The 275894-nt window shown below is 40.8% G+C and overlaps 4 protein-coding genes and 3 long non-coding RNA genes across 21 annotated transcripts; 3 read left to right on the forward strand and 4 right to left on the reverse strand.

Moving 5' to 3' along the window:
• Positions 1-691: 691 nt before the first annotated feature.
• Positions 692-23646, reverse strand: MRO (maestro). 4 transcript variants are annotated; one of them, XM_027577097.1, is made up of 9 exons: positions 23519-23646; positions 23189-23323; positions 18706-18815; positions 11647-11749; positions 9910-10056; positions 8672-8854; positions 6071-6226; positions 5158-5265; positions 692-4798 (listed from the first exon to the last, which is right to left on the reverse strand). In XM_027577097.1, exons 4-9 carry the CDS (start codon positions 11743-11745, stop codon positions 4745-4747), a joined length of 747 nt encoding a protein of 248 aa, XP_027432898.1. In that variant the 5' UTR covers positions 11746-11749; positions 18706-18815; positions 23189-23323; positions 23519-23646; the 3' UTR covers positions 692-4744. The 4 variants fall into 4 exon arrangements, with proteins under 4 accessions (XP_027432898.1, XP_027432900.1, XP_027432899.1 ...); XM_027577099.1 differs by lacking the exon at positions 23519-23646 and having other exon boundaries at positions 692-2581; XM_027577098.1 differs by lacking the exons at positions 23189-23323; positions 23519-23646 and adding an exon at positions 19099-19169.
• Positions 23647-28608: 4962 nt separating this feature from the next.
• On the reverse strand, positions 28609-33343 carry LOC113913114. The gene is made up of 3 exons (XR_003517098.2): positions 32550-33343; positions 32043-32205; positions 28609-29810 (listed from the first exon to the last, which is right to left on the reverse strand). It is a non-coding gene; the product is annotated as an uncharacterized LOC113913114 (long non-coding RNA).
• Positions 33344-33416: 73 nt separating this feature from the next.
• LOC113913113 lies at positions 33417-64906 on the reverse strand. 2 transcript variants are annotated; one of them, XR_003517096.2, is made up of 7 exons: positions 64782-64906; positions 62211-62318; positions 61689-61778; positions 60496-60589; positions 58070-58125; positions 40544-40660; positions 33417-35083 (listed from the first exon to the last, which is right to left on the reverse strand). It is a non-coding gene; the product is annotated as an uncharacterized LOC113913113 (long non-coding RNA). The 2 variants fall into 2 exon arrangements; XR_003517097.2 differs by lacking the exon at positions 58070-58125.
• A 426-nt stretch (positions 64907-65332) lies between these two features.
• Positions 65333-119093, forward strand: ME2 (malic enzyme 2). 4 transcript variants are annotated; one of them, XM_027577577.2, is made up of 16 exons: positions 65333-65514; positions 72828-72947; positions 82641-82774; positions 87008-87157; positions 89243-89318; positions 90408-90569; positions 90885-90988; positions 92816-92925; positions 93225-93322; positions 93636-93749; positions 96157-96271; positions 98553-98695; positions 105356-105458; positions 113591-113661; positions 114336-114434; positions 118180-119093. In XM_027577577.2, exons 2-16 carry the CDS (start codon positions 72840-72842, stop codon positions 118345-118347), a joined length of 1755 nt encoding a protein of 584 aa, XP_027433378.1. In that variant the 5' UTR covers positions 65333-65514; positions 72828-72839; the 3' UTR covers positions 118348-119093. The 4 variants fall into 4 exon arrangements, with proteins under 4 accessions (XP_027433378.1, XP_027433377.1, XP_027433379.1 ...); XM_027577576.2 differs by having other exon boundaries at positions 65333-65502; XM_027577578.2 differs by lacking the exon at positions 65333-65514 and adding an exon at positions 67483-67559.
• Positions 119094-137469: 18376 nt separating this feature from the next.
• On the forward strand, positions 137470-155280 carry ELAC1 (elaC ribonuclease Z 1). Of its 4 annotated transcripts, XM_027577627.2 has the most exons (5): positions 137490-137559; positions 139745-139890; positions 141402-141566; positions 148135-148602; positions 150053-155280. In XM_027577627.2, exons 3-5 carry the CDS (start codon positions 141410-141412, stop codon positions 150517-150519), a joined length of 1092 nt encoding a protein of 363 aa, XP_027433428.1. In that variant the 5' UTR covers positions 137490-137559; positions 139745-139890; positions 141402-141409; the 3' UTR covers positions 150520-155280. The 4 variants fall into 4 exon arrangements, with proteins under 4 accessions (XP_027433426.1, XP_027433428.1, XP_027433429.1 ...); XM_027577625.2 differs by lacking the exon at positions 139745-139890 and having other exon boundaries at positions 137470-137559; positions 150053-155279; XM_027577628.2 differs by lacking the exons at positions 137490-137559; positions 139745-139890 and adding an exon at positions 137941-138073.
• A 16511-nt stretch (positions 155281-171791) lies between these two features.
• LOC113913001 lies at positions 171792-184583 on the reverse strand. Of its 2 annotated transcripts, none has more exons than XR_003517057.1 (3): positions 184447-184583; positions 173941-174110; positions 171792-173109 (listed from the first exon to the last, which is right to left on the reverse strand). It is a non-coding gene; the product is annotated as an uncharacterized LOC113913001 (long non-coding RNA). The 2 variants fall into 2 exon arrangements; XR_003517056.1 differs by having other exon boundaries at positions 173941-174077; positions 184447-184563.
• A 429-nt stretch (positions 184584-185012) lies between these two features.
• SMAD4 (SMAD family member 4) lies at positions 185013-236982 on the forward strand. 4 transcript variants are annotated; one of them, XR_003516820.1, is made up of 13 exons: positions 185013-185149; positions 202999-203377; positions 204411-204585; positions 205019-205048; positions 209826-210038; positions 213279-213398; positions 213493-213609; positions 215055-215105; positions 222182-222365; positions 223475-223643; positions 233814-233952; positions 234484-234596; positions 235457-235594. XR_003516820.1 is itself a non-coding variant. In XM_027575421.1 (12 exons), exons 2-12 carry the CDS (start codon positions 203129-203131, stop codon positions 235666-235668), a joined length of 1659 nt encoding a protein of 552 aa, XP_027431222.1. In that variant the 5' UTR covers positions 185013-185149; positions 202999-203128; the 3' UTR covers positions 235669-236982. The 4 variants fall into 4 exon arrangements, 3 of the variants coding, with proteins under 3 accessions (XP_027431222.1, XP_027431224.1, XP_027431223.1); XM_027575421.1 differs by lacking the exon at positions 234484-234596 and having other exon boundaries at positions 235457-236982; XM_027575422.1 differs by lacking the exons at positions 185013-185149; positions 234484-234596 and adding an exon at positions 185451-185536 and having other exon boundaries at positions 235457-236982.
• The last annotated feature ends 38912 nt before the right edge of the window (positions 236983-275894 follow it).

Here is a 275894-nt window from a genome sequence, read left to right on the forward strand (position 1 = left end):
TGGACCTCGCTGAAGACCTGGGCAGCATCAAGAAGAGAAGAAACAGGACCTGGAGAGCTGGTTGGGGGTCAGGAGCAAAATTAACTAACATTTCCTGAGCATCTTCCACGTGCCAAGCACTATGCAAAGTGTTCGATGCTACACAATTGAATCTTTGTAGCACACCAATGCTATGGGTGGGATTATTGCGTTCATTTCACTGATCAGCAAACTGAGGTTTGCAGGCTGCCTTACCCAAGGTTATACCAGTAAGTGGCAAAGCCAGATTCACAACGAGGAGGGCTTGACTCCAAGCCCCATCTTCCCGATTTCTCTGCTCTACCTCTGAAAAAGAAGGACACTTGGAATCAGCCCAGGGAATGGTGGAAAGAAACAAGCAAATGGAGGGTGAAGCATTCCAGGTAGGAGGAATTTAGGAAGAGCCAAGGGAAATCGTAAGTTGGTGTCCATTATGAAGAATCTTATATGTCAGGCTTGGGAGTCTGCTTAACTTGATCATTTAAAGGGGCCTTTGCGATATCAAACCATCTGTCTTCAGTAAACTTGGATGCATTGAGTTTCTCTAGAACCCAAGGTTTTTCTAAGAGTGTTTAACACTCTTTTATTTATGTTTAACACATAAATAAAAACAGGAACAAAAGACTTATTCTACTATGGTTATACAAAAAGAATGTAAATTCAGTAACATAAATACACTGATAATCAACCATAAGTCATTTTATTTGTCATCAATAGGCTAAAACAAAAATGTTACAAAAGGACAAAGGCAAACACGTACTACCAAGAGTGAGCAATAACCATCCCAGGCTTTCCAAAGCATACCACTTTACATACCGATAAGCATTTCATTTTTATTTTAAAGAGCATTTTTGCATGTTTTCTATGATTACAAAAGTAATACATGCTTATGGCAGAAAACTTGGAAAATGCAGAAAAGCATAAATACGTATTTGCCTTATTTCTAGCACTATCTGCAAGCTGTCCCACACAGCTACTGTTTCTCTCTTTGTAAAACGCATTTGTGCTTTTTGTAGCTCAACTCTATGGACTGGAATTCCCCTGGATTCTGTTCACAGTGAGTACCAGTACCGATTACCTCTTAGATTTTCAGTGTCCTTCTTTGTCTTTCTCCCCTTTCTCCTTCCCTTTAAGAAAGGCCCATTGTGTGGGCAACGGGAAAGCAGGGACCAAGTTTTATGCGGATCTCTACCCTGAGCACTTAGCGTGGTAGCACCTGAACATTCCTTTTTCTTTCTTTAATTCACTCAACTGGTGCGTATCTAGAGTTTAAAAGTAAGAAATGTCAAAGCCTTACCTTTATATTAGCAAATTAACAGGCATCTTATGGGGAAAGGGGTACTTAAAGTACACAAGCATAAAAGTCACCTGCAGATTGGTTATGAGGAGAGAAATGATGGCCCTCATTTGACAAAATGGGCTTCTCCCAAGGAGGAGTAGCTTCAGATGACTTCCTGACTTTTTTCTCCCCAATCCACATTTATTTACTAAGCACCTACTGAGTACCTTTGAGGTCATGTGACAGATACAAAGCTATACAAGATAAGATCCTTCCTTCAGCAGCTTCACTCGAACGGGGGTGGGGGGTATGGGGGGGAAGACACGTAGGTTAAAATCTTGCAAATGAGATAAAACATGTTGAGTGGCATAAGACTGCTAGAATGTTCTGGGAATTCAGAGATGTGAGCTCTTTCCTGATTGAGGGGATCCCTTAGAGAAGGGATAAGATATACACCTGAAATGTGTGTCTGGGTATGCCTGTGAGTATGCCTGGCTGGGCGGGAGGGAATGCAAAGCAAAAGGAACAGACTGAGCAAAGGCAAAGGAGCATAAGAGACCAAGAAGTGTTTAAAGAAGAGAGAGGAGCCAAGCTTGGCAAAAGCAAAAAGGGTAACAGAAGAGAAAGCTGGAAAGGAAGAGTGTGAGCCCATGGCTGAGAGCCCAGAGTAGCAAACTAGTTTGGACTCTGTTCCCGCTACAATTTGCAACTATTTAGTCATTCAGCAAATGTTTCTGGATCATCTGCTATGCGCTGGGTGCTGTGATACACCCAGTGAGATACAAAAAGAAAACAAGGCAGGGCTTGTGGTCCAAAAGCAAGGCATCCCCTGCTCTCACCACGGAATTCCATCATAGTATAACTTTCTAGAAATAAAGTTTAAACTCAAGGAGGACTTATTAAGAGCAAAACAAAACTGGCCAAATAACAAAATTAATGATAAGGAACCTCTTTTAGTTACTTATTGCTGAGTGACAAACTATCCCAGAAGTTAGTGATTTAAAACAACAATCATTTGATTAACTTGCTTACAATTTTGCAATTTGGGAGGGGCTTCATGGAGACAGCTGGTGTCAGCTGTGTCGCTTGTGCAGCCAGGGTCTGGCTAGAACGGCTAGCTTGGGTCACGTGTCTGGACCTCAGACTTCATTGTGGATTGGGCTCCTCAGCTCTCCTCCACTTGGCATTCCATGCAGTTAGCTTGGTCTTCCCTCCAAAATGGTGGTCTCAGACAGTCTTCTTTGTTCCTGGTAATCTGGCTTCTTACACGGCAGCTGGCTTCACCTGAAGCACAAAACAGGAAGCTGCCAGGGCTCTTAAAGAGTAGCCTACAATTGGCATAGTGGTATTTTCAGCACATTCTCATGGTTAACGCAGGTCACAAAGCCAGCCCAGAGGCAACGGGAGAGGTCTACACAAGGGCATGGATATCAGGAAGCATGATTTACTGGAGGCCACCCAAGTAACAGTCTACCACAAATCTTAAAGTCAACTCAATAGCATCTTCCACAATTTTATTCAACTAAGGGGCATGAAGTACATAGATGTTTCTACTCGAGAGCACATAACCTGCCTGCCCCACTCCACCTCCGCATTTTTCGAATGCTGGTAAAATGCAATTGTTTCTCAGGCCACTCACTGATCCCTTAATAGAACTGCCTCAGATTCTAAAGGGACCTTGCAAAAGAGTTTCAAACAGGCCAACATCTGGGAAGGGGGAGAGGGCTCTCAGCTCAGAACCATCCCACCTGCTCCAGAGCCTGGGTCACTCCCCAGGGCCCCTGGGTCATGTACCCCAGCTTCAAAATAGGAAGAAAGAAAACCCATTCATGCCTGGTTCCTGCTCCCCCTTCTGCCATCTGCCATATTCTTGTCTCCCTTAGGAGACAACCCCCTCATCTCTGTTACACAGTCCTATCTCTGGAGAGCTAGAGCAGAAGATGGAGTTCCCAGTTTTCAGAACATGAAGATCTCTCTGCAGCATTTATGACCCTCTTGTGTTTTCCATTTCCCAAACTGGACACAGTCGTCCTGTATGACCTGAATGCCAAGTTTGGTGATAATATCAGAATTTCTATAGGAGAAGTTTGGGAGGCAAACTGGTTAGAGGGAAGTTGAAAAGGACTGAGGTTTTCCTTGAAAAATTTTTTTTAAAGATTTTATTTATTTATTTGACAGAGAGAGGGAACACAAGCAGGGGGAGAGGGAGAGGGAGAAGCAGGCCTCCCGCTGAGCAGGGAGCCCGACGTGGGACTCGATTCCAGGACCCTGGGATCATGACCTGAGCCGAAGGCAAACGCTTAATGACTGAGCCACCCATGCGCCCTTTCTTGAAATTTTTTACATGATCCATGCGACCCCTCATAGAAATAGAATTGATCACCAAAAAATTGATATAATTAGCCAAGTGGTGACAAGTAAAAATATATACTTAGATCACAAATTAAATTAATAAAAATGTGTATTTAGTACATATAAAAGCAAAAAGTAATTGAGTTGAATAGAGCAGAAGCAGAGGGAGTTTTTAATTTTTTTTTTTTTTTTTTTTTTTTTATGTTTCTAGCTATCTGTCAATTACTCCACATTGAAGCAGAATCACATGGTGATTGAATATAGGCTCCAGAAGTCAGACTGTCTGGGCTGGAATTCTGGCTCCATCACTCACCAGGTCATCTGGGGCAAGCTAGTTAATTTCCCTGTGCCTTAGTTTTCTCACCTGGAAAATGAGGATAATAATAGTATCTTTCTTATAGGGTTGTTGTAAGTATTAAATAATACTTGCAAAGCGCTTAGTGTCCAATAAACATTTTCCATAAGTGTTACTTATTATTCCATACATTACTATTACCCTGAGGTTTTTCAGCACATGCTTTACAGATTTTTCTTTCTCTTTATTAATTTGTGTTTGGAATGATCTTGGAGGCAATGACTGTTGAAGATTATGAGACGCTAAAGATACTCTCCAAACCCCCTTCTTGGTCCCTTGGCCAACTTTAAATAGGTCCTGCCAATAAAAGGTATCCATCACAAATTGCAAAGTATCAATGGCAGATTTAAAAAAAAAAAAAAAAACATAACAACTTAAGGTAATATTCTCCTGAACCTCAGAAATTAAAAATAAAATAAAAAATAAAAGGTAACAGATGAACTTAAGGAAAAAGCTGAGCAATAAGTACTGAATCTACATATGCTTTCAATGTTTTAAACAAAGCATGTACCTTCTCATTAAATTTGTATGGGGAGGAAAAGAGATACATAAAAGCAATTTAGAATTTACTTTGGATAGAATCATACAATTCCATGCAATTGCCATCAATTGTTCTCCCAGCATCCCATTTTCTATTACAATCCCAAGAGGCAAGCAGAAGAATCCGAGGAGTTAAAAGAGGGGGGATATCAGCCCCCCAGCAAGGTGCTCACTGGAACAATTTCCCTGCTGCTCTGTGTTTACAGAATCTTATTTGCATAGAGGAACTGCAGGAGCTCTGGATGATAGTGGCTCTGAAAGAAATCAGCAAAAGCGCACGTGAGGGACAGGTTCAACACACCTCCTTGACTCTACAACGAGTAGACAGTTGTCAAAGGCAGAGCGTGAGGACGATCAATCTTCAGATTCTCAGAGGTGGAGATCATGGCCTGCGTTCATCTAATGATCTACACTGGAAGTGCCAATAGATTTTGTGCATAATCCTCCGGGCGTTTTGTCATTTACATTGCATGATGGGTCAGTTACAATCGAAACACAATTGGCCTGAGGCATTTTATGGGGAATAACTCCCTCATGTGGCTGGCCACCTTCTGGGTTGACACCAGGAGGGCAGGGACCTCTGGGAGAATTCTCTACACCCTCTCTCACTCACCAGCTGCCGGCAGAGTTTAGGGTTCCTTTGATCTTCTTCAGTCTGGAAGCTGTTTTCCTTTCTTTCTTTCAGATATGGAGAACAGGCTCGAAATGTTGTTTTGCAAGCCTGAGAAAAATAATATTACCATCTTATTGTCAAAAACATTAGAGAGTTCTAGAATCCAAGCAAGGAAGAGCACTGCACCCAATCTGTGGCCTCGGGGGCCCTGAGGGTATGAAAGTAACTTCCAGAAAGTTTGAAGATGTCAACCTTAAAGGATTTTGCTTCTAAAATGGCCAGGTCTATAAGTTGGGGCTGGTAGGGAGAGCATCACTTTATAGCTTACCACTGGTTATTGTCCCATCAAAAGTAGTTCTGAATTCCTAAATTTCCAAATTCTCTCTGTCTCTGTCTCCCTCTTGTGTGCACTAATTTAAAAAAGACAAGTGGTTTGGTGGAACCTCTTGCTCCCAGTGGTTTTGAAAGCCTGACATTGATCCAACTCTGTTAGGACATGTTTTCTCTGAGAATAAAACAAAAGCTCTGTAGGGGATTGAGAAGCCAGGGGTGGGAAATCTACACAGTGACAGAAGCTAACTGGCATGAGTTCATGTCCTCATTATGTGGGCTACTGCCCCACAGATTAAACCCGTGCCTCTCTGGCCCCCACACTCCAGTAACCTGAATTTATCTACCATTGGCAGGCACTGATCGGGCAGGTGGGGCAGGAGCAAATGGAAAATAGCACTCTTGCTCGGAGAGAGATGACACAGCGGGCAGGCACCTTTCCAAGGATTCCTGTGGATACACTGCTCAGCATCCCTAACGGAAGCGGCAGGAACAGAGGGTCTAGGGGCTCAGTGCAACAGGGCACCCCCTTTAGGAATGGCCCAGAGCTCTCATGCAATCGGTGGGAGAGTCACAGACTTACCTTGGCAACCTGGGGATTTCTGTCCTGTAAATGTATCAGGAGGGAATCTTGAGTCTGCTTGACCTGACTGGTGAAAAATGTCTTCCATTTCCGCCCGGCATAGGCCGCCAATTGCCCAAACAAGACGAAGGCTGAATATCTCAGGTTGTCATTCTCCTGTGGGTCCCCGATGAACAAAACAACAAAACCCAGGTCGTTACCAAAAGGCCACTGCATCAGAGAACATCACAGTCATCGTTCTTTGTTGCATGGTAGGGGGTGGGTCACCAGATCCAGTCTAAAGCCCTTAGCTGGCTCAGTCTTCAACAACCATCTTCTTCAGAGGACAAGACAATTAGACAGGGGGTCACGGTGCTAATCCCAGCTTCGCAGCTCTGTTCTTTATTATTCAATGTCTCGGAGATAGAATATGTTTGTATGGTTCAAAATTCAAAATAACCAAATCGCTTTATTAACAAAAGTAAGTCTCCTTCCTACCCCTTTCTGCCTGCCACTCAATTTCCCTCCCATGAATGAACAAAGTTACACATATTGTGTGTATCCCTCCAAAAAAATTAAGACAAAAGAGAATAAAAGATGTATTACATAGTCCTTTCTCACATTTTTACACAAATGGAAGCACACCATCCCACTGTTACGTACTTTGATTTTTCACCAATCTATCTGGGAGCTCTTTCCATGTCACTACCTAAAGGAATTTGGGGTGGCTGCACTGTAATTCATTTGACCCATCTCCTGTTGATTATTCCCAGTGTTTCTACAAGGGCACTCTTCACTTCTTGTCTGAGTTTCTCCTTCTGTAGTAGAAATAACAATTGTTTCTTCCCTGACACCCTGCGAACTCTTTCTGCTTTTAGTATGGTTGGCTGATTTGTCTCTGAATGTGTCTCATTGGGGTCAGTCCTTTCTTGTTCTCCAAGCTGAGAGGTCTGGTCCAGGTATCTCCCTTTCCTGATGAGGACACCAAGGCTCAGGGCATTTCAGTGACTTGCAGGAGTCACACTGTCAGGTGACCATGAACCAGGGTAGGACCCAGTCCCCTGACTGTTGGTGCAGGGATTTTATATCAGTGTTTCCTGGTCCCCTGAAATCTCCAGGCAAACCAGAAGGAACAGAGCTGGGCTGGGCCTCTTCAGGGGCAAGGAGCACCTAGAACTGGGGGTCACAGACACTCAGCAAGACCAAAGACCACTGATTGTTTCATGAAGTATTGAAAAATAATTTTTAGCACATGGGACATTTACACAAATTGCTTTATTGTTGCACTTTCTTCACTGTTCTACCAATGTGTGTGCGTATCCATGCATGCACGCGCGCGTGCGTGTGTGTGTGTAATTCAATTCAGTGGTACCCTACGGCTATAAGAGGTACAAGACACATAAAATGGGTGCCTGGCCTGCTAGGGGCCTGACAACCATCTGACAGGGAACACAGCATATGACAGGCAGTCAAGCGTGCTATACTAGATACACACCATCAGGAAACAACTCTCCATGACTATTTCCAGGTTACTATATACAACCAGGGCTTTCTGGTCAAAAATTACAGTCCATCTGGGTACAAAAAAGTGATTGCATGGCAAACAAGTCCTGGAAATTAAGATAGCACCTGCAGAGAGATCTAGACATCTTCCTGGAGATATTTGTTTATATTCCAGGGAGGTAAAGTAGAGACCAGAGATGACTGGTTTGCATTCCAGAGCAAAGGTCTCTCAGTCTCTCTGAGTGCGAGGAGAGGCAAATGGGCCAGAAGCCCTATGTAAACTCCAAGTTTCATAATTTCAAGATTTCTTTTCCTCTCGTGTGGCGCAGGTCCAGCTGGGGAATTCGGTGTGGGGAACTCACGCAAGGTGCTTTGTGAGTAAATAAAAGGTCTGTTTCCTGTTCTACAGGTATTATCTCTCTGTTAGAGGGTGTGCGTGCGTGTGTGTGTGTGTGTGTGTGTGTGTGTGTGTGTGTGTAACTGCAGCAGGCTAGCTGGTTAGCTTGGAAGGAAGGTATCTCAGAGTCCCCACAGTTTCAGAGCAAACAACGTATCAGTGCACTTTTTACTTAGCCTGCCTTGTCACGTGGCAGTGAGGAGCACAGGTCCTATAGTCAGAAAGCCTGGGTTCATATCTGCTTACAGGCTCTGTGAATCTCGGGCAAGTCCCTTAACCTCTCTGTGCCTTGGTTTCCTCCTTTATAAAGTGAAGATAATAATAGTGCCTACCTCACAGGGTTATTGAGAAGATTCTATGAGGTAACCCATGAAAACTGCCTAGCACCGTGCCTGGCTCGCTAAATGCTAAGTACTGTTATTGTCACATTCATAACAAAGTATTGAATACATGAGGGCACTGTTATCATCATCTTCACTATCATCTTCATCACCATCTTCATCATCAGTGTATATATATTCACTTCTCTATAACAACAAAAACTCCTCCTTCTTTATATGTCTTCCATAAACCCCAGTACGATACTAGCCTCTCAATGATTTCTTAATAAATAAGTGAATAATACAGACGATGTTCTCTGAGCCACACACCACCCAGGGCTCACATTTCTCATCCCACTTCAACTTTAATAACCCAGAATTCTTCTGAATTGTCTCACTTACGTCATCTAACAAAGTCCTGGTCTGAAGAGTGATGTCTACGAAGAAAGAGCCCAGACTTTTCCCCTGGATCTTGCCCAAGATGATGGTCAGAGTCTTCATGCTCTCGTGGATGACTTCAGCACTCACAGGGTCATACAGGCCATGCACCAGCAGATCTAGGACAATTTTCTTGTACTTTCTCACCTGTTAACACAGTTTGAAAAGTATGAGTAATCCAGAAATTGTTCCCTGTGCGTTGAAGAGCAATCCCACTTCTAATAGTTCAATAACCTAGGACTTGGACTGAGATCGTGGCAGCAACGAATCTCATTAAAATAACAAATGCTTCCATTAACCTGATCCAAGAGCCAGCTCAGTCTTGGAAGAAAAACAGAAAGAGCAATCTGGAGCTTGGTCTATGAGCAGATGAGGCCAGAAGGGCACGTCAAGGAGTGTGGTGGGCTGGATGATCTAGACATCTGGGGCATAGCAGATGCTTTTATCGGGGATGAGATGAAATGGTTACTGAAGTCAACAGATGTTGAAAGCAGAGGTGGGGAAAACATCTTTTACTAAACAGGCATAAAGTATTCAAAAATCAATAAATTCACCCAAGAGGGTGATGTCCAGGTGTGTGTTAATCCCATCTGCAGCTCTGTTCCCCAAGGCTGATAATACTGAGGTATGATGACCCCCAAATAACTCCAAATGAGTCATGCCCTTGTAGAGTCTCCTTCTATTGAGCGTGGAAAGAACCAGTGACTTTGCTTCTAATCTCTAGAATTTGACGACAGTGATGGGATATCATTCCCATGGTTACATTACATTACGTAAGAGTCTGCTTGAGCAGACATGAGTGGTAGAGGCTCTCCTCTTGGCCTTGAAGAAGGAAGTTCACATGCTCTAAGAGAACAGCCTCAAGGAGCGGAGCTGGCCAGTCAGCTAGAGAGCAGGGACCTCGGTCCTACAACTGGAAGGAGCCGTGTTCTTCCAATGGCCACAGAAGCTTAGAAGAGGAGCCCAGGCTTCAGAAAGGAATGCAGTCTGGCCCACACCTTGATGGTAGCCTTGTGAGATCCTGAGCAGAGGACCCGACTACGCCGTACCTAAACCCCTAACCCAAGGAAACCTCAAGAGGATGAATGCTAGGTCTGTGGTGATCTGTCACACAGCAACAGATAACTGGTACATGAAGCGCTGTCTCCCAGTCTGAGACTCCAGGCCATGAGGGCTGGCCAGGTGCCACTTTCCTCCCCTACCTTGTCTGGCGTCTCACAGGCCATGGTTCCCAGGCCTCTCATTGCCATGTGACGCTTTTTAGCATTGGGGTCCAGGGCTCTTTCTGCCAAGATGGAGAACACATTCTTCAGAGATTCCTGCTTCTGAAACCTCAGTGTCCAAGAGACCTGGGTAGTAAGTCAAAAATGTATTGATTGGGGGGGCGCCTGGGTGGCTCAGATGATTAAGCGTCTGCCTTTGGCTCAGGTCATGATCCCAGGGTCCTGGGATCGAGTCCTGCATCAGGCTCCCTGCTCCGCGGGGAGCCTGCTTCTCCCTCTGCCTCTCTCTCTCTCTGTCTTTTATGAATAAATAAATAAAATCTTTAAAAATACATACTGATTTGGGGAGCGTTCAGAGTCATACCCATACCAACCCCAATCCCTCCCTCTAAAGAAAATCCTGTGTGGCCTGCTCAACTTAGCCCATCTTTCTCCACCTAAAGACACCTGATTTTTGCTGGAAACACATTAGTTTGATGTACATCATGAAGAAAATGGATGGAAGAGGAAAGAGAAACAAATAATGCAGGGCTGGTGTTGAGGTAGGTTGGGGGAAATGTGGGGACAGGTACTCTAGGATCACTGAGAGTGGGCTAGAGCTCAGAGGAAAGGGGGCTTCGGGGCGCCTGGGCGGCTCAGTCAGTTAAGCGTCTGTCTTGGGCTCAGGTCATGATGCTCAGGTCCTGGGATCGAGCCCTGCATTGGGTTCCCCACCCACTGCTTGTGCTTTTTCACACACTCTCTCTCTCTCTCTCTGTCAAATAAATAAATAAAATCATTTAAAAAAAAAAAAAGAAAGAAAGGGGGCTTTAGACAGTTGATGTGAGCTGAGACCAGGGATCCTTCACAGACAAGAAATGCTCGGCTCCTTCCATCTCAAAGAAAAGCATTTCCCCAACTCTTCTTACTCCTCCAGCTCTTCCCCACTTTTCTGTTATACCTTGTAGCTAAACACCTTAAAAGATGTGTCTATACTTGTTTTCTCCAGTTTGTCTCTCCATTATCTCTTGAACCTTCTGCAGTCAGGTTGATGTGGCTAAATCCAAGGGTTAATTCTCAGTACTTGTCTTCATCAGCCTCTCAACAGCATTTGACCCAACTAGCAAACCACATGTACAAACATCTCAGGGCACCTAAAGGATGTCCCACCCCAGAATGCATACATCTGAGCAACTAAGATTAGGAAAAGAAACGCATAAGTAATGCAAATTGGGAAACCCAATGTGGCCAATGAAGGAAGCTACTTCAGGGACGGAACTCTCACTGCAGGGCAAGGGGCGGGTTACCTCTGTCGTGAGCCTATGAGACCAGGCAGGCCCCAGTGTTCTGTGCTTCACACAACACAGCAACATGTGCCGACATCAGAACTAAGACAATGCAGGATCCAGACAAGATCCAGGAAAAAAACCACCTCCTCACCATCCTGGGGAGCGAGGGGCTGCAGACTGGACCCACAGTCCTATTCGGAATTTGGATGATCACCAGGTCTCATCTTTATTTCTCAGTATGCATTGCAGTTCATTCTATACCTTTATGATTAAGTGAGCAGCAAGTTAAATTCCTCCCATCTTATCTTGCATTTGGTCCGTGTTATAAGAAGTGTCATTAAGCTTTTTTCAGAAGCACCTCAGCCAAGCCACCACAACTAATGCAGACCAGACACTGTTACATGTGGTTGTTGGGAGGGACCTCTGTTTATAATATTTTGTGACAGACCTTGGAAAAGAAGGACATCATTGACGTCCTTTTCTTCTTGGGCTGGGTGGTGGGGACCGGCAGGGGCTGGCCCAGGATTCCTCTCTGCGTTTGATCCATGGAACTAAAAGAAAACAGAATCATCATGTGAGCCACAAACCCTCTGCCAAGCCTTGTCACAACAAGCAGTGTCACACAAAACACTATGCCAGGGTAAGAACATAAAGAAGCAACATCCCAGAGGCCTGTCCTTTAGGAGCCTGTCCCATTGGTGAGGAGATGGAACAGTCCCATCAAAAGATAAAGAGCGGGGGGTGGGGGGGTGGGAGGGATGGGGTGGCTGGGTGATAGACATTGGGGAGGGTATGTGCTATGGCGAGTGTGTGAATTGTGCAAGACTGTGGAATCACAGATCTGTACCTCTGAAACAAATAATGCAGTACATATTAAGAAAAAAAAAAGAAGAAGATAGCAGGAGGGGAAGAATGAAGGGGGGGAAATCGGAGGGGGAGACGAACCATGAGAGACGATGGATTCTGAAAAACAAACTGAGGGTTCTAGAGGGGAGGGGGGTGGGGGGATGGGTTGGCCTGGTGATGGGTATTAAAGAGGGCACGTTCTGCGTGGAGCACTGGGTGTTATGCACAAACAATGAATCATGGAACACTATATCCAAAACTAATGATGTAATGTATGGTGATTAACATAACAATAAAAAATTTAAAAAAAGATAAAGAGCAGGAGGAAATGCAGCAGGGGCATCCAGACGGTCTGTCCCATGGTTCCCATTCCATCCAAGAGCCTTCTTGTACCAGAATCACCAAAGAAATGAAATAAAGATTCTGGGCCCCACCTACACAGATTCTCATGAGTTAAAGTAAAATGTTGCCTGAAACTCTGTGTTTTTAAAAGATGTCCAGGAATGTAAATTGGTACTGCATTTTAGAGGGGATCTTGATGTCATCTCCTCTAATTGTGAAATGCACATATCTTTCAGCCATTCTTGCATCCCACAGATACACTGGTACATCATCTACTCAAAGACATACGGATAGGATAGGCCCTACCACTTTGTAATGAACAATCTAATGTCCTTTACTAATTGTAACTAGTCATTTAATATAAATAAGTTAGACCTATCTATTACAACTACACAACTACAGATGGCCACAGTGTTGTAATTAAAAAGAATATTGGGCAAAAAAAAAAAACACTAAAAAATACTTTAAAAAAAAGAAAAATCTATATAGATAATATATGTTAATAAACATAATTTTTTGGAAGGAAAAAGAAGAATATTGGGCAGATCTACCTATGCTAAAATGATCTCCAAAACATACTGTTGAGTGAAAAGTGAAGATTAGTATGCTACTGTTAGTATGAGAAAGGGAAATATATATGTACATATATGCTTGCACATGCATAGAACAGGGAAGAATAACCAAGAAATTTTAACAAAAACTGCCTGTGGGGTAGAAATCTGAGCAACCAGGGTAAGAAGAACACTTACTTTTTCATACTTTTTTTTATATCTACAGTTTTGTAATTTCACCACATGTATATATTATTTAAAATATATATTGTAAATAAATATAGCTCACAAAGTATTTCTGATCTACAGCCCGAGTTGAGGTACACTAGTATAAACTAGTATAAACGAGCCTGAACTAGGAGAAGTCTGAACTAGGATAATAGAATCCATTGCCGGATCCAAAGTCATGAAGACTTCCCCCTATGTTTTCTTCCAAGATTTTTTACAGTTTTAGCTCTTATATTTAGACTGTTGATCCATTTTGAGTACATTTTTGAATGTGGTACATGGTAGGAGTCTAACTTCATCAGAACTATTGACTTTTGTTTTGGTTAAAAAAAATTTAGTAGGAGAAATGATAGGCAAGGAGCTGCATGGGTTCCCTGTCCTAGCCACAGTAAAGTCACCTGAGGAACTTTCCATCTCCTGATGCCCTGGCCGTGCCTGAGACTAAGTCTATCACCATCTCTGGAGGTGAGCCCTGGCATCAAGTCATTTTAAAGCTCACCCAGGGTGCGCCTGGGTGGCTCAGTCGTTAAGCATCTGCCTTGGGCTCAGGTCATGATCCCAGGGTCATAGGGCTCCCTGCTCGGCGGGAAGCCTGCTTCTCTCTCCCACTCTCCCTGCTTGTGTTCCCTCTCTCTGTCAAATAAATGAATTTAAAAAAAAATATTAAAAAAAAAAAAAGCTCACCCAGTAATTCCAGTGGGCGGTCACTGAACTAGGGTGAGTACTGACCAGTCACCTCGGTTTGCCCTGCAATACGGTGACTTATAATAAATACATACTTGGTCTTTGTCCCTGTTCCTGGCACAGCGCTCCTAAACCCATTAGAATTTCCCAAGTGATTACAGTGATCAAGGCGTCTTTTGTCATGTTAATGAGGCGACTTTAGAAAGCCCTTTCTCACTAAAGGATGAAGCTGGTTGCCAGGGGAATGAGGGTTGGAAACTTCAGTCCCCTCCCCTCCTGTTGGGAGGCCAGAGGGGCTGGAGACGAAGTTCAACAACCAATGGTCAATGATTGAATCAATTGTGCCTAGGTAAAATGAAGCCTCGACAAAACCCCAAAAGGAGGGGGTTCAGAGAGCTTCTGGGTTGTTGAACAGGTGGAGATCTGGGGAGATTTGTACATTCAGGGCATAGCATCTCTATGCCCTTTCCCCATATGTCACCCTATGCATCTCCCTTCTGGCTTTTCCTGAGTTATATCCTTTTATAATAAACTGGTGACTCAGTAAGTAAAATGTTTCTCTGATTTCTGTGAGCTGTTCTGGCAAATTCCTCAAACCCAAGGAGGGGGCTTCGGGAACATCCAGTCTACAGCTGGTGGGTGACAACCCAGACTTGCTACTGACATCTAAAGGAAAGGGAGTGGGGACTGCCTTGTAGGTCGGAGCCCCTAACCTGTGGATCTGACACTATCTCTAAGAAGATAGTGTCAAAACTGAACTGAATTATGGGACATCCAGTGGGTATCTGCTGAGAATTGGAGACTTGATTGGTGGTGTGGGAAAAACACACACTGGAGCCTGGACCTTAGGAGTTTCCTGGGACGTGGGATTTTGAATGCTAAGACCAGGGACATCCCAGGCAAACCTGGACATGTCGGCCACCCTCCTTACTGTACTTGAATTGCAAACTTATTTAAACACAGGTGGCTGACACAACCCAGCTCTTAAACAGCTGTGCTTTGGAACATTTGACTCTGTTTGACCTGGAGGTGCCCTGGGATTTGGTTTCTCCACTGTCTTGCCTCTCCACCCCTGCTGGTTTCCATATGCTCTCTTGGTCAGAAGACACTGGAGAGATCCATGGAAACACCTCTTCATCTCCAGCCCCTCGGCTCTATTTCTACTTCATCTCTGGCCAGCAGAGCTCCCCTCACTACTGCAATGGGGATCTCAAATAAAAGCCCAGAAAAAAATCACCCCCACCGATTAGCAATATTTTCTTTGTTTGAATAAAGGCATTCCATCAGTTTTACATTCCATTAAGCCAGTGGTTCTCACACTGCACGTGTGCTAGAATCACCCCGGGGACTTGTTATAGCACAGACTCCCAGCTCTGATCCCCAGAGTTTCTGATTCTGTACGTCTGAAGCAGGGCCCCAGATCCACACCGGGGTGCTGCTGGTCTGGGGACCACACTTAGAAAACCACTGCATTAAGGGAAAGAAACCACGCTATTACTATGCCGGTCTTCTCCAGAAGGGATTTTAAAATTCACACTGAGGCCAAACATGCTTGGCTGTTTCATTTGGGGGTTTTCTGCACACAGCCTTCTGTTTCGGTAGAACCTGCCACTCGTTGGGTTGAATGCTCCTGATCAGAGTTGATGAGCACCTGGCTGTGGGTAGGGGAGCTTAAAAGAAGCAAAGTTGGTCAAGCCGGGGGCTGCTTACTAAGGAGGCACAAGCCTCATTATAAAACAGCTTGTGTCTCTGTTCTGAGACATGAAAATCACATCAGAGGCTTCTCTCCATGGAGAAGGAAAGCAAAGCTGGTTCCCCGTTCATTATGCTGGACTTCTCCTGTAGGATTAGCATAGCAGGTAAGGGCTTCAGCCATCCAAAACATCTGCTCCAGGCTTCAGAAGCCAAGCATCCAGCCCTGTCACTTCTTTAAAGGCATGTGGAAAGTTTAAGGTCATGGAAGGCTCTCAAGCAGTGCTAAGTCCATGAGGGTTGAGTGCTCTGCATGGTAGATTCAGAATGTGGTTAGGAACCTGCCCAGGGCTCCCCCTCTAGCTCACCACCTCTGTTGGAAGTGCTCCCTACCACCCTACGTCCTCAGTACCAGATGGAAACTAGGATCTAGTTCAATTGTACAGCTTGTCAGGGCTCATGTTCGTTTCTGGCGTAGGAAAAACAAAGCATTTCCCACAGCACTGGCGGGGCCCCCGACATTAGAATCCCCTGCAGGGCTTGTCATAAACCCCTACCCCATCGTTACTGGGTCAGAATCGCAGAGCGCACAGGGCCTGAGCCCAGCATTTTTTTTTTTTTTTTTTTTTTTTTACTGCCTCTCCAGTGGAACTTAAGTAACTCCAGAACTGGCGTACTGCACACTTCGGGAGAGGCCCCAGAAGTCAGAGGAGCAGCTGGGGCCAAGCGGGTAAGAGAGGAGAGAATCTTTGCAGAGGACATAGTATTGGCAACATATGTTCGTGAAGCACCTGGAATTTCTTTCTCGATAAAAAAATCACATTGAGCTGCACAGGCTATGATTTGTACACTCTTCTTGGATCCTATTCTTAAATAAAAAGTTTCCTTAAAAGAGGAAACACATAAAAGTTACTTAGGGGTCCCACAGCCCCTCACCTGGAGCTCTGTGGCTCTTGAGCTTACAGCTCCCACTACCCACGGGCCCTCCTTCCTGCCCGTGGTGTCCTCCTTCCTTCTCTTTTCCAAAACTTAAGTCCTTTAGACCCAATCCAATCAAACAAAAGGACAGTTTCCATCTGTTGCTGTGCAGGATCTCAGAGAGGAGCATTTTAAACACAATCTATGGATTCAAAGATTTCTTAGGTGTCCTAACCCCAGCTGCAAGCCCACTCACCCCCACACTTTGCTTTGAGGGACTAGGTTTTTCTGGCGGGTTGATCAGGTTATCCCAGGTGCCCAGGCCGGTGTGACTGAGTCTGGGAGGCCACCTGGCCACTCTGAAGCCAAAGGCATGACTCTGCTTATAGTTTCATTCATTCCTGTGTACATTCTTCATCATGTTCTGCTTCCTCTGGGAAGTCCTTCCTGGGTGTGCTAACAATGCCTTGTCCCCTGGTTTTCACCATTTCTGAGAACCTGGAGCTTGTCTTCATCACCATATTGTGATTCTACCTGGTCTTCCTGAACAGACATGGATTTAGGGTGACCTAGAAAACTGCTTTGTGCTTTAGGCCGACTCCCAAATACCTCTGTCAATTTAAATTCCTCTGACTGAAAATATTAGGTTTAGGGTCAATAATCCTTTTACTTAGTGAATCCAAAAGGTATATTATGAAGGCCAAAATTACAAAACACTTTGATCATTTCTGTAAAACAAGGGGAAGAAACTGTTAGATTTCTTTTTTTTTAGGGGGAGAGGGAGAGAAAGAATCTCCAGCATGCTCCATGCCTAGCATGGAGCCTGATGCAGGGCTCGATCCCAGGACCCTGAGATCATGACCTGAGCTGAAATCAAGAGTCATCTGCTTAACCGACTGAGCCACCCAGGTGCCCCAAAACTGTTAGATTTCTAAAAACCCTCCCAACACTGAACTTATTAATCACCATAATAATATTAATAGCTACCAAGTATTGGGCACCGTGTATGCTAGGTACCATATTTAGCACTTTGTACACACTGCAGGAGAAGCTGTTTCAGCTAAGCTCTGCTGAGCCAACTTGCCAGGGGAACTGTACTCTCCAGGCCCCCCGTGAACTGCACCAACAGGTGCGTGTGGCTGGTGGTGCCCACGCCTACTTCTCCTTTTATGCTAACCGAGAACCAGTTCCTGACACCTGTACTTGTTATCGTGGCATTTAAACAGTCTAGAAATTGATGAAAAATGAATATACCAAGAAAGGAAGTCATTTCTATGAAGGCAAAATAGAATGTTTTGGAACGATCCAACAATGGGAAGCTGCTAAAAACTTGCTGTCTACTTAGAAACAGTGTGGACAGTACACATTTGGAAAGTCTTCATGGAACGATAACTGGAATCTGAATGGCTGCCCAGAAGTGACTTTATATAGTTCTCCCCAGGTGCCTTTCAGCTCTCATTCCACTGAAAGAAACCAAAACCAGAACTCACAGATGATGTGTGTGCCTCATGTAAGACACCTCAAGATCCACCAGCTTGTGGATCCATATTAGAAAAAAAAAAGACCACAGCCCTACCTTAAAGACCAGGAAAGTCCATATTTTAAAGTGAAATATTTGAGGCGTGCAGCCTCTTCTCTGATTCTCTGCTTTAACCACCTTCTTCCATTAGCTCTCTCAAATCCAGTCCCAGTCTTCCAAATAAGAGGCTTTTCTTGTGTTGGATTTAATTCACAGTAATCTCGAGAGGTCAGTTTAATTATGTCCATTTTAGGAAAGAGGGAGATGACGCTTAGAGCAATCAATGTAAACGACTCAAGTCAAATCGTCAGTAACAAACGGCAGAGCGGAGGTCCAGCATCTGTACTTCTGTGTGCACAGTATCACTGTGTGCAAGGCTGATGTCCAGTCCCCAGAAAGCTCCCTGCGTGCTCACCAGGGAAGGACACGCTGTGTCCACGCTTCGGTCTGAAGCACCAATATCTCGCCTTCAGTCCCCCTCCCCCTTTCCTAAAGCTCTCTGATGCCTGGATACAATGATCTATAATCCATCTCTTGGGTAGAGGTGGACTGACATAGTTTGTGAAGAGAAGAAAGACTGGCTTCATGGCATTGCCCACTTCAGTTTTACAAAGAGAACGTCAACTGCCCCTGATGTCAGCGACCCGAGTGACATTCCAAAACCGCCCGGGAAACCCCCATCGACCTGGGCCTCCTCCCGCCCGCTGTCCGGGCAGCGGGCCCTTACCTGCGCCCGTCACGTGGTCAGCTGCTGCAGGTGCGGCTGGAGCCCGGGTCCCAGATCCGCTGTGGTCGCCAGGTGGGATGACTAGGCTCAATTTTCCCAGCCCTGAATTCCTAACGTAGAAGAAGGGAAATGAGAGGGTGAAACAGGATCTGTTCAGGATAACGGGTCAGCACAGAGTGTTGGAAAGTGAGATTCCGGGGGGCGGTGCGGAAATCAAAGTTTAGATGACCGTATTGGGGTGGAGGAGGGAATCGCGCTCGAATTCCGACGAGATTGTTCTCAGTGGTTGTAAGCATCACTCGTGTCCTTTACTTTCCCAAACTGTGCTGAGGTGTCGTTCCCCCTTCCCCTTGCTGTGTTTTCCCCTTATTCTTCCTTCGGCCCGAGTCTCACCCACACTTCGTAAAGCAAGGACTGCAATTCCGAGGCTCTTCCCCTGCACCAAATGAAGGGCTCTGCCCAGCGCGGTTCCCCCATGACGCCACTAGATGGCAGCATCACTCAATGGACGGGTTCCAGGCTTCCTGAGCAGCTGCCGCCGCAAGGCTTTCTTCCCTAATCCGGTTCCAGCAGTATTTAATCTAAGGATGGGACACTGCGTTCCAGGCCAAGCAGCTTCTCTGTGACTGATTGGTGCACCAACAGCTACAGCTTTAACGCTGACTCCCCTTTCTGCTCAACAAACACCATCGGTGCTGAAAGGACCGACTTAAACCCCCAACAAAACTGTGGATTTATTGGTAAAACAAAACAAAACAAAAACCTGGGAATAATTAACTGTACTTGCCAATTTGGAGGCCTCCCTTCCTCCCCTCACCCTCCCTCCCTGGACTTCCCGTAAATCCATTTATCATTAATTATTGTCTGGCCTTGTGTTTGGCAAAGTGGGCAATATGTCCTAAGACAAAAGAAGTCACATTTTCAAAGCTCTCGGAGTTTATTGTTATGCTGAAAAATGTTTACTGGCTATGTCTACGTGCCAAACATTGAAGTAAATATTACATAAACCATCTCGTTTGATTCTTTTTTTTAATTTCATTGTATTATGTTATGTTAGTCACCATACAGTACATCATTAGTTTTTGATGTTTGTTTTCATATAACAATCTTGTTTGATTCTTACCACAAACCTAAGATAAGTACTCTTATTATGATCCCTGTATTAAGGATGGGGAAACTGAGGCACCGGGAGATGACCTTGTCGAACGTCATGCAGTTAATTGGTGGCAGAGTCAGAATTCAACCACAGGCTAATGTTGGGGCTCAGACTCTTAGCCACGATGCTGTGTGGTGGGCAACTTTGGGAAACACAATTAGAGCACACACAATGTAACCAGAGAAGTAGGTCAGAGTGGAAGGGTGAAAGAAAAACTAGACGGAAAGAAAAGTGATGCTTTTGAGAAAGCAAGAAGGGTGAGGCTAACACAAAGTCCTCTTTGGCCTGGGCCCACTGGGCCCCCATGGTGACCTCTGAGAACGCAATTTCAACGGTGACAGAGAAAGGAAGCCGCTGCACTAACCTCTGGGAAGAGGAAATTGAGATGTCTTGCTGGAAAAAGAAGGCAATAGACTAGAAGAGACAGCAAGGTCAAGCAAAGGCGTTCCGGTGTTCTTGTGTGCTTTTTAGGATAGAATGGAGGCTGGGCGCATTTGAAAGCAGTTGCAAGGGAGACCTGGCTAGTTCAAGTCCTGGAAAGTGGAAGAGGAAGAGGGAAAAAAACAAACAAACCCAGGGGAGGCCAGTCCAGGACACAGGGGCAAGGGTGAGCTCTGAAAAGGAGGGAGAGAGAGGCCCCCCTTTTGTCTGAAACTGGGAGGCAGCCACAGAGATGGAGATACATTAACACACAAATGAGAAAGATGAGCAAGTTTAATTCTTCCAAATGAACCTTAATCTTCTCAGTAAAACCAGAGCTGGGTTATCTACCAGGAGTGGGAATAAGACTTGGGAGAATATTTTCTTATGGTGAACTAATCCATAGAGTGCTCAGAATGACCAAAAACCAGATAAAATCAAACCAGGCAATGGAGGTGTCTGGAGAAGGGAAATCTGCACCGCAAGTGTGCAGATTCCCTGCCAAATCTCACCCTGGAACCAGGACTGAAATTTACCCACTGCCTGGACAGAAACACAGCTGACACGATGCATGACCCCTTATGTTTAAAGTTTCTTTTCTATTCAGTTTTTAAAACATTTGACAGATAAATACTGTCTCCCTCGCTTGCCAAAGGGGAAAATTAAAGTGCAGACAAGTTCTCCCTGTTTGGCTTAAAGCCACAGAGAAGATCACGGGCAGAACAAGAATTGGTGCCCAGGAAACTCACTGATGCGACTCCAGCTCTATTAAACACTTCCCACAAAGGGTACAGGCAGAGCTAACAGCCCCAGAGAGTTCCAGACACAGCACAAACTTGGGAAGATTCCACATTAGGACATGATGCCCAACAGAGCTAAGCTTCTCCTAGCGTGGCCTTACGACACAGCACCGTTTTTCTAGGAATTGGAGAGAGGTTGTTTCTTTGATAATTTGATTGCAACATATTGATGTACTGATGACACGATGTCCTTCCCACGCCATCATTATTTAATTTTATTGTTTAACAACTCCACTTTCATTCTCAATTAATATTTCCTTATCTGCAAAAGTACATTACTAAGACTGATGTAACTAAAAAAAATCAGAGGATAATTACATGGTCTGCATTACTGATGAAAAGAGCAACAGGCAGAACTAAATCAATCAACAACAGTCCACTTTCCCTTTAGACGTGGGAAATGAGGACAAATCGTCACCAATCTAATGGTTTTAGTCCAGTGTGAGCATTTTCAGAGTTCCCTTCTTCTGTGATGGTGCATTGTCTAGGCAGGAAGCTTGTCTAAAAGGGATGGTTTTCCATTTCCTCCCTCTCATCTTCTTTTAGGAAATCCCTCCAGCTCAGGCCAAACCCCCTCTTGACTTTCACATGCAAAAAGAAATAAAATCAGCTGCCTGCTCAGTCACAAATTGAGAATACCCACTTCTGGTCCATCCATTGTTCATTCTTCAAATGTTTATGGAGATCCTACTCTCAACAAGGCACAGTGCTTTCCAGGTGGTACAACACTCAGACTATGCTTTCCAGGAGAACCAACCGAGAGAGGAGTTGAGACCTGGTCTGGTGTGTCTATAGGAATCTTTAAGTGCCATAGACGGGAGCTGACAAGGAGCATGGAGTCAAAGGCCAGTCCATCAGGATGTCCTTTGTAAAGGAAGGAGCATCTCTATCAGGGCTTACTGGAAACAGAGGTTAGCAGAGGGAGACGGGGAAGAAAGGCATTCTAGGGGGCAGGTGCGGCATGGGTTTGGGAGCCCAGATGAATGACCTGGATGAGCCAGGGAACCTCACACTTTCCAGATTCTTCCAGAAGCCACCTGCAGCAATGGCGGAGTCCAAAGCTGCCTGCTGCAAGCCGACATCCCTTGGGAAGCCCTTATCAAACTTCAGCACTGTTTGCTTCCCACTCTCCTACCTCTTTTGCTTTCATATAAAAGCCATGGTCTTTTTGTCTCAAATCTTTGACTAAAGTAAATTCCATAGGGAGAAGCAGCAAGTTCATTCCTCGGCTTCAAATACGCTCTAGCAAAGGGAAGCAGGAGCCTCCTGATACCCAGATGGGGGAAGTGGAGTGAAGTCTCCCCAGTTCGACAACCTCTAAGAGCAGAAAGTTGCTGTCAGCCATTTGCTTGTCTAACCCACCGTGTGGGTGCCCTGCTTCTGTTTTCCTGACTTTAATACTTGACAGGTATTGTTAGTACTGGGATGCAAGAACAAGTTCAAACTCTTCCTTACGTAGCCTGAGATGATCTCTGAAAATGGTTCTCTACTCACTTAACCCAGAAAACCCTTACCAACCATGCAAATCAAGAGGTTCAAATCTGTGTTTACTTTAGGAATATCCATGAAACAGCCCAGACGATCAAAGGTATGCATATCTGAAAAGCCACCAGGTCTCTGAAAGATGTCACATTACAGAAGCAGTGCATGCCCAGTGCATCATTACAATGGTGGAGGACTCGGGCCAAACAATGGGGCTAGACACAGGGTCAGTGGCCCCAAGAGAGCACTGAGTTTTTGCAGCACATGCTTAAAAATGCAGAGGGTAATGCTGAATTTAAGAATTTAGATGTTGAGGGGCACCTGGGTGGCTCAGTCGGTTAAGCGTCTGCCTTCAGTTCAGGTCATGATCTCAGGGTCCTGGGATCGAGCCCTGCGTCAGGCTCTCTGCTCAGTGGGGAGTCTGCTTCTCCCTCTGCCTCTGCCCCTCCCCCCCACTCGTTTTCTCTCTCTCTCTCTCTCTCTCAAATAAATAAATAAAATCTTTAAAAAAAGACTAAACGTACATAAACGTCTTCCAACCTAACTGGTTAAATCTATAGCAATGGAAGAACTGTAGAGTTTAATGGAAGAGGTTGAATACAGAAAGCGTTCTGTACAGTCTTACCTGGGCTAGGCCGCGAGCTGCACAGCGAGGCGGGCTTCTCCTCACAGCTCATACCGATGAAAGGTGAATGTAACTAATCCCAGGAACGTCGCTCTCCTTTAAACAAGCGTGGGGCCGGCCAAGCTGCATTTTGTCCTTGAATATGAAACATAGAATGAGTTCGAGTTTTATCACAAGAGGGAAATACATAATAAGACCTTTTGAGGCTATCTACCCCCTGATAATTGCTAGAGATACATTTCAGGCCATGCTGTTTTGCAAACTTTGAAGATTCTTACGTTAGTTTCCTACTTTTCCCAAGGGCCCCGTGAGAAAGCTACGTGTACTTACTTGGGAAGGGAATTGGAACAACAGTTAGTACGACGAGAGGCCAAATCCACTCCACCAGTAAGACTGTGCGTCACTTTGTCCCTGCTCTTAACAGCCCAAAGCATTCTTAGGCTATGTGTCATGTTGTCCTCGAAGTCCTGGGGGGCGGGGGGTCATTCTCATGCCTCCTTGACAAGTAGGAAACCAAGAGGCAGGCAGAGTGAGTGGGGCTTGCCTGGAAGTCTCAAAGCCAGTTGGTGGGACTGGAGACTCCACGTTCGGCTTCCTTTCTGCTTTGACCAGCTAGCCGTTCTGTGGATTTGGCCACTTGCCTCTACAGGCCACTCTTATTCTCTGTGGCCTTCCTTCCAGGACAACTTCCTTCCCTTCCTCCCGTTCCTTTCTTCTCTCCCCTCTCCCCTACCTTCCTTGTGTCCATTTTCTGTTTGTTGTGGACATTGCTTAGTATATTCCTTCTTCTTAAACTTGACAGTCTCGGGATTGTATTTACATTTACGGTAGAATCCCACTGAGTGACAAAAGTGTCCGCGTTTTATGACACAATTTCAGACACAATTTTACCAACAGAACAATGCGCCCATGTCCAAAAGTGTTTGAAAATGTGTGCTTCCGTCATTAGAAATCCAGTCTGTTATTGGGACAGTTGACTGCCTTGATAGGATGGCTTCTCTATAGCCCACGAACTTCAATAATCCTGTCTTTGATCCCATGATCCCAGCCTCTCACTACAAGTCCGTCACAGCTAATTGTGCCTTTCCCAGTATTGCTCATTTAATTCCCCCAGAAAACAACAAGAGAAGACAGTTTTATCAACACATGTATATTCAGGAATCAACTCTGTGGGCCTTAGGTCTCCAGCAGCTTCCTCTCTCTCCCACTGATCTCTGTGCCATTAAGAGACTGTACATTAGATTGTCCCCAGAAAGGAAAGGAAAGTAGGTAATAAGCAAATCACCTAATACCCACCTGGATTTTTTTTGGTAGTTTTTTTTTTTTTTTAAAGATCTCCTTTATGGATTTGAGAGAAAGAGAGAGAGACAGACATCATGAGAAGGGGGAAGGGGTAGAGGGAGAAGCAGACTCCCCGCTGAGCAGGGAGCCGGATGTGGGACTTGATCCCAGGACCCTGGAATCATGACCTGAGCCAAAGACACTTAACCGACTGAGCCACCTAGGCACCCTTTTGGGGTAGCTTTTAAGTATTCCTGTTCTCATTCTTTCTCATAATTTCAAGTAAATGAACATTGACCATGGCTTAAAACAATGCAGCAAGTTTTTGATCTTAGAATCCACTGCTATCTCCGTCAAAACTGATGCCTATTAGTACAACCGCTTTGGAGGGAAGTTGACAATATCTATCAAAAGTCCTTGTGCATATGCCCTTTGACATAGTAGTTCTGTTAATAGCCATTTAGCCCCGGGGGCTGTGGTGATTTCGTGCAAATTAGAAAAAGGAACTCCTTCCTTAAGACATTTTATGCTCTCTGGCAGAAAATTATCATAATAAGTACTTAAAGTTATGATGTCTAAAAAGTGACTGTTGCCCACATAGATGAAGTGCTTTGTGCAGTGTACAACCAATGCAACTGTATGTGTGAGATCCAGTTACCTTATGAATACATATGCAGGATGACATCAATATATATATGTAAAAAGGTATTTATAGAAACATTATTTGTAATAGCAAAAAATTGTTGCAGATGTCCATCAGCAGGGGACAGGTTAAATAAATATATTAGGGTACCTTTATACAATGGAATACTAGGGAGTAGTATAAAAAAATAGAGTAGGCCTATGTATGCTGATTCAAAGAGATATTTGAGGTATATTATTAAGTGAAAAAAGTAAGGTACAGAGAATATATTAATAATTCAATGTATGTGAATGTCTTTTGAGAAAAAATTGGCTGTATCAGCAATTTTTTCTCAAAAGACATTTTTTTCTCAAAATACATTCAAGAAATCATTAACAGGAGTCTTCTAGGAGAAGAGTAACCGGGCAAGAGAGAAAGCTTTTAGTTCAAATGTATACTTTTCTGCATTGTTTGAATTTTCTTACCAAAAGCATTTATTACTTTCAGATTAAAAAAGCAACAGGGATAATCAGACTAGAAAGTTACTAATCTTTTTTTTCTTGCATTTTTAACCACCAAAGAAATCTAAAAAAATTTTTTTTTATATTTTTTTAAAATTGGAGTTAGTTAACATACAGTGTAGTACTGGTTTCAGGAGTAGGATTTAGGGATTCATCCCTTACATATAACACTGGGTGCTATCCCAACAAGTGCCCTCCTTAGCCCTCCAGCAACCCTGTTTGTTTTCTATATTTAAGAGTCTTATGGTTTGCCTCTCTGTTTTTATCTTATTTTAAGAAATGTTTTTTAATTGCTGTGCACATCTCCCTACAGAATACATTAAAAAAATAAACTGCGGTTTCTTGGATTTTGGTTGTTTGGGAGGTTTTTTGTTTGTTGTTGGTGGTGGTGGTGGTGGGTTTTTTTTTATTGTAGTTGTTGTTTTTTGGTTTTGTTTGTTTCTAGCAAAGGGGCTGAGGAGGGGAAGGAGGAAGGCTGGTGGAGAAGCAGGGAAACAGAGCCCTCTCCGTGCCCTTGCTCTCTAAGGGCCCTTCCACCTTTCAGTTGTTTGAAATTTGTTTCTATTAGACAACTAATATATTTAATCATAGAACAAGAGTATCATGAATCTCATCTTCTTTTATTGATTCAGGTCCAGTTGAGTGTAAACTCAGTGCTTCCAGAGTTGCCCAGGGATCTGTTAGAAAGCTACTCATCATGTGCTTCCTTCATCATATGGGACTAAGTGGGGGTAGAATAATGAGATTAACTGTCTTTCTCGCTTTGGTTTTGATCCCTAGAGAAAAGAGAATTCTAGGTTTCTATTTGTTCCTGAAATTTTAAACCTATTAGAATAAAAGTAAAGCTGAATTCATTATCACAAATTTTATGTTAAGAATCTACTCCCCCAAATGAATATTGATTTAGGCTGCACATACATTATTCTTAAAAAAAAAAGGATGAAAAGGAAGATTTTGTCTTTGATGAGCAGAAATAACATTTAATATAATTAAGTAACATAGCAATCTCAAGTCTAACAATACAGTGACTTTGATATCTTAAAAAAAAAGAACTATTTGTATTTCTTAAGGAAAAAATTCCTTTCAGGAACAGATGTAGGAGGAGAGCACACTGAAATGTTATAAATTTTACAGAATATTTCTTACTTTGGGGCTTTGTATTTTGAATCATGCATTTGTTCCAGTGTCAAGGGTACCAGACCTTGATTCTGATTACAAGTTATACATATTTTGATGATAAGTTACACACGTTCTTGTTTCTCTACACGTTGGGAAATAGGTCTTAAATACTGAGCTGATTCCAGGGCAAGGTCTTCTCTTATTACTGATGTAAGAAATACCCTTTTATACCTTGCTGAGTTTCTGTTTGGAGATTGATTATTTAGAGCCCCAGTAATTATTTGTTTACCATGTTTGCCTTGGTTGCCCTGTGTCACTAACCAAGTATTTATTCATTCAATAAATATTGAGATTTATTGAGAGTCTCCTCAGTGCCAGGCTCTCAGCCCAACGCTAGTGCATAAGGGAATGTAAAGGTAACTATACAGATAAAAATATATGATCCCTGCCCTCAGAGAGGTCACAAGCTGCCAGGCCATGGGCTCTTATGTCCAATGTCCATTATGATGTTTGTTCAGTACAATCAGGGCCAGGGCTAAGGGAAGGGGAGAGAGATGTGGGTCAAAATTTTGGGAGACTCTCCCTCTCGGGTGTATGCAGATGCAGGTGGGCACCTGAGAGGGAGGGCCTCAGCAAATTTTGAGCTCTAGGGCTCCTGGTTTCACCCTTGTCTGGCCTGCCAGCCCTATAGCCTGGCCACCTGGCCGCCTGACCCTCCCACCTGGCCGCCTGACCTTCCCATCTGGCCGCCTGACCTTCCCACATAGCCGCCTCTTCTCTTCCGCTGCCCTTCTCCCAACTTACTGACACAGTCGCCCTCAACTCAGCTCATTTCACCTCCCTGAACATGTCTACCCTCAGGGTCTGTTTTTCATGCCTAGTGCTATGCAACCCTTCCTCTAAGCCATGCCGGTCTGGTTCAAACCCCACACGGAAAGTCTGCCCCAGACCCAAGAACCTGATACATTTCTTCCCACGCACGTGCACTCCCACTATGGCCTTTATCACTGACCAATTTGTATTCCAATTATTACATAGGAACCCACCTCCCCAACCCTGGGTTGTGAGCCTTTGTGGAGTGTCACTCCAAACCTGTGGCACCCTGCACAGTGTTTACACAGGGTGGGTTAGGCCCTAGTCCCCTCAGGCAGCTAGAACAAGTGACCACAGACTTGGGGGGGATGCTTAACAACAAACATACATTTTGCACAATTCTGGAGGCTGGAAGTCCAAGATCAAGGCGCCAGGGGATGCAGTGTCTGGTGAGGGCTGGCTTCCTGGTTTGCGGACGGCTGTCTTGCGGTGTGCTCACATAGGGGAGGGCAGAGGGAGCGCGCTCTGGCCTGTCTCTTCTTGCAAAGGCACGAATCCTAATTCTGACCGCTCCGCTCTCAGGACCTCATCACCTCCCAAAGGCATTTAGGGATAGGGTTTCAACATAGGAATTCGGGGGGGGGGGGAGAGGGGGGCGGAACACAAACACTCAGTCCATAGCGTGGGCTTTTAACAAATGATTCCCCCATTTATCTGAATCTTTACAATCTTCAGCACGTTTTTTGGTGTTTCTTTTACTTTAACAAAAGCCAGCATTGGTTGGAGGCATTCATGATACTCAAATTTAACTCTACAGAAGCAAAATAGGAATTACAATGAGTTCGTTTGCTTAAAAAAAAAAAAAGGCCTTTTTTTTTTTTTTGGTATTTCCCAGCAGCTAATCAAACGCAACAGTAGCTTAAGTAAATGGACATTTAATTTTTTTAAAAGATTTTATTTATTTATTTGACAGAGAGAGACACAGCGAGAGAGGGAACACAAGCAGGGGAGTGGGGGAGGGAGAAGCAGGCTTTCCGCTGAGCGGGGAGCCCGATGTGGGGCTCGATCCCAGGACCCTGGGATCATGACCTGAGCTGAAGGCAGATGCTTAACGACTGAGCCACCCCGGCGCCCAGACGTTTTAGCGCTAATTTCATTTGTGTGTAGGGAGGCCTGGGGCAGCGGGGGGCGGGGGGGGGGGGGAGAGTGGTTACATTGTTATGACAATAGGCTTTCTCTTCACCGCATGCAAGATAGTCACTGGGTAAAGACCTACACAGCCACTTCTTGGGCAACAGCGCTTCTGAATGGCTTCTGATAGTGGATTACACTGGGCACCTGGCTCAAGTCGGGCAACTCGATGACAGCAAGATCTTCTCTTTACTGAGCATGATAGTGTGGCGTAGGATAGAACTGGACATGGCCAATTTTATAAGCAGCGTTCCCCATGTATTACTAAGGCACACCACTTCATCAGGGTAGGAAACTGTAACCCTCCACACACACACACACACACACACACACACACACACACACACACACACACACAGTGGTCATCTAAGTGTACAGATATGATGGTGTCCTGGAGGAGTTAGTGGCCTGGGACCCTTAGCATAATTTTACTCGTGGCATTTGCTTTATACAAGGCCGTGGAAGAGATTCTCTATCAAAACTAACCCAGTATCAACCCCACCCTGAGCATCTGTGAAATCCATTTTGGAACTTATTTAATGGCTGAAGGTTGAATTTGCCCAATCATTGGAACTAGGGAGTAGCCATTCACTTTTCTTGCTGTTTCCTAGAAAGGACCTGTTGTATGCGACATTTGTCTTCATGGTGTGATTTGCCAAAGCAGCTTAGAGTTATAGCAACTCCGGTAAAATATTTCAAGTAAACAAATTCAAAATACTGAATGGAAAATCCTCACCTTTCTTGGAAGATTTTAGCAAAGCCCTTTGTGATGTGTCTCTTCTACTTCCTCCTTGCACATGCAGGCATCACCCGCCTCTACCTCAAACGTGTAAAAATCAGAATGAGCACCGCATGCTAAATATAGAACACAGCAGGGTTTTCTGGTCCACGGTGACTTTACTGCTACAATCCAGATAGTCACTATCAACCAGGAACATTTCAAACTTGGAAGTCCTGGCAAACATTCAGGAGATGTGACTTGAAAGGCAGCGATGTTGTAGCTGGAGGGTAAATGAAGAGAAACTCACACTGCTCAGTGTCTGGGCTTCTGGATAGCTGGGCAAATACTGAAATTCTGTCAGATCAATGAGATTTTAAAATTAGTTAATGGGGAGTTAGTTGCGTTAAAGGAAATATAAATGAAGAATCATCGATTCTTATCTGCTTCTAAGTTTTGACTTTAGGGCTTTCTAAAAGTACAGAGGTTCCACAAAAAATAAAAACAGAATGACTATATGATCCAACAATTTCATATCTGGGTATTTATCTGAAGGAAAAAGGAAACCCTGCCATTTGCAACAACATGGATGGACCTTAAGGCCATGATGCCAAGTAAAAAAAAAAATCAGACAGAGAAAGACAAATACTGTATCCTTTTGCTTCTATGCAGAATCTGAAAAAATAGACTCATAGAAACAGAGACAGAGTGGTGGTTGCCAGAGGTGGGAGGGGGGGAGGCTAGGGAAAACAGGTGAAGGTAGTGAAAAAAAGAGCATTTTATGATTCATGAAAATTATAAGAAACTCAAATTTCAGTGTCCACAAATAAAGTTGGATTGGAACACCAAATAATCAATCAAGCCAGGTAGCCAGGCAGCCAGGCAGCCAGCTAGATTCCCTAAATACAGACCTGGACCACAGAGAAAGTGATGAGTGATGAAGGGGTATCCGTACAGATGTTACTCATTTGAACCGGTAATGGTAGAAAGAAGAATGGCTCACCCTCTGTCTTGGATGTTGTCTCTGCCACCACACATTCTATTATTCTTTGCCTCAGTGGGTTCAGAACCCAAAGTTAGGATTATCATGAAATTACCAGATTGAGAGTGAATGCCGGGTACAGATCAACTGCCACCACATAACGCATCCCAACTGTTGCTAATTTGTTCTTGGAAATCTCCTACAAAGAAGGTTTGCAAAAATTCCAGAATTGCCTTGCTTCAACCTTGAGCATGTGTTTCTTTGTAATATTGTCCCTTCATTGGTTTGGGTTGAGTGAACAATTTTGAGGAAAATTTTTGAATGCATACCTTGGACATAATGTGATTTATATGCATTCGTATACCATATAGATGAAAGATGAAGCCTCTGCTGTTGAGAAGTTTTTTATAGATTCAAGAATCAAAATGAATTTCTCTGACTTCATTCTCTGTGCACTTCACATTATCCCTCAAAGTGACTCCAACTAATCCTCCAGAATCTTCCAGAACTTTTCAAGATCAAGTTCAGGATCCTCATACTGATGACCAAAACTTTCCAGGCTCTGCCTCATTTTCTCTCTCCAAACTTATCTCCATGGCCTGTTTTCCGCACTCATTCCATCTCTCCCCGGACCTACTCCTACTCTGGGCAGCCTGGGCTCTCCCCATCGCGCTAATCGCATTTGTTTGGTTCAACCTCCCTGTCATGGTTCATTCATTAAAGATCATCATCACAATGGCACCAGTCAACAAGGCTTTATGTAAGAGATGGTTCTAGAGGATGAAAGCCGATTTTAAAGATTTCCTGTGGTGTCCTGAGCTAATTAGCTTCTGTCTCTTCACTTTAGACATGCTCATTTTTATCCAGATAGTATACTTTTGTATGTAGTAAAACTTAATTGACGCTCATAATTTGGAACTTACGGAGACAAGGGTGAATCTGAAGTTTGACTTTTACCATTGACAAATAGCAGCAATTAATATACAAGCAAATTTAATGGGAGGGGGTTAAATATCTTAAAAGCTCAAATATTTTTTGAGCACCTTCAAGTATGTCTGGTATACCCTTTACCAAAAAACAACCGGTGTACTATTAAGAAACAAATCTTATCTATTTATTAAAGCAAGATTCATAAGATAATCTGCTAAGACTTTTATTACCTTCATTGAAGTATACTGTAAGTACTTCTTTTTTTTTTAAGATTTTATTTATTTGACAGAGAGTGACACAGAGAGAGAGGGAACGGCAAGCGGGGGGAGTGGGAGAGGGAGAAGCAGGCTTCCCGCCGAGCAGGGACCCTGATGCAGGGCTCATGACCTGAGATGAATGCAGACGCTTAACGACTGAGCCACCCAGGCGCCCCACATTACATAATTCTAAGTAATCAAAATCCATTTCCTTTACATTTTTTTAATTGAACTTTTTCCTCTAATTCAGATCCCCTTCAATTTAGTACAAAATGAATAAAATTTTATTCATTTGGAGATCATTAAAATAATTCTCTATACCTAATTCCTGGCTCTAAAATTTTCTGTGTGACCTTGGGCCAGTTATTTTAGTAGCTGTAAAGCTCAGGTTGATCATTCATGAAATAGAAAAAATAATACCTCTTGTGAGATTTGTGAGGATTACACGTGAAGACATGTGGTGTAGAGCCAGGCCAGTGGCAAACACAGTAAACACTGGTTCCTTTTTCCATGAGTCTTTTGTTTTTTCACTGTGCATTTTAGTGATTCCTAAAGGATGACCTGTGTGTAGTTTTGGATTGATCTGTGGGCATAAACGAATTACTTTTACAAATCCCAAATTCCCTTATTAGCATTTCATTAAAATAAATACAACTTTTCTCCATTTGTTCTGCTAAGTGTTTTTGATAGGACTAAGAAGGTCTGGTCATTGATGTATCCCTTATCGATAGGCCACATAAATTAGGAATGCTTTTAGCTGTAAGTAACGCTATATCCAATCCTCTGTGTCTGGAACAAACAAGGATTATTTTTGTTTCATTTTGTTTGTTTTGCATAACACAAACATTCAGATAGGGGTTATTAGCATTGGTTCAGTGGTTAAGGTGTGCCATCAAGGACCTCAGTCCATTTCATTTTTGTACTTACTCTGCCATTGTCATTACACCAGTCCTTCATCTGCTTGTCTGGGCCTGTGACCACATCTCCACGTATCATTCCGCATCCAAGGTTGGATGAATGGGAAAGAGTGGCACCAGCCACATCTTTCTTTTCATCAGAGAAACAAAATCCTTACCAGAAGAGCCTCAGCATACTTCCTCTATCTATTTTTGGCCCAAACTAGTCACACGGACACTTCTTTCAACTGCAACAGAGGCAAGAAAGTCAAGTATCTGGAAAGGAAAGATGGATTACATAATTTTCTTAGGCCAAAAAATAAATCATCAACAGGACCAAGGCAGATCATCCCCAGGAACAACATCAAGAATTTTTTGAGCAAAGAAGGAGAGGGGTAGATATGACATTGGTAACAGGGTCTGATGCGTGGTCATGTGTAGGGCTGTGAAGCGTTGCTCCCTGCCTTTTGTTACCCATATCTTTCGTCAGGTATAGACCTCTCAGACACATCTAATCATTAAGATGAAACTTGTATAAATCTCAAACTTTTGCTATGTTTGCTTTATCTATTAAAAAAAAAACACAATTCCTTAAAGGGAGAAAGCTGGATTAGATGATTTCTTGGGATTTCTCACAGATCTGAGACCTATGATTCAAAATTCCATAAAAGAACTGTAAGTGTATTGTGTATGCTTCTTATATAAGAATAGTTGTGGGGCACCTGGGTGGCTCAGTCGGTTAAACCTCCCGATTCTTGATTTCAGCTCAGGTCATGATCTCAGGGTCATGAGATTGAGCCCAGAGTCCAGCTCTGCACTCATCTGCACCCAGAGGGGAGTCTGCTTGAGATTCTCCCTCTGCGCCCCCCGCCACCCACATGCACACATGTGCACTCTTTCTTAAATAAATAAATCTTTCAAAAAAAGAATACTTGTACCATGACCTCATTCTGACCTTATCCAAGTTAGGATCAGTTAGAATTTCAACTCTCTTTTTGCAGCTTATTTTTCTTCAGTAAATTAACTAATCTGTATTTTTTCCTATTGATACCTTTACAACCAATCTGAACTAGCATCATTCAATGATTCCACAAACATATACAAAGCACTTAGTGTCCCACTCCGAGAATATAAAGATGGAGAAGAAACCATTGTTTGTCCACCAACAGTTTATAATATGGGACAGAGACAGATTTGTAAGCCAATAATGTAGAAGGAAGAGGATTTCACAGGTGCTATGAGAGAAATGATAGATGTGAAAGGGAAAGGCAGGAATGGTCAGCTCTTGGTGGGGTAGAGTCAAAACTCTACGACTATGAGTCATTAACATCAATCAGAGACCTTCTCCAGAACCAGCATTTTCTGGATCGATACTATTTTCAGGGGGTTCATTCAGATGTTAACAACTGCATAAGTTATAAGCTTTTTAATTAAAGGTTTGTTGGTAGGGGACAGTCTTTCCGTTTTCAAGGATGACAGATTTGTTGTTCATCATTCCTGTCATGATCTATTTTGTGGGAAGACAGACAAGGGAAAAAAATTTATTTCCCAGTTTCCTGGGATATTTCCTGGGAAATCACTCACTTTTTTTTTTTTTTTTTGCTTATTGGACATTTGGCTCCTGCGACATACACTCGCATATGACACTAGGAAGTGAGGAGACATCTCCTTGTGATCATCAGCATCTGAACTCACCCTTTCAACTTTTAGCTCAATGAAGATGAGATTAGAAATTCAGTAACTTTAGGGGCACCTGGGTGGCTCAGTCAGGTAAGTGTCTGCCTTCGGCTCAGGTCATGATCCTGGAGTCCTGGGATTGAGTCCCGCATCAGGCTCCCTGCTCAGTAGGGAGTCTGCTTTTCCCTCTGCCCTTCACCCTGCTCATGCTCGCTCGCTCTCTCTCAGATAAATAAATAAAATCCTAAAAAAAAATTCAGTAACTTCATGTAGCAACTAGTATTTTTCCAAACTGCAGATTGTGACTCATTAAGAGGTCACAAAATCGATTCAGTGGGTCTTAAAAAAGGTAGAATATATACATATAAAACAGAACATATCAGAATGCACTTCACCTAGTAAGACAAGCTTATGTTGCAGTTGTGGTGGGGGTGTGTGTATTGAGCCACAACATAAAATAGATTTCTTACTGTCTCCCAGTGAGAAAGTTAAAGACGCTGAACTATACTCCAGGCCCCATGAAGGCACTTGTTAGCTATCTAACAAGTCTTTGTTGAATTGAACTGATTTGTATGGATTTGAATTGAACTGATTTGTGTATTTACTCAACAAATACTTTAAGATTAAATGTGTACACTACATCGACTGTTGCAAACCCTCATTTAAATTTTGTGAAAATGCAGGACATCAGTAGGCTCTCAAAGGTTAATCAGATTCCATAAATGTTCTTCTTTAGGGATAAATTATTCCATTTACTGGGGGCACCTGGGTGGCTCAGTTGGTTAAGCATCAGATTCTTGATCTCAGTTCAGGTCTTGATCTCAGCTCAGATCTTGAATTCAAGCCCCATGGTGGGCTCCACGTTGAGCTCCATGCTGGGCGTGGAGCCTACTTAAAAAAAAAAAAAAAAATTATTCCTTTTACTGGGACAACCTCATAATCTTTAATCTGGCTTAACCCCCGCCTGCTGTATAAAATAGACCCTAAATTCTCCAAATGATAGTCAAAAAAGATCTTATGAAAACAGGAGGTGCAAGGGGCCTTAGCAAACAGAGCCTTCAGATCCTCATCAGTTCAAACCCTTCCATCAAGATCAATCAGGGCCAGTCTGCACAATGTCCTTGCCCCAGGCATAGATGATGTCACAGATTCCCGTCCCCAGTGCTCCTTTTTCAGGCCTTGGGTGCTGAGTGCTTACCTTTTCTGGCTACAATGACTTCCCACCCCACCAGAACTGCCCTCAGAGACTTTGCTCTTTCTGGAAGCCACACCCTCACTGTCCCTCTGTGGGCAGAGCCCCCGCTGCCCAGAGCCATCACGGTTCTCAGTGCTCAAGATGAGCCCCAAAGGGTCCTGTGCTGTGCCCAGGAGACTACAGCTTGCCAGATCTGGGCCCAGCACCATCTACTCTTCCATCTCCCTGCCTGCCTGTGGTAGATCCTTCTGCAGGTTCCCGAGTCCTCTGCCTGCCTTGGACAAGGAGGCCACCTTGTGGCAGAGGCATCAAGTGTTAAGAATGCAGTGCCAACTAAGACATAGCTTCTGACCTGACTGCCACCCGGCAGAGGGCATGGCACTGTAATGATCCATAGATATGTGAGCAACCACGGGGTTGGGCAAGACTCTCAGAGCCTCTCCCATCCTCCCCGCTCCAAAAGAGGTACACACCTGTGCCCCACCATAAGGGACCAGGGTTCTAAGGTTTCACAGCTTCTGCCACAGCCTGTGTGAGTGCTTGCTGGAGCAGGGGCTTATCACATCCCCACTCTGCCCCTGAACGTCATATCACCATAAGCCCTGAAGCTTGGCTCAGTTAGCCTTAGACCGTTGCATTCCTGAACTCTCGGGCCCCCTGGCACACAAGCAATGAGTGGATGCTTTCACAGTAAACAATCAACACTCTGAAAATCATCTTTTCATATGTCCTAAACCAGATCCACCTTACACTGAAGGTTAGTGGATCTATATGGGTGTATCTCAGCCTCGTTCCCAATCAAACCCTTGGCTGTGGGCTGGTTCTCCTTGCTCCACTCTGCCTCAACTTCCCCAGACCCCCGGAGTCCCGGGGACCTCTGTGCCTGTCTCTCATGTGAGCTCACTCCCATCTTGAGTCAGGAAAACCGCATCCCAGTCAACAGGCAGTCGCGGGAGAACTGTCCAAGGAAACACAGCTTGCCCTTTCTTCCATCCCTTATAAATCCTCTCCAGAGACTCATCACTGTGTATGTTGCCTGGTTTGTTTTGTGGAGAGTCCAGGCCTTCAAGCGAGGAGAGCAGAGAGCAGGAGAAGTGGTGGCTTCCATGGAATGGAACGCCTGAGGCTGCTACCAGGAAAGAATCTGCAGAAGGGTCCGTTTGGGTCCCCTTGGTCCCAAATCCAAACATCCCAGCAGTCCAGTGTCTGTTTCTCAGGGCAACGCAGAGTTCCAGAACCTCAGTGTGGACCACTCATGGATGAAGCCGCACAAAAATATTCTAGATGAAATAGAATCACTGAAACTCCCTTAAGGAGCTCCTCTTCAGAAAGTGAAGAGGATATTTTTGATCATTCCTGTGTGATCTGGAAGATCAATTACACTGCAGAATTTTCTTCTAATTAAAAAATTCAGCAACTGGCAAGGATTTTTTAAGCTGTCAGTTGTCTGGTTTTGGGCACTGCAGCAAAATGGTTAAAAACTTGTCCTTGGAATCTAATCTGGGGTCAAATCCCAGCTTTGTCACTTAACATCCCATCACTCTTGGAGCCTCAGTTTCCCTGTCTATAAAATAGGGACTATACCACAGCCTGCCTTGTTGGGCTGTAATGAGGACTGATTGAGCTGACCTATGCTAAGCACTGGCACCTAGGAAACAATATATGTTAAGTATTGTTGTTACTGTTAGTAGCACTTATGAGAACTGATGGAAGAGTTGGACAAGGTAATTAAGACTGAGACAAGTGATACAGAGTATACAGAGCTGGGTTCTTACTTCAGATATTCCCATGTATTCTACTTATTTGCTTGTCCACACGACAATACATTAGAGTCACAGAACTGTGCACAGGGGAAAGAACATGCAATTCACACCCCTTTCTTATTCCTGAGCGATTTGGGCAAATTACTTAACCCCGTTGAGCCTCCACTCACTCAACTCTGAAATGGAGTAATACTAATTAACTTTAAAAGGCCTCATCTTGCCCCCACCTCTCAGGGGCTGGCAGCCCCTCCCTTGGGCACTAACAACTCTCTTACCCAGTGGGAGCTCTCATCACATTGTACCATGTGTCTCCTCCACAAGAGTATAAAATGAGTCTGTTTTGTTTGTTTTCAATCTCTGGGATTTCCTGTACCCCTTGGACACAGGTGGTCTTCAGAAAAGGCTTGTTAGATGATGGAATGAAAGAATAACTGAAAATGGCAGAAACACAGAGTTGGTCGGAAAAATGAAATTCCTCTGTTACTCACGTTCCAGGGGGCAACCTTAGCAGCTGTACTATAAGCGAACTCTGTTGTATGCTGAGGTTTTCTCACTGTAGCAGATGCAATTTGGTTTCCGTTCACCCGTCTTCGTGCTAAGTGGTATTTTGATGCGGTCCACCAGATCCCTAGGTCCTCTGGGTTCTGTGGTATCTAACCTTGCTTCTAAACACTCTTCTCAACGGAAATCTTTCCCCAAATTACTATACAGATAACATATGTGTGTGGGGGGCTCCAATTGGGCGGGGACAAGCACCGTGGGCAGTGAAAGAATTTACCCAAGGCAGAACAAAAAAAGATCAAAGTTTGCTGACTACATCACAAGGGAGCAGCAGGTGGCACAGCTAAGGAGAGACTGTGTGTGATAGGGCAGTGGTGAGGGGCCACAGTTAGGGGTGGAGTGAGGGAAGTATAGGAACCTATGGAATTTTCCCTTCCATGGTAACTGTGCGTGGTCGTAAGTAGCCCTTTGGTTACTTAGGGCCTCTGGCTATTTCAAGGTAGGTCACTTACTGAGCCTATTTGCGTTCAGCTGGGTGGTCGTTGGGGGGGACCCTGTGCCTTGCTCAAGTTTCTATAGGTCAAGCCTGTTGCCTAAAAGCGGCCTCTACAACATAGTCACACACAAAAAATCGCAAGTCCTGGGCGCCTGGGTGGCTCAGATGGTTAAGCATCTGCCTTCGGCTCAGGTCATGATCCCAGGGTCCTGGGATCGAGTCCCGCATCGGGCCTCCTGCTCCTTGGGAGCCTGCTTCTCTCTCTCTCCCTCCCTCTGTCTCTCATGAATAAATAAAGAAAATCTTTAAAAAAAAAAAAAAAAAAGAATCTCTAAAAAAAAAAAAAAAAATCGCAAGTCCAAATAAGCTAAACAAAAAATAAACCTAAAACACTCCAAATCCTACCACCAAAGAATTCTTGTTAACATTTTGGATGTAGCCTTCTGATTTTTTTTTAACAGCTTTCTTGAGATATAATAAACATATGGTATTAGCTTGCTAGGGCAATATATTAGTCAGGGTTCTCCAGAGAAACAGAAACAACAGGTGTGTGTGTGTGTGTGTGTGTGTGTGTGTGCACAGAAAGGGAGAGAAATTGATTGATTGATTGATTTTAAGGAATTGGCTCACATGACTGTGGAGGTGCAAGTCCAAAATCTGCAGAGTTGACAAGTGGGCTGGAGACCCAGGGAAGAGTTACAACCAAAAGGCAGTCTACTGGCAGAATTCCTTCTCCCTCAAAGGAGGTCAGTCTTTGTTCCCCTCAGGCTTTCATTGGAAGAGGACCACCCACACCAGGGTGGGTACTCAAAGCCCAATGATTTAAAAGTTAATCTCATCCAAAAAACACCTTCCCAGAAATGTTCAAAATAACATTTGACCAAATATAAAGGCATTGTTGTCCAGTCAAGCTGATACATAAAAGTAACCACTGCAGGTACCACACATACATAGCAAGGTACCACAGACTGGATAGCTTTTTTTTTTCTTTTTTAAGATTTTATTTATTTATTTGAGAGAGCATGAAAAGTGAGAGAGATCAGAGAGGGAAGGGGGGAAACAGACTTGCTGCTGAGTGGAGAGCCCGAGGAGAGTGGGGGGCTCGATCCCAGGACCCTGAGATCACAACCCGAGCCTAAATCATGAGTTAGTTGTTGGGTGAGCACCCAACTGAGCCACCCAGGTGCCCCTAAGACTGGGTAGCTTTAACAACTGAAATTTATTTTTTCACAATTCTGGAGGGTGCAAGTCCAAGATCAAGGTGTTAGCAGAATTTGTTTCTTCAGAGGCCTCTCTCCTGGCCTTGAAGATGGCTGTTTTCCTGTGTCTTCACTTGGTCTTCCCTTTGTGGGTGTCTGTGTCCTAATCTCTTCCGTGTGTGTGTGTGTGTGTCCTGATCTCTTCTTATAAGGACACTGGTCATATCGGATTAGGGCCCGTCCTCAGGATGTCATTTTAACTAAATTGCCCCTCTAAAGATTCTATCTCCAAATACAGTCACATTCTGAAAGTACTGGCCGTTAAGGACTCAGCATATGCATTTTGACAGGGACATAATTCAGCCCATAACACGTACCATAAAATTCACTTACTTGAAGTGTACAATTCAATGTTTTTAACATATTCAGAGTTGTACAACCATTACCAAAATCAAATTTAGAACATTTTCATCACCCCCAAAAGAAATCCCATACCCATTCACAGTCATTCCCCCACTCCCTGCCACCAGCAGAGGGAGGATCTAAAGGTCTCTTCATAATTAAGGACATTGAAACCCAGAGATTAGTGCAAGGCTAGAATCCAGCTGAAAAACCAAAGGGCTTCCTCCAGGTAGGAATTTGAGATACTGTTAGACAGTCACTTGCTCAGTTATACTAATTTTTTTAAGTGCCAAAGTAAGAATATCCCCAAGAATGTTTCCATCTGTCAATAAATCTCATGGCTGAACCAACTGTATGATTGTGCTGCTAGATATTTGCTTCTTCTATTCTAGTTCATCAGCATGTTACCTGATATTTTAGCATAATGTTTATTATCCCTGAGTAGTAGGTGCAGAATGCCCTTCTCAGAGAGTGAAGAGCTATCCAAGTCAAAAGTGTTAGCTTTTCACCCATATACTTAAGGTTTAGCTCCTAACACGAATGTCAGCAAATAACTAGGATATAAATTGTTCAGAAATGCCTCCACAATATCCCCACTTGGAAGAGACAAACCTACTCGTTTTATTTACATTATTTAGAAAAGACAATGTGAAATGTCAAGACAAAGTATGTCATGGGTTATATGGTTCTTGGGTTGAAAAAACAAAACACAAGGAGAAGGGGATTTCCTTTCTAGTTATGTGAGTCCCTAAATTGCTGGTTACTTTTGACTGTTTAGTTACTCTTACTTACTTTCACTAAGGTGACTTCAAGCACAGTGTTCAGCAGCTACCTTCAAACTTCTAGCGCCATAAATTTCAAGCATTATCACTGTGCAGTTTGAAGATGCCCATCCAGTACACGACTGTTCTATAAAATAAATAAACAAAACAAATTAGTAAAGTTAATTCTGGGGTGGTAGGGTTTTCCAAAACAGAAAGCATTATAGGAGACAAAAGTTACAAGCTACGGAAAACACTGTTCACAGCTCAATGTGGTGGGGTAGACTCTGGTAAAAGTGAAAGTGAGTGCCTTTCAACCAAGCTAATGTCTTTTTTGTGGAACCTAGTTTACTAGATTTAAGGGCCTCAAAAAAATTAGGAATAATGTATTCTGCATTGTCATAAAAGCAGCTATGGTTTTTTTTTGTCCTTCTTTAACTATTTTAGAACATTTAAGACACATCAAAGGGTTATAGGATTACATAGTAAACCTAGAATCGCCTGTGGTTTGAAGGCTGAGCGGAGCCCAATTATCAGAGTCAAATGCCTACCGGTGAGAGAGAAGTATCATCACACTCTGGCTTTACTTGGCAGTGTGAGGATATTCCAGGCCTAAAATCTGGGAACAGGCCCAATATCTCTTCAGTCAAAAGTCAGAGCATGGTCAAAGTTATTGTTACAGCCCTGTTCCAACTCATGGGCCTTCTGGCTTGACAAGACAGTACACACCCAAATTTCCAGCTCTTCATGTCCAAGAATAGAACTAGAGACGTGAACCACCCTCATTCTAGAAAGAGACATGGATGCTGCAAAGTTACCTGCCTCCCTCCACCCGGGCTGTATGCCTCTCCTGCCAGCCAAAACAAATGCATACCTTGTCGACTCCTGACCGAGGCAGTCCAAAAGAATAATGCACAGTCTACAAAGATCATTTTGCTTCTCTATGATGCAATTACCTATTACTAATAAGATTAAAAAAAAGAAGCTACCATTAACAGCATGGATTGGCTTTCAGAAGAATTCACTGACGTACAGGATCCTGAAAGTACAGCCAGATTCACACCCAGGAGAAGCAAGCAGTAGTAGGACCCAAACAGGTGGAGCAAGGTGGAGGCTTGCTTCCCAACTCCTCTGTCTTGTCTAATGCTATCACCAGTTCTCAGTCACTTAAAATTCCAAAACTTGGGGCATCTTTGACTCACTCTTCTTGTCTCCCTTTTCCCCTAAGTCATCAATTTCTAGGCACTATTTCCTTGAAAAGTCTCATGTCCCCCCTTCTGTCCTCAGCCAGGGCAGGTGCTCAGTTATCACATGCTGATTATGACAACCCTTACCCTTGGGTCCTCTCCATCCCATCTGCTTCATACATCACTCACAGATGTCCCTGAAATGCCATCTTCACTGAGTCATTCCTCAGTGCAAACACATAGAATGCCAGCCCTCTGGCACCTCCAACATCATCTATAACCCACCGCTGAGATTTCTCCATTAGACTTTCACCTCCTAGATGACAAGGATGGTCTTACTGATCCCCATTGTAAACTGGCACAGTGTGTAACACAGAGGAGGCAAGAAGTAAATTCCAACCAAATGAACCAACAAACTTTGAAGCCCATGAAACAGGTTATATTACCCATTTCAAAATAATTACTAGGGCAGACTAGTTAATGAGTGGTATGAATGTTTTGCTTTTGTACAGGTGAGAAAGCACGGGAAGGGCATTTTGACAGGTCAAGGCTTTGCCTAATCTTGTGAGCTCTTGAGATCTTCCTTGAGTACAGAACAATAAAGCACAGTTATTTCATGAGTAGTTATAAATAGCAGCACAGGGGCACCTGGGTGGCTCAGTCGTTAAGCATCTGCCTTCCGCTCAGGTCATGATCCCAGCATCCTGGGATTGAGCCCCACATTGGGCTCCCTGCTCGGTGGGAAGCCTGCTTCTCCCTCTCCCACTCCCCCTGCTTGTGTTCCCTCTCTTTGTCAAATAAATAAAATCTTAAAAAATAAATAAATAAATAGCACACTCAGAGGAATCAATGTCAAAAATTTCTTAAAGTTTACTATACATAATTTGAGGTTATTATAAATACCCCATCTGATAAGAGCTCATTGACTTAATTTTTTTTTTATCATGAGCGCTTACACACAGATCAGAAACACTATAAATAGGGCTACTTGAAAATATAAAAACACAAGGACAAGTGACTTTGGGCAAGCCACTGGCTGTTTCTGAGCCGCAGATTCCTCATGTGTAAAATGAGAATTCAACAACAAACCCTCTGCTCCTTAAAGCAGCAAGTTTATTAGTTTGAGCATTTAGTCTTAAGATTTCATAGGCCAGTAAAATTCCCTTGTCTCTAGTGTTTTTCTATGGACTCTTCATAAGGTTAAGAGCCTTTTATTTTGACAAGGAAGAAGTTTTTTTATTTTTAATACCCCCATCCTACCAACTATTACCATCATGTCATTTTAACTTGCCATTTTAAGACCAGCAATTTAATCTCTGGATAGAAGATAATCCTTGTGCTTAATACCAAATTCATTGCAGCCTCCATATTTTTCTCATTCCACCACAGACTAGGGACAACTTTGTCACAGACTGATATCTGTTGTCATCCAGACTTACCACTTTGATTCCTCTGTGTAACCCAGGTTATAATAAATCCAACTTCCCCAACTGCAACATAGGGATATGAGTAAATCCACCATTTTACCATCCGTAAGGATGATAAAATCTAAAATTTCAGCATTGGAAGGTATATTAAATAGAAGTAAGGGTAATTGGGTCCATCTATCCATCAGAAAGATATTTACATTCTTTGTACTACATCGCCATCAGATAGTTATCCAAACTGACAGCTGACAACTAGGCAGTTCTCTGCTTGTGCTATGCTTTAAAATGCTTATTTTAAAATAAGCATTTTAAAGTTTCCCTTTTACAAATCCCTTATCGGTGATTTATCCACTCTGAAATGAGACTGAGAAACATGAATGTGGCTAAGTGTATACATTTGACATAACACAGATAAAATGCCCTATTTTTGCATGTTTACATTGTCTCCATTTTTCGAAGGCTCAACGCAAACGTCCCCTCCTCCAGGAAGTCTTCCCCATCTCTCCTGTCAGAAACAAATCTCTTGAACTTCCTCCACAGTGTTCAACCATGTCTTATGGTACTACTTTCCAGTTTCTTCTACGTTTGTGTTATGGTAAAATATGTGAAAGTCTTATTTCCTCTATTTGATTGCTAAGTTCTTGGTGTCAAGAACTATGTCTTTGAATGTTCATGTAAAGCCAAACACATTTAGCAGAGTTTCCTGCAGGAAACAGATTCTCTATAAATTGAGGGAAGAATGAAGCAAAGGAAGAAGGAAAAGAAGTCTTTTATATACAGGAGAGGCCTTCCTACATGGAAAAGACCTTTAAGGGAATATTCAAGACAAAGGGAAAATGAAAATAAAAGTGATCTGAGTTAAAAGCCAACCCATCAATGAAAGGAATTACGTCTAAACAAACAAGGAGCAGAGGGTGGGGTTGGGGTTGGGGTGGGGGGCAGAGGGGCCTGTCTGGGAACATGTTACCGTTATGGGTGATACTTTATAGCCTGACTTTCCTTCTTCCCTCACCTGTCACTCTCCAGTCCACTTGATGAATGAGTACTTGCTGCCCTTAAAGAAGTCAGAGGTAGCAATATGCAATAACCACAGGCAGGCTTAAACTCTAACAAGACAGATTAATTCCTTCCCTAGAATGTAAGCACCATCTCTCTGAGAGCAATCAACTGACTGAAGCAGAAACTTTTCTCCACTGCAAATGCACAGATTTGTTCCTACAACTAAATCACTGGAACATCTTGTTCAGCCAAATTACTTCTTTATCAAGGAAACCTATGCCAGTATTCATGATGCCAGGCTGTTCCTCCCCAACCTGGGACACTGTCTTGACAAATCAACTTAGCCTGAGTCAGCAGGGGCATTGGGCAAACCCTCTGTCTCTGATTGGTTGAGAAGTCATGTCACTCACGTAATGCTCCTCCGACCACCACTCCCAACCCAGAGCTTATTTTCCTTTGTCCCTAGTTTGGTTTCAACCACTGAGCCCATCAGTCCAGGTCTGGCTCCCCATGACTAGACTGTCCTCCTGGAGCCAGCACCTCAAACTCAAGTTGTCCGTAATGGAACCCCATCACCTCTTCACAAATCAAGTATGCTCTTCTTCCTGGTTTCTCAGTCCTTGCTAAACCTACCTATGCCCAGGTCAGGAAGTCTCATAGATCTTTCTATGACCCAGCCCCCAAGGCTCTTTCTTTCCTGGGCTTACTCAGAGGCTGGAATCTCCTCTCATCTTTGCTGCAAACTCCAGGGATGAAGCCAGGGTTCCCCTCCTCATTCCAGGGTCGTCACCAAAGCCAAAATTAAGCCAAAGAAAACTGAATCATTTTTCCTAGGAAGGGTTTTATAGCTACTCCCATGGCACAGGAGACATTAGTTCACTGTAAGTAAACAACACATAGTTTATAGAATTCAAAAGGTCATAGCCTAAAGGGGCTTCCAGTCTCTGTTTCCAAAAGCAAAGCTCCCCAGACCTCACCATTCTCCTTCCTTCCAGCTTGACCTTCAGCCCAGGATTGTGCAAGAACAGATGAGCTGCCCTCTCTCAAGCAGGCGGTTTGTATTTCTAAGACTCTCCTGTTTCTGGGACTCTGCTTGACCAAAAAAGATCACTTCTCATTTTCTTAACATCTTTTTTTTTTTAAACCAACTAGTCTTAAAACTTTAGAATAACTCTTCCCTCTTTCTCTCAAAATTGTAAGGCTCTATTCTCTATCCCTTCCTTTCTGTTCCCATCCCATTGTCCTGGGTTTGGCCCTCTTCATGGTTTAACTAGTCTAGGCTCTCACTCTACCCTCTTAACTGGTCACCTGATTTCTGGTATCACTCTAGAAGGATACTTCTAAAGCACACTTTGATCATATCACTACTCTTACTGCCTCCCCCAAATTTCCAGTAACTCTCTATTGCTCATAGAGCAGAGACAAAATTACTTAGCATGGTAGTCAAAGCTTCCACGTTTGCTCCCAACCTGCCAGTCTAGTCTTACAGTCTCATACTCTAAATTCCTGCCAATGGAACAAGCTCTAAGATTTTAAACCACCTCTGTGTGGAATGCATGTCTACCTATTAAAACGCTAGCAATCATCCACACAAAAACCTGCATGCGGATGTTTACAGCAGCTTTATTCATAATTGCCCAAACTTGGAAGGAACCAAGACATTCTTCAGTAGGTGACTGGGTAAATAAACTGGTACATCCAGACAATGGAACACTATCTAGCACTAAAAAGAAATGAACTATCAAGCCATGAAAAGCATGGAGGAAACTAAAACGCACGTTACTAAGTGAAAGAAGCCAATCTGAAAAGGCCACATGCTGTATGATTCCAACTTTGGAAACCATAAAAAGATCAGTGCTTGCCAAGATTGGGGGGGTGGGGCGAGCAGGATGAATAGGCAAGAGCACAGAGAATTTTTAGGGCAGCAAAAATACTCTGTATGGTACTATAATGGGGGATACATGTTATTTATTGTCTGAGTCCATAGAATGTCCACACCAAGCATGAACCCTAACGTAAACTATGGATCTCGGGTGCTGGTGATGTGTCGATATAGATGTAGGCTCATTGACCGTAACAAGTGTACCACGCTGGGGGACAAAGTTGATAACGGCGGAGACTGTGCAGGTGAAGGGATTGGCATATATGGGAACTCTTTGTACCTTCCTCTCAATTTTGCTGTGAACCTAAAACTGCTCTTTTTTTTTTTTTTTAAGATTTTATTTATTTGAGAGAGAGCACAAGTGGGGAGAAGAGGGAGGAGCAGGCTCTCTGCTGAGCAGGGAGCCCAATGCGGGGCTCGATCCCAGGACCCTGGGATCATGACCCGAGCCGGAGGTAGACGCTTAACCAACTCAGCCACCCTAAAACTGTTCTAAAAAAATAAAGTCTATTAAAAACAAACAAGAACCTTTAGCTCTCTTTCAAGGCTCAGATAAAATGACACCTGCTACACAAACCTTCCTAACATTTTCCTGTCTGAAACGCTCTCCCTGGACTCCATGGGCCATGGCACTCCCACACGCCTCCTCCCGAGCACTTGTCACCTTTCACTTAGTATTACAGTAATTGGTATATGCATTCTATCTTCTCTGCCAAATATAAACTCCAAGAGGTCAAGGAAAGTGTATTGACTTTTATATCCCTTTCAATGCCTCACACATTCCCCTATATACATTTACTTAATATTTGTTAAATCCATCAATACACTATTGGTGATTTTAGTCAACAACTTTTTGTTGATAGGTAGATAGCCTCAACTTCAACTTACCACCTTTTTTAATTTATGTACATTTTGCCAGGAAATTACGTTAATCATTTCTAATGTAATCATACTCTCAGTCCAGAGGTTAATCCATATGGGGATGAATTTTAATCACAAATCCAAGTGAGTTCTAGTCCAGATACCCGGGTAGTGCCTACTGAACACTCCTACGTGAAGAACCAACTCCTTTGTATTCTTTTCTTTTCTTTTTTCCTTTGCACTCCTTGTGTGTCGGGGGGGGGAAGGAAACCAGACGGGTGAGGAACACAGTCAAAGTCCCCAGCAAATGAGGGCAGAGATTAGATATAGAACATTGCAAAGTTGAGGGAACGGTTTGTGTTGAGTCCCCGGGGTATGATTCTCTTGAGTAGTTGGTGAGTCATCCATGAAGGTGCTGATTAATACACAATGAGATTTGGTCAGCTTTGCACACACAATGCCACAGAGAGCTAGTTCGTGGGCAGGTGGCCGGCCTGTCAGTGTGGTAGGTGGAAGGGTGAGTTCCGGCGCAACCGTCAAGCCAGCTGGCCTTGCCCACTGTGGGTCCTCAGGGGACTCATTCACTCACTTGTCCAAGTCTCACTGCACCTCTAGAGAATGGTAAGGACATCAGACTTAGGGAACCATAAGGCTCTTTCTAGCTCTAAGGCTGTGATTTGTAGGCATTCATTCACTCAGTGAGTAGACATTCTGAGTGAGTACCTCTGTTGCATCTCTGGGAGGTAAAAAAAAAAAAAAAAAAAAAGAGCCTGGAGCCCAAATGGGGAAGGAAAAACTAACACACCTGAAAAAGAAAATTAATATCTAGGTTGGGAATAAAATAGGAAAAGAATAAAACGAAGTCAACTCATGGAGAGTCTGGGGAGTCAGGCTGTGAAATCCTACCTTGACGTAGGAAAGGGATAAAGGAGGGAGAAGAGGAGAGAGAAGACCGGACTTTGGATTTTACAGAACCTCCCTTATCTCCTCTGAGCCTTACAGTAAGTACCCTAGCAGTTGGGTTAGACACAGGGACAATGAGCAGGTTCACTAGAGGTGAAGAAAATATTTCAGGACCCCCAACAATAACGTCCCAGCTACAAATCTTGATAGGGGATAGATTCTAGGCCCCCTTCTGGACTAATAGGTTCCAGAAATTCATACTGGCTTTTCACTAGCCCTGGTGAAAACTGGTTTTTCACTGCACCTCCCCAGATTCCAGCAAAGAACCTAAAATGAAAGAAGTAACATGTTTGCTAGACTCTTGATTTGAAGTTCACCGCTTCCTTCCACGACCCTGACAGGGGGGCATAACATGATAACAGTGCTGTTTTTGAGAGATAAGTTAGGCAGCCATTTGTAAGAATGATGAGCACTGGAAGAGGAGGGAGACAAAAACGTGACCAGTTAGCAGGGATGACAATTCGTAAGGGCCGGGGAAGGCATTGTAAAGAGCAGGGATGGGGTCTTTCTTGGTGATGTATTCAATGTAGGGGGTGAAGGAAAAATCGTATTCAGGTTCCATTGTTATCTATTGAGCATTTATTAGATTTCTAACTATAAACACTTGGGTGCTTTCACATGCCCATTTAATTTGGTCTTCAGAGCAACCAGGCAGAGATAAGTTCTATAAGAGACGCCGAGAGAATCACTTTCGGTCTCTGGCTAATAAGTGCCAGGGCAGAATTTGAATGCAGCTGTCCTAACCCCCAGTCCCATGTTTCCTTCATGACACTATGGATCTAGAGAGATGTGGCATTTACAGAAATGGCAGTTGAGAGGAGTGGCCCACGGAGGGAAGTATGCTGTGTTTGATGTTGGACCCACAAATATGAGCCATACTGACACACCCATCAGGTTAGAGATGTTCTCTACTGACTTGGCTCAGTCTGGCCTTCCATCCCAACTCATAAACACAGCCCCCCTACAGGGCCTGTGACCTCTGGTGCATTTCTCCCCCTGGATCGTACCGATCCTACCATCTCAGACAAATGCTCCGCCCCCCCACCCCGCTTTCTGCCTGTGACTCCCCAGGCTCCCCGGCTTCCAGTTCTCTCAAACCCATTACAAACACCTTTGACCTTTTGGAAATATCAGCCCCTTGATCTTTTTCTTTTCTTTCAACCTTTTATTAGTTCTTCCAGGTTTCTCCACCTCCCCAAACCACCCTAGACTCTGTGGCCGATCATCTAAAGCACCTCTGATTCCCCTGCACCCCTTCCTTCTGTAGCATTTCTCAGACAACACCCCAAGCTTGGCTCAGTATTATCGTCCACCTTCATGCGTAGCTAGTTGCCAGAGGAAAATTTCTCAGTCTTGCAGAGAATGCTTACAGATCTGTGGTCTCCAGACTCACCTGGGCCCTCAGCACTTCCCTCCATCCTCTCCCTGCTCAGGGCTCCTGTTGCCTCCTACACTGTAGAGAAAATCTCCAGATCATCAGGTGTGCTCTGCCCATTTCCCTGCTATCTGTACATGTATGGGTACGTACCCCTCCTCCCTGCTTGTCCTCCCACAACAGAGAATCAGTCATCCCTTCTGCCGAAGGCCAGACCCCATCCTCCACTGCTCCCTCAGGATTCTGCTTCTTCACAGCACCCTAGGTCACCTCTCCTCCTCTGTGGGACCCTCTCTTTCAGCTTCTAAACATTCTCCACCTTCTCCTCCTTGACCTCCCTTGACCTCACTGGTCTCTTAGCCCTTGTCCAACTTCTCTGCCCCTGCTTGTCCAAACTTCCCAGAAGAGAGTCAGCCTCTACTTCCTCACCTCACACTTGCTCCTCAACCAACAACAGTCAGCCTTTCGCTCCCAACTGGCTCATAAAGCTACATTCGTATGAGCTTAAATGCCCTCCTAATTGAAACGTATGATTTTTATTCTCCTGGAGCTCTCTGCTCTACTTTTTTTTATTGCGGTGAAATACACACAACATAGAATTTACAGTCTTAATTATCTTTAAGTGTAAGTTTAAGAGTGTCAAGTGTATTCACATTGTTATGTAACCAACTTACAAAACTGAAACTCTGAGCTGCACTCTCAGTCCGTGGCAACCACCTTCCACTTTCTGGTTTCTATGAGTTTGACTAGATACCCTTTTGTCTTTTTGTGACTGGCTTATTTCACTCAGCATAATGTCCTTAAGTTTCATCCATGCTGTCGCATGTGCCAGAATGTCCTTCCTCACTAAAGCTGAATCATATCCCACTGTATGGGTGGGCCACATTCTGTGTATTCATTCATCTGTTAACGGACACTTGTGTGCTATGAACACAGGTGGACAAAACCACCTGGGGACCCTGTTTTCATTTCTTTCAGATGCATACCCAGAAGCAGTATTTCTGGATATCATCTGCTCCATTTTTAAGAGTTTATCATTTCTTCCTTCCTGAAGCTCTCTGCTACACTGTTCCCACGACACACGGTCCTCATTCTCCCTCCCAGTTCTTTTGGTGGCCTTCCTTCTCCTACCTTCTCCATCTCCTTCCAAGGTCTCCCTCTGCCTGCCCGAGGGGTCTGTGTCAGTCAGCATCCAACTAGAAAAACAGAAACCACCTCCCAAAGAGAGGGTGTCAGGGAGACTGTTGGCTCCATAGACATTGGGAAGCTGAAAGAGTAAGAAGGGGAATGTTGAGGTAGCCCAAATCAGTAACTGTGGGATCAGTCACTGCCTGCTCCTACCACAGGGCGGGGAGCAAAGGAAGAGGTGAGGATGACCCTCACCACCAACCCTGGTGACTAGAAGTTCTCGGGAAGCCCCTGCTCTGCTGCACGGTACTTGGACCCTCGCACGTGGCGCTCAGCCTGTTGAAGCTGGTAGCTCCAAGGGAGGCACCTTGGCTGGTGCTGGGAGTGAATGGCGAAGACTGAGACTGGTGCTGTGGCCATCTTCTGTGACTTGAGTGGCAATGATAACAATTAGAAGCAGGAAGAAAGTCCATTCTGTCCTCCTCATGCTTTCCTGTTTCCCCTTAGTGGTTCTGTGAGCAGAAGCCAGTGGGGATCCCCCCGGCAAGGGAGACTGGGGAGGAAGCAGCTTGCCACTCTGGCTGTGGCCTCTGAGAGCACAGTAGAAGGGTGACTGGCAGCTGAGACACAGTGCACAAATGACCAGCCGGGACTCCGCCCTGGGTCCACTACTCCTGCTAAGTCCACTTCCTGGGAGTGGTCTCAGTTTTCTGGGAGTAAGCACTCACCGTCCCAACCACCACCTGTGCGTGCTGACATCCAGATCCGCCCAACCAATGCAGACCTCTGACCGACTTCAGGGGCCCTGTTTCTTCAGTTACCGGCTAGAAAGCACCCTGGTAGCTCTTGAAGGAAACAGGCTACAAACTGGACTTGTTATCTTTCCCCTCAGCCTGCTTCTTCTCCTCCGTTCTCTGTCTCAGCTGATGGCTTCACCTCTGCCAGTGAGCTACTCCAGAAGCCTGGGGGGTCCTCCTCACTTCACTGGCTCCTTCACCCCCCAAATACTTCTGCAGTCCCTCCCTCCCCTCTGCTCCATCTGTACCACTGTCCCAGCTCAGGCCTTCGTTCGGTCCCCCTGCCCACTCCACAACCTCCTCAGTGTTCAGTCAGACTTTCTTCTTGCCTGCCTGAAACTCACACGGCTGCCTAAATGATGGCCTCAAAATCCGAAAACGACTATGTCTCCCCCTCTCTTAAATAAAACCCTTCGGTAGCTCCCAAGAGTCCTTCCCTGGGCTGGCCCTGCCCTCTCTCCAGCCTCATCTCTTGCCCCTCCCCACCCCGTTGCCCGCTTTAGCAATTCTGAATCCCTTGAGCTATGCTGTTTCTCCCATTCTGTTCCCTCTGCCTGGGAAACCGTTCCTCCTTCACACTCCCTCTGAGCTAATCCCACTCATCCTTTAAAACTCAGGTCAGATGCCTCCCCCCAAAATCCTCCCCAACACTCAGATAAAAAATACTCAAGTCATGAGGTATGGCAAGTGGTGAGGCATGCAGCGCGGCATCTCCACCCCTCCAGCGGCTGGTCTCCCAGCAGCACCACCATAACCACAGCCACCACTGGACTCCCTTTAACGGCTCAGTCCCGCTGCCTGGCCACATGCTACTCCAGCCCCCCCCCCCCCCAGATCAGTACTTCTAGGCCATTATTCCTCTACCTTCTTGCAAAAGCAGCTTCTCCTATGAAGTTTTCTATCTATACCTCTCTGTCACCACCACCATCCAATGACCAGGCCCCCTAGTTTCTCCTTCCCACAGAGTTCTCAAATATGTCTGTTTCTCCCAATCTCTATTGCCCCCCCCAAGACCAAACCATCCCTAACTTTTTTTTTAAGATTTTATTTATTTATTTGACAGAGAGAGGGAGCGTACAAGCAGGGGGAGAGGCAGAGGGAGAGGGAGAAGCAGGCTTCCCGCTGAGCAGGGAGCCTGATGCAGGACTCCATCCCGGGGCCCTGGGATCATGACCTGAGCCAAAGGCAAATACCTCACCGACTGAGCCACCCAGGCCTCCCCATCCCTAACTTTCATCGAGAAGTTTGCTACAGCTTCCCCCCTCATTGACCCCTGCCCCTCTCCAATCTATCATCCCCCTGTAGCCAAACTGACCTTTCCTGAATGGAAATTTGATCTTGTCAACACCTATTTAAAAACTGCTGGGTGATTGGTCTTTTTTTTTTTTTTTTAAGATAAAGGCTACATTATTTAACTACAAGGGCCTGCAAATCACCTTGTGCCCTTTGTCAAATTTTCCTCCCTCTGAGTCATCATATACCCAGCCTTCTCTTCCCTTGCTCTGCCTATATATCCTCTATGCAACTTCCAGCCTCGGCTTAATGTCACTTCCTTAGGAAAGCCCTCACCGATTTCTCAGCCAGATTAGATCTCCCTATTAAACACTCTGGCACTTTGTGCTTACCTCTTTGTGGCACCTATCACAATTATAAAATTGTATGACTCGTTTAAGGTCTCTTTCTCCCATTTAGTCAGACTGTAAGCTCCATGAAGCAAGGACCAAGGCTGCCTTGCTCACTCTCACGGTCTAGTGCCTGGCTTTACTACTGGGCCATAGCAGGTCCCTGCTACTATTTGTTGAGTGAATGTTAATATTAGTAAGTTGCCCCATCCCCATCCCAGATGAGTTAGGTGTCTCTTCTCTACATCCCCATTATGCAGTGGAAGACTCATTTCTACTAGTGCCCTGACATCTTTATCTGTACAGGTGTCTGCTCCCACCTCTCTTCATTCTTCAGTCTTTCACCTGCCACCCCCTCCACTTCCTCAACACTCCTTCAGGGTGGGGACAATTTGAAAACAAGTAGGCACTCTAAAAATGTTTCCTGAATGAATGGAAACTTGAGGAGGAAAGGCCAGGATCGAAGGTGAAAATTCGCAGCAGAGGACCCAGACTTGTAAGCCTTCATGATGGATGAGTTTAGTATTGAACCTCGGGGATCACCCTTCATTACAGGGCAGCAGGAGGAAGAAATGGCAAATGTGAGGCCCATGATCGAGAGTATTGTGCCACGGATGCCAAAGGAAGTGTTTCAAGAAGGAAGGGAAGGCCAGCTGGGCCAAATTTTGCTCAAAGAATAAGGAAGCTGAGGACTAAAAAAAGGGTTTGGGTGTCTGGGTGGCTCAGTGGGTGGAGCGTCCGACTCTTAGTTTTGGCTCAGGTCATGATCTTGGGGTCATGGGATTGAGGCCCGCATTGGCTCCATGCTGAGCACAGAGTCTGCTTGAGATTATCTCTCTCCTTTCTCTCTGTTCCCTCCGCCCCCCCGCGCTCTCTCTAAATAAACAAATAAAATCTTTTAAAAAAATGGTTTGAATTCCACCAAAAAAGAGTAAGTTTTGCATAGTTTTAATAAAGCTGTGGAGAAGGAAGCCAGAATTATAAGCAATAAGGAAGGAACTGGTTTCCCTAATGAGATACCACCTCGCACTGGTCAGAATGGCTAAAATTAACAAGTCAGGAAATGACAGATGTTAGTGAGGATGCAGGGAAAGGGGAACGCTCTTATACTGTTGGTGGGATTGCAAGCTGGTGCAGCCACTCTGGAAAACAGCATGGAGGTTCCTCAAAAAATTGAAAATAGAGCTACCCTATGACCCAGCAATCGCACTATTAGGTATTTACCCCAAAGATACAAATGTAGTGATCCGAAGGGGCACCTGCACACCAATGTTTATAGCAGCAATGTCCACAATAGCCAAACTATGGAAAGAGCCCAGATGTCCATCAACAGATGAATGGATAAAGAAGATGTGGTATAGAAATACAATGGAATACTACTCAGCCATCAAAAATGAAATCTTGCCATTTTCAATGATGTGGATGGAACTAGAGGGTATTATGCTAAGCAAAATAAGGCAATCAGAGAAAGACAATTATCATATGATCTCACTCATATGTGGAATTTAAGAAACAAAACAGAGGAGTATAGGGAAGGGGGGGAAAAATAAAACAAGATGAAATCAGAGAGGGAGATAAACTGTAAGAGACTCTTAATCATAGGAAACAAACTGAGGGTTGTTGGAGGGGAAGGGGTAGGCGGATCAGGTAACTGGGTGATGGACCGTAAGGAGGGCATGTGATGTAATGAGCACTGGGTATTATATAAGACTGATGAATCACTGATCTCTACCACTGAAACTAATAATGCATTATATGTTATTGAATTTAAATTAAGAAAAAAAAAAGGAAGGGACTGGTTTCATAGGAGCAAGCAGAGCTGCAGGCTGTTTGTTGAAAGGGCTTAACACCATGGAGACAAGTCAAGCTCCCGCATTTGGATAGAGTAAAATGAGTACCAGAATGTTCCTTCTCACATTTTCTTCTCACTTCTCCTTTCCACCCTAATATGTACAGAATGGGCTGAATTCATGACCAAACGGTTCAATTTCCCTTTTCTCACCGTTGGCATAATGCTTTTTGAATGTTATTTTCACAGCTGGCGTGAAATAACATTCTATTCCCTTTCCAAACTTACAGAAGGATGATACTTGCTTTTCATGTTTACTCAGAATGAATGAATGAAATAAAAAATATGAGCAAGTCATTTTTCTTCACAAAAGGAGCTAAGATACATTTTTCTACCAAGAAAAAAATTGTAAAATTCTTTTTAAAAAAAATCCTCTTGTGGGCACCTGGGTGGCTCAGTCGTTAAGCATCTGCCTTCAGCTCAGGTCATGATCCCAGGGTCCTGGGATCGAGCCCCGCATCGGGCTCCCTGCTCAGCGGGAGGCCTGCTTCTCCCTCTCCCACTCCCCCTGCTTGTGTTCCCTCTCTCGCTGTGTCTCTCTGTCAAATAAATAAATAAAATCTTTAAAAAAGAAATCCTCATGGTAGGCTTTAAAAATGTATTCTAGAACAATTACTCCAAGAGTAAGAATGTCGGTCACAGGGGGCGCCTGGGTGGCTCAGTTGTTAAGCATCTGCCTTCAGCTCAGGTCATGGTCCCAGCGTCCTGGGATAGAGCCCCGCATTGGGCTCCCTGCTCGGCGGGGAGTCTGCTTCTCCCTCTCCCACTCCCCCTGCTTGTGTTCCCTCTCTCACTGTCTCTCTCTCTCTGTCAAATAAATAAATAAAAAATCTTAAAGACAAAAAAAGAGTGTCAGTAATAAATTACGTTCTTAACATGTCTAGCAGTATCTGGCATAAGGAGAGACATGAACAAATTCCTCCTAACAAGGAACAGAAGATGACTAAGGGAAGTTTCCTAAATTATCGACCTGGGAGGCTGGGAGATTTGGTCACTTTTCAAGTTGAGAGCAACCCCTGCAAGCAAACCAGGTAAACCCAAGTTTGTGTCGTAATGCTGAGTCACTGGGCCACAGGAAAGCCCAGGGGGCACTGTCCCAGGTACAGCTCAATAAATTGAAATGGAGTAGGATTTACTGTAAGTCACAAAAGACCTGTTGACAGGGAATGTCTCCGCATATCCTCGAAACTGGAGATCTGACAAAACAAACTGCTACAGGAAACTATTTTCCAGTATCAGAAGCTAAACTCCTAAATTGCTGACAGACAGAAGGAGTTTCTTAGCTGAACTTGGGTAAAAACAGTCCAGTACAAGGGGTTCTTAACCACAGGTAGTAGGTGAACTTGGATTGAGAAAAATACGTTGGGGCACCTGGATGGCTCAGTTGGTTAAGCATCTGCCTTCGGCTCAAGTCATGGCCCAGGGTCCAGGGAGCGAGTCCCAAGTCGGGCTCCCTGCTCAGTGAGGAGTCTGCTACTCCCTCTCCCTCTGCCCTTCCCCCCACTTGTGCTCTCTGGCTCTCTCTCTCTCAAATAAATGAAAAATAAAATTAAAAAAAGAGAAAAAATATGTTTATTTTCACTATCTCTAACTGGAATTTAGCATTTTGTTCAATTATGGATGAAAGCAACAAAATGCTAGGATTAACAGAAGCCACAGATTTTTTTATACCACCTTACAGTTGTTGCAGATACTTTCAAATACCATTTATACTCATCATTACTAGTTATTAGACCCACCATTAGATTTTTATTTAATGTATTATAAAGTAGTACATGTATTACTATATCAGAAATTTGGGATTTAAAGATATTTTGGGGAACCTGGGTGGCTCAGTCAGTTAAGCATCTGCCTTCAGCTCAGGTCATGATCTTGGAGTCCTGGGCTTGAGTCCTGCATCGGGCTCCCTGCTCAGCGGGGAGCCTGCTTCTTCCTCTCCTCTGTCCCCAGCTTGTGCTCTCTCTCTCTCTCTCTCACTCTGTATCTCAAATAAATAAATAAAATCTTAAAATATTTTGAAATTTTATTATAATTAGATTCTTTGGTTGTTCTACATGTTTTATTTTATGCATTTAAAAAAAACATTCTGAAGAATCTATAGGCTTCACCAGACTGTTGGTGATGTCCATTGCATAAAAGAAGATGAAGAACCTCTGATCTTGTATTGTAGGAATAAAGCTACGGTTCATCATTTCTAGTTGCAGGCACAAAGATATGAACAAGAGATTATGTTTACACCATTTGATGCCCTTAATAAGCTGGAATCCAGATACAATTTTTCCAAGGTTGTGTTGTTTGGGACTAACCTTTTATTCTATATTCTTTTTTTTTTTTTAAGATTTTATTTATTTATTTATTTATTTATTTATTTATTTATTTATTTGAGAGAGAGCACAAGCAGGGGGGTGGCAGGTAGAGGGAGAAGCAGGCTCCTCACTGAGCAGGGAACCCAACTTGGGGATGATCCCAGGACTCTGGGACCATGACCCAAGCCGAAGGCAGATGCTCAACTGACTGAGCCACCCAGGCGTCCCTGATTCTATATTCTTCTGTGCAATATACTTTTGGTTCAAGTAAAATGAAGGAAAGATATTCTACTCCCCTTTGGATGCCTATTAAGATGCTTCAATTAATCGCTGGAATTGGTACAGACCCCAAGATGGCCAAGTTCTAATGTGAACCATCAGCATTGAGTCAAACCTCCAGGGAGGTGCTGGGGTCCCCAGACATTCATGAGGTAACCAATGGCCATGGAAAAGACATGTGGAAGAATGCCCAGCCGAGGAGTGCTGCTTGTTGTGGGAGATGATTCACTTTGAGAAACATTTCAGAAAGCTAGCAGGTCTAAAGTCAAACAGTAAAGGGAGGAAAGGCATGCCTGGGAGATTTCTCTTATGGTTAGACCATATCTTGTTGATGTAAAAGATATGAAATACTCAACTTAACAATATTAAAGCTGTTTTTAGAATTCTGATATCCCTTGTGCCAAAGAATCCACCATTTATTGCTCAGTAGGAAAATATATTGGATAATCAAACCCAATTTATTAATTTATGGTTTTCTTAAATTATCATATCTATTATAGCTACTCTCTTGGCCACACAAATCTTGAAAACTTTGTAGAAAAATGTCCCAGTACTGCCCCCAAGATATAGAATCTCAGAGGTACATTTTCATCCCATGTAGTCTGAGAATTACGAAGTGTTCAGGGTCTATTAAGGACCCATATGTAAAGTAATGCTCAAGATACCAGGGATGCTATTTGGTGATCAAAGCAAACATTTCTGGGATTTTTTTTTCCCCCTGACATCAGACAGAGACTTTGCATACAGTCCATTTGGTGCAAATATTCTACCTGCTATCTAGACCATAACTACATATCTAGTGAATGAAGAATAAAATTGTGCTGCTCATGGTTTAAGCATAACATAGTCTCAGTATGGGCAGGAAAGAACAACTATATTTACCTTGGCACAGGAACTTCTTGAAGATAAAGTTTCATGGGTTTCTCATTATCCCATATCTAGAAATAAAAATTCATTCACAGCAGCATGAATTCACAGAATCTAGAACTTCAGAGGTTCTCCATGCTTCTCAAATGTTAATGTGCATGGAACCGCCTGGCCATGTTGGATTCTGATGCAGTAGGTTTGGGGTGGGAGTCCAGATTTCATTTTTCTAACAATCTTGTGATGCCAATGTTGTTGCTCTTCCAGCCCTCTCTGTGTCAGTCCTGTGGTTTTGGGAGCTGTCTCAGCCTTTGCTATCTCAGGCTTTGTCTCTGGTTTGGCTAGCTCACCTGTGAACAAAGCCTGAGATAGCAAAGGCTGAGACAGCTCCTAAAACCACAGGACTGACACAGACTTATCCACACCCATGTCCTTCTCTATTTGTTTAGCAACCAAGCCCTAGTCCTATTTCCTCCTACTACTTTTCCATTAATTTGGGCCTTGGCACCTTGTTTTATCAGATCCCCTGCTTTGTAACCTATCTTTCATGGAAGAGCTTGGCTTCTTTCCAGGCTTGTATATTGTGTCTCATTTTGACAATTCTGCAAGGCTTGGTGAGCTACACTCTGGACAGCCAGGAATGGTCCCCTGCTTTTTCTGAGAGGGTCCAGTAGAGGACACCAAGGAAGAAGCCTAAAATGAAGGTACTGGATCCACAACCGACTTCAGGGGCATTTATTCCAAAATGAAATAGCAATGCACAAGGCAAATGGTTTATTTTATATGTTGGTTGGGGTAGATATAAAATTCATGCAGTGAGGTGTGTAAAGCACTCAAGTGTGATGAACTTTAACACATGTACACACCTGTGTAGTCATCATCCAGACTGAGGTATAGAATGTTCCCTTGTCTCTTTTCAGCCAACCCCCCATTAAAGCTAACCACTTGGGGCACCTGGGTGGCACAGTCAGTTGAACATCCGACTCTTGATTTTGGCTTAGGTCATGATCTCAGGGTCATGAGATCGAGGCCCTCAACAGCCTCCACGCTCAGTGTGGAGTCTGCTTGAGATTCTCTCTCCCTCTCTTTCTGCCTCTCCTGTTCATGCTCTCTCTCTCTCTCTCTCAAATAAATAAATCTTAACCACTTTATTGACTTCCATCATCAACAATTTCTCCTTAAAAGCTAAGTTCTTATAACTCACCTAATCAGTCATTTTTGTGCTCACAGCACCAAGTAAAATGTTGTAACATTCTTTGTCATTCACAATAAATTTAGCTTGAATATTATAAGCAATATTTAAGTGATAAATTATCTGCTTAATTCCAGCAAAATTGAAATTAAGAACTGTACATAGCATTCCACTAATGTATTGTACCATAAGGATTGCACTTTTGGATCATACAAATGGATGAAACCCTGAGAAGCAGTTGGACTTGAGAACTTAGAAAATTCTAGATTTGAAAAGACATTAAAATTTGGAAAAAAAAAGACATTAAAGGAGCATATGCTGTATGTTATATACTACCTGCAGTGGGATCTAGGGCAGTGTGCCTCACAAAAACATTAATAATTATTGAAGAATATGTAATATACAAGTATGTAAGAAGAATAATATAAATACAAATATTTACATTATGTTGGGGAAATATAGGCCATAAATCGCTTTGTAACAACTCTTATTTGCCATCAAATAAATTCTGGCACCACCAAAATTACAAATAAAAACCTTTGGATTTGAAGTTATGGATAAGAGTTTGTGGACTTGTAGGTAATATATTACTTAAGGAAATTCTCTATGTAAGTCAAATCTTGCTCTCTTATCATGTCCTCCACAGAGCTTTCTAGGTAATCCAAGTATAAGAAGTGGTTGCTTCTTTTGAACTACTACAGCATTTTGAGCTTATTTTTCACATATTGCCTTAAAGTTTTTTTATAATGAAACGTTCAATTATACAAAAAATAAAGAATACAGTATAATAAACTCCTTTAAAGATATCACCCAACCTTAATAATAGCATTTTGCCAATCTTGTTTAATCAATCCCCATTTTTTTCCCTAGAATAATTTTTTTAAAGATTTATTTATTTATTTATTTATTTTAGAGAGGGAGGGGAGAGAGGAGAGGGGGAGAGGGAGAGGGAGAGAGAGAGAGAGAGAGAGAGAGAGAGAGAGAGAGAGAGAGAGTGAGTGGGGGGAGGGGCAAAGGGAGAGGGAAAGAGAAACTTAGTAGACCCTGTGCTGAACCTGGAGCCCAATGTGGGGTAACATCTCTGGACCCTTGAGATCACGACCTGAGTCAAAACCAGGAGTTGGCCACTTAACTGACTGAGCCACCCAGGCAGCATTCCCAAGAAAAATAAAAAAAAAACCCCAAGACATCATGATCCTGTCACCTCACCTGTAAATACTTAACAACTCATTGCTTATTAAATTACACTTACATGAGTAAATGTTTTGTGTCCATATTACAATGCAGACTCCATGAGGGCAAGCATTGTATCTTTTTCATCCTTGTTTCCCAGTGAGCAGGAAATTCTACACAAAAACATAAATTAGATTCTTGATCAATGCATGGCATCAGACAATGATTCTTAAACTTGAGTGTGTATCCAAAGCAACTGGAGGGTTTGTCAAAACACACAGTGCTAGGCCCCAACCCCAGAATTCCTGATTCAGTGGGTCTGCGGTGGGGCCCAAGTAGTTGCATTTCTAACAAGTTCCCAGGTGGTGGTGGTGGTGATAATGGTTATGATGATGACGATCTAGAATCACACTCTGAGAACTCCTTCACTGGAACAAGGAAGATGTTGACATGTCTAAACCTGCCTATAATTAATCAAACATTAATCATATATGAGGGCTTGAAAGGAATACAGGGAGAAATAATTTTTATAAGCCCCTACTCTTATGGCGGTTTTACTATATAAGAAGTATATTAAAAAGAAATAAAGGAGAATTATTAAGAAACACAGGTGCTAGAGTCCCATACCAGAAGATTCTTATTTAATTAGTATAGAATAGGCTTTTTTTTTTTTTTTTTTTTTAGTGTTCCAGGTAATCCCAATGCGTACTTACATTCTATCACACCAGGCTTTACTGAAGAGGTGAGCTTAGAATTTGTCCTTGAGTTATGAAAATGATTTTAATAAACAGCTTAAGTGGGAAGGGCCTTCCTACTTCCTAGGTTGGGGGTTGGAGTGGCATAACAATCCAAATACTTTTTTCTGGTCTTTCCAAGACATTGAACTGTATATAAAAATATTCAAAAATATTCAGAGTTTGTACAACATAAGTTTGTATCCCTTTTTTCTTGGATGAATCAACCTCTAAATCCTCAGATTTCCCATATGTAAAATGGGAATACTAATTATACCTACACATCACAGTATTGTTGAGACAATTAAATGATTTTAGTGTATACAGAAGGAACCTTAGAACAATGCTTAGCAAATAAGTGCTCAATGAATGCTAATTATTATTTATTGAACATCATCTATATGCCAGGAAGGGAACAGGAATGAGAATACTTTGTATTTGTATCTCTTTGACTTTACAAAGCTGTTGTATATTTTTTATCACACTTCCTCCTTTCAGTGACCTTTGCAATAGGTAGAGAAAGTCTAACAGCACTTACCTGACAGGAGAAACTGTCGAGTGACTTTTTAAAAGAGTGCAAGAGAGTACTAGAACTCCAGTGTTTCAAACTCCCAAAGTGTGCTCTTTCCTTCAATATAAATAAGGATGCAAACAAACAAAAAACAAAAAACAAAAGTAGAAAACTATTAAAGAACTGAGGCATTTGTTCAGATAATTTGCACACATACCCCACTATACCTAAACACATGCCCACAGGAATCTCAACAATCTTCCTTCTGTCATTCCCAGGTTATCCATAAATGGGACATTTAATTGGTGGATACTCTATCCTCTGCTTGGAGTTACATTTATTTTTTTTAAGATTTTATTTATTTGACACAGAGAGAGAGAGAGAGCACAAGCAGGGGGAGTGGCAGGGAGAGGGAGAAGCAGAAGCCCCGTTGAGCAGGGAGCCTGACGTGGGTTCATCCCAGGACCCTGGAATCATGACCTGAGCCAAAGGCAGACGCCTAACCAACTGAGCCACCCTGGCACCCCTGGAGCTACATTTCTTATTTACCTGCATTTCTACTCAAGGACTGTCCGGTAACTCCATTTACTGGAGAGAACCCTGCATTTAAGAAGAAGTTCTTTCATTCTCTTAAGGAACATCCAGAAAGTGGAAAACCTAAAATGAGACAAATTTGAACAAGAAAGTTTTCTTCATCAACACACACATACAAAATGGAAAAGTTAATATAACAATTAACATGTTCTTTCACGTAACAGGTACTTGGTGACATCTTACATATATTATATTCTTGATCTGGACAATGCAAGGGTAGGAAAACAACAAATGTAATTGGAAAACATGAGTAATCATTAATAGAGACATAAAGCCTAAAACCTCCCAAAGTTTCCTCTCTGGTTTCTACAGGGGAGAACTGCAGTGAAGGATACAGCTCCTGGATTAGATGACGTGGTCATTACTCTGTAACTGGTGGTAAATTTCTCATATGACTGAAAACAGATGTGTGGAAAATCTATTATTATCATTACTCCTAGTACTGTTACTACTACTTTAGGTTTGATATCCTCCATTTGGGTTATGAGCTGTTCTAAAGAAAGAAGTATAAACTAAGATATTACAGCAGGGAACAAGATTTTTGTGTATTTTAACAGTACTTGTTAGAAATTATTTTTAGCCCCAAACAACAGAAAACCCTATTTGAGTTGATTTATACAGAGGCTTATTTCACAAAATAAGAAATATAAGGCTAGGAACCAAGGCTGAATGTGGCTCAATAATATTATTAGGGATCCAGGTTCTTTAATCCTGCCAATATCCTTAGAGTGTAAGCCTTCATCCATTCGATTGTCATCTTACGGTCCAATGATGGGTGCCATGCCTTCAAACTTTTCTGGCAAGAAGTGGAATGAAGCAAAAAGCCAAAGGTACATGCCAGTTGAGTATATTTTTTAAAGTCTTTCCAGAAGTCCCACCCAGCAGCTTCCATGTATGTGACTTTAACAGGGTCCTCTTAGACTAGCTCTGTCCAACTGAAATATAATGCAAGCCACAAATGGGAGCTACATATGTAATTTTACATTTTCTAATAGCCATGTTAAAAAAGGAAAAAAGAGAGGAAATTAATTTCAATAACACATTTCATTTAACCAAAAATATCCAAAAAGTTTTTGATGGGTGATCAATATTTTATTTTTAAAGGATTTTATTTATTCATGAGAGAGAGAGAGAGAGGCAGAGGGAGAAGCAGGCTCCCAAGGAGCAGGGAGCCCAATGTGGGACTCGATCCCAGGACTCTGGGATCATGATCTGAGCCAAAGGCAGACGCTTAACCATCTGAGCCACCCAGGCACCCGGGTTATCAATATTTTAAAAATCAAGATACATATTTTACAGTCTTTTTTTTTTTTTGGATTGTTTTCATACTCAGTGTGTATCTCAGTTTAAACTAGCAACGTTTCAAGTGCTCAATAGCCATATGTTACTGTCTTGGATAGGAAGCCTCAGACCAATCACCAAAGTGACTCAGGATAAATTAATTGGGGTGGGCCAGCCAAATAGCAGTGTTTGCCTTCTTGACAGTAACAAATATTTCATTTAAGGAATGAAATGACCTCAGTTTAACCAAAATAAGTTTCATCCATGATAGCTCTCGACAACTTTTCAGACCAGGGTTATTCTAATGTAGGACAAACTGTCTTTCTAATGCAGCATTTATGACACTTTTACTTTTTGAAGTTTCCCTCATTCAGTTTGACGTTCTTGACAATTTCTGGTGAGCAGGGTTATTTTAGGTGATGCTTATTTACAGTCCTTTTACTGTGGTGGTTACTATAGCAGCCATACCTATCATTTATCATCTAACTATCTAACACTATAGTGTTCCCAAACATGCCCGCCCTTTGATGCTCACAGTGGCGGAGTTGCTCCAGATTTCCCGTAATTGTCAGCGTTTAGGAAGTGACAACTCACTTTTCTCCACTTCCACTCAATTTTCTCTATTTTACGTTTCCATCACTTTCCGTTTTCTTATTCCAGCCTCCTTGACTCTTTTTGTATCCTTTACATCTTCACTTTAAATTTATCATTACAAGGGGCACCTGGCTGACTCAGTCCGTGGAGCATGCAACTCTTGATCTAGGGGTTGTGAGTTTGAGCCCCACTTTGGGTGTAGAGATTACTTAAAAACAAAATCTTAAAAAAAATAATAAAATTAGCATTACCATACTTTAAAAGTACACAAACTCATTTACAGCAAAGAATTTTTGGTGATAAGATTTTTCTGAAAAAAAGTGAAGAAAAATCCTCCAATGTCATAACCGTGAGTGGGTAAAGGGGTACTAAGGTACAGTCCCTGGTGCTTTCAAGATGACAATTTAGTGTTGCAGTGCTTTTCTGAGAGAGGACATTGAACATCTGTTTATGGTGACTGTGATGATAGAGATTAGTAAATTCCCTGCGAGCCAGTAACTGTGCCAGCAGGTGAGGAGAGTGGCAAAGAATTCTGCAGAAGATCGAGGCCTAGACACATAAAAATAGCTCAGAGATAGAAAGCGTTCCTTAAGTGCAGAGGTCTCACATTTCCTGCGTCTCCCCCCTCTTCTGCTTCTCCAGCCACCTGACCTGTATCCAGCTCTTAATCTCTCCTTCCATCTTCTGTCTGCCTCCGCTCGCTGCCCACGAAGGACCCAAACTCCCAGCTTTCCTCTCGCCTCCTGGGGCTGGGAGACTGGTACCTACGAATTCCCCCCCCGGCCCGCCCGCGCCTGCGCAGAACCTCTTCTCGCGCGAACGCGCTGCCATCCCCCTGGAGTACCCCGGCAACCCGAAGGATGCGGGGTCCGCCTTAAACCAGCCCCTGCTCCTTTCGTGGAACAACGGGCGTCGCCTGGGTCTCCGGACTCCTTCTCTACCCGGCCCCTCTCGCATTCCTCGAGATCGCGTCCGCACTGGCGCGCGCTCGTCCTCAAAACAGTAACCTCAAAGAACCAGATCAAGAAAGGTCCTGGTGGGGGGGAAGGAACCCGGGCGCGCCAGCCGCGCCGGCCGCGAAGTGGCGGCCGGAGCCCCGCCCCCCGGGCCGGCTTTCTGCCTCCGCATTGGTCCGCGCGCCCGTCAGTCTCCGCCCCGGGCCGCGCCGGCCCGCCTCCCCGCTCGCTGGCTCACTACGCCGACTGCCTGGCTCCCTCGCCGGCTATCGCCCGCCCATGCCTGTCCGAACCTGAGCTAGCGCCGGTTCCGCGAAGCTCAGGGAAGAGGGGGACCGGACTCGGCCGCAGCTGAGCATCGCGCGTGTGGGCGGCAGGGCCGCTGCCTCTCTGACCGCAGCACCACCTGTCGCGGGGTAAGACTTCGGGTAAGGCTCCGCGCAGCGCGCGGTTGCAGGCGGCCTGGCGCGGAGGGGCCCGGGCGGGAGCTCCGGGAGGGGAGCGGGCGCCCGCCTCCTCCCGCCCGATCCGCCGAGCCGATTGCGGGCCCGCCGCCGGCTTTCGCGCGTGCGGCGGGCAGAAACCCGCTTAGCGGATGGGCGGGGCGAGGTTAAGGGAAGCGACGCCCCGAGCCCGGGCTGAGGGCGGGGGAGCGGTCAGGTCGCGGCGGTCCCCAGTACGAGCGTCGGCGGCTCTTTCCCGGGCACGGTTTTGGGGCTCGACTTCCCCGTTTCTAGATTCGCTGGTTCCAGGGCGGCCCCCTTCCTGCCCCCGAGATGAGGTCCAGTGGCTTCCAGACCACAAGCGTCGCTCCCTCCCGCGCCCTTTAAAGACCGATTTTGTGGCTTGACACCTTTTATCACATCTGCTCCTGCAGGGATGAATTAATGACAGGAGTTAGGCTTTGTGTGTGTGTGTTCGTTTGTTCGTTCGTTCCTCTCTTTAAAGGAAGTTTGCTACAAACTAGAAAGTTCTGCGATTGGAACAGTTCTGTCCGTTCATGCGAAATGGCATAAATAGACCAGAATTGGCAGGTGTTTCTTTGACGCTGGTGATAACCACCTCTGCTTGTGTGGTGGTGTTAACATTTGCGGTCCTGGAATTGGCTTTCTTTCGTGGTTACGAAAACAGTTTTAGAAAACATGTTGCCTTTTGATGAGAAGCATCATCAAAATAATACATCTTAACAGTAGTGCTTCCTTACAAAATGCATTATCTCCTTATCTGTTTGATTTATTTTCCTAATGCGTGTGGCAGTCACTTCTAAGCAGAATAGTTAATAGCATTGTTGTTTCTTTTAGTGTTGCAGTTGGTAACGATAGAAGGATGTATTAATTGTCAGTTATGGGCTGGACATTGTTCTGTACATGAATCATCTCAAAATAACTCTTTGAGGTTGGTCCTGTTATTTCCACTTAACAAATGAAGAAACTAAGGCTTAAGAAGGTTAAGTAACTTGCACAAGATCACAGGTTTTAGGTGGCAAAGTCTGGATTCGAACTCAGGCAATTTAACATAACAGCTCCAGCCCTCTCTTAATTCTATTGCTCCTTAAGCATTGTTCATGTTGTTAAAGTAATTGCAGTGTTGTACTCATGAATTTTAATCTTCATCTTTTACTCATGAATTTATTCTTCAGTGTCCAGGCATCCTGGAAGTTAGAGAAGAAATAGTTGCCCACACTTCCCCCTCCCCACCTTCCTCCATGTGTTTATTTGTATGTGTATATATACACACACCACACACTGACAAAATATAGATGAATATATAATCTATTGTGTATCTACTAAAACTAAATGAGTTACATGTTACTATGTTACATGGTTTGCAGAAATACAGAAAAAACAGTTTAATTCTTGTCTTCTAATGTTGGACCTTTAATTAGCTTTGAACTTTGATTTGCAATCTGTATTTGATTCTTTTATGGTAATTACAAAGACTTAATTAAAAGTTAGGCATAGAGCCCAGATATGCTGATAGAACTTTTATCATATATTAAGGAAATGTTGGGCTATGCTTTTGTAGTTCTTCATTCTCTTGAGAATTAAATATACTCTTGCTCAGTACTTACTCCTGAGAAAGAACTGCTTACAGGTTTCAGCCTTACAAGCTGTTTATGTATGTTTTTGTCTTTTATAATTCAGTTGTTATGGAAACACATTAAAAATTCATAAAAGAAAAACTCATTTACCATTTGAGAATTGCTTTTGCAAATTAACTCCTATACTGCTGAGGCATAACTTGTATTTAGTTGCCTATAACAATAAGCTATTTTAAACTATATTAGTTTTTATATTAAGTTAAACTAAAATTCTAATTTATGTTGGTGAATTATTGACAAACTTAGTCATATTTTATTTATTTTATTTTTTAAGTAGGATCCACACCCAACTTGGAGCTTGAACTCACGACCCTAAGATTGAAACCTGAGCTGAAATCAAGAGTCAGACACTTAACCGACAGAGCCACCCAGGTGCCCCAAATTCAGTCATACTTTAAAACATAAATAATAACTGAAACCTATAGTTGTTTACTGAGGATCAATTTTAGGAGGAGGGCAAAATCCATACTATCAAAATCACTCTACATTTGGTTTTCTAAAAATCTATTTTATAAAAAGTTAACTTTTATTTTAAAGTCACCATTTTGATTATATGGCTGTATATTTCCTTTGATCAGTATTTACAAATTTCAGAAGTAATGTAAAATACTATATTGATTCTGTAGATGTTGTTCAGAATGATATTTGATGTTGCCTGGATCTGTATACCATCCAAATTCTCATTACTGACCTAGAGATTTGATTTGAAATAGTTTAAATAAATGCTAACCATGACTATCCTTATAGCCTCTTAATAAGGATTTCACAGTAGAAGATGTTGATGCAGAGACTAACAGGCATTCGGAAGACACCTTCTGACCACCTTAGTCTGTTTCTACTAACAGTGCTTAGATAAACTAACATTTATAGAGCACTTAGAGGGCACTGTGATAAGCATCTTACATGGATTATCTAATTTAAATCTTAAAATGTCCCTGATTAGTAGGTCCTGTTGTTTATCATTCCCATTTGAGTGATGAGAAAACTGCAACAGACTTATTCAAAATCAGAGTTAGCACTGGCCAAGCCAGGATTTAAGTCCAGTAGTTTGATTCCAGAGCTTGCCTTTGACTACTCTGCTAAACTGCCTGGATATGGATTTTATTGAATAAACTTTCATATCAAGTAGTCAAGCTCTTTATGATGATGATAAAGCTCTTAATTGCTTGATACTTTATAAATATCATCATCACTCCACACAGCTCTGCAAAATAGAGTTCCCCTCCCCTGTTTCATTGACTTCTAAGGCAGTCCTCAGACTTTTGGACTTGATGGGCAGGTGTGTATAGGGGGACAATTGGAACCAGACATAGACTGCCAACTTTTAAATCTGTCAAGGTTAAGGACCCTTTTAAGAACATTGCAATCCACCATCCCCATCCTTTCATAAAAGAAAAGAATTTTTATCACCAAAAAGGTAGGAAGATCATAATTAGAACAGGAAAACAAAGAGAATAAATTTTGTTTTATGAACGACTATATTGTATTGTCCCAATCTTTCTCATTTGGCCACACACCAGCGAAAAATGTGTTCCAGGCTAACACCAAATCAGAGTCCATTTGGGAATGCCTGGGTGACACAACTGAATCCAAAGGGGTGATGAGCTGAGTCCAGATTGAAACTCCAGTCTGACTGCAGAGCTTGTGCTCATTGCATCCAGTCATGACCTCTAATTTCGGTCTCCCTTGCATCGCCCACCTTTAACCCCAAGTAGGGGGCCAGGGAGAGTAGTCTCCAGCAGCCCAACCAGTGGCCTAGCAGTTTCTGTCCCAGTCCAGTTTGTAAACACCAGAGAGTAAGTTCCAGGGCAACGCCATGTGAATGACACACCAGGGGGAGAAACCAGAGGCATATCTCAGTATCCCAGAAACTGTCAAGGAAGCAAGCAGCTTGATTTTACATATTAATTAAAAATTAGAAGCCGTGCCTTTTGGTTCCTGTATTTACTTCACTCATTCTTAGAGTTCTTCCATCCTACCTGCATAACATAACATTTTATTTTGTTGCCTCTCATTAGTGGTATTTAAGCTTCCCTGTCTATCTCTTAGTCCTTGGTTCTAGTTTTGGCAGATTTTTTTTTCTTTAATTTCTTTTAACTTACGAGCACTGTTTTAAAGACACTATTAAAATTACTCTTTTATTTTACTCTCTATCACTAGCCATTTCAGTGATAAAACATTCTGTAATTATAATACTTTTTTGCATATAGTCTCATTTGATCATCACAATTATCTATAAGGCCGATATGACAAGTGGTGTTATCTTTATTATACAGACTAAATTTGGTATTGGAGAGAAGCAAAACTTTAACCAGGAGTTGAAAATAGATTTCATATATTAGAATGATGCTCTTAAGTTAACAACTGAAAGGAAAAACTTGAATTTTCTTTACTCACATTTTCAATTCTTCTGGCCACTACACATGGGATTTTTTTCCCCCACACCCAGCAGTTCTCCAATTCTCAGCAGATGCTGACTGGGTTTGCTTTAATTTAACTTAATTCTGACACTGTCCATACGGAGATAGCTTCAGATCGCATAGGTTAAGGGTTCAGTCCCAAAAGACTGCCCCTACTTGAGATGCCCGTTGCAAGTCCCAGGTTGTGACCCATACTTCTGACCAACTCTCTATAAATTGAGGCTTCCCACAACCCCCTCCTGTTTTGATGATTTGCTATAACGGCACACAGAACTCGGAGAAATACTTTACTTATATTTGCTGATTTATTATAAAAGGATACAACTCAGGGACAGATGGAAGGATGCATAGAACTAGGTATTCATGGGAGTGGGGGGTGGGGAGACATAGAGCTTCCTTGTCCTCCCTGAGTGTGCCACCCCCCAGCACCTCTATGTGTTCACCAACATGAAAGCTCATCCGATCTCCTCATTAAAGAGTCTTCAGGCCCTGCCCATTTCCCTTTCTGGAGGTTCTGGAGTGGGGCGGAAATTTCCTACTCTAATCACTTGGTTTTGCTGGTGACCAGCTCTATCTTGAGGCTTTGTAGTAGTCCACCCTAGGTGGACCATAAACTCAAATGTGATCAAAAGTGGCTTCTTATGAATAACAAAAAATACTCTTATCATTCAGGAAATTCCAAGGATTTTTAGGAGCTCTGTGCCAGAAACTAGGGACAAAAACCAAATATATTTCTTTTTTTTTAAAGATTTTATTTACTTGTTTATTTTTGGGGGGGCAGAGGGAGAGCAAGAGGCAGAGAATCTCAAGCAGACTTTCCACTGGAGCCTGTGTTGGGGCTTGACCTCAGGACCCTGAGATCATGACCTGAGTGGAAATCAAGAGTCGGACATTTAAATGACTGAGCCACCCAGGAGCCCCCCCCAAATATATTTCTTATTATACCACAAGTACTGATTACAAAATGAAACTTTTTCAGATTGTCTTTGATTTAAAGTAAAAAGTATTCCATACTATATCTTAGATTTGCCTACCTCACCAATATACTGCAATACTAATCCAGTCTTTTGGTACCAAAGTTTTAATTTTGACAAATAATGCTCTCTCCTGGAACAACCACACAAACACATAATCAATGCTACCATTTCAATCTTTTTAAAATTTATTTTGAAATGATTTGAAAGGCTTTGGTTGCATACATCATACTTCTTGGCCCCTTCATACTTCACTGTGTTTTCAGAACAAGGATATCTCTTCCATATGATTATCAAATACAGAAAATTTTACAGTACTTTTATTTAAGCTACAGTATATCTTCCAGTTTTGCCAGCTGTCCCAATAAGTGTCCTTGATAGCATTTTTTTTAATTCAGGTTTTGCATTTAGTTGTCATATGTTCAGTCTTCTTTAAATTACAGTAGTTCCTTACTGTTTGTCTTTCACTGACTTTTTAGAGTGACCCAATTATTTTGTTGTATATCCCTTATAATTCTTTATTATTATTATTATTGAAGTATAGTTGGCATATGACATTGTATAAATCTAAGGTGTATAATATTAATTTGATATATTTATATATTGTAACATGATTGCCATTGTAGTGATAATTATCACCTCTCATGTTATGTAGTTATCATTTCTTTTTAGTGGTTGGAACAATTAAGATCTAGTCTCTTAGAAAGTTTGATGATTTTAATACAGTATTATTGTCTGTATTCACTATACTATGCATTATATCTTTAGGCTTTATTTCTTAGGACTCTCACTGCAAGTTTGTACCTTTAAACATCTGTCCTAGCCTCCCACCCCAGTCCCCATCTCTCATGATTCTTGATGTCCTTATAATCAGATAGATTTTTTGTTTTTGTGGCCACACTTATATGAAATATCCAGAATAGGTAAATCCATAAAGATAGAAAGCAGGTTGGTGGTTGCAGGTACTGGAGGAGGGGAAGAACTGTTTAATGGGGTAGAGTTTCCTTCTGGGATGGTGAAGATGGTTCAGAACTAGGTGGAGGTGGATTGTACAACATTATGGATTTTCTAAATCCCTCTGAATTGTTCACTTTAAAATGGCAAGTTTTGTTATGTGAATTCACTTCCATAAAAATTAAATTAAAAAACAATCCCACTATAATGGTTTGCTGCACCCCGTATACAAACCTTGATTTCTAAGCCAATAAAAATTCCAGTAAAAAACTTACTGCAGGATAATTGCAGTGATTTGTAATGATTAAGATAAATGGGCTTTGCAAAGTGATTTTGAGTGGGAGAATTGATATGCAGAAGAATCTATTATATTCCCATTTTAAATATTTAATGTGTAATGTGTTATGTAGAGTTTTCCATTTTGGGAAAACTTCCTGTGTGTTTGTGATGGTCGTGAAAGGGCAAAAACATGTTTTCTAGCCAATTTGCATGTTTTTTAATATTAAATAACAGGTTTTTTTGAAAACAAAAAAATAGTACATTACATTTAAATGCTGACTATTATTAGTACATTAAAATTGTACAGCTAGATTAAGAATTTGAATAGCTTCTCTTCCTCTGAATGTTTATCCTGCAGGCTTTCCTGTTACTTACTTTTCCACCTTCAACCTAAACTCCCATATGCATTTACATGGACTGCATGTCTTTGTTTACTGATGTTACCTTGTTTCTTAATCTCTCAACTTACTTATTTCTCTCATAATTGGAAGATACATGCCTTGCCACACTTGTGGCTTAGAAAAAGAATAAATGTTTAGGGGCGCCTGGGTGGCTCAGTTGTTAAGCGTCTGCCTTCGGCTCGGGTCGTGATCCCAGGGTCCTGGGATCGAGCGCTGCATCAGGCTCCCTGCTCGGAGGGAAGCCTGCTTCTCCCTCTCCCACTCCCCCTGCTTGTGTTCCCACTCTCGCTGTGTCTCTCTGTCAAATAAATAAATAAAATCTTAAAAAAAAAAGAATAAATGTTTAGCACACTGTAGTCTACAGTATACACAAAATAGCAATGATTATTAACTAGGGACTTAGAGTATTGTCAGGAAAAGTCAGTCGGTGTCTTCGCCCAATTATTACCTTTTTTTTACAACGGTTACAACCTATAGAAACATAAATGTACTTTAATAAAGCTTTTTCAAATGTGGAAAATTAAGCTTTCTATATCTGCTTTTGAAAACTGATACCTGATGTGCATGCAGTTCTATATGTTTCTCATCCTTTGTTTGCTTCTTTTTCCCCAGGTGAAAGGAAAGATGTTGTCCCGGTTGAGAATAGTTGCTACGCCCTGTACTCTCGTGTGTCGTCATATGCACATAAGAGAAAAAGGCAAGACACTCATGTTGAACCCAAGAACAAACAAGGTTAGTAACATTAATACTAACATAACATTTTCTCTCTTCCTGGTAAAGGTTTGATATATTTTAGACTGATAAAGTATGAACTTTTTTTATTTTGTAGCTTTATACTAAAACTGTTCAGAGGTAGGTGCTTTTTCTGCATGACTCTCCACTTTTCTCCACATGGCAAGAATCATGACTGCTTTATGGCTCCCATTTCACCCCTCACAACTTATAGAACCAGAAAAAGATTGACTTTGTTTCCTAGTTTCAGCTCAAAAAAATCCCTAGTATAGCAATCTGGCCAGGACTTTTGGCCAGTGTGGGATATTTAGATTTACCCAGCTCAAATCCAGTTGAACCCTTGGAAGATGGGGTTAAAATTGTAAAATGAAATTTTGTCTAATGTCTATACCTCCACCCAGCTTTTTGGGCACAAATCATTGCACACAAGTGCTTTTGTCCATTGATCTCACAGTACTGCTTCAAAGTGGAGAGACTTCTGACCCCCTCTTTATACTCTTGGGGCAGAAGTGATGGGCCTTATTGATATCTAGTCTTGCCTTTATTCCATGTCCAAGCTGTGTTCAATCGGTAAGCCCCTCTCTGTTTTCTAGTGGTGATATTAATTAGTAAGTACACATACTTCTAGAAAGAGATTTCTTTACGGAAAGCTTGTAAGAGGATACATTGAGTTCACTGTGATATGTGAAATTTACCTCTTGGGAATAATGCATTCAGATTAAGGTGTGATTTATTTTAAAACAACGGTCATCAGAAATTTGCCAATCCCACTTGTTTCCCATGATGGGAGTTGAGGATAACTAATTGTACAGTATGATATGTTTTGAAGGATTTCAGGCCTACAAAGGGAAATTGACCAAGGGTTACCCAGAGTGCCTTATCTGTGCATTTTTGGTACCTTGGACAGAATGAGAATTCAGCAGGCAGTAGTGAATTAAATGAAGCTTAACGAGGGATATTCTAATCCTCTCTTGTTTTTGCCTCGCTTCCCCAAATCTTGCTTGCTCTTCAAGATGCAGCTCATTCAAAATCCAGTTCTCCTGTAGAGCCTTTTCATACACCATAGACTGGAATAATCGCTCCCTTCTCTGAAACCCTGTAGCAGTTTTTATCTTCCTGTTCCTATGGCAAGTAATCAATATCTGTTGCTGTGTGCTTCCTTTCATGTCTTAAGTTGTCATTGAAGTAATTGTTGGTATTTAAATTTTCATGAATTTATATTTCTTAACTATATTTCAGGTTCCTTTGGGGCAGGGACCATTCAAAATTTTATATTTTTTACAATGCCACGGATATAGTAAATATTTGCTAATTGTTGTTCTTATTTTATTTTTATCCTTACAGAAACTATTTAAAATGTATTATGAGGGAATTGTGAGAAATGTATAAAGTACATTAAGTGGCAAATTAATTTTAAGGAGGAGGGTAGTCTAAAATGCATTACGGTACTTCTGTAAAGAAAACAAAATCTAATGCTCTGGCCCTCTGAAATCTCTAAGGTTGGATAGCATCTGTAAGATTACCTCATTACCCCTTAAGCATCAAGAAGAGTTTTTTGTTGTTTGTTTTTAAGAAGGAACATAGACTAGTGATTCCTGATTTGAGGGTCATGAACTCCTTGGGAACTTAAAAGAAATCAGGTTTGTGCTTCAAACATTGTAGGCTTAATGTTTTAAGAGTATGTTGCTGCTATGATTAATAAAATAGTAGTTTTAGGCAGTATTGAATTCTTTTAAGATTGTCTATAATCTTTTAAGATGTTCTATCTATAATCACTGTCTACTAAAGGCAGACCTGTTACTGTGTCTGTCAGGCTTTTTCATTGTGGTAAATAGTGTACAGTTTACAGTTGTAACAATTTAGAAGAGTAGAGGTCAGTGACATTAAGTACATTCAGTGTGGTGCCTCCATCACCTAAAATGGAAACCCAGGAGCCATTCCGCAGTCACCTTCCCCTTCCCCCTCTCCCCTTCCCCTTGGCAACCACGAATCTGTTTTCCTATAGATTTGCATATTCTGGTTTGAACATGAGATTCTTTATGAAATTTTTTAAAAGTCCTTACACTTCAAAGGAATGGACATCATTGTGCTAGGTTATAAGCAGGAGTTTCGGTGTGAATTTGAATTTACTAGCCATGAAACATTCACTCTTCACTTAACCTCTCCAGACCTCAGTTTTCTCACTGAAATCATGTCGGTAATACAGCATTTTGAAATGTTCAAAAGGCTGTGCAGGTGGAAGATTGGATTTCCCCTTTTCTCCTCATGCTCATTTGGTAACCTTTTTAAATAATTTTTTGGTTTTTTTGTTTTTTTTTTTGTTTTAAGATTTTATTTATTTATTTGACAGAGACACAGCGAGAGAGGGAACACAAGCAGGGGGAGTGGGAGAGGGAGAAGCAGGCTTCCCACTGAGCAGGGAGCCCGATGTGGGGCTGGAGCCCGATGTGGGGCTTGATCCCAGGACCCCGGGATCATGACCTGAGCCGAAGGCAGATGCTTAACGACTGAACCACCCAGGCGCCTCTAAATAATTTTTTGAAACTCAGCTCTGCGTTCTTTCCTGTAGGAAGCATGCACTTTCCAGTTGTACCTGGAGCACTGGTTTTATGGTTCTTAGTTCTGTGAGGGTTTTGTTTGTTTTTATTTTAACTTCCCCTGGCTAGATCTCTAATAGTAAACTAATTCAAATTTTTCTTATTTTTTGCATAAATAATAATTATATTATGACTAATAAAAGAAAGAAAAATCACATTCCTGCAGTTTATCATCTGTTTTTATTTTGCCAAATCCCCTTAAAATTATATTTACTGGGACACCTGGGTGGCTCAGTCAGTTAAGTCACTGCCTTCCACTCAGGTCATGATCCCAGGGTCCTGGGATCAAGTCCCACATAGGGCTCCTTGCTCAGCAGGGAGTCTGCTTCTCCCTCTGCCTGCTCTGCCTGCCGCTCCCCCTGCTCGTGCTTTCTCTCTCTCTTACAAATAAATAAAATCTTTAAAAAAAAGTATATTTACTTTGAAGATCATAGGATACAATTTTATATGCCATTTTACTACTGGGAAGAGTATATTATAAATAATCTCCATGATGCTTCATAAGCCTTCTATATATGGCTGCATAATAGTCCAGTAGGTAGATTTAGAATCACAGAGACTGAAGAGAGACCCAGTTTGACCCTTACAGGCTTGTAATCTTCAGTGTAGATATAACCTCTTTGGATCCCAGTTTCTTCACCTAGACTGTTGTGGAGAAAAAGGAAAATTATAAAGCTACTTTAGGCACTGTAAATTCTATGTAAGTGTGAGTAACTCCTTTCAGGGGATGTTTTATAATTTAGTTAGCCATGATGCTATCGTTGAATATCATTTTCAGTCTTGACATTATGAATCATTAGTTATTAGTTAGCAGCTTTGTAAGTACGTATTTGGTAACTTCCTAATTCCTGACAGTTTATTCTGACTGCACTTGGAGGGAAACAAATAGAAGGAGATTTTTCTTTCTTCCCAGTGTGTTTACGTATACATTCAAATCTAGTTAATGGATTTTTATCAATATTGGCTTATGTGAAGAAACTGGGTGTGTCTAAAGGAAAATAGCTCAGGGGATCTTTCGGGATCAGCCAAAGGAGGCACACTTCCACTATGTTAATTGGGAGGGTATTGCTGTGGCATAGATGAGAAAAGGGCAGACATGGTGGGACAGGTGGCCGGGGCGCGGATGGAGAGAGGAGGAGAAGTGGGCTGTTAAAGAACTGATCAGGGCGTTCATTTGAAGCTAATGTCATCTTTGCGGGGGTTGCTTCACTTGTTAATACCAGGCAAATTTAAGCATTTGATCAACTATTAACATAAATACTTAATATATAAAATTGTTTAAATCATTTTAACTTCTACCCTCCATGATAAGTAAAATGCTTTCTTTTTTAACTTTTTTTTTTAAGTAGGCTCCACCCCCAACACGGGGCTTGAACTCATGACCCTGAGATCAAGACCCAAGCCAAGATCAAGAGTTGGACACCTGGGGCGTCTGGGTGGCTCAGTCCGTTAAGCATCTGACTCTCGATTTAGGCTCAGGTCATGATCTCAGGGTCGTGAGATGCAGCCCCGCGTGGGGCTCCGCACTCAGCTCAGAGTCCGCTGGAGATGCTCCTACTCCTTTTGTCCTTCCCACTGCTCTCACACTCTTTCTCTCTCTCTCAACAAATAAATAGTGGGGTGCCTGGGTGGCTCAGTCGGTTGGGCGGCTGCCTTCGGCTCAGGTCATGATCCCAGAGTCCCGGGATCGAGTCCCGCGTCGGGCTCCCTGCTCGGCTTCTCCCTCTGACGCTCTTCCTTCTCGTGCTCTCTATCTCTCATTCTCTCTCTCTCTCAAATAAATAAATAAAATCTTTTAAAAAAATAAATAGTAAAATCTAAAAAGTTGGACATCCAACTGACTGAGCTACCCAGGCACCCCAAATAAAACGCTTTTGAGTATCCCTTAAACCTAAGTAGGAGATAGGCAGTGACACCTTGTGTAGCCAACTCATTTATCTTTGGCAGTAGGGTAAGTAAATCACCTTTAAGTGAACTAATCAGTTCATTTAAATCTAAAGTTGAGGGGCACCTGGCTGGCTTAGCATTCGACTCTTGATCTCAGGGTCATGAGTTCATCCCCGCATTGGGTGCAGAGGTTACTTAAATAAATAAATGAATAATTTTAAAAAATGAATGACGTTTAGCTTTTCCACTTTAGCCTTGTACTAGCGTGGGAAAAGGAAGTAAGGGTGACAGTTTGGGTTTTACCTCTTTTATATATCCCAGCCTCAGGTGAAATATTATAAGGAGAAACATGAGGTGCAAAGATTTAGTGATTTCAGTCTCCTCCCTTTTCTCCTTTTCCAGTATAGCTAAAGATTTGTCAATTTGGTACATCTTTTGAAAGAACCAACTTTTGGGTTCACTGATTTATTTTTCCAGTTGTTTTTTCTGTTTTCTATTTCATTTATTTTCACTCTGATCTTTTGTATTTCCTTCTTTTTTGCTTCAGGTTTAGTTTGTTCTTTCTCTTCCCCACTAGTTTCTTAAGGTGGAAGTTTAGATTATTGAATTGAGATCTTTCTACCTTTTTAATGTGGACACTTACAGCTCTAAATTTCCCAGGAGGCATTGCTTTCACTGCATGCCCATAAGTTTTGGTATGTATGTCTTAATTCATCTCCAAGTATCTTCTAATTTCCTTTGTGATTTCTTCTTTGGTCAGTTGGTCATTTAGGAGTGTGTTGTTTAAAATCCATGTATTTGTGAATCTATACTAGATTCCTTCTATTTTTGATTTTTCTATTATTTCCTTCTGTTATTGATTTTTAATCTCATTGCATTATGGTTGGAGATCATACTTTGGATGATTTAAAACCTTTTAAATTTATTGAGACTTGTTTTATGGTTTAATATGTGGTGTGTCCTGGAGAATATTTTATGGGCACTTGGTTTGAAGGATGCGTATCCTGCTGCTGTTTTGTGGAGTGTGACATACACGTCTGTCATGTCTAGTCGCTTTATAATGTTGTTCGGGTCTTCTGTTTTCTTCTGATTTTCTGTGTAGTTGTTTTCTCCATTATTGGAAGTGAGGTATTGAGGTCTCCAACTTGTCTTTCTTCCTTGGATTCTGTCAGATTTTGCTTCATGTATTCTGGGCCTTTTTCACAGATGCATATATAATTGTTACATCTTCTTAATGGATTGACCCTTTTACCATTATAAAATGTCCTTCTCTATGAACAATGTGTGTTTCACAATCTATTTTGTTTGTCATTAATTTAGCCATTCTAGCTCTCTTTGGATTACTATTTACATGGTATATGTTTTTCCATCCTTTTACTTTCTACCTAATTGTGTTTTGAATCAAAGTGTGTCTCCTGTAGACGGCATAAAATTGGATCATGTTCTCCATCTTGCCAATCCATGCCTTTTTATTATAGATTTTAATCCATTTACATTATATAATGGTTGATAAGATACAATTTATGTCTGTCATTTTGCTGTTGATTTTCTAAGTGTCTTATCTTTTTTATCCCTCTCTTTCTCCATTGTTCCCTTCCTTTGTGTTAAATTGATATTTTCTAGTATACCATTTTAATTCCCTTGTCACTTCTTCTACTGCCATTTTCTGATTTCTTTTCTTAGTGGTTTGTCCTGGGAATTATAATTACCATCTTTGTAACAGTCAAATTCAGATTGATTCCAACTTAATTTTAATAGTACATAAAAACTGTTCCTGTAGGGGCGCCTGGGTGGCTCAGCCGTTAAGCATCTGCCTTTGGCTCAGGTCATGATCCCAGGGTCCTGGGATCGAGCCCTGCGTTGGGCTCCCTGCTCAGCGGGAAGCCTGCTTCTCCCTCTCCCACTCTCCCTGCTTGTGTTCCCTCTCTTGCTGTGTCTCTCTCTGTCAAATAAATAAATAAAAATCTTTAAAAATAATAATAAATAAAAAATAAAAACTGTTCCTGTATAGTTCCAACCTTTCCTTTTGTCTGCTCTTTCATAAAAATTACGTTTATACATTGTGTGACCATCAATACAGATTTATAATTATTTCTTTGTGTAGTTGTCTTTTTTTTTTAAGATTTTATTTATTTTTTGACAGAGAGAGACAGCAAGAGAGGGAACACAAGCAGGGGGAGTGGGAGAGGGAGAAGCAGGCTCCCCACTGAACAGGGAGCCCAATGTGGGGCTCGATCCCAGGACCCTGGGATCATGACCTGAGCCAAAGGCAGACGCTTAATGACTGAGCCACCCAGGTAGCCTGTGTGTGTGTAGCTGTCTTTTAAGTCAGGTAGGAGAGACGAAGAGCCACAAACAAAAAAGAATACATTGATACCGACTTTTATATTTACCTATATGGTGATCCTACCTGTGTTCTTGATTTCTTCGTGTAGATTTGAGTTACTATCTAGTGTTTTTATTTCAGCCTGAAGGACTCCCTTTGATATTCCTTGTAAGACAGGCCTGCCAACAACGAGTTCTCTATTTTTATTTGAAAATATCTAAATTTCTTCTTCATTTTTGGATAATTTTGTAAGGATTTAGAAATTCCTGGCAGACAGTTTTTTCTTTCAGCACTTTTAATATGTCATCCTATTGCCTTATGGCCTCTGTGGTTTCTGTTAAGAAATTAGCTATTCATCTTTTTGAGGATCCCCTGTACATGATGAGTGACTTCTGTCTGCTTTCAAGTTTCTTCTTTTGTCTTTTAACAGTTTGAATATGATGTGCCTAGGTGTAGATCTCTTTGAGTTTTTTTCTGATTGGAGCTGTTGAGCTTCTAGGATGTGTGTTTCTTCTAGGGGTAATGTTTCTCATCAAATTTGAGAAGCTTTTGGCCATTATTTCTTCAAATATTCTTCTATCCTTTTCTTTCCTTGCCTTCTGGGACTCCTGTTATGCATATGTTGGCACACTTGATGGTGTCCCACAGGTCTCTGAGGCTCTGTTCGTATTTACTCATTGCTTTTTCTTTCTGTTTCTCAAACTGGATAATCTCAATTGATTTTTCTTGTGTTTGCTGATCCTTTCTTCCACCTGCTCAAATCTGCTCTTAAGCCCCTCTGAATTTTTTTTATTTCGGTTATTGTACTTTGAATTCCAGAATTTCTATATTTGGTTCTTTTCATTGATATGCTGTAGTTAGTGGGATATCATTCTTGTACTTCCCTTTAGTTCTTTAGATGTGGTGTCTTTTTGTTCTTTGAATATATTTAAAATCACTAAAGTCTTTGCTTAGTTAATACAATGTCTGAGCTTCCTCAGGGACAGTTTCTATTAACTACCCTTGTTCCTGTGTGTGAGCCAGACTTTGTCTTTTTGCATGTCTTACAATTTTTTGTTGAAAACTGGACATATTCAATAATGTGGCTGCTCTGGAAACCAGATGTTCCTTCCAGGGTTTGTTGTATTGCTATTGTCTATTTAGTGACATTTCTGAACTAATTCGTTCAATGTGTGTAAAGTATAATCGAACGACTTCTTTAAAGTCTTTATTCTTGTTTTGATATGCCCATGAAAGTCTGCTTTGTTAGCTTAGTACTGGTCAACTAATGACTAGACGGAGACTTAAATACCAAAGGGCTCTGTGTACATGTTGGGGCATGCCTTTAGGACTCAGGCAGTTTACAACTACACATCAGCCTTTGCTTCCTGCTTACACCGAGGCTCAAGGTTAGCCAGAGGTGGGAGCTAAGGGCCTTCCCAAATCTTTCCTGGACTTGCCTATAGCTCACGGTGACCGTCTAGATTCTTAGGAATATGTCAAGCTTTTCAAATTCTCACTCACCATGTGGACATTTTGTTCTTCAGCTTTTCGTTTTCAGCTTTTTGGTTAGTCTATTGTTTGCCTCAGCTGTTATCCACTGCCTTAGGCAGCTGCCAAGTTAAATAATTACCTCTGATTGTTTTCAACAAGCTCTTCTGGAGAAAAAGCTGTTCACACTGGGTGAACTCCAAATCAGATTAAATAAAGATAGCCTTGCAAGTGGGGTCTTCCACTGAACCACCAGACAGGTCAAATAATGACAAATTTCCTGAGTATGGGGCTTTAGTATTATCTCTGGCCTCCCTCTAGTAGCTGCTAGGCTCTGTTTTTCAAAGTGATTGCTTCATAGTGATTGCTGTTTTCTAGGCTACTATGGAGCTGGGGAAGGAAGCATAGGAATAAGGCAAATAAAAATGTCATGAAGCTTGCTGTTCTTTTGAGAATTCAGCTGTTTTTCTTGAATAGAATGTTCCCTGATTAATGAGCCCTTTGGTGAGTTTCCAGAATTCTGAAGAAGTTTATTCTGATCACTTGGCCAGTGTTCTTATTGCTTTTATAGAGGAAAAGATTTGGGAAGTCCTTACTCTGGCATTTTCACTACCATCAGTTGGATGAAAAGAATTAAACACACAACTGAATATCAGAAATTGGAAAAGATTTTCTTATGACATACGTTAATTTCTTCCTAAGTATCATTGCTTCTTTTGCCCTCTTCACCTCAACGTCACCTCTTTCTAGCTAAGGGTAGCTTCTGTCATCAGTTTGGTCTGTGTTCTTTCAAGCTGTATTCTGTTAATTTCATTTCTAATGTATGCAGGCATCTGTGTATAATATGTATTTTATGGGGGTTTTCTGAACATAATAGTCAACACTGAGTGTGTTTGATTTGCAGCTTGCTTTTTTTTCTTAACTATGTGTCTGGGAGATACTTCTACATAATTGGAAATCTGTGTTTAAGTGTATGGTGTGTCATGGTATGGAAATACCATAGGTTCCTTAACTGTTCCGTAATTGATGGACTTTTAGTTAGTTTGTAATAGTCAAGAGAACTAGAAACAGTACTATAACTAATCTTTTTGTATACGCCTCCTTATTTTATGTATGAATATTTCTCTAAGATGGCTGTCTAGAAGTAGTGTATATACATTAAAATTTAAGAATATTTTTAAGTTGTCTTCTAAAAACTTAAACCTGTTTACATTTCCAGCAATGGTATGTGAGAGTAACTCTTTTACCACACCCTTACCAACACTAGAGATGATCAGTCTTACAAATTTTTTACAGCCTGGGCAAAATGATACCTTACTGATTAAAAAAAATTTACATTTAAATTGCATTTTGTAGGATAGCACCATTGCAACCTCAGTAAGCAATAATTTTTCATCCTTTTCTCCTTTTTAGGGAATGGCATTTACATTACAAGAACGACAAATGCTTGGTCTTCAAGGACTTCTACCTCCCAAAATTGAGACACAAGATATTCAAGCTTTACGATTTCATAAAAATGTGAAAAAATTGAATGGCCCTTTGGAAAAGTAAGAGTTGATTAGATGTTTAGTTATTTATTGATGCTCTGATCAGAAAAATTGGGAGCATAATGGTTATTATTGTATAAGAAATATGCAGTCCCGTAATAAAGTTTGTGTTTTAGGCAGTTAACTATTATAATGATTATGTTTCCTTTATTTCACCGAATACTTGCGTTCACTATTCTAAAATTTAGCAGAAATCTATTTTTTAAGCTTAAAATCACAGAGCATTCCATTGAATGGAATGTTAGAAGCAAAAGCTATCATCTGATTTGTACCCTTTCTGTTCAACAACTTTTATTAATCCTCTACTTTGTGTGTGCCACTGTACTAACCACTGAGGTTGTAAAGTAGGTAAAAGATAGGTGACCATTTAGTATATCATCCAATCCAGTAACACACAGCCCTGCCTTCTAGGAGCTCATCAGTAGTTATACTGTGATCATCATTGTACTCGATACTGCAATGTGCCAGGACAATGACAAAAAGGTACATGCAGAGGATGTTCTGAAAGTTCAGCCCCTAGCCAAACTTAGGGAGTCCGTTAAAGCTTCCTAGAGAAAGTGATGCCTGAGCTGAGTTTTAAACAGTATGTTACAGGTGGCAGCTAAAAGGAGAAAGAAGGGCAAGGTATTCTGTGTAGAGGGATCAGTCTGAATGCAGAATTAGAAATATCTTTTGGGTTTGTTAAGTACAGGAAATTATTGTTTGATGACAGGTGAGAGTGGTTTCTTTGATCTGTCGAGGCAAAAGGAAGAGAGCACAATAGACTGAGAAATGATTGAGAGGAAAGGAAATGCAGACTTTTTCAAGAAGTTAGGTAAGGGGATAGGAAAGACACTGAACAGTAAGTAAAGCAAGCCTTGGGTTTATAGTCCTGCTTGGGGACTATATTTTGTGGGGAGTGGTATTTTTCAGGCTAGAAGGAAGTTGAAGGAGCTTGCGCTGTGAGGAATGAGCCCAGAAGAAAGGGTAACTGATAGAACAAGATCCCAGAGAATGGAAAGGGACATAGGGTCAACTGCAAAAGTAGAGCTCATAGGGTCAAATGCAAAGATAGCACTGGGTTGAGTACAGAGGTCCAGGGCATAGGGTTGAGTGCAGAGGTAGAGGCTGGCCTTGAACAAGAAAAAAGAACAGCTCATTCTCTGAGGCAAAATTGAAGATAATATACAGACACAGGTAAGGGTAAACTATGTGGGTGGTGGAGCAGAGCTTGTGAGATCTCATCCCACCTGATGACCTTGATTCTCTCCATGATATAGAATATGAAGCTTGTGGCTAAGATTTATAAGGACCAAGGTTAAATAGAATTGGTAAGGAGAGTGATACATGTTTAGAACAGCCATTTAGCCAAAAGTGAAGCTGAACAAGGACAGATTAAAGCATGGGTAGGCCTGGAAGGCCTAGTGGCATAATCTTATTTGTATTGATGCCATTCTGCCCAGCAATGTTATTTTTCTGCAGAAAAGGTGAAACGTAACAGTAATTCAGGTTTGGGGTTTGCTGGGCTGGCAAAGATGCTACATTAATTCATTCAGCTAATATTCGTTCAGGGCTCTTATGTGCCAGGCATTGTTTTAAGCTCTAGAACTACAAAAATGAGAAATTCAGCCCTTGCCTTCAGGGGGTTCATGGCTGGAAAAGACTGACGCTGTGGCAGGGTAGTGCAGTGCTAAAAGTGTGGGGGTGTTCCACAGTGGTGAAGATTTGTTGAGAGTGAGAGGCTTGATCATGGGATCCAGAGTGGGGAAAAAAGAGAGGCCAGGAGGGATCCTAATAGAACAGGAGGAAATGAAGCGATCCAGAAGCCAGAGATCTCCCTAAGAACTGTGAAGTGGGGCATTGTATAGCTAGCCAAAGGGGAGAGGGTTATGATCAGAGTACTGCATTAGTGGCATTCGAGATTTCTGAGCTGTAACAGTCCTAGATGAGGACAAGATCCAGTGGGAAGCATTCAGAAGAGTGACCAAAGTGAAATGAAGGTGAAAGTGAAGCTACTGGTATTATTTCTGCCTGCAGTAGCTACATAGGAAATATTATTCCTCTTATAAATAGAATCACTTCTCCCTACTTATTCACCAAATATTTGCCTACCACTTATATTCCATTAACTTTGCTAGTTACTTGGAAATACAGATTTATATAAGGCAATAGTCCCTAGCTCATGGTATCATGCAGTCTGGAGGGAAGACAAAGTCAGGAAGTGGAGTGAGAATTGTAGTAGGAGAGTAGGGTGCTGAGGGACCTGAAAACAGGAAAATCTGTGTAGATATGTGTAGTGGGGGAGGGGAACGGTCAGAAAGGGAGAGTGTGCCACCTGTGTTTCATTCAGGGAGTGTAAGTATGGGACTGTGCGTGGATAGAGAGTGTTCCAGGCAAGGGGTGCCTTGTATGTAGCAACACCAAGGTAAGAGATGTGGTGCATTTGAGAAACTGAAGTAATTTCAGTAGGAAGATGAGGCTAGAAAGTAGGCAGAGGTGTTGTGAACTATTTTAGAAGCATAAGCCTATTCAATGGGTGTTTGGAAGGCATTCAAGGAAAATAGAAATGGTCAGAGTTATTTTTTTAAGAGAAGAATAGATTGGAGCAGGGGAGCAAAGTTCTTAAGGTGGGGCGCCTAGGTGGCTCAGGCAGTAAAGCGTCTACCTCTTGATTTCAGCTCAGTTCCTGATCTCAGGGTTGTGAGACTGAGCCCTGAGTTAGGCTCCATGCTGGCGTGGAGCCTGCTGAAGATTCTCTCTCCTCTCTCTGCGCCCACCTCTAAAAAAAGAAAGAAAGAAAGTTCTTGAGGTAGCCCAAGTGAGAAATGATGTTGGCTTGGACAGAGTGAGGGTGGAGGGGAGTTATAGGTATATTGGAAAATTATTTAGCATGTGGACACTGTAGGTCTTGTTGATTTATTAGACTAGGGTAAGACAGAGTGGGAGAGGAAGAAATCAGGAATGGGATCTCAGATTCCCATTCGGTCAGATGATAATAGGAGGAGAGACAAGTTTGAGTAAAAAGTAATGAGTCTGCTTTACACATATTTAATTCAGGATGATCACTGGCTTTTTTCTTTTTCTTTCTTTCTTTTTTAATAGTAGAAGCATCTACAGCTTATTTTTTTAAGTTCATTTATTTTATTTTATTTTTCTATACCCAACATCAAACTCACAACCCTGAGATCAAGAGTCACACACTCTTCTGACTGAGCCAGCCAGGCACCCTGTCATTGGTTTTTTCAAGTCAACATTTCCCAGTTTTCTAAACTTTTTTCTTGAAAAGCCATTATTTATATATGTATACAAATTTACCATTGCCTTTGTGTACCTCTGCACTCTGTATAGACCTAATGCGTTTAAGCTACTGGATTCTAACTCCACAAGGACAGGGGTCACTTCTTACATCCTGGGAGTCCAACATAGTGCCTGGCACATAGTATTTAGTAAATACTTGAATGAGTGCCACTTTATTCATTTTTGTTTTTTTATTATGTTATGTTAGTCACCATACATCATTAGTTTTTGATGTGGTGATCCACGATTCATTGTTTTCGTATAACACCCAGTGCTCCATGCAGTACATGCTCTCCTTAATACCCAACCCCCCAAACCCCTCCCCTCTAGAACCCTCAGTTTGTTTCTCAGAGTCCATCATCTCTCGTGGTTCATCTCCCCCTCCGATTCCCCCCCTTCATATTTCCCTTCCTTCTCCTAATGTCCTCTGTGCTATTCCTTAGGTTCCACAAATAAGTGAAACCATATGATAATTGACTTTCTCTGCTTGGCTTATTTCACTTAGCATCATCTCCTCCAGTCCCATCCATGTTGATGCAGAAGTTGGGCATTCATCCTTTCTGATTGAATGCCACTTTATTTTGCTTCCATATTTACATGTCAGTCACCTTAAAGGTTATTTCCTTGTGAGTAGGGTGGTCTCCTGGTAGTCTTTGCATTTCTAGTGCCTGGTACAGAGCCTGACTCACAGTAAGGGCTCAGTAAATGTTAGCTGTTGTTTCTGCTTTTCTCCTCCTCCTCCTCTTCTTTGTTATTGTCATCTATCATTTAAGACCATTTTTATTTTTGTTAATTTTTGTCCTTGGTGTTAAATAATGATAATTTAGGGTTTTGTTTTCTGGTAGGAAGGGGAGTCCTCAGTTTTAGATGTTTACATATAACTTCTAATTCTAAAGGCCAAAACTTTGAGTGTAAATGCTGACTGATGTCGACATTATTTACTATGCTTAATTTCAGATACATCTATATAATGGGAATACAAGAAAGAAATGAGAAGTTGTTTTATAGAATTCTGCAAGATGATATTGAAAGTCTGATGCCAATTGTATATACACCAACAGTGGGTCTTGCCTGTTCCCAATATGGACACATCTTTAGAAGACCTAAGTAAGGCTTATTTTTAAAGAAATATTTGTAAATGATTATTGTATAGGAAAAATAGCACTCCCTAATACCTCTTACATTTCTCCTTTATGTATTACAGTCTTATGTCAATCACATTTCCCACCTAACAAAAGCTTAAATTGGACAAAAAGGGGTTAATAAAAACCCAGCTTGTTCATATCTTGTTTTTGTAGAAATGGCAGCATTCATTCCTAATCTTCTGCAAGTTATTATGATTGGTGGAAGAACTGTGCATTTCTGTACAAAAATGGGGGATACTATTAATCTTGGTGGCAGGTTCTCCAGAGTTATCATTAATGTCAGTTTGACAGTCTGCCCACATTAAAAGATTCTAATTTTTTTGTTGGCTTTAATTTCTGTTGTTTGTTCTTTTTTTTGAGCTTCTCCAGATTTTCATTCAAATAGTTCTAGCACCTCAAATATTTTAAATAGAAAGAGTATGGGAATGGGCATCTACTTAAGTCTTTCCATAAGTCACTTTCTCCCTCTGAATCTGTTTTCTCATAAAATAAGGATGCTAGCACCTATTAAAGAGCAGCTGAGAAGGGCAGATGAGGAACTGATGGGACAATTCTTTGTAAACTTATGATTAATTTGTGTTTTCTTGTTGCGTTCCTCTAACCTATTGGCATTTTCAACAGTCCTCACACCTTTCCATGTCCTGCTTACATATCGATACAAATGTAGACCTTCAGACAACGCATTATAGCATTGATCTTCACTATGCCCTCATCTAGCCCATTGCAAGATGGGTCACCAGTACAGACTTTAATGTGTGTACAGAACACCTATGGGACTTAAAATGTTGATCCGTGCCAACCTTCCTCTCCTTCCCATTCCCAAGATTCTAACGAAAAAGAGAAAGTTGTGGAGGTCTGGATTTTAATGAATACAGTTGGTGACGGTATTGCAGGTGTTCCGTGGAAGGAACTTTGAGAACACTGTTCTATGTGCTGCCATCAGTTAATGTGTGTTAAACAGTTTGTTAAGTTAACCCAGCTGTTCAGCTCTTTTATAGTTCTTTTTCATTCAGAATAGTGGTTCTCAATCCAGATTAAAGGACAAGGAGAAACTTAAAAATATATTTATGCCTGGGCCCCACCTGTAGAGATTCTGATTCAGTCAGTCTGGAGTTGAGCCCCCATGTAGGTGTTTCATAAAAGTTCCTGGTATAGTTCTGATGTGTACCCAGGGCTCAGAACTGACATGAAGCATAAAGAACATGGCTTTGGGGTGAGGGCAGGTACTGTGTTTTTTGCGTAGAAAATGGTCAGTAAATCTTGATCTAAAATCCAGGTGAGTTAAATCAGAATCTTTGGGGATGGGACTCCTGGCATTTTTTTAAAAAGCCCATCAGATGATTATATTATTCACCTATGGTTGAGAAACTGTTTAAACTGATTTGAGTTAGGATAGTAATGTCAAAGTTGAGATACCAATCAGAAAGTTAAGTTTAAGAACCAGTTTGAAGGCACTGGGGGCCTGTTGGCCTTCATCTCTACCTAACCTGTTTTCTACAACCTATGTTTCTCTCCCACCCCTTCTTCCTTCCTCTCTTCCTTTTTAAAATTCTGGATGATTTATCTCAATTGGATAACAATATACAGTGTGTTTAAAATAACTTTTCACTTTTTCCTAATGCTTCAAGGACATCCTCATTTGTGTGAAGTTACTATACTTCTTTCCCTTCCTGCTCTTTCAAATTTCAAATTTTCAGTTTTAGTGAGTTTTAATATTAGTTTATATAGCTTTATTATGCTGTCCTGCATTGGTGGTTTATTTTTATACTGCTTTCTACCGGAGGTGTATCGAGTTTCTTCCTGGGTAATACGATCATGTCATTTAATAATGATCTTTGTTGCAGCTACTGTGTGAGCAATGCAATTACAGTTTGGAATAGTTGAAAATATTTCAAAATAATCCAGTGTGATTTAGCCAAATCTGCTTTGAAATGATACTGTGTCTTGATGTTTTATTAAAATATCTAAATATTCCAGTTATGAACAAAAACTTAGGAGAAAACAAAAAACTGTTGTGAAATGCAAAGGTGTTTTTGTTCTGTTGCAGGGGATTATTTATTTCAATCTCAGACAGAGGTCATGTTAGATCAATTGTGGATAACTGGCCAGAAAATCATGTTAAGGTACTACTAATAGCACAACCTTCCTCTTCATAATCTTTTTTTTCCTTCTTTGTAAGTTACCTCTGAATTTCCAAGAATAGTTTTCATTGTTGCTCTGATTTATTTTGCACTTGCATACATGCAGATTTTGTGCTCTGAGAAGATCATGATAGTAATAATTGCAGGATGGGTCACCAGTACAGAGTTCGACTCTGGGAATGAAATGGGAGTTAGTTCACCAGGTGAACCTGTCACTGTTGATACCACTGGTGTTTCCTACCTTCTCTCTATTGCTTTTCTGTTTCTATTAATATTATTCTAGGTAGAGAAAATAAAATGCCATAAAAACTTTCATTTTGGTGGGTGGTGAGAGGATTTATGACACCTTTTTTCTTCTAAATCTCAGATAGATTTAGATCCTTAAGCAAATATAAAACTCTTAATGTAATAAATATAAATCTGGTCCATCTGGCTGTCTTTCATAAAATAAAATCTAATGATTAAGATCTTTTGACAGGCTTTAGTGCTTGTTACAGGCAGTAATCTTACTTGCCTTTATAACATGTCTTCCTCACCAAAATAATCTTTGATGAATAGTCATGAGTTCTAATAATCTAGAAAAAATTTAGCCAGATAATTAAACTCATAGTATCATCTTCAAACCTTGAAGATAGGGTTTTTTTTAATTTTATATCTCTTTTCCCCACACTGTTGTTAAGGTGTTTCTTGTTTGGCCTAGGTTATTATGTGGGAGCAGCATATTGTTCATTTCTAACCTTGTTTTTTTCTTCTGGTTAATCTCTATCAGAAGTTTGCCTGCCTCTCCCCAGTTTAGTTTTTGTGAAGATATATAAGCTGATCCTCCAGTCAGAAACATTCTGTTTCTAAATCAAAGACAAAGGGAAATCAGATCTAGTTCATCTTTATTTTACACCTAGATTCTAGAAATCCTAGAATTTTAAATATGCTTGGTTGGTTTACTTTGGTAGTTAGTCAAGAAACAATATTATTTTTAAAAATGAGAGTGAAAATAAACAATCTTTTTTCAAATGCTTTTTAGTACCCCACTTTTGACAACTTTTAATTTATATATATATTTTTGTAATTAAGGCTGTTGTGGTGACTGATGGAGAGAGAATTCTGGGTCTTGGAGATCTGGGTGTCTATGGAATGGGAATCCCAGTAGGAAAACTTTGTTTGTATACAGCCTGTGCAGGAATACGGCCTGATAGATGCCTGCCTGTGTGTATTGATGTAGGAACCGATAATCCAGTGAGTAAAACTATTTTCCCCCTTGGATCTTCCTCCTATATTTAAAAAACGAAAGCTTTACTACATTCTTCTTTTGAAGATAATATAAGATGGGAAAATTTTGTGATTAAAGTTAGCCTTTGTCTTAAACTGTGCTTTTTATATTTATACACATAATAGTAAATTAAGTCTCTTAAGAGTTTCTTGAAGAAATGTAGTAAGGTTTTAAAAATTACATTAGTAATTTTTTTATTTTGCAATTTTTGTTCTATAGAACATGTTTAAGCTGCTTAGGTAACAAAATGATTTTATTTTTACATTTGGTCTATTTTATAGGCACTCTTAAAAGATCCGTTTTACATGGGCTTATATCAGAAAAGAGATCGATCACAACGTTATGATGACCTGATTGATGAGTTTATGAAAGCCATTACTGACAGGTATTTTTTTTTTTTAAGTTTGAGTAAATGAAAGAGTCTTTAATAAAAGAAAGGAACCAGAGTTTTGTTTTTCTTTTATCTCTTTTGAAGATGCATAGAAGGAGATTAAATTTTTGAGAGCTTGGGTTCTGTCCTGCCTGCTTAGATGTACTGAGACTGGTGACACCCTTTGTATTCTGCCTTGCTCTCCTGAGTTGTCTGACCTCATGTGGCAAGTGTGCATTCCCTGCTCCTGCCAGACCCTCACTATTCAGTTCTAACATGCAGAATCCTCCATCTAGACATTCTGTTGCTCCTTCATATTTGTGTCCAAAACAACTCCTTCCCTTAGCAAACTGCCCATCTTCTGTTTAGCCAACCTCTCTATTAATGGCAGCAACATTCACACTCTGGCCAAAACTTTTGCTCTTGATATTATCTTTGACTCTTCCTCCTTCTCTGTCAACCTCCTCCAGAGTCCATCAGTCCTCAGACCCAAATGGTCCTACCACTTAAATGCCTTAGAGATACATCTCTTTTCCATTGCCACAGCCTTTCTGCAGATCCTCTTTCTCCGGGATGCTTCTAAACCTGCCTCTAATTTCTCTCCTCTCCATTTCATCTTCACCTTACCTCTATGTTAATCTTTTTAAAATGTGCACTTCATCATGTCATTCTATTGCTTGAAATCTCTCAGTGGTTCCCTGTTGTCATAGGGTCAAGTCCAAGCTCTTTATGATCCAGCTCAGCCCTACCTTTTACATTGCTCGTACATAGAACATACTAAGAAAATTAATGCCTTTTCAGAGTTAAAGCTGACATATCTAAAACTAAACTTTCATCTTCCCAGAAATTGCCATCTCCTCCCTTCCCTCACTTTCCTACCTTGGACAATCAAATAGTATCTTCTTAGTCATCCAGATTGCCCTGGCACTTGAACAGCTTTTCCCTTAACATCTCAGGTGGTCCTCATCAAGTTCTGTTTGTTCATTCTAATATCTCATAATTGTCCCTTTAACTTCCCATGGCTTCTCCTTCAGATTTTCTTGTTCCCATACCATAGGAGCCTTCTAGCTGCTTCTCCACACACCAGACTATGCTGCATTATCACTGGCAGGTCTGTCCTTCCTAAAGAGAGTCTTTCCTTTCCTGAAGCCCTTCAGTGATTCTATATCAGATACAGAATAAAATCCCTATTCCCTAATTTTGCATTCAAGAGTCTACCGTATCTGGCCCCAACCTACCTTAACTAACTTCTCCTTATCCTTTCATATAAACCCTGAAATATATAGCCTGACTGCTGAAAATTTAGGGTCACCAAAATACACCTTGTTTTTCTTCCTGCCTCTTTACTTTTTGTTCTTTGAGGGCCCAAATAAAGTCTTACCTCCTTTTCAAGCCTTCCCTTACCCCAGCTCATCAAAATGCCAGTGAACTCCTACGGAAATTATTTTTTAACCTCTTATTTAATATATACTTTCCTGTGTTGCTGTTTAACTCCTAATATAATAAGAATACACATATCAAATATATACTTTATGAGACTCAGATAAAAATCTCTTCTTAGGAAGTTATTTCATGCTTATATGTGCTGGGCAACCTTGTAGGCACTTGGAAATCGCTTATACCAATTAATATCCCATAGATTCACCCCATAAATTTTTCTGAATAAGTAGTAGATTTCTGCATTTCGACTCCAGTTTTCACAGGCTCTGAAAATTGCCAGGTGGCCTTAAATGGACTAACATGATACATTATTTTTAAATGGGATCATAAGGAATATTAGACAGGAAAGCTGTTTAATAATGGTATTTTCAACACAGCCATTATGGATTTTGCTGTTTTTAGATATGGACAGAACACACTTATTCAGTTTGAAGACTTTGGAAATCATAATGCATTCAGGTTCTTGAGAAAGTATCGAGAAAAGTATTGTACCTTCAATGATGATATTCAAGGTAAAGCAAAAAGAAAAGCTTAGGTTTTTTATCTCTCCTTCTTTAAATGTTTTTAATCTGCCCTTTTTTTATTTAAAAAAAATCTTTATTTTGGGGGGCACCTGGGTGGCTCAGTCGGTTGAGCGTCCAACTCTTGATTTCAGCTCAGGTCGTAATCTCGGGGTCATTGGGCTCTGCACTCAGTGGAGAGTCTGCTTGAGATTCTTTCCTTCTGCCCTCCCCCTGCTCTCCATTCATGAGCTCTCTCTCTCTCCCCAAAATAAAAAAATCATTTTAAAAAATCATTATTTTTCTTACAGGAACAGCTGCAGTAGCTCTAGCAGGTCTTCTTGCAGCACAAAAAGTTATTGGTAAATCATTCTCAGAACACAAAATCTTATTCCTTGGAGCAGGAGAGGTAAGTTTTTGTAAGCTTTTAGAATTTAAAACTAAAACTCTCCTTTAGAATTGGAAAAATGCAACATAATGAGCTTCTAATTTTGTTGAGATCTTGTATGAAGTGAAAATCTCTGTTGTAAAGTAGGTAATTTAAAATATGTTTAAAGATAATACTATGTTTAGAGAGAATATCACAAAGAATCAACTTTTGCATGATTTGTTAGGGAATAAACCAAATATTCCTCATAACGTATAATCCTCATATATAAAATAATTCAAGCATTGTATTATACCCTGGTCTTTATTTTTTAAATTTATGTTTTGTTGGACAGGCTGCTCTTGGAATTGCAAATCTCATAGTTATGGCTATGGTAGAAAATGGCGTCTCAGAAGAAGAGGCACAAAAGAAAATTTGGATGGTTGACAAGTTTGGTTTATTATTTAAGGTAAGCTATTTAAATCTTGGAGAAGCAAAAGAATGTTGTTACAATGATACTTTTAGTTTGACTTTTTAAAAATATTATCAATTCTTAAAATATTGTATCATACTGAACTATCTAGATTATATCAGTTGGAGACCTTCCAGTATATTCTCAACAGAAATCCTCCAGTCTCCTTTTTGTCTTTTATAGACCCTTGCTTTATATTCAAGTCATAATCTCCATGTTGGCACCAGTCATATTCTTTCTTGCTTTGTTCTCTGACTCTTAAGACATCAAGGAACCATATAAATAAGATTGTATTTGACCTTTCTAAAACTAGGTTTTTAATTGGAACTCAGAAGTTTCTAATTGAATCGTTAGCAAGACATCCAACATTTGAGCAGAAATTCCTTAACCATTTAGAGATCTTAATCCCTTGTAACAGTGTGAGAGAAATCCACGGACCTTTTCCTGAAGCCTGCTCATGGATAAGAAAGAGCTTCCAGCCCAGATTAATTTAGTGTCCTTTGCACCTGCCTGCCTTCCTAGCATTGATTGCCATTTTTAGTAGCTTAATAAATGCATTTTATCTTATACTGTGTAACACGTTAGGTAAACCATTTCATAGTTAAACCATTTCATAGTTGCATCCAGTACACAACGCTGATGTCTTTTTGCTGTATATAATGACATACAGCTGTTACTTGAAATATACCTCTTTGGAGCAAGCTTATTTCAATGTACTTTGTTTCAGTTCTGAAATCTTTTCTTCTTAACTAGTACTCACAAATGTTGGTACAGAAAATAAAATGAAAAAGTGTGTGCATGAAAAGTCTTGAGTGCTTAAATTGTACATAATTTAAAATTGTAGTTTAAAATGTACCAGACCATTGTGATAAGACTCTACAGGTATCTCATTTAATGTTCTCAAAAATTCTGTGAAGTTTTACAAATAAGGAAACTGAGGATCTAAAAGGGCAGGTGACTTTTCCAAGGTCATATCCAAACAGAGTGTGAAGCCTGTGCTTTTGGCCATTCAGCTGGGCTGCCTTCCAAGTGAGCTCTAACCACTGTATTTGCTTGTATATAAGATACAAAGATAATAAACTTTGTACTTTTAGAAGGCTATTGGCAGAATACATATTGTTCCTGGTACACAGTTTGGTGCTTCTTTTTGTGGTGTTGGTTTTCACAAATTTTTTTTTGTTTCTTTTTTATATTTGTAACAAGTCAAGTCTAGAATGAGTGTGCTGTTGGCTAGCACAAATGAGAATCCCTGTATATCTGCAAGTTCAGGGTATTTTCTTCTTTTAGGGTGTGTGAATAGCTTGACCTATGGGTTTTAGGTGTCTAGACTCTCCTGCTGACCCAAACACTGCCCTCCTTTTTGAGACTTTTAGAGTTTCCTGTTGAACCTGCATATTGGAGAGCTGTGATCCTCCTGGGGGCAAGCATAAGAAGCCCCTGTCCTGAGAACCTGGATCTGTTGTGGCTATATGTCAGTCCTTTAATTAACTTCCCATCCAGCTGATGATAGTGTGCTGCTTTTCCCAGACCCCGCTAGTTCTTAACTGGGGTTATCCTGGAGTTCTGATGGAAAAATTCACCTCTGCTGTGGGGTCTCCTGTTTTGCCAAAATAAGGATATGGATTTCTCAGCCTGCTTGGTTTTTGCATTTGATATATTTTTGACCACTTTAAATTGTTGAGAAATTCTTCACTGTTCTAGTTTGTCAGTGGTATGTCTCCTGGCCTTGAAACACTAATAAAGATTTAATTTTTATAGTTTTTGGCTTAGGATTTTGGGAGGAAAGCACATTTCTTCATTCAGCCATCTTGAACCAGAATTCCCTGTTCCTCTTGTTTCAAAACTCTTGCTAGTACAAGTCCATGATGTCTGTCTTCAATTCAGAAATTCCAAAAGCTCTGAAATCCCAAAGTTTTTTTGAAATTGGTAACAGATCTGATTGACTTGAACTTATCTGGTAGCAAAACCAGAGAGGGTATTTGTAGTCTCGACCTTTTGTACTTAGTGTACTAAATTTTGTTCAGTTTGGTGTGCCATGGTGGGGGGATTTATAATATTTGATATATTACCGTAATACATTTATAAAATATGAAAGTATTTTACATCTAGCCCAGATAAGGGATTCTAAGCCTTTGTGCCATATTGGATTTAGAAGCCCTTCACAAAGCAAATGAGTTTTTGACAGGGACTAGAAAGTTTCTGCTTATGACGGGATTTATGTTTTATATCTGAATTTTGTGGACACAGCAAGATAGAATTGGAAGATAGAGGCTGAAGAGGAAAGTAAATGAGAATGAAAAGATATTCCTAGTGTAGAAACAATATGTGACTCATAATGATGTCTTTTCAATTAATCCTCAGTAAGCATTTGCTAAAAAATACTGTATTTTTCCCAAAAATTCAGGGGCGGAAAGCTAAAATAGAGAGTCATCAGGAACCATTTGCTCACTCAGCCCCGGGGAATATACCTGATACTTTTGAAGATGCAGTAAATATACTCAGGCCTTCAGCTATAATTGGTAAGTAGAGTTGTTGACAAGTCGTTGTATCACTTACCTGTATGTTGCTGGTCATAACTACCATGCAGGAGTACTAAAAATGAAATGACCTATTTTATCTAGCTTTCAGCATATAGTGTGTTTTTCTGTGATAGCATCTTGGTCATAGTGTGTAAAGTTCAATTAACAGATGTTGCCTGTACTGTTAAGTGCGGGAAGGTGTGCAGTTGATCATGCTTTGCTTTTAGAGTTGCTGTGACTGCTGTGCTCAAAACCTGAAAAAGACCAAGGTCATAGGACATACTGAACCAAGAAAGTCCTATGCAGGGTCAAAGCTTTGCATTGGCAACAAAGCAGAAAGCTTTGGTATGTTTTGAGAGTCAGACATTGCATAGCTGACTTCAGAATATGCCAAAATGGCATTGGGTTCACCCTAGAAAATGTAAAAGTCTTTATTTTTTTTAAAGATTTTATTTATTTATTTTACAGACAGAGAGGGCATGCGAGTGCAGGGGTGGGGGTAAGGGAGGTAGGAGGGGTGGGAAGAAGAGAGGGACAAGCTGACTCCGCGCTGAGTGCGGAGCCTGACACAGGGCTCAGTCTCAGGACCCTGAGATCATGACCTGAGCTGAAACCAAGAGTCGGATGCTTAACCAATTGAGCCACCCAGGTGCCCCAGAAAATGTAAAAGTCTTTAAAAGCGGAGCTATTTCATTTTCTATATACCTGTAAGATTTGAATCCATAAGTTTTTAATAATTTTATCACTTTCTTGTAGAAGCCCTATTGAATGCTAAATAGTAAAACCGTCACAAACAGTAAGTTTCTATGGTCATTAGCTTCTTCATTGATTAGAACTCTTAATTTCTTAGAGTAGTAAGAGGACATCTTGAAGATCACCCAGTCAGTTTCTCTCAAAACTCAATATGAAAACCTTGGAATCTCATTGATTCTATCTCTGGAGGGTCAAGGAAACAAAAATTAAAAATGTCTAATTCTTTTAGAACTCCTAGACTCCTAAAAATATGTCCACACACTTCTACATGGAGAAACACTGAATATAAATTCCTTTTTTACATAAGAAAAACAAGCACAGAGATGTTAAACAGCTTGCCCAAGATTTGTGAATATTTCATACAGCCAGGAGTGACAGAGCAAGCACTAAAACTCTAGCCTCTAGATCAGTATTTTTATTACATATCAGTTTATAAAGTGGAATTGAAAATTAATTATGTTGACTGTTGAATATAAGTCTTCTTACTAGATGAACTGGAAAAGTACTCAAATGAGGTATTGCTTGGCTATCCCCAGATTCCCATCATGGGCTAAGTACTCTTCATGCTTCTGTAACACTGCATACTTGGCACCTGTTACAGGTTTTCTCATTTTCTGCTTTGTTTTTCTCTCAACTATAAGCTGCATTGTATTCATGTTTATATTCCAATGGCCTAATGCAGTGTCTGAGGCATTGTAGGGGCTTAAGAAAAGGTCATTAAATTGCATCAAGAAAGTAGATTGCTTTAGTCAAGATTTTTTTATCCCTTCTGAATTCCTATTATTTTGTAATGAACACTAGAGTTTAACAATTTAACATTTGAGATGCAAGTTTTTATCTTTTTAAAATTCATTTTTAATTGTGGTAAAATATACATAAAATTTGCCTCATAACCATTTTTTTAAAATTTAAATTCAATTAGCCAACATATAGTACATCATTAGTTTCAGATGTAGAGTTCAGTAATTCATCAGTTGCATATATCATAACCCTTTTTAAGTGTACAATTGGGTAGGGTTAAGCGCATTCACATTGTTGTGCAGCTGGTCTCCAAAACTCATTTTGCAAAACTGAAACTCCGTACCCATTAAACAAATACTTTCCCCTAGCCCCTCACTATCACTCTTCTACTTTTTGTGTTTATGAATTTAACTACTCTGGGTATCTCATATAAATGGAATCATATAGTATTTGTCCTTTTGTGACAGGCTTATTTTACTTAGCATAATGTCCTCAAGGTTCATTCATGTTGTAGCAAGTTTTATCTTAATTAGACAGTGATGGAGATAGTCATACTCTTTTTTTTATTTCCTACAATTTACTATGTTTGGGGTAAACAGTAAATATTTTGGTGAAAATTTTTAGCATTTTATTTTTTTCAGATTTGAGATTGTGTTCCCATGGCATTTTTTCAGCAATACAAAATCTGTGCTTTTGTTGTGTTAAACCTATTGTAGAAATGCTGTTGATAAGAATTGTTTTATGGTACATGTAAAGAAGTTGCTTTTCTCCCCCCTTATTATTATAGGAGTTGCAGGAGCTGGCCGACTTTTCACTCCTAGTGTAATCAAAGCCATGGCTGATATCAATGAAAGGCCTGTAATATTTGCATTAAGCAATCCTACAGCAATGGCTGAATGCACGGCAGAGGAAGCATATACACTTACAGAGGTACTAATAATAATTATATGAATTGGTTGTGTCTATTGTTTTCCTTCTGTTAGCCTTAGTTATACATTCTCGCATAATTCTTTTCATGGTTACCTGTAGAGATTACAGTATGCACCCATGGATCATCAAGTTCTGATATAAACTATTGCATGTATGGATTCTGGAAAATAATTACCTTGTATCTCCATGTTAACACCTTCATGTCTTGTGTGCTATTGTTGTGCATTTTTTTAAAGATTTTATTTATTTATTTGACAGAGAGAGACACAGCGAGAGCAGGAACACAAGCAGGGGAGTGGGAGAGGGAGAAGCAGGCTTCCTGCAGAGCAGAGAGCCTGATGTGGGTGGGGCTTGATCCCAGGACCCTGGGATCATGACCTGAGCCGAAGGCAGACACTTAACGACTCAGCCACCCAGGCGCCCCATGACTTCTGTTTTCCTTTTGATACATCATTTTGTCTTGGGTTTTGCTACAATGGGCATAGTTGTGTTTGTATTTATTCCATCTGGGACTGTAGAGCTCTGTATCTTGATGCCCTCTTTTGTGGTCTGTGTTTGGAAATACCTGAGTTGGCTGCGTTCTCTGTCTTCCTCTTGTGGGTCTCCAGTTGTAGAGTGTCAGACGTGTTCACATATCTCATGCGTCTCTACACTACTTTCTGCATATTCCATCCTATTGGCATACTGTGTGTTTTCTTTTTAAGATTTTTATTTATTTATTTGAGAGAGAGAGAGCAGGGGGAGGAGCAGAGGGAGAGGGACAAGCAGACTCCATGCTGAGCACAGAGCCTGACGCAGGGCTTGATTCCACAACTCTGAGATCATGACCTGAGCCGAAATCAAGAGTTGGACGCTTAACCGACTGAACCGTCCTGGTGCCCCTGCATACCGGATTTTAATCTGGTGATTTTCTTTGGGTTTATCTTCCAGTTGCATATACTCTTTAGCTATGCTAATCTATTGCTAGGTTCTTAATTTTATTATACTTTTCATTTGTAGAATTTTGATTTGACTATTTTTCTAATTAGTGACACAGACTTAAATGGCATATTATAGAAATAATCGATTCTGCTTCCTTGCCCTCACATTTAATAAAACAATTCTTTTTACTCTTCAAACATATCTTCACCATCGGTGTTTGTCTTTAGGAAGGTCATTGTTTTCAGTCATCTGACAGCTATCAGGAACAAGTTTTTACTTTCATCCAAATCATTTAAGATTTCGTTCTTTTGAAGCGCCTGGGTGGCTCAGTTGTTAAGCATCTGCCTTCGGCTCAGGTCATGATCCCAGGGTCCTGGGATCGAGCCCCGCATCGGGCTCCCTGCTCCACGGGAAGCCTGCTTCTCCCTCTCCCACTCCCCCTGCTTGTGTTCCTGCTCTCGCTGTCTCTCTCTGTCAAATAAATAAATCTTTTAAAAAAACAAACATTTATTTCTTTTGAATTCTTTGACACTGCCACAGGGTTATATACCAGTTACAACTATCTGCTCATATACCATTAGGACAGGTGGGTTTTTTTCCTACCGTTCTGTAGGGATATATTTTTAATCTCCACAATGTAACCACATTCTCTATTGTTCTTGTAAGTGATCTTTAAGTGGCCCCAGGAAGTAATATTTAAAGGCTCATTTACAGTGATACCCAGCAGGAATAATTATTAGGTCATGTACTTCAGAATAGGTAACAAATCTATGATAAATGTTTTTGTCCCCACTGTATTAAAAACGTCTTTTATTATGGAAAATTCTGAACATATACAGAGGTAGAAGAGTCTAATCAACTCCCATATGCCAGTACCAGGTGTACTAATTATCAGCTCATCAATCTTGTTCCTTCTACATCCTACCCATCCTGGGTTATTTTGAAACAGATCTCAAGACATCATATCGTTTCATTATAAATATTATAGTGTATCTCTAAAAAGTTAAGAGTTCTTTTAAAGATATAATCACAGTATCATTATCACACCTCACAATTTTTAGCAGTGTTTTTAGAATACTTATTTCATCTTTCTGCCTAGCTTATAGTTCTCTGCTAAAATATTCTATCTTGTTATATAATTTCTGAAATATATGAATCATGATTAAAGTTAATGTCTGGGGCGCCTGGGTGGCTCAGTTGGTTAAGCGACTGCCTTCAGCTCAGGTCATGATCCTGGAGTCCCGGGATCGAGTCCCACATCAGGCTCCCTGCTCAGCGGGGGTCTGCTTCTCCCTCTGACCCTCTTCCTTCTCACGCTCTCTGTCTCTCATTCTCTCTCTCTCAAATAAATAAATAAAATCTTTAAAAAAGAAATAAAGTTAATGACTGATAGCAAGAAATACCTTACTCTCTGGGAATCCATTTCTATTATCTGTCTTTCTTTTTCTTGGTTATGCTATTTTGTATTTTTGTAAGCCTAGTTTTATTTTTGTTTTTTGTTTCCTTGTCGAATGCTAGATGGTATGGGTGAAAAATTGTAGCAGTATTTTGAGGCTCTGGATGAAGGGTTCTTCCCTTTTCCTCTGGTGGGTATTGGTCTGGAGCAGCTCACCATAATCTAATCAGGATGCAGTCCATGGGGTGCCTGCTCTTTTTCCACAGTTTACCCTTTCTCCCAGTGTGTACCCCTTCGGCATAAATCAAAAGTCCTGGGGTATTTATTAGCACCCATCATCCCCAGCAGCCCCTGAACTTTACTTTTCTCTCTGTGTCATTGTAAGGCTCCTGAAAGCTTTGTTGCTCAGGCTCCCGGGCACAGATACTGCTTTTGAAGTCCGCAATCACCTTGAGGGGGAAAGCTTCAAGTGCTGGGCTCACATACCTTGTTTTCCTATTCTTCTGCATCGCCCACACCCAAGCTCTCACTATCTTGATAGCACTGCTGCTTTCTTAACAGATATTTTTAATATATTTTATCCAGTTTCTCTCATTGTTATCAGAGGGAGAATTGGTGTGAAACAGCCTAGATGAGTGCCAAAGCAGAACCTTCTCAGAACTTTCCAGACTGAGTATTCATGCTCCTTATGTCTTTAGCATTCTTTTTTCTCACTGCCAAAAAATTTATTTTGATAACATACATGCCTTCTAAATGCCTTTCACTTCATATTGCCCCTCAGTTTAGTCAAAATAAATTCTCCCGACTATTGGTTTCCAACAGTTACAGTAATCACTGAAACTTCTAATAGTTATTGAAATATTTTTCTTTGAAATCATCCACAAAATCAGCATCCAGATAGCAAAAAAGTAAATAAATAAAAATCAGTCTCTTCAGTATACTGTCTTATCTTTTTACAAAGTGGGGTATCCTGTTTACCAGTCTTTACTACTTAAAACTAGTGGTTATTGTGTCTCCAAATTAAATCTTAGTCTTATACAATGACTGATAAATATACTCAAAGTATCAGTGGGTTTTGGCATTTTAGAAATATAAAAAATGTAAATGTTTTGGGCAGTAGTAGTATATCACTAGAAGACTGCCCAAACATTTAAGAATTTTTTTTTGAATAAATACTATTATAAGAGCTGTGCATTATTGGAATGAATAAAAATCCTCCAAGGAGACTAGTTTGATATGTTGTATTCCATCAATTCTAATATGCAAATTTTTTCTCAATATTGTATTACCTCCTAAAAATGATAAAAAATCATCATGTCATAGCTTAATTTTACATAAATTCCTTCTTAGTGTTACATAAGATAATGGCATAAATCATGTATTTGCAGTCACCTCTTAAATTTTTAGTGCCCTTTTGTTTTCAGTAGAGAGAAGTCTTGGTGTTACTCTAACATCCTCTGCTTCTTAGTGAGAAAAATATATATTTTTTTAAATTCTTGAACTTCAGCATGAGAACACTTGGTTATAATTGAGATCCAGCCACATTTAAACTATAGGTTGACTATGAAAGAAAAAAAATTAAAAAAAAATAGCCTGGAGAAGATGAGCTGCTGTAGAATCTTGCCATTCTAGAGAAGATACCCAAGGTCTTTCTAAATCTCCAAATTTACTGATATCATGAGAATGTAACATTTTTCCTATAAAGAGCTTATATTGTATAAGCCATTTTATAAAGCTATTAAAATTAGTGGTATCACAAAAATAATCTTATTATAAGCTTTGTCATTGTAATGATATATGGCATTAACCATGAACTGACTCTAATCTTCAAAGAAACACGATTTCATCACAAGTGAAACTATGCTTAGAACAGGTAGAGAATGATCAGAGCTCTCTGTAGAAAATGATACAGCCACCTGACACTGTAGCTTCAGGAGAGTCACCTGGATCCAGCGCTAGCATAGGTAGGTAGCTTCTACACTTTGTGTCATTTTGAAACTGAAAGTATGTCTTGTAAAAGTAGTAATGTACATTGTAGACCTTCAGATGGTCCAAAGGGTCACATTGTTGAGTGTTAAATCCACTAATGCCAAGGATCCACTATACTTCAAAGAATAATCAGCCTTGGTATAATACACATTTTTAGATCTCGAGAAAAGAAGACAAAGCATTGTCTAAACAATTATTATTCTGTCCAGTGTTCAGATGCTATGTCAGTTTGTCCATCCTACTGTGTGGAGATAGTTCAGTTTTCTGTAAACCATCTCTTACTTAATCCAGGTACCTGTTTAAACATGACTTACTTTTGGGGCGCCTGGGTGGCTCGGTCGGTTAAGCTTGACTTCAGCTTAGGTCATGATCTCAGGGTTGTAGGATTGGGCCCAGTGTCGGGCTCTGTGCTTAGTGTGAAGTCTGCTTGAGACTGGCTTTCCCTCTCCCTTTGCCCCTCCCCCCGCTTGCTCTCTCTCTCTCTCTCTCTCTCCCTCTAAAATACATAAATAAATCTTTTAAAAAAATAAATAAAGGGCGCCTGGGTGGCTCAGTTGGTTAAGCGACTGCCTTCAGCTCAGGTCATGATCCTGGAGTCCCAGGATCAAGTCCCACATTGGGCTCTCTGCTTGGCGGGGCTTCTCCCTCTGACCCTCTTCCCTCTCGTGCTCTCTATCTCTCATTCTCTCTCTCTCAAATAAATAAATAAAATCTTTAAAAATAAATAAATAGTAAATATTAAAAAATAAAAGAAACATAAGTTACTTTAGTCATACCTCAAGTATTCCAAGATAGATTATCCTATTTGAGAACTACTGTTTTCTTGCTCTTTGCGTTTTTTTGCCAAGGAGGAGTGGAACAGATGAGATTTGTGGCGGGGAAATGATATTCAGAGGATTTATAGGGGCACCTGGGTGGCTCAGTTGGTTAAGCATCTGCCTTCAGCTCAGGTCATGATCCCAGGGTCCTGGGATTGAGCCCTAGGTCCCTGCTCAGCGGTGAGCCTGCTTCTCCCTCTCCCTCTGCTGCTCCCCTGGCTTATGTACTCTCTTGCTCTCTCTCTCTCAAATAAATAAAATCTTTAAAAAAAAAATAAAGGATTTATAAATTTACTTTCAGGTCCTCTTCAATTTCACAGGTATCTAATTCTCTTAGAAATATTGAATATGGGAGCACCTGGGTGGCTTAGTTGCTTAAGCGTCTGCCTTTGGCTCGGGTCATGATCTCAAGGTCTTGGGATCAAGCCCCGCATGGGGCTCCCTTTTCAGCAGGGAGTCTGCTTCTTCTGCTGATCCTCCCCGGCTCTTGTGTGCTCGCTTGTTTTCTCTCTCTCAAATAAATAAATAAAATCTTTTTAAAAAAATATATCTAATATGCTAGTAACATTATATGCCATTGTTGAGCACAGTACTAACATTGATACAATAAATTTGGAGACTTACTTTTCTTCAACAAGGCAACATGCTGTATTTTTCTGGGGTAATAGTGTGGTTATACCATACATCTGTTGTGTAAACTGCCCTACGGGGGTGCATTATTAGCATGATAGAAAGACCATGGGCTTTGGAATTATAAAAAAAATTCTGGATTCAAGTTTAACCTCTACAATTGTAATGTGTGACTTTTTACAGAGTACTTGGAAATCTAAGCTGTAGTTTTCTGAGATTTTTTTTTTATATCAGTGAGATGGAGATGATGATAATCTCATAAGACTTTTTATGCAGGCTAAACTGAACACATACCAAGCACCTGGTGTACAGAGACAAAAATAGTAGATGTATAGTCAGTGATCACAGTTTAATTTTTGATGTGTTCCCCTTCATTCACAGATGTTTACAGCAATCTTTATTATTCGGGATGCTTTTGTTGGCCCATCTACATTTTAAGCTTTTTAAGGGAATTAGAAGCATGAGGTTTTTTAGTTTATTAATGGACAGTTTTCAATTTTATTTGTGTGCTATGCATAAAAGCTCATTCTGATAAGAATTTTAATGAAAGGATTATGTTATATTGTAAATTATGCCTGTTTGCAAGTAATATATTGGTCTTTTTTAGTACAGGATTTAATTTTGTTTTGATTCACCTCAGTGTTAGTCCACATTAGGTTACAAATTGAGGGGCGCCTGGGTGGCTCAGTCAGTTGGGCGTCTGCCTTCAGCTCAGGTCATGATCTCAGGGTCCTGGGATGGAGCCCTGCATCGGGCTCCCTGCTCCACGGGAGGCCTGCTTCTCCCTCTCCCACTCCCCCTGCTTGTGTTCCCTCTCTCGCTGTGTCTCTCTCTGTCAAATAAATAAGTAAAATCTTTAAAAAAAAAAAAAAGGTTACAAATTGAGGTTATTTCATTTCTTATCAGGGAAGATGTTTGTTTGCCAGTGGCAGTCCATTTGAGCCAGTGAAACTCAGTAACGGGCAACTCTTTACACCAGGCCAAGGAAACAATGTGTATATTTTTCCAGGTAAGTGCCACCATTATTTATGTTAAAGAGTATTCGTTAATTACTTTAAAATACTTAACGAAATTACATAGAATTTAAGATTAAAATGAACAATAGTATTTATAGAATTTTGATACGAATGTCTAGGGAAACTCAAGGAATTCAGCAAATCCAGCTTGCTTTATTTTCCCTATAAATGTGTTTATTCATCTTTTTCATTAAACTTGTTTTTATTATAGAAATAACATAGTATATGGTATATAAAAGTATAAAAGGAACAGAATGTTATAAAATTATTTAATTCTCTTTATCTCCACCTTCAGTACCTCCTTTTCTTTAAAGTTTTTATTTAAATTCCAGTTAGTGGGGCACCTGGGTGGCTCAGTCGTTAAGCGTCTGCCTTCGTCTCGGGTCATGATCCCAGGGTCCTGGGATCGAGCCCCGCATCGGGCTCCCTGCTCAGCCTCTCTCTCCCAGTCCCCCACTTGTGTTCCCTCTCCAGCTGTCTCTCTCTCTCTGTCAAATAAATAAATAAAATTAAAAAATCTTTAAATAAATAAATAAATTCCAGTTAACATACAGTGTAATATTAGTTTCAGGTGTACAATACAGTAATTCAGCACTTCCATATAACACCCAGTGCCCATCAGGACAAGTGCCCACCTTAATCCCCACCACCCACCCCTCCTCTGGGAACCATCAGTTTGTTCTCTATAGTTAAGAGCCTGTTTCTTGGTTTGCCCCTCTCTTTTCCCTTTGCTCGTTTGTTTTATTTCTTAAATTCCACATATGAGTGAAATCATATGGTATTTGTCTTTCTCTGACTGACTTATTTTCGCTGAGGATAATACTCTAGCTCCATCCATGTTGTCCCAAATGGCAAGATTTCATTTTTTTTTTTTATGGCTGAGTAATATTACATTGTGTGTGTGTGTGTGTGTGCGTACACCACATCTTTTTTTTTTTTTTAAGATTTTATTTATTTGACAGAGAAAGCGAGAACAGGAACACAAGCACGGGGGAGCTGGAGAAGGAGAAGCAGGCTCCCCACTGAGCAGGGAGCCTGATGCGGGGCTAGATCCCAAAATGCTGGGATCATGACCTGAGCCAAAGGCAGACGCTTAATGACTGAGCCACCCAGGTGCCCTATAGCACATCTTTATCCATTCATTAGTCTATAGGCAACCTACAGAATGGGAGAAGATATTTGCAAATTACATATCTGATAAAGGGTTAGTATCCCAAATATATAAAGAACTTAATAAAACTCAACACCCCAAACCCAAATAATCCAATTAAAATATCGGCAAAAGACATAAATCAGACATTTTTCCAAAGAAGACATACAGATGGCCAATGGATACGTGAAGAGATGGTCATCATCACTGATCATCGGGGAAATACAAGTCAAAACTATAATGAGATAATCACCTCACACCTATCAGAATGGCTAAAATCAATAACACAAGAAACAGTAGGTGTTGGTGAGGATGTGGAGAAAGGGGAACCCTCTTGCACTGCTGGTGGGAATGCAAACTGGTGCAGCCATTCTGAAGAACAGTATGGAGGTTCCTCAAAAGGTTAAAAATAGAACTACCCTATGATTTAGCAATTGCACTACTAGGTATTTACCCAAAAAATACAAAAATACTAATTCAAAGGGATACATGCCTCTTGATGTTTATAGCAGCATTATCTACAATAGCCAAACTATGGAAACAGCCCAAGTGTCCCACTTGGTACCTCCTTATTATACTTCTCAGCTATAACCACTGTCAGTGGTTTGCTCTGAGTTTTTCTGATGGTTTACCATCATGACTGATACACTTGTCTTCCCTTATCTTGATTCTAGCTATAGACTATATGTATGAACTTCCCACTTTTAAATATAATAGTGTACACATACCTCCTAATACCTTGCTTCTCTACCTTTCAATTTGTGTTACTATTTTTAGTTTTCCTAGTAGTACCTTTATTTTTTATATAACATATCTAAAAAACTTTTGATAGCAACTTATGACAGTTATTAGCTTGCCACTGTTGAAAAATCTGGTATTTAGCTTTATCTGTTCTTATTCCATCTCTCAATTTTGGTTAGTCAATATTTCTACATTGTAGAGAGGATTTTTGGACATTTTGGACATACGTTGTGCTCTATTATTTTCTGTGCTTTGTCTATGGATTGATTCTGAAATTACGTGATTATATATTATATCTAAACAGGAGTATGATTTGATAAATAGAGTAGAATATGTAATTCTATATTACAAAATTTTTAAAACTCAAAGTAAAAGTCTTTCAAGTATCAAGTATAGTGAATCTTTCTTTAATTTCTTCATTTCTTCTGGATCCTGCTCCACAGCAGACTACTTTTTCTTTTTTTAAGATTTATTTATTTATTTGAAGGAGAGAGAGAGCACAAGTGTGCATCAGGGGAGGAGCAGAGGGAGAGAATCCCAAGCAGACTCTCAGCTGAGCAGGGAGCCTGATGCGGTGCTCAGTCTCATCACCCTGAGATCGTGACCTGAGCTGAAACCAAGAGTCACATGCTTAACCGACTGAACCACCCAGGTGCCCCGCACAGCAGAGTACTTCTTGTGACCCATGTTGTTGGTCTCTCTTATGTATATGTGCTATTTCTATCTTGGTGCTATTCCTCTCTATCTTGGTCTCATTTTTCTGGAGCACATCTTTTGAAAAAGTGTTTTTATTAAGCATGGATGAAAACTTCCTGAGTTTTCACATATCTTAAAAATGTCTTTATTTTGTCTTCTCACTTGATAGTTTGGTTGGGTAGAGATTTGTAGATTGAAAACCCATTCCCTCAGATCTTTAAAAATATTTCTCCACTTTTAGTGTTGCTGTGAGAAATCTGATGTCATTGAGATTCTCATTTCCTTATCCATACTAGCTTTTTCTCCCTAAAAATATTTAAATTTTTCTCTTTATCTTTAGATTTCCAAAAGGTTACTAGGATGCATCCAGGTTTGGGCTTATTTCCATTTACTGTGCATATCTGTTGGGGTGCCAGGTCACTATATCTTCTTTTCCAAAGGATTTTTTTAACTTTTTTTTTTCTCATTTCTTTCCTTCCATTATTTCTGTTTTTCTCTTATGGAACTTATGTTAGACCATGGTCAAATACCTCTGTTGTCCTTGACTTGTAAATTTTATTTCACACTTTCAATTCTGCCTTTTTTAATTCTGTAATGTGGGGGAGTTCTGTGGCATTCATTCATTCATTCATATGTTCTGTTTTTTAGCACTTTTAGTGTACGTTTCAAAAGTCTTTTTTTATGCGGTGCCTGGCTGGCTCAGTCCATAGAATATGCGACTCTTGATCTTAGGGCTGTGAATTCAAGCCCCATATGTGAGCGTGAAGCCTACTTTAAATAAAAACTAGAAACAACAAAAAAGTCTTTTTCTTAATTATAAAAATTTTCAAACATACACAAAAGCAGAGAAAAGAATCAAGTCCCATGTTCCAGTCTCCCACATTTCAGCAGTTACCAACATGTAACCATATTTTCCTACCCATTCCTTCCTCACTGGGTTATTTTAAAGCAAGTCAGAGACATCATATAATTTCATTCATAACTACTTTGGTATGTATCTCTAAAAAAGTAATTTTTTAAATTAAACATAACCATAATACTTGTATCATACCACATGAAATTAACATTTGCTTAATATCACATATCATCAGTTCAGTAGGCTCAAATACTATTTTTTTTATTCCCAATACCTTTATCTTATCCTAAAGCCACTCTTTTTTCATAGCCACTTTTATTTTTTTTTAAAGGTTGCAGGATCCTTTTGAGTTTCTTCTGGGAGCTAAGATTCTTTTAAATATTTCTTCCATTGTGCTGTTCATTTTCTATAAATTTCTGGTGATCCTTAGTTATTCATTCATTTTAATGAAAGACTGTTGGATTTGGCCTGAATTTCCTTTGTCTTCTTGTGGGCCTCTCCCTAAAGAGCTGACAGTAGGCTCTAACTAAGATTTCATGACAGGTAGATTTTTAGTGTACGTAGGCTAGCATCAAGCAAGCACATTATAACTGTTGTCAAAGTAAAGAAGACTTTTAGCCTGTGAATATCCCAGTGCTTTTGTGTATGAATTTTCCTTTTTCCTCCCATGTAGCCGTTTCATGTCTAGACATGCTTGGCTCTTGAGACCTAGTGTCTGTAATAGGAACTCTCCCATCACCAGTGATCTCTTTCTAGAACTTGATAATGTTCAAAATCAATCTGTTCTATCCAGCAATATTTCTGTGGCATAAGGCATAACAGCATGGAAAAGAATACTTTTCTGCTGATTTTAACAAAGTCATTTTCTGTATCTTATTTGACGAACAAGGAACTTGGCAACTGATTATTTTTATACAACACTACAAAGTCCTAACTTTATTATTAACCATTACCAGCACTATAAATATAGATGTAAAAATGACTTGGTAGTAGAGGTAAAAATGGACTTTAAAGCAGGAGGCCAAAAGTCTGTTGATAAAAAAAAATGTAAGGCTCTGATAATGTTTGAATTACCTGGTCCAGCAATTATAACTGGGTGAAGTAACAACAAAAATAAAGCCTTAAAAGGGTCCAAAGGCTAATAAGATACTGACTAATAAAATCCTCAGGAATTCTGGATCAAGAGTAGGGAGAGGACTAGAGCTCAGAAAACCAGCATGTGAAGGACTTTTGCACTGGAAGTATTCTCAGCAAGAAGTGGCTGAGCAGTAAAACCATGCTTTTCCTGGAAGGAGGGCAAGCATTAGAGTCTGGCATCTGCCAAGAATGGGGTGCTATGTGAACCACTAGTGGGCTGAAACCCTAAAGGCTGTAGCTTGGAATATGGGTATAGTTTGCACTGTCACGGGGATGATCTAGAAAACCTCAAGCCTTTGTTCTGGCTTACCAGCATCCACAAGTGACTTGCAGAAGCAAACAGAAATCTTCTGTGGAACAAGATAACACTATTCTTTTCTTCAAGTTACCTTCACAAATTTTGAAATACACCCCCAGTTAAAAAATAAAAGATAAAGACACACATACAGAGGGCGCCTGGGTGGCTCAGATGGTTAAGCGTCTGCCTTCGGCTCAGGTCATGATCCCAGGGTCCTGGGATTAAGTCCCGCATCGGGCTCCTGGGAGCCTGCTTCTCCCTCTGCCTCTCTCTCTCTCTCTCTCTCTCTCTCTCATGAATAAATAAATAAAATCTTTAAAAAAAAAAAAAGACACACATACAGAGACAAGACAGCAGAAGCCAAAAGTATCAGAAACAACAAGAAAGCTCTGGAATTCTAGATATCAAACAGATGCTATGAAACAAATATGCTTATTGTGTTTATGGAGATAAAAGCCAAGCTTGAAAGATTCAGCCAAGGAACACTAAATTGTAGAATTGAAAAATAAAATAAATTTAAGAACTCAGTGAATGAGGCTTATAGCAGATTAGACTAAAGAAATTAAACTGTAAGGTCAGAGGAAATGATCCAGAGACCAAAAAAAGAGAAAAATATAGAAAAACAGATATATACCTTTAACTGATATACTTTATTGTATAGTCCCAGAAGATAGCATGAGAATGAAGCAGAGGCAATATTTGTAGGCTTCGCGGTTGAGTATTTCTTAGAACCTGATCAGTGACGTCAATACACAATATTGACATGAAACCCAGTGAAATCCATGTGGGATAAATAAAAGGAAGGCCACACTTAGGAACATCGTTCTGAGGCTTCAGCAAACAACAACAAAGAGAAGACTATGAATGCAGCCAGAGTGAAAAGATTTTGTGGGGGGGTAAATTAGAGATTGCCATGGAGTTTTCATAAGGGTGCATGTTATAAACTTTAGGATAACCACTAGAAAACTAGAAAACCTTCCCAACTGTGATGAGAGAATGTTGGGGGAGGAAATGAAATGACTTTAAAAAAAAAATCCAACAGTCAAGAATGAAGAGGAAAGGAAGGAACATGAAATAGACAAGACAAATATAAGAGGACAATAGATTTTGCCCCAAACATTTAAGCAACTATATTAATATTAACTGTAGATGGAACAAATGCTCTGTTTTCTGAAATATATATATATTATCTAGAGGCTGGATTAAAATAAGGAATCTCTTAACCACCTGATTTCCTTCTCATCCTTGATTAAGTGGATAACTGTATTGCCCCACTCTTGCCAAAGACTGTTGGGATACTCTTTGAATACTGTAAAACCGAGAATTTCTGGACTGGAAGACACCAGACAAAGTTGAGGAAGGAGGTGCCAAAAAGTAGGCTGATGGAAAGCCAAGTCACCACAGTGATGCTCAGAGTGGACAAGCCCCCTCATGCTCATGGCTACCAATCATTCTTTTAGTTCCTAACCCTTACATATGAAAAATACTCAAAGATTACTGGTCAGCAAAGGAAAGTCTCTTATGTGAACAATTTATCTCATAAAAGAGACTAAAATAAACAAGTTAAAAAGCTGTTTAGGAAGAAGCAGGGATTAGGTGGGGAGAAGGAAAGTTTAAAAATTATCAATATCCTCATGGAGACAAAAATATTATGCTCCAGAAACAAGACAGAATTTTTTTTAATTAGAAAACAAAAATGAGCTCTTGAAAATGAAAAGTTTGATAGCAGAAGGATTATAAAAAAAAAAAAAAAAGCTGGGAAAATCACCTAAAAAGCAGAGAACGAGGGATGGAAAACAAAAGAAGAAAATTAGAGGACTAGTCCAGAAAGTATAATATCAGAAAATAATTGTAGAGGGAGAGAACAGATAAGTGAAAGGAAGAAAACTGTCAAAGACATCATGAACATTTCCCCAAACTGAAAGACCCAAGTTTCTAGATAGGAAGGGCCTCCCACTGAGTGCCAAATGTGGTATGTGAAAGTCATGCACCTCAAGGCACATCACTGGGAAACTGCAGAATATTCGGTACGAGAAAGGATCCTAATACTTACAGAGATGCAGTGAAAAGATAATCACCGGAAAGGATCTGGAATCAAATTGTCACTGATTTCTTACCAACAATGCTGGCAGCTAGAAGGTATTGAAATAATGCCTCACAATTCTGAAGGGAAATTATTTCCAAACTAGCATTCTAAACCCAAACTATCAAATAAGTGGAAAGTAGTAAAAAAAGGGGGGAGGTGGTGATAAAGGGGGGCATCTTCAGAAAAGGAACTGAAAGGGGGGCACTACAGGAAATCGTGTCCTACCAAAAAGAGAGAGTAACAAAAAGCTAGGAAGAAGTGGGATTTAGGAAGTGAACTCAGAAAGAAACAAAGAGAATCCCCATGAACATAAGGGATTTTCCAGGATGACTGATCCAGATCTGGGATGGAGAGCAGCTGCACCAGATTGTAGCGGCAGCAGAGTTTCTTCTAGAGGATGAAGGAAGAGAGTACATGAGGTGACTGAGATACCGGATGATTCAGGCAATCGAATGAGTGTTTCAGTGTGAAATAATTTTAAGTACTGAAAAAGTAAAATAAGGACAGGAGAGTAACTTCAGGGAAAACCAAAAGTTATGCAGAAGGGGAGAACTAGTCATGACAGGGTGTTAATAATGGCACTGCTGTGAGTAACACTCATGAAGCCATAATAATATAGACGTTGACTACTGATTGATTCAGCCAAAATGGTGCTCTAACCATACTGGAAGAAGGGACGAGGCTGGAAATGTGAAAGAAAGCCAAGTACTTATTTCCTACAGGACGTCAATCAGGAGACATACAAGCAAGCTGTTTGAGAGAGAGAAATATAAAAATAATCAGCTAAAAGAATTGAAAGTAGCTGCCCATCTATAGAGCAAGAAGTGGAAGGGTTAAAGGTGGGCTGGGAATTGATGTTTCTTGTAACAAGTGTTGATGAATTGTATGCATGGTAATTTTGCTAATTGTAAAGACTAAATTGAGAAAAACCATCTCATATTTCTAAAGTTATTCTAGGAGATAAGAATTGTAACAGTTAACTAAGATCATTTGATTTTAACTCTCAGATTTCTGTTTTCTCTTGGCTGCTTTGTTTGAGGGGGGTGGCTGTCTGGGGGGTAGTGTTACCATTAACTTGCTTTAAGTCTAGGAATTGATTTGGTTGCTTTCATAATTTGAAAAGTGACCTTACTAAATAAACTATTTAAAATGTTTTGTTAGGTGTGGCTTTAGCTGTTATTCTCTGTAACACCCGGCATATTAGTGACCATGTTTTCCTAGAAGCTGCAAAGGTAAATGTTTTAAATGTTGTTTGGCTCTTTTATCAGGATGAATTATAAAGATGAGTGGATTTTAATTAAAAGCAGAGAGAGAAAAGGGGTTAAATCTGCCTTATGAATGGAAAGCAAGTTATTCATCTGTTGCTTTTTTGATTTGGCTGTCTACTTTTACATAAGATTAATTTTTTATCGTGATTTTTCAAATGTTTGAATGTTAAGCTCTGAATCCTTTCATATATATAACACATACTGTGTCTGTTGTGTGTATATATATATCTGAAGGTAATATATTGTGACAGCATAGATAAAATGTAACATCTTCATTTTTTTAATGGACAAATACTGGTTTATTTGGAGTGGGCTGGTCTGAGCACCAGACTGTAATGTGAGTTTTGAAGAACTCATATTAATACAGATTTTAATGTTTATTTTCATAGTAACTGATGTAATTATGCCAAACTTTGTAGGTATTAAGTAGAATATGTCAATAAACCTTTCAATCTGGTTATTTCTTGTTTAGTGGTGAACAGTTTTAATCTCTGCAGTGCTTTAAGCATATTCCTGCTAAAGATAAGAATTATGTTACCTGTATTATTTTCTGCTCCCCAAACCCCTTTTCCATTTTATTAGGTCCTTATTCTGTGTTATTTAAACAGTCAAAAATAAAATGCTGTTTTTCTCTTCAGGCTCTGGCAAATCAATTGACAGAGAAAGAGCTAGCTCAAGGGAGACTTTACCCACCACTTGCTGATATTCAGGAAGTTTCTATTAACATTGCTATTAAAGTAAGTATTAATTTACACCTTTTCACATAAATTTTAATGATGTTTCCTTAAGTAACACAAGTTTATTAGAGAAAAGTTTGAAACATTTCAAGGGTGCAAAGAAATTTTCGATCACCTATTTTCTTACTAAAATATAACCCACAATATTTTTTTTAAGATTTATTTATTTATTTGAGAGATAGAAAGATAGTAGGCAGAGAGGCAGAGGGTGAGGGAGAGAATCTCAGGCAGACTCCCAGCTGAGCAGGGAGCCCAGTGCGGGGCTTGATCCCAGGACCCCAAGATCATGACCTGAGCCAAATACAGACACTTAACCGACTGAGCCACCCAGGTGCCCCTGGGGGGGCACCCACACACCCTTTAAAATTATTGTGGTATGTGGGTGCCTGGCTGGTTCAATCAGTAGAGAGTGCAACTTGATCTGGGAGTTGTAAGTTGGTGTAAAGATTACTCAAAAATAAATCTTAAATAATAATTATTGTGGTATGTATAATGTGTATTATTTGAAACTATATGTTTCCCATTATGGTTTTTCAGTTTTTTCTTATATGTTTAAACTGTGCATTCTTTAAGATGAATTTTTCTACCAATTTTTTAAATTCAAAGAAAACCCTGCATCTATGTATGAAACTATCAGACTTATAAATTAATGAAATTGAGTCTTTGGGACTGGCTCTTCCCTCCCCACCAGTACCTCTTCCCACTCAGCACAGTCTGTTTCTTTTTTTAAGTCTTTCAATATAATTTTGTTGTTTTCTTCTCTAAACATGGTTATGTTGCTTAATACTTATTTTCCTAGATATTTAAAATCTTTTTTTAATTTAATTTAATTTTATTATGTTATGTTAGTCACCATACAGTACATCATTAGTGTTTGATGTAGTGCTCCATGCTCCATTGTTTTCTAAAATTTTTTTGTTCTTTATAATAAATGAAGATTTTTCTTTCCATATCTGTTTCCTCACTTATCATTTCTGGCATATAGGAGAGGTATTAATTTTTATGAATTTACTTGATAACTAGTTTGTTGAGCAGTCTTAACTCTTTTAATTAACTCTTGGAATTTTGAGTTTTGAATCATATGCAAGTAATTTTTTTCTTCATTTTTTATGTATTGCTCTTTTTTTCCCCTTTAAGAGCAGTTTTAAGCAACTGAGTTGATAAGGGCATCCTTGTATTTTAATACTAAATGTGATGCTGGCTTTTGGTTGAAATAAATATTTTTTTATCTTTTTAAAGAAGTAATCTTCATCCCTAGTTTACTAAGATTTTCTTAAACATCAGGATTAGATGTAGAATTTATCAACCACATTTTCGACTGTATGCTGATGATCATAAAATTTTTACCCCTTTGACTATAAATATTGTTGCATTATTTTAACACTCATAAACTAAATAAAGGTTGGGAATTAGAGGATGATATGTTTAAGAAGTAATAGCCAGGGGTGCCTATGTGGCTTAGTCAGTTTGGTTGAGCATCCGACTCTTAATTTTGGCTCAGGTCATGATCTCAGGGTCATGAGATCAAGCTCCATATCAGGCCCCGCACTTGGTGGGGAGTCTGCTTGAGATTCTCTCCCTCTGCCCCTCCCGCCACCTCACACACACTCTTGCGTGCTTTCTCTCTCACTCAAATAATCTTTAAAAAAAAAAAAAGAAAGAAAGAAAGAAAGAACAGCCAATCCAGGGGCACCTGACTGGCTCAATCAATGGAGCATGTGACTCTTCATCTTGGAGTTATGAGTTTGAGCCCCATGATGAGTGTAGAGATTACTTTAAAATAACATCTTAATAAATAAATAAATAACAGCCAATCCAGTTGAGCTGGAGTCCAAAGTATAGGTAGGAAAATGGCATAAGACGGGATTTGCAAGTTACCTGAAGGCCAGCTTGTACAGACACACAAATGCCAGGCTAAGGAGTCTAAATACCTTACTGCTGCAAAACAGCTGAGGATTTTAGAGCCCAGAGCTAGGATGAAAAGACCTCAGCCTTAGATAGAATCATACTACATTTGGGACAGATTTTGGAACATATCAGTCAGTTAGGAGATTACCAGTGTGTCCTGATGAAAGGTCATATGAAATAGAAGGAGATACCTGTGCTTAGGGGTTGGTACAGGAGTGTAGCCACAGGATCATGCCTCTTCTCCCTTCCCCAGGGTAGAGAATTTGCTCCTTCTTCATTGGCTTAAGGTTTTCCTTTTTAAGAGCAAGGGATCAGGAGACTAGGCGGTGCTTTGTTTCTGTCCCTCACTCCGTCCCACAGCCAGTGAGCATCTCTGATCTCATGCTTTGCCCCAGCCTTTTCTGTGTGTACAAATATGTTTCTTAATAGGCTAGAAAATAACTGAAACACATTTTCATCACAAAATACAGTAAGGTTGAGTCCCTGGGATGAAAGGTTGTTTTTAATAACCTTCATTTTTTGGTTCAATTTTTTCTTAGAAAGCTGAAATAAACTTTCATAATCGTCACCAGTTGAAATGGGAATTGGAGGGGCGCCTGGGTGGCTCAGTCGGTTGGGCGACTGCCTTCGGCTCAGGTCATGATCCCAGGGTCCTGGGATCGAGTCCCGCATCGGGCTCCCTGCTCGGCGGGGAGTCTGCTTCTCCCTCTGACCCTCCCCCCTCTCATGTGCTCTCTCTCTCTCTCATTCTCGTGCTCTCAAATAAATAAATCTTCAAAAAAAAAAAAAAAGAAATGGGAATTGGAGTAGGATTGTTTGAATTTTTTTAATCATGCATTACAGTATTTTTTTTAAGTTAAAATGAAATCATAACTTGAGAATTTACTATATAATAGGCACTCTGCTATCCTGTGAGGAAGCTTTCCATACTATCTCATTTTACATCAAAACTGAGGCTCAGAGAGGGTTTACCCTCATCACCAGTCATGCTTTGTGTGGCTTGCTTACAAATATCGGAAAGCCACTCAAGCCAAATGAGGTGGAAATTAATCTGGCTTAACTGTTTCGGCCCTGGGATCTATAATCTGAATGCTTTGGGTTTGAGACACAGCTCTCATTTAACTATTCTGGGCAAGTTACTTACTTAAACTTCTCATACTTTGGTGTCCTCCTATGTAAACTGAGGATAATACCACCAGTACACCTCATAGGATTTGTGCGAGGATTAAATGAGCTGTACATGTAAAACACATGGAACATGCCTGGCACTCCATGATGGTGGTGGCGAGTTGCCGTGTGTAGGTGCCAGCCCTAACTTTACTTGACCTTATAGTTCTGGTGTCCAACACCTGATTTATAATAATTTCTGTGTCTCTTAACCCAAATTCTAGAGCAAAAACACCTGGCTCACATTAGGTTAGGTTTTCACCCCAGTCCAGTCATCTGTGGGTAGGAAATAAACTCTCCTACATGCTACTTGAAAGTGTGGGAAGGACATGGGCTAGGCAGGTCGCCCAAGTAGGGCTATTTGACTGACACAAAGTAGAGCTTAAAATTGTTTGTTAGATTGAAGTATTAAGGAAATGCCAATAATGGGGGGGAGGGGTTTTAAAATACATCAAACTTATGGTGAAATTGCAGATTATTTTTATTTTATCTTTCAAGTTTTAATAATTTCCAAAGTGTTTTGAAATGAGTCAAAGTAATGTTATTTTTTTTTTTTAATTTGAAAAAAGAAAAATGTCATTCTTCTAAATTCATGTCCGTGGGTTTTAATAGTACTTTTTCTCTCAGGTCAATACTCAGAGCCTACGCAGTCATCTTATTTATTTTTCAGGTTACAGAATACCTGTATGCTAACAAAATGGCTTTCCGATACCCAGAACCTGAGGACAAGGCCAAATACATTAGAGAAAGAATATGGCGAAGTGAATATGATTCCCTGCTGCCAGATGTGTATGACTGGCCAGAATCTGCATTAAGCCCTCCCCTGATAACAGAATAGAGGCACACCCACTGAAAAATACTTTCCATGCTTCAGGGAAACCCCTCCTTTTTTCTTTTCTTTTTTTTTTTTTTTACAGAAAAAAGAGATAATGTTCTCAAATTCGTGGTATTTTCCGGTTTTGTTCTCCCCCACTGCTTTGCTTGACTTTTTTTTTTTTCCATGAATCTGTACTTCCATAGAGGATCAGTATGTTGGCTACATTGTGAATGCCCACCAGTACTCTGCAATCAAATAACCATAATGCTTTTCTTCTGATTTGTAGCTCATACCACATCAAAGAGATGTTACAGATGTATTTGTAAATGTCTTTACTTGTGCTATTGTTCATGCTTGCCAAAGTATTTGCTATTTACTACTACAGTAATAATCTTCTCTCCCCAGCTCTTTTAGGGCTACTAAAATAGAAATTTACTTCTGTGGATATGAGCATAGAATTTTAAGAAGCCAAATTTAACCAGATTATAAGGACAAACTGTCAGTATCTAAAAGTTCTTTTATTTCAGCCTCATTTTATCTTCATGCTCTGAAATTCCTTTCCAGTTGATAAATATAGAGAAATGCGAAAAATCTACCCTGTTATTTATTTTCTGGACCTAAACTGAGGCTTAACTATAATATCATGAGAGAGAAATGGGAAGTACTGCTGTCTTTAGAGAAATAAACAAAATAGTCATTGTTTTCAACAGTGTATAAAAATCATAGTGTAACTTTTTTATTTAATAAAGGTAATATCTTAAATTTAATTGCTTCAATTAATGCGATTTTATTGTCCAACTAGAAATTTAGGTTTGCTTATTATGAAAAACACCTATTTTCATTTTATTCCTAGATGATTCAAAGGAGGGGATATAATGTATAAATTATAACTGACATCATGTGACTTTTAACAAATTAGTCCTGTTTCACATCTGAATGAAGCATATTTAACAAGAGAGGCTATCCCCCTATTCCAGTAATGGTGCTCTTTATTATTTGGATAATTTTGGAATGTCTTTATGATACATTCCTTTGAATACCATTAGTGACAACTCTTTCCACTGAAGATGAATTTAATTTTTTGAAACCACCAAATTTAATTTAGAGCTAAGTGGGGATGAATAAGGTAGGTGTACAGACCAGGAAATGCCATTTTTAATCCCAGTAAAACGGGTAACAGTTGGCCAGTGTGACCAGTTTTCTTATGACTTATGTATTGGAGAGTTCTAAAAGAAAACCCGAAAGTATTTGGAAAGTTAGTACTATTACTTGATAATGTGCCTAACATAATTGCTTTGAAGGAACAAAAACTTATTTTAAGTGCTTATTCTAGAAGATTAACTACAAAAAGTTATTCATAGCTACGTGTAAGCACATTATTTGGTATTTCTCTCCACAGTCCTTGATATGTTAGATGTGATATTTTGTAGGGGAAAAAGGGCATCATTTATATGTTCATATGTCCTTCTATGTATAGGTAGAGATTGATTCATACTAATTTTGAATATAATTTAACATTTTAAGAAGGCTTGAAATGGCACTGCCATTTGGAGTATTTTAAAATGCAATTGATTAATCCATTTAGCAGATGAGTAAAGTCAGAAGTCTGTTATATAAATCTGTTTTATAAAATAAGCAATCAGGTCGCTATTTGTTTCTTTTAATTAAAAGTGAAAGGTTTATGTTTTTCATGTTACCTTTGTCAAAACAAAATCACCCCCAAAAATACTCTCTTGACTTTAGTTTAACATTACAAGCATAATAATTACAAATTTTGTTTTTTGCTTATGCTGAGTTAATGTTAATTTTACTAAGATGTTTGCTTAGTAAATATGTCTGGTACGGTCTTTATGGAAATTATATTTTAAGGAAAAAAGCAAAGCCAACTGGCATGTAGCCTGCTTATTAAATAAGACAGAAATCATATATATATACATATATATATATTTATAAGACCAGTAATAAACTGGTTGGTAAATAACACATGAGAATAGGTGGCTTTTAATGAATCCATATTTATCTGGAGAAATAAGATATATTTATACATACTATATGAGATATATAATAAATAGAATATTTATTAATATATATTATATATATATAATGTATATTTATTAAAAGCCACCTATTCTCACGTGCTATTTACCAACCAGTATTTTACCAACCAAGTAACAACTGTTGGATGTAAATTGAAGAAAAAATTGAAGAACATAGGCAAGAGCTACCAGCATGGTGGGAAGGGGTTGGTGGCATTATGGCATCAGATTGGAAAAGAAACAAACATTCAGATCTTCTACGGAAAGTTTTACCGAGCAAGAAGGTAATTATTTTTAAAAACAGCAATGGAGAGAAATTTTCATTCTTTCGAATAGAGAAGAGATTCTGTAAGATTAGTCTGTCAGAAATTATTTAGTAGGGGAAATTGAGAACACATGTCCTCATCTGGCACTACCACCCATGGTGTGAAAGAGACTGGATGAGTTGTGGGGTAAGGTTTATGGACTTGAACATTTGGTAAACATGTTAAAGATTTTGGTTAAAATCTTTTTTAAAGGATGGTTTCTGAACCAGGAAGTTGCTTCAGAATCACCCTGAAGCTTCTTTAAAATGCATATGCCTCTACGTCCTTCCAGGCCCTCTGGGCCCCCAGGAGCAGAGCGCTGGCAGGTGTATTTTCAGCAAGTTCCCAGGGGATTCTGATGCACACTTCCCCTGCCTCTCATTCGCTGCCTTAAAGTGGACATCCGAATCACTCAGAGAGCTGATTACTCCTGGTGATGTAGTGGGTCTGGGGTAGAGCCTGAGAGTCTATATTTCTTACCAGCTCCCAGGTGGTGTCCAGGCTACTTGCACAGAGAAGGCATTGAGTACTGAGTGCGGTGTGCAGTTTGTCTAGTGCTCATATACTTTATATGAAAGAGATAAATTATGTTCTTACATAGAATTGGTTTCATCTGTTTTTCTTATGTCTAGTTTTTACGGGATGTTTATAGGGACAAAAATACAGAATTTTAAACAGATTTCTCTGAAAATACATGACTAGAATACTGTTCAGTTCTCAAGTATAGTTTTTAAATTCACTTATTAAGTAAAACCTAGCAACCAGTTTTCATTTTTGAAAAGGTTAGCTATCAAATGGATAATTGTTTCTTCTCTATTGGTTGTCTTTTAATATGACTTACCCTATCTTTTGTCTTTTCTTTCTCTAAAATTACCAGCTTCTGAAGAAATAAGAGTCTGCATTCTCCTTTACAAAGGAGTTGCTAATGAATTAAGATCAAAGCGTAATTATTAAGGGGCGTGGAGCATTATTTACTGCTTTCAGATAACTGAGAAAGCCCAAAGGGGTTAGGGGAGTGGGAAAGCCTTGCCTTCATCCAGATGTTCTGTAGCTTTTTTCCCAAGCCCATTCAGTATCCGTCAAAGAGAACTTCATATTCTTGAACAGTTCCAGGGTTCTGGTGGATTCACCAAAATGGAATCAGCTCTGCCAAGCATAAATAACACTTAAGAACATTCATGTAAATATCAAAGCTCTCTACTGGGATTCCATTTAAAGGAACTATTATAAATAATGAAATAGCACCAATATCATATTTCCATTCAAAACAAGACCACACATGTTCAGGTGCAGGCACATTGCTGACTTTATAGAAAACACAGATTCATTATCTACTTTGGTTCTCAATTAATGTGTGATTTGCACTTTAATGTGCATCTAAATGTTAAAATGAAATAAATTCTCTACAGCCAAGCTAAATGAAGTAATATTTAAAATATTCAAGATAATTTGAGTACAGAAAAACTTCCCCCTCATCTGAAATGAGGATGTTTTAATATTAGCAGAGAAAAAGCTCAATGCTTTGTTTCAAATTTTAATAAATTCAACAGGGCCTAATTAGGACATGGCTCTTACTTATTGCATAATTATTGCCAGGAGCTTCTCAAGTAAACTGGTGATTAGATTTTAAAATAATATTTTTTCCCTTTCTTGGAAAAGAAAAATTGTGCCTCTCAAAGAGAAAAGTAACATGATATGATATAATATGGAAATGTGTTCATAGTTTAGTTATGTAAAGTATACAAATTAAGTCAGATGACTTTGGATGGTTTGTATATTTATGTAACAGGTTTTTACCAATAAACACTTTTTCGTATTTCTATTTAATCTTGTTTTTTTCCCAAATAAAAGCTTATTTGCCACTTCTATCTTTGGGAAGTTATCCCTACATTCAGAACACTTTTTAAAGTTTTATGACAAAGGGAAAACTTGTGGGTATCTATTTCCCAGTTTTCAGTATGTCCTTTTATGTCCTAGAAAAATTATTTTCCCTTTCCTAATTTTAAGCATATATTCTAGTAAATTGATTCCTAGAGAGGCATTGAGTTGTCACTAATATAGTAGGTATGTACAGTTAGCAAATAATTCTAAAGTAGACTTTATGGATAGCACCAGGCCTTGTTCTAAGCATCTAATATGCATCAGCATAATTAATTCTCAAATCCCCTTCTGTCACTGCACCTGTTTTACAGAGAAGACCACAGGCACAGAGAGGTTAAATGCTTTGCCCAAGATCCCAGCTGGTGAGTAGCAAAGCCAGGGCTCGCTTTAACCTCAGCCCCTCTGAAGGAAGAAGGGCCTCTGTGACAGGTGATTTTTTCTGGATCTTAAAGAATTGTTATTTCAGATGAAAAGTCTTCACCTATTCTTCTAAGATTAGGCTTAAGTCCTTTTTTTTTTCTTTTTTTTTTTAATTTTTTTATTGTTATGTTAATCACCATATATTACATCATTAGTTTTTGGTGCAGTGTTCCATGATTCATTGTTTGTTCATAACACCCAGTGCTCCATGCAGAACGTGCCCTCCTCAATGCCCATCACCAGGCTAACCCATCCCCCTACCCCCCTCCCCTCTAGAACCCTCAGTTTGTTTTTCAGAGTCCATCATCTCTCATGGTTCGTCTCCCCCTCTGACATACTCCCCTTTTCTTCCTCTCCTGTTATCTTCTTTTTCTTTTTTCTTAAAATATGTTGCATTATTTGTTTCAGAAGTACAGATCTGTGATTCAACAGTCTTGCTGGCTTAAGTCCTTTTTAATGTGTTTTAGCAGTTTGATTTTTACTTTGTTCCCATTTATAACTCAAATACAATATAAACCTATTTTATTCATTAGTCTGCAGCATTTTAAGTACTGGATTGTAAACATAAAAGATGTGGTTTTGAATTTGGTAAATGACACCAAAGATTCTCAATAGTCAGTTTATTAACATCTTTAGATTTGGTAATCTTTCCAGAACCACCAACTACTATCACTTCTGTGCAAACCAGTTTCAATAATGCTTATACACTTTGTGACTCTGCCAATGTCAATGTGAATTGTAAGATATATTTCCCTATCTTGATACAATGATATTCTGATACAATGATAGCTTTTGTATTATATGCATACATATAACTTCTTCCATTAAAAAGTAAGAACAGTTGGGGTGCCTGGCTGGCTGCTGGTAGAGCATGCAACTCTTGATCTCAAATTGTGAGTTCAAGTCCCAAGCTGGGTGTGGAGCTTACTTTAAAAAAAAAAAAGTGAGAACAGTTAAAAAATATAAAATGTGTGTGTGGAATAAGGAATTTCTGAGACCTATTTTAGCTAACTATTTGACAAAGATTTTTGCCTAATGTTTTATTATATTTTGCCTAATGACCTTTTAAAATTAACTGAAATTAAAACCATATTTTTGCATTTGATACTGTGTTCCTTTTGATAACATTCCAAGCATTAAGTATTAACTTCGAGGAAACCACACATTGCAAAAGTCACTGCTTAGCCTTTCTCACCTGTGCATTGAAAAGGATGGAATAAACAGACTTGTGATAATTGCTTATGGGAATACCAGTTGGGGGGAATGCCTTGCATAGAATGTATTATACCAGATCAGCTTATTACAGATGGTTCCAGGAATCCATCTAAATGCTCCATAATGATGTGAATTGTTTTTTCTCTTTTGTGATATATAAATTGTAACAAGATATGTATATTTTCTTAGTAAAATTTCCCATGCATAAAAAATGTGTTACGACCTTGTTTTTAAAGGCTGCTGTATAGAGGGCACTTTTAAAATTCAGTATTACCTCAATCCTTGAAGCAGTGTCCCCTCCCCAGAGCACCTGCTCCCTTGGAAGTGCTCTGTGGTTAGACAGATTCACCCGTGGAGCGCTACTCATGCTCATCATCTTTTCCTTTCCTTTTGTTCAGCTTCCTACTTTATTTCTCTCCTCATTTAGTTTAATCATAGCAGTGAAGGAACTATTCCTCACCCCTTCTCCCCCACCACATACACATTCCAAGACCAGAATGTTAGAACACTAAGTCAGGAAAGAGTGTATGTTGATTTTGTGGTAAAGGGATAAAAGGGTATAACAGCTAATACCTACTGAGTGCTTGCTTCAAGCCAGGCACTGTTCTAAGGACCTGATACCTATTTACTCATTTCACCTTCACAACAACTTTCTGAGGTGTAGGTGCTAATATTTCCCCTGTTTCACAGAATGTGAGGTGCAGAGCCCTTAAGGTCATGTAACTCCCATAAAACAGCGAAGCCAGGATTCAGACTTCTTGCATCCGGTGCTGTATAAACTACTCTCCACCTACACTGAGCACAGCCCATGCGGCAGAACGTGGTTGCTGCCTATCTCACTCAGTCACAATCACTAAGTTCAAGAAAACCTGTAATGCTCCCAGCATTAAGGGCATCCAGTGACTCTGACACCTTCCCTGCATCGGATCTCGGACATCCTCCTGCATCCCCACTTGCGGCAGACAGTCTTGCTTCCTGTTTCACAGAAAAATAGAAGAGTCAGAAGAGAATGTCCTCAAGCTCCCCTTTCCCCATCTCCCCAGGTTCCTTGAGAAAGTGAGAAAGTGAGAGGCAGCAGCTAGAGAAGCTGGCCTGATACAACCAGCTGGCCTTGCTGGGGCTAGGAAGTCACAGCTAGGCCTTGATGTTCTCCTGTGGAATGGAAACCATCTCCCAGAGCATCAGCATCTGACAGGGCCGCTCTGAACATCAGTGTTTCCTCCCCAAGCCTTCTCTTCTAGTCTCCCAGATTACATGAATGTCTCCAGTCAAAAGATGTGGAGTTATCCTTGCCTCCATTTCCTTCTCTCACACCTCACATCAAATCCATCAGTAATTCTTGTGGGCTCTATCTTCAAATATATTCAGAACATGACCACTTTTTTTTTTAAGATTTTATTTATTTATTTTGACAGAGAAAGAGAGACAGTGAGAGAGGGAACACAAGCAGGGGGAGAGGGAGAAGCAGGCTTCCCGCCGAGCAGGGAGCCTGATGCGGGGCTCGATCCCAGGACCCTGGGATCATGACCTGAGCCGAAGACAGATGCTTAACGACTGAGCCACCCAGGTGCCCCAGAATGTGACCACTTCTTGTGTCTCCCCTGCTGACTCCCTAGACCTAGCCACAATCATGGTCACCCATGTGACTGCAATGCCTTCCTCACTGGTGCCCCCACCCCCCCGGCCACCTACAGTCTGTCCTCAGCAGAGAAGCCAGAGTGATCCTTTTTGGAGCAAGTCACTCCTCTGTTCAAAACCCTAACTGGCTAAGCCAATTGTCCTTATAGTGCCTCAAAAGCCCCTACATGATCACCCATCACCGTCACCACTCACTTCTCTGACTTCATCTGCTACTCTCCCTGCTCTCTTGCTCTATTTCAGCCCTACTTGTCTTGAGCACCCCAGGCAAACTCCAGACAGGACTTGGCATTTGTGGCACCCTCTGCAGGGACATTCCCAGTATCTCTGCTGCTTGCTTCTTCACCTTCTCTAGGTCTTTGTTCAGATGTCACTTCTCAGTGAGGTTTCCTCTAACTCACACTTTTAAAGTTTGCAACCCAAACTCCCCAGCCTTCTCTCTCTTCTCCCTATTTTTCTCCATTGAACTTATCACCTCTCCACTAGGCATAGTGTTGCAGGGGATAGAATGTGCTCCTTTCCTCTGTGGAAGCCAAAGCTAGTCGGGGGGAGAGCTTCCAACTCCCTACTTCGTGGCTGCCAAAAACAGTGGCAAGTATCAAGTGGTGGTTCGTCAATGGCGGTGCCCCACAAAGATACAGAGGCAAGACCTTGGCTGTGCTACCTCCATTAGTTCATGTTTTCTCTCAGTTCTGTGGTCTCTCTAGTCTCCTTTCAATCTGCAATTTAAATTAGCCCAAATTGATTTTTATGCTTATAACCAAGAATTCTGATTGACATTGAATTAAGATGTCAGCTACTTATAATTATGTAAATATTAGCCCGTCCAACAATACTTTGAGCAAATCAAGGGCTGGGTCATGTTTTTTGTTTATTTTGTATAGTCTCAAAATCTCTTCCTCACCTAGTTCAGGGCTCTTTCTCTATGTAGGTTTAAGCAGTGATTGATTTCAAATAATTGAATGATCAACATTTCTGAATATAATTTGAATGAGAAAAATAAAGTCATGGAGTCTGCCATGTTATCACTTTGTTGGCTCTGAAACGTACCCACCACTTTTACTAATTTGTGATTAAAGTCATTATCTTTCCCCCTTAATTCCAGGTCAGTTACAATTGTAGATGTAATTATAGGTCGGTTCGTTTACTGATTTGAGAAGATCACTATTATATCTAGGTTACCTCTAAGCAGAGAATGGGAGAGAAAAGAGAAGCCAGCTTTCTCCTACCTGTATAAATTATATTATTAGATGTGCTAGGTATCACTTTGGAATGACTCATATTTGAATAACACTTTGCAAACCATTTTCAACAAACACCATTTAGTCTTTATAATGAAAGTTTGAGGCAAGAAGAGCAATTATCATCCTCATTTCACCAAGGGAAAAACAGAGGCTCAGGAAAGTTAAATAACCTAACCAAGTTCACCCAAATACAAAGGGGCAAAATCAAGGCTCAAACTGTCTTTTGACTCAAAACTTCCTGTTGTTAAGCAATGTAAAAAGACAAATGACATCTGGGGGGGGGGGTGGATTAGCCTGGTGATGGGTATTAAAGAGGGCACATTCTGCGTGGAGCACTGGGTGTTATGCACAAACAATGAATCATGGAACACTACATCAAAAGCTAATGATGTAATGTATGGTGATTAACATAACAATAAAAAATTAAAAAAAAAAGACAAATGACAAATTTGGAAAATATTTACACCTTACATCACAGTTAAAGAGTTATTACCCCTAATATGTAGAAAACACCTAAGAATTCATAAGAAAAAGACCACCATTACAATAAAAAACTGGGCAAGAGGTATGCACAAAAACTTCACAGAAAAAAAGTGAAATGACCCTTAAACTTATGAACAGATAGTCAACATAGCTCACTTATGAAAGATAAATGCAAGTTTAAATTCCACTAAAATGTTAGATTGGCAAAAATCCCAAAGTTTGACAACATTAATGGTAATGAGGCTTTGAGGAAAAAGGTCCTCTGGTAAGTTGCTAATGAAAGGCAGAATGAGGGGCACTTGGGTGGCTCAGTCAGTTAAGCATCTGCCTTTGGCTTAGGTCATGATCTCAGTGTCCTGGGATCAAGTCCCACATCAGGGTCCTTGCTCGGCAGGGAGTCTGCTTCTCCCTCTCCCTCTGCCTGCCGCCCTCCCTGCTTGTGCACTCATTCTCTCTCACTCTCTGTCAAATAAATAAATAAAATCTTAAAAAGAAAAGAAAGAAAGGCAAAATGATATAACCCCCAGAGCAGTATTTTTAGCATTCTCTAGCAAAATTATACATATATTTATTGGTTGAGTCATCAATCCCACTTGTAGGAATCTATGCCAAAGATATACTTGCAAAAATAAAAAATAACTTATGCAGGAGGTTATTTGTTACCACATTATTATAGCAAAAGACTATAAACAACCCAGAGGACTGACTGAATAAACTATGGTATAAATCATTCAGTATCAGACAGCTGTGAAAAGCAAGGAGGAAGAAATTTCTATGCTGATACATGTCATGGTAGCCAAGGAGATGTGCTGCTTGGAACTTCCTCCCAAAAATAACTTGTTGCAAGGAGTGCACCTTTACTGTTGCTTTTTGCTTTTTCATGTGTATTTAAATTACCATCTGAGGATCACTTGCTTTCAGCTTGAAGAACTTCCTTTAGTATTTCTTATAAAGCAGGTCTGCTAGCAACAGGTTCTCTCAGTTTTGCTTATTTGGGGATGTTTTTATTTCACCTTCATTACTGAAAAATAGCTTTGATGGAAGTAAGATTCTTGGTTGACAGGTTTTTCCTTTGAGCACTTTAAGTATATTATACCACAGCCTTCTGGCTTCCATTGTTTCTTTTTTAATCATTTCAGGTTTTTTTTTTTATTACTTTCAGAGATAGAATTTAGTGATTCATCAGTTGCAAATAACACCCATTACAACAAGTGCCCCCCCTAAAGCCCATCACCCAATTATCCCTCCCCCCCCACCTCCCCTCCAGCAACCCTCAGTTTGTTTCCTAGAGTTCAGTGTCTCTTATGGTCTGTCTCTCTCTCAATTTCCATGTTATTTTATTTTTCCTTCTCTTCCTCTATGTTCATCTGTTTTGTTTCTTAAATTCCACATGAGTGAAATCATATGATATTTGTCTTTCTCTGACTGACTTATTTCGCTCAGCATAATACCCTCTAGTTTCATCCACATCTTTGCAAATGGCAAAATTTCATTCTTTTTGATGGCTGGGTAATATTGCATTGTATATATACACCACCTCTTCTTTATCCATTCATCTGTCGATGGACATCTTGGCTCTTTCCATAGTTTGGCTATTGTGGACACTGGTGCTATAAACATTGGGGTGCAGGTGCCCCTTTGGATCACCACATTTGTATCTTTGGGGTAAATACTTAGTAGTGCAACTGCTAGGTCATAGGGTAGCTCTATTTTCAACCTTTTGAGGAACCTCCTGTTTTCCAGAGTGGATGCACCAGCTTACATTCCCACCAATAGTGTAAGAGGGTTCCCCTTTCTCCGCATCCTCACCAACATCTGTCGTTTCCTGACTTGTTAATTTTAGCTATTCTGACTGGTGTGAGGTGGTATCTCATTTTGGTCTTGATTTGTATTTCCCTGATGGCTAGTGATGTTGAGCATTTTTTCACGTGTCTGTTAGCCATTTGTACCTCTTCTTTGGAGAAATGTCTGTTCATGTCTTCTGCCCATTTCTTGACTGGATTTTTTGTTTTTTGGGGTGTGGAACTTGATAAGTTCTTTATAGATTTTGGATACTAGCCCATTATCTGATAAGACATTTGCAAATATCTTCTCCCATTCCATAGTTCACCTTTTGGTTTTGTTGACTGTTTCCTTTGCTGTGCAAAAGCTTTTTATCTTGATGAAGTCCCAATCGTTCATGTTTGCCCTTGCTTCCCTTGCCTTTGGAGACATGTCTAGCAAGAAGTTGCTGTGGCCAAGGTCCGAGAGATTGCTGCCTGTGTTCTCCTCTAGGATTTTGATGAATTCCTCTCATTTAGGTCTTTCATCTATTTTGAGTTTATTTTTGTGTATGGTGTAAGAAAGTGATCCACTTTCATTCTTCTGCATGTGGCTGTCCAATTTTCCCAACACCATTTGTTGAAAAGACTGTCTTTTTTCTATTGGATGTTCTTTCCTCCTTTGTCAAAGATTAGTTGACAATAGAATTGAGGGTCCATTTCTGGGCTCTCTATTCTGTTCCATTGATCTATGCGTCTGTTTTTGTGCCAGTACCATACTGTCTTGATGACTACAGCTTTGTGTTAACAGCTTGAAGTCTGGAATTTTGACGCCTTTAGCTTTGGTTTTCTTTTTCAACATTACTTTGGCTATATGGGGTCTTTTCTGGTTCCATACACATTTTAGAATTGTTTGTTCCAGCTCTATGAAAAATGTTGATGGTATTTTGATGGGGATTGCATTGAATGTGTAGATTGCTTTGGGTGGCATAGAAATTTTAACAATATTTATTCTTCCAATCCATGAGTATGGAATGTTTTTCCATTTCTTTGTGTTTTCCTCAATTTCTTTCATGAGTGTTCTATAGTTTTCAGAGTACACATCCTTTACCTCTTTGGTTAGGTTTATTCCTAGGGATCTTATGGTTTTGGGTGCAACTGTAAATGGGATTGATTCCTTGATTTCTCTTCCTTCTGCCTCATTGTTAGTGTAGAGAAATGCAACTGACTTCTATGCATTGATTTTATATCCTCCAGCCTTGCTGAATTCCCCTATCAGTTCTAACAATTTTGGGGTGGAGTCTTTTGGGTTTTCTACATAGAGTAGCATGTTGCCTGTGAAGAGTGAAAGTTTGACTTCTTATTTGCCAATTTGGATGCCTTTTATTTCTTTTTGTTGTCTGATTGCTGAGGCTAGGACTTCCAGTACTATGTTGAACAACAGTGGTGACAGTGGACATCCCTGTTGTGTTCCTGACCTTAGGGGAAAAGCTCTGTTTTTTCCCTGTTGAGGATGATGTTCGCTGTGGTTTTTGCATATATGGTTTATTATGATATTGAGGTATGTTCCTTCCATCCCTACAATGTAGAGAGTTTTTATCAAGAAGGGGTGCTATCAGTGTGCCTGGGTGGCTCAGGTGGTTAAGCATCTTCGGCTCAGGTCATGATCCCAGGGTCCTGCTCAGCAGGAAGTATGCTTCACCCTCTCCTTCTGCCCCTCCCCCCTGCTTGTGCACTCTCTCTCTCAGATAAATAAAATAAATAAATTAAAAAAATCTTTTTTTTTTTTAAAGAAAGGATGCTGTATTTTGTCAAATACCTTTTCTGCCTTGATTGAGAGGATCATATGGTTCTTGTCCTTTCTTTTATTAATGTGGTGTATCACATTGATAGATTTGTAGATGTTAAACCACCCTTGCTGGCTTCCATTGTTTCTGCTGAGAAGTCAGCTGTTGATCTCATTGAGGTTCCCTTATAATTTAGTTATTTTCCCCTTCTGTTCAAGCTTTTCTCCTTGTCTTTGCTTTCAGCACTTTTACTATGATGTGTCTCTGGATTTTCTGTGATCATCCTGCTTGGAGTTTGTTGAGCTTTCTGGAGGTGAAGACTTACCACTTTTTCAATAAATTTGGTAGGTTTTTGGCCATTATTTCTTTGAATATTTTTTCTGCTGCTTTTCCCTGGTTCTTCTGGTACTCCTATTATATGCATGTTGGTGTGTTTAATGGTGGCACATATTTCTCTGAGATACTACTCATTTTTCTTAATTTTTTTGCCTCTGATCTTTGGGTTGCATAATCTTTGTCAATATAGCTTCCAATTTGCTAATTCTTTCTTCTCTGTAAATTCAAAGCTACTGTTGAACCCCTCTACTGAATTTTTCATTTCAGTTACTGAACTTTCAACTCCAGAATTTCCATTTGGTTCTTTTTTATTATCACTTCTATCTCTTTATTGATATTTTTTATTTAATGTGACATTGTCATCATGTCTTCATTTGCTTCTTTAATCATGATTTCTTTTAGTTCTTCTAACATATTTATAACGGCTACTTGGAAAGCTTTGTCTAACCAATACATCTTAGTCACTCCCACAGACAGTTTCTGTTGCCCACTTTTTCTCTTTTTAAGGGTCACAGTTTCCTGTTTCTTTATATTTCTTCTTTTTTTTTTTTTGGTTGGAAACTGCACATTTTAGATAATATATTGTAGCAACTCCAAGCCTCTGAAACTTGTTATTGTTATTTGCTTTTCCAAGTGTTTAGTGATTGCTGGATTATTTTACTGGAGCCTATCCACTCCCCCCCCAAACCCCATCTGCCTACAGAGTTAACCCTCTGATATTTCCCCTTATGAGACACAGCCCTGGCAGGGCTCTCGTCTCTTTCCCCAACTGTATTGATCTATTAAGTTCCTCTGATGACCAGCTGATTGCTCTATTGTTTTCAACAATGTCCAGGGCATAAATTCTTCCACGGACTAAAGCAATCCAATTTGAGTCCCTGTGTAGGGATAGTTTCTCCAGTCATTGTTTGAATTTTTCTCCACCTCAGGTAAGCTCCTTCCATTTGTCTTGTGCTCACTGACCCTTCTTAGGAAAACTACCTGCTGACAATTTATCCTGCATGCCTAATGATTCTACCAATCCCCCTTTCACTATCATCTCCATTCATTTTAAGAGTGCCCTTAAGCTTGAGGTCTCCACAGTCTATTGCAAGTGAAGCCAACAGGTTGGAAGAGATTAAAAGGTACATTTTCAGTCTGCTTCTTCCTCCAGGCAAAATCTCCGAGCCAACGCTGTGGAGCTGGAGACAATAGCAAGCTACTCATTTAGTGACACCACCAATTTAGGAGCTGGGCACTTGACGAGTGGAGGCAGAGACCTCAGGTCTTCTTGGCTGGCCCCTCCCTGCATGGAACCACCACTTCAGGAGCCAGGGCAAGGCAATCAGGGCCCTAGTATTCTCGCTAGGCCATGCTTAAACTAAAGCCTCCATCCCACTTCTTAGCAACACTTTGGAATTTAGCCTCACCAGCCAGTAGCTCAGGGCAGCATGAGAAACGCTGCTGTGCTAGCCCTTGCTAGAATATAACTCTCTGACTGTGAGCTGGGAGGAGAGGGAGACCTGTGTTATTGGTTGCACCAGGCTAGAGTGGAGGTTTGGTCTCACTGATTCAGGAGGGGAAAGGGAGGAAGCAGGTCTCAGTTCAACTACTATTATCTCTCACTGTTCCTACTGAATTTTGGTAGAGTTTTTGAAAAAAATGTTTCTTCATTTGTTAAATTTCCTTAGGACCATTTCCAAAGACTTTAAATGATTGTGGGGGTTTTTTGTTTTGTTTTGTTATCATTTTAACCAGTTTTTCTGGGGATAGGGCCCATAGAGCACTTCATGCTGTCATAGTCGAAGTTCCTCTAAAACTGGTTTTTAATAAAGTGTCACCTACGCAGGGAAGGAAGTAGTAGTTTTCTGAATATAATTTTGACTTTGGAACCCATGTAAGTAATTTACATAATTTAAAACAAATTTTAAAAAGAAATACCTAAAAATGAAAAATAAATAAAAGATTCTAACTGTATATCAGGTTGGTGGCATAACAACATGGAAAAAAATAATTCTTAAGTAACCTAAAGGTAGGGCACCTGGTTCAGTTTAACCAACTGAAGGCAACTGCCTTCAGCTCAGGTCATGATCTTGGGGTCCCAGGATCAAGTCCCGCTTTGGGCTCCCTGCTCAGCAGGGAGTCTGCTTCTCCCTCTGACCCTCCCCCCCTCACGCTCTCTCTCTCTCTCTCTTTCATTCTCTCTCTCAAATACATAAATAAAATCTTTAAAAAAAAGTAACCTAAAAAGTTTTTTGACCGTACATACCTAGTGTGATATATCCAGTGGTTTGCTAGAGTTACTTTACTGGAGCTAAATCAAATTATGTTAATGTTATTAGGAACCAAGATTTTTTATATAAGTGACATCAGTATACCATTAAATAAATTAAGTAAAAACTCTATAATCTTACACTTGAGTTAAAAAGATCAGTATGAATTCATGATTTATTTCACTTTAAAAAATATATATGGGGTGCCTGGGTGGCTCAGTTGGTTAGATGTCTGCCTTCAGCTCAGGTAGAGGTTCCAGTGTCCTGGGATCAAGCCCCGAGTCAGGCTTCCTGCTCTGCGGGGGCCTGCTTCTCCCTCTCCCTGCCACTTCCCTATTGTACTCTCTCCCTCTGTGTCAAATAAATAAGTAAAATCTTAAATATATATATATATATTATATATATATTAGCTCTGTCTGCTAAAAAGGCTTAGAACAAGCCTCTAGATCTAATTCCCATGTGATAGGAAATGCAAGAGTTAGAGAAACATGTTAAATGATACCATGGAGATGCAATCAGCCCAGTTCAGAATTTGGGAAATTCTAGAGGACAAATGACCCAATTTCTTCCACAAATAAATTACAGAAAAAAGGAGAGGGAAAAGAGACTATTAAAGTTTAAAAGAGGGGCACCTGAGAGGTTCAGTTGGTTAAGCATCTGACTTTTGGTTTCAGCAGGTCATGATCTCAGGATTGTGAGGTTGAGCTGCATGTTGGGATCTGCACTCAGCACAGTCTGCGTGAGATTCTCTCCCCGTCTCTCCTCCCCCTCTGCTCCTCCCCCAACTTGTGCTCTCTCTCTCTCTAAAATATATTTTTTAAAAATCTTTTTAAAAAAGTTCAAAAGAAACTTTAGAAACTTACACTAAATGCAGTGTAAACCTTTTTTGAATATTGATTCAAACAAACCACCTACATATGAGACTCTTTGGGTATAATTAGGGAAATTTGAACACTGAACAGTTATTAGATGATATGCATAAGTAATTGGGTGTTTTAACACATTGTCAGGTGAGACAATAACATTGTGGTTAAGTTTTCTGAAAGAGATTTTTAATGTTTTTATTGTATATTTTTATTTTCTGACTTGAACAAATGAGGCTCAAAAAGTTATGAGATGATCAGGAAAATTTAAACAATGAATGAATATTTGATGTTAAGGAATTATTGTCTTTTTACGATAATTTTATTGTTGTATTTAAAAAAGTACTTATCGGGGCGCCTGGGTGGCTCAGTCGTTAAGCGTCTGCCTTTGGTTCAGGCATGATCCCAGGGTCCTGGGATCGAGCCCCGCGTAGGGCTCCCTGCCCGGCGGGAAGCCTGCTTCTCCCTCTCCCGCTCCCCCTGCTTGTGTTCCCTCTCTCGCTGTGTCTCTCTCTGTCAAAGAAATACATAAAATCTTTTTTAAAAATAAAAAATAAAAAAGTACTTATCTTGGGGCACCTGGGTGGGCTCAGTCAGTTAAGAGTCTGACTTCAGGGGTGCATGGGTGGCTCAGTCATTAAGCATCTGCCTTCGGCTCAGGTCATGATCCCAGGGCCCTGGGATCAGGCCCCACATGGGGCTCCCTGCTCTCCAGGAAGCCTCTTCTCCCTCTCCCACTCCCCCTGCTTGTATTCCCTCTCTCGCTGTGTCTCTCTCTGTCAAAAAAAATAAATAAAATCTTAAAAAAAAAAAAAAAGAGTCTGACTTCAGCTCAGGTCATGATCTCAGGGTCCTGGGATCCAGCCCCATGTTGGCTCCCCACTCAACAGGGTGTCTTCTCCTGTTCCCTCTCCCTCTGCCCCTCCCCCCACTCATGCTCTCTCTGTCTCTCAGATAAATAAATAAAATCTTTAAAGCAAAGAACAAACACCAAAAAACTTATCTTGAGGTGCCTGGGTGGCTCAGTAGGTTGGGTGATGACTCTTGATCTCAGCTCAGGTCTTGATCTCAGGGCCATGAGGTCAAGCCCCCATTGGGCTCTATACTGGGCATGGAGCTTACTTAAATAAAAATAAATAAATAAATAAATAAATAAATAATACTTATCTTTTATATTTATATACTAAACTGCCCACCATCATTATGTAGTGAGGAGACTTTACCAGAAAAAGGAGTCTTAAATGCTTACAGAAGTATTTATGGATAAAATGATATTGTGTCTGGAATTTGCCTTAAAATAATCCAGGTTTTGTTGCCTTTGAAGGGGAAGGATTTGGTTGTAGGTGAAACAAGATGAACCAGATGGTACTAATGAAGGTGAGTGATCATTATACATAAAGGTTCATTAGACATTTTCTCAACTTTCATGTATGTTTAAAATTTCCCATATAATGAAAAGTTTTAAAAATAAACAAAAAGTTCTATCCATGATTCTCTAAAGATATAACAACCCTGAGAAGAGGAGTTGTAGGAAGCCTTGATGGGTAGGCAGATAGCTCCAGAATGGATGAGTCTGTGGAGAGTACTGCTGTGGACAACCCCTATCCTAGCTCAGTTGTGACCAAGACCTAGATGTGGAATGACGTATGTCTTCCTGGGCCCTTCTAAGCCAAGCAAGTGTCAAGATAAATAAAGTTCAAGTTCTGGTGTTTAATACTTGACTAAGTCAGACCCCACGTGACCAAATCCAATTTATCATTCCATTTTGGCAACACCAATCCAAGTCTCAATCATCCTTCCAGACCCAGACCCAGCTCAAGCCCCACTTTTTAACTAACTGCATATCCACTAATCTCCCTTTTTCCAGATTTTTATCACTCATTTTGTCTTCTCATTTGTTCCCTCATATTGTTAGTTGGTGGCTTCCCAACACATACTTTTCCAGCCTCAGTGCATGCTTCTAAATCCAGGGGCTGTATCATACTTAAAAAATTCTTTCGGCCTCAAAAATAATACGATCCACAAAGCTAGAGCTCAATTAATACTTGAATTAAGGCTTTGAAGAGGCCAAAAAGTAAAATATGTAATGGTCTATTGGGCAAAGCAAATGGGGTGGGGCAAAATGGTTCTTGATCCTTCTCTTCTGGTAGTTTCAAAGACCCCACAGGCACAGCACCTCTATTCCTGTTATGAAGCTGCTGGAAACTTTGACTACCTCAAGTATGTCGAGCAAAAATCAGTGCCATTTGGCACTGCATAGGAGCTTGAAATACCCTTTTTATTTTTTAAGTTGGAATTTAAACCGAGTTTTTTGTCTTGGTGGTAATCACCACGTGTAGTTTCTGCACAAAGCAGGCCCGGGCTTTTCACTCGTGCGTCCAGCAGGCTATGCTGTGCCCAAAGAGAACATACCTGCAGTGCTTGTGTGAAAGCGGATATTCCAGCCTATCCCTAAATAAAGTGGAATAGAACGGAGACTCGGGATCTATAGTAATGCTGCTATGAACTCTGATTCAAAGGCACATCGCTTTTTCTTACAGCATCGCTGACTTAAACGTTTAGATTTAGTGATTAAGAGACAGAAAGATTCATCCCAGCGAAAGACTAGAAAATAAACATATGCAGGAACAAAGTATCGGGGACAACACTCTTCGAGGAGCACGTTGGAAAATATTACACGGAAAAACAAAAAGCAGAACAGTAAACGTTTCCCCTTTGGGGGCTCTGGTCCTCACAAGTGACCACTACCACCTCACCCAGAGAATTGTGCGGGCGAGTGAAGGCGGACGGGGAACCAGTGGGGACCAAGAATGCGCCTGCAGTCACCGCCGAGCCCACCAGGCCGGCCCGGCCGGGCACCACCGAGCGCGGACCTCCGGCGCGTCCTAGAGCGGCCACAGGCGGTCACAGCCCGCGGCGCACTTCCGCCCGCGCCGGCGCCGCCCGGTGGACGGCTGGGCCTTGCTGCGGGCCTGCGCCTCCCTCGGCTCCTGCCGCGGGCCTCGGGGAGTGGGTGAGTGGGACAGGGCGCGCCAGAGAGGGGCGGGCCAGGGTCTGCGCCGCCGCCTGCTCCGCGTCCGCCGTGTAGGCCGAGCCGCGCGGGCGGGCAGGCTTCCTCCGGACCCGCGGGCCGGGCCCGGCTTGGAGGACCCAGGCCCGGGGAGCGCCGGCGAGCGAGGACGCGCCTTGTCTACCCCCGACCCCGAGGCGGGAGCCCCCAGTCGCCCCGCGCCCCTGCCGCCGCCCACCCCTCCTTCGGGAGACAGACATTGACTTGGGGGAGAGCCTGGGCTCGCAGGTGGTCGGAGACCTGGCCTCTGGCCCTGACTCGGCCTTGGCCTCTCCATTTGTCTCTTCCCGGGCCACGGTTCTTTCATCTCTAAAATGGAGGAAGGCAGTATCCGCCCTCCCTGCACCACGGGGTGATTGCAGGGTTGGCGCTGCCTGTATGGAAACTGGTTCTCAACCTGGCCGCCTTTAGAGTCACCTGGGAAGCCTTCCAGATGCTGAGTCCCCAGAGTCACCAGGTGATTGTGATGTGCAGCCGGGACGAGAACCACTGTCCCGGGGAGTGTCAGGTGACAGTGTGTGGTCCTGTGCTCTGCTCTCGACCGGAATGTGCACTTGATCCAGGGTGGATCATAGCCATGAGAAAGCAAGCGGCTGGTTTTATGTTCAAGAATACTGGGACCAAATCTGGTCTGGTTACTTTTAATTCTTCTTGCCTCGAATGGTGCATGTCACAAAACATGAACCATTGATTAAATACATTAATTTCTGATTCCTTCCCGACCTCTTGGAAGGGTTTTGATTATTTGGCTCATTTTTAAACTTTTTATTATGGAAACTTGCAAACATAGGAGAATAAGATCAATCTTGTTTCATCTGTTAACCCTCACCTCACTGGATTATTTGAAAGCAAATCTGAATGTACCATTTTATCTGCAAAATACTTGTTTATGTTTATAAAACAGTAACTCCTTTTTAAAACAAAGCCATTATCAATTTAATAAGCATTTCATGTTATCATTTATCCAGTCAGCGTTTACGTTTCCCCAATTGTCTCCTTTTCTCCCAATTCTCTTTTTCAGTTTGTCCAAATTGAGGTCCAGACAAACTACACATGCCACGTTTGGTTCACGTCTTTTCTACTTCATTTAATCTCCTTACGGCTTCTCGATTTTTTTCCCTTGTATTTTACTTGTTAAAAAAAAAAAAAACTTCATTTGTTCTGTAAAGTTTCCTACATACTGGATTTTGCTCCTTCCATCCCTGTGGTGTCCTTTAATAAACTGGTGTTTAGGTTACAGTTTTTTTCAGATTCAGGTTCTACTTTTTGGCAAGAAAACCTCATAGGGTTATTGTGTACTTCGTACTGCAACACACTAGGAGTTAGATAAGATCTTGTTTCTCTTTGTGGTGTTAAGATTGGTCAATGGACCTTTTCTGTACAGATTGCACTGCAGGGTAACTAATTGAGGATTTACAGAAGGATGCCAGCTAATAACTTCAGAGGCATGAGAGAATATCACCTTTTGGCAACCTCTAATGAAATAGTGAATCCTGGCAATGAACATTAGTGGCTGTTAACATCAGAAAGAGAGACAGCCAGTAGCCTGTGCTTCCTGATGGAAGTACCAAATACCACTTATCAAGTATTCTTGGATAATGGGTGCAGGATATAGACCAAACAAGATTGCCCATGAGTTGATAATTGTTGAAGCTCGGTGGTGGTTATATGGTAATGCATTACACTAATCTCTCTACTTTTGTGTTTGAAATTTTTCATAATAAAAATTTTTTTTTAAGACTGACTACTTGACTAGTGAATTCAGGTCAGCCTGATCTGTCCTTTGTCATTCTCCATTAGCCTTTCACCAAGTGATTCTCAAACCTGACTGCACGTTAGAATCACAGGGGAAGAATTTTTTTTTTTTAATACTAAAATGCATGTCTTACTTGCAGAATTTCCTTTTTAATTGTTCTGTGATGAAGCCCAATTATTGATAAGGTTTAAAAGCTCTCCGGGTGATTCTAATATGCTCCAGGGTTCCGTACCAGTGGCCTAGATCCATTATTTGTTAAGGATTGCAAAGTGATTATATTTTATTATTCCTTCTGCATTTATTAGCTTTTAAAATGTTTAACTTTCTACATTCTATTATTCTCACCTCTGTTGCAAACTGCAATCCCAACAGGAAAGCCTCTGCAAATTAAATTACCTAATTATCAGAGGAAGGCTTGATCTTGGAAGTGAAAGTGTGGCATAACACATGGAAGGGACACTAGCAATTACCTAAAACCTGTGCATGGGTTGGAGCGATGTACCATCTGTGAGTGTGAGGTGTGTGGGGGGCGAGGGGGTGGGAGGGCTGACTGTATCTTCAAACGGTAAGAAAGATTAGGTGATACGTAGTTTAAAAAGTACGTTCAGCCTTATGACACATTTCTTTTAAATAATATTAAATAAATTAAGTATAAAATACATTTAAAATAAAGACATCAGGGCACCTGGGTGGCTCAGTCGTTAAGCGTCTGCCTTTCGCTCAGATCATGATCCCAGGGTCCTGGGATCGAGCCCCGCATCGGGCTCCCTGCTCAGCGGGAAGCCTGCTTCTCCCTCTCCCAGTCCCCTTCCCTCTCTCGCTGTGTCTCTCTCTGTCAAAGAAATAAATAAAATATTTTAAAAAATAAAATAAGGGGCGCCTGGGTGGCTCAGTCGTTAAGCCTCTGCCTTCGGCTCAGGTCGTGATCCCAGGGTCCTGGGATTGAGCCCCGCATCTAGCCCTGCATCTAGCCCCGCATCCTGCTCTGCAGGAAGCCTGCTTCTCCCTCTCCCACTCCCCCTGCTTGTGTTCCCTCTCTCACTGTGTCTCTCTGTCAAATAAATAAATAAAATCTTAAAAAAATAAAGACGTCAAATACTGTTCATTGCAACCAAAACCAATCCAGAGATTTAAAAGGAAACCACTCCCTACCATCACCATTTTAATCACCCCTGAGATAACCAATATTAACAATATGGTGTGTATCCTTTGACGCAGATCTCTGTCTTATGTAAATGCAGAGGTTCAGGGCATTGTAAAAATGAGATCATGCCATAGCCATCTATAACTTTTCTCGTCATCCCTCCAGGACAACATTTACAGACCTGACTTAACTGCAGAATAAATAGTTCATGGAATGAATGTACAATAAAATATTCAATCATTTCCCTATTGAAATATATTCAGATTGCTTCCAGATTTTAGCCACCTTAAAAGTACCACCAGAAACATCATTGTATATAGGTCCTTTATTTCTGTAGGGTAGAGTCCAAAACATGGGGTTGCTGAGTTAAAATGTGTTGTTATTAGCAGTATCATTATTATTGGTAATATATATTGCCAGCTTACTCTCCCAAAACATAAAAGTAATATATACCTCCACCACTAGTAACAAGTGTACCTCCCCTGTGCTTCACCTATTCATTCTTCCCTCCTTCTCCCCAGACCACTGTCAACCATTGGTATTTTTACCATCTCCATAGTTTTACCTTTTCCAGAATATCAGATAGTTGAGATTCAACAATAGTTTTTAGTTGACTGGATTTTGCAGTTTTTTAACTTGTTTGTTTTTGTGTGTGTGAGCAGTCATACAAAGTTTGGTAACTTGTGGTTTTAACTCACTAAGAGTTACTGAAATCTTACTTGGTATTTCTTTGGAAAACTATCAGAGAACAAGAATTCTGTCTCCTGAATATTTTACAAGTAATATTTATAGATAATGTAAATAACAGTAAATCTCACAAGAATGTGTTTTTGGTGATTTTGAGCAGTGATGTGTAATAATCCCTGGATGATCTTTTCATTGCAGGGTGGAAGATGTCTATGGATGTGACATTTCTGGGTACGGGTGCAGCATACCCATCCCCAACCCGGGGTGCCTCTGCTCTGGTCCTTCGGTGTGAGGGCGAGTGCTGGCTCTTTGACTGTGGGGAGGGGACCCAGACACAGCTTATGAAAAGCCAGCTTAAAGCAGGTTAGTGTGCATTCGGCTATCTCATTAAGACTATTTCTTATTCATTGTCTTGGCTCTCCTAGGGCCCTTTGCTCAGAAACAGCCCTGACAGTTGTATCCCACCTCAGTGCTAGAGCCCTGGCAAGATTTGGAAGGCCCTGAGGCATCCGGCCACGCCCACTGTATTTTACTTATTTAGTTTTTGTTCTTCCTATAAAGGTTGAGAGCAAGGATTTATATAAGCTTGGGGGGTGGAGGATGGAGTGAGATACATGAGGCATATTACATGGATACTCCAGAAGCAAAGGAGCAGCATACCTACTTATTTCCACCAGGAGGTAGTTGTAAGTATCACAAGAGGATACAAAGAACAATAGATGTTCAGGAGAGTGAGATGTTCTTTTTCATTTGGGATTATCAGGGAGGTATCTCAAAGAAGGTGACTCGTGAGTTGTTGAAGGAGGAGGAGGGATTCGCTGGGCTGGGGAGAAGATAAGCCTGCCAGCTAGAGGCCATGGTGTGAGCAAAGGCCCCCCAGAGTACTCCACCAGGCCGAGGAGTACAGCGGTGCAAAGCCTTGGCCCAGAGTCAGACCAGCCTGGGTTGCAGTCCCAGTTGTGTCTTGGCTTGTGGCCTTCGCAGATCAATGAACTTAAGCTTTATTTTCCTCATCTTGAAAATGAAGATAAAAGCTCAACTTAGGAGAGATGTTATAAGCATTATATATAATAATCCCTTCTCTGTACGGTTGTCTCTCAGTTAAATCTTAGTTCAGATACCATCTTCTCAGAGGCTTTCCCTGAACCTCTGGGGTTAAGTAATTCCTTGTTCATCCCAGGCATTCTGCTTCTTTGTGCTATTTTTATTGATTTCTTAGCATCACTATCTAAAATTGTTATTTAAATAGTTGTTTCTGTGTTTACTGTGTATTTCCCTGTATGATAAAGTAAGCTCAAGGATCATATATATACCTAGTAGATGCCTAATAAATACCTCTTCAGTTGATGCATGAATAAGGTGTTCAGCACTTAGTATGTGTTCCTCACTTACTAGGTCTTGATACATGATAGTTATTGAAATTATTCCTGTGATTCATCACAGTGTGTGGCGTTGATGACTAAAATAAAGTTAGTTCTAGCATCCAAGGATCTCTTATTCTAGTGGTGGAAACTGGTATGTAAACAGACCTAGTGTAATGTGATAAAGAGAACAGTGGAACTGCTTTCTAAATACTTTTGGAGCACCAAGGAGGAGGACGTTAGCTGTGTGTTCAGAGAAAGCATCCCAGAAATGGTCACAGTAGAGCTAGGATCTAAGAGATGATTAGAAGTTTCTCCAGGGAGAAAAGTAGGGATGGACATTCAAGGAACAGACAATGAAGTGAGCAAGAAGTAATAGAATTTCCAGAAGACAAGTGACATGTTTAGGGAATATTGAACCATCCAAATCATTGAGTGGTGGGCCAGGATAGATGAGCGAGAAAAATGCTGGGAAAAAGTGAGGGCAGACTATGAAGTCCTCCATGGTCTACTAAGGTATTTGGACCTTTTTATTCTATTGGCAATAAGGAACCATTAAAAGTTTCTTAGCAGGGGAATGACGTGGTCTGATTTGTGTTTTAGGACAGAGTTTTTCTATGGCAAATACACTGGGAGAGACCATTTTTTTGTTTTTTGTTTTTTTGTTTTTGTGTGTTTTTTTTTAATTTATTCATTTGAGAGAGAGAGAGTGAGCAGGGGGCAGGGCAGAGGGAGACTGAGAATCTCAGGTAGACTCCCCACGGAGTGTGGAACCCAACTTGGGGCTTAAGATCATGACCTGAGCCGAAACTAAGAGTCAGATGCTTAACCAACTGAGTTACCTAGGTGCTCCTGGGAGACACCAGTTGTTTTTGTGTGTTTTTAAGATTTTATTTATTTGAGATAGAGAGAGAGCACAAGCTTCAAGGAGGAGCAGAGGGAGAGGAAGAAGCAGGCTCCCTGCTGAGTGGGGAGCCCGATGCGGGGCTTGATCCCAGGACCGTGAGATCAGGACCTGAGCTGAAGGCAGATGCTTAGTGGACTGAGCCACCTAGGCGCCCTGGGAGAGACCAGTTTTAAGGCAGTTGCATTCATCTAAGAGAAGAGGGGATGAGTCTGCTGAAGCAGAAAGTAGGCATAAGGATGAAGATGAGAGACTCAATTTAAGAAATACTTATACAACTAGCAGGGGGTGGTAACTGATTGAATGTCTAGGTGAAGAAGTGAAGGACTGCAAGTTACAGTTATGGTGTCCCAGACCCAAATAGGAAGTCAAGAACAGAGCTTTGGAGGAAGGAACTAATGCATATTAGTTAGGACTCATGACCTTGAGGTGTACACAGTTCAACCTAAGACCCTGAGGTGAGGACAGATACTGTGCTTTATTTGCTTGGATCACAGAGGGATTCCTTTCATGAGAACTCTTAGGGACAAACAGGCTAGAGTGGAGGCTGTGATATTTCACATTTTAGACAGTAGGAATTGAGGTGGTGGGATGATTAAAACAGAAACAAACTGTTAAGTGTGGGGATAAGTCTTTACTTATTATTTAATACCTGTATCAGTTATCAGTGCTGCATAACAGATTATAAATTTCGTATCTTATTTACATTTATTATCTCATAGTTTCTGTGGGCCAGGATGTTTGGGCGTGGGTTGGCTGGGTTCTCTGCTTCAGGGTCTCACTGGGTTGCAATCTGTGTTTGGTGGCCAGGACTGAGATCTCATCAGAGGCTCACATGGGGAAGAATCTGCTTCAGAGATCACTCGGGTTGTTGGCAGAATCCTTACAATTGTAGGACCAAGGCTGCCACAGCTCCTAGAGGCCTCCTCTGGTTCCTGATCATGTGGGTTTTGCTTAGTGGTAGCTTGATTCCTTACTGCCAGCCAGGGAGAAAGAAACTCAAGAGTAAGCCTGCTAGCAAGATGGAATCTTATAATGTAATCACACTGTATCCCTGTGCCATATTTGACTGGTTAGAAAAGTCACAGGTCCCACCCACACTGAAGAAGAAGGAATTGTAGAGGGACATGAACATCAAGAGGCAGGGGCTGTGAGTACCACCTCATGTCTATTTGCTATAATATTTTTCTCTAATATTTTATAGCTATTTTATATATGTTTTAAGTAAACATATTGCAAAGCTAAGCCTCACAAAGAATACATAAAATAAAGCCTAAGGGAACCTTTAGTTTACTAAATTCTTATTGGCTAAAAAAATTCCTGGCCTCAGAGAGGAGGGTAAGATGGTAATCACAGAACATTATCTATGACATTATCTAGCATTTCAAAAGTCCCCAGTCTCAAACTGGAATGGAGTACCCTCAATTCATCTGGATTACTCTCAACCCAGTATGGACCTATCATTATTTGATTCATTGAAACCCTTTCAGCTTATACTCCTCCTGGGGTAATAATATTTTATGAGTTTTATAAGGAAGTACTTTTTATTTATCTAAACACACTTCTTTAAGCTTCCTTGGTCCTAATGTGCAAGCATCTGATTAGCAAATATGGGTTTGTCATGTCTATTTCTTCCATAATTTTAAAGAGTGAGCTTAAGCCTTTTTCTTCCCTTAAAAATGATTATTAAAAGTATTACAAAAGTGTAATGAAATGATTATAAAAAGTATACATACAGAGCGCCTGGCTGGCTCACTTGGAGGAACATATAACTCTTGATCTTGGGGTGGTGAGTTTGAGCCCCACATTGGGTATAGAGGTTACTTAAATAAATAAATAAAAACTTAAAAAAAAAGTATACATGCTCATTGTAAAAATTCAAACAAAGCAGAAACATAAGAAAAGCCTGATTTCCCCTTATAGGTAAAATTACCTTATAGGTAAAGTTTTTATAGTTGTAGATATGTTAATGGTACAGATGTATTTGTGTGTGTGTACAATTTGCATAAATGGTATCATACTAGGTGTAACCTGCTTTTTTTTTCAACTAAACAATTATATTGCATACATTTTCCTACGGCAGTAAATGTAACTGCATCCTCACTTAGGGGATGTTTGGTATTCCACTTCTCTGTGGATGATGTAGACCCTGGAAACTTTCTTATTCCCAAGTGAAAGGGAATTCATGTACTCTGCTTTCTTCATGTGATAGCATCTCCTAACTTTGATCATTATGGTTGCCATTCCTTCTCCCTCCAAAATCAAGTTTCTTGAAAAATGAAATGTTTGTGTTCCCTGAAACTGTGGTAACTGGGAAGCAATTTTTGACTTACTTTATTTGTCTCACTTGCTTTGGGCTCACAGATTGTCTTGGTGTTCAGTGTTGGCTTTGTTGTGCACTAGATAGGGAGAGGGCCCAGCACGTCTGACTTGGCATTTGTAAGGTCAGCGTGAGGTCATGACTCAATAACCATCATAGTTCTTCTGTCTGCAGAGGCCTCAGGTCACACTTAGGGGCGCCTCAGCAGCCCGGACAGCAGGAAGGGTGGGAGAATGAAAGGGTTCCAAGAAGTCAAAAGACAGTAAAAGTAAGGCCTAAAAAGAGAAAACAAAAAGGAGCATAGGGAGGAAACTTCTAGAGTGCTTCAGGATTCTCCAGATCTCAAATCAGCCTCTCCCCAATCTGTGGTTCCCTACCACCGGGGCCTGAGTTTGGTGTATCAACTCTGGAAGGCTTACTTGGAGAATACTTTTGCCTTGATGTCACTAGACAAATCACTTTACAATAAACTATTCTTATTCTTTTATGATAATAATAAACTGTACCTATTCTTTTATGGTATCAAATGTTTGAAATAGGTGGTCCTTGAGGCGAGGACCAGAAGCCCTCAGTTATACTAAAATTGTGTTAATTGTGATTGTTACTTTTGAAATGCCTTGGTGAATCTCAGAAAAATGCTAATGTGGCATCCTGCCACATACCAACAATAAATTCAGTTTACCAATGGCTAAGTCAAGTTACAACCGAGGCCAATATGCACTGAAAAAGACATTGGGTTAGCTCATGCTGAAAGGAGGTATGGGCCCACATACCTTTATACAACACTATAGGGGGTCTGCCCTCTGATCTACATTCTAGCATCTGTTGCCCACCTCCCCTCTGGATTCTTCACCCCGTCCTCTCCCACCGCCTTCTTTCTCCCTCCTGCCTCATCGTCTTCCTTTTTCTCCTTCCCCTTCAAACTCACTCAGACAGGCAGGCTCTTTCTTGGTTAGTTAATCTCTGTCCGGTCTGGAGTCCTTAAATGGCAGTTTGGGGTTCAGGTGTTGGTCAGGTTGGAGCCAGGGGAACATTTGTTTTGCTGGAAGTATATATTCGTTATGCTCAGAGGAAGCAGTAGAGGGCATTGTAACTGTCAGATGCTTTTGACATTTGAGGCCTATCTAGTTTCAGTGAACTATTTTAGTACACTTTCTTATTTTTCCTTTTTCTTTTCTTTTCTTTTCTTTCTTTCAGCAAGAAGATATGTAGGAAAATACTCTTTTATTTTATTTTATTTTATTATGTTATGTTAATCACCATACATTACATCATTAGTTTTTGATGTAGTGTTCCATGATTCATTGTTTGCATATAACATCCAGTGCTCCATTCAATACGTGCCCTCTTTAATACCCATCACCGGGCTAACCCATACCCCCAGCCCCCTCCCCTCTAGAACCCTCAGTTTGTTTCTCAGAGTCCATAGTCTCATGGCTCGTCTCCCCCTCCGATTTCCCCCCCTTCATTTTTCCCTTCCTACTATCTTCTCTTTTTTTTTAACATATAATGTATTATTTGTTTCAGAGGTACAGGTCTGTGATTCATCAGTCTTACACAATTCACAGCACTCACCATAGCACATACCCTCCCCAGTGTCTGTCACCCAGCCACCCCATCCCTCCCATCCCCCACCACTCCAGCAACCCTCAGTTTGTTTCCTGAGATTAAACATTCCTCATATCAGTGAGATCATATGATACATGTCTTTCTCTGATTGACTTATTTCGCTTAGCATAATACCCTCTAGTTCCATCCACGTTGTTGCAAATGGCAAGATTTCAGGTTTTTTGATGGCTGCATAATATTCCATTGTGTGTGTGTGTGTGTGTGTGTGTGTGTGTGTGTGTGTGTGTGTGTGTGTGTATATAAAACCACATCTTCTTTATCCATTCATCTGTTGATGGACATCTTGGCTCTTTGCATAGTTTGGCTATTGTGGACATTGCTGCTATAAACATTGGGGTGCATGTACTCCTTCGGATCACTACATTTGTATCTTTGGGGTAAATACCCAGTAGTGTAATTGCTGGGTCATACGGTAGCTCTATTTTCAACTTTTTGAGGAACCTCCATACTGTGGAAAATATTCTTAAACCTGCAATACTATGTAATTTGAAGATCTTTTATGAAAAAAGTTCTATCTTATTAAAACCATAAAGCCTGTCTTTCTTGCTTCTAGAATCATGTAGCAAAATACAAAGAAATAAGTTTATGGTGATAAATAGAACTCTAAATTCATTTTTCTGCTTTCTATGTAAGTTGTTATACATGTTTTAAGTAGCATTGTATGGGTTTTTACTTCTGGAAAAATTCCCAATTTTATTTCTCTGCCTCAATCAAAAGGGAGAATTACCAAGATCTTCATCACACATCTTCATGGAGACCATTTCTTTGGCCTTCCTGGCCTCCTCTGCACAATCAGCCTGCAGAGTGGCTCTGTGGTCACCAAACAGCCTATTGAAATCTATGGCCCTGCTGGGCTTCGAGACTTTATCTGGAGAACCATGGAACTCTCTCACACAGAGTTGGTCTTCCCCTATGTGGTCCACGAGCTGGTGCCTACAGCAGATCAGTGTCCTACAGAAGAACTAAAAGAATTTATGCACGTGAATAAAACAGACAGCCATCCCAAAGAGGGACAAGGAAGAACTATCCTTTTAGACTCAGAAGAAAACTCATACCTTCTGGTTGATGACGAACAGTTTGTTGTAAAAGCATTTCGCCTCTTTCACCGAATTCCCTCCTTTGGGTTTTCAGTCGTGGAGAAGAAACGCCCAGGTAAACTCAATGCACAGAAACTAAAAGACCTCGGTAAGTGGTGGTTTTTGTTTTGTTTTTTTTTTCCCTCCTCCTCATCAATTAAGCTGTTGTTAGCTGAGGCTGCTAGAAGTATCATAATAACCTTCCTTTCCTGTGTCCCAGGCCTAAAACTGACATTTTCTCTGCTCATTTCTCTTGCCTAAAGTTTGTTTATTAAGGGAAATATGTGGGGCCAAAAGATGCTATTCAGACCAAAACCCAAGTATATATGTGAATCCTTTTCTCTTCAGCTCCCTGGATCCATATTTTTAGCTAGCTATCTTGGTTGGCAGGGTGGTGGTGATTGTCTTAGGTCTAGGCTTTTATGTTTTCATGTCTTCCTTTTGAAGTATGTTTTCAGTGACCTCTTTGCTCTGAGAATTTTTGTCACAGTTCTTAGCCGTGCGACTGCAACCAGCTACTTTCAGGGTTTTCCTTCTTTATCAACCTTGCCTACTCATTCAACCTTGATTAAGTTAATTTGGTGTTCAGAACACCACGCCTCAACTGTTTCAAACTCCTCGTGGGCGGGAGCCAGCACGCAGAGACAGACTTGGGCCCGCCCTGAGGCTTTGTGCCTCCTCCATGCCAGGCCGTTGTGCGCGAGGGGGTCTTCACCTCTCTCGGAGCAATGCCTAGGTCCCTTCTGTCCCCAGCATCGCCTCCTTCCTTTTCATGGCCACGGCAGAGCCTGCAAAAGCATGATGGTGTGTTTTGTGTATTTGTTTCTTTATGCAGTCTCTTCCTTCTTCTCCGACTAAAACAAAATACTAAATAATGAAGAGAAATGACTTAGGCAAAGGTATTTTTCTTACCTAAAAGCCTGTGGAAATACAATTATATTGGGAAACTTTAAAATGACGCCTGCTGGAATTAGTGAACACATTGTGTTTGTTTATAGATGTTGTTCAGAGTGATGGTCACATGTTGTTCTAGATGAATATAAGGTAATTAATAAAAGGTTTACCAAACCTACAAAGATTGATTATGTATGATTGCCAGAAATGCTCCTTGCTCTTGTGATCCAAATGATCCTCTCAAACCATTTTTTTATTATGTTAGTCTGTAGGTACTTTGTTATTATTTAAATGGACTCATTAAGTTTACTCAAACATGAGCTTAAGTAAAGCAGTCTCAAAAACTGTTACTCCATTCACAGCAGAGAATCAAAGCTGGCAGCTTGACTATGAGAAGGTCTTAGTCTTAGTGGAACTTAAAAGCTTAAAGCTCGTCTGACACATGTGCTTGGAAAATGTTTTAAGTAGTAGGGCATCACTAATATCAATAGCCAACACTGAACTTTTAAAAATGTATAAATATTCCAGCTTTCCATGAGTAGTAAAATATTTATAACAATTAGGAAAAGAATTGGATGCCTTTTCCGTTTGCTGTGCTGTTAGACTCTCTTAACAAGTCATAAATTCCAGTCCCATAATGTGATGTTATCTGCCTCCATCGTTAGGTGTGCCACCAGGTCCTGCCTATGGGAAGCTGAAAAATGGAATTTCTGTTGTTCTGGAAAATGGAGTTACAATTTCTCCCCAAGATGTCTTAAAAAAGCCTATTGTTGGAAGAAAAATCTGCATTTTGGGTGACTGTTCTGGGGTTGTGGGTGATGGAGGAGTGAAGCTGTGTTTTGAAGCAGACCTGTTGATCCATGAAGCAACCCTAGATGATGGTCAGATGGACAAAGCAAAGGAGCACGGCCACAGCACACCACAGATGGCAGCTGCATTTGCCAAGCTGTGCCAAGCAAAGAGGCTAGTTCTGACTCACTTCAGTCAGAGGTACAAGCCGGTTGCCTTGGCCAGAGAAGGAGAAACAGATGGGATCGTAGAACTAAAAAAGCAAGCTGAATCGGTGTTAGATCTCCAAGAAGTGACTCTAGCAGAAGACTTTATGGTGATTGGCATTCCGATCAAGAAATGAACCCAGTGTTCCAGAATGCATCCTCACATGTCTGTGAACATGTTCCTGAACCAACAGTCAAGTTGGTTGTGGTGGTGGTGGTGGTGGTTGTGGTTGTGGTTTTGGTCTAAGATTATTTGGGTCCTAATAATCCTCAACAGGATAGAGCTGCATTGCTGGACTGACTCAGCAGTGAGAGGGAGCAAGCTTTTTGATAATAAATCATTTTAAAAAGAAAGAAAACAGCATCCTTCTTAAAGTCCAAATTTGACAAAATGATAGACTATTCAGGTATACTTTCTGTTGTGCGGCGGCTGCCTCACATATAAGGCAGCACCCCCACAAAGTCCTGGGCTTGCTTCTGCCCGTTCTATTGCTGTTGCTGGCAGGTACATAGGCTCAGCCTTCCTGGCTAAAAGTGGTGTTTTAGCAGTTTGTTGAATCTCTTCATGTTATTAACAGAATAGAGAAAAATGTAATGAGACATTATACATGCAGGATTGAAGCTAGCATATTAAATCTTGATTTGTTTGCTGGAATACTGAATGCAGGGTCAAGGTAGGTGTTTATCCTTCAATTAATGCCTTTTTGGAACTTTCTGGTTCTAAACCTGTGGGTCTCAGCTAGGGGTGACACCATTCCCATAGAAATTATGGGGATGTTTCTTGTCAAAATGACTGGGAGGGGGTGCTGGATAAGAGTACTATTAGAATTTAGTCAGTAGGGGATGCTAGATCCTACAAAGTTGGGGTCAGTCCTGTACAGTGAAAAATGATCTCACCCCAAAATGCAGATTGTAGGCCTATTGAAATACACAGCAAAGTTAAAAATTATACTCCCAATGGGAATATACTTTATCAAAATTAGTGACATGAATTGAACTGGTTAAGTCAAATTCTTTTTTTTTTTTTAAATATTTTTTTTTTTATTTATTTGAGACAGAATGAGAGAGAGAGAGAGCACGTGAGACGGGGGAGGGTCAGAGGGAGAAGCAGGCTCCCTGCTGAGCAGGGAGCCCGATGCGGGACTCGAACCAGGGACTCCTGGATCATGACCTGAGCTGAAGGCAGTCGCTTAACCAACTGAGCCACCCAGGCGCCCTGGTTAAGTCAAATTATTGAAACAAACATTAGAGAACTAGCTAAGTGAAGATGTTGGGATTGTAATATCGTATCAAATATTTGACAGAAATGAGCCATGAACTGTAACTTATGAATCTGGAGGTAAAGAAATGATATCTATTAAACTGGGGTTTAATTTATGTGTCCCTCTTAATAATTCTTTGAGCACAGTTTTAATAAGCTAGCTTTTCCTTCTGAGCTGCCTGCCACCTCCCTTCTGTCTGCCATGGGATATCTCTGACTCAAAATGGATTACATGGAAAGCTAATCTCAAGCACAGATTCATTCAAAAGGATTTCCTCATCACAGTTTGGGAAACACTTTATGTTGTGAGTCCCTCTGGAAGTGTTCTAGTGCCCATCGATACCAAAAAAATAGTACCGCTTGAATGATCACAAACCCATCTTTGGTGCCAGAAAGACATGATTTCAGAGTCCCATTCTGTACCTTGTGGTCTGGTGCAGATTACTTACTCTTTGTGAGCTTCAGCTTGCTCATTTCTAAAATGGGAAAGATAATAAGACTGTGTAGGATTGCTGTGAAGATTAAATAAGACAGTGCATAAAAGGAACATAGCACATTGCTTACAGGTGTTGAGAAGTCCTGCAGTAGAGGGGCCTGTCAACTGTTTCGAACCCGTTTCTCAGTCGTGTTTCACCACATACTATCTATTAACCTTTCAGGAACCTTGAGAGTTTTATAGTAGACATGTTTAGAAATTCTATCATGGTATATACTGTTAAATTCTTTTGGGTTCTGGGGCTTCTCTCATAAAAACTTTTGCCTCCTGGTTGGTTCTAGAGTCCCTAGAGTAGTGATAATCAAGATGGGTCTAGTTACTCAAGATCTCAGTCATTCTGAAGCAGTTTCCAGAATGGTCTGATTTTACCCTACTCTAGACTCTTGGACTACCAAAGTTTGACCAGCTTAAAGTGTATCTTGGTTTCTGAACTCAGTTAAAACAAGCATTTATTAGATGCCTAACGTGTGCCCAAACCTGTACATCCAGGAATGGCTGGTAGTACTACTGTATGGAGCTCTTGAGGGTAAAGACTGTATCTTAGTCGCCTCTGCATTCTTGGAATTACCCATTCATAATAAACACTCAGAAATGTTTATTGAATGAAATGAGGCCTTGATATCATGACTGCATAAACTTTAGGACCTTAAGTTTAGGACCTGAGCCTAGCCCATTTCATTACTCTATTTGTCCAAAAAATTTTGACCACCTGCTTGGTGGTGCCCTGTTCAACTGAGTACCAGTTAAGTGCCAGTGCCAGTGCCAGGTTTTACTGTGTTGGGACTACGTAAGTGAATATAAGAGAAATTTTAGGCTCACTGTCTAGGTGGTAGGTACTGATAGTGAAAAACAAAAGTAAATATACAGGTCCTTCACACACTCTAATCTTCTAGCCTGGCACTCTCTTTTGCTGTTCTTGAGCATTATTTGGCAGCTGACTTGAGCTGTGCCCTAAAGTCAGGCCTTACCAATATATGGGCTAAGCCCTCAGAGACCATGGGAATGTGGGAACAAATTGATACAATGGATGAATCAAGCATAGGGTATTGATCCATGGTGAGAATTGCTTCTTGGGCTCTCTTCTGGCCTAGAATTTTGTTCTTAATGGTAGGACACATTCTAAGAATTTGTGGAGCTAGAATTAAGAATGAAGCTTATATTGGACTTCCCAGAGCCTGTAATCTGCTCATGGTTGTATGACTCTTAAGAGTGGATTGGAAAATGTATTGTGCCCTAAACTTATTTGATCACCGAATCCTCTTTTGCCAAGGGACATCCTGGAACACGGAGAAATATTACCTAATACTTCTCAAAATTATTATATTTACATTTTTTACCAGTACAACTTAGTGACGTAATGAATTCCATATCTATGCTTAGTATTTTCCTTATCCAAGACTGGCTTTCCAATGGTCAGGAATCTATAGGTACCTGCTTACTTTAGATTTCTAATTCTCAGAAGGTGTTTAGACTTGCCCAAATAGACCCCGGATCTGCTCTGTTTTTCTAATACCCATGCTTCATTAATATACTTCTAATGAGATTTTATTATAAAAAGCAGCATACACTTGGTAGATAATCTTTTTTAAGGATTCCAGAAAGAAGATGATTACTCATAATTCTACCACCCCGAGAGCAACTACTTCTCATTCAGTGGTGTTCAAATGAAGGTGTGAGTCAGTATCAGTCAAGGTAGTACGTAGGCGGACAAGGTAGTATGTGGGTGGACAAGGGTGTGTAGGTAGGCAAAAATCCTTGGGCTGTGATTCCAAAGCCTCTAATTCAGTTGGTCAGGGGCGGAACCCAAGGGTCTGCATTTTTAGCAAGCCCTCTGGGTGGTTCTGAGATATATGGGTAGCAAACCACACTGGGAGAAAAAACTCTTCTTCTATGCACTGAAAAAAAAATCGAGTGTGCATAGATATTTTATATATATTTAAACATACTATGTTTATGTATGTGTGTATGTTTTTACATGTAGGGTGACCTCAACTGTTCTTCTCATTTAACGTTATGAGCATCTTCCCACGATGTTAACTGTTCTTTGAAAGCATGAATTTAATGATTTTATTGTATTCCATTCTATAGATGTAACATAATTTTCCTACTTTGGGGGCATTGAGATTGTTTTCCATTATATATATAAATAATACTATCATGAATATTCTTGGGCATAAATCTTTGTATCTCTGAATATTTCCTTAGCATTGATTTATTGGACGTTCAAAACATCTGACTTGTTTTAGACTCTGCGTGGGAATCACCCACTTGTTTTCTAGCTCACACTCTGCAGCAGCATGAGAGAGGCCTATTTCGCTACTCTGTGGGTGGATGATATAGTTCATCAATTAATGACCTTTCGAACACTTCTAAAACATTTGTCTTTTAAAGATTATTTTGGCCTCCTAGTGCAAATAGCTTTATTTTGACTTTGAACTAGCACATGTAATTCAACTGTAATTTCCTTGAATATTCTTGTGCCAACTTCAAAATTTGAACAGTTTTTACTTAATGGGGTACAAGTCCTATGGCTTCAAGTATGTTTATGACTGATGTACAGGGAAGGTACTTTTGTCCTCACAAAGATATCAATTTAGAGTGAAATGTAGTGGTTCTGTCCTTATTGATTGATTTGTCAGGGAATGAATGATTCAGAGTAATTTTTCTTACATGGGAAGAATAAAAAGGAAATGCTAGTAATGCTTTGAATGTTCTCTCTTGGCAGGAGAAGAATAGAGTTTGGGCATGGTGAGACATGGGGTAAGATCAAGAAATTCTTTTCTTCCCTAGGAGAAAGTAAACAATGCTTAAAACTAGAAAATAAATAGCACTTTAAGCAAATCATGTTAAAAAGAAAAAAGAAGGGTGTAGTAAATACCAGAAGAATAGTTAAGAGTGGAGGAAGGGATCCTTAGTGGAAGGTGCAAGGGGGTATGAGGGGTATGAGGAGGGATGGTCGGAGGACTACTGTTTTTTATAAGCCTAATAGTAGTAGTTCTATTTGCTATTTTGCATGATTTGTGTGTGTATATATTCATTTAGTTTAAAATTTATATTAAAACACACGTAGATACGATCATCCTAAATAATCGTGTCAGTTGCTTATGGGTGCTCCAGCTATTTGACAGTTCCTCTCAAGCCTTTTGAACATTCCAATCTGGGGCACCTGGGCGGCTCTGTCTGCTAAGCAGCAGACTCTTGGTTTCGGCTCAGGTCATGATCTCAGGGTCCTGGGATAGAGCCCTGTGTCAGGCTCCCTGCTCAGCAGGGAATCTGCTTAAGGATGCTCTCTCTCCCTCTGCCCCTCCCACTCACACTCTCTCTCTCTCAAAAAAAAAAAAATCTTAAAAAAAAAAACAAAACATTCCAATCCTTTCTCCATACCGCAAAGTGATTTTTTTTCAAAATGCAAATCTGAGGGCGCCTGGGTGGCTCAGTTGGTTAAGCAACTGCCTTCGGCTCAGGTCATGATCCTGGAGTCCTGGGATCGAGTCCCGCATCGGGCTCCCTGCTCAGCGGGGAGTCTGCTTCTCCCTCTGACCCTCTTCCCTCTCGTGCTCTCTCTCATTCTCCCTCTCTCTCTCAAATAAATAAATAAAATCTTTAAAAAAAAAAAAAACAAAATGCAAATCTGAGCCTAACAATCCCCCTACTTAAAACTTGCCTTGCCCACCCTTTCCAACCTAATCTTTCTTCACAGTGCCATTCATTTTTGCGGCTCCAGCCACATGGGCCTTGTTTTTAGTCCTTTGTCAGAGGTTTCTGTTGTTGCACCATCTTGGGGAACTACTCCCTCCGCTTGGAATGTTCTTTCTCCTTCCCACAAGTTAACCCTTACTGGGCCTTCAGATCACAGCTCTGCAGTCACATCCTCAGAGAGACCTTCCCAGACTTCCCACTAGGTAGCTTATTACTCTAATAGCACCTGCACCCCACCTTCCTGGTGTGACACTCATATTTTCGTTTTGTTTGTTTGAGTATTTGATTAATGTTCCTCTTTCCCGCTAGCACTGCAAGCTTCCTACTGAGCAGAACTGTGTCTGATTTTGTTGCCTTTTGTGCCCTAGCTCCTAGCTCATTGCCTGGAGCATACTAGGGACTCAATAAATAGTAGTGACTGGCTCAGTTTTCCTTGCCATCCTGTTCTATTAGGATACAATACCTCATTCTCCTAGAGATTTTTCCTGATCAATATTAAAAACAAAGAAAAATCCTCACCCTTACTCTCTGAACTAAAATTGGAGAGGAAAAGAATGGTTGTCTGACCTTAATGAGGCAAATCCTTATAAACAATAATTCTAAAGCTTTAACTTTGTGTCCTATATATGCAGACAGATACCTAGAGTCAGAGAAAGGGCTGGAAAAAGTTTCTGTGCCTAAGAAATTGGGAGGTTGGGTTTTGCTAGGCATTGAAAAGTCAGAGCGAAGGTAATAAAGAATGAGAAGAGAAGGCCAAGCCCCATGCAGGGTAATGAAACTGTGGGAGAACCTTAAAAACACAGATGTCTGACATTCAGTGTGTTGGTGGCTGTGTTGCTTGAAGTAAGTCCCTCCAATTCCCCCAAACTGTCTTTGAAGTCTGATAGACACATAGGATTTAGGGAATCTCTCCTCAACGCTGCACACCAAAGGAGAACAAGTTCTGAATTCCCTGACTGGGTTGACCTGGGTGGAAAAGGGACAGCAGAGGGGCATCTGGGTGACTCAGTCCATTAAGCAGCCGACTCTTTGTTTCAGCTCAGGTCATGATCTTGTGGTTGTGGGATCCAGCCCCGAGTCAGACTCCAGGGTCGGCTTCAGATTCTCTCTCCCTCTCCTTCCAACTCATGCGTGCTGTCTCTTTCTCAAATAAATAAAAGGGACAGCAGAAAGGAGAGAGTGAGACAACCCTAAACTAGTATATACACAGGAGTTGGAGTCAGGTGAACACAGAGCCTACATCTCCCAGGAATTTTCGGAAATTGTAAGGAGAGCATTGACCTTTATGTAATCTATGGAAGGGGGAAGCAGGAGAGGTGTTGAGCCACGTTCATGTGTATCTTAAAGGACAGGGCCACTTTAACAGCTGGATATAGATATTTCTGTGCCCTTGACAGACATATTCTAAGGATTAAAAAGCTGTCATATCCAGGATAATAAGGAAGTTGAGGGGGGGGTGCCTAAGTTTACCCAAAGTAAAAAATATTTCCACTCCTAAATAAAGCTGACTGAGAAACTGTTGCTCAGATGTCAGCATGCTAATTATACACTCAGCAGACATGGCAGGTACAAAGATTAAATTCACCCACGAAAAAGTAAAAGGGGAAAGGCAAGGGATCGAGTTTCCCAGCTATATAAATCCCCCTATAACTGCCAGAAACTGGGCAACCTCAGGTAGAGCTAAGCAACATTTAGTTCGGTGTCACCAAGTGAAACCAAGGTTATTTTGTCTAGGTCATTCTCTCCATTGTTGTGGCTTCCAGAGATCATAGGTTTGTCTAAATGAGACCATATCTCCATCAAACATCCTGGACCAAAGCTGACCTTGTAGAAATACCCATGTCTGGGTCAGCAACCCAAATGCTGTTCCTAATTGGCCAACAAAAGGCCTTGCTGTAGAACGCATCTTCATACAGCTAGTAGATACTGGAACATGAGATTTTCTCCCACATGCCTCTACTAAGAGGCAGTATAGCCTACTGCACTGGTCTTCAAACTAGGGTATTTGTATCTCTAGGGATATGCAAAGACTTTTCTAAGGGTACACAGGCATGCTTCCATGTGAAGTATTTCCTAAAATCAATCTTCATGAGAACTAGTGTAGGCAAAATACCTTTCTGGGTCCATTGCACAATGCTCCAGGATACCAAAGAAGGGGATAATTGAAATAGTGGCATTGGGGCTAAAACATGAATGATTGGGTATCAATTCTTTTACAAATTGGGTAAGTAGTTTCCAATCTTTTGTTCTTTGAACAAAATTGAAGGAGGATCTAATCAAGTATAGCTAGATCAAGGAGTATCTAATCTGTCCAATGATAGATTTTTAAACTGCTTTATTGAGATATAATTCACATACCATGCAATTCAGTGCTTTTTCTTATATTCAGAGAGTTGTGCAAATATTACCACTATCCATTTTAGAACATTTTCATTATCTCGTAAAAAACTGTACCCTTTGGCAGTCACTCCCACTTTCCTCCCAAACGTCATAGCCCTAAACTACTTTCTACCACTCATCTACTGCCTAACTACTAATCTGCTTTCTGTCTCTATCGATTTGCCCATTCTGAACATTTCATTCTAAACAAGAAAGAAATATACCTTTCTTCCACAAACACTTCCAAAAAATGGAAAAAGAGGGAATACTTCCTGACATATTTAATGAGGTCAATATAACCATGATGCTAAAACTTAAGGGCATTAAAAGAAAGGAAAATTACAGGGGGCACCTGGGTGGCTCAGTTAGTTAATCGTCTGTCTTTGGCTCAGGTCATGATCCTGGAGTCCCAGGATGGAGCCCCACATTGGGCTCCCTGCTCAGTGGGGAGTCTGCTTCTCTTTCTCCCTCTGTTCCTCCCCCCACTCGTGCTCTCTCTCTTGCTCACTCTCTCTCAAATTAAAAAAAAAAAAGGAAAATTACAGTCTAATTTCACTCATAAAAACCCTAAGGAAAATAATTAGCTAATTGAATCCAGTAATATATAAAAAGAATAAGACATCTTGACAAAGGGAGTTTATTCAAGGAATGGAAGATTTATTTAACATTTTGAAATCGATATTATTCACAACATTAGCAAAATAAATGGAGAAAAAGTGGTAAGATGATCTCCATAAATACAAAATTTTTCTGATAAATTTTTTTAAAAGATTTATTTATTAGAGAGAGAGCATGTGAGTGGGGGGAGGGGCAGAGGGAGAGGGTGAGAATCTCAAGCAGACTCCCTGCTGAGCTCAGAGCCCAATGTGGGGCTCCATCTCATGACCCATGAGATCATGACCTGAGTTGAAACCAAGAGGCAGACACTCAACCGACTGAGCCACCCAGGCACTCCTCTGATAAAATTTAATAGCCCTATGATAAGAATTCTTAGCATATTAAGAACAGGAAGGGGGGCGGCCTGGGTGGCTCAGATGGTTAAGCATCTGCCTTTGGCTCAGGTCATGATCCCAGGGTCCTGGGATTGTGCCCCACATAGGGTTCCCGGCTCATCGAGAAGCCTGCTTTTCCCTCTCCCTCTGCCTCTCTCCCTGCTCATGCTCTCTCTCTCTCTTTCTCTGTATCTCTGCGTCTCAGATGAATAAATAAAATCTTAAAAAAAAAAAGAACAGGAAGGAAACCTTTAATCTGATAAATATCTGCAAAATAATAGAGTAAATATTACATACATTTAGTAATAAAATGTTGAAAGTTCTCCTCCTGGGGTGAGAAACAGACAAGGATGCTCATTTAATACCCCTTCTATACAACATTGCTTTGAAGGTCTTAGTGTAATAAGGCAAGAAAAATGAATTAAAAGTATAAGGATTAGAAAGGAAGAAATAAAACTGTCATTGTTAGATGATATGATAATGTACATAGAAAAATCCAAAAGAATAAGCAGATAACTTGTTAGGATTATAAGTGAACTTAGCAAGATGTCTGATAATCAGTATAGGGAAAATCAATTTTATTTCTATATTCCAATAATAAACAGATTTAAATATTTTAAATAAAACCATTTATAGGAGCATCAAAACCCTAGAAATAGATCTAATGAAAGATATGCAAAACTTAAATGAAAACTCTAAAACATTATTGAGATATATTAAAGAAGATTCAAATACATGGAACTGTATAACATGTTAATAAATTTGTGATATTCAGTATTGGAAAGATGTCATTTATCCCTAAATTTGTCTGTCGTCTCTTGGTCTAGGTGAGAGTTATATAGGTACCTTCATGTGAAAATAATCAATCTATTCAGTTGTCATTTAGACATTTTTCTATATGTACATTATACATCAAAATGAAAATTTAAGAACATTTTTGTGTTGTATGTCAATTATATCTCAAAGCTGAAAAAAAACAGAGGGTAACTTTTTTTTTTAAAGATTTTATTTATTTATTTGAGAGAGAGAATGAGAGAGAGAGAGAGCACATGAGAGGAGGGAGGGTCAGTGGGAGAAGCAGACTCCCCGCTGAGCAGGGAGCCCACCGCGGGACTTGATCCTGGAACTCCAGGATCATGACCTGAGCCGAAGGCAGTCGCTTAGCTAACTGAGCCACACAGGCGCCCGAGGGTAACTTTTTTGAAGAGAAAATTCTAGGCAGAATTCTAGAGATTCTTATTTCCTGGTTATTCAGTCAAGCACCAATCTAGGTATTGCTGTGAATTTTGCAAATATGATTGAGCTTGAAGTCCCAAGCCAGTTTACCTTAAGATACGGCAATTATCTGTGTGGATCTGATCCAGTCCGGGGTGCTATTTGAAAGCAGAGAATTTTCTCCGGCTAGTAGCAGAAGGGTAAGTTAGAGAAGTTTTAACCATGAGAAGGATTTGAGAGTCCATTTCTGGCTTTGAAAAGGGAAAGGGCCACATTCAAGGATCAGAGAGTGGTGCCTGGCCAGCAGCCAGCTGGAAAACAGGACTTCGGTCCTACAACTGCAAGAATCTTAGTTCTGCCAACAATGTGAATGAAGCGGGTTTTTTTCCCCAGAGCCTCCAGATGAGAATTCAGCCCTACTAATACCTTAATTTTGAACTTGGGAGACCCTAACCAGAAAACTCAGTCAATAGCTCTAACCCTCTCTACCCACCATGGACTTCTCATCTACAAAATGGTGAGATAATAAATGGGTGTTGTTTTAAGCTGCTAATTTTGTGGTATTTTGTTATGCAGCAATAGAAAACTAATAACAATCACTATGCAATTAAAAAAATTTTTTTTTGTTTTATTGAGATATAATTCACATACCACAATTCACTTAAAGTGTACAATTCAATGACTTTCAGTATATTCATAGAGTTCTACAACCATCACCACATTGAATTTTAGAACATTTTCATCACCTCAAAAGAAACTCCTCACTCTTTAGCTATCACCCCCTAGCTTCCCATTCCCCCAGCCCTAGGCAACCCCCAATCCACTTTCTGTCTCTATAGATTCGTCTATTCTAGACATTTCATAAAAATAGAATCATACAATGTATGATCTTTTGTGTTTGGTTTCTTTCACTTAGCATGTTTCAAGGTTCACACACATTATATCTGTGTATCAGAACTTCATTTCTTTTTACGACTGAATAGCAAATATTCCATTGTATGGACATACCATATTTTGTTTAGCTGTTCTTCAGTTGATGGATCAGGCTTTACCCTTCCTTCCTTCCTTCCTACCTTCTACTTTTCCTCTCTTTCTTTCTGTCTGTCTGTCTTTCTTTCTAAACAACAATAAACACATAACATAAATTTGCCCTAGCAATTTTTAAGTTTACATCAGAGTATTGTTAACTATCACTAATAACACATTATTGTACAACAGACCTCTAGAACTTTTTCACTTTCCATGACTGAACCTTCATACTTATTAAAAATCAACTCCTCATTTCCCCTTCCCTCCATCCAGCCCCTGACAACCACTAATCATATAATATAAAATAATAAAAAATATATTGTAAATATTAAATGAGGTTCTAAGACAGTCTTTTCCTTCCTATCTGTGTCTTTCTAGAAGAACTGCTTAGCATGGTGGCTAAGAGAGTGATCTTTTAAATCCCAACTGTATCACTAGTCATACAAAGTCCTTTAATCTCTGATTCATTGTCATCCTCTGTACACTGGGTAATATAATAGTATCTATCTCATAGGGTCATTGGCAGGTTTAAATGAGTTGTTAAGAGTAAAACACTTAGAATAGTGCCCAGGACATAATAAGTCCTCAATAAATGCTAGCGAACAGTATTATGTCTAAATTATATAGATTATAAATGCCTCAAAACCAGGGCCCTTGCCTTCTTTACAGCTAATGTGTAGAGACTGCTCAAGCTTTTTCTACTTGCTTGGCTCAGCAGTATTAATTTATTAGCAGATGCAGGCATTGTCTTGCTTGCTGGTTTCTCCATCTGCTCTAAATTTAGGACTAAATAAAGACAGTTGTGGGGGTGGAGGAGGTTTTAGAGATCTCTGGTCCAAATCCATTGGGTTTTTGTTTTGTTTGAAAGTTGTAATCCAGAGAGAATTTAGAAGCATCTGCTGAAGACCATTTTTAGGCATGTTTTGCAGAAATTTGTAACATCTATATACATTGTTATGTGCATCCATACTTTGAATCTTCAACCATTTACATATAGTGATATCCTAGCTGGCATTCCAAATTTGATGCTACTCTATATATGGTAATTCTTAACTCATTATAACATATGGATATTAAATAAATTGATTTATGAGAAGCAATTCACTTTTTCAATCTTGGTAATTAGAATAGTCACAATCTTACAATCCCAGATTTGAATAAAGATGTCGAAGAATAGGGCATCATAATTAAACTTTACATTTGTATAGTGCATAATAATACCTTAATCTGTATACCTTGTTTAATGCTTACAAACACTCAGGGAGGCAGGCAGGTAGGGGAATATGATGAATTCCATTTTATAGATGAAGAAATTAGAATTAAGAGGTGTTAAGTGACTTGCCTAAATTTACTAAATGGTAATAAATGGCAGAGCCAAGACTCTGCTAAGGTTTCCTAACTGCTAGACAGTGCCCTTTCCATTCTGCTGGCAGAGGAAAAAGTTAGGAATTCCCACTTTCTTCCATCAGGTTTGACACCCTGATTCTACTAAGGACCAGGCAGTATTTGCCAGCAGCGGTCTGTGTGTGAGTCTTCAATAAAGCCAAGGCCTCCTTTGGTCAATCTCATTTTGTAAGTGCTATAGCCTCATCCCCCTGGCAATGAGGATTTATACCAGGCAAATGTTGCAGATCACAGTGTTTAACGGCATTGCTAGAACTGAGAAACTTTGGAATTGAAAGATCAAAAACAATCATCGATTAAGTAATTTGAATAATGGGGGAGAATCTTCTAGTCGAAGATCTCTTTGCTCCTCACTTCAGGCTAAAGATGCCTATAAAACCCCATGTAATGTGGCTACAGAAGGTATTTTGTAGACAGAACTTTGAATAAAAGCAATCATAGGAGTTTTGCAGTTTGTTTTCTCTGAAAGAGAGCCACCCTCCCAGAATTGCTTGTCATTGAATAGATGAGAGGGAGCAGGATTAGAAATAGAAAGAGAAGTAGCCTGAACATCTAGCTGATGGGGAGTGCCTCTTTGTGGTTGAGAGAAAGCATTTATACTGTTAAAGAGTTAGCTTGAACGGCAGAGACAGAATGACTAAAATCTCTATGCAATTAGCATATAAATTCTTACCTGACAAGTATATACTGGCATAGACAAGTACGAAGCATTTGATGTTGGGCATAGAAGTGGGTGAAGAGAAAGCCCATGTAAAGATCCATTTTGCATAACACGCCAGTATAATAGGAGTCTGTATTTCAGAGAACTAAAACCAAATTGAATGAGCCTAAACAATAACAGAATTTACTGATTTCTTATAAGTCAAAAGAACAAGGATGGTACCAACATCAGATGCAACTGGATCCAGAGCTCAAAGGCTATCAGGGTTTTTTCCCTCTCTCCTTCTAACTTTTAACTCTGCTCCCCTCTGTTTATTATCCTCTTTTGCTCATACAGATGGACTTCCTCTATGTAGTCAGAGAACATGGTTGCCAGCAAGGGCAGACTGACACTCCATCCTAGCACAGCAATTTCAGCACAAAGAAAGAGCATGGCTGCCATGTATAAATTCCCAGAGAAGCATTGTGATTAGCCAACGTAGGCCATGTGTCTGCCTGTGGACTAGTCTAAGACTCAAGGGCAACCAAGTGCTAGAACTGGTCAATTCTTGCTCATGTCTCCACATTCAAATCAAAGCAGGTGGAGTCTAATTCCCAGAAAATTGGTAGTGAGGAATCTGGCTGGGCTATCACAGTCCATTACATCCATAGTTCCCAAATTTACCTGAGGATAAAAATCACCTTGACCCTTGTTATAAAACAGATTCCTAGGCTCCTCACTCAGACCAATGGAATCAGAACATACAGGAGAGACGGATGGTAACTTGGATATTTAACAAGTACTCCAAGTATGTTAGTTTCCTATGGCCACTGTAACAAATTACCAACATCTTAGTGGCTTAAAACAACATGAAGGTACTGTCCTATAGTTCTGGAGGCCAGAAGTCCAAAATCAGTGGACTAATGTCAAGGGGTTGATAGGACTGTTTTCTTCTGAAGGCTCTGAGAGAAGAATCTGTTTGTCTTTTTCAGCTTCTAGTGGCTCTCTGGTGGTGTTCCAGTGGCCCCTTCCTCCATCCTCATAGTGCAACATTCCAATCTCTCCTTCCATCATGACATCATTTTTTACTCTGACTTTTCCTGTGTCCCTTTGATGAGGACCATTGTGATTACCTCATAGCCCCCCAGAATAATCCAGGATTATCTCTCCACCTCAAGATCCTTAACTTAATCACATCCACAGAGTCCCTCTTGCCATATAATGTAATATTCATAGGTTCCAGGGATTAGGAATGGACATAATTGGGCCATTATTCATGCTACCATACCATGTAATTATTATTAGGTGAATCTGAGAAACACCACAAGGAATGGCTAGTTAATATTAGAGCTGCAATGTAAATATTCCAAACCACAAATATACAAGCACAATTAATTATTTAACTGTATATAATATATAGATGCCCAAACTGGGTGGCCCAAACACCACATTTTTGCATGTATCAATAATTCATGCCACTTTATTTTTGTGTAGTAGACCACTGAATGAATTTACCCCAATCTGTTTGTATATTCATCCATGGGTGGACAGTTGGCTTATTTCCTTTTCTGTTTATTTTGAGTAAGGCTACTATGAACATTTGTGCACAAGTCTTTGTGAAGACATATGTTTTCATGTGGGGGTGGGGTAAATATCTACAAGTGGAATTGCTGGGTCATATGATGAATGACATACCACTTTTTAAGATACTGCCAGACTGTTTCCCAAAGTGATTGTAACCATTTTACTCTCCTCCTAGTACTCCAGGTGCTCCACATCCTTGTCAACACTTGAGATGGCAAATCCTTTTAATTTTAGCTATCCTTGTGGCCATAAAGAGGATAATTTAATCATTGTGGTGTTGTTGGGTTTTTTTAAGTAAGCTCGACACCCGTTATGGGGCCTGAACCCATGACCCAGACGTGGCGAGTCGCAAGCTCCACCAACGGAGCCAGCCAGGCGCCCCTGCTGGCAGTGAGTGGGGCACAGGATGTTTAAGTTTTAACTGTGGTTTTAACCTGCATCTCACTGATGACTATTACAAGTGAGCCACTTTTCCTGTGCTTTCAGCCACTTGTATATCTTCTTTTGGCATTTTTTTTTTTTGCCTTTTTTATTTGTACTATTTCTCCCCATCACCCTTTCCCAATTTTTTTTGAGATCCTATTAAGGCAAATGCCCGTGAGGCAGCAATGGTACCTCCATAGGGGATGGTTTCTGCTAAGTGAAGCCTTGGGAGGAAGGGATGATGGTAGATGAGGTTGGGGAGGCGGGGGGGGGGGGTGCTCATGCTTAGGGCAGAGTGAGGAACAATGAGGGGCTCTGGATCTGGAAAGTCAAGACTAGAGCTGCTGTTGACTGGGTAGAAATGAAAGGGTACACAGTGTTGTTGCTGCTAGAAGTTTTAACCTGGATGTGATTGACAACAGGGTTTGCTTTGGCGATCACTCGCCTTGTGAAATTGCATATCCAAATCCCTTTTGCCAACCTCATTACCGCCAGGTGAAAATGTCTTAGAGCCATTTGGAAATAAGAGTTTGCCAGAAAGGATGGGACCGAAGAACAAATATTTGACTGATTCCTGAATGGAACTCACTCGATTCTCACAACAGCCTTAAGTTTCTTTTGAGGGTAAAAGCTCAGGAGTGGAACTGCTGGGTTTCAGGGATACCTCATCCTATTTTGGTAATGCCAACTGCTCTCTGAATGACTGCCCAATTTACGTTCCACTCCCACCAAGAGCACCTTAAACATCCTGTGCCCCACTCACTGCCAGCAGGGAATGAGACATATAAAATAGTATTTAGCTTTAATTTACATTTCACTGATTACTAATGAGCTTAAACATCTCTTAGTAGACTTTTTAGTCATTCAGATTTCTCCTGTGAATTGCCTCATCATATCCTATGCTCATTTTGTTTTCTGTTGGATTTCCTGTCTTTTCCTTAAAGCTATCTTGGAATTTTTATAATATTATAAATCTTTATTTTGTGTTGATTTTGAATATGACAAACAACTTTTCCCATTTGATCACCTATTAATTGTGTTTATGATGGCGTCCATAAGACAGAAATAATTTAATCAAATCTGTGGATTTTTTTTGTCCCCTTAAAATTTGTACATTTGGCATCTTTTTTTTTTTTAAGATTTTATTTATTTATTTGACAGAGAGAGACAGCGAGAGAGGGAACACAAGCAGGGGGAGTGGGAGAGGGAGAAGCAGGCTCCCAAGGAGCAGGGACCCTGATGCTGGCTGGATCCCAGGACCCTGGGATCATGAGCTGAGCCCAAGGCAGATACTTAACGAGTGAGCCACCCAGGCGCCCCACATTTGGCATCTTTTTTAAAGAAAATTTTCCCACCCCTGAAGTCCCAACAATATTCTTCTACATTTCCTTCTATTGGCTTTATAATTTAGTTTTTCAAATTTAGGACTTTAATCTGCTTCGAGGATTTTTTTTTTTTTTTTGCATATGTTGTGAGATTCAACTGAATTTTTCTCCTTAGAGTGAGAGAATTTTCCTGTCTATCTACTAAATAATTCATCTATTTCCCACTGACTAGTGGTCTCTTTCTATCCCAAGTTCCCCACACTAATACCTGCTCTATTTGCTCTTCCTGTGCCAGTACCACACTGCTCTGACTATTCTAGATTTGAAATATGTCTCATTATTTGGTAGGGTGCATTCCCTCCCTTTTGCTCTTATTTTGAGATGTATCTTAACTATTTGTAGATATGTGTTCTTCCACGTATATTTTAGAATCAAATTCTCTTCACCTAGAATTATGATACAATTTCGTTTAATTTATAGGTTAATATTGGGAGAATTGCTATTTTTATAATGTTAAACTCTTCTAGCAATGAACATAACAATATGTTCTTGTTTATTCAGGTTTTCTTTTATGCCTTTTAATTGAGTTTTACATTTTTATGTGCGTTATTTGGTAGTTTAGTTTCTATGTATTTTATAGTTTTATAACTACTATAAATGGTATCTTGTTTACTGGGTTTTGAAGGTGTAGAGGAATGCTATTGATTTCTGTATGTTGCCCTGCTATGTGGCAACATTCCTGAACTTGTGTGAGATCTAATAATTTATTAATTCCCTTGGGTTTTCCATATAATTGACAATAACATGTTTCTCTCTTTCTTTCCAATCCTTGCATTCTCTCTTTCTCATGGCATTACATTGGTCAGTTCTCTATTTTTGTGTCAAACAGCAGTGGTGGTTAGCCGGTCTGTTTTGTTTCTGAATTAAAAGTGATCACGTCTAAGGGTTGACCATCTAGAGTCTTTGACTTCTAGATCCTCTTTTAAAGGGCTACCTGATTAGGTCAGGCTCACCAAGGATAATCTTCTTGATTAATTAACTTAATTAATGTATTTGTAAGATTTTATTTATTTATTTGAGAGAGAGAGAAAGAGCATGAGCAGAGGTGGGAGGGGCAGAGGGAGAGAGAGAAATAGAATCCCTGTGAGCAGGGAGTCAAAGCGGGGCTCCATCCCAGGACCCTGGGATCACAACCTGAGTGGAAGGCAGATGCGCCGCCCAGGCGCCCCTTGATTAAAGTTTACTGATTTCAGAACTTTAATTATATGTGTAAAATCCCTTCATATCCTTTCTTATCATATCCCTTTGCCATATAATGTGACCTAATCACAGGAGTGATATCTCATCATATTCATAGGTGCTGCCCACTCTCAAGGGGAAGAGATTATTCAAGGGTTTGTCTCTGTTGGGATATTAGAATTCTGCCTACCACATACTTCCAATTCAAATTCAGGACTATGTAACCTCATCTACGTAACATCTATATCTCCTTTCTGTCATGTTAAGTCTCAATTCTCAATAACACCAATATAATTACTCATTTGCTTTATCCTGCAATACACACCACTAACAGTCTCAGAATACTAATGCCAAGACTCTACCATCAATGTGATTTACAAAAATAGTTTTTAAGATTTGTATGTGTAGGGGTACCTGGGTGGCTCAGTCATTAAGTGTCTGCCTTCAGCTCAGGTCATGATCCCAGGGTCCTGGGATCGAGCCCTGCACTGGGCTCCCTGCTCAGCGGGAAGCCTGCTTCTCCCTCTCCCACTCCCCCTGCTTGTGTTCCCTCTCTTGCTGTGTCTCTCTCTGTGTCAAATAAATAAATAAAATCTTAAAAAAAAAAAGATTTGTATGTGTATGTATATGTCTGTATTGCAGTTCTTTTGTCCTTAGGCTATGTCCCGCTAAGGATTGTAGAGTCAAGTTCCTTGTTTTAAAGTCACTTCCAATAGCTCCTCCATGTGCGGACAACTTCAAACAGTGAGGTTCATTTGTTTCAATTTGTGTTCACTTCTTAGGGATTGCTTTTTTTTTTTTTAAGATTTTATTTATTTGACAGAGAGAGACACAGCGAGAGAGGGAACACAAGCAGGGGGAGAGGGAGAGGGAGAAGCAGGGGGAGTGGGAGAGGGAGAAGCAGGCTCCCCACTGAGCAGGGAGCCCGATGCGGGGCTCGATCCCAGGACCCTGGGATCATGACCTGAGCCGAAGGCAGACGCTTAACGACTGAGCCACCCAGGCGCCCCTTAGGGATTGCTTTTTAACTTAAATTTAATTTTATTTCATAATTATGTTAAAGATATACATAGTTTTACAGTAAAACTCACACAAGGTACATTTAGAGCATTCTGGTTTCTTGCTCCTTGTCTCTTTCCTCCTCATGAGTAGTTTAAAAAAATTTTTTATGACTTAGTTTCCCACTGTTTTTTAATATAGGCAAATATGTATATATGTTTATATCTCATGGGGCAGGAGGATCTCATCACAATTTCAAAGTTTTTAATGGTTATTTTTCTATTTAAAGTTTTGTGTTTCTCTTTGGGTCGATAGGTGTTTTCTGTTTTTCCAGCTGTGTATCCCTCTCATTGATGTTTTCAAATTTATTGGTGTATAGTAGTTCATAATCTTTTTAAAAACACCTATTTTGCCTGTAAATTATTTTTCCCTTTTAATTTTGTGTTCTGTTTACTTGTATATCTTCCTGCTTCTTATTGATCTTACGATGGGATTTTTTTTATTATGTTAATCACCATACATGACATCATTAGTTTTTGATGTAGTGTTGCATGATTCATTGTTTTGACGGGATTTTTTTAAAAATCATCTTTTGATTTAGTTGTTCATATTTATTGCTTTTGTCCCCGCTCCCCCAGCACCTCACACCATTGATTTTGCCATATCTTTATTATTTCCTTCCTGCTTATTTCTTTGGGGTTTTGCACTGAACACTTAGCTCATTTGATTTCAATATTTCTTATTTTTTTTTAAGATTTTATTTATTCATCTGACAGAGAGAGAGAGAGAGCACAAGTAGGCAGAGAGGCAGGCAGAGGGAGAGGGAGAAGCAGGCTATCCACTGAGCAGGGAACCCGACGTGGGGCTTGATCCCAGGACTCCGGGATCATGACCTGAGCTGAAGGCAGCCGCTTAACGGACTGAGCCACCCAGGCGCCCCAATATTTCTTATTTGTTAAGTAAATGTATATAACACTACAAATCCCCTTTAACTACTACCTTATGTACACTTTGACACATGGTACTTTCATTATATTTTGTAATTTCCCTTATTATAATTTCTTTATTCTAGTATTTAGTAGTATTTTTTACATCTCCAGATTTTTAGGAGTTTGAAACCATTATTTATTTTTTATTTTTTAAAAAGATTTTATTTTCAAAAGAGAGAGAGAGAGAGAACACAAGTAGGGGGAGCAGCAGAGGGAGAGGGAGAAGCAGGCTCCCCACTCAGCAGGGAGCCCGATGAGGGGCTCCATCCCAGGACCCCAGGACCACGACCTGAGCCAAAGGCAGACGCTTAACTGTCTGAGCCACCCAGGTGCCCCGAAACTATTCTTAAGAAAAAAAAAAAAAAGATTTATTTATTTTAGAGAGAATGAGGGAGCAAGTGGGGGGAGGGGCAGAGGAAGAGGGAGAAAAGCAGACTCCGAGTGGAGCAGAGCCTGATCATGATGCTGGCCCAATCCCAGGACACTGAGATCATGACCTAAGCCAAAATCAAGAGACCACGCTTAACCTACTGAGCCACCCAGGGGCCCCTTGAAGCTATTCTTTTGTTAATGGTTTCCAAATTTATTGTATTGTGATAGAGAACATGGGCTGTATGATGTTGATTTTTTAAAATTTACTGAGGTGCATGACTAGTAGGTGACTGATCTTTGGAGTCTCCCATATATTCTTGAAAAAGATGTATATTCTTTGTTCAAAGTACAAAGCTTTTTATTAGATTGAGCTCACTAATTGAGTCATTCAATTGACCTCAACTGCATATAAAGTCTTCTTTGTCCCTTATGATGTTTTCACCTGAAAGTCTATTTTGGGTGATATTAAAATTGCTACTCTGGAGGTTTTTTTGGTTCATATTTACCCTGTATCTCTTTTTCCATCTCTTAATATTCAAAGAATGATTCCCTGGGCACTTTCCTGGGCAGTACTGTACAATAGCACGGCAAGCATCAGGATGCCCTTGAGCTAAGTTCAGTCCCTCAGCTGGAAGGAGGGAAGCCTCAGCTGTCTCTGACCCTCCCCAGCACCCTGCTCATTTTCTTATTTTCCTCTCCCACATCTGTCTTGTTCATTTTCATATTCCTATCTTGTAGCACAGTCCCTGACATCTGGTAGGCATGCAGTAAATATTTGTTCAGTGAATGGAGCATACAGCCTTGTTGGGAAAATAAGACCCCCTGAAGAATAGTTAGAATTTATGGAGCACTGACTACATGCTAAACCTTCTCCTCACATATTACCTCTCTGATCTGAACTCCTACCTTGCTCTTCTCTTGCACCCTACTCTAGCTGCACTGGTGTTACTGTTGTTCCGTGAACACATCGACCTCATTGCTGCTTCAGGATCTTTACACCTGTTCTCCCCAGATTTTGCACAGCTCACTCCTTTGCATCATTCAGATCCCTGCTCAAACGTCACCTCTTCAGACATCCTTCCCGAGTCACCCCATCTAAAATACTACTCTGTACCTCTCCAAATCTAATCACTCTCTATGGTCTTTTCTTTTTCTTTCTTTCTTTCTTTTTTTTTTTTTTTGGTCTTTTCTTAAAATAGCAATTATCACTAAAATGGTTTGGCTACATGTTTACTGTCTGTCACCCACCAGAACGTAAGTACTTCGAGGACAAGGGGTTTGTCTTGTACACCACTGTACCCTCCTCTACAGTAAGTGCCTGGTAAACAGTAGACACCAGTAAATTTTTGTTGGATGAGAAAATTTTCCTTTAATGCTCAGGGAAATAACATTTTCAACAAGTGTGATTATACCTACTTTTATAGAGGAAGTAATTAAAGCTGAGAAAGGTTCAGTAGCTTGCCCAGGGGCACACAGCAATGCAGCCAGGATTTGAACAAGAGCTCATTTGACTCCAAAGCCCATCCCTAATCTCTACCTCTGTGCTACTGTCTGCAAATGAAGTAGAATGTAAACACACATAGGACATTAGGAAATCAAGGGCCAGAACGGTGGCTTGTGGCTTTTTGGATGAGATCAGCTGGGCTGGAGTGGTTGGTAGGGGAGAGCTGGGCCTCTGGGTGAGACGTGGAATGGTGGAGGGAGGGAGGGAAGCAGGGCAGGCAAACCCTGGGCCCGGGCCTGGGCTTGTCCACGTGGCCTTCTCCCTGGCTGAGGAATCGGTTGGGACTTGCTCCTGGGGGGAGCCGTGAGAATGGAGGGCAGGCTGTAGGGGAGGACGGCACAAGCCTGCATTCCTGGGCCTTTGGGTCAAACCCTCCACAAAGAACCCGTGCCAAGGAGCCTTTGTGGACTGTGGCTGAGGGAGTCAGGCCCGGCATTCTAACTAACCCGTGTGGCCTCCGGCGAGTTCAGACCTACTCGCAGCGCCCCTGCCAAGCCAGCCATCTGTGAGCTGGGGAGGGCCGGCCGGGCGTCCAGGCTGCAGAGGCGCTTCGGAGCCAGGGCCTCTTTCGTAGACGGGATCGGTGGTACGGTTGAACCAAGGGGGAGCCGACCCCGGAGCCAGCTTCCCTGAAGAGCGGGCGGGAAGAAAGAGCCACGGCCGCCAGTGGCCTGGACTGCCTGCGGAGGCTGTGGAGTTCTCACTTCCTTGCCGATGACAGGCGCGCGCGCGCGAGGGGGAGCAGGGGGCCCGTCCAGGGAGGAGGCTCCGTGGGCAGCAGCGCTCCCCCCACGGGGGTCACCGTGCGTGGGTGGCAAGGGGCTGAGGGCAGGAAGCGTGGGGACAGTTCAAAGCCAGCAGCTGGGTGCGGCTTGTCAGAAGGCCCCGGGAAGTGAAAGTCCACCAGGGAAAGGAAAGGGGAAGAGAAAACAGCAGAGAGGGGAGGTGGCAACAGCCACTGGGGGCAAGGGAAAGGCAAGTGTTTTGGGAGCTTCTGCGGGCACCTTTTCCTGGGGGAGGGGACGGCAAGGCTGAGTCTTGCATCGTGCATCCTTCACACAGCCTGTTCCCGAGGAGCAGATGCCGGGTAAGGGCTGTTCAAACGCGCACAGCATCCTTCTTCTTCAAATTCCTCATTTCCACCCCTGAAAAGGTGGTACTTGATTATCCTTGAACCCTTTAAAAGAAAAGAGTAACTGCAATTTTCATCAAAGGTAAAGTTAATTACTTTCCTCAAGGCTGTCTTCCAAGAAAAATGCTCTAAAAATAAGAAAAGATTTTGGTGATGTTAGGGTAAGATGTTTTCCCCCTCAGAGTTGAAAGCTCAAACCCTTTGCACAAATATTCATTATCAGATTCTTTTATCACTAAAAGGATGCCAACTCGACCTTTTAAAAAAATGTTTTGTTTTTGCCTTTGATGAAATTTTTATTTCCAGCACCCTCCTCCCTGCAATGTTCCCTCTTGTGCCTGTGACAGACACACTGAGTGAGACAGATGCCACAGTCACTTGTTTGGACCAAAAACTGTGTAGTTTTAAGGCTGATTTGGAGTCTACTAGGGGAAGGGAAAGGCTGGATAAATTTTAGGTGGTTCAGTGAATGCTCGTCACCATCCAATTCCTCACCCGAAATAAAGCATGGCACCCAGCAGGCTCAACTCTGCATGTTTCCTGAATGAAGGCAGGTTGGAAAAAAGAAAGCGGAGCTTATCATTGAAAAGCACTGGAAGTAGGTGGCCTTGCAAGTGTGGACTGCCTCCTAAATCAGTCAGTGTTCCTCCCCAGCCCCCTCCTCAGGAAACTGTGCATTTGAGGCCCTAGAGGTCTGGACTCTTGGGTCCAGGGTCTTGCCTCTAGAGCTCTGGTCCAGAGACCAGCTGTATCACCTCCTCTAGGAGCCTGTTAGAGATGTGGACACTCCATTCCTACCTTGGAGTCACTGAATCAGAATCTGCACAATCATGTTAAAGATCATGTTCAAGTGGAAGAAACACTGTTTGATGGTACCTGGGCCACTTCCTTTCAGAGGCACCTGGTCAGGAGGCCCTTCAGGGTCTTGGCTTCAGATCTGGGCTGCAGGACAGCTCCACACTGCACTCTGTACGGAGGGCTGGAGGCCACAGAGGGTTCCGATTCCAGTTCTCCTATTAAAGGAACTTCATTACATGGGCAAGTGACTTAAAAAGTAAAAAAAAAAAAAAAAAAATCAGTCTTACAGAAAACTTACAAGAATAGTACAGAAACTTCTGCATATCCTATACCCAGATTCCCCAATTGTTAACATTTTTCTCTACTTATATATTATTTTGGAACTAACGGAGGGCTAGTTCTACACATAGGTCTGCCTGTCCCCTTAATACTTCAGTGTGGACTTACTAAGAATAAGGACATTCTCTTATGTCACTGAAACACCAGGGCCAGATTCAGGGGGAGGCAAGCAACATCGGATCAGTGGCCCTGAGAGGGCTTCCTAGGAGCCTTGCTCACCGCACCCTAATGCTGGCCCTGCACACTATACTTGCCCAAATCAGGAAACCTACATGGATTCAATACTATTATCTAGTCTACTGTCCATATTCCAGTTGCGTCAGTTGTCCCAATAATGTCCCAATTTTTCCATACCCAACTCAAGATCATGCACAGCATTTCATTGTCATGTCTATTGGGTCTCCTTCAGTCTGGAAGAGTTCTTCAGTCTGTTTTCCATGACATTGACATTTTTGAAAACTACAGACCGATTATTTTATAGAATGTTCCTCAATATGGGAACAAGTTATTTTTAATCTCTTGATAGTTCAGTTTCACCACCTATAGATTGAGAATAGTTCCTGCTTCATGTTGAATTGAATAAATTCAGACATCTTATAGACTTGACATATGACAGGTGTACGTGGATTTAAAAAGTTAGCTAATACTGATTAGGTTCTTGTCAGTACAATGTCAAGTGCTTTACAGGCATGATCTCACCGAATCCTCCCTACAGCTCAGTGACACAGGCTCTGGTTTTGTTCCTGTTTCACAGGTGAAGAAACTGAGACTTAGAATGATTTGTCCACTGTCTAAAAGCTAGTAAGGAGTGGGGCGCCTGAGTGGCTCAGTTGGTTAAGCGGCTGCCTTCGGCTCAGGTCATGATCCCAGGGTCCTCGGATCAAGCCCCGCATTGGGCTCCCTGCTCAGTGGGGAGCCTGCTTCTCTCTCTCCCACTCCCCTCTCTCGCTGTGTCTCTCTGTCAAATAAATAAATAAAATCTTTAAAAAAACCCACAAAAACTGGTAAGGAGTTAAATGGGGACCTGAACCAAGTCAGCCTGCCTCCAAGGACTATTTGCTTAGTAACCTTGCTAGTGATGCTTACTTAAGATGTTAAGTTTTGGTTGTTATTTGTTTTTAAAGATTTACTTATTTATTTATTTTAGAGAGAGAGAGAAAACACAAGCAGGGAGGGGCAGAGGGAGAGGGAGAGAATCTCAAGCAGATTTCCCACTGAATGTGGAGCCTGACTTGGGGGTCGATCTCATCACTCTGAGATCATGACCTGAGCTGAAATCAAGAGTTGGACATTTAACCGACTGAGCCACCCAGGCGCCCCAAAATGTAAGTTTTTAAGATAAAATTTACATAACATAAAATTTACCATTTTAATCATTTTATTTTCCCCCAACTTTATTGAGATATAATTGACATACATTGTGTAAGTTTAAGGTATACAACGTGATGATTTGGTACAGGTATACATTGTGATTACCATTACAAGGTTAGTAACACATCATTCACCTCACATAATGACAATTATTTTTAGGTGGTGGGAATATTTAAGATCTCTCTTAGCAGCTTTCAAGTATATAATACAGTCTTATTAACTAAAGTCACCATGCTACATGTTAGGTCCCTAGAACTTACTCATCTTATAACTGGATGTTGGTACCCTTGGACCAACATTTCCTCATGTCTCCTCCAACCCCTGGTAACCACCATTTGACTCTTTGTTTCTATGAATTTTAACCATTTTATTTATTTATTTATTTGTATTGAAGTATAGTTGACACACGTTACATTAGTTTCAGGTGCACTTGTTTTAACTATTTTAAAGTGTACAACTCAGTCTCTTTTAATACATTCACAATGTTGTACAACCATCAGCACTAATTCCAGAACATTTCCATTACCTCCAAAAGAAACCAGTGTCTTTCAGTTCCCCTCCTCCTATCCCCGGACAACCACTAAACTGCTGATCTTCTTTCTGTTTCTATGGATTTGCATATACACACAATGGAATACTACTGAACAATAAAAAGGAGCTAACTACTGATATACACAGGAACATTTTGGATCTCAAAAACATCCCATGGAATGAAACAATCCAGATGCAAAAAATTACGTGTTGTAAGATTCCATTTATATGGAATTTTGGAAAAACCAAAACCTTAAAAACAGGAAGCATGGCAGTGGTTGCCTGGGGCCAGGAATATGGGGGTGGGGATTGACTTGACTGTAAACGGGCAGAAGGCAGTTTTTTGGAGTGAAGGCACTGTTCAAAACTGGATTGTGTGATGTATACCTTTACCCAAATTCATCCAACTCTCTATTTTAAAAAGTTTATAAATGTAAATGATACCTCAGCAAAACTGTAAAAACCCAAACATTATCTGTCTTCCACACTTACCAGCATATCTTCCTTCATAGTTTGGCTCCAAATCTCTTTCCAGCCTCACCTCTCACTCTCTCTATGCATTCAGTCAACAAACATTCTCTGACACTTGCTGTGTGGAAAGCCCTCAAGAGAACCTCCATCCTCAGGGAACTCACAGCCTAGTCAGAGCAGAAAGATAGGGCACCCAATCCTGATAAACATCAGGGAACCTAGAGGATCACTGAGGTTTTTTTTTTTTTTTCTTAGCTTATTTATTTTCTTAAAGTAATCTCTACACCCATCATGGGACTCAAACTCATGACCCCGAGATCAAGAGTCCCATGCTCTTCCGACTGAGCCAGCCAGGCGCCTTGATCATCGACTGAGTCTTAAAGGAGAGGAATGAGCACATACATTCCAGTCACTTTGAATTTCAAGTTTGAATCAAGTTTCAGTTTAACTTTTTGAAGAGGTAATGCATCTACAGGGTTCAAGAATAAAAGAAATTATACAGTGAAAAATTTCCTCCCATCCAGTTCCTACTCTACCCCATACAACCATTGTTGTTATAAACACATATTATTTTTCCTTCTTTTTAACAGAAAAGATAGCATAATATACACATTGTTTTGGACTTCATATTGTCATTTGGCAGTAAACCTTTGAGATCTTTCCATAAGGGTACAGTGAAAATTACCACTCTAATCATAGTTATATAGTATTTCATTGTATGGATGTGCCATAATTTATTTTATCCAGTCTCCTTTGGGTAAACATTTGAGTTTTTCCAACAGCCTGTTATGGCCAACAATGTTATAATGTGTACCCTCTTATAAGTGGTATATTGTGTGTTGTTTTGTTTGTATATGGCAAGTTTTTCTATGGCTATATATTGAATTCTTTTTTCAAGTTTTTCTATGGCTATATATTGAATTCTTTTTTCAACCATTCCACAAACACGCCAACCACTTTCATATCCGTAGGCTGTTTTCTCTGCCTTGAAAGTCTTCACTCAGTCCTTTTCTACTGGCAAACTCCTACTTTACCTCAAAGTCCAGTTCAGATGTCACTTTCTTATGAAGGCTTCTGAATTCCCACAGGCAAGATTAGGTTGCTCCTTCTCTCTTTTTCTCACAGTAGTCCATGTCCACATCATCAGAATGATCTATTAACACTTCATTCTTGCCCCACTAGACTGGAGCTACTCAAGGGCATGGACTACATGGACTACAGTAAATTTATCTCCGAATCCCTTAGTAATACATACTTGGTAAGTATCGAATAAAATGTGCATTGCATGAATGGTCAGGGCTGACAGAGGGGTTCGTACTGCTCCTGTCCCCTGCTTTCAGCTGCCTCTTGGTCTCTGTTAGTACTTCGAGGACTGTGGCCAGACAAAGGTGGGCTGTGATTTCCCTTCCTCTCCCACCTAATTCCTTCCTTCCTGCCTCCACCCCTTCCCTACCCTTGGGATTCTGTCCACAGCTGCCTTTGTGGCCCTTGCTGGATCTGGCATGGATAGCCGTTACTATAGTTTTCAGTACATTAAAATAAATAAATAAAATGGAGTATTGGCTCTACCCATCTTCTCTTTTCTTCATCAAGTCTTTGGCTTCCTATAAAGCTGAAAGAACAGATTACTTGAGAATCAAATGCACATCTGTCACCCTCAAACCTAATTTCCTTCACTTTAAGTCAAAGGAGATGACAGAGTTTACTATAGTGCTTTAGGAATGTGGGAAATGCTTATACTGTTTAGGGTAATCAATGTTAAATGATTTGCAAGGGCAACTTAGATTCTTTTTTAAAAACTTTGGGTTAACTCTGAAATGTCATGGTGCTAACTCATGCCTGGAGCTGTCAATTGCTAGGTCACTTCCGTATTAAAAATTATTCTATTTCTTCCTTACTGGGCAGGGCTGGAGGTGGGGGCTCTCTTTCCCCACCTCTGGAATAAAAAGGCAAAAGCTCTATTTTCTCCTTACCCTGGAAAAGCTCCAAGTCAGGGAGGTGAGCCATCAAAGAAAACAAAAGGGAAAGAAAGCTTTCAAGCCTTTCTTTGCCTGCCCAGCTCAGAGATGGATATAGGATTGAAATGTTTCACCTGAAGAAGTCTCAGGAAAGGTGGTAGCTTAGGTCGCTTGGAGTGCTTTGGGACTGTGGTCTTCAAAATTTCTTGCTTGCATGTCTCTTAAAAGAAATTTGAGAAACCATGTTTCTTCTTGTACTTTTAAAGGTCATATCTCAAATGTTTCATCTTAAGTTTAAATAATGGCCAAGTTTGTTATTTCTGGCATAATAAGTATTGGCATTTTAAAATAAGATTGTTACATCATTCTGTAAGTGTATCCAAGGGAATCTAAATATCATAATGTACCTATCATCCATTTAAAAAATACATGAACAAGCTTTTCTTAAAAAGAAATTCTACATCACTCTTTTTCTCCTTATCTTGTATTTCCATTCCACTTGCCCCTGAACATTATAATATGAGATTTTATGCTGGAAAGTCTTTTATTGCTCACCCTATCATATTTCCCTAAAAATTAAAAAAAATCTTTGAGTCGCTAAGTTTAAAACATTCATCTTGACTGTATTATTATTATTTTTTTGACTGTATTATTAATACAATTTTGAGGGGCGCCTGGGTGGCTGAGTCGGTTAAGTGTCTGCCTTTGGTTCAAGTCATGATCTCAGGGTCCTGGGATCAGGCCCCGAGTAGGGCTCCTCCGCTCAGGGGGAAGTCTGCTTCTCCCCCCTGCCCACATTGTGCTCACTCTTTCTCTCTCTCTCTCAAATAAATAAAATCTTTAAAAAAATACTATTTTGAATACCTACTTGGTATAAACAACATAAAATATTATAAATTTTGATGAACTTAATTAAAATTAAAATTTAGAATATTTTCTGCTGGAATAAGATACAGTTCAGATCAACTCTCTTTCTAGTTTTCATTGTTTATGGATAGAAGCATGAAACACCCTGTTCATTTATTCAACAAATATTTATCAAGTACCTCCTATTTGTCAATTGTAACTCTAGTCACTTGGGATACATTAGTAAACATTATGGGACAAATCCATGCCCTCATGGACCATTCTAGTGGGGGTAATAGATAATAGGCAATAAACGTAAATATAAGTAAATAATACAGCATTTTAGAAGAGCTATGAGGAAAGACACAGCATGGTAAGAGGGCTCTGGGGTGTAGCATAGGGTTCAAAATGAGTTGTGATTTTAAAAAGGTTAGGGTCGGCCTCATTGAGAAGATGACATTTGGCTAAAGATGGTTAGGGAGTTAGCACTGCAGATATCTGGGGGAAACACGTGCTAGGCAGACGGAAGAGCCAATGCAAAGGCCCTAAATCAGGAATGTGGCTGGCATTTTCTAGGATCAATAAAGGAGGTTAGTAAGGCTGCAGCAGATGCATCCAGGAGAATAACAGGAGATGAGATTAGAAAGGTAATGATGGGGTGGGGTGGTGGTCCAGATCTTGTAGAACCCTGTAGACTACTATAAGGACTACTGTAAAGACTTTTACTCTGAGTGAAATGAGGAGCCATTGTGGGGATTTAAGCAGAGGAGTGACATGATTTGACTTATGTTTTAGGAGGATCACTCTGGTTATTACGTAGAGAACAGACTCTAAGGGGTAAGACTGAAAGCAGGGAGAGCTTTTAGAAGACTAATCCAAACATGAGATGATGGTGGCTCAGACCAGGAGGTAGCAGTGGAGATGGTAAGGGATGCTCTGAATCCAGACTAGACATGAGATGTAAAAGAAAGAGGGAGGTCCAGCATGACTCTAGCGTTTTTGATCTGTAAATTTGCAGGATGGACTTGTCATCAACTGAGATAGGAAAATTGGTGGGTTGAACAGGTTTGAGGGAGAATATTTTTTTTTCAGTTTGTGGCATAAGTTTGAGATGTATAGTAGACTGCTGGGTATCAGAATCTGGACTTCAGATGAGAGGTCTGGGCTGAATATATAAATCTGGAAATGTCATCATATATGATGACATCATCTATCTCTGATGGTACTGAAAGTTAGGAGACTTACTTAATGAGATCACCAATGAAATGAGTATTGATATAAAAGAGAAGAATCCAAGGAATGAGCCCTAGGTCATTGCCGTTCCCTAGGTCTGGGAAAAGAGATAGAATCAACAAAGAAGAAATAAGACAGGGAAAGAGGGACCAGTGACGAAGGAAGAAAATTGAGATTATATGGTTAAAAAAAAAAAAAGGTGAATCAAGTGATTAGCTGTGTTAGCTGTTACAGACAGGTCAATTAAGATGAGAATTGCAAATAGATCATTGGACTTAGGCAATATGAAGTTCACTGTTGGCCCTGAATAGTTTGATAGAGTGGTAACGATGAAAGCATGAATGGAGTTGCTTTAAGAGAGGGTGGGACCTGCTCAGTGGGATACCTAAAATATCCCACATATGTAACCTTGTGTGCATTGTTATGATGTTATTACGTATGTATATGGTCCTATCACAGGCATTGTATTTGGCATGTTTTTGAACTTTGTATAAATTGTATCATATGGCATGTATTCTGCTACAGAGAGGGGGAGAACTAGAGACAGAAAGTATAGAAAACTCTTTTAGAAGAGTTTTGGAATTGAAGTAGAGAAATGGGGCAGTAGCTGACAGTGGAAGTGGGTCAAAGAGATTTTGTATGATTGGAGAAATAACAGTTGTTAGAAGCTGAGGGGAATGACCCAGCATAGAGGGAAGCACTGATAAGATTAGGCAAGCCAAGCTTGGGATTTGTTGCCTTAGCAGAGGGACTGGCTTTGGCTAGGAGCATGGAAAATTCAACTACATAATGGAGGGTAAGGTGGAGAAGAGGTTATAGATGTTGGCATATGGGTATGGGTAGATGAGATCATGGGATTCTGTGGAGATTTTTTTTTTTAATCTCATTGCTTCAATTTTCTCAATGAAAAAGGAAGCAAGGTTGTTAACTGAGAAATGAGGATGAAAGGGAAGGAGGTGTAGGTTAGAGGACAGAGAGGTATGAAATCCAGAACAGAACAGAGGAGGGAAGTGGGATTCTGGAGCAGCACTAATAATGGCCCATTGGAGGTTAAGAGTGATGAAATTAAAGTGAAACTCACTAGCATGATTGTGTTTTTCTTTAGCCACTTTCAGATGCAGAGTGCCGGTGTGGAGTAGGTGGAGAGCTGGCTTGGTCAGGATTGTGGTTTTGCCAAGCACACACAGAAGCGGAGGAAGAAAGTACTGGGGTTGAGGGTGTGTGCAAGGGAGTGATGCAGTGATTGGCCAGGGGTTTAAGCTGGGTAAGGATGGGAGAGAGTGGATATGTACTTTGAACAATCGCTGCAAGGAAATTTGGAAATATGAGATGGTGTTCAGAGTATAAGGTGTTTGAAATCATGATTATGATGAAGTTGCAAAGTTTGATAATCCTTCTGTGATTATGCCCATGGGAGTGAGTGGCTGAGTTAGGGTAGGACAAAATCCCTGGAGGAGAAGTCAAAGAACTGAGAGGTCAGGGTATTGGGAAGATCATCCACATGTACATGAAAAGCACCTAGGATTAAGACAGAAGTGGTATTGGAGTGACTGACAGGAGCAAATGGTGAAAAAATGAAGAGGAATGGAAGCGACAATGAGGGGTACTGGATAACAAGATTTAAAGCTGCAGATTAGTAGGGGGAGAAGGGGATGGTCTATTGAGGAGCAAGGAGGACACCTACCCCACTTCCAGCTACAGTCTGAGAGGCTTATGGTCAAAAACACAGTTCCCACTACTTGGGAGGGGGCAGGGGACTCACTGTTCCAGGGGAAAGTCAGGTTTCCTTTAAGCAAGAAAGTGAAGACAATCTGAAGAGAAATTCTGAGGAGGTTGGGGTTGCAGGGATTATTATTTGCATAAATAAATAGATGGTGTAGTGGACTCTGATGGGGCCCCACATGATTCCTGCCTCCTGGCATTCGTGCCCTTGTGTGGTCTCCTTCCTTTGAGTGAGGGTGGGACTTGTGATTTGCCTCTGGCCAACAGAGTATGGCAAAGGTGACAGGATGTATGTGATTATGCATACATGATTGTGTTACATAAGGTTGTTACCAGTGTCTTACACTGAGACTCTCCCCCTTGCTGGCTTTGAAGAAGCAAGCTGCCATATTGTAAGTAAGCTTCTACTCCCTATGGAAAGGGCCACATGACAAAGAACTGAAGGGACCTCCAGCTGACAGTGAGCAAGGAACTAAGGCCTTCAGTTCTGCAGCCAGCAGGTAACTGAAAGCTGCCAAGAGCAGTTTGGAAGTGCATCCTTTCCCAGGCAAACTTCATTCTGTGATCTTGCAGAGGACCCAGCTAAATTTGTGGTTAAATTGTTACACAGTAATAAATAACTAACACAGATGGTGATGGAAGAGGTTTAGTTATAGCAATGTTACTGTTGGCTCCACATATACCCCAGTGTGGAGCCCAAGGTGGGGCTTCAACTCATGATTCTGAGATCAAGACCTAAGCTGAGGTCAAGAGTTGGCTGCTCAACCAACTGAGCCACCCAGGTGTCCCTATAGCAATGTTACTTTTAACTCCTTTTGAGGTATACTGCCTAGAAACCACATGTTGATCAATTACCAAATCACCTAGTTAGAACTTCCTTCAATTTTGTTGACAGGAAAGAACTGGAAACCACCCGACTTGCAAAAGAATTTACAACCCATTCATTCAGATCATTCACTTTCTCATCACAGACATCAATTTCTGAATTGTCCCTTTGAATTTCCCTGGAGGTTTTTACATTTTGGACTGGGGCGCCTGGGTGACTCAGTCAGTTGAGTGTTGGACTCTTGATTTCAGCTCAGGGCATGATCTCAGGGGTGTGGGTTCGAGCCCCACATTGGACTCCACTCTCAGCACGGAGTCCACTTAGGGTTCTCTTGTCCTCTCCCTCTGCTCCTCCCCCCCCCATTCTCTCCTTCTAAAAAAAAAAAAAAAAGTACATCTTGAGTTGATGCACCTTAAGTAATGGGTGAGAGTTTTACTTTGCTCTGTCAGGTGGGAGGACAATTTTGAAAGAGGATGCTCTGTCCTCAGGTGATTTCTCCAGCTGAACAATTTTATTAAATAGTACATATATCAGTGGAAGTTCTGTAAATGAATTACCTTAAAACTAGTCTTGGAAAGTCTTCCTGAACCCCAGGAGTAATTACCAGTGAAGACGACACTTGTGGAGGCTTTCTAGTAGAAGAGGTAAGAGCAGAGGATGTGATGGTGGGGAAGACAGCATGGGAGTAGGGGGTAGGACACTGTGTGTGAAAGGTAGGAGGGTGACCAGACTTAAGAAATGATTTTAGAACTTCCCAGTAATTAGTTTTCATGCGACCCCCCAATGGAAGTATTTTCTAGGTGGTAGCAAAAAATAAAATAAAAATTTAAAAATATATAATTAGTATGTGTTTTCTGAAACTTTTTAAATATTAAAGAAATGTATGCATCTTGGAAAACTTTCAAATAAAGTATTAATTTAAAAGCAGAGTTTACCAACCTAGTTAACAGGTGTGTTGTAGGTCCTTGAAGGTCCCTTCCAACTCTGAGGTTCCACCTAAATCTCTTCCACTCACTTTTCGTTAACACCTGACCAAACTCTTAAATGTGTGATTCCTTGACTCTCCTATGCATCTCTTAAGCCCAAAAAGGATTTGACAAGTTTAAACACCTTTGGATCTAGTGATCCAGGGCTGGTGGAAAGGGAAGATGCGGCCATTGCCAGTTTCTTCCCAAAGTAAACCGCTACAACCACCTTCACCCTGGAGCTGGCTGGCCAAGTCTAATTTTTGTGCCCGCAGGTCCTCAAAACACAAGGGCCGGCTGATCGCTATTTATAAACACTTACTGGACGCCCACTCTACTCCGAGCTCTCCCGCGCTGCTTGAGTACTTTACTGCAAAGGGATGCCAATTCTTCTGATGAACTCCCTCCAAGCAGCCTTAGTGGGGCAGCGCCCTCAGCCAGCGCCGGAGCCCAGAACCGGACTCTGGGCAGCCAGCCGACTGGCGCTGCCTCACGGGCGCAGGCGCAGAGCGACCCTCCCGTCACTCCGGGCGGGAGGCGGGGGCAGCCGGGAGAAAGGAAAGCTGCGGGGGGGAGGGCCAAACCCTGAAATTACCCGGATGTGGTCTCCGTGCGCGCATGCTCAGTGTCCTTTCGACAAGTTGGCAGCAACAACACGGCCCTGATCGTCGTCGCCGCTGCGGTAACGGAGCGGCTCGGGTGGCGGAGCCCGCGTTCGCGCCCGCCCGCTCTCCTCGGGAGGCCCTTCCCGCCCTCCCCTTAACTCCACGGCCGCCCAGGGCGGCGGGAGCGGGTGAGGGGAGCCGGGCGCCCCGCGAGAGAGGCACCCCGCCGCGGGGCGGCCCGGGAGCTCGAGGCGGCCCGCGCGGGCAGTGGCGCGGCGCCGAGGAGGGGCGGCCTGGCCCGGACGCGGCGGGGCGGGGGCCGAGGAGCGCTCCGGGCTGCTGGGGGAGCGACGGGCCCGGCGCCCCCGCGGACGAGCCGCGGCGGGAGAGCGGACACTGCTCGCCATCGCCCGAGCCCAGGTAAAGCGCCATGTCCCCTCCCCTTCCCCCGGCCGGGCCCGCGCACCCCGCCCGCGGCTTCCCCGCCCCGGGGCGGGCTCCCAGCGGTGGCGGCGGCGGCAGCAAGCGAGCGGGAGGCCGGCGGCTACGCCGGGAGAGCGAGCGCGGCCCGCTGACGGGCCCGGCCGGCGGCCCCAAGGCAGGGCCGGCGGGGCCGCGGGGCCTCGCGTCCCTCGGGCTCCGGGCCCGGTCCTCCGGCCCGGAACTCCCCTTGCGGTGTGTGGCCGAATCAAGTTAAACTCGGACCCGGACTCCTGCTGCGGCCGCCGCTTCTCTTTGTTGTTCTTGAGTAGTTTCACTGTCCGCCCCAGCCGAGCGCGCTGGGTAGGCTGGAGTGTGTCGCTTTAGGTATAAATGAAAGTTGTAAATGGCCTGCCTTAATTTCTTTTCTCAAGGAAATTTTTTTTTCTTTGTCCTTTACTTTCCCTTCCTGGTTGTGTCATTCCAGTTTTTGTTTCTGGCTTTGATTTGTTTACTCACTTTTTTGAGCATTGTAGGTGATGGCTGTATGCGGGAAGCATTCTCAGCACCTAACTGACCGCCACCCCCAACCCCACCCACTCCTAATAAAAAATAAAAGACATAGTTTATTTTATTGCTAGGACTACAAATACTGAGCGTGAAATTGGTGTAGGATGTAGGGCGGTGGTTCCATCACATGCCCCAAACTGGGGTTATAATTTCTCAGGCAAGATTTTCAAAGAAATGGGTGTGTTTGGTTAACTTGAAAGATTTCTTTGCGGGTATAGGGAGGTTTTTAAAAAACTCTGTTGGCGATTGATAGCTATTTTCCCCCCTGAAAACCCTAGCAAAAATTTTTTTAATGAACATATTTATTTCTGATTATTTATTTTGAATTTAGTTTCTTAATGCCTTTAATTTTTGCACCATAGTTTAAGGTGAAACTGCCAATTATTCCGGAATTATAAATACAAGATAATGTGGAATCATTTTAGTCTGAATTAATTTTCTAAAGGCATGTAATCTTGGCTAATTTTTGTTAACAACCTTTGACTTTTGCAAGAATTAGCATCTTTTTAGTCTCGATAGCAGTTCGATTATGTGGGTTTTAAAAAATAGGTTCAGTATTTTTGTTGGAAGAGACCATGTAGCCTTAAGAGAAAATAAAGAAATGCATACTTTCAAAAACTAATGAGATTTAGAACATTGCATCGGAATAAATTTTATTGTGGATTTCATAAATTGCCTTTGCCTTGTTGTACCGAGACTAAATGTCTTTCAGTTGAAATACAGCGTAGGAAGTTCTAAGGTGTAACTTTGCTTTTTCTGCTAAGGACTTGTTATTTTGTCTTTTGAAAAGTTCTGATATGCTTAATACATGACATTTCAAGTTGTAAATGATTGATATAATTAATATTTTAAAATACGATATTCTGTTAATGTTAAAGTAACGATTTTGTTTTCTTAAAAGGGCTTGTTACAGAACGGGGTAATACAGGCAGTCTAAGCATTTACGATTTGCAGTATTTTTAGGTCTAAAGGTGGTAATGAATTACGTAGGTTTAAGTCGTTGGAATTAAAACTAAAAGCCTTTCTAGAGAAAATTGATACAATATTTTGTGAGTCTGTTAATAGAAGTGGCTTTTTCTTTGCTTTCCAGGTTTTTGGGTGAGGTTGCTTTAAAGAGGTATTACATCTTAATTTTTTTATTTTTGTGGTGGGAGTGCCTAAGTAGAAGCTTCTCTGTTTAGCTAAGTGCCATCGTTGTAAATCTTGAGCTTAGAAAAGAACTGCAAATCAGTTGCAGATTTAATGAAAAATTTTTTTTAAGATTTTATTTATTTTATTTATTTGAAAGAGAGAGAGAGAGAGAACACAGGGAGAGTTTCAGGCAGAGGGAGAAGCGAGCAGGGACTCGATCCCTGGACCCTGGGATCGTGACCTGAGCCGAAGGCAGACGCTTAACCCACTGAGCCACCCAGGCGCCCAGATTTAATGAAAATTTGGGATGAGAAAGTGAATTTGAAATTTTTAGAATACATTTTATGTGGATCATTGGCCTTTCTGATGGCTTTGCTACTTGAAGCAATTCTGCTTATACTATGAAGCAGCAAATCTTATTTCTAAAAATCTATATATGCTTCACTTTCTTAAGCTTAAGCTGTTTCTTTGTGTGTGAATTATTTTTTCTGCATTCCGCTTTAGGTCCCCCCCCCCCCCCCCAGTTAAAGAGCAAGTATTAAACTGATTTATGCTGCCCAGTCACACTCCAGCTCTCTGGCTTGGAAGCTGTTTTTTTTTCTGATTGAGCTGGTGTTATAGTAACATCATTAGACGCTATTCTAATTGAGCTGTGAATTGCTGAGGCCTCTACTAGAGCAGTTAACCCTACAGTATCTGCCTTGTTCATTATATTTAAAATGCATAATTTGTCTCACCTAAAATTTTGCCTATTTTGGTGAGTACTTTATTTTTCTTACGTTTAAGCTTATTTTAGCTCTACATTGTCTAACTCATGCCTAACTTTTTTCATTTTTCATTCAGTGATTTTTAGAGTGAATGGGTCTTTTAAAATCTTATGTTGGCCATTTCAATGCTCATTGTACATGTTTTGATTTCCTTTTTTTCTAGAAGATTGTGTAGTTAGGCAGAAATTTTTGTTTTGCTTAAGTGATTAAAGGTTGACCCTGAAATGATGCTAATCATGTGTAAGACTAACATGACTAAAAGAGTTTCATTGATTTCATTCTTTTCTCCACTAAATGAAAGTTAAAGGACTTGGATCACCATAATGCAGGATATATTATAATTTTGTTAAATTATCAAATTTTAGTGTCTGCCTTCGGCTCAGGTCATGATCCCAGGGTCCTGGGATCGAGTCCCACATCGGGCTCCCTGCTAGGTGGGGAGCCTGCTTCTCCCTCTGCCTCTGCCTCTCTCTCTCTCTCTCTGACTCTCATGAATAAATAAATAAAACATTAAAAAAATTATCAGATTTTGGGATTTTTACTCAAAAGCTGATGAAGATTTGATTGTTTTAAAAAGACAAAGTTAAATATGTGTAGATTTCATTTGAACAATTTTCAGTATGATACCGTTTGCATCATAATATGACAAAACATATGCTTGGTAATGAGTCAGATTTAGAATTTTTGGATTTTTTTTCTAATTTTAAAATGTGTAATTTTGGTGATGGGAAATGTGGCTGAATTCCAGTTTCTCAGGAACAAGGTATTTTAGGTTGTGTCACCTTGACATTATTTTGTGGTGTGATTGGCATCCAGGAAAATTTGTTTTAACCATGAGAGCGGATAGAAACTAGGGTAGTGCTTACTTATGTAAAACTAAGATGATGATAGGTGGTCAGAATCTTATAATTTAAGTCTTAGTTATTTGCTACTGCAAATTATATCATAGGTCAGATAGATAGATACCAGAGACTGATTGTAAAGATTGTTATAACATCTTAATTTAAAGTTGGTGATAATTGTAAATACATTTAAGCTTGAAGACTATATTATTTACATTTTAAATGAAAATTGTTTGCACTTTGGAGAACTTGTAACAGTGTGGGGTTCATCTTTTTATTGCTTTTTTACTCCCAAGGTTTAGGACAGTGGTTCTCAACCTTGGCTGCATTTTGAAATCTTCTGGGGAGCTTTGAAAAATACTGGATCCCACCGCCAAAAATTGTGATTCAGTTGGCCTGGGGTGCAGCAAGATTAGAGTTGGAGGTGGCTTAGCTATTAGGGTCCTCTAACTATATTTTGAACTGTTTCACTTCCATCCTTTAATACAATGACGTACATATGTACTGTGTAAATCATCTCACATCTAACGTAATGGGTCTTTTGAAGGTATTTGCCGCATTTGTTTTGCTTCAGTGGTTGTCCCTTCATTTGTCCCTCTCTCCCCTTTTTGTTCATTTTCTCACTTCATTTGAAATGTCTGGTAGCAAGTTTTAGGGACTTGTATTTCCCATGATAAGAAGTTGGTATAGCAGTACTATTCTAAATAGGAAGTTGATCTTTTTCTTAAAGTACTCTAAAATGCTTATTTGGGCTCCTATTTTAGAGACTTAGGACTTTGTTTAGGTGCCAAAATTAGCATCTAAACTCCCAGTGGAATTTGGTCTTCAAGGGGGGTTAATCTGCTTGGAAACCATAAATTTTCTAGGCACCAGTTAACTGGTCGCTTCACTGGTTCCTGAGAGGCAAGTATGCATTTAGCTTTTGCTGTCAGGAGTTAAGTTATACGCTGTGAGACAGTTTCTCAGCAAGCCCAACTAGTTAGCATTTCTTTAGAAATCATCTAAGGAGGGCATATTCAGTTCTCCATTTACATCACCTGCAGTAGTTCCTAAGTGCTGGTTGAAGAGTGGATGCATCTTCATCTCTGGAAGAGCTATTTTTTTTTTTTTTTTTTTCTCTTCCCACGCTCCATTCCAGCACACACAGATTCAGAATGGGAATTGAGTGGAGGAGGCATGGGAATCTCTGATTAGAAAAAAAAAAAGTACTTCTTGATTTTAAAGGCTTTGGATATTTTATTCTTATTGCTTTGCTTTAATATGTGACAGGCTTTATTTTGCAGTCGTTGATGCATGGAGTAATTTACTTAAAATCCATCAAACCCCAATTTGCATGTTTAGAATGCATATCATTTGGTTTTTGTTTTTTTAAGGACTGCTGCTGAATATTTGTCTTTTGTAGTAAGGTATGATTTCTTTATTTTAATGTGGATGAACTTAGATCTTTTTCAAGTAAATGTAAAAGTTAAGGATATTTATCAGTAGTATTTGCTAGTGAATTCTAGAGCATATCAGTAGATGCTAATCATTGTAATAATTCAATCATCTGATGAAAGGATGACCGGAAGTAGTACTTGATGGAGTAAGATAAACCAGGTATCATTGTACATAAACACACTAGGTACCTCTGTGTCATAGATATGCCTCACTAAAATTAAAGGAAGAATTTTATGTGTATAGATGTTGAAATTAGGCAGCTAGTTAATAGTAAAGAAAAATGACATGACTTCTGTGCAATTACTTTTTTAATCAGTCGCATATATTCATATTGTAATTTGTTTCACTATCATTTTGGTAATTTGTAAAGTGAAATGTGTAGGCTAGTATAGACTAGATCAGTGCTTTGTAAAACTGACAGCACCTCAAACTCTTAGAGTGCTTTTTAGGTGGGGCCCCACTCTTGATATATAGTTAGTAGTGCTGGGCTAACCTGCAGGGATTCTGAAACACCTCTTTTGAAAGAATAAGCTGGATGAATTGATAGTTTTCTTTGTTTCAGAGGTTTTATGACATGTATCTTTTAGTTATCAGTTATTAAAATTCATCTTAATTTTCAGTCTTTTAAAATAATGTTTCCCAAAGTGTAGTCCACAGACTCCTGGGGTCCCCATGACCCTATTCTTTTTTTTTTTTTTTTTTTTAAGATTTTTATTTATTTGACAGAGAGAGACACAGCGAGAGAGGGAACACAAGCTCGGAGAGGGAGAGGGAGAAGCAGGCCTCCTGCCGAGCAGGGAGCCCGATATGGGGCTCGAACCCAGGACCCTGGGATCATGACCCGAGCCGAAGGCAGACACTTAATGACTGAGCCACCCAGGCGCCCCCCCCCCCCCCCATGACCCTATTCTTTTAGGAGGTTCATGAAGTCAAAATTTTCTTTTTTTTTTTTTTAATATTTTATTTATTTGATGGAGAGAGACACAGCGAGAGAGGGAACACAAGCAGGTGGAGTGGGAGAGAGAGAAGCAGGCTTCCTGTTGAGCAGGGAGCCCAATGCGGGGCTTGATCCCAGGGTCCCGGGATCATGACCTGAGCCGAAGGCAGAACGCTTAATGACTGAGCCATCCAGGTGCCCCTAAAATTGTTTTCATAATAAAACATGTTACTTGCTGTTTTTCTGTGTTGACATTTGCACTGATGGTGAAGAAGCAGTGGTGGGTGGTAAACCACTGGCACCTTAGCATGAATCAAGGCAGTGGCATCAAACTATGAATCTTTACTGTGTTCTTCACAGCCAAACACACGTTAAGCGTTTGAAAACATGTTGTTTCACTTAAAAATATCTTTGGTGAAGCAGTAAAAAGTTTTATTTTTAAAATCTCTACCCTGGAATGCCTATCTTTTTAATATTCAGTGTGATTAAATCGAAGTGTGAATAAAGTTCTTCTTGTGCACATCCAAGTACAAGGTTCATCTCTAGGAATGGTATTTGTGTGGTTGAACTGCAAGGTAAATTAGCTGCTTTTTTTAGTGGAATACTTCTCTTATTTTTACTTAAAAGAACGACTAATAGAGGAACCATAGTTAGTCAGACTTGGATATTTGTCAGGGATCTCCTTGAAAATTAGTGAAGTGGGCCTGACACTCAAGAATAACTTGTTGTTGGCAGTGATAAAATATGATCTTTCAAGTGAAAATTTTAGATTTGAAAATTTGTGTCTGCCACATGGGCTTGCCAGCTGCGTAATACTTAAAGACTTTTCTGATGAGATTGGTGGTGATATTAACAAATGTGATTTAAAAAAAAATATTGTGTAAGAAAATGTGTCAGCATTTGGAAGATCTGTATAATTCATTGAACCAGTATTTTTCAGTGACCATTACATGATGTTACAAGATCGTGCATGGGTAGATGGATTCAAAGTACAATATACACCAATGGATCTTTATATAACAGAGCCAAGAAGTTCATTGATACAGTTTCAGATTCCACATTGCCGCTAACCTTTAAGGATTGCCATTTGTTGCATTTTTGAGTTGAATAAAAGATGAATAGGGCACCTGGGTGGCTCAGTCGTTAAGCATCTGCCTTGGGCTCAGGTCATGATCCCAGGGTCCTGGGATCGAGCCCCGCATTGGGCTCCCTGCTCTGCCGGAGGCCTGCTTCTCTCTCTCCCACTCCCCATGCTTGTGTTCTTGTGCTCTCTGTGTTTCTCTCTGTCCAATAAATAAGTAGAATCTTAAAAAAAAAAGTAAGAATAAAAGATGAATAACCATAATTATCTAAAAAGGCCATTAAAGTACTTTTCTCTTTTCCAAGTATGTATGTATGTGAGGCACATTTTCTTCATGTATTTTAACCGAAACATATCAGAACAGATTGAATGCAGAAACAAATATGGGAATCCAGCTCTCTTCTTTTAAGTTAGACATTAAAGAAATTAGCAAAAATGGAAAACAGTGTCACTCTGAATACTGATATTTTTGTCTGCTTTGGAAAATAGTTATTTTTTTCATAAAACACTAATTAACACGTACTGGACTTTGTTCTTATTTTAAATTAATAAAATACATATTTAAACACCTTTAAGTTTTAGAATATAAACAAAAGCTATTTGGAATCTCAATAATTAAGAATGTAAATAAGGGGACCTGAGATCAGAGAGTTTGACAACTGCTATTTTAAAGTAACTAATTATCTGTATTATTGACTAGATTACTGATTGGTTCCAATTTTTATGTGGTTTGTGTTATATCACTGTTAATTCTGAGAATGTTAATTTAATTTTTGTTCAGTAATTATGTAGCAGGAAACATGTAGCAGTCAAACTTTGTCAAAAGAGGAATTCATTGGCTTGATCTGAAAATAGAGCTGGCCTCAGAATGCTGGATCCTAGGTCACAACCAGTATCATCAGGACTCTTTGTCTTGGCTTTGCCTTTTTTTTTTTTTTTTTTAAGATTTTATTTATCTGTTTGACGGAGAGAGAGAGGGCGCATGCACAAGTAGGGGAGCTGCAGGCAGAGGGAGAGGGAGAAGCAGACTCCTTGCTGAGCAGGGAGCCCCAAGTGCGGGCTTGATGCCAGGCCCCTGGAATCATGACCTGAGCCAAAGGCAGACGCCTAACGGACTGAGCCACCCAGGTGCCCTTGGCTTTGCTTTCCTTTCTGTTTAAGTCTCAGGTCATCTCCAGGCTACTCCTAGTGTCAAGTCCAGCAGAGAGACTTTTATTCCCTCTGTAGTTCCAGCAGAAGTCCTGGAGCTGTGTCATCGATCTGACTTGGGTCCTTTCCCATCTTGGAAACAACTAATGTGGCTAGGAGGTGACCCTGGTTAGTGAGGCTGGGAATTATCCCACCTGCCCAGATGGGGAGATTTTCCTTGGAAAATCAATTACAGAATTTTTGGCTGACGAAAAACAAGGTGTCACCTAGAGGACTTTGTTGATTCTTTTTTTAACTACCTCTAATTTATGAATCTAGAAAAATGTGTTTTTTAATTTTGTTTTGTTTTTTGCTTATCAACAGAAGTTTATTTTCTCACAGTGCTGGAGGCTGGAAGACCAAGATCAAACTGTCAGCAAGGGTTGGTTTCTTCTGAGGTTTATTTCCTTGGCTTGTAGATGGCTCTGTTTTCTATCCTGTGTCTTCACATGGTCTTCTCTTGTGTACTTGTCTGTGTCCTAATCTCTTCTTATAAGGACACAAACCACATTAGATCAGGACCCACTCTAATGACCTCATTTAACCTTAATTAACCTCTTTAAAGCTCTGTCTCCAAATATAGTCACATTCTGAGGGGTTAGGTTAGAGCTTCAACATACAGATTTGGCAGGGGGTGGGGAGACATTTCAGCCTGTAACACCCTATCAATAACAGTATGAAACTCTGATATGAAATACTCAGAAGAGGCACATCTTATGCTAAGATTCTTTTGATGCCATCACCTCCCAGATCTTTAGCAGCTTGTTCTGTTTCAGCTGCTGCTCTGGTCTTCCTCTTCTGTTTGTGACTACATGGCTTTACCACCTGGAGGTGACCAGTCATTGGGTTTGCTGCACAGTCAGATCGACCAGTCACCACCTTGAGTTTCTGGCCTCTCCCCCTCCTCTGGGACCTGGATGAGATGCTGTGTGGTAGGGCATGGGATCTTGTTTCTGGTGCAGCAACCAAAGGGGCCAGATGATACAACTCAGAAATGCAGAGGGGTTAATTCCCCATTGAAGCAAACTTTTTTTTTTTTTTTAGGACTTTATTTATTTGTGAGAGAGCACAAACAGGGGGAGCTGCATAGAGAGTGGGAGAAGTGGACTCCCCGTTGAGCAGGGAGCCCTATGAAGGGCTTGATCCCAGGACCCTAGAATAATGACCTGAGTGGAAAGCGGACGCTTGACCAACTGAGCCACCCAGGCGCCCCAGCAAACTTTTTTTTTTTGAGGTATAACTGACATACAATATCCTATTAGTTTCAGCTGTTTATCATGGTGATTTGATATTTTATACATTACAAAATTATCCCCAGAGAAAGTCTAGTTACAAAGTTAATTTTTAAATAAGATTTTTTAAGGTGAAGCCTGGTATACCAATATGACACTTACCCAAGACCTATGGCTGAATAAGAAGTTTATCTCTGAATTTGTCCCTCGTAGTTCATCTTAAAAGTTTTAACAGAGACATTCTTTTTGTTTGATTGTATCATTCGCATCTCAGATTTTATAATCATTAATACCTGTGCACATAATCCTTTGTGCTCTTTGGAGTGCTCCTCCAGTTACCCTCAGTTTAAGGAACCCCAATTTTCAGACCTTCCTCTGTTTAGAATCTAGGCTGTAACTACTGCTATAGGCAGTTGAACTAAGCCTGCACACCTTTTTGTTTTCTGCTTGTAAGCCTATACTTAGAATTTCTTTCTAATGATATTTCACCAAGTCAGGTTTTTTTTTTCCCTTGTTAAACGTAAGCACTTATCTCATATTCCCATATTAAGTAGTCTATTGATCATTGATCAAAATACCTGTAATTTCTAGAAAATATACTTACATATTTTGTTTTGCATTTTTAATGCTGCCAATAATTCAAAAGTAAACAGACATCTGAGAAATAAAAAAAAGTCAATGTTCTTTAAAGTTTATGAATTCCCATGAGAACCTCTCAGACCAGTGCTCAATTTTATTTTAGAGAGTTTATTTATGAGAGAGAGCACGCATGCGCACACATATGTGCGTGCGGGGGGGGTGCCGAGGAGCATCCTTGCTGAGTGCAGAGCCCTAGGTGGGGCTTGATCTCAGTCCTGAGATCGCAACCTGAACCAAAACCAAGAGTTGGACACATAACTGACTGTGCTACCCAGGCACCCCCAGTTTTAGAGAGTATCTTAATTAGCCTGGTTATCTGGCTTTGTAGTCCATGGAGTTCCTTTTAGACCTGTGATCTGTAATAGGTGATAGCTTATGATTAATAACAAGGCTAGAGACAAAACACACAATAGGTAGACAGATACAAGTATGAACCTCGGTCCCTTTTGCTGACTTTTTACCTCCTGTTACCCCTGTCACCATAGGATGGTTCTATTATAGAGACTTTAATATCTGTATTTTAGAGACTTTTGAATAGGCTTAACTTTTCTACTGAGCTCTTCAAACTCAGTGTATTTAAAACTGAATATGTTACTTACCTTTTTAAATCTTTTATTCTCATGATTCAGTTAACTATGAGATAGGTCCTTTTTTGACTGTCCCTTCTTTTCACCCCTTAAAAAATCTAGTCTGTTCTACTTAGAAATATTGATTCCCCCTTTGTTTCCATTGCCCATGCCCCTAATCTAGAGCCTGTTGCTTTTCTGATTGCTGTCTCCTAACTAGTTTTGTTTCCCCTTTCCAAAGTTATTCTCCATGCTTTCATTATAGTTTTCTTTCTAATGCAAATCTAATGCCATTATTCCTTCCTTTTTCCTGTGATGAACCTACTCTAGAAAAACATCTGCACTCTTATCCCTCTGCTTTTCCTGATTTTCCTTCAGCCTGGCAAATTCTTATTCACATGTGGTAGTTATTAGTATTATTCCACCAGTATTCTGATGGCTCTCTGCACTTCTCTGTCTCCCTTCCCCACATTGAAATTAAGCATGGCTCAGGATATCTGTTTCAGCACTATTGACATTTTGGGCTGGCTAAATTTTTGTCATGAGGTGCAGTCCTGTGCATTGCAGGATGTTTAGCAACAGCTCTGGCCTTTACTACTTGATACCAATAGTTCTCTGCTTCCCACCTTCCCATTCCAGTTGTGACAGTCAAAAATGTCTTTAGATATTGCCAAGTCTTCTGAGGGACAGAGTTTTCCTGGTTGAGAACCACTGGCATGGCCGTATGACATTGGCCAATCCAAATTTGAGCGGAAGTGATAGACTTTTAAATGACAGTGCATGAGTTATCCTGTCTTTTCCCTTGCCATTTGAGGACATATGTAGTGATGGAGCCTTTGTTAGCCTAATTCCTGAAAAATGATAGTGAGTAGTGATCCGTTTATCTGAGACAGACATATAGTTTAGCTTATGCAGGAAATCTTTGTTTTAAGCTACTGATGCTTTTGGGTTTGCTTGTTGCTGCCATGTAGCATAGCCTAGCTTTATTGCTAAACCGTGGTAAGACTTCTTACCTCTGGACTTCCCTTGCTTGCTTGCTTTTTTTTTTTTTTAAGATTTTATTTATTTATTCACGAGAGGCAAAGAGAGAGAGAGACAGAGAGAGAGAGAGAGAGGCAGAGGGAGAAGCAGGCTCCCAGGGAGCAGGGAGCCCGATGTGGGACTTGATCCCGGGACCCTGGGATCATGACCTGAGCTGAAGGCAGACGCTTAACCATCTGAGCCACCCAGGCGCCCCTGGACTTCCCATGCTTTGTCACTTATAGTCCCAAATCAGTTTAGTAGCTGTCTCTATTCTCATCTCTTAGTGTAGTGATAGGATTGGATCTTCTAGGTTAGTGGTTCTCAGTGGAATAAGTACTGTACTTTAAGGGATGTTGTGGAAATTAGAGGAGCATTGGTAGATGGGGGCAAAGGATGCCATCCTATAATGTGAGGGACTGTGAAGAATTATCATGCATCCCATAACACTTTCACATGCCCCAGAAATTCATGTAGGTAAACCTATAATTATCTAACTCCATCTTTTTTTTTTCTCTAAGATTTTATACATTTATTTGACCGAGAAAGAAAAAGTACAAGCAGGGGGAAGGGCAGAGGGAGAGGGAGAAGCAGACTCCCCGCTGAGCAGGGAGCCTGATGTGGGGCTTGATCTCAAGACCCTAGGATCATGATCTGAGCGAGCTGAAGGCAAACGCCGAACTGACTGAGCCACCCAGGTGCCCCTAACTCTTAATATATATTCATTTTTTTCAGGAATTAAGTTTCTCTTAATTCGTTTTCTTAAATTGAAGTTGTTTTGTTTGGAATTTTATAAAGAATTTACTGTTCGGGGAAATCCATGTCACCATCTGCAGTGCCATTGTGCTATTTGAGTTGCCAAAACAACACACCTGTCTTGGAAGGTCTGAATTTGTCATTTTTTGTCATTTTACTGTCATAATTATGATGTTCTACATATAAGTGCAAGCATCATGCCTGAGCAATTTTTTTTTTTAAGTAGGCTCCAGTGCAGGGCTTGAATTCATGACCCTGAGATCAAGACCTGAGCTGAGATCAAGATTCGGACACTTAACTGACTGAGCCACCCAGGTGCCCCATGCCTGAGCATTTTTATTGAAATGCACACTTTATTATATATTAATCTTTTTCTCCTTTATGTTACAATTAAGGCATTGTTAAATTAAAAAAATATGTGTAAGGATGTTAAAACTTTGTTTCAGGATGGCTAAGAGGAGGTGGTATAAGTTAGTTACAAAAATGGGATGTTTGTCTGATAGAGTTGAGAACCACTTTCTGATTATGTGCTACTTGTTTTTTGTATCTGGAGTGCTTTGCCCATACTAGTAGATACAATATTTGTTGGTCAATTTATGATTCCCAGATTGCTTTTATGTACAGTGTTGCATTTGATTCCATAGAGAATCTGTAAAGTTGGCAAGGAGAGCTTGTTCCCATTTTAGAGAGAACTGAAAGACATATTAACTTGCCCTATCATACTGCTAGAGTTTTAATCAGAACTTATAAATTTATTTATACCATTCTAGTACTTTTGTGTATCATTGCATACCACTCTTTTTTTTTTTTTGAGATTTTATTCGAGAGAGAGAGCACAAACGGGGAGTGGGAAGAGCAGAAGGAGAGGAAGAAGCAGACTCCCCACTGAGTGGGGAGCCTGATTCTGAGCTGGATCCCAGGACCCCAAGATCATGACCTGAGCCGAAGTCAGATGCTTGACCTACTGAGCCACCCAGGTCCCCCTATCATTGCATACCACTCTTAGAATATTATTATCTAGAGCTGTTTAATGAAGGAAAACATCTATATACCCCTGTTGGTAGTATTTTTTATGCAGGGAACTTTACATTATGTTTTAGGCACTTGTAGTTATAGAAGTAAAACAGGCATGAAATCAAGAATGTGGTGTTTGAGAAAGTGAGGACTTTTTTTTTTAAGATTTTATTTATTTGATACAGAGCACAAGCAGAGGGAGTGGCAGACAGAGGGAGAGGGAGAAGCAGGCTCCCCACAGAGCAGGGGGAGCCTGATGTGGGACCCAGGACCCCGGGATCATGACCTGAGCAGTAGGCCATCGCTCAACCAACTGAGCCACCCAGGCATCCAGTGAAGACATTTTTATCAGTTTTCAAAGAAATGTGCAATTAAAACATTAGGCCCCCAAATAGCTTAAGTTTTAGAGATGGTAACATCTGAGTGTGGTGAAATAGTTACATTCAAACACTGTAATTGCTTTTTAAATTAGCATAAATCTTTTGGAAAGTAGTATCAGAAATGAATTCAACAACAAAAGTATTTATATTCTTTAAAATTTGTTGCAAAAGGGGCACCTGGGTGGCTCAGTCGTTCGTTAAGCGTCTGACTTCGGCTCAGGTCATGATCCCAGTATCCTGGGATCAAGCCCCGCATCGGGCTCCTTGCTCCGCGGGAAGCCTGCTTCTCCCTCTCCCACGCCCCTTGCTTGTGTTCCCTCTCTCACTGTCTCTCTCTGTCAAAAAATAAATAAAATCTTAAAAAAAAAATTTGTTGCAAGGAAATGCTACAGTAAAAAGCTAGTCAATCTGTGTTTGCCTCATATATGTCAGGAACTGTGCATGGTGCTGGGAATTTCTAAGGTGAGAAAGTTTTGCTGTTTTCTTGAACTTCTAGATTTGTGGCAACAGAGTGTGAGACAAATACATAATCAAATAACTATAATGTGTTGAGTTGTAATTGGAGTGTGTTTTAAATTTGAGGGAGGGGATAATTAACATACTAGGGAATACACAGTAAACATACCAGGAAAGTCATTCTCCAGGATTGGGGGTGGGGAGAGACAATTAAACTGCATTTTGAAGGGTAACTAGGACTTAATCAGGTGGATAAAATGAGACTGGATGTTTTAGGCAAAAGGAATAGCATGAACATGAATTTGAAAGCACATACAGAAAGGTATTCGTTTGTCAATAAAGAGCACTTACATGTCCTAGGAGTTGGGCATATATGATGAATAAGGTAAGTACAATTCCTGTACCATAGATCTTTCAGTCTAGATATTAAAATTGTTATGAGGTTGGCGTTCAGAGATTGGGCCAGATGTGAGTTGAAAGGTGTGTTTTGTTTGGCATACACAGTGGTTTTCTCTCCCTTTTCCTTCCTCCCCTTTCTCCCCAAATAAGTTGGTGATACTTAAAAATGAGATTTCATACACAAATGAGCATTGAAGATCTGGCAGCAGTGGGCTAGCATTTTCATGTGCCATTTCCACTGGAATTAAATAGTGGCTACCTACTTTAGAAGGATTTGCACTTGTGCTCTGCAGTACTTTTTTTTAAACCTGCCACATTTTATTCATTTATATAATTTGCCAGGCTCCTATATGCCTTTGAGTTGTGAGCCTTGGGTGAGTGGCTTACTTCTGTCCTTGCCCTTCTAAATTTTCTTTGACATATTTTAATAGGAGAAAAATAGAAAAATGCATATTGTGTTTTAGGAAAATAACTGTTCAACTGCAAGAGGAATCAACTTAAAGAATACGGAATTCAAGTATCAGTCAACAAATTTAGACTATTTTTTATCTAATTGCTGTTTCCTTAATCATATACTTTGAATTTGGTAATAATACATGTGATAGTACCCTAAGAAAACAAACATCTGGGCTTTCAAAGTGTCTTGTTTTATCTATAAAAACCATATAGAAGAATCTGGAATAAGCACTGAAAGAATGTGTAAAAAATAAATCTCCTTTTAAAGTAATCATTTTACTATTCAGACTGTGAACATTTTAGTACTCAGATTATAGCTTCCTTTTTATTTTTTATAAAGTAGGCTTCATGCCCAACCTGGGGCTTGAACTCATAACCCTGAGATCAAGAGTTGTGTGCTCTATAAACAGAGTCAGCCAGGTGCCCCTATAGCTGCTTTTTATTGAACGTTATGTGCTAGGCCCTTCATGTAGATTTTCTCCTTTGAGCTCTGTATGTACCTTTTAATCCAGGTTCAGAGAGTTTAACTTAATTTGTTCCAACTACTTAGTGTGAGAGCTGGGATTCTAATCCAGATTTCTGACTCCCAACTCCCCCCACCACCCCAGGCAGGTAATCTTGGGTTATTCAGAAAGTGTATCTTCAACATGTATTTCACATGTATTTACTGAATGTGGGCAAATGCTTACTATTCAAAGGTATAAGAAAACTGCTTCTCTGCATTGGACTTATAATTAGTTGAAAAGGCAGGCATTTATGTAAAATAGATAACAGTAGAGGGAGCATGAGTAAATACCAAGTGATTGATAGAAATGCCAGGGAGGCCCAAAATTACAGCAGTATCAGGGAGAATAGAAAGGAGGAGACTGCTAGAAATGACTAAGGTAGAGAATCATGTAACTTTGTGAGAGAATGTGAGGATAGTGAATGAGAGAGTAGGTCAAAGATGATTTACAAAGCTTTCCAGTGCTGGGTAATTGAGTGGAATTAATGCTTCACAAATAAAGGTTATCAGAAGAGGAACAGGCTTTGGTAGAGACTGATGAGTTAGTTATTGTTTGTTTTGTTTTGTTTTGTTTTTGTAAGCTCTGTGCCCAGTGTGGGGCTTGAACTTACGACCCTGAAATCAAGAGTGGCTTGCTCTACCAACTGAGCCAGCCAGGCACTCTGGTGGGGGATAGATTTTTAATGATTCAGGTGAATAGCGAAAGAAAATAAAAGAATAAGCATGGAATACAATATCATCAACAAACAAATAAAAAATCAGCATAAGGTATGGTCTCCATTCCTGCTATATCTCATTTATTCTTAGTCTCAGGGCCTTTTCTTATTCCATGTGAGATCTTAAGGTTAGATAAGTTACTTTAGTTTTGTACATATTGAATAGATTCTTCATTAATATTCATTTTCTATATTTTGATTTCTTTTGAAAATAATTTACTGCTTTTACAGGTAAAATCTTTTGAGGAATTCATTGGTCTATTATTTTAATAACTTTTAATATAATTCACATACTCTAAAATTCACTCAGTGGTTTTCAGTATAGTGGCAGAGTTGTGCAACCATCACCACTATCAATTTTAGAACATTTCGTTACTCCCGAAAGAAACTCCATACCCATTAGCAGTCACTTCTTGTTTCCGTTCCCCGTAGCCTCTGGCAACCGCTGATCTACTTTTTCTTTGTATGCATTTGCCTATACTGATATTTCATATAAATGGGATTATACAACATGTGGCCTTTTATGACTGGCTTTTTTTTTTTTTAAGATTTTTATTTATTTGAGAGAGACAAAGACGGAGCATGATCATGGGGGAGGAGGCAGGGGGAGGAGGCAGAGGGAGAAGCAGAGGGAGAAGCAGACTCCTGAGCAGGGAGTCCGATGTCGGGCTCGATTCTGGGACTGTGAGATCATGACCTGAGCCAAAGGCAGATGCTTAATGACTGAGCCACCCAGGTACCCCATTGTGACTGGCTTTTTTCACTTAGCATGTTTTCCAGGTCCATTCATGTTATAGCATGTATCAGTACTTCATTCTTTTTTTATGACTGAATAATATGACATTGTATGGATATACTCATTTATATAGTCATCAGTAAATGGACATTTGTACTGTACTTTTGGGCTATTATGAATGATACTGCCATGAACATTTATGTATACTGTTTTTTGTGGACATAAGTTTTCAGTAATCTTGGGTGGAATTGCAAAGAGTGGAATTCCTGGGTCGTATAGTAACTCTGTGTTTAACATTTTGAGGAATTTTCAGACTACTTTTCAAAGTGGCTATACCATTTTGCAGTCCTACCAGCAATGAATGAGGGTTCCATTCTCTACTTCCTCACCAGTGCTTATTATTGTCTACCCTTTTATTTATTTAACCTAGTGAATGTGAAGTGGTACCTCCTTGTGGTTTTGATTTTCCCTAATGACTAATGTTGTTTGAGCATCTTTCATATGCTTATTGGCCATTCTTTGGAGAAATGGGTATTAAATCCTTTGCCCATTTAAAAATTTGTATTCATCTTTTCATTGTTGTCAGTAGTCTCTTTAAAGAGATGTGTGTTTTTTTAACTTATAAATGGCATTTTGTAACAGGTGATAGTAAATTTTTCATGTGTATTAGTGGTAGACTTTTAGGTTTAAGTAGTTGTTAGTCTAGCATATTTTAAAGTGCTGGTCTTCATTAGCAATCATTTTAAAAAGTCTTGTTAAGATTTAACTTTAGGGTGATTAGTTCTGTCCACAAGACTTGATTGAGCATGCCCCTATAATAACAAGAAAACCTAACTTTAATATACTTTGGAATGTCAAAAACAGCAACATTTTAATTTATTTAAAACTCTAAGCACCAAATTTAAATTATGTGCATTGAGTCTTTGACTTAACTGGAGCAATTCCATCTTTTCCCAAGTAACTGAATCTACTTTGTGAAATGTGTTTTAATGTCTATGTCTCTCTCTCTTTTTTTTTTTAGGTTATCCTGAATACCACATGCCTGATACTTTTCCTTGCAACGTTAGCCATTGTTTTTCACTGCCTCCAAAAGATCAGAATTTCTCCGGAAATTGGACACATATTTGATTTAAAAGAAATAACTGTAACAAATGGACAATATGTCTATTACAAATACACCAACAAGTAATGATGCCTGTCTGAGCATTGTACATAGTTTGATGTGCCATAGACAAGGTGGAGAGAGTGAAACATTTGCAAAAAGAGCAATTGAAAGTTTGGTAAAGAAGCTGAAGGAGAAAAAAGATGAATTGGATTCTTTAATAACAGCTATAACTACAAATGGAGCTCATCCTAGCAAATGTGTTACCATACAGAGAACATTGGATGGGAGGCTTCAGGTTAGTCTTGTTTGAGAGTTTTTCTATGTCTTTTGTAGTGGCAGATTAAAAAATTCTTGCTTCCTCTTAAGTTACTATTAGATAATTTAACATTTGCTCTCTCTCTTCATATACTGTACATCCTATACCAATATGCATTATGGGAATCTATGGAAGAATATATTCTTCCATATAATAAAGATATATCTTAAAAGTTTTTTAATGTTCTAAGAAAAAAATTCAATGTAAAACATTTGGAAAATAAAATAAAAAGCAGAAGAAACCCCCATACCTTTAGCACTTTGGTATTCACCTTTGTAGCTTTTTCCCTCTTTTTTTGGTATTTTATGTACATTTTAAAAACTGAGTCATACTTGGTCCTTTTATAACTTAGAAATCTGATATTTTATGTTTGGTACTACTCTAAAAGAGTTCAGGCATATCTTTAAAACTCAAGGAGTTAAAAGCTTATATTTTATAAAATTTTTTAATTTTTCATTTTCACTGATTACATTTTTATATAGAAGTACATCATGTATCTCCTGTGCTGAATATATATATTTTTAAAAGATTTTATTTATTTATTTGACAGAGAGAGACATAGCGAGAGAGGGGACACAAGCGGGGGGAGTGGGAGAGGGAGAAGCAGGCTCCCTGCAGAGCATGGAGCCCGATGTGGGGCTCGATTACAGGACCCTGGGGTCATGACCTGAGCTGAAGGCAGACGCTTAATGACTGAGCCACCCAGGTGCCCCATCCTGTGCTGAATAGTTTTAAAGAAACATACAGAAATACTTTGTCATTTAGATTTAAAAATTTTATTTCTAGATTTTAGGAATGGTTACTTCAACAAACTCATACTTTTTTTGCATTTTAAAAACCTGAGCACAGGTCTTGAAAAAATACCTTAGTTCATAAATGTTTCTCATTTATGAAATGGGGATTATAATACTGATGTAGGATTGTATGAATTAAATGAGAATATATATAAAGTGCCTTGTTTAATGTGTAATGCATAACTGATGATCAGTAAATGGTCATTTATATTTCCTAGGTGGCCGGTCGGAAAGGATTTCCTCATGTGATCTATGCCCGTCTCTGGAGGTGGCCTGATCTTCACAAAAATGAACTCAAACATGTTAAATATTGTCAGTATGCGTTTGACCTAAAATGTGATAGTGTCTGTGTGAATCCATATCACTATGAACGAGTTGTATCACCTGGAATTGGTAAGTAGACTTTGCTTTTATCCTCAGATGCACAAAGGGAAAAGATCTCAGTAGTGTTTTAATTTTTCTACGTTAAATTATAAATTTGGGTATAGCCCAGGACTTCAGCTAAAGTTAAAGGATCAGGTATTTTTAATGAAATATGAATATTTAAATTTGAACTTTAGAGTAGATTTGTATTTTGATTGCTAAAACTATGTGTACACTATAGTTCATGTTCTGCCCGTTTAGAATGTTTTTGAAAAATAAGATGGAAAGCATTATTGAATTGTTTATGTATTGTCAGATAGCATTTATACTACTCTTCTTGAAATGGTTCATGAAGTTTTGAATCTCTGGGTTAAATTTACATTTTGTAATTTTAAATACAATGGAAAATATTTTCATGGTAATGATTAATGTTTCATTTTCTTTTCCCCTTTAAAAAATTAAGATCTCTCAGGATTAACACTGCAGAGTAATGGTAGGTAATCTGTTTCTTGTAACTTTCTCTGTTTTCTTTTATTCTCTCCCCTCTGTTTTTTATTGACCTAAAATTAGTTTGTGTGGGTGCTGGTAACATTTACAAGAAAAATACTCATTGCTTTGGAAATGTAGATTTTTGGGGAGCATGCATCAGTACTTAAAACTGGATTTAAATAGGCTGGTGGTACTTTGGATTTGAACTACCATTTATATACTCAAGTGGTCTAAAAAATATGATAGGGGAATATAAAACGTATAAAGAAAGAGTTTTTTTTTTTTGAATTGGTAAAAACTGGCTATTTTGGAAGAAAATCTCAGAGAGCCAGTTTAAATGGGTATAAATACCTGTAATGTTTGGTAATTTGGAGTCATGTAGAGCATGTCCTTTAGAAATAGCAATATTCTAATTTTTCTTTGTTTCTCCCTAATTTATTTTTAGAAATGATAGATATTTTTAAGTATGATTTAAAACTACATATATTAACATTTTTTGATCTTGTTACATTTTGAGTAAATAAAACAAGTCTACTCTCACTTTCATAGATGATCTAATTCTATTTTAAAAAGGAATGTGTTTTGAGTTAGGGAAATGAAATCAGTGGGGGGGCGATGTTGTTTTTTAGTGTAATATTTGAGAACAGATATCTGTTAAAACTTAGTTTTGTTACTCAGAACATGTTAATGAACTAAAATTTTTATAAGAAGTAATTAATTTGCAGAGCAACTCTGATAACCACCATTATCTTAGAAAGATGTGCAGTTGTTCTGGAGGGAAATTAGTGGGTTGGCGCTTCTTGTTGCAGAATCTTAGAGGTGAGTCAGAAATATCATCTGACCTTAAACAAAATTTAGGAAGAGCATGAAAGTCTACTTGTTTTTACTGTCCACTTTCCTTCCATGTCACTATAATAGAGGAAGACTAGTGCCTTTTGGTACTTGCTAATGGTTAGTGGGTTTCTGAGAATAGCGGGTTGGTAATACGGTAGTGGCCTGGGAAGGGTAGCTCTAAGATTGGTTAAATTCCGGCCTCTTTGCTACACAGATACTGATATTATGTTATTTATTTTCTTTGAAAGTAAATACCCTTCAGATCTTCACCATTCTCCATTCCTGATTTTGGAGAATTAAAGTATTCAGCTCAGTAGGGATTAAGGATTGGGGGCCTATAGTGATACTTATATCAGAATCTTTTTAGTGGGAGTGGTTGTGAGGAGATCCGGTTTTGAAGACTCATTACACTCTTCCCTTATCCTAACATGCTGCTGCTGTTATAAGTAGCTGTCTTTGGTCGGATTGTGTGGGTGATAGGCTCTTTTTAGTGGCTCTAAGTTTGTTTTAGCCTTGCAGATCCCCCTAGTGGTGGTTTGTAAAGGCCAGCTTCAGTGGCTTATTTCCTCAGCAAACAACAGGTGTTTTTCACAGCCCCTTCTAGATTTGGACAAAGAAATAATACAAAGCCAGGCAAAGAAAACGTTAAGAAAATGGGATAGTTCCTTCGCTTTTGAGTTGGAATCTTAGGGTAATCATTTCCAGCCTATCTCATATCTTCTGTGAAACGTTCCATGACCACACGTCTGCATATTCATTTTAAGAAATATTTAATAAGCATGTATTGCTTGGTACTGTGTTAGGATCTAGGGACGATAGTATAAGTAAGGTGTGTTTTCTCCACTCTAGGTAGCTCAGAGTTTAGTGGAGGAAAGACAAGGTAAGTAAGACAGCAACAGTAGCATCAGACAAGTGCTGTGCTCTGCCTGTGGGTGGTGATGAAGAGCACTGACTTAGGGTGAGTCTAGTGGCTTCAGCTTAGTGATGAATGGTGGGGTCCAATTTTCTTAACTGATGCATAGTGATGAATGTCCCTTATACATTCCTTTACTCCTCGTAAAACATTTTACAATTACATGTATGATTGCTCTTAACAGGACGGTTAAAGCATAATAGCTAACACTTGCCAAGTACACACTTTGTGTCCAGTACGAGCTATATGAGTTACAAGTATTGTTTCATAATTCTCATTATACCCCCACATGGAAAGTCGCATTTTCCACACTTGATTAAATGAAAATCGAGATAGACAGCTAGGACGAGCTGGAGTAATGTGTGCTCAATATTAGATATTTAAACAATAGAAAAATAGAAGAGTGTAAGTTCCATGAGGGCAGACATTTTTCTTTTGTTTATGAATGTATTCCGGGTGCTAGAACAGTACCTGGAACATAGGTGCTCAATAAATATTTATTCAGTGAATGAATTTGTTGAATGCTAGTCCATGAAGAGAAATACTTAATAGTTTGGTGTCTGTTATTCTGGACTTAAAAAATATATACTATATGTTTTTTAATTTTATTTTTTTGAATAGGCAATACATGGTCCATAAATCAAAATACTATAAAAAGGTATACAGTGAAAAGAAGTGCTCCCACCCCTGCCCCCATTCCCCCCTACCTCAGGTAATCAATTTTATTAGTTTCTGGTGTTTCCTTCCAGGGTTTCTTTATGCAAAAATACATGTGTTATTTCCCTCCTTTCTTACATAAAAAGCATATTGTGCACTTGTTCTGGACCTTGCTTTTTAAATTACAGTTTGTGATTTTTTAAAACATGCATGTGATCATAGTGTACAATAGTGTTTTGTAACCTACCTTTTTTCTCTTGGCAAAAATAAACTGCAGACATCTGTCATTGATTCCTACAGTTTTATCTAAGGGACATGTTTTAAGTTATTTGATTGAAGAGACTTGTAGTCATGTGGAAGTCTCAAAGTTATCTTTGGGGAAGGTTTAGTCAGTGTATTAGGCAAGAAAGTATTATGAGGCATAACTCTTTAAAAGTAGAGTTTAGTTGTTATGATTGCACATTAAGCTGAGAAGAGTCAACTGAAAAGCAAAAATGATGAGTATCAAGTTGACTGACCATTTTCTCAAATCAATAGCTTTCTCCTTATGTACTAGCAATACCAATATCTTGGTAAAAAGATCCTTGTCAACTATAGTAACAAAAAACCCTAAAATATCCAGGAATTACATAGAGATGTCAGAATCAATATGAAGAGAATTATAGAACTTTGTTGAAAAGTATAATTTTTAAAAAAAAAGATTGGGTAAATAACAGTAATATCCACTTTGTCCCAAATGATTTTTTCTTTTATTTTTATAATTTGGCTAACATTAGTGATGAATAGTTGGGTCCAATTTTCTTACTGATATATAGTGATACGTTAAGCATCCTTTTGGTTATCTTTTTGTTTCCCTAGGATTTTTTGAAGAAAAACTTTTTGCAAAATCTTCATGACTTTTTTTTTTAAAGATTTTTTTATTTGAGAGAGAGCGCATGTGCATGTGTGCATGGGTGGGGGAGGGGCAGAGGGAGAGAGAGTCTTAAGCAACCTCGGTGCTGAGTGTGGAGCTGGACATAGGACTCGCTCTCACTACCCCAAGATCACAACCTGAGCTGAAACCAAGAGTCGGACGCTCAATCGACTGCACCATCCAGGTGCCCCTTCATGACTTTTGATGCATGAAAAAGCGCTTTAAGAGATTGTACATAGAAATTTGAATAATGGATTATTCTTACTGCTTTGAAATAGTCTCCATTAAAAAAAAAAAAAAAAAGCCATGTTGGGGCACCTGTTTGGCTTAGTCGGTAGATCATGCGACTCTCAATCTCAGGGTTGCGAGTTCAAGCCCAACTTTGGGCATGGAGCCTACTTAAAAAAAAGGGCCATGTAACGAATTGGTATTTATGTGTTACCAGTTTTTTCAAAAATTGACATAGGGAAAGATAAAGGGCGCTATATGTTGATTCTTAATGGAAAAGAGAATGTCTTGTGGACTGTTTATTGACTGTTCTAAGAGGAGAACGTAGTATTGGAATTCAGTGGATTGTAAAATTCTGGGTTAGTGTTAGTTTAGAAGCAGTAAAGAGTTGTTTGCTAAAGATAAAAAGCACACCCCAAAGCAATAGACTAAAAAAAATGGGGAGGTTCTGGGCAGAGAACAGTTGATACCAATGCAGTTTAAGTTTTCTTTTTTTCCTTAAAACAAAAGCAACCATCCTCTAGTTTGTTAAAGGAAAAGTGTTATGTTGTATCAGCTAGAGTTTAGGTTCGCTTATTAAGGTGTAACCACATAGGTGAAAGATGTTGATTGAATTTTTTCACAACATATATTTATCAAACATCATTATTTGATTTGGTTTTTCAGAAGGAAATTTCAGTTTGACTTAACCATTTAGAATTTTTCTTTCTGGTTCTAACCCTGTAGGGGACATTCAGTACCTTTCACTTTCAAAGTATGTCACTTAACAGTAAGTCTAAATCCTGGAACTGGATAGCTATCAGATCCCATTCATATTTCTACACTGTGAAATTAGCAGAAAGATATATAGCCAAGTCCTTGATCTCAGTTTGGTTTTATGGATAAACATTTTTCCCCAGCCATTTAGTTTTTATCTAACTCATGTATTTAAGATGGTTATTACTTCTAGGTTAATCCAGAAACTAAGGAATACCTCTTGAGCACCACTTCTGGAAGTTGTTGAAATGTAGTCCTCAAATTTCAGGGGGTCAGTCAGGTTGACTGATAATCTGAGATCCCTACTTCCAAACAAACAGTTTTTGTGGATAAAGTAGTATTCTTTTCAAATATGAAAACATTCTGAGTTAGAGTTATTTACACTATAGTTGATTTTAGGTGTTGTATTACTTAACAAGATTTTTTTTTCTGGTAACCGAATCTTACAAGATTTTAAAATGTGTTTAATTTTTTATATAGCTCCACCAAGTATGTTGGTGAAGGATGAGTATGTTCATGACTTTGAGGGACAGCCATCATTATCCACTGAAGGACATTCAATTCAAACCATCCAGCATCCACCAAGTAATCGTGCCTCAACGGAGACTTACAGCACCCCAGCTCTGTTAGCTCCATCTGAGTCTAATGCTACCAGCACCACCAACTTTCCCAACATTCCTGTGGCTTCCACAAGTGAGTAGTAGAATCAAATGTAGTCAGCAAGTTGATCTTACCCTATTTAATATTTATATGTAATAATTATATCTACTTGGAGGAAAACTCCAAGTAAGTAAAAATCAAAAGTACTGTGGTATCTTTTATAGGATAAAAGTATTAAATAGGCTTTTCAGTTGGTCCTGGAAAAAATGGTGTTTGTAATCTACTTGAATGTTTTTATGTTGATGTACAGTCACTCAGAATTTAAGTAATGACTTTGATTATAATACTGATTTAAATTAGTGGTCTAATTTGTACTTTCTCTACTATTACATGCAGAAGTAAGAATCATCTTGCACTTTCAGATGTGTTTTAGAGAAGTGTTTAAGTAGTTAACAAGTAGTTTTGGACCAAGATGTTTATAAAAATCTCTGTCAATTGAATTGTACGCCTTTCCTTAATTAGGGTTTCTATTGTGCTTTATCTGGCAGAATATTACTTTATAATAGTCGTTTCAGTCTCCCATTGTACAAACTTAGAAAAAGGGATCTTGACAAAGTTGTTTATAACATATATCCCTCAAGATAGACATTGTTTTTTAGTCAGTTTTGAAATAAAGCTAAATTCTAGGTATCTATTATTATTATTATTTTTAACCAAGAAGTCTTTTTCAAAAAGATTCCTCCCATGATAGAGATGCCATTTTCTCTGCCACATTATAGAGGCAGAGGGCTGTTAGGTTTATGTTTTCTTGGGGACTGATCAAGGCAATAATGACTCTGTTCTGTTAATATTGCTGTTTATTTTCACAGTTACCAAAGGTTGCACAGTTTGCTGTTTGGCAAGTGGAGTTGCTTTTTTTTTTTTTTTTTTTTTTAACTAATTACAGAGCAGTGTCTTGGCATGTGTATGGTGTTATTTGTACCTGGTTGCTAAGGAGATTGTATCTAAGCCACATCAGCAGTAGGTTGTTGATAGATCTGGACTAATACTTTATTAGCAGCTACTAAAGGGAGCATTATTCTGTTACTTTAATATCAGATCAGATTCAAAATGGAAATTTGATCTTTGGAATAAATAGAGGACTGATTTCTCTAATTGAGTTTATAAGTATGGTATACCAAATATCCCCCCCTTTAATTCATTTCACCTCTTCAAAGCAATATATTTTGGATTTGCTGCATGAGATGACAGTCTCACCATAGACAACATATTCTAAGTGGAGTTTATAGGTTAAGCACATACTTTAGAACCTGGACCCTCTTAATCACTTAGTGCTTCTGTTATCTGTCTACTCTTTATTAACCAACTTGGGAATATAGTTGACAGGGTGGTCAGTGATGGAGAATAAAAGAAAGCATATTATAGCCACCCAAGCATAGATTAGTGAGAGCGCAGCCACTTACTTAATTACTTCTATTGATATTATCTGGAGATTGAATTTGCATGCCTTTGTTGATGCTTTCTAAAGTGGCTTTGCTTTAAGTGTTCTATTTTCTGGATTCAAGTCCTATTGAAAACCAGAAAAAGTGGTATTAGTGAAATTCCGATAATTTTTCTTGGTAGTTTTTGGATGTATTTTTCTAATTGAATAGATGATTATTTTTAGAATTTGTCACAAAATGTTCTTGTAGATCTCAAAATGTGTATTGATAGAATTAAAAGAAAGAAAAAAATTGGACTAAAACAGGAATTGGAAGACTATTTTGAATGAGCTGGTATAGTTGTATTATTTAATTTCTTCTTATATACTTGGAATTGTGTAATGGAAATACTCAGTACAGATAACCACAGTGGGCTACTTTATAGTCTGTGTTCATTTTGCACTTGAATATCTTCAGGTTTTCTTTCTAAATATCTGTAATTAAAATAATCTCATTTTGCTTATATAGTGACACTTTTTATAAGCTAGCTAAGAGTCTGTGGCATGCATAGTTGTTAAAAGCAAGAGTAAAAGTGTATTTGACATTTAAAGATAACTTGGAAAAAATTTGGGGGATGAGTAGGGAGGGAGGTTGCTAAAAACATCTTTAAAAGTAAATAATTTGGAGATTATTGCAACCATCTCTTTAACTTTTAATTTTATAATCCTCACCTTAAGGAAATGTGATTTGCAGAGAGGAGAAAAGTGTTCCTTTTCCTTGATACTTTGAGCAATGGTGTCATTTCCTTTCTTCTATCTATACTCCCATTTAGATGAGAAAAGATTGAAGTGATGCCAGTGATAGATAACAGTTATGAAATTTCAGTGCTTCCCAAATGCGATAAACAATTGACTTAATGCTTGCTTGAAGAAATAAAGCTTTTTCCACTTAAAAAAAAAAAGCCTTAAAAATATAGGTTGTTGGGGCACCTGGCTGGCTTGGTTGGTGGAGCATGACTCTTGATCTCAGGGTCGTGGGTTTGAGCCCCACTTTGGGGGCAGAAATTACTTAAAAAAATAAAAAATAAAATACAATCTTTTAAAAAAATGTAGTTCAGTAAGCAATATCATTGAATGGTTTTGAGTAGAATAGAAACCAGACAAATCTTACTCCTCCTGGTATATTACATATAGAAAGGGTAACTAATTTCCTCTCAATCCAGGAAGATGGTAGTGTTCTTGGAAGGAAGTGATTTTTGGTTTTTAAAAGTACATGAAAAAATTTCAAAGTAGACTTATATTTTGTTGTTGTGGTTTTTGTTTATTGTTTTTGTTTTTCTTTTTTTTTTTTCTAACAGTGCTCTATTGATTGAACAGTGGAGCTTGACCTTTTCTAAACTTCACCTTACCCATCACATTCCATTTAAAATATTTGCCTGCTCTGCTTTTCTTTTATCAAACTCTAGCATTTTGCCATTACCAGTACCAGTGCTGATAGTAATGAATTTCCAGTTTTCAACATTTCCTTGAGTCTGGACTTCTGGAGTCCTGAATCAGAAAGGTCCAGAGCTACTTGGCATGGCCAGGGATGAGCTGATGTACTTCTGAAGTTATTATGATAAGCTAGACATATAGTGGCATTTTGCTGGCATTTGAAGAATATTTATGAAGGAAAAATCCTCTAAAATTAGCTAGACATTACTTAAGGTAGAACAGTTTTGGACATTTTCAAGTTAAGGTTTGCCTTCATAGATGACTTTAGGGTTTATTACTTGATAGACCATGGATGAGTTCCATTTTTTGCCCATCTTTATAGTTGTGATTATCAGATATAATTGGTCCTTCATTTACTGTATAAAAACATAGGATTGCATCGATCAATGTACCGTATTAATGTCTTCTTGTTCCTCTAGGTCAGCCTGCCAGTATACTGGCGGGCAGCCATAGTGAAGGATTGTTGCAGATAGCTTCAGGGCCTCAGCCAGGACAGCAGCAGAATGGATTTACTGGTCAGCCAGCTACTTACCATCATAGTATGTACATGCTTTTTAAAATCTTTTAAGTAGTTGAGAAAAAATAGGCAAGCTTTCTAAAAGCAAATTAATCCATGTGGGCCTTAATTTTTAGACAGCACTACCACCTGGACTGGAAGTAGGAGCGCACCATACACACCTAATTTGCCTCACCACCAAAACGGCCATCTTCAGCACCACCCGCCTATGCCGCCCCATCCCGGACATTACTGTAAGCTCTCGTTTTTGTTGTAAGGGCCTTTTCTTTTTGAGAACTGGTTTTCTTTCGATTTTTTTTTTTAAATGTTTTTACATCTTTTATTCATCTTACAATTTAGTTTCATTAAATGATTACTGCTTTTCAGCATTTTTGGTAAACAGTATTATTTACTTTTTACAGTTTTGTTATCATACCTTTGTTTTAGAGGAGTGATGTTTACTAAGCACATTTATTTCTCTTTTGCTGATGTTTCATTAACACCACATTGATTTCCATTCATTTGTTTGTTTGCTTTGTATATATTCCTAGATCTCATGTATATCTGTATATCCACCCTAAGTGGGTTGAAACCCCTTGAGTGTCAAGATCTCAAGGCTTCCCTCATCATACTATTCAGCATACTGTAGACACTTAGATGTTGAATCTATCATTACTCTGTGCAAGCTTGATTGGGAGGGAGACTCTACTGATAATTGTAGCTTGTAGTTTCAGGCAGAAGAGGAACATTGTTCATCTGGCTTAGTGAAGTCAAGAGCATAAATTTTTCTTATGTATTAAATTCCTTTTCCTCCATTATAAATTAATAGTACCAAAGAAAACTTGGAAGAATCAGAGAAGTGTAAATAAGAAAATAAAAATTACCCAGAGTCCTCCTACCTAGAGATATCTACTCCTAATATTTTGTCTTATTTTTTCTTCCAGTCATATAAATGGGTGTCTATACACTTGGGAGGGGAAGGATCATTCTGTGTATATATTGTGGTATCCTTCTTATTTTCAATTATGTTACTATTTTTCCATGTTTTAGAGAATATAATTTTTTATGGCTGCCTGGCCAAGCATAGTGGTTAAGGTGCTGAGTTTGGACCCTTAATTGGCTGTGTGACCGTTGGCAAGTTACATAACCCCCACTAACTAAGCCTTAAGGGTAACGGTAGTCTCCATCTCAAGAGATGTTGTAAGAGGTAAATGTAATAATTCTTGTGAAGTGGTTAGCACAATGTTTTAACACTTAATAATCTCTCAATTATCTTAGCTACTGTTCTGTTACGTAAATATCCTTAATTTAATAAACCCTAAACACTTGTTTTGAGAATGGACCTAACAGTTTGAATTATTATCATATATTGCATTGTAAATTATAGTCTGTTATGTTACATGAATAATTCATTTATAATTTACATTAAATTTTCCATGTACAATTATTGTAAATTGCTAATAGCACTTGGCACATAGCATTAAAATGTTAGCTCTTAAATATCCACAAAAGTAACTCAAGAGTATTTGCTTATTATAAAGTAATCTAAACAAAGCTTTTACATTTTTAGACATTGCATAAGCTTGATCTAAACAACTCCTAAGGTACGGTAGTTATATTTAAGTAAGGTTTATTAAAAGTTTTAGCATTGGAAAACTTTTAATAAATAAAAATGGGATTTTTATTGTCTTTTCTTTAGGGCCAGTTCACAATGAGCTTGCATTCCAGCCTCCCATTTCCAATCATCCTGGTAAGTGTATTTCAACATTGATTCCCTATATTTAGATTTTCTTTATAGTAATTAAAACATACACACACACACACACACATTTTAGTATAATTCCAGAGTAACCTAACTTTTTAGATAAATATAATACTGCTTATCGCATTAGCTAATCAACAGTTTACGAGTAGCTGATAAATAATCACACATAGGGTGCCCATATTTGATTCTTTTTAACTGTGTGAAAGAAAAGACAACTGTTTTTTTCAGCTAAAATATGAAGTAACAAAATGCTGGTTTTAGCATTGAATACATAAATATGCAGCAGAAGAAAACTAGGTTTCAAAATAGAACAGCTGTAAAACTGTAGCTTAAAAAGCCAAGGAAGAATCTGAAGTAGATGCTGAAAATAAAAATAATTCACTGTGTCTGTTTTAGAAGATAGATTTAGGAATTTCTGGTTAATTGGAATTTTTAGAAACTTTTTGATTAATCTTCAAAGCAGTAAATAACTAAATAGATTTCTTCAATTCAGAGTTTGAATATATCTTTTTAAACTATAGAAGTAATAAAACAGAAAATTTCAATAAAATACTGAGGGCTTCTTAGCATAAACATAAGATTTTGATTTTCCTCTATCCCTTCGTATCTATTTTTCTTAGCTTAAAAAGTTGCAAATATTTAATTTCCACTCATCACTTAATTTTTCCCCTAATTAAAAATAATTTGTTTTATTATGAAGAATTTTAAACATATACCAACTATCAGACCCCCTCCCTCAATATACTCATCCCTCAGTTTCAGCTGTTAACAGCTCTGGGCCAGTCTTGTCTCATTCATACCCTCACTTATTATTTTGAAGGAAATCGTATAAAATTGTTTCGTGTATAAATATATGAGCATATATTTCCAATAAAATTTTTTTTAAAAACATAACTACAATAAGCATAATGATCAGTTTAAAGGATAACTTACAGTTCTTCAAATAGATCTACATAATTTTCTTCAACAGTGTTCTGTTTGTTACTTTTTATTTTCTAATTTTTCTTCCGGATGTTAAAAAATCCCAAAACTATTGAGGGTAAGATTTTCAAGCTTGTAACTCTTCTCATATTTCAGTTTAAGAGATTTAAAGAGCTTCTGAATCAAAAAGCCGAATTGCTTTACAGTGATCGCATCAGAGTATGAGAAAGAGTTACCATGCTCACCAGATTAGGTGGATAGTTTGATAGACTTTTTGTTGATTTAGGAGGCAAATAATATTTGTTTTGATTAGAAGAAAAATGCTACGGGTGGGGCAGAAGTACTTTTTAACTGTACATAATTACTAGTTAAATAATCCTCTTTAGTAGATTTTTCTGTATGTTATTTGTGTATTTATTGTGGCTTTAAACATTTTTAGTGGTTAAGGAGCCTTGCCTTTTTATAAACATTTTTATTGAGAAATATACAGAAAAGTATGTAAAACAACTGTACGTACAGTCTCATGAATAACATTGAAGCCAACACCTAGGTAACCACCCCTCAGATTGATAACTAAAATTTGCCACACCCCTAGAAAACTTCCTATCCCGTGCGTTTTGTTTCAGTCAAAAACTTCTCTCCTCCCTACCAGAGAGCACTGTTCTTTTTTTTTTTTTTAAGATTTTATTTATTTATTTGACAGACAGCGAGAGAAGGAACACAAGCAGGGGGAGTGGGAGAGGGAAAAGCAGGGAGCCTGATGCGGGGCTCGATCCCAGGACCCTGGGACCGTGACCTGAGCCGAAGGCAGACGCTTAACAACTGAGCCACCCAGGTGCCTCTGTTCTGCTTTTTGTGGATACTATTTTTTTTGCTCTTTGAAAGTGATCAATGCATCATGAGGCAGTCTAGTTTAGTAGATTGGTTTTACTTGTTTTTGAAATCATATAAATAAAATCATTGTATCCAAATCTTAATTTGTTGTGAATAAACATGCTGTGATAAGAGGGGAAAATCTAGAGTCTTAAGAATGAGAATTTTTTCTGGCTTCAGGGCAGCATCATTGAGAGTCAGTAGTGGTTCCTGGCACTTTGGGGGGCCTCAGTGTCCATATGGCTTAGTGGAAGGTGGTCTGCAGGAGGGAGAATAACCAGAGCTCAGAAGAAAGACATACCCTGAATGAGATGGTGAGGTGAAGTTGGAAATGGTTATTTGGACTCAGTTTGGATTCAGCAATTGCTTTTGGCTTCTTGATAGATTTTTCATTCTTCTCATGGTAGAACTGATGTTGAGGTCTAACAGCTCCTGGTGGTTAGGGAATAGCATTAACTTGTTAAGAGGATACACATCTGGAACACTGCACGTTGGCATTAAAGCTTTTGTCTATGAGTAGAATAGAAAGTGACTTAATGGTGAGAATGATCCTGAAAGGTCTCTATCTGAGTGGTTGTGAGAAGGAATTAGCTCTGTGCATACACAGATGTTAGTGTGGAATCAGCTGGTTGGAACCTATTTGGCTGTGAACTCTTTGGCTATGAATACTTACAGGCCCCAGAGGAGTTTTACCTCACAACTGTTTTCTTCATTTCTTCTCTTGTACTGTTAAGAGTACTGTTTTAACTGGTCTCCCTATTGGGAGAGCTTGTAGGCATAGTTTAATCTCTGTTCGTACTCAGTATTTCTTTTCAAATTTGAATCTAATTATTTCTCTGCTAAAGAACTTGCATCATTTTCCTTACTTATTGCTTGGCCAAAAGGTCTAAATTCCTTAGCTGGGCAGAATACAGTGTCTGATCCTGGTCCCTGCGTACTTTTCCTAGCTTTGTCTTTTTATGCTTTAACCATCCTGAACCACGTACTCAAGCTTGCTCAGCTGTATCATTCCTCTATACTTTTTTAACACATGCAGAAAAATCTTTATGTGATAGGTCTTGTATTCTATATTAGTTACTTGCTGTTCTGAAATAGAGTATTTCCCAAACTTAGCTGATTAAACCAGTAATAACAATTCTTTATCTTACTTAGTTTCTGTAGGTCAGGGATCTGGGAATGACTTGGTTGGTTTGCTCTGGATTTAGAGTCGCATGAGGTTGCAGTCAAGATGTTGGCTTGGGCTGCTGTCATCTGATGGATTTTCTGGGGCAGGAGGATTCACTTTCAGGGTGGTTTACCCACATAGCTGGTAAATTGTTATTGTCAGCAGGAAGCTCAGTTTCTCTCTGTGTGGACCTCTCTATACAGCTTCTTGAGTGTCTTCACATGATAGCTAACTTACCCCAGAGTAAGTGGTCAAGAGAAGGCAAGACAGAGCCTTGGGGTCTTTTAAGACTTAGCCTCAAAAGTCACATCATAATTTCTGTAAGATATTATTTTGTGGGCAGGGGATGACACAAGGATGTGAATTTCAGGAGGTGAGAATCATTAGGGGCCATCTTGGTGCCCACCCAGGTACTCCTAAGGTCCTAAATGTGGCAAACTCTGTTTAACATCTACCTGGAGTATACCGCTGTTGGGAAACCTTTCCTAATCTCTGCGTCCCCTGCTATCTAGTACTTTTAAATTTTTTTTTTTTAAGATTTTATTTATTTGACAGAGAAAGTGAGAGAACACAAGCAGGGGGAGCAGCAGAGGGAGAGGGAGAAGCACGCTCCCCGCTGAGCAGGGAGCCCGATGTGGGGCTCTATCCCAGGACCCTGGGATCATGACCTGAGCTGAACCAACTGAGCCACCCAGTCACCCCTGTAGTACTTTTAATTCTATTTAAATTATAGTTGTTAGTTTACAACTCTGCAGTCCTGTTTCATAAATGAATATAAAACAAAGTTAATATTTGTTTTAGGTGTCTGGTTAATGCAGCCCCTTAAGGTCCGATTAAGAAATGCTAAAATATTCTACCACAGACTTAGGGCCATTTAGATAGGAAATAAGCCTATACCTCTGAATATGTAAAATATTTGAAATAATGAAACATCATCAATATATAGTGAATCTATTTTGAGAAATGATTTTTGAAGACAGTTACATAGATGTTTTCAGAAATAGAGGTAATATAAATTGTAGAAAATGAAAATTATTATTGGTCATTACCTTGGTGTTAAGGATTTCAGATAGGCCTTATACTTGGTGATTTTTATGCTTTGATTTTGATAACTAAGTTGAAAAAAATTTTTGGAAAAGGTTAGTCATTTTATTTCCTTTTTATGGGCTCTGTTTTTGCTTTTCGTAAAGCTGAGATATATTCATTGATTAAATATTGATTACAAATTAAAGTGAAGAGTTTCCTCAGTGTCTTTGAGGTTGTTTTGGTAATTCACAAATGGGTTCAAAATCCACAGATTTCTAAATTCAGGTTATATTCTAGTACTTAGGAACTATCTACTATTCAAGAGAGTGCCTTTATGTGTTGATAAAAGATTCTCATAGGTCACCTTACTCAGATCTAAATAATAAAAGAAATAATTCATGAGTCTCTTAGGCACTTGGACCAAGTTTTTAACTTTTTGAATGACTTTATTTCAGAAATTGAAGAGAATGCCTTGGAGACTATATTTTTCAGTGTAATTGTGCTTTATAATACATTTCCCCATTATAAAAAAGTATTTTAGCTAAGTTCTTAAATTGTAAAAAAAAAAAAAAAAAAAAAAAATCATTAACTCAGCCTTTTAAAAACCTTTTCTCTGGCCAGTGATGAACAGTCCATAGGCTTCATGAGATCAGCTCAACTTCACTAATTCAGCAACAAGAAGCTAAAAATATCAACATCAGCAAGTACATAACAGCCCCACTCCCTTTCATATGAATTAGGACATTAAGAAAACTCTCTGAACTGAGTAATTTCATCCTCCTGTTAATACTGGTTTTGAGAAACTGCAGGCTTGTCGCTTAATATGGCATTTGGTCCTTGGAGCAAAGAGCAAAGAGAGATCTAGAAAATCTTAATGAGTGTTTCCTATTAACCTTCTCCTGTTTAAAAAAAAAAAAAAGTTTCTTCCAGGCTGTTTAGCAAATTGAGAGTGTAGTAAGAGGTTTTTCACATGGTATATTGTATCCCAGGACTTCCAAGGTTTCTGGAACCCACTTAGATTACTTCTAGTTCTCTGTCTTCACAGATAGTAACCCCCTTCCTCTTGCTTTCTTAGGCCTTAACAATCTCTTAACAGGTGGTTGTTTTTTCATCCCTGATCTATGGTGCAATTCTGATGCCAATTTCTGTTAACTTCACGTTTCTTAAAACTCTTCTTCACAGTAGTAGCAGGTCACCTCATTCAGAGATGCAGCTTTATGTAACCATCATTGTTGTATTGTGTCTGAGATATTAGGCAAACACACAAAAACCCCTTTGGTGACTGGAAAATAATAAGGTTTAAGTGCAGTTGCAGATGTTATAATTCATGATAATTAAAAGTATATTTTTTCTTATTTAAATGTAGAGGTTATACAGCTCTCTTTTTCTCTCCTGAATTGACTCTCATGGAAAGAGGTTGCTCACCATGGCACTTTACTTCTGGATAATGTTACTCAGTGTGAACTAGGAAATGCATGTACTTGGACCTTATTTTTTACTCAGCATTATAAACATTCATGACTTCAGGGCATTGTTTGTAACAGAATTTACTGTTTGGATCGTTTAAAGACCCTTTTAAATGCTATTACTGTTTTCTGCTTCTAGAACGTTGGGTAATTGTTATCTTGTCTTAGACAACCTCTTTTTTTAAAAAATATTTTATTTATTTATTTGATAGAGACACAGCGAGAGAGGGAACACAAGCAGGGGGAGTGGGAGAGGGAGAAGCAGGCTTCCTGCTGAGCAGGGAGCCTGATGCGGGGCTCCATCCCAGGACCCTGGGATCATGACCTGAGCCGAAGGCAGACGCTTAACGACTGAGCCACCCAGGTGCCCCATCAGCAGAAAACTTTATTCTCTAATAAGTGGCACTGGCCTTCCTCCCCCCCCCCCCTTAAATATGTCAAATCCATTTTTACTTGGCCTTTGCATTTACTTTCTTCTTGAAATGTTCTGTTCACAGTCTTTACATAAATACATGGTCTTTCAAATTTCACCTTTTCAGATAAGATGTACCCCTGCCATCTAGTATGAAGGATTCTTTCCAGTCATTTTCTATCCCACACCCCATTTTATTTTCTTCACAGTGTTTATCATTACTGGAGTCATCTTATTCATTTATTTCCTTATTTGTCTGCCTCTGCATCTCCATGAGAATAGGGACAATAGCTATCTTATTTACTGCTGTGTATGTTGTGCCTAGAATAATTCCTAGATACTCTCTATATATCTATTAAATTAGTTAAAAAAGGAAAATCAAGTAATTTCCATGTATGTTATCTCTGTGTAATAATAGTTTTATTCAAACAAAAATTAGAAATATTTGATCAAGTATATTTGCAAACCACACCAAATAGTGCCTTTTTTGCCCAATCACTTAAGGTTATTTTAAGTCATTTATTGTTGTTTAAATGAATACACTAAATACATCTGCAAAGTTAAAATTGTAGTAGTTAACATGAATTGACTTCACTAAAAATACAGATGGGACAAATGACCTTTCACCCAAGAGACAGCTGAGAATTCCTGCTCTCAGCAACTGTATAATGGAGTGTAATTAACCTTGACTCTAGTCTGTGTTGGCTGACTTGCTTATGCCCTTTCTCTCAATTAGGGATCTATAAAAGTATGTCATAAATTGATGTTACTCAAGGACACTTCCCTGGAATATGTCTTAGAGTCCGTGTGTTTTAAAAAAAATAAAAGTTCAGACTATATAGAAACTATGTACAGTCAAATGAAACATTGTGATAAAATAATTTTAGAATCTGATTACTTCTCTTCTTTGAATTCCTAGTTGGATGAGTCCTTTGAGGTAAGAACCAATTTCCAGATTTTAAAAAATGACTGGAGTTCAAGAATGCTTAGGTACTGAGCTGAAAAATGGAAGACATAGAGGTGCCTACTTTTTAATGCATTGTCATTTTAATCAGATTCTTTTGGGTGCTTTTCAGGTGCTTCTCCCCTTCCTTCACCCTTTCTTTTAGGAAAAGCTTTGTCTTATGGAATGAACATGAATGTATGGGTAGATGTTCTCTTACATGGGTAGATGTTCTCTCCTATCTACCTCCTGTAGCTCCTGAGTATTGGTGTTCCATCGCTTACTTTGAAATGGATGTTCAAGTAGGAGAGACATTTAAGGTTCCCTCAAGCTGCCCCATTGTTACTGTTGACGGATATGTGGACCCTTCTGGAGGAGATCGCTTTTGCTTGGGTCAACTCTCCAATGTTCACAGGACAGAAGCCATTGAGAGAGCAAGGTATTGTTGATTGTATAGTTAGTTATTTTAAAACTTCAACATAGTACGTTGTCATTTATTTGAAGTTACATTTTTCAATGTAGATTTATAAGGTTTTGAATATAGATAAAGGTCATCTTGAAAATTCAGAATTTGTAAACATTGCGTTGTAATTATAGATGTTTGTTATTTAAAATATGATAAAAATGGTCTTTTGTTTAAGTTAGTGATGTTTCTATGTTTTGAATAGTTAACTAGACCTTTTGGTATCCAGTTAGAAACAAATCTGTATTTTCTCTTATTGTATATTATTTCTACAAATCTATTGAGAGGAAATAATATAAAATGAGGACATGTTTCTGCAAGTATTATTTATAATATTGGAAAAAATGATAGAAGGGAAATGGTTAAGTAAATTTTGATGAACTTTCATTTTTTATGTATTAAAATGTTAATTAAAAGTTTATATAGTGAATGTAAATGCTTAAGATGAAATATTACAAGAAAATATTCATAGTTTTAGGTACCATATGATCTCAGATCTTTAAGGAAGTGTGTGTGTGCTTATAGTCATAGCTCTATCATCACTAGCTGTGTGACTTTGGCAGATTCCTTACTCTAAGCCAGTGCTGTCAAAGAATTTTCTGTGATGAAGGAAATAGTTTATATCTGTGCTGTTCACTGCAATAGCCACTACCTACATTAAAATATGGCTGTTGAGCACTTAAAATACAACTCATGTGATTAACTGAACTTTGTAATTTAAATGGGCACATGTAGCTAGTAGCTGTTGATTTGGACAGTGTAGCTATAAGCTTTTATATGCCTTAGTTTCATTTATAAAATGGGAATAATCATATTTACCTTACTGAATTGTGAAGGTTAAGTGAGAATTTATATTAAATATTTGGCACAGAGTAAGTATTATATATGCTCATAATTATAGATGAATGAGATATTAAAAAAGGAAATATATAAAAATGTTAACAGTTGGGTATCTTTCAGTAATGGTGTTATATAACATCTTTTATTTTTTTTAATTTTAATATTTGGTATGCTGTATAATCTGAACTAAAATTTATATTTAAATACTTATCAAAATAAAATGTAATTCCCTTTTTCTTCCTAAGGTTGCACATAGGCAAAGGTGTGCAGTTGGAATGTAAAGGTGAAGGTGATGTTTGGGTCAGGTGCCTTAGTGACCATGCAGTCTTTGTGCAGAGTTACTACTTAGACAGAGAAGCTGGGCGTGCACCTGGAGATGCTGTTCATAAGATCTACCCAAGTGCATACATAAAGGTTAGTTGCACTTTTACTCAAACATTTTAGACTTAGAAAGCTCTATTTGTTTAAAGAATTGAGATGGAGGTGGGAGGAGAAGAAAAATGTCTTTTTTATGTGTTAAATAATCAGAAATTATGTTTGTGTATAAAACACATTTCCTGGGGCATTTATTGACATGATTGGCTATATCTAGTTTTATGGTTGCATTCATGCCCTATTGTTTTATTAATAAATTTGTTACATGTTTTAGAGTAATACACAGGCTCTTGAAAATATTGAGTGAAATCTCGAAATTTGCCTTCCTTTGATACATGAACGGTAAAAATCAGACTCTAGAAATTTATCTTAGCCAGTCTTCAGGATTGTATGGAGGGGAATTCTAAAATTAATAGCTTTTCAAATTAAGAACCTGAGAAATGAAAAATTCTTCAATACCAGGTTTTAAAAAGTTATTTTGTACATTAAATGAGTTTTATTTATCATTTTGCATATTAAGCCTGAGGTGTTTATCATTTATTCAACCCATATCAGTTTTAGTTTATAACATACACGCTTTTGAAAGAAAGATAGTTGGAATTAGAAAGCCTAAATATATTTTTAATTTCAGGTTTTTTACAGTCATCCTAAGCATCTTCATTGTTGGCCATTGTAAGTGGAATTAACTGTAACTCATCACTTATTCCCAGGAAACTGCTTAGCGTACAAATAATACAGTCAAATAGCATATACAGAAATGGAATTGCTTGATGGCCTCACAACAACAAACTTAGTATCTCATTTTCAGTTACTGCAGTTCAGTTAAAGGATATAGGGATCTTATTTTAATATGAAACTTTCAAATTTTTCAAGTATAGAGAAAATAACAAATCCTTATGTACTCACCATCCAGCTTTAACATTCATCAGCATTTTATCAATCTTTATTGTGTTTATCACTGTACTTTTTTCTCCAGTAATTTAAAGCCAATTCCAGATACTGTGTTAGTTCATTCATAAAATACTCTAATGTAAATCACTAATTGGTGAATATTTCTAAAAGACATAATCACAATGCTATTTATTACACCTAACAAAATTAATAGTAATTCCCTGTTGAAAATCTTGACAATAGAGAATCTTTGTTGATGTGTTAGAACAGTGGAATAGAATAGAACAATAAAATATTAAAATACGTTTATTGATAGGATATTTATGATGTGGAAATGTTGATAATATGTAGAATGTGATCTTATTTTTATAAAAGAAATAATATCAAGGATATTTGTATTCATTTTTTATATACACCTACAAGTCTAGAATCGTGTACACAGTGTCTTACCAGGAATTGTCTCTGGGAGTTGGAATTATCTTCATTTGCATTTTCCAGTTTTTCCCACAAGAAATTTTAGTTATTTGTGCTTTATTGTTATTTTTAAGTGGTGTTGGATTTCCTTATATGCTTTACAGTCTATTTTATGTTGGTTGGCAAATTTGTCTTGAGAGAATTAATTCATTTTATTTTTTATTTTTTTCCTCCCTGTTATTGCTTTTCCCTATAGGGCAGTTTTGCCTTAGTCTGGCACCCTGGGATCCACATCTCAGTACCAGTTCTTTTATTTAGGAGGTAGAGGAATTTTGTCCCATGAGGAAATTGAGTTCCAATCCCCAGGTATGCTCAGGGCCTAATTCCTATTACATAGGTTTCTGATGCTTATCTCTGCCATGGGCAAGAATTTTATTCCTAGGTGCATTTCCGAATTAGCTGTCAAAGTATTTTACCAGCACTTAAATCATGGGCAGGTACCCAGTTGTAGCCCTCAGAGAGCCTGGCTATTGTCTCTTTCCATATTACAATAAGAAGTTGAATTACTAACCTCTACACCTTTTTTTTGGTCTTGTACCCCAAGTACCTCCTGTCTTTAGTTCCTGCTGTAGATTTTGTTTATCCATCATCAGTAGATGGACACATGGATTATTTCCACTTTTTGGCTCTTATGAATAATGCTGCTCTGAACATTCTTGTACAGGGTTTTAGATAGATGTTTTCCTTTTCTTGGATATATAAGTAGTGGATTTGCTGGATGGTAAGATTGAGTCTGTGTTGAACATTTTGATGGACTGCCAAGTCTGTTTTCCCAAGTGGCTATATGCCATCTTACATTTCCACCAGCAATGTATATATGAGAGTTTCAGTTTCTCTGTACTCTGAGCAACACTTGTTATTATCTGTCTTTTTTATTTTAGCCATCTTAGTGGATGTGAAGCGGCATCTCATTGTGGTTTTAATTTGCCGTAATGGCTAATAATACTGAACATCTTTTCATGTGCTTATTGACTATTTGTATATCTTTTCTGGAGAAATATCTATTCAGATCTTTTGCCCATTTTTAAATTGAGTTCTTTGTCATTTTATTATTGAGTTGTAAGAGTTCTTTATATATTTTGGGTAAGATACATGATTTGTGCATATTCCTTTCTTTGGCTTGTCCTTCATTTCACTTTCTTGATGATATGATTTGCAACACAAAAATTTTTAATTTTGATGTGGTCCAACTTATCTATTCTTTGGTTGCTTTTGCTTTTGGTGTCTTATCTAAGAAACCATTGCCTAATCCAAGGTCATGAAGATTTACTCATGTTTTCTTCTAAGTGTTTTATAGTTTTAGTTCTTTAATTTAGGTCTGTGCTCCATTTTGAGTTAATTTGTGTATATGGTGTAAGGAAGGGATCCAGCTTTGTTCTTTTGAATGACAACATCCAGTTGTCCTGGCAACCATTTGTTGAAAACTGTTCTTTCCCTTATGAATTATCTTGACACCTTTGTTGAAATTCATTTGACCTTGAATGTAAACGTTACTTTTACTTCTGTGCTATCAATTCTATTTCATTGATCTGAATGACTCCTTATGACAATACTACTCTGACTAGATTACTGAAGCTTTGTGGTAAGGTTTGAAATTGGTAAATGTGAGTTTTCCAACTTGGTCCTTCCTCAGCATTGTTTTGGCTATTGACTGGCTCTTTGTATTTCCATGTGAATTTTACTGTTGGCTTCAAGGATATATACTTGTAATAGTTCTGTCCTTTGTGCTCATAGCAGAGAGAGAAGCTGTTCATACATACCTACTCATCCATCTTGACTTGGAAATCTCTGGATTACTTGTGTAATTTGCAGTGAATGGATAAAGAACTATGGTGTTGATTATATATACTATGTGTCAGATGGGAGTTATGAATTATTCAATGTAGGGTCATATTTAAAACGTTTGAGCTTAAAAAATGTGGAATCTTGGGGCGCCTGGGTGGCTCAGTCATTAAGTGTCTGCCTTTGGCTCAGGTCATGGTCCCAGGGTCCTGGGATCAAGCCCTGCATCGAGCTCCATGCTCAGCGGGAAGCCTGCTTCTCCCTCTCCCACTCCCCCTGTTTGTGTTCCCTCTCTCGCTGTGTCTCTCTCTGTCGAATAAATAAATAAAATCTTTTTTTTTAAATGTGGAATCTTGTATAATTAAAGTAATTTTTAGGATTTTTCAAATAAATGTAACATCTCTATTTTGGTACAGATGGCTCTTAAGAAGCCCCTGAGGTATGAGACATATCATCACTTGCTAAAACACTGTCATGGATAAATTTTTATGGTAATCTCAGGCTTTTGCCATGAACAATAATTACCTTTTGGGACATTTTTTTTACACTTTTTTTTTTTTAAGATTTTATTTATTCATAAGAGACAGAGGCAGAGGGAGAAGCAGGCTCCCTGCTGAGCAGGGAGCCCGATGCGAGACTTGATCCCAGGACCCTGGGATCATGACCTGAGCCGAAGGCAGATGCTTAACCATCTGAGCCACCCAGGCGCCCCTATCTTTTAGGACATTTTAGTGGAGTAAAAACCAACATCCCATTTTTGTCATAATAACTGTTTAAGGTTTAAAAAGAATTATTTCTGTTTACCAAGCATATTATTGTTTCAGAAGACTCTTACTAGCCAGAAAAAAAGAGATGCAAGTATACACTAAGTCTTAACCATTGGCATTTTCTTCATTTGTGAATTTTTTAGGCAGTAGTAACTAAGGGATTTGTATAGTGCTGTTTAAATTGTCGTATTCCCACCAGAGATAATATTACTGGGGTGAATTATATTCAGATAACACAAACCTCTGAAAGGAGTGCCCACACATTGGGAATACACCTCCCCCTAGCCCCCTAAACATGCACACACAAGCACATTTTTCTCCTTTTAATTAAAATGAAGAAAACCAAGGTTCGGAGACACATTCTTTTATTTTATAAACCAAGAAGCTAGAACTAAATTGTGGGAGGGGGGTTTCTTCTAAGATGTTGATTTTTTTCCCTTAATCTTTCATGACATCGTAGTCCTCTGACATTCATGAAAATCTGATGTAATGAAATGGCATTTTACAAGCTTTACATGAAGCAAATGTTTGAATTCTAAGTGGCCTTACTGTTCTGCTTTCAAAAGTAAGATCTGTTTTGTTTTGTGGTGCTTACTACTGGGCAGTCAGAGTTTTAACAGCTTCATTGAGATAGAGATATAATTCATATACCACGTAATTCTCCCATTTAAACTGTACAATTCAGTGATTTTTTAAAATATATTCACAGTTATGCAACCATCATCACGATCAATTTTCAAGCATTTTATCCCTCTAGAAAGGAACCGTGTACACTTTAGCTGTCATTCCTCAGTGCCCCCCATTTCCCTCAGCACTAGACAACCACTCATCTACTTTTTCTCTCTACAGATTTGCCTATGCAGATTTTGTATAAATGAACTCGTATAGTGTGGTCTTACATGATGTCTTTCACTAGGCAGAAGGTTTTCAAGCTCCATCCATACAGCGTATATCTGTACTTCATTCTTTTTTATGGCTGAGTAATACTCCATATACCACATCTTGTGTGCTAATCCATTCATCAGTTGATAGATGAGTTTCCACGTTTTGGCTATTCTATGAATAATACTACTATGAACATTAGCGTGTACAAGTTTTATGTGAATGTATGTCTTCATTTCTCTTGGATATACCTAGGAGTGGAATTGCTAGATTTTAAGGTAACTTTGTAGCATTTTGAGGGACTGCCAAACTGTTTTCCAAAGTGGCTTAATCATTTTACATTCTGATCAGCAGTGTGGGAAGGTTTCAGTTTCTCTATAGTCTCATCAACACTTGTTATTATCTGTCTTTTTGATGTTAGCCATCCTAGTGGGTGTGAGGTTTTTGATTTTGATTTCATTTGCTGGTTTTTGATTTGCAGTTCTCTGATGCTGTCGAGTCAGGTTTGTTTTTGAACACATATATGTTAGGGGATGCTTCTTTTTTTTTATTTTATTAGAGAGAGAGAGAGAATGGTAGAGAGCATGAGAGAGAGGAAGGTCAGAGGGAGAAGCAGACTCCCTGCTGAGCAGGGAGCCTGATGCGGGACTTGATCCCGGGACTCCAGGATCATGACCTGAGCCGAAGGCAGTCGCTTAACCAACTGAGCCACCCAGGCGCCCGTTAGGGGATGCTTCTAAACCACAGGTAGGCTAGGTTGAAGGTTATTATAATCCCAGCTTAAATTGATTCTCAATTACCATATATTGTGATTCTTATCTCCAGGTCTAGTAACTTAGCAAATTCTTAATGCAGTCTTATGTTCAAATGCCCAGTATACCAACACAGTTATCTGTTTCTCTTTCTGGGTTACTAGTTCTTGGTGTTGATTTAAACTGAGAGTATTGTAATTAAGCCTTATATATGAAAAATGCCAAAATTTTGACTCCTGGTTGAAAGACAGTATTCTGAAGATGTTCACATTGAGCTTTATAAGACTCACCTGTGTTAAGTAATAGGTTTGTAATAAACTTATATGAGAGTAACCATAGGAAACATGCTTAAATAAAGTGATTAAGTCAGGAATGGTGATCAGAAATATCTTTTGGGAAGTGCCTGGGTGGCTTAGTTAAGTGTCTGCCTTCAGCTCAGGTCATGATCCCAGAGTCCTGGGATCGAGCCCCACGTTGGGCTTTGTGCTCAGTGCAGAATCTACTTGTCCCTCTCCCTCTGGCCCCCCCTCAAATAAATAAATAAAATCTTTAACAATCAGTCAAATAAATAAATAACTTTGATCTGAGCCCAAAAGGATATTTAAACCTTTGGTTCCTTTGTTTTTACTAACAACTCAGTCAGATTCTGCAAGGAAGATGATTGCATTTCAATGATAGCCTTCATTTTGCCATCCAGTATAACAGATAAAATCTATTATGGTTTAATGGATCAGATACAGTGTAGAGTAGAGAGGCGACCCAGGTTTTACTTAGCAGTATAGCCAGTAATCATAAATTTTCTGGTTTGAGTGCTTTAATTACATAAATAATCTGTGGAAGGATTTGCTGAGGTGCTTAATGAATCATCTCTGCATCTGCAGATAAAAGTCATAATATTTTAAAATTTCATTTTTGTGGCTACCTATAATAATGTGTGGCTGGTGTTGGTCTAGATTTAGGCTAGGACATTCATAATTGTGATTGTTTACAACATTGTAAGGAATCTATGTGTGAAGATCTATTAGGTTATTTTTAATGATTCATGGTGGGGAGTGGGAGTATGTTGAGAACATATTTGAAACCTTGGAGTTTATAAGTAAGGTATATTCCCTGTTTCCAGGTAGTAAGATTGTATACGTACCATACTTGGTTAGTGATGCTTAAAACAATTTTTTTAAGTGGTTGTAAAGACTTAAATGTAAAACAGAAAACTACAAAACTCCTAGAAGAGAACATTGGAGAAAACCTAGATCTCCTTGGGTGGGGCAGTGACTTTAGGTATGATACCAAGGGTACAGTCCATGAGAAACAGTTGATAGGCTGCACTTCATTAAAATTAAAAACTGTGAGAGGCTGTCAAGAAAACTGTAAGTCACAGACTGGGAGAAAATATTTGCAAAAAACATACCTGATAAAGGATTGGTATCTAAAATATAGGAAACTTTTAAAATTCAGCAATAAGAGAACAGTCTGACTTAAAAAATGCAAAAGACCTGAAGAGATACCTCACTGAAGAAAATACAGATAGCAAGTAAGCATATGAAAAGATGTTGGACATCATATGTTGTTAGAGAATTGCAAATTAAAACAATGACATACCATTATATACCAAGTAGAATGGCCAGTCTAACACCGACAGCCCAAATGCTGGCAAGGATGTGGAGCAACAGGAAGTTGCATTTATTGTTGGTGGGAATGCATAATGGTACAGCCACTTTGGAAGACAGTTGGTAGTTCTTACATAGTTAAACATACTCTTACCATATCACCCAAAATTCACACTCCTTGGTATTTACCCAAATAAATTAAAAACTTATGTCCACACAGAAACCTGCACAGGGATGTTTATAGCAGCTTTAATTGCCAATAATAACCAAAACTTGTAAACAACCAGGATGTTCTTGAGTAGGTGAATGGGTAAATAAACTATGATACATCCACGTGATGGAATATTGTTCAGCACCAAGAAGATGAGCTACCAAACCATGAAAAGACATACAAGACATTTATAAGCATATCACTAAGTGAAAGAAGCCAATCTGAAAAGACTACATACTGTATGATTTCAACTACATGACATTCTGGGAAAGGCAGAACTATGAAGACAGTAATATCAGTGGTTCCCAGGGATAAGGAGGGAAGGGTAAATAAGCAGAGCACAGAGGATTTTTAGGGCATTGACACTACTCTTTATCGTACTACGGTGTTGGATATATATATAAAATCAAGAGTAAAACCTAATGTAAACTATGACCTTGGGTGATGATTGTGTGGGTTCATCAATTAGAACAAATGTATCACTGTGCCAGGGGATGTTGTTCTTGAGTGGGGACAGAGAACTCTTTACTTTCTGCTTAGTTTTAGATGAACCTAAAACTGCTCTAAAATAGAAGGTTTATTAATTCCTTCTTTAAAAAAAAAAAAAGTGGTTGTAGAACTGTTTGGCTTTTCAAATATTTGAGTTCCTGCTTTGTGCCGTGCTGGGTAATGCCTTCTGAAACGTCATAGCCCAGCGGAAAAGTTCAGAATCTAATGGACTCTTGGGAAATCTTGAAAAAATAGTGGTTCCTGTTCTGGGCATTGTGAGATTTCTGATTTTCAGACCTGACTCTCATGCTTTCTATCCTGCAGTCTTTTAGAACTATAATTTGGCTGGGTAATACCTATATATTTGACAAATTTATACCTCTTCAGAGAATGAAATAGTTTAAGTTTTGTCCTTCATTGATGCTAGAAGATCAGCATTGAATAGAGAAATAAGTAAATAGGAATATAATTTGCAACTTAGGATAGTTCTTTGTTCTTACTTCTTAATACCAAATATCATGATTAAAGACAATCAGAATTTCTCTTTTAAGGCATCTGAAAATTAGTGGTTTGGGTTCCATATCTTGTTTATCTGATAAAGTATATTATACATTCTTTGATTTTTTTCTTTTTCTTTTTTTTTTGGTCAAGGATAATTACGCTTGCTCATACTGGGTTTTGTGCATACTAAGAGGATTTTTAAAAATTTAATGTACTCTCTGGATAAGGAATATTGTCACATGGTTCAGAAGTTAAAATAATATAAAAAGTTTGTATTGAGTAGCCTGTTTCTACTCTGACCTTGTTTCCTTTCCTATGGCTTCTGTAGATGACCACTCTGCTTGTTAGTCTTTCAGTGCTTTTTAAAAGAGATTTATTTATTTATTTATTTATTTATTTATTTAGAGACAGAGAGCATGAGTGTGAGAGGCAGAGGGAGAGAGAGAATCTCAAGCAGACTCCTCAGTGAGCACGGAACCTGACACGGGGCTCCATCTCATGACCCCAAGATCACAGCCTAAGCCGAAAGCAAGAGTTAGACACTTAACTGACTATGCCACCCAGAAACCCCTTTCAGTGCTATTTTAAAAAAGCAAATATAAGCAAATACATTATTTTAGGAAGTTGTTTTTTTCCTAGAAAAAAGATGATATTCATAACTTGTTGCTTACTTAAAGAGCATGTCAGTACTTTCATGAGGATAAAGATAAAAGTTGCAATCCCTTCCTCAGTATACCAGCCCTTGGTGTGGCTGGTAAACAACCCTGAAATTACTTAAAAACTCCTTAACTTGTCCTGAAAGGTAAATGGTTCAGGGGAGGCCAAAACCAAAATATTAGATTAACATTTATTGACAGCTTACTGTATATTATGCTGAGTTTGCCACAACTCTGTGAAAAGCATGTACTCTTAGCATTCCCATTTTATAGATAAGAAAATTGAGGCTCCAGAGAGGTTAGCCCATGTAATTAGTAGATATTAGTGATATGATCCAAAGCTAAACTTTTTAAAATTATAAGCATTTTTCAATATACAGAAAAGTAGAGAAACTAGTTTAATGAAGTCCTGTACACCCATCACCGTGATTCAGTAGTTAAGATTTTATATTTGATCTATCCTTTTTTCTTTATTTCTTAAGTATTTAAAAATTTTTTTTTACTTATTTATGAGAGAGAGAGAGCAGAGAGAGCTGGGGTGGGGGTCTGGGGAAGAGCAGAGGGAGAGGGACAGGCAGACTCCACGCTGAGCGTGGAGCCCACCGTGGGGCTTGATCTCAGGACCCTGAGATCATGACCTGAGCAGAAACCAAGAGTTGGACATTTAACTGACTGAGCCACCCAGGTGCCCCTATTTATGTATTTTAAAACAAGTCCTAGATAATCATGTTATTTTGCTCCTATGTACTAAAATATACATCTCTAAAAAATATAGATGCTTTCTTAAATAGTGACAGTGCCACTTACTACAGTCCTCCAAATAGCTAGAATGATAAAGAAGTTGGCATGTGACCAAGACCATCAGTTCAGCCTAAAGAGCACTCTCAGCAATTCGGTTATGAAAGGGTGGGGGTTTTTCACGGGGACAATGACTGACCACACTGAACTAGATAAAGGCTGTAGAGGCGTGTGGCACCCAGAACTCTCTTGATAGTGAAATGTGCCTCCTGCTGAGCTCCAGTCCCCTTCTCTTAACACTGGTTAGAATCTCCATAAAAACTTAGATTTTTAAATTAATTATTTTCTTAGAGCTACATGGAGCTATGAGTTTTAAATAAATTGTGCATTGGTTTTTGATGTGTGGGGACATCATTTCTGATGGACTCCTAGCCTTGAACTTCCACTGTTTGTTTCAAGGTCTTTGACTTGCGTCAGTGTCACCGTCAGATGCAGCAGCAGGCGGCCACGGCGCAGGCTGCTGCCGCCGCTCAGGCAGCAGCCGTGGCTGGAAACATCCCCGGCCCCGGATCAGTAGGTGGAATAGCTCCAGCTATCAGTAAGTATGTTTTTGGCTTTTTGTTGTAAAGTGTAATAGTTGGCATTTTATCTTGATTCACTCAGTTGATTAGTTACTTTAGGCAATAATAGAAAACTAAACTTTTTTTTTTTACTGGGATAAAAACATTTTTGAACTTCAAAAAACTGTTCTATAATAGTTGCCCTTTGTCTAGGACCCTGTTTTCATTCTTTTTGTATCAAAAAGGGAATATGGGATAAAGGAGAAAGGGGGTTATTGTTAGATTATATTGATCAATCTCCTGGTTTTTTTTTGTTGTTGTTGATGCTTTTAATTCTTGCCTCACCAGCAAGGGTGGGTTGTAATCACTGACATGCTTGGCTTTATTCTAGAAGGAAAGCATATTTCAATTTCAGAATTAGGTATCTCTCCAAGTTTTTAAGTATGCTAAGCATGGAGAGAAAACTAAGTGAGGGTGGTATTTTGATAACTTGTAGACTTTTTTTTAATTTTAGGGTAAAATTGAACTGTGTGCCAGGTTTCACACTGATGGGGAATTTTTTACTGCAGAGTTAAACTCCTGACTATAGACTTTTATGATGGAAACACGTGGCACCCATCTTCCACGTCTGAAGGCATAACTAGTGATTCATTCAACCCCTGTTCTTAACCTCTTCAGTGTGGTAAGCAAATCACACTGGCTAAGAAAACTGCAGTGGCCCTGCAGGTTTCTCTACAGCACATGCAGACTCCTCCCATTAGATTCACTGTGATATTGATGAGTGGAGATTGACTATATGACTGTATGTTCTGACTGGAAAATTAGCTGCAGAATCTCCTTTGTGACTTATGTTCAGGAGTTTACAGTGTAGAGGTAGATAAGACATATTCATTTAGAGAATTTGACTTTTTAATTTAGAGAATTTGACTTTTTAAAAAAATTTGAGCATCTAAACCATTAATTTGCTAGTTTTGATGTTATAAACATGCTTTTACTAAAGAATCCAGAACTGTTATTAAATTTCTCATTCTTAACTACTGCCCCCATTGAGTAATTGCACGGTGTCTCTGTGACATTGTGAAACTGAGAGACAGACATCCTTTGGGTCATCCAAGAATTCTTAGTGGAACCAGGACTATTAACTGTCTCACTGTTAGGTCTTATTTTGAACGAGGCTGTTCAGACAGACAGTAAGGTTCTTAGAACCAACCTGTGGACATGTGCTACCTCTTAAAAACAAGTTGTTTTTTTTTACCCTTCACCTCTCCTTCTAAAGAGAAACATAGGTGGGGTGTTGGTGGATTGTGGTAACTTACTTTATAATTGCTGGTAGCTAGAAGACTCATGTGGAATGTGAATTGTCTTAACCAGAAGTTTTCGGTCCGAAAGTGTAGATCTACACGTACTTCTTGGCACTTTGACAGAGAAGTTATATGCTGGGGAGCATGAAGTAAAGAAAGCTGGTCACTTTATTAATAAGGTGTAGGGAGGATGGAAGATACCAGCCTGTCCCTCTGACGTCTTCCAAATCCTCTCTGTTAGGTTTGTCAGCAGCTGCCGGCATTGGCGTTGATGACCTACGTCGCTTGTGCATACTCAGGATGAGTTTCGTGAAAGGCTGGGGACCGGATTACCCAAGACAGAGCATCAAAGAAACGCCTTGCTGGATCGAGATTCACTTACACCGGGCCCTCCAGCTCTTAGATGAAGTGCTTCACACCATGCCTATTGCTGACCCACAGCCTTTAGACTGAGGTCTTTCACTGTCGGGGCCCTTAACATTGTCAGGATGGTGGACTACGAAATACAATCCTGTTTATAATCTGAAGATATATTTCACTTTTGTTCTGCTTTATCTTTTCATAAAGGGTTGAAAAGTGTGTTTGCTGCCTTGCTCCTAGCAGACAGAAACTGGATTAAAACAATTTTTTTTTCCTACTTAGAACTTTTCAGGCATGGCTCAGAGCTTGAAGATCAGGAAAAACACATTCTTATTAAATCCTCACCAGTTACGTATGAAGGAATCATTCCAGTGCTGGAAAATTTAGCCCTTTAAAATGTCTTAGAGACTTTTATATGCAGAACATTGATACATGTGTTATTCTACAGAATAAATTCAATATTGCTGATTTTAAAGGAGAGAAGTTCTCAAAGTTAATTCACCTATGTTATTTTGTGTGCGAGTTGTTATTGTTGAACATACTTTACTCCAAATATTGTGCCATGTGGGTGAGTTAATTTTACCAAGAGCAACTTCACTCTGTGTTTAAAAAATAAGATAGTTAATGTATTATAACCTTTTATCCAAAATATTTTTTTGCAAGTTAAACTAGTGAAGATGATTTCAATTCAGATGGTCTTGCAACTTCAATTTTATTTTTGCCAAGGCAAAACACTAATCTGTGTGTATATTGAGAATTCCTTACAATTAACCCCACAAAGAAAAACCATTTAAAATTCACATTTGTTATCCCTGTTGGATAACTATTTATCAAGAAATATTCTTTTGCCCTGTTATACAGTAGATGTATTCTATATTTCTAGGCACAAGGTTGGTCACTAAGAAGCCTAGAAGAGGAATTTCTTTCCTTCATGAATTCATAAGGAAAGTTTTTGTATTTTTAAAAAACACTAAAAGCAGTGTCACTCCATTTAATATCTCACTGTTCTACAAAGGTGGCAATGCTTAAACTAAGTGAGTATTTTGGAAACTGCTAAATTCTATGTTAAATACTGTGCAGAATAATGGAAACATTACAGTTCATAATAGGTAGTTTGGGTATTTTTGTACTTGATTTGATGTGTGACTTTTTTTTCGTATACTGTTTAAATCATGTATGTTATGACATTGTTTAAAATTCAGTTTTTGTATCTTGGGGCAAGACTGCAAACTTTTTTATACCTTTTGGTTATTCTAAGCCCTTTGCCATCAATGATCATATCAGTTGGCAGTGACTTTGTATAGAGAATTTACGTAGAAAAGTTGCAAATGTATTGACTGTACCACAGACACAATATGTATGCTTTTTACTTAGCTAGTAGCATAAATAAAACCGAATCTCAACGTACAAAGTTGAATTCTAGGTTTGATTTTTAAAAAAGTTTTTTCTTTTGCACTTTTGAGTTCAACCTCAGAAGCAAGACACCTTCTAAATGACAGGCAGCAGCCCGTACTATCCGGCAGCTTTGGTTTCCCTCACACTCTGCCAGGACTTCCCCGTGGACATTCTGTATCCAGTGTAGAGTTGATTGTTGTTGTTTTTTGTTTTTGGGTTTTTTTTAGCTTTTATTTTACTGTAGCAAAATAGGCCTGATTGTCTACAAGATAAATAGGTTGTCTACAGGATAAATAGTGTGAAATAAAACCAAGGGTTATCTTTCAGATCCTTTTACTTTTTGCTTGGAGGGCCTTCGTAAGTGTATTGATTCTTTAAGGTGTGTTACAAGTTTGAGATCTGAGAAACACTATGCATAATAGTCATCCTTCTGTTGACTTAAATGGGTAAGTCGTCTGTGTCCTTGCTCAGAACGTCTTCTTCGTAAGACCATTCTGGAAACCACTGAGTTTGCTTATTGCTGTGATGTAAACATAGATCTTGATCTGAGCTACATGTCTTTTGTTTTAAAATAATTTTGTTTTAAAATAATTTCTCTACTGGCTCATTTGAACTCTTGAGTACTTACAGATACTTTTGTTAAAGACCTAATTTTAATCTATAAATGGTGATTTAAGTTTTATTGGCAGTTTTTTTTTTTTTAAAATATCTTCATTCTCTAGAAATTGCTGACTTTAGATCTATTTTACTGCGAATGAAGAATAGGAGTGAAGGGAGAGATTTAAAAAATTCAGATTATTTGATTAGGATCATTAGCATGCTATGATATCATCCATTGCCTCCTTTTCTCCTTTAAGGAAAAGGTTTTCATGTTTAATCATCTGGGGAAAGTATGTGGAAAATATTTGCTAAGAAGTCTGTCTTTGAAGCCAAGCCACCTGTCTTGGTTTCTTTCTGCTAAGAGCCATAATGTTACTACCAGTACGTAGGAGTACTTCTAGTTATTAATTACTTTATATTTGTACCTAGATTCAGTCACATGCTTTTGAGAACACACCTAGTATGTTAATGTCAGTTATTTTTGAGGAGCTTAGTTGTTAAACAGTATTTCCATTTCTTAGAGGTAGTCATCTTTGATGAGTAAGACTCAAATCACTAGGTTTAAAATTTTATGGCTACTTTAGGGTAGGATAGTTTCTGCAGTTCTCAGAATCTGATTATTATGAGGATATGGTTTTGGGTAGATTTTCTCCAGCTATTTCATATCTCAAAATGTTGAATTTCATTGAAAGCTGAGTGAGAGTTGAACCAAGTACCTTTATAATCCAGTATGAGGCCATTCCACTTTGGTCCAGTGCCTTTCAGTGCGTTATCAAAGGGAATCCTTAATGGTGTTGCCTTTATTTTCCAGGGAGTAGGTTGTTTTATGGGATATAGCCTATCTCATTTTTTATAATATGCTACCCCTGGTATACAAAGATAATGATAATAAATCACTGCCATATAACCTTGTTTTTCTAGAAGCACGGCTCATTTGTATCAACCTACCCACTAAATAGGTCTCCTATCCCATTCCTCCTGTAATCATTGTAGGTTTACAGGCTGGGTGGTTAGCTTAAGGATTACCATACTCAAATTATCCATGTAAACTGAAGACATATTAGCTGTATTGTATTTCAAAGTTAAAAATTCATTTTTGTGGGAAAGGGTGTGGTGTAGAGGGGGATATTTGTAATAGAAATTTTGAAGGCAAAATAAAATGCTCTGTCTTCCAGATGATAGACATCTTACTTTAAAAGTTTATTGCAGTTATCTTTTTGACTATGCCCATCTGGAGAAGGGAAATTTTACATTTTCCCATGGTGCTCCTTACGCATCTATGGAGGTGAAATATTTCTATTCCTGGTTTGGTGGTAACTAGTCAATAGTTACTAGCTATTATGCAAAATTAGATTAGTTCAGAGCCTTTTGGAAGAAGCAGTTTATTCTGAGTAGGGCAGAATCCTTTTTGTTGATGGTTTTCTATAGTTTGCTCCCTTCATCATTACGTCGTTTTACTGGCATTTTATTTAACGATAGCAGATTGGGAAGATGAATTTTAGGTTACTGAGGTAAATGAGTATATGAAAGCAATTACCTGTAAAATCACCTAACAACTTTTAGTAGATGGGGCTGAGCTAAGACTAGCAGACAACAATAACATGAAGAAATGCTTTCTTTCTTTTCAGTTTTCAAAGCTCTTTATTACACTATTTCACTTGATCTTTACAGTAACTCTGTGAGAAGGGGTTAGAGGGAAGGAAATGCTTTTTTTTTTCTTTCTAAAGGCAGACCTCATCTTGTTGCAGATAGCTATCTGTAAATAGTTGCCTAATTCTTCTTTGCAAAGATTATAGAAGATAGGCTCTGAGAATCTTTTGTGCAAGCCTTTCCTTTTTTTTTTTTTTTTTTCTGACAACTAGGTAATTTCTCCTAAGATACATCAGGAAGGATGTATAAGGTTAGTGGTTGCATTCATAGAAGCATCCTTGGCTCGGTCTTGTCCCTAGTACCTGTCCCAGTGCTGCTGGGCTGTTTATCTTGTTTACCTGCTGTCACTGTGGAATGGAATTTTCTGCATTATCCAAACTTGCCTTATTTAAGCAGTAAACCTTTTTTATTTTAGCCATTTTTTTTTGATGGAGTTATTTAATATGTATATCCAAGAACGTACTAGGCATATTTCTTTTGTCCCTATCTGTCTTTGTAGATGTTCGGGGCTGCTAAGGTTTTGCCTTGATAAACTAAATGGTCGTAGACTCATATGGTTTTGAGCGTTTACTTTTTTTTACACACATACCCTCCAGTATTCTCCCCTTCTGACCCCTTCATGTGTTGTACCTACCCTTCGGAGTGTCTTCCTTCCTTTCTGATTCATTTTTCCAACTGCTTGGGCAATAAAACCAGGTAACTAGACTTACCAGAACTACCTTTAAAACACAAGGAGAAACTAGGAAAGGTCCCAAGAAACTTTCCTGTAAAGTACCGAGAAGGCCTTCAGTGATTTGGTGTCTGACATCAGTTTGCTTAGAATGTTTCCTGATTCTTTGCTGAGTTCCAGGTAATTGAGGTATGGAGAAGTGGATCAGACTCATATTTTCCCCCTTTGAAAGATTTTGAAGTTTTGTTGCTTCCACCTCCATGCTGCTCATTCAAAAACTGGGGTCACAAGACTCACTAAATTAGCATCAGTAGTCAGAGCAGTACCGTTGCCTAGAGGATACCAGCAAAAAAGCCGAACAACAACAAAAAATAAACTTGGGAAGGTTGCTTTTGTTGGTTTGGGTATCCCCTTTTGAGCCCTATCTTCTGGCCTTCCTCCTCTACAGATGTTTTTGACCTATAGGTGCCTTTATGAGAATTGAGGGTCTGATATCCTGCCCCAAGGAATAGCTAAAGTAATTGCTGATGTTTTCAGGGATTTTAACATCAGACTTGAATGAATGAAAGAACCGCAATCCATCCATCCTTCCTTCCTTCCTTCCTCCCTCCCTCTCTCCTTCCTCTCTCCTTCCTCTCTCCTTCCTCTCTCCTTCCTCTCTCCTTCCTCTCTCCTTCCTCTCTCCTTCCTCTCTCCTTCCTCTCTCCTTCCTCTCTCCCTCTCTCTCTCTCTCATAGGAAGGACCGAGGTGAAGACAATCATTTCTCTCTGTTGATGTGGATAGTTTTCTCAGCTCTCAGAGCCCGTGTTCTTGTTCAACCTGAAACTAGTGGCTCTGGTCTGGCACCAGGTACGCTCTGGCTTGCACTCTGCCACTAATCTGATGTGTGACCTTGGGCAGGTAATTTACCTTCTCTGGGCCTCAGTTGCCTCATCTGTAAAATGAGGGAGTTGGATTAGATGTGTTCTTCCAGCTCTGAAATTTAAGTGACCTTGCCTACCTTGCAGCAGGTTTTGATTTCTTCCTTACTTTTGCTCTGCTGTTTGAGGGGGCTTTTTACTTATTTCCACGTTATTCAAATGAGATTAGGCTTGATATTTTATTACTATTCTCCTATGGACAAGAAGTTACATAATATGTCCTTGAGACTTAAATTTAACCAAAGGCCTAGCACCACCTTGGGGGCTGCAATAAATACTTAAACAAAAAACCTGAGAGGAGGGGAAAAACCTTCATTTTATTTTCCCATCATCTCTATTAAAGGTTTCTTAAGGCTTTTTTTGAGTCATGCATGGCATTCCATCTTTTGGGTTGGTATGTGTTTGACACCATCCTCTTAAGTGCTGTGTGCTGGTAATATTTTTTCTTGACTAAAATGAAAACTTATTGTAAATGCCTAATGATATTAGAGGTCATTACTTCTGGTCTTTGGTTTCTTAGCTCTTTTATGTTCAAAACAGGGAAATTCCTCTGAATCGCATCAGTTAATTAAAGTGGTTCATACGATAGAAGAAAACAATACCAGTGGATGATCATTCCCTCTATTCTTGGCTCTTTTTAGGTCCATTTTGATTAGAAGACTTTTGGGTGGAGTGTTCTTTCAGAGTACTTTTCCAGCCTATTCTTGGATAAGTATAATTAATGAATGTGGTTTTTCCAAGGACCTTGAGAGCCTTCCTTGGGAGTGGGTCAAGGGTCGGGGGGTTGGGGAGTCCTGGTAGAGGCCAGCTCTGTGCTAGCTGGAGAGGAAACAATGAAACCAACTGCTGTTGCCATGGCTGCTTGTCATTGTTAGAAGGACTCGGGCTTGGATTGGTTAAAAGGCTATAAACAGGGAGTCGAGAAACTTCCTTCAAGTATGGGGTTCTGGCCAATGCCTTGGACATGTGACTTAAGGGAACAGTGTGAATGCTTGTAGATGATGCAAACCTGGTGGGCTGCAGAACCATCTGGAGGAAGTGACGGGGGGTTGGGGACTGATTTGGTGGTGGTATTTCCCAACTCTGTCTCCTCCCCTGAAATCAGAGTAATGTAGCTATGCCAAAACCCAGAGAAGAGCCACACTTAGCTTCTGCTTTTGGGAAAACTGGTCAGCTAAAGCTCCGGTAGTTCCTCTGTGGCTTTCTGTATACTTTTGCCTGGTTGAAGTCTGTGGCTAAAAAATAGTTGAACCTTTCCTGAGAACTCTGTAACAAAGTATGTTTTTGATTAAAAGAGAAAGCCAATTAAATCATTATGTGCTCATTCTTTTTCTTAAGCTTGTGGATGTCTTGAATCTGGAAAGAGTTCCTAATCACTTAGAGAATTCTCAAACTTGAGGACAACAGTTTCCTTCATTGCTTTGTGACCACTGAAATGGAACATACAACATTTCAGATATGACCATGGAAGAACAGTCCCCTTTCTTTTCTCATTTCTAAAAGGAGACAGGGTGGAGAGATGGTGGATGGAGAAGGGGTGGATGCTGAGGGATTATGAGAACCAAGATGCTTAAGGAGAGATAGACATTGAAAATTGGCGACCCTGCCATTGCCCATCTAAGAATTAAGGAAAGCTATTAGCTTTCTAGCTCCCACTTCTCTGAATTGGGATTCAAGGTAGGGGGGATGAGGTCAGGTAAGGTGACTCTATGGCAATGACTTATAAGTTGCATGACCAAATCAATATTTCTGATCTTGCTGACATGAGTTCCAGAGATGTGTATTAGGCTGAGAGACTTGTTCTCACCTGACCTAAAGTTTACAGTATTTTATTTTAGGCTAGAACTTGAAAGGGGTAGCATTTTGGCATTCTTTGGGGGAAATAAAAACATTTCTTTATGAAGCACTTAAGGATAAAGGGTAGTTGTATGTATTCATCTCTGCCCTTTGCTCTTGACCCCTAATTCTTTATGCTTTATTCCATGTCCTCCCTCATCAAAACTCCCACATATGGTAACCTCAAAACTCCAAATCCCATTCAAACCCTTCCTACCCCCATCATCTCACTGTGATAAATTGCAGTGTCCTTTCCCCTCAACCCTTTCTATTCTAAAAGTAATTATTTTTGGTTCTGGCCATACTTTGGGGATGGCACCCACTTCTATATTTTGATGTAGTTCTGTTGAGTGGTCACCACTTGGTCTCAGACAGATGGACAGAACGGGTTCAGAAGACCAGAGAATTTTCTCCAGCAGATGTACCCTAAAAGAATGGCTAAAGGAAGTTCTCTAAACAGGAAATGATAAAAGGAGAGAAAATGGGAAAAAGAAAAAATATGGTAAGCATAAATACAAATACAGTAGGCTTTCCTTTTCATCATGAGTTTTCTAAATTCATGTTTGATTGTTGAAGCAAAAAGTATAACACTGCCTAAGGTAATTCTAAATGTATATAGAGGGAATATTTGAAACTACTGAAAAAGCTATGTAGAGACAATCAAATACTGTAGATAAATAAAAATGGAATTATTAAAAAAAAGCTCAAGTAACTTACAGTGAGGCAGCAAAGAAAACAAGCAGAAAATAAAATGGCAGACAAGCTTTAACATCAATAATTACATTAAATGTAAATGGTCTAAATATACCAATTAAAAGACAGTTATTGGCAAGTTGAATTAAGAAACATGATCTAACTGTAACTGGCCACAGGGAACACACCTCAATAATATAGTAATATAGTAATATAGGCAAGCTGAAAGTATGGAAAATATATATAAGGTAAAAATTAAAAGCAGTAGTGGCTATGTTAATGTCAGATTTCAGAGCAAAAACAGTAACAGAGACAAAGGGACATTATTTAATGATAAAAGGCCAACCCATCAAGAAGATACAGTAATCCTTAATGTGTGTACAGTAAACCAGAGAGCTGCAAAACGTGTGAAGCAAAAAGTGCTAGAACTGGAGAAATGAACATCCACAGCTGTAGTTGGGAACGTCAACATCTTAAAAAATTGATAGAAAAACTAGATGTAAATTCATCAAAGATCTAGAAGACACCCAACACCACCAAAATGCATATGCTTCTCAAGTACAGACATACCATATTCCAAGATAAATTATATCCTGGGTAGACCCAAAACTCAACAAGTTTTTAAAAAATTGAAGTCATAACAGAGATATTCTCTGACCACAATGGAATCAAATTAGAAATGAATAATAGAGAACAGGAAATCTCCAAACACATAGAAACAAGAAACAACATACTTCTAAAAACAATCCATGGGGGAAATTAAAAACAAACAAACAAACACAATCCCATAAAACACTGAACTGAATGAAAAGTGAAAATATAACATACTGATATTTGCGAAATACAGCTAATTCAATACTGAAAAGGAAATTTATGACACTAAATGGAAATATTAGAGAAGAGGAAAAATCTCAAATCCAAGCTTCAACTTCAGACACCTAGAAAAGCCCCAAATAAGCAAGTAAGCAGAAGGAAGGAAATAAAGAGCAGAAATCCATATAGTTGAAACAAAAACAATAGAGAATATCAATGAAACAAAGAGCTGGTTCTTTGGAAAGATTAGTAAAGTCAACAAACCTCTAGCAAGACTGACCAAAGAAAAGATATAAATCACCAGTATGGGCTATGGGATATCACTTCCAGACTCAGGAAACGTTAAAAGGATAATAATGGAATGATAAAACAACTTTAGGCACCAATTTGTCAACTTGATTTTGACATCTAATTTTCAACAGTTTGTTGAAAAATAAACTTTCACAACTCACCCATTATGAAATAAATCATTTGAATAGCTCTATAGCTGTTAAGGAAATTGAATTCATAATTATAAAATTCCCAAAAAGAGGGGCACCTGTCTGGTTCAGTTGGAAGAGCATGTGACTCTCGATCACAGGGTTGTGAGTTCAAGCCCAATGCTGGGTGCAGAGATTACTAAAAAAACAAAATAAACGTAAAAAATTTTAAAAAAATAAAATCCCAAAAATGAAATTTCCAGTCCCAGATGGTTTCACTGGAGATTCTACCAAAGAATTATAGAAATATATAATTATAATAATTATACCAACTGCACAGTCTTCCAGAAAATAGAAGTGAACACTTCCTAATTCACTTTATGAAGCTAGTATTCTCCTGATTAAAAAAACAAGACAATGCAAAAAATATCCGCTATGAATATACATGGAAAGAGGTCCTTTACAAAATTTTAGCAAATAGAATTCAGCAACATATAAAGCATACAGTGGTTGCCAGGGGCTGAGGAAGGGACAGGCTGGGAGGTCCGTGGGTTCGTGAGGGTAAGAGGGTAATAACAGAGGGGTCTTTGTAGTGATGGAAATGTGTATCCTGACTGGTAATGTGGATGTCCTGGTGTGGTACTGGACTAGAGCTTAGCAAGGTGTTAGTGTGGGGGATTTCGCTGTAACTTTCTTACGGCTGCCTGTGACTCTATATAATTGTTTCAAAATAAAAAGTTTAACTTAAAAATCATTACTGAGTGTCCAACTCCAGGGTTGGGGCTTTGGGCCCCAAATAGCTCTGCAGTGAGTGTGCCCCCAGCAGCCTTTGCTTGCGGTTACTCCTGAGCAAAGGCAAGAGTGGTCTTGAGTGGCAGGTCATTTTCTGGAACCTGCGAAGTTCCCACGAGCAGCACATAGTCCTTAGAACCCACTGCTCGATCTCCCTCTCTACTTCTTAGATCCTCTTTTAACTGTCCCTCATCTGATGCTTAAGACATTTGTCCAATTAAAACATTTGTTCAGAAGGTAGATCTCAATGTTGTGTTCTTATCACAGTAAAATTAAAAACAACAACAACAACAACAAAAGCCACTGGGGGCACCTGGGTGGCTCAGGTCGTGCTCTCAGGGTCAAGGCTCAGTGTGGGGTCTGTTTTGAGATCCTCTCTCTCCCTCTGCCCCTCCCCCTGCTCGTGCTATAAATAAATAAATTTAAAAAATTAAATTTTTTAAGTCCTTACTATAACAAAAAACTTGAAAAAAGTCATTACTATAACACTTAAAATGAAACCATCAGTTATCTTTTAAGAAATTTAAAAAGCAAAAAAAAAAAATCCCTTATTTTCATCTATACTTACTATTTCTGGTGACTTTCATTCTTTTGTGTAGATTTGAGTTGCCAGTTGGCATATTTTCTTTATGCCTCAAGAATTTCCTTAACATCTCTTACAGGGCAGCTCTGCTGGCAATACATTTTCTCAGTTTTGTTTGAGAAAGTTTTGGCTTCGTTTTTGAAAATTCCACTGGATAAAGAATTCTAGGCTGACAGTTTTCTTCTTGTAGCACTTCAGAGATTTTATTGCATTGTTCCGTGGGTAAAGATGAACGTGTGTGAACTGAAAGAACATGTCACAAAGAGAAGTAACACCTGGAGTTGAGGTCTACTGAGCAGGGATCAACCTCACCAAAAACAACCAAAAAATCGAGCGCTGGGCAAGGCTTCCATTTCAACTCCTGTGTTCGTGGCTGGAGCAGGAAACTCCGTCTTCATTGCTAAACTCAGAACATCCCCTCCAAAAACAGCTTTTCCCCCAAGCAGGGCTGCCTCCCTTCAGACCACAGGACCCAGCCAGAGACGCCACATCTTGTGCTGTGTGCTAGGAACCCAGGAGCCCTGGGGACTTAACAGGAGGCCAGAGGCCAAAAGGTGGCAAGAACTAGACTTCTTGCCGTAACTAGCATCTCATGGTTTTTGTCATACCCTGAAGTCTTCCTGTAGCAGGTACTTGGCTCCACAGCCAATAAATGGGGTCACACTTCCACATTCCCACCTACTTGGAACTATTTCTGGGTTTTCTATTCAGTTTCATTGGTTTGCCTATTCCTGTATTATTACCATACTATTTAAATTCCTATAGATTTGTAATTTAATACATGTGATTTAATATATAGTCATATTAGTATATTAATATACGACATATTTAGAATCTCTGAATATGTAATAATATATTTTAAATGTCCTAGGGCTAGTGCAGTCTTACTGTAAAAAAAAATCCCAATACACACAGAGCACAATAACAGAAATTTCTTTACTGTTCACCTCCTACTTCATTTCTCCCCCTAAAGCTAACTAACCCTTCACCAGTGTTTTTTTTTTTAATGGTGGTGTATGTGTGTGTGTGTGTGTGTGTGTGTTTAAGATTTTACTTATTTATTTGACAGAGACACAGCGAGAGAGGGAACACAAGCAGGGGGAGTGGGAGAGGGAGAAGCAGGCTTCCCGCGGAGCAGGGAGCCCAATGCGGGGCTCGATCCCAGGACCCTGGGATCATGACCTGAGCTGAAGGCAGACACTTTATGACTGAGCCACCCAGGCGCCCTCCCTTCACCAATGTTTTATAGCCTTCTGTCTTTCTAATGTTTTCTCATATTTATAGACATAGTTTATTTTCTGCTCACACCAGTGGAGTTATATTACAGCATTTTATTAGCTACAGGATGCCATCATTAATAATATACACACATACTACCAAGAAGAGAATATACTGCCAGGTAAACTATGACATATGCTTTCTTTTCACTTAGAATTTTTATTTGACATTTATTGGAAGAGTTTAGACTTATTTACACAAAGTGGTTCTTTTTTTTGTATTATTTCTCAAATCCATACATTAAATGGAAACCTAAGGTGGCTCAGGTGTTTGCTAAAATTTCTGCATGTTCAGAATCTGACTTCAGAATCTGACTCCCGAATCTCCTGGCCCCGAATTGTGGTGACTGATTGCACACATCGTATCCTTCCATGTGCCATCAAGAACCGTGTGGTGCAGCATTTCTTAAAAGATGACTTTGCTACTGTCTCAGGGAGTTTCTTCCAAGTTACAGTTGCTGATGCTAGCACTTTCTTGATTTCCCAGGAGTTCACAGAAAGTTGTTAGATGATAGGACTCATGTTCCTTCATCAGATGGTCCTTAAATCGTTTTGTTAACTGAAATTTTCAGGGCTCACATATGCTCAGGCAACACAGCGGTATCTCAACTGGCCCTTAGCCTATAGCACTTAAGCCATTCGTTGTAAGGTGACTTCTGATTTTCAGAGGTGTTGAAATGGGTTAAGGTGTGTGTCTCAATCAATTGATAAAATATGTCAGTATTTTTCTGTAACTTCCTTTTCTCAGCTAATGATATGTGCAGTTCTTCTCATGTTTATTCATGTCGACCTGCCTAAGATTTTATAGGGAAAAGCTGCAGTATTCCGCAGTGTGGATATACCACAATTTATCTAACCACTATTCTATTAGGGATATCTGTTTTGTTTCTAAATATTATGAAAATGCTACAATAATTACCATTCATCCTCAATATTTCTCTAGGGTGGAGATTTGGAAGTCACATTGTTGGATTGAAGTTTGCCCATTTAAAATTCTGAATGGTCCCCCAGAAGGCCTTATCTGTTGCAGGTCTCAACAATGTGTCTTAGAGTGTCTGTATCCCTCAGCCTTGCCCATAGTGGACATTATCAGCTTAGAAATTGTGCCAATATCGATTAGGAATGATGCCTTGTTGTGATTTTACTTTGGATTTTGCCTGATTACTAGTAAGAAAAGAAGCTCTTGTGTGTTTATGGTCCACTTACTTCTTTGGTGAATGGCCTGTTCCTAATCTAGTTGTTTGTAATTTAAAAATTTATCAGTACAAGCTTTTATATATTCCGGACCTGGATATTTATCCTTTGCCTGTTATATATATATAAATGATTTCTTCCAGGCTGATCCTTCCTTTTAGTTTTGTTATTGGTTGCAATGTTTAATAGAAATTTTGAATTGATGGAGTCATATCTCTCAGAAATTTCCTTTACAAGCTTCTGTGTTTTATGTTTTCCTTAGGAAAGCCTTCCCCACTCAAAGATTATACGAATATTCTTCTTCTGTCTTGTAACATTGTGGTATTTTACAGGTTGTATGGTTATTTATTTCAGTCATTTAATTCCATTGTGATTTATATATAATGTGAGATTTAGAGACCAAACTTCCATTTTTTCCAAAGGGATACCTAATTGATTCAACACTATTTATTAAATAAACCATTTGGTCGCTGATTTATTTCTTGGTATGCCTCCTTTATCGTGAACAAAACTTTCATTTACGTATGTTTCGTTCTGGGCCCATTACTGCATTCCATTGATCTGATTGATCTATCTGTATCCTTGAGCCAATACCAAGAAAGTTCTTCTGGCTTTAAAATATGCTTTAATGCCTCCTAGGGTAAATTTCCCCTCATTGCTTTTCTTTTTCCATTTGCAGGAGAAGGTGTGTCCAGTCGTTAGAGAGTTGACCACCTGGACTAGTTTTCTACTGCTGTGTAACAAATTACCACACACAGAGCAGATTAAAACAACTGCCACTTGTTCGCGCCCAGTTTCCATGGTTCGGGAGTCCGACACATTTTAGATGGCTTCTCGTGAGGCTGAAATCAGAGTGTCCTCCTCAGCTGGAGGCTTCGACTAGGGAAAGATCTGCATCAAAGCTTCCTCAGGTTGTTGGCAGAATTCATTTCCCTAGAGTTGGAAGACCAAGGTCCCTGTGGTCTTGCTAGCTGTTGGTAGGGGACTGCTCCTAGGGGACCTAGGAGCTGCACTTGGGTCTGCCTTGCGGCCATGTCAGCCATGGAGGGCCTCCCTCGAGTCAAACCCCTCACATTTTGAGCTCTTGGACTTCCCCTTCTGTGACCAGCTGAAGAAAACTGCTTTTAAAATGCCCATATACTTTGGACAGGCCCACCCAGATAATCGCCCTATTTTAAGGTCAACTGTGCCATATAATGTCCCCAATCACAGGTGTGAAACCAGCATCTCACAGTCCTGGGGATTATTCAGGGGAGATACACTTGGAGTGCAGGAAATCTTGGGATCCACCTCACAATTCTGCTTATCACATCACCTGAAAGGGGTGCAAAAGAGAGAGCTTTTCCATTGGGTTGGAGGTTATTTTTGAGCACTGTTCTGTGCTAGGCACGGGTGGGGTGTGTGTGTGTGTGTAGAGCACCTCCAGAGAAGCCCAGGTATAGTTTCTACAAGGAGCTCATAGTCTGATAGGGTTAGCAGTTAAAGGAAGCTGGGGGCACACAACTTCCTGGATGTCTTCTGTTTTCCAAGTGAGCATCTCCAGCAACCTCGGTTATTTCTTCTTGGAAACGGCCTCTAGACTCCTCTCCATTACTTCTCTCCTGCTGGGTAGGGGTAGAGAGAGCACGGCAAAGACATAAATTTGCTTCAGGCCAAAGCAGCGTGTAGTCAGTGCCTTAAGTGAAGGTCAACCAGGGTCACTAGTCTGTGAAAGAAGCTGGGGGATCAGGGAAAGCTTCCTGGAGGAGGTGTACTTTGAACTTGACCTTGAAGATTGGGAAGAATTTCAGCAGGAAGAGATGGACACAGGAAGGGTGATTCCAGGAATGACAAGGCAAAGGAATGGATGTGGAAGCCTGTGGGCGTTTTCTAGAAGGGCAAGCAGCAGTGTGCAGGGGGGCCCCCCAGAGAGCGTGTGTGCAGATGAGCAGCGGCGGAAGCGCAGAGTTGGGTCTGGACTAGACAAGGCAGAGGAGTTCAGACTTTGGTGAGGATGCCAGGGCACCTGGACTCATTGTGACACTAGAATAATTTTTGCCACTTGCCCGGGAGGGAGAGGTTTTAGTCCAAGTTAATATTCCACATTAACACCTAACATGAGAGAGAGAGAGAGGGAGAAACAGGCATCACCAAGACCACCAAAGTAACCCTGATGAACCAGGAGGAGGGTCAGGACTCAGCGGAAACAAGTACATCTTTGCAGTGGGGAAGCCTGCACCCCCTAAGTGCTCCGGCCTTTTGCTGGCTGGGACAAACCATGCCCTGAGGGCTGTAGTTGTAACTGAGTCAGACCACAGGCAAAGTGCCACTTGTTATGGGTTGAATTGTGTCCCCCCAAAAAGATATGTTGAAGTCCTAACTCCTGGGAGCTGTGATTGTGACCTTGCTTGGACATAGGGTCTTTGCCGATGTAATCGAGTTAAGACGAGGTCATTGGGGTGGGCTGTAACCCGACAGGACCAGTGTCCTTATGGATAGAAGAGGAGAGACAGGCTGACATGCGGGGAGGGGGCCACAGGAGGTCGGAGGCAGAGCCCCGAGATTCATCTGTAAGCCAAGGAAAGCCATTACCGGCCACCAGCGGAGGCTGGAAGAGGCAAGAAGAGTTCGCCCCTACAGGTTTCAGAGGGAGCATGGCTGTGCCCACACCTGGATTTTGCACTTCTGTGAAAGAGTAAGTTTCTGCTGCTTACTTCTGGCTTCCAGAACTGAGAAAATAAGTTTCTGCTGCTTTAAGCCACCTGGCTTGCGGTACTTTGTTGTGTACGTCAGCTGCAGGAAATTAATACGACATTCATTGTTCATTCTTCAAACACGTCTCGTGTGCCCACTGAGCCGGGCTCTGTGCAGCGGGGGTGGGGGAGGCTTCAGGCCAGCTCTCTGCAGGGTGAGATGCTGGCCGCAGGTGTCACAGGGTCCCGAGGGGAGCCCGCTGAGAACCGGAGCCTCAATCTGGAAAGACATGTGGGGCATGTGGAGTGGATAGTAGTGACTGTGAAAAAAACCCAGGACAAGGTTCAAGCAGCAGGACTTTGCTGATCACTTCCTGGGGTGCTGGAGGTGCCATTCCATGCTACACTGAGGTCCCACAGAAGGGGGTGCTCAGGAAGGAGAGGAAGTAAGGCGAAAAATCTCTCGAGAGTGAAAACACGTCTGCAGAAATCTCCGCACGGGTTCCGTAACTCCGTAGCTGGCAGACACCTGGAGCCTCTGTCCTAGACCAGGGCCTTGGCACCTGTTAGGCCCGAGGTTACTCATTATTATACCTTCAGCAACTTCTGGAACTTCTTTAAGTTTGTTTCTTTACCTGGACAACATTAACAGACATAGTTAAGGTCTTAGGTTTGAGGTGGGGATGAAATGAGAACAATGTATGTAAAAGTAGGTAACAACGTGCCGGTGCATAGGAAGGGGTCAATACAGTTCAGCCCCGGCCACCACCACCAGAAGACTGTTAATGGAAAACCAGTATGTTTGGGGGATGTCCTTTACTGATTTGATATACAGGCCTGACCATCCTATCAATGTGCCCCCCACCCCCTCCGCTTTAAGCTCCTCATTTGGGCACGAGTGCCCTCCTCCCCTTACCCCTTGCAGGCCCTGCCATCTGGGGCATGTCCTGGGAGCCCCTGATCTGGCCCCTGGGAGGGCTGATGCTCCGAGCTCTGGGCACCAACGACCGGATTTCAAGCAGAGGACCTCTTCGGTCCCCTGGTTGTGGAGGGGGGGGGCTCTTCTTCAGCACCGGCTCTAAATTCCCCAGATCTGCTAGGCAAGGGGGTCGGCAGGAGCGGTGTTCATGGGGGAGACAACAGTCAGGGGACAGGTATCCTGGGGGGTGGGGAGACTGGAGTCGGAGGTGTGGCCAGTGGGACCCTGGCCCCGAGCCAGCTTGTCCCCAGGAAGGGCGGAGGAACCGGGGCGAGCGGCCAGGGGCGAACTGGCAGGGGCCGGAGGAGCGCGGTCCCAGGGCCAGCAGCCGCCGCGAGCCGAGGGAAGGAGCGCGGGGCCCACCAGGGAGCAGGTAGAGGAGGCGGGAGGTGCCTCTCCGAGCTTTTCGCTTCCTGCGACGACCAGCAGGTGTCGCCATTGCCCCGCGAAGGCGGTGGGAGCGTCGGTCCTCAGAGGCTCCTCCTTCCCTCCTTCCCCAGCACCTCCCGAGTTAGACTTGGTCCTGCAAAGATGACATTCCGGTCCGAGCCTTGAGTCGCTCGCCGTGGCGCCAAAGCCCGATGGCGGAGGCCTGCGCAGAGTGAGCTGGGCCACCTCCTGCGGACACACGGGCTACCCCCTAAGGCCTGGGAACCAGACTGACTCTGATGTTCCTGACACCTAGATTTCTGCATAGTAAGGATGCTTAATCCGATGCTGCAAGGTCTCCTGGGAGATAGCCTGTTTTAGTCCACAAGAGCCTCGGTCCTGCAGAGGAACTAAGCCAGGTCCTGGAAGTTGGCGCAGTGAGCTCTGCTCGGGACAGAGGCCCCGTCGCTGGGACTGTCCAGCTTGGAGGCCTCTAGGCTTCCTGAGCCCCTTCTCTTCTTGGGGCCCAGCGGGGCTCCCGAGGGGTCGGAAGCTTCCCCTCCAAGCTAGTGGCTTGGGTTGCAGAGCATCAGAAGGGAAGTCGTTACCCCCCACCCGGCGTCAGCTCTCCAAGGAGCCCCCGTGGCTCAAAGGCTACGGGAGCCGCCCTGAGCATGCAGAGCGGAAGGCCAGCGAGGAAATTGTACAGCCAGGCCCAGGCGGCAGGAAAACAAAAACGACTGGCATTTAGTAAGCACTTACTGCATGCCACGCACTGTTGTGAGCACATTACCTGGAATTACTTAATCCTCATAAAGACTTTATCAGGGAATAAGATCACTGTAGTAAAGATGAGGGGGAGTGAGGCACAGAGATCCTAAGCCTCCCTGCGACTCAGTTTCCTGAGAATCCAACAGTTTTGAAGGAAAGTGCTCTAAAGACCCCATGTGCAGGGAGTTCACTGACCGGCGGATCCATAGGGAAGACCCCCACCCCCCACCGTGTTAGCCAGAAATTATTTTACTGAAATAGAAGGCAATTTCATGGTGAATAAGTGGCAAAGTGGAAGGGTGAGACCAGGAAAATGTTGTTTGGGGGGTTTTTTGTATACAGGCGGTGGAACGAGAGCCTTAGAAAAAATTGCCCTCGAGCCTGGGGGGAAGCTTCTCAGGAACAGCCCGAGAATTTTTCTCTTCAATCGCCCCCTGGTGGAGAGGGCGCGCAGTGCCGCCGCCGTGGCAAATCCTGGGAGGTCACCCTGGCTGGGATTTCTCACCACGTGGATGGAAAGCCTCCCGGTGTGGGCAAGAGGCAGCTTGACCACTAGACACGAAGCTGGAAGGGATAGTCCTTGAGTGACTGTGCCGACTGGTGGCCCCTGACAGGCGGGCATTTGGGGGTGTGTGCACCGTGTGCTGGGGGCGAGGTTGGGCAGAGATGGAACTGAAGGGGCTGGTCCGCGGCGGTCCGAAGCTCCACCACAGTCCCGCAACTGCGAAGAGGACGTGGCACAAACCTGGGTCTCGAGTCGCCCCGCGCAGGCCAGGGCGACCCTGCAGTCACTTCCTTCCAGGCGGGGAGGCCTGGTTCCACAGGGACGGCCTCTGAGGCCCCAGGAGGATTGAACTCATCAGACACCTTCCAGCGCGGGCCGGGGGTGGGGGGGGCAGGGGTGAGGAGCGCCCCACCCCCCGGGGGGGGGGGGACAGCCGGCGGAGGGCATGCTGTGGGTGTCGGGCCTCCGGCAGAGCTGCCTCTGCAGGGAGAGCTCAGACTGCCTGCACGGCTGCCCCAGGCCCCCCTGAGCTCCCCCATGGCCCATGTGGGTAGGCAAATAGCTGCTGGGTACATGGCTCCTGGAGAATGATGTACTCCCACCAGCCAGGGTGCAGGAACCTTCAAGGTTATTGTTACAGAGGCCCCCCCCCCCCCCCCCCCCCCCCGCCAGCTCCAAGGCAAGGAGGCTTGGAGGCTCCCTGGCCGCACGACCCTCTCCCACAATGCCGGGCGGGCGGTGCGGTCCCTCCCCGTCAACCAGGGGTCACAGTGGTCAACCACCGACACGCTGACAACCATCTGTACCGCACGCCATTCTGTTCTTCACTCTCATTGCTTGAGATAAGCAACACTTTCTTACAAAATAGGCTTTGCCCAACAGCAGGCTCACGCCCTGGTTCTGAGCACGTTTACAGGAGGTAAACTATGGTGTTCCATGGGTTCGCTGCAGTAAATGCATTTCCAACTTACAGGATTTTCACCGCACAGTGGGTTTATCAGGATGTGACCCCACTGCAGGTCGAGGATCAGCTGCCAAGGAGTAGGTCTGGGAGAGAAAAGACAGAGGAAAGAGAATGTGGCAGGTTCAGGTCAGAGGTAGGAGGGTTTCCTTTGGAGGGAGTCTCAGAGAGGCAGGCCAGGGCTCAGTGGCCGGTCACCAGCAACCAAGCCCCGCTGCTTGGGTCTGATCCTAGCTCTTCCACTGACGGGCCCGGGCTTCGGTCTTCTGAGCCTCGGTTCCTCATCTGTAGAATGGGGCTATTCACGCCCCTCATAGGGCTGTGTAAGGATTCGATGAATTTTTGTATCTGAGTCACTCGGCATAGCGGCTGGCTTGCAGTGAATGCTTGGTAAGCGCAGGCAAGTACGGGTGATCCTTGAACAATGAGGGGTCTGGGGGGGTCTGGTTAGGGGCACCGACCTACCTCCCCGCACCCCCACACCGCTGAAAATCGGAGTAGGACTCTGGATTCCGCGAAAACTTAACTACTAATAGCCTGCTGTTGACCTGAAGCCTTAGTGAAAACACAAACTGCCAAGGAACACGTAGTTTGTATGTTCTATGTACTATATACTGTATTCTTACAAGAAAGGAAGCTAGAGAAAAGAAAATGTTATTAAGAAAATCATAAGAGAAAAATACGTTTACAGTACTGTATTTATTTAAAAAAACAACAAAACCCTGTGTACAAGTGGACCCGCGCAGTTCAAACTCATGTTGCTCAAGGGTCAATGGTATTATTTTTCCTTCGAAGTGAAAACTTAGAGAACTAGTGACTTTGAGCAGGGAGGGCCCATGGGGACATCCAGCCTAATCATTTCTCCTACAGGTGAGGGAAGAGCTGCTCTCCCTGTTAGCACCTGGGCCTTGTGCCCAGCACCCACCAGCTCCTTTCTCTGCCAGGTTGCGGCCAAGTCAGGATTGCGCTCCCAGGAATCTGAGTCTTACCATAGTTCAGCACCCGGGGAGGGGAGAGCACCATGGCCTATCTGTGCCTCGGTCGGGGGGCCAGGCACAGACCATCCAAGCCCAAAGAGTTGAAGCCAACCATGGTACAAAGGCGACTGCTCATGTCACTAGCAAGTCTGGGGTGCTTTTCAGGGACAGGTTGATCTGGGGCCAGAAATGACATGCTGTCTCTCTCTTTTGTGCTTCCTCGGATGGGCTTGGTTCCCAGGTAGGCTCTCCTCATGGAGGGTAAGGGCAGCCACCAGCAACTACAAGCCTACTTTGCCTTCCTGTTTTAAAATGTGGGTTTATTATTCAGATAAGGTGAGGCCAACCAATCAGGAGGCAACTGCCATTGAAAAGATCATTTGTTACTCACGTTTCCCTAGAGATGGCTCACCGCCTCCAGCAGGGCCATGCAGGTGAGGAAGCAGAGAGGGGCAGGAAGAAAACCAGGGCAGGAGCCTTTACTACGGTTTTTGTGGGCATGGATGAGCCAGGTAAGCAGGCTAAGCAGTTTAGGATTGGCTATTTTGAATCATTTCAGCGGGCTCTGGGGTGATTAGGGCAGAGAGAGAGCCCAGCAAAGGAGGGGGTTGGGGGCGTGGGCTGTGGATTGGTTAGTTTGCATCTGGAAGGCTTGCTGGCAGGAGAATCATTTGCTGTTTCTAGGAACCAGCTAGCCCTGCGAGGGGCAGTCTTGCCAGGGTCAGCAAGGCCCCAGATAATAAAACATCAGAAATACAGAAAAAAACAAAACATAATACACCTCACGGTAAAGAATGTGCCTGTCCACATCGCCAGCTACCGTCTGGGAGAGGCTCTGGCTGGCCCATTTTTGCGAAATGCTGGTGAGGATGCTGGGAAACTGGGCCTCTCGTACATTGTGCAAGGAAAGTCAAATGTACAGACACTCTGAAAATGGTCTGGCAGTGTCTTACAAAACTAAGTCGTGGGAGCCTGGGTGGCTCAGTTGGTTAAGCGACTGCCTTCGGCTCAGGTCATGATCCCGGAGTCCAAGGATCGAGTCCCGTATTGGGCTTCCCTGCTCAGCAGGGAGTCTGCTTCCCCCTCTGACCGCGCCCCCCCACCGCCCCCGCCGTGCTCTCCCTCTCTCTCTCAAATAAATAAAATCTTGGAACACTACATCAAAAATTAATGATGTGTGGTGTATGGTGATTAACATAACATAATAAATAAATAAAACCCCCCCAAAATAAATAAAATCTTTAAAAAAAAAACAAAACTAAGCCGACGTGTGACCTAGCAATGACACATTTACCCCAGAGAAATGGAAGCTTATGTCCACACAAAAACCTGTATATGAATATTCATAATAGTTTATTTTGGAGTAGGCCCCCAAAAGGCAACCTCAAATTGGTCACATACTGTATGATTTCATTTATACCTTCTTTTTTTAAAAAAAGATTTTATTTATTTGAGAGAGAGAGCGCGCGCACAGAGGCAGGGGAAGAGGGAGAAGCAGACCCCCCGCCGAGCAGGGAGCCCGATGCGGGACTCGATCCCAGGACCCCGGGATCATGAGCTGAGCCGAAGGCAGACGCTTAACCAACTGAGCCACACAAGCGCCCCTCATTTATATATTCTTGAAATGGCAAAATTAGAGAGATGGAGAAGAGCTTCCTGGTTGCCAGGGACAGGACTGGGGGTGGGCGGAAGGGGCCGTGTGAGGGAAACCTTTCTGGTTCTGGAATAGTTCTATATCTTGCCTGGGGTGGTGGTTATGGGAATTTGTGGCGAAATGGCTCAGCACTACACACATTGTATCAAAGTCAGTTTCTTGGCCTTGATACTGTACTGTACTTAATCTAAGATGTAACCACTGGGGGGGGGGAGCTGGGTGAAGGGTACCTGGGCCCTCTCTGTCCTATTTTTGCAACTTCCTGTGAGTCTCTCATCATTTTAAAATGAAAGGTAAACAGATCTGAAAGAACTCTTAGCTCTAAGGGGTATGCAAACCCTTGGTGGGAACTCCCGCTGTGTTAGGTCGATGAGCAATCCCAGTGGCCTGGGGGAAAGGCGTGGGTCCTGGCTGGGTTTTTCTGCTTGTGCCCTGGGAGGAGACAGTCTCTGTTTTGTTCTTCCACAGACCAGGTCGCACCCATGATTCGGCTGAGTGATGAGCTTTAGAGTGAATCAACCCTGTACAAAGGAAGAAATAAAGACCGAGTGTCTTTATTTTATTTTTAAAAATAGACTTTATTTTTTTTCTTTGAGAGAGCAAGAATGAGAGAGAGAGAGCACATGAGAAGGAAGAGGGTCAGAGGGAGAAGCGGACTCCCCGCTGAGCAGGGAGCCCGATGCGGGACTCGATCCCGGGACTCCGGGATCATGACCGGAGCCGAAGGCAGTCGCTTAACCGACTGAGCCACCCAGGAGCCCCAGACTGAGGGTCTTTAGAAATAAGAAAGCTGATGGAATTTTATGTATCCGACCAAAATGAATCCTACCTGGCACCCTGTGAAGCGCTTCTGATGTTCAGTGAAATAATTAGGAGACACTTTTCTGTGCCCTGTGGCTGTACGCACGTATAAAATATAAGAGAATAGGGATAAAAACAGAGAATAAGCACACATGAATATGCTTTTACAGGAGTAGGATTAGGGGTGGGAGTTCCGCCTCTGCTTTTTAAACTATTTATCAGTTGTTTGTGGTATTTTTCGTTTACATTTTATTTTAAAATGTATACTCTGAGATGTATTCTCCCTTGTCCCCAGCAGCTATTTTTGTTAGCTTCTTGTGTATCCTTGCATATTTTCTTGATGTAAATCCAAGCAAGCCTGAATGAGATTCTTTTTCCCCCCCTCATTCTACCATAAAAGTAGCATTCTAAACACATTGCTCATTTTTTGTTTTTTGTTTTTTTTCACTCAGCCTCACTGGTGCGGTGCGTGGTACTTTTCCCTAAACAAACAAAGGGGAGAAACAAAGGGTCAAAGGATTCCGCATTGAGAGCTCACCTGGTTGGTCAAAGAAGTTCGCGCCACCTCCTTCCACTCCAGAGCTTTCTCTCCACTCATTTTCTAGTGAAATGAAGGACTTACATCCTTTGCCATTTACCCAGCAAGCACGGCTCCCCACTCCAGGCGACTGCACAAGTATCTGTTTCCACGTTGATTCATCGGTTTTGAGGACTAGAAGTGAATAGGCTTCTACCAGCTGCTGGGAGCATGTACCTGCTGGGCACTTGTCCTCACAACTGTGAGGGGGCTGAGAGGGGCCCTGGCTTGGGGGGCTGCCCTGTTCCGGTCAGAGTGCTGACCTCCCGCGGCAGGCCTTGTCTGGGACTCTGCTCCCCCTGTTCTGAAAGCTGCAGGTGTCTGGGTGTGGCCGGCCCCACATCCTGGAGACAGGACTGGGCTCCAGGGCCCTGAGGGTGGGATGCCATCAGGAACAGAGGATGGCCTGATGGTCGGGAAAGTAGCAGAAATGCCAAGCTGAACATCTTACCAGTGGTGACTGCCCTCAGCCCAGCTGATTCGAGCCCTTTTCCTTCCTGAGCCTAGATGTGGCTCTTGGGAAAAGCGGGGCGGAGGGGGGATTGGGGAGGGGAGGCATCGAATTTGGCTCCCACCCTGAGATGCATTATCTGTCCCTGGGGCAGAAGAACCAACAAATGGCCAACAAATGCTGGTGACTTGGTCCTGGAGCGTAGGGCTGGAAAGAAGCCCCAGATCTCAGACACCCTGGGCCTCGGGGTCCCCACTCCCAGACAGCTCCCTGTATCTGGTGGATGGCCACCTCCCAGGGCTTCAGTTTTCTCAGGGCAAACGACTAAAATGCCCACCTTCCCTCTTGTCCTGGGTGCAGCAGAAAGAAATTAGCGTGGATGGCAAACTCAGGTGTCCCTGGTGAGGAAGGAGCTGGGGAGAAAGATTTTTGTCGCTGGAACACGAAGCCCTCTTGGCTTAGCTTTGCTTTCTTGGCCTCGATGGAGCGGGGTATGGAGATGGAGCGAGGTATGGAAAGCATTTCCCCTTCCTCTTACCCCTGCTCCAGGAAGAAGGGCAGGTCAAGTTGACTAGAGCGCGGGCTGCCCCAGGGCCCCGCAGGGAGAGGGCGGGCAGCGTGAGGGCTGCGGGGATGGGGTTTCGGAGCCACCGCCCCACCTCCGAGGGGCAGCCGCTGGGAGCGCCGGCAGGTGGCTGCCAGGCAGGAAAACCAGCCTCGTGTCGCCAGAGCTCATTCTGCAGAAGTGGAAGCCATATTTTTATTGACGTTTCCTAATGTTGAAACGTTGGCAAGTGATTCACAAAACTGTAAAACGTCGCGAGCCAATCAAAACAGGTCTGAGGGCCAGATTTCGGCCTCCGTCTGCAGCTTTGCTGACCTCAGGCCCAGACCTCTCGGGGCCCTGCGCTGTCTGCGGGTGCACACCCAGCTGGGCGCAGGTGTGTGTGTGGGGGGGTGGGTCCCCGCGGACCCGCCCACCCACCCCGAATTTCGCTGGGAGACACTGGCAGACTTCAATGTGAGGCAGCGATGCAGGAGGGGTTTCTGGAAGTTTGGCTCCCGTAGTTCCCACTATTTTGCAGGAGCAGTTGGAAATCGCTGGCATGCTCCACAGTGACACTCAGTGACCCCAGCCAAACCAGTCACTTCTCTCTGAGCCTCCCTTTTATCATCTGTAACGCGGAAGGGGGCCAACTGGGCACTCATCCAGATCAAACCTTTGTTGGCTCTCTAGGACAATTAGTTTTTTTTTTTTGGTGGGGAGGGAGGAGGAGTTTTCCTAACACGATATTAAAATGCAACAATTTCGCTCACAGTTTTAGGTGAGTCTCGAAGGCCACACTGTCCACAGAAATATGATGGGAGCCTCCAATGTAACATTTTTCAATTTTACATTTAAAATTTTCTAGTAGCCACATTAAGAAATGAAAAGAAATAGGTGAAATTAATTTCAATAGTACATTTGATTTAATGCAATATAAAAGTATTATCAGTTTAGCATGTAATCAATTTTAAAACAAGTAGTAAGGTATTGTTTTATTATTGGAAGCCCAGGGTATGGTTTGCCCCTACGGCACATCTCCAGTGCTCTCTAGCCACATGTGGCTCGTGGCCTCCCACATTGCATAGCAGAGCTCCAAGGCAAGAAGGGACAACTATTTCCACATTCCCAAGCGAGGTGCCAGGTCCCGCAAGTGGGAATGAGAATTCTGCTTTTCACCTTGTGCACACAAGCAGGGCATATCTTCCTTTCCTCCCACCGAAATTCTCTTTCCACTGAAAAAAATGTCTTCATAGTGAAGGGTGGCCATACTGTGTCCCGTTTACCCCGGTATGCTCTGCTCTCCACCCCAGGCAACCTGACAGGTGTCTGTCCTCCACCCCTCGCCCATCTGCTCCGGGCCACGGTCCTGAGTAGGCAAGATGTGCATGGGGGAGATATAAGGAGGCTGCGGTGGGGCCATAGCTGACCCTGTAGCCTTTAGCCTTTGAGAGCCAGCGGGAACATTTCCCCTCTCCCTTACCCCACCCCGCAGGAGCTGTAAGCGGGAGGAAGAGGAGGACCTTGAAGTCGGGAACCGAGAAGACAGGCTGCCAGCCTGCAGCAGCCTCCAGGTGGGAGAGTGAGCCTCAACTTGAAATGAGGTTTGGAAGTTTGGAATCCTAGATTATTTCACCAGACCCAGTTCACTCATTACTGAACGAAGACTATTTTGTTTCTAAAAGTAACCAGAGGATTTGTGTTGAAATATTCCAGCATAGGGGCGCCTGGTTGGTTGAGTGTCCCACTCTTGGGGCGTCTGCTTGGGATTCTCTCTCTCCCTCTGCCCCTCCCACTCATGCTTGCTCCTAAAATAAATAAATAAATAAATAAATCATAAAAAAAATATTCCAGCACACACAAAGTCTGGCGGAAATGCAAACTGGTAAGACAAGATGGTTCATAACTATTGAAGCTGGGTGACTGGTTACATGGGGTTCATTATAGCGTTTTAAAAATTTTGGTTGTATATGAAAATTTCCATAATAAAAGTTTCTAAATAGTGTCCAGAGGACTTTTTAAAAGGAGAGGCACAGAACCTGTCAGAGATTCACTTATGGGTAAAATCAGAGCTAGCCCCACAGAGCAGGTTTCAATGGGTAAGCTATGGGCAAAAATGGTAAAATAATAAAATTGTTTTCCGAACACATTGCATGCGACCCACTTGTCCAATGCACCGTTTATTTTTTTCTCGGTGGTGGAATGTATATCTCCCATTCTCCAGCTATTGCCTCCCTCATTCTTTGGGGTGTGCCTTGTTGCTGGGACACCCCCAGGGCTCACCCCAGAAGGTTCTGGGCTCCCCGGCTTTTTTGGGTGATTTGATGACACCGTAGCTCCTTGCAACAGACACCCAGATGGATGTTCCCAAAGCACAGAGGCCCTCGGAGCATGGAAGGACAACCTCTGTGAAGATATTGAGCACAGCGGGGGCCATTAGTCACCAAGGATCATTTGACATTTTGAAATGAACTCATGGTCTCTCATAAATAAGCCCGGACACTGAATCATGCCTCGGGCAGGGTGGCCGTGGCTGGGGGTTGGGAGGTCCTCACACTTCTGCGTCAAGTGCTGTGGGATGCATTGTACAATGTTTAAATGTGTGTAAAGTGAGCAGCACGAGTGAAGGGGTCCTTGCTTGTCTCCCTGAGGCCTACTGTTTGGAGTCACAGTCCTTGGCAGCCCCGGCTGGGCAGGTAGATGGTTTCAGTTACTATCCACGTTGATGACAAGCCTTTCCTGGCTCCTGTGCATGAACTTACCCCTCAAGTCTGAGGCTTGGGTCAGTTTGCGCCCATCTGGCTGCCCTTTCTCAGACCTGGAAGGTGCACCAGCCAGAAAAGCTATCATTTATAATGTTGAGTCCATATCTTAAGGTCACAACTGAGGGCCTCTATGAGCTTCTCTCCCCCTCCGAGAAATAAGCATTTCACATAGCTTTAACTTTTCCCCGTGAGAAATTAACTACCACATTTTGAAGACTTGCAGGGCGCTAGGCATCGTTCAGTCCTTGTGTGAATTACTGAATCCTCACCACAAAAACCCTGTGAAGGGGGAATTATGGTTTCCCTGCTGCATACATAGATGAGAAACCAGAGGGGAGGTTACCAGAGGTTGCTGCTCAGTGTGACCTGCCCAAGGACATCCAGTGAGCCAGTGTAACCAGGTTCAGCCCAGCAACCACTGCGTGATTCCTCCTCCCAGGGAGTGGCAGGGAACCAGGGTCCTCGTGGGTACAAATCGAAAAAGGAAACAAATCAAAAAGTACCCGATTCATGGAAGGTTCTGGGGTGGGGTTCCCCGCTGAGGTCCTGGAAAAGTCCAGCAGCATCATATTTCTCAGGCCATGAGGCTACGGGACATTCCAGTACATCCATGGTGACCTGGGGCCCTCGCCAAGCAGGGGTTCTTGGGTGACCTAGAAGAATTGGTTATGAAGAATTTGTAATGAGGTCACATGTTCCTTTGGATGTGCAGGAGCATCATTTTCTGGGCGAAAGCTGCCCTCCACACTGCTGGCTGTGCCCAGGACGTGTTTGGTGGTCCTGCAGAAGCTGTCTGAAGAAATGAACAGACAATGCCCAACACTTGGAGTTCACACAGTGCTTTCCTTACACGATTCTTTTCTCTCCCCATAACATGAGAGCAGTGCTGTAGACCCATCATAGAGATAGGAAGCAGCAGCTGTGGCAGCCAGATCTATTGCTTGGCAGCTTGGCCGGGACTCAAAGCACACGTTCAAATTCAGATTTTCCAATTAAAAAAAAAAATGGAAAAGGAAAAGAGATGCCAATGGGATTTTAAGACAACCTCCTCTGTGTGTCTTAAGGATTTCTCTCCAGCCCAGGTCCTCTGGGCTTTCTGGTCATACACTTCCCCTCCCTTCTCTCCTCCCAGCCCTTGGTGCCGATTAGTCAACAAGACACTTTATAGTCACTCACTTGGACAACAAGGGCAGCGTGATGGCTGGACTCATCAGCAAGCCTAGGTTGAGAGCAGGTTTCTGGGTCCAGATTTCAAAAAATGTAGATCCTGCCAGGCTGGATGATTATTTAGGATGAATTAAACTTGAATTTTCATTGCAGTACTTAGATCCATGACAGGGATATAGAACTCATTGAGCCTCCTTACTAAAGGTTGAGGGAAGTGGAGAGCAGTGGGTGGGGGCGGGGGGCTGTGACCTGCCAGACACAGGATCGTCTTGGCCCCATTCAGCCAGTGGGAATCCAGGGCAGCTTGAAGCCCCCTTCTGAGAGGCAGACACCCCTGCCTGCCCTTGTTTGATTTCTTAGAGCTCTTCTGTGGGTTCTTTTGCACCCCCCCGCCAACTGTGTCTCTTTGGCCTCTGCCCCTTCCCTTGCCACCCACTAGCCTGAACAGAAAGTTGGTCCTAACCAAGAGGCCTATAAGACTTTCCTGTGGACAAAGAGCTTCAGTGCAAACCTTTGAGGCTTCCTTTGCTGACTTCCTGATGAGGACGAAGAAAGGTAGAAGGGATTTGTCCAAGGTCACACAGAGCCAAGCTGGAAACCCAAATTTTCCATTATGAGCCCAAAGTTTTTCTGCTCCAGCACTAAGTAAGTCTCCCGCCTTAACTCCTACTGCCCATGGTGTCTTTAAGATACATGTGCCTGAGAGCATATTCATTTCCCAGGAATTCTTACATTTTTTTTTATTCATAAACACATATGTCCCCAACTGGACTCTAAGCCCTTTGAATCAACTCAATATATTATAAACAAACAAACAAACAAAAACAAGGCAAATAGGCAAAAAAAAAAAAAAAAAGAGGTGTAGCCTGTCCCTGGGTAGGACCTTATCCTTAAGTCTCCGAACACCTCCTGTCGACCTTGTTACCCCCAACTCCAACAAGTAGTGTGAGCCCTGTGGTAGGGCTCCTGTTTCCAGAAATGCTTCTCAGGGGTGCCTAATATGGACTTGTCCATTGAGAGCTCCCCAAATCTGGAGAATGCTCATTTGTTTGCTTGTGTGGGGATGAAAAAAGAAAAAAATATATACGGTTGACCTTTGAACTACGTAGGGTTTAGGGGTGCAGTAAAAAATCCACGTATAACTTCTGACTCCCCCAAAACTTAACTACTAGGAGCCTACTGTTGACTGGATGCTTTACAGACAAGAGAAACATTTGATGAACATACTTTGTATGTTACATGTAATATAGCCTCTATTCTTACAATAAAGTAATCTAGAGAAAAGAAAACTATTATTAAGAAAATCATAAGGAAGAAAAAGCACATTGACAGTACGGCACTGTATTTATTGGAAAAAATTTGCATGTAAGTAGACTGCACAGCCCAAACATATGTGGTTCAAGGGTCAATGCAAGTCATGCACAGAGAAGGGAAACTGGTGGGTATATTTCATGTTTCACTCTGTTCAGTAATTGTTCTTGATACTCAAATTGTCCCATATTTGGCCAATTCTACTTGGCTCCTGTGTCTTTGATAGCTTCTTTTCCATCCCCTAGGACAAGATACTCTAGATTCATCTTGTACAATTCTCATCCCAGACATTTCTCCTTGAGACACTGGTTTCTTTCAGTGGGAAATGATACACTACCATCAAAATTTGGTTACTAAAACAGCTGAAAAGATTACTTTGTGTGTATGTGCTCATTCCATTCCACACCTTTCTCCTCTTCTTTTAGGACCATTAATACATATGATACTCTCTCTTTTATACCCTTCATGCAGCCTTCCTTTTACACACACACACACACACACACACACACACAGCTGTCATTTTGGTTGTCTAAACTTCATTCTCTAGTAGTTTCCTAAGCAAGGGCGATGGAACCCACATTCCCTGCATTTTTGCATGATGTTGTTGTTGTAATATTTATATTTAAGAGCCAGCTTGGTTAGGTAAAAAAGTCCTTGGTTCTCATTTTCTTTCTTTGGGTATCTTAAATATCTTACCCATTTTCTTATGGCATAAAATGTAGCTGTCAAAATGTTTTTGAACAATTGAATTTTTTTTCCTTATGTGTTACTCAGTCCTTTTGCCTAGATGTCCAAAAGATGTTTCTCCTTCTTATTTTTAAAGTCCGATATTTTACTAGGCAATGGCTTGGTATTGGTCATGTGGGATCAATGAAGTGGTATGTATGTCCTTTCAATTCCTTTCAGACTTTTTGTTTCCCCAAAATTTTTGGGAGAAATGTGTTACAATCTCCTCACTATAGTTATAAAATTGCTATTTTTTTCTTTAAGTCATCAACATTTTGCTTTCTACATTTTTGAGGCTATTTTATTATGCACATATGAATTTAGATTTGCTAGATCTTTCTGGTGAATCAAAATTTTTATTGCTAGGAAATACCGCTTTACCTCTAGTACTGCTTCTTGATTTTAAATCTATTTTTTTCTTTTTAAGGATTTTATTTTTAAGCAATCTCTCCACCCAAAGTGGTGCTGAAACTCACAACCCCAAGATCAAGAGGTGCACACTCCACCGACTGAGCCAGCTAAGCACCCTGAAATCTATTTTTTCCCTGATATTAACGTCTACTTTGACATTCTTTAGGTTTTTGATTGCTGTCTTTTTTTCCGTACTTTAACTTTTAACCTTTCTCTCTCTTTTTATTTTAGGCATGTTTCTTGTAAGCAGCTTATGATTGGGTTTTGTTTTTATCAAGTCAGCTTACCTTTTAATTGGCGTATTTAGTCTATTTACATCTTAATTTAATTACTAATTCACTTGGGCTTAAATGCTATTATTATTTTCTTTTTGTCCCAGTCTAAGTTTCCTTCTCTTTTCTTTCTTGCCTTCTTTAGTTCTTTTTAAATGATCTCATTATCTCCTCTCTTAGTTGGGTAGTTATACTTTTTACAAAATATGGTTTTTAGCGGTCAAACTTGGAGATTATAATACTTTTTTGAGCTCTCAAGTTTTGAAAAGAAATGATTACTTTTCTCTCTTTTTTGGCAATATGAGCACCTTACAAAAACCTGAATTCTTTACTCATCTCGGATACATATGTTACTGCAGTTACATGTGCCTGCCCAGTAGCCCGCGAAGCTTGCCAAAGCAAGGCTCATCTCCCACCTGCCGCCCTCTGTGTATCAGCAAATACACCCAGGCTCTGACCGCGTGCCTTACCTACCTCAGCTTCTGCTCCCCGTGAGACCTTGGTCCTGTTAAGTTTTCAGTCTCACGTTAGCTCTCTGATGCCTTTAAAAACTTTTATATCTAATCCAGCTTTTCTAGTTGGCCTTGGTGCAAGCGCAGGTCTGGCTTACCTCGTTTGTCGTTAATGGCAGTGGAAATTGCACGCTATTCACTACAGTCGTGGGGATGGAGACTGTCGAGCAGGTCTGGAGGCAGGTACTGCTGCTAACAGTAGTCCGAATCCCATAGCTCTTTCGCATCAGTGGTGTCTGGGGAAGGTGACTCACAGACCCAGCTTGCGGCGCACTGAGGGCGGTGTGTGTGACAGCCAGCCCTGCGAGCTGGACATATTGCCTAGCTGTCTGGGTAAACACAATCCAGAAGGGCACCTGAGGTGCCCTGTGCTGTCCTGAGCAGATCTGGGATCAGTGCCCAGGGCCCAGGGCCACTGGGGCCTACCTAGCCTCTACAGGTCAACACGAAAATAGTCTCTTTGTTCCACTTTCACAAAGATGGATACAACAAGTGCTCAGTGCTGGTTCAACAGCCTGTAGTTCAAAAATTGGAGTCTGAGCCAAAGGTCAGAGTCGGCCCATCCTTGTCAGGGGCTAGGGAAAGGTGAGACAGGGCATTCCTGGAACTAGTGCATAGTCTTCTTATGAATCTGAACCAAACTGGCATGGGGCAGGGGGTGCGGTGGCGGTGCGGGGCTCTGCATGACCTTTGCTGGCAAGGGCACGGTGTGGGGCCAGAATTTCCACACTTGTACAATGCCATCTTCTTGGTGTTGTGGACTGAACTGCATCCCCCCAAATTCACATGTTGAAGTCCTAATCCCCAATACCTCAGACTGTAACTGTAGTTGGGGATAGGGCTTTTAAAGATGTACGTATGTTAAATGAGGTTGTACATGTGGTCTTTGATCCAGCAGGACTGGTGACCTTATTCGAGGAGGGAGAGACACCAGAGATGAGCACGGACAGAGAGAAGGCCACGTGAGGACACAGCTAGAAGGTGGCCATGGGCAAGCCAAGGAGAGAAGCCTCAGGAGAATCAAAACTGCCAACACCTTGACCTCAGACTTGCAGCTTCTAGGACTGTAAGAAGATAAATTCCTGTTGTGTAGACGCCCCCCTGTCTGTGACGCTTTGTTATTGGCAGCCTGGGCACACGAATACACCTGGGGTGGGGTCAGACACTCTCAGGTGACAGAGATGATGGATGGTTGATGGATGGTATGAACCCCCATCCTCCCTGGAAACACCCTCCACCCCACCTGGTCTTGTAGTATCCAGCTTTTGAAAAATCCCTTCCGAGTGCTTCGTTTGCTCCCTTAGTGTCTGGGTCTGTTTGCCAGCCTTAGTCCATCTTCTTTTACCAACCACCCCCTTCCGAATGAGAGCATTCTACCAGGTTTCTTCTCTGAAGGCAGAGAGCCCAGATCTCTGGGGTTTCCGTCCTGAGGGTTGCTGGTGCCGGAGGAAAACACTGGCTCTGCTGGAAGCACCAGAAGGACTGTGGATCAGATTTGCTCCCTGGTGGGGTTCCCACATCTCGGGGGGTGGGGCGGGACACCTTGCCGCCTCATGGACTGCTCATGACTTGCAGGAACCTACCGTTTCTAAACCTCTTGCCCTGCTCTGAGAATGACCCAAACCAAGCTGTGGTTCTTGCCCTCATGGCATGACAGCGGAGACCTAACCTAGATGACCCGCAACCCACAGGCGAGTGAGGCCGAGGAGGATTTGAGGAGGCAGAGTGGGTGATGAGCCACCATTCACTCCTGGGTGATGACCTTGCCTGCCTGCCTGCTCCAGGGTGGGGGTGGGGGGGGGGCGGGCTGTGCCTGGGGGTGTGTTCAAATCATATTTCCTTTTGTCCTTTAGGCATTGGCACATGCATGAAATTCACTTCTTATTGACCACAAAGCACTAGAAACTAAGATTTCAGGCACAAGTAAGGACACGAGTAATGAACAGTTTCTGCTTAAACTCAGCTCCTAGTAAACATACAAGTGATAGGATACCTCCCACGTGTTCCCTCTTCTTGGCTAGTCTTAAACCCTGAAAGACTGCTCCAGCATCAACCTTCATTCTAGATAATTCTGGATATCTAATTTGAACACCAAAGTGATAATTTTAAAATCTGAGTCATGTATAAACCTCTCTTTAAAAAAAGAAAACCGGGGCACCTGGGAAGCATCCGAGTTCGGCTCAGGTCATGATATTGGGGTCCTGGGATCCAGCCTCATGGTGGGTTCCCCGCTCAGCGGGGAGTCTGCTTCTTCCTCTGCCTCTCCCCCACCCCTCCCTCGCTCGCATTCTGTCTCTCAAATAAATAAAATCTTAAAAAAAAATAAAGCAATAAATTAAAAAGGGAAACCAAAAGTCTAATGATGACAAATTATTTTACTTATATTACTTAAATTTTAAACTATGAACACAACACTATTTAAGCTCTGTATGCTTAATAGCCCTCACATAACTCTAACCAAAACCAGTGTACTAATGAATTGCAGAAAGTCTCTACATCAATGAAACTCAAGGGAGCACGCTTTCTTGAATACGATCTGCCATGTTATTTTTCTGAACCGAACACTGAATATCGTGCTTAGTGACACCATCTGTGTGGTGTGATGAAGCAGTTACTCTGTGTCTTTCCTCCACTGGAAAAATTGCAAACATCCCACTTGCACAGAAGAATACTGTGATGTTGTGCATGAATGAAGTCCTCCTTCCCATTCTTTTTAAAAATACTACGTGGCTCTAAAAATCTCTAGAAACAGTTATGAGATGATCTCTTCATATGATGTGGAGCATGTTTACATTAATTTTTAAGATTTTTGTTCAAAAGAAAATTAAAATTCTCATAGAGGGGTCAGGGACCTCCGGAATATATCTGGTGCTTCTCAGGGTGTTTGCAGACCCCAATTTACAAGTCGCTGGATTTGAGGTTCTGGCTTTCATGTGAGCAGCTTTTGCTTCCCTGTGGCCCGAGTTTGTACCTCGCTACTCCAATGCCCCGTGGGGCCGGGTCCCCAGAAAGTGCATGGGCCTGGCTTGTTTTTATTTTGCTTTTCCTCGGTGGGGCCAGGTGTGCGTTGTGTGTGCAATGCAACCAAAACCCAAAGGGCGGTTGAGCTGCCCGAGGGACTACGGCCCGCTCCACTGGGGCACCCCAGCTGTCTGGCGCGTCCCCACGACTCTGGGCTGGGGACTGGCTGCTGACCGTGCCACCACCGGAGGAAAAAATAGCAGTTCAGTCCTTGGGAAAAACTAGCGCCGCGCACGACCGGAATAGCAACCGGAGACGTATTTACAAACAGAAACACCTGCCTCAGAATGGGGACAGGAAATGAGATTTCAGAAAAGCCGCCCTGAAGCCAGGGAGGCAGCAGCCCCTCCCTCTGCTTCGGTCGCCGGCTGGGGCCCGCCCCCAGGGAAAGAAGCCCCGCCCCTCTCACCCGGGTTGGTGTGGGGGGGGGGGGGGGGCCCTGCGGCCCAGCGGGCACAGCCTTCCGTCGGTGGACCCTACAGCTCCTGGCGGGCCCTTGGGACGGATGACGTCTCTTCAGAGGCCTGAATGGGGCTTTTCGGGAAAGAGGAGGAGTGCTGTGTTCAGTCTGGGGCAGGGTCTGCAAAGCGGGGTACACACGTTCCAGAGGGTGTGGAAGATCCTCCATGGGGTTCAGGGAAGAAAATATTGGTCTGTTTAGATTAATGTTTGCCTTCAAGGAAAGAGAAAGCTGGGCAGCATTATCAACGTCAAATGCCTATGAACTCTGGCTCCTGACCCCTGAGGGAGAAGTGGGGTCTGCAGCTTGGGGCAACCGCGGTGGGCATGCTGAAGGGAACGGAGAGATTCTATTATCTACGTTCAAGTAAACTACCTCTCAGAAGATGACAAGTGGCTTTAAGACATCGTTGAAAGGGAACCTGGGACTGGAGAGAACCGTGATATGGAAATCAGGGTGAGCAGCCCCTGGATGGCAGGGCTGACTTTTCTCACGTCAGCATGAGCTCGTTGTGAGCCAGGTTGTGAGGTACAAATCACAGTGCTTCAAGCAGATCTGACCAAGAGATGGCCAAGTCTGAGATGGTCCGGAAGACCAAGCGACCTAGGACTTTACATCCATAGGCACTGGTGTTGACTGTTGCCTGGCTGACCAGAGAATAGCAAGACCTTTACAAATACTGTTAATTTCATCTTGATTTCACCCTTCTAAATCTTTTTTGTGGATGTTTTACCTTGTACGGAAAATGTAGTGTGTACGTAAATAGATAAAACTTACAAAATAAGATAACGAGAACTGGAGCGGAGGTGTGAACAGCACTTTGTCCCCAGGTAAGGGCGGGCGGGCGGGCAAACACTTGAGGATGGCTGATCTAGTTTTTCAAACTTGAGGTGCCTCAGAATTACCAGGAGGCTTGTTAAAACACAGGTCGCTTGGCCCACCTCCAAGGCTTCCGAGTCAATCCCTCTGGGGGTGGGACTTGAGAATCTGCGCTTCTAACAGGTCCCCAGGTGCTGTTGCTGCATCTGGGGCCTGTGGGCTCTGTAGGAGCAGGCCCACCCGAGGGGAAGCAGACTGAGGGTGAGTGAGTCAGCCCTCCTCACGGTGAAAACCGGGGTCGCCCTGAAGACCAGGGAGAGCCACCTCCCAGCAGGCCACACAGCCTGGAAGTCACCCTCAGGGACGGATTCCTTAGCCTGATGCCTGGCTTTGCAACCACATCTAGAAAGGGAGGAGCTAGAAACAGCGCTAAGGGAAGCTTCGGCTGCCTGGAGCAGGGGTGGGGGATGAGGGGCTTACAGCCCACCTACTTGCCTCACCTGAGGACACAGGGCTTGGAACTCTCGGGCTGTGCTGTCGCGGAGATCTGATGGCTTCCCTGCAGGGCCACTCGCTAGCTTTCGACTTCAAATCTTCAATAAGGTAAAGTACGGCAATGGGACAAAAATATCTTATTTTTCGCTCTCTTGCTGCCTTCTGAGAAGGGTGGGTATTGGCGGAGGAACTGAACTGCCCCTGGGGGAAGGGGCGGAGGCAGGAGTTGGGTGGGGTGGACTGCTGGGTGGGGGGCAAAGGAGGAGGAAGCTGTGGTCGGCACTGGGGAGACTCGAGAAGGAAGATGTGAGCAGTGTGTTGTGTGCGTGGGGGGGGGGGGGTTCGGGCCCAGTACTACTCTTCTGTCCCCTCCATTCAACAGCAAGTAGGGCAAAGATGGGGCTGAGCCCCGCATCTCTCATCTGGTGGCAAAGGCCTGGTGCGGAGGTCCGGCCTGGCACAGTATGGTGGTTTTCCCCATCTCCCTCTGCTTTGGGCTCCCTCCCACAAACATTCACATCCAGTTTCTTTTTTATAAAATGCATTTTTAATAGGGGGTCTCTCTTGAAAACTAGAAGCAGTAATACACCAAGGGATGTAGTTCCGATGACAGGATTTCAAGCTCAGGCTGTGTGGTAAAGAGTCAGTGTGCCTTATATTGGGCCCCCATCACATCCGTCCATAGGCCGTGTACTTCTGAGGGAAGGCCTACTGTCAGATCAGTTTTTTGCACCTGCCTACACTGGCTGCCAATGAAGAGTGTTAGAATTCCAGCCCCAGGCATGCAGCCTGCGGGGAGAAGCCGAGCCCCCAGTGCAGCCGGGTGCTGGTGCTGACCTGCTAGCCTGCTGACCTGCTAGGCGCTGGGGGGTGGGGGTGGGGTGGGGGCTGGGCTCCTTCCTTCCTCAGCACTCCTCATGGGGCCCAAGCTTTGTCTCTAGGGTAATTATGGAGCCTCCTTCACCCACAACGTAGTGCCCATAAGGAGCCAGTGAGAACAGTGTGGGATCCACAGGACCGGGGTCCAAATCCTCACCGCCACCCTCTTGTCCCAAGCCATGGGTGATGAAGGTGCCCACTGTGGATGGTCATGAGGATGAGGTGAATGTGTGCAGAGTGCCAGGCCCTTTGAATGCTCCCTTGCAACCTTATTATGTGCTGATTCAATTTGCCTAAATTCAAAAAGCCCTTGTGGATTACTGCATTGAAAGCTAAACTTGGAGGATCTTATCCCGGCTTCCTCAGAGTGACTGAAGGTGAGAGACATTAACTCATTCGTTCATTTGTTCGTGCACATGGAAATCTTTGAGTGCTGACTGCAGGTCAGAGAATAAACTAATAAATGTATAAGACTAAAGAACAATAAAAGCCTCTCTGGGAGGGGCGCCTGGGTGGCTCAGTCGGTTAAGCGTCTGCCTTCGGTTCAGGTCATGATCCCAGGGTCCCAGGATGGAGCGGGCACTACCAGTGGATGGAAGCCCATTTCCACCCATTTCCACCCCCAGGCAAAGCGGCAGAAGAATCACAAAGGGGCTGCCAGGCCTAAGGGCTCACAGTGAGACAGAGAAGAGGCTGAGGCTAGAGGTGCCTGAGTCGGGGTAAGGCTGCTGGTCCCTGCAGGAGCCCTTCTCTGCACACTTACGCCCTAGAGACATCCTGGTGTGCTGAAGGCAGGGCTTTGGACTCAGCAGCATGCTCTCCGGCTTTGCGTTGGGAAAGTCATTTTATTTTATTTTATTTTTTTAAGATTTTATTTATTTATTCAACAGAGAGAGAGAGAGAGAGAGAGAGACAGCGAGAGAGGGAACACAAGCAGGGGGAGTGGGAGAGGGAGAGGCAGGCTTCCCCGTGGAGCAGGGAGCCCGATGCGGGGCTCCATCCCAGGATCCTGGGATCATGACCGGAGCCGAAGGCAGCCGATTAACGACTGAGCCACCCAGGCGCCCCGGGAAAGTCATTTTAGTGCTCTGAGCCTCAGTTTTTCCATCTGTAAAATGGTGCTAATTACATCTCCTTATTCACTCTACTCGGGAGAACCAGATGAGATCATAAGAGGAAGTGCTTTTAGGACACCAGCATCTTCTACCCACTACCTACCCTGTGGCAGGTGGACGTGCCTGCGTCTTTTTAAAAACAACAAATCCTGGGTGGCTCAGTCGTTGGGCGTCTGCCTTCGGCTCAGGTCATGATCCCGGGGTCCTGGGATTGAGTCCTGCGTCGGGCTCCCTGCTCGGCGGGAAGCCTGCTTCTCCCTCTCCCACTCCCCCTGCTTGTGTTCCCTCTCTCGCTGTGTCTCTCTCTGTCAAATAAATAAATAAAATCTCTAAAAAAAAAAAAAAAACAACCAACAAATCAACAGCGAAACCCCTCAAATGTCACAGCAACATGGAGCAATCTGACCTTTCAGCCTCGTTACGGTGAGGCAAGGACCCCCACAGACGGATGGAGTGAGAGGAGAGAGCTGACTGTGCGTGAAGCTGGGTGTGCGCGGGTGGGGGGGTGGACGCAGCTGGCTCACCTCACGCCAGCGTCAAAGCCACAGCTCCTGTGAGGCCTGAGAAGCTGCAGTGAGTGCCCCGGATGCAGTGGCTGCACAGGTGGCCAGTGGGCAACTTCCTTCCAGATGGGCCCAGGGGATGGCGGCAAGACAGCGAGGGCCAGACTGCAGAGGGGAGCACCTGCCTGCACCCCACCTCCCTGCCTGGGGTGCCAGGGGTTCTCCTGTGGTTTCCCCACCTCGTGCTTTCATCTGAGCCTTTACCCTGCCAAGTATAGCCACTGGCCCGAGGCACCTTGGAGCAGAGGTCTGGCCCTCTGCCTGCCTTTGCATGGCCTATGAGCTAAGGAGAGTTTTCACATCCTGAAACGGTGTGAAATTCTTTAAAAAAAAAAAGAATAATATTTTGTGACATGCGGCAGTCATACAATTCAAATGTCAGTGTCCATAAATAGGGACTTGTTCCTTTGTTGTGTAGGCTTCAACCACTTTCACACTCCAGCGGCAGGGGTTGAGGAGGTGCGACAGGGGACACATGGCCTGCAAAACCGAAAATACTTACTATCTGGCCCTTTGCAGAGAAAGTGTGCCAGCCTCTGACTTAGATCCTTCCTTCCAGGAGCATTTGAACTGTAATTGACTCTCCTGTCTTAAGCAGCCGAGGTGAAACTCTTAATGGTGGACTTTAGACGGCTATTTATGGCTAGTGGCTCCCTCCAGCTGAGTTTGCCAGGAGAAGGTGTGGGGAAAATTAGAGCCGCATAACAAAGAGGCAGCAGGATGGAAAAGAGAAGGCTGGAGTTTCTAATTCCGGCTTCAACTAACTAATAATTATGTGATCTGAGCAGAAAGGCTCCTCACGTCCTGGTGCTTTTCTCAGCCATTCAAAATCTGCCCTCTTGGCCTCAAGCAGGAAGATAATAGCTGTGAAATGCTTTGCGATCTCAAGCAGCACTCAAATGCAAAGATCAGCCAGGCTCTAGAATCCTGATAAGGTACATTTCTTCCTCTCCAGGCGAAGGGGACAAAAGTGACTGCTGGAGTGTCGCAACCTGTTCTCATCCATCCCAAGGCAAGACGTTTGGTTTGGCAACAAGACTATCATAGATCCCTGGCATCTGTGCAATTGACATTCAGTCATTCCCAAACCACCTGGAAGGCCCCCAACTGTCTACCTGTCCTTTTGCTGAGACACAGAACTGAGCTACTCACTCGCTACTTACTGAGTGAATCTAGTGGATGGCCAAGCATCCTCATCCCAGGATGGCTCACCGTTCTCTTCTTGTTAGAACAGATGTAATAACTAATAAAGTGATTTAAAACTTCCTTTACAAATAAGTGCTCTGTACTCATGACGTTGGCCCTCTCAAAAGTCTGGGGAGGAACTCTCTAGGAGTGCTGTGGGTCCACAGTAAAGAGTTTATTTGCAATCAGGAGACTCTGGCCTGAGGCAGCCATGTCTAGATTTTGTCTACCATGCCTTTAAGAAAAACTCCAGGAAGTGGCTTCCTTTTATGGCAGTCCCACTTTCCGGTTCCTAGAAATAGCTGATTCCAACAGCACCTGATGATCACAAGTCACAAGTCACCTGAGGGGACCTGAGGCCAGGAATGGATGACAACCACATTTTATTCGGACACTGAAACACGTTGCAGTCCGAAGTGCAACCACGCCCCACAACGGTCCCAGAGTGTGCAACAGAATTTGCAGCTAATGTGTTCATTTCCATTCTGCTAACACACATGTGTGCTCTTAAAAA

Source organism: Zalophus californianus, chromosome 14 (genome assembly GCF_009762305.2).
Source record: "Zalophus californianus isolate mZalCal1 chromosome 14, mZalCal1.pri.v2, whole genome shotgun sequence".
Classification (NCBI taxonomy): domain Eukaryota; kingdom Metazoa; phylum Chordata; class Mammalia; order Carnivora; family Otariidae; genus Zalophus; species Zalophus californianus.

Excerpts from the sequence above, each read along its gene's own strand:
- MRO (XM_027577097.1), bottom strand. The coding sequence starts at position 11,745 with ATGGATCAAACGCAGAGAGGAATCCTGGGCCAGCCCCTGCCGGTCCCC. Across the intron at positions 10,057-11,646 it reads TGATGTCCTTCTTTTCCAAG|GTCTCTTGGACACTGAGGTT; the intron begins GTCTGTCACAAA and ends CTTACTACCCAG. Across the intron at positions 6,227-8,671 it reads CCAGGACTTTGTTAGATGAC|GAGAATGACAACCTGAGATA; the intron begins GTAAGTGAGACA and ends GGGGACCCACAG.
- ME2 (XM_027577577.2), top strand. The coding sequence starts at position 72,840 with ATGTTGTCCCGGTTGAGAATAGTTGCTACGCCCTGTACTCTCGTGTGT. Across the intron at positions 93,323-93,635 it reads TATTCCTTGGAGCAGGAGAG|GCTGCTCTTGGAATTGCAAA; the intron begins GTAAGTTTTTGT and ends TTTGTTGGACAG. Across the intron at positions 98,696-105,355 it reads AAGCATATACACTTACAGAG|GGAAGATGTTTGTTTGCCAG; the intron begins GTACTAATAATA and ends ATTTCTTATCAG.
- ELAC1 (XM_027577625.2), top strand. The coding sequence starts at position 141,410 with ATGTCTATGGATGTGACATTTCTGGGTACGGGTGCAGCATACCCATCC. Across the intron at positions 141,567-148,134 it reads GAAAAGCCAGCTTAAAGCAG|GGAGAATTACCAAGATCTTC; the intron begins GTTAGTGTGCAT and ends CTCAATCAAAAG. Across the intron at positions 148,603-150,052 it reads ACAGAAACTAAAAGACCTCG|GTGTGCCACCAGGTCCTGCC; the intron begins GTAAGTGGTGGT and ends CTCCATCGTTAG.
- SMAD4 (XM_027575421.1), top strand. The coding sequence starts at position 203,129 with ATGGACAATATGTCTATTACAAATACACCAACAAGTAATGATGCCTGT. Across the intron at positions 205,049-209,825 it reads ATTAACACTGCAGAGTAATG|CTCCACCAAGTATGTTGGTG; the intron begins GTAGGTAATCTG and ends TTTTTTATATAG. Across the intron at positions 215,106-222,181 it reads TCCCATTTCCAATCATCCTG|CTCCTGAGTATTGGTGTTCC; the intron begins GTAAGTGTATTT and ends TACCTCCTGTAG.